The sequence below is a fragment of the Ictalurus furcatus genome, chromosome 23 (genome assembly GCF_023375685.1).
Source record: "Ictalurus furcatus strain D&B chromosome 23, Billie_1.0, whole genome shotgun sequence".
Lineage (NCBI taxonomy): Eukaryota > Metazoa > Chordata > Actinopteri > Siluriformes > Ictaluridae > Ictalurus > Ictalurus furcatus.
The window spans coordinates 471,568-759,925 of record NC_071277.1 but is presented as its reverse complement, the minus strand read 5'-3'; the positions used below and the strand labels follow the sequence as shown (position 1 = coordinate 759,925).

Here is a 288,358-nt window from a genome sequence, read left to right as displayed (position 1 = left end):
CTCGATTATAGTTCTGGTTCTCTCTTGCCAGTCGTGACTCACATGAGCAACTTCCTGGTGAATGCACAAATAAATTTTGCGCAAAGTCAATTTGGTAGAAATGAACACAAATTGTTCTCTGAAATGCTTTTGTTAGGGTGACCGTACGTCTTCATTTTACCCGGACACGGGTGTTTAAAAATCAAACTCTAACCATAATAGTAAACCCAGTTAGTGCTGGTACTCAATAACAGTTGGGAATAGTACACAAGTATGTCATTTGATACACAATAGAAGTATATTTATTGGAGGTAGATGGATGGGGAAATTTGCCCATTTTTTTTACTGAACTACACTACTGCAGCATGTCATTAAAGTGAAAAAAAAAAATAAAATGAACATGTACCCTATTCATTTAAATGTGGTTTGTGTGAATGTGAACCCCAGTAACGTCTCAAAATATTAGCACAAAATCCGACTGTGATATTTCTAATATTATTCTGTAAAATAAACGAATTAAAGCGAAGAGGAGATTGAGAGTTTCTGTAGCAAACCCCTTTCGTGGTGGGGTCACAGCCTCTAGTTTGGGAACCCCTGTATTAAATGGACTGACCCACAGTAAGCCCTACTGACACCTTAAGTGATGCAGTCTTCATCTTCATCAGAATCTTGAGCTGTTCCTATTCACAGTACTGTGTGAGCTACTAGAAGCTGAGTGACATGCCTCAAATAATGGCCCAGAACAACCCGCTGTGAGGGTCTGAATTTCAAACAGGCAAAATGAGCACAGTCACATCAAAACGTTAATACCTGAATGAAAAAGAGAAGAAAAAGAACAGCAGGGGGAAATGAACCTGTGGAATAATTTTACAGGCCTAGTTACATCTCCATTCAGAGCTAGCTCACTCTGCAGGGCCTAAATCTGTCATTCACAAACTGCTTCTCACAGGCTGCTGTGTGTGTGTGTGTGTGTGTGTGTGTGTGTGTGCGTGTGCGTGTGTGTGCGTGTGTGAAAGAGAAAGAGAAATAACAACAGGATGTGTGTGCAAATGGGTTTATAGAGGCTTATTGAAAGCATTTCTAAAGTCTTTTTGATTGATTCATCTGTCTTATGGAACAGAAAAGCTTCAACTTGAACCAACACTTCAACTGATACCAGCTCTGTGAGTAGAGGCACTCATCTCCAACAAATGTGGATCCTGTCTGCTACACATTGCACATTTACGTGTCTATTTATTGTTCATGTGCAATATATACTCTTCAGAACAAAGTATTTATACAGTATTGATACTCTTTACACATACACGGGGAACAGGAAAAAACACAAATATTTTTCTTCATAAAAACTGTCGCTCTATTCCACACCCTCAGCACTTATATTATGGCGTGAACTTGACTAAGGCTGCAGAAAAGTATTATTCGTGTCATCAAATAAACTGTCAACTATTTTCTTCATAAGCAAACACCCTGATCTCCTGTAATCGCCAGATATGTAGGCCTAATTCAGAGAAGTAGTGGACTAGCTGTCTTTTCCTTTGGTAAAGCAAAAATGAATAAATGCAGTCCACAATTATTTTTTACATTTAAGCATAATTTCCAAGTGTAATCCTCCGGACTGGAGAATCTGTTAAATCTAGTCTGAAATATTCCATTTTGACTGCTTTTTGTTATCATCTGCGTGCATTTCTTTAGTGCCTGCCTCGCTGTTTCTTTCTAGCGCCCGGACTAGTAAACATCCCCACGGCAGCCTCTAGCGAACGTATTAATCTAATCAAACTAGTCTGTACAACCTCAAACATATATTTAAAAACCTTTAAATCAGTACAATAAATATCCCCAAATAGTGCAGTCAGCTAAAGAGTTTATTAGTCCTTCTTTCACCCACAGTCTTCTCAGAGCTGGTTGTTAGTGTTAATCAATAGAACACACAATAATACACTGGAATGTATTACCCGAAAGCTCTTAGAAGCTAAAGCTATTACAAAATTACTAGCTTTAGTTTATGGGCCTTCAACGCCTAGAAGAACACTGGTGTTTCTGGGCAGAATTTAAGTTTGACACGCTGTTTTATGATGCGTGATTTCTGTCTGCGATAGCAAAACCCTGGGGGAAAAACTGTTTAACACTGTAGACTTCGTAAGACTTTGCACAAAACTGGATAAGCATTTGAGGGACACAAAAATGCCGAAAGGCCAAACTAGCAGTGTTCGCTATTAAAAACCATGTTTCAACAGACATATATTGGACATATTTATTAACCTCTGAATATATAAACTTTATGAACATTAAAATACTATTTCAAAATTGAATTAGACTTTGACAGGTCTAACTCACACACAGACCCACACACACAGACCCACACACACAGACCCACACACACAGACCCACACACACACCCACACACACAGACCCCCACACACAGACCCCCACACACAGACCCCCACACACAGACCCCCACACAGACCCACACACACAGACCCCCACACACACAGACCCCCACACACACAGACCCCCACACACACAGACCCCCACACACACAGACCCCCACACAGACCCCCATACACACAGACCCCCATACACACAGACCCCCACACACAGACCCCCACACACACAGACCCACACACACAGACCCACACACACAGACCCCCACACACAGACCCCCACACACACAGACCCACACACACAGACCCACACACACACACAGACCCACACACACACACAGACCCACACACACACAGACCCCCACACACACACCCACACACACACCCACACCCACACACAGACCCACACACACAGACCCACACACACAGACCCCCACACACAGACCCCCACACACACAGACCCCCACACACACAGACCCACACACACAGACCCACACACACACACAGACCCACACACACACAGACCCCCACACACACACCCACACACACACCCACACCCACACACAGACCCACACACACAGACCCACACACACAGACCCACACACACAGACCCACACACACAGACCCACACACACAGACCCACACACACAGACCCACACACACACAGACCCACACACACAGACCCCCACACACACAGACCCCCACACACACAGACCCCCACACACACAGACCCCCACACACACAGACCCACACACACACAGACCCACACACACAGACCCACACACACAGACCCCCACACACACAGACCCACACCCACACACAGACCCACACACAGACCCACACACACAGACCCACACACACAGACCCACACACACAGACCCACACACACACAGACCCACACACACAGACCCACACACAGACCCCCACACACACAGACCCCCACACACACAGACCCCCACACACACAGACCCCCACACACACAGACCCCCATACACACAGACCCTCACACACACAGACCCCCACACACACAGACCCCCACACACACAGACCCCCACACACACAGACCCCCACACACAGACCCACACACACAGACCCCCACACACAGACCCCCACACACACAGACCCCCACACACAGACCCCCACACACAGACCCCCACACACAGACCCACACACAGACCCACACTCAGACCCACACACACACCCACACTCAGACCCACACACGCACACCCACACCCAGACCCACACGCAGACCCACACACACAGACCCACACACACAGACCCACACACACACACCCACACACACACCCACACACACACCCACACAGACCCCCACACACAGACCCCCACACACAGACCCCCACACACAGACCCCCACACACAGACCCCCACACAGACCCCCACACACAGACCCCCACACACAGACCCCCACACACAGACCCCCACACACAGACCCACACACACAGACCCACACACACACACCCACACACAGACCCCCACACACAGACCCACACACACAGACCCACACACACAGACCCACACACACACCCACACATAGACCCACACACAGACCCCCCCACACAGACCCCCACACAGACCCCCACACACACACCCACACACAGACCCCCACACACAGACCCCCACACAGACCCACACACAGACCCACACACACAGACCCACACACACAGACCCACACACACACCCACACATAGACCCACACACAGACCCACACACAGACCCACACACAGACCCACACACACAGACCCACACACACAGACCCACACACACAGACCCACACACAGACCCACACACACAGACCCACACACAGACCCACACACAGACGAGCACAAAAACACCCTCTAAGAAGTGAAATAAAATGTTGCCTTAAATGTTGAGTGTCTGTTTGAGAGTGTGTCTGTTTGAGAGTGTGTCTGTAGTGGTGTGGGTGAGATGGCTGCTGAGCACTGACATGTTTTCACAGTGAGTTTTAGAAAGGGCGAAGCTTTACACACCAGCTATGTTTCTAACCAATTATAAACCAGATAGAAGAGTAAGAGACCAAACAAGGACATACAGAAAGATAGAGAGATGACAGAAGGAGATTGTAGGTGTGAAAAGATTTTTTTTTTCTTCATTCAGACACCAGATGAGAGATGACACGTAGAAGCACATGACTCCACTTCTGTAGACCCTGCTTGCATGTATTGTGTGTGTGTGAGAGAGAGAGAGAGAGAGAGAGAGAGAGAGAGAGAGAGTGAGAAAGAGAGAGAATGTGTGTGTGTATGAACAAGAGGAGAAGTAGTTGCCGATGTGTCTCTTACTCATTATATTTCTGACACTTCTCCTCAATGCTACTGCCAGGAAGTGAGAGCGATTGCACCCCCACTCACAAGTACACAATCATACACACATTTTTGTGCTCAGCATGCAAGCAGGTTCCAACACCAACGCAGAGCAACCTGTGTACAACAGTCTGAAGCGCTCATCCAGCAGCAATACAGCCTACACTACATCCATACTGTGTGCCGAAATTAAACACGCCCCTGAGATGTTCTGCTCAGGTGCATGTTTAATTTCTGCACGCGGTATTCCAAATTTCAATTAGTACTATATAAAAAGTAAATCCCAGACAAAACGTTTCCTGACCAAGAAAGCTAGACAGAAAATCAGATCACTAGCGTACGGAACCTGAAGCGATGTAAAAGCTCACCAGGTTTTTGAGCAGGGACGAGAGCTCCTTTGTCAGAGTGGAGAACTTAACAAAGGCTGTTCCCAGGTCAGGGTTGTCTTGGCTGATGAAGTTACCCCCAAACTTGTCCAGTGCCTGAGCATATGTCTCCTCATTCTGAAGGTGTTCTAGACAGACACACACAAGGTTATATTCACATATTCAAAGCGAGGGGTGTTACAATGTGATAACTAGTCTAAAAATAAATAAATAAAATAAAAATCACAGTATCACAGTGTTAATCAACCATTTAATAACACAAGCTAATGGTAAAAATGAAAGAAAAAAAGCATTTGCACATTCTTGAATATATACTGTATAACAAAAATAAACAACTTCCCTAATTCTTCTTTCTTAGAAAGATCTCACTAGTGCAGCGATGTGCAGCTCTGCTCAGTCAAAAACCGGTTCTACATCACGATAGCGGTTTTAAATCGCTCAGGACTGCCCGTGCGGGCATGCACATTTTACTGTTCAATTTGCAGCAATTCGGGGGCAGCAACTGCCTGAACGGTGGGTTCATTATTATTCTTAATGAAAAACACAACAACAAAAGAGTACAATGACAAACTTGCTTATATTAAACCAAACTGTCCGCCATCTCCCTGTCAGTCAGCTCGCCTCACTCTCGTCACGTGATAAACGAAATCTGATCTGTGCTGCGACTCGGACTCATTCGGATCATGCTGAATTGAGCAGACGCGTTCAGTTTTTTTTTAATTGTAGCGTCCGTTCTCTAACTGAACTAGATTATTTTTATTATTATAATTATTATTACAAGTGATGTAATCGGTGTGCGGCCTGAACACTGGAACACTGGAACACAGACTATCACAGCAAGCCTAGTGCAGAGGTTTGGTTTTTTTTTCCATTTGGAGATAACGGCTCTCACTGTGGTTCTTTGGAGTCCCAGAGCCTTTGTAACACTTCACACACTGATGCATTTCCATCACCTTCTTCCTCATCATTTCTGGAATTTCAGCATAGTGTGCTACTGGGTAAGACCTTTTAGCCAACTTCATGCTGTTGAGAAAGTTCTGTTTAAGTGGTGATTTGATTGAACAGGGCTGGCAGTAATCAGGCCTTGCTGTGTCTAGTCCAGCTGAACCCCATCATGAGTGCAGTAACTTAGATTTGGGGAACTGGTAACTATGGGGGCAAATACATTTTCACACAAGCCCAGTTGATATTGAACTTTTTTTGGTGAAATAAACAACATTGTTTAAAAACTGTGTTTTGTGTTTACTCAAGTTGCCTTTGTTTTATCTTAGACTTTGTTTTAATTTCTGAAACAATTTGATACGGAATGTACACAAAAACAGAAGAAATCAGGATAGGGTAAATACTTTATAATAAAAAAAATTTAAAACTGTACCTTAACAAATTCTAGTTATGTTTAGAGTTGTGTAACTTCTGTGAAACAAGTTCCTGTTATCACTTAAAGGGATAGTTCACCCAGATCTATGCGGAAGTGAAGATATTTTGTGAATAAAGACTTAATTTTAGGTTTTTTTGCGCAACATAAACCTGGGATTTAACCACTGGATTCACATGGATTCCTTTTACGATGCCGCTGGATATATGGACAGTAAATGGAGGGACAGAAATCTCTCAGGTTTCATTAAAAATGTCTAGGTTTGTGTTCTGAAGATGAACGACAGTCTTATGGGTTTGGAACGACAAGAGGGTGAATAATTGATGACAGAATTTTTATTTTTGGGTGAACACTCCCTTTAAGTTACATAACAGCTACAAACAGTCATTCCCTCTCTTCGGCTTCTCTTTTTTCCTCTCTCTTGAATTTAATACAAAAAAAGAAACCAAAAAGTCTTCCAGATGCTCCTGTTTCAGTTAAATTAAAGGAACAGATTTGCCTCTGACTGTTATAAAGCACGGACACTGGGGACTCTGTCCATGAATGTTAAGTAGATGTATCTTAACAAAAAAACATTACCACATGATCAGATGTTTTACTTTACTAAACAATAAAAAAATGTATCCATTTATTATTAGTCCTAGATTATGTGGAGTGTCCGCTGTACAAGTCTCAGATATGAATAAGCTGTTACTATAGAAACAATAACACGTTAGAAAATGTGCATGAACCTATCATTCATGTTACAGCTGGAACTACCTGTGCTGTTAAATAAAAATAATGACACCTTCTGACTACTCAGATTCAGGAATTCATACACCACTGGAAAGCTGGTATAAAGCAATTCAACAACGTTGTGATGTAATGTTAGGTACAATTCTGAAATCATGATTATCCAATCATCATACATCATGTATAGTTCAAACAATTCTGAAACGTGATCTAGGGTCATATGTGCTCGCACTTCCTGGTGTCAGTGTCATAACGAAGAATCTGACACAAGGCCCATAGAGCCTGCGCGCAGTGATATTCTTGAAGTTCTTCCATGTGAAGTGCTCTTCAAGGGAAACTGCACTTGTTCAGCCATGCAGCTAGTTTGTTAACAGTATGGAGTATTTTCATTTAGCTGGAATGAAGTGGAAATCCCCACAAACGATCGTCAGAGATACTCTATTTCTATAAGTAACCTCTATCAGATGAGCTTTCACAGTTGTTGACATTGCATAATGGAACAAATCTAAATACTCAAATCAAGTCTGACTAATGACCTCATGGTAGCAGGTACTAAACAGGAAATGCACACCGACTCAAGAAACACTGTCAGTAATTCTCCAACATTCTCTATTAAAGCATAATGATGCATCTTCATTAGTACACAGTGTGTGTGTGTGTGTGTGTGTGTGTGTGTGTATATGTGTGAGAGCGTGTGGGTGTGAGAGAGAGAGAGAGAGAGAGACACAGGAGAGATAAAAACTATTTTTAATAAAAGAGTGGGTGTGTGGGGGGGGGTCAGAAGAGTTGGCACGATGTTGGAAATACTTCAAAATACACCAAAATCTACTTTTATTGTTTTAAAGATTTTAAAAGAACATGAGCTTCATTAAGTACATTTATTCTTACAGCCTCATTACAAATGCCTCAAGACCCAATTACAAGCCAAGAACAGTTATGATTCCAGTGTTTATATGCAGCACTACAACACACACACCAACCAGTTACAGAACCTTTCATTTACACCGTTTCACTTCTTTTTCAGCTCTGTACTAAATGCTGTCCTCGCCTCTGCAACCGACGCTAGGGATTTTCATTTCCTTTTCATGCATACACACCAAGGTTTATAGCAATTTGTAGTTTTAACATATAGTATGTTCTCGTTCATCAGAAATTCAGTAAAATTTTATTTGTATAGCGCTTTTAACAATGGACATTGTCTCAAAGCAGCTTTACAGAAACAAACACAGGATACAGATTTGAAGTCTGTGAATTTATCCCTATCGAGCAAGCCAGTGGTGATGGTGACAAGGAAAAACTCCCTAAGATGAAATAAGGAAGAAACCTTGAAAGGAACCAGAAATTAATATTTCAGCACAGTCAAAGCCTTGCCTAATGTATGTAGCTATTTAATATGTGAGGAGAGAGTTTCATCGTGATGACACCCAAAACTTGCACTTCAAACCCCCTCACATCAACTCTCTTCCAGGTTTCTCACATACATTCAGGCGTGTTTATTTATTGTGTGTACATAAGTGTGTGGAGTTACAGGCAGATTTATGAGGAAAAACATTTAATATGTTAAATCCTTCTGTGTCCCTTCATGTGTGGGATTTTCTTTACCTTGGCCAGAGCTGTAGATGGATTTGACAGACTTCTTAACTTTCTGCAGTGAAGTCCTGTCCTGATCCAAGGCCTGGCAACAAAGAATATAGAGTTGTAAATGTGCAAGACATATATTGACACAATCATTTGAAAAAATAAGTACACCACATGGAAATTATTGTTGTTGTTTTTTTTACATATTTGGACAAGCAAACATTTGATCCTCTTTGAAACAGTGCCTATTAATGAAGTCCATACAATCCATCAAATGACACATAAAACTGACCATTTGTAGTAACTTTCACAATTTAAATGAACAAAAAAAACAGATCAGTCACATGGGAAACAATAAGTACAATATGTACATAAGCACATTTATCATATCTTCAAATCCATAAAATTAGAATCAGGTGTTGAAGATTGTGTGTCAGTGATCAGAACCTGCTTAGGGAGTGCAGGTGGAACCGGTCTTATTTATACTCCTGTCATATCTAGTGTCTGGCGTTCCCTTTGCTATGGAGGTGTGCGTGTGTGTGGTGTCATCATGCCAAGATCGAAAGAGTTCTGTAAGGTCTTCGGAAAAAAGGTTGGGTGGCTGTGGATCAGGTGGTAGAGTGGGTTGTCACTAATCGTAGCGTTGGCGGTTCGATTCCCGGCCCACGTGACTCCACATGCCGAAATGTCCTTGGGCAAGACACTGAACCCCAAGTTGCTCCCCATGGCAAGTTAGCGCCTTGCACGGCAGCTCTGCTACCACTGGTGTGTGAGTGTGTGTGAATGGGTGAATGAGAGAGTGTAAAGCGCTTTGGTGTATGATGTGATGTTCTTTAATCAACAAGTAGCTGTGGAACTGAGCTGAGGAGTAAAACACTTCCGGATGTGCTGTTCCAGGAAAATGACCAACTTTAGCATCACACCCCCAACACAGCCGGTCAAGTTTTATTTCTTACTTAACTACTGACCATCAAGTTAACCTGTCATGTAGCAGTACTCTGCCACCCAATGAGACTAGTAAATAATATCACAACACCATCAAGCTAATATCACAAACCAAGATAAAACGCAGGCTGTTGCTGTGACATTAAAAATGTATTACTGGCACATGGTGGAAAATATACTCCTCACTGGTCAACACGATCAGTACTCAGTACTGACCTCGAACAGGAACAATCAGTCTCAAGGAATGACACGCTCTCTAGCACATTAATTATCGGCATGTAAAAATAACAGGCTGTGGCAAACATCTTTTTAAATGGAATGAACTAATTAACAGCTATGATTTTACATGCACGTTCCATTGAGAAATTCAGTTCTGCACCCAGACAGTGGGTGCTTAATGGCATGCCATGACCTTTGCTCCTGCTCCTTAGAGATCAGCGGCTAAGGCGAACACAAACCCACATTCACCAGGAGCTCCTCTGACATTTGATCACTAGAGAATCCTCTCCTTGTAATTAAAACTCTGCTCAGTTATTACTGAGGCTCCCTTCGTATTTGAAATACACTGAAACATGCATGTTTAGTGACAGTGTCACAAGGCTAGGCTCCGCGTTAATGTTCAAAGTGATTTTCTTCAGGAACTAGAAGTTTCCAGAGGAGTCCATCCTGTGTAGAAGCTGTGTGGATAATTAAAGAACAAAATGGGCCTGCTATAAAAACAGAAACCTCCTTGACCCGGCCGGTCTAAAACCTTCCACTTTTTTGTCTTGAGGAAGTCCTTTGTTGTGTTGGCAGTGTGTTTAGGGTCGTTGTCTTGCTGCATGGTGAAGTTGTTTTGCGGTTTGTTTGTTTTTTTTTCCTTCCCCCACAGCTCTCACAATGTTTCTGTCATCAACTGCTGTCGTTTTCATCGGCAGATCTTTCCGCATGGCCGTATGCACCATGGTCCGGACCACTGTGGGGTGCATAAATATGTGCCGCAAAGATCGTACAACGCAAAGATAACCGACCTTCTCAGGTGACTGCTTGCTTGAGTTGACCAATGAAATTGGCTGACCGCCCCGGGCTCTGCGCTTCATTGTGCTGGTCTATGTCAATAAACCGGGCAGGGTTTCGTTAAACAGTGGCCGTCCATCACGAGTGAATTAACTAGCTACCTGCCAGCTAACATTAATTCCATCCATCCAATGACATACTGATAATGATATGTTTTTCTTTCATATCAGTTTGTGTAGGTTGAAATGCATGTTAAAATGATGAGGAACCACTATATATTTGTATTTTCATTGTAGAATTATCCTAGCAGAGGCTGGGAACATCTGTAAATAAATATCAATTCACCCTGTGTTTAATTCCTTTACTGACACAGACGAAAATGACAAGACTTCATCAATTAATGCTCAGCTTTGCGAAGGGAAGCAACAGGGGACAAGATGAGACTGAGAGAAAAAGAAAAATAGAAGATGATGGAGATGGGAGAGGAAGAGCAGGTACTACCCACTGTGCCCAGAATATGATTAGCATTATGTTGTTTAACACAAACACAAACTGACCTGATCTGACTCAAACAGTGTAGGCCTAATTACTACAGAGATGGTAATTACAGTGAAGCCTATAGGTTCAATTTCATTTCATAAGTATAATGTCATAATCCACTATAGGACTATAGATATAATTTTGTATAAAACACATTTTTCCTACATTTATGTACTACTTGAGACACATTCTTATCAGTAAAATCCAAAATGACGCAAACTCAAAACACAAAGATTAAATAAAGGTGTTTTTGGTATTTTAACACTTTGGGAGGAGACACAAAGACAGGGACATACAGTGAATACAGAGGGGGAGAGAGAAGAAAGGGTAGAAGAGGAAGGAGAGAGAAACAAACAGAATTACTGTAAATCAGAGAGAGAAGAAGAGATGAGAAACAGGGAGCAGGTTACGGAGAGCAGAGGGATAGAAAAAGAGGCTGAGAGAAAGAGCACAGGAGACAGGAAGGAAAAGACTCGGAGAGACCACATAAGCAGAGTATAGTTATAGCTACTTGTCAGTTTGACTGAATCATATTGGTTTAATCCAAACCTCAATAACTGACAAATAAACATATAAATAACTTGGACCTAACGTGCATCTCCTGAAAGAAATGAAATAAATTTTTAAAAAACTCCTGTATGAGTTCGGTCAACATCAGTATGATAACAGAGGTGTGAACACAACCAGTCCATATTACACACATTGTTACTTTATAAGCCACAGTGGATATTTCCTGTCTGCTCCAGTTTAACACTCATCACTGTCCACTGCTTCTCCCTGCAGCCACAGTCAACATGACCTACATTTCCAAAACCCCATGTTTGTACTAAACATGAAGACACACAGAGTTTTGGGTCACCGTAGAAATACTTCATTGCCCTCTACGTGATTTAAAAAAAATCTTGCCATTATTTAGTCAATAGTTTGGCATGGAAAGCAGTACAAAAGTAGTGCTAGCTGTTTATCCTCAGCAAATACAACACTCAACAACTACAGCCTAAATTTAGGCTATTTTCACAACTAGTTCATTTGCTGAAGTTCACACCAGAGTTAGTTGGGGTTTTTTTGGTAACATCAAATTACAACGCAGCCCTCTCCAGGGTGTACTCCCAACACTGCCCAGCGTTTCAGATCCACCACCATCCTGACAAAGAAAAAGCACTTACTGAACATGAGGCAACTGCAAAGCACACCAAATTCTCTGATTAACTACCAGTTAGCAATCTGTCATTAATACTAATATTCCACTTATAGACCTTTTTTTTTTTAAAACAATTATAAAATACTAATACCCATAATTTTAGGTCAATAACAGTTTTTTATATATATTTCTACACACACTAGTTCACTGAGAAGATAAAAAATCCCCTGAAATGTGTTTAAACTATTTAAATGTAAAGAAGATGCAGTTACCTACACGTGTTGTAGAAATAAACATGTTCTTCAGTAAGACATGGTCTGTATCTTTTGGTACACAAATTGTTGTGCTGTCATTCACCTTCTCTGTGCTCATAATGTTTTTGCACAAATGTGGCAGTAGGCACGGGTCTAGCAGTGACTGCTTCCACTGTCTATTTAAGTGCAACTAGAGACAAGACGACAGATAGCGAAAATCAAACTCACTTTACTGAGCACAGGACCACCTAGCCACCTTCTCATCATTTTGGTGCAGATCATCATAAAACTGTTGCTCTTACCAGTAACAAACTGAGCTGGAGTTCACTTGGGTGAGGGCCAAGGCCCAGAATTTTGTGGTCTCTTAGGTCTAAGGGTGCTTTCCTAACCTATTAGCCTGTTTGCTTATTCAGAATCAGAGAGAAATTGCTGGTTTCTTGGCTACTTCATCTGGTTTGGTTTCACACTGCACATAATTAAACAAGCCAAAAAGAAAAAAGAAAAAGAAAGAAAAAACCATTGGCAGCAGGGAGCATAGGGCTGAAAACTTCTCGTAAAATTCTTTCATTCATAGGTCAGAAATACACCAAAGGAAACAGGTAAACAAAGCGCAGCCAGCAAAATTATAATAATAATAATAATCACCCAAACACTCAGAATAAATAACTAGTTTAAAAGGTTTTACACATCACATACACCATTTACTTTCTCTCTTTTCAGTTCAAATATGGAGAACGCATCTCATCCCTGGAGCTCTTGGCTTAGTTTGTGCATCACAGCTCAGTTGAGCAGAAATCCATAACACATTGTAACCAAAACATGCCAGAGTTTGCTTGGAGTTAGACTGAAACCACCGCTGTATCTCAATTCACCTACTTACACTATGCAGTAAAACTATGCACTCTTCTTGTGAAGAAAAAAAATACAGACATTTGACTGTTACAGCACAAAAAAGTATGCAAGTATGGGGCATACTAACATGTCATGTAACGGAAGAAAACCTCGTTTCCTGGTTACACACACTGCCACCATAAATAAACTCCTCATGCATTATAGCTTTTCTTCATTCATTATTCCTTAAATTATTTATCCTATATAATGTATCATTCCCTTAATTTATTCTTCCACATTTCATTCATACCTCTCTAAAATGTGTCCTTGAATTCAGCGAAGCAAACAAAACTCCTCCCTCGCACATGGAGTTGTGGGCAATATTAGCTGAAAAAGTGTCCACAGATCCACACTTCAAATACTCATACTTCAGACACCCATCTCAATATACTACGATTAGGGGCACACTGTTTCTAATCTTAGATTATGACCTCAGTCGCCATCGGATGGAGGTGTAATCGTCAAGTGACAGCAGGGAAAGGTGTGCAACCAAATTGCTCTAAGGCATGGGAGCATTTTATATTAAATGCCACGAAGAAGACGGGAACCTGCAAACTTTACAAAGCGGACCTGATGTGGTACGGAAGCATGACAGTGATGCGCGAGCACAAACTTATGTTTATATGCAAAATGCTCCACTGTGATCAAGGGGGTGGGGAAACGGATGTGTGTTGCTTAAAAGGTTTAGTTAAATTCAAGTTTATTGCCATTTTCTGCTACGCTGTCTTCGTGTGCTTGCAGTGCAACTTCTGTAGTTCTATTAGTAACGAGGCCGCGTTGCTCTCCACTCGTAACATAGACGCGGTGATAAACAGTGGGAGCGCAAGTAAGATCTGTAACGTTAAATTAAAACGGTACGATCAAAGTAAACATAACGGAGTAACAAAAACCACATATTGCACTGAAAGTGAGATTTTATTTAATGAGTGAGTGTAGTTTAATTATCAGTGTTTTATGTGCATCCATTAAAAAATGATCAGCCATCAGACTCCTCCATCTATATATATACACACACACACACACACACACACACATATATATATATATATATATAAATATATACACATACACACACATACATGTATATGTACACATATACACACACATACATAACATATTTACACATACACACAGTATGTCACAAAAGTAAGTACACCCCTCACATGTTTGTAAATATTTGATTAAATCTTTTCATGTGACAACACTGAAGAAATGACACTTTGCTACAATGTAAAGTAGTGAGTGTACAGCTTGTGTAACAGTGTAAATTTGCCGTCCCCTCAAAATAAGTCAACACACAGCCATTAATGTCTAAACCGCTGGCAACAAAAGTGAGTACACCCCTCAAGCACATGTACCTGTACCCCTCAAGTACAACCTCATGTCCCCTGATACGTCCCTCCACGGCCCCTCCGGACCTCTCTTCTTTGCCTGCTTGGCCTTTATGACCGTTCTCAGATCAGGCCTAGCAGCAGGCCGCGACTGTAGCCGCCCGGTTCCCCTGGCTGTCTGCGGGGGTTGTCGGGCTGCCATACCCACCTTCTGGGTCTCCCACGCACTAGTGCTGGCCCGGGCTCCACTCGTGGATGCCCGGGTGAACTCGAGACAACAGGGAAGGAACTGGCTGAATGCCGTCATATGTTGAGCTCACTCAGCAGGTCTGCTTGGTAGGCCTGCGACACTGTCATTGTCTGCAGTGACCCACAAGCAAGACTACTACTGCATAGGCCTTGCCCACCAATACCACGGCGGCCTTATACGGTGATTTGGATGCAAAGCCGGCCCCCCAATTACCTACCGGCGATGGAGAGAGGTAGCTCGCAAACGCCTCCTCCACCTTCAGCTTAGCTAAATAGCCATGCCGTTCATTCCCCACGATGGCTGATTAATCCAACATCGTGGGGTTATAAATACGGCTTATGCATGGTTTTCCCCCAGAAGCCTGATATTTTGTTATGTGCTTCTGGAAGACAGGGGAGTTTCTGCAGTGTGAGGGATTTACTTTCACTGGGGAGAAAAAGGCTCATCCAGCCTTAGTAATCACTTCAAACAGCTCTTTATATGCTGCTCTCAGTTTTTAGCACATCCTTCTGGCTCCTCGGAGTCAGAGAGGAATTATTACTATTATTTTTGTGTGTGTGTTTTTTTCACTTTTTTTCCCCCATTTGGCTTTCCATAGCGGAAGGAGTCGCCGTGACGTGAGCTCCAAAATCCAGCGGAGAGCCGAACCCGGAAGACAGAGCAAGAGATAGAGCAGCACCTTTTTTTTTTTTTTGACGTGGTTCACAGGTGCCATATTTATATCATGCGACGCACTTAATAGCCACGTCACCTGATCATGGCAGGCCTATAAATAGGCATGATTTTACCGGTCACGCGCGAGAGGCGCTTCCCATAGTGCTATGCTAAACACAACGTCGAAGTTCCCTTTGAAAGGGAACACAGTTTTCTACATTGTGCTGATTGATGACATAAGCAAAACATAAGCTTAATCAGTAGTAATTTTGTTTAACCTCAGGTCGGTAAGGAGATGATAATCTGACATGGAGAACACACTATGGCAAACAAACTATCTGTTAAAGAATTTAACCAAGATTTTATTGGGATCGTCTCATGCAGTGTAACAAGTAATAATCTGTAAATCGCACCATGTAAAATGAGCTGTACACGCTCTCAGTGCCTGCGTATGTGCAACACTAACTGGAAAGGTATAGACAGGAGGAGGACGTGGAATGATCAGAGCCATTTCTGACCAGTCTGGACTGTGTATTTTCCCCCACAAATTATACATCCACAGGCTAAAGCTGGGGTCCATAAACAAATTAATCATGCAATGATTTTGCAATGAATGGACATTTTAAGGAGTCCTAGTGTGTCTAAATAAAGCAACCACTGAATAATTCATGGTTTCAGCATGAGAAAGACATAAAATGAATTTAATTCCTGAAGGTTTTATTAGGCAAAAGAGAAGTTGTTTCATATAATACTGTGACGTATATATGACTGTATCTCAAACACAAAATGTGTTACGTGCATCTTTAAAATCATAATAGTCCACACCAAATATCAAAACGAAAGCAATGAAATGAACACGAAAAGGTCACAGCAGAAGGGCAAAAAGCCTAGAGCAAAGTACTTCATCGGTAATTCAGCTGTGTGTGGCAGCAGGGAGTGATCCAGCAGAAAGCACTATAAAGGCAGAACACTCTTCAGTACTGCGTGCTTTCAGCTCGATCCCTGTGGCCAAAAATGCAGTCCTGTTATGTAAGATACTCAAAATAGCCGACTGCCACCTTTTCACTGAAAAGCATTCATGCCTCAGTCAGAAAACCCGACAAGTATGAGAAATCTCTTGTGAGAACAAGCGCTCGGAGCACAGAGAGATACAGAAACGAATACAGAGAGCAGCACAAGTGGGAGTGTGAATACAGAAGGACACACAATGAGAGCAAACAATCCTGAATAATTCACTTTATTCCACAGCGTTGTTTGAATTCTCGAATCAGAAGGTGTGCATTTATTTCCTTTACGACACAGTTTGGGTGAATTCTCAAATAGGATTGGTCAGAAGGTGTGCGTTGTCCTGTATAACAGCAGCTCAGACAATAGCTCTGGCAGTAACATGCGGTTAGGTTTATATTAATGCGCTCCCTCTTATACATTACTGTTTCTATAGTAACAGACCATACACGGGGACTTGTACGACTGATGCTCCACATAATCCATGACTAACAGTGAATGCATTTTCTTTAATAAAGAAAAACATGTAATCGCTGAAGCGGTGGGGTTTCGGTTTGGAGACGTTTAGCGAAGGAGTCTCAAGAGTCAGCACTTTGTAACGGTCATGGTGTAAAGTTTCCCAGCATGGAAGTCTTCAGGACATAGGAGTTTAGACTTTCAAGTTGCTTTTTTTTTTTTTTTTTTTTTTTTGAAAGAGTGAGAAAATTAGATGCTGCTAAAAGAATGACTGCTCATCACGTAAGTGAGAACACGAACTAACTTGTCTCATGGACATTCCATAACATTAAATGTGAATATAAACAGTTAAAAAGTGCAATGTGACATTCATTGATAAATTAAACTTTGCAATCGACTGAAAATCGCTGTGGTATAAGAGGAATAACACACGCCAGACCGTGTGCTTCACGTCAAGCCATTTCATACCAGCCCAGTGTGGGTTATTTTCATATAACAGCGCGGTCTGTCTATAAGAATAATCTCATAGCAATACGCAAGTGTACAGAGCTGATGCATCAAATAATTATTATTCTATAAACAAAACTAATCTTGCAAACCGGTACTCTTATAGCTAGCTGTGATTGGGCTACTCAGTTCTGCTGGCTTACGATCGACATAGTCGCCACATCACATTTCTATATGAGCAGCTGAGAAGTGTGTTAACGTTACACTAACACTGCAGTAAACGATTCATTTCTAAAGCAAATCAAACAATGATGACTATTTTCTTGATAATAAATCTAAAAATGATTCCCTGTTCCAACAACCGATTTAAATTGCAAATATGATTCGACACTTTAAACGTCATAAGAACACTTATATTTTAAGCTTCAAATGGATCATGTTCATCTCGTTCTCTCTCTTTTTCTACGTACGTATTAAATCAGTAACATGCATGTAGACACGTTACATTACCATGAATCTGAACACACCACTATTAAACAGGCTAAACTTAATCCCATCTCGTTAAAAGATGACGTATCTACACTAGAGTTTCATATATTTACAGCTATGACCAGGCCATCATAATATCAAGCTCCTTCCATCACACGGCAGTCTCTTTCTCTTACCTTACAGCAGTCTCTTTCTCAGAGTACACAGCAACCCCCGTTTAATAACAACACTCCCACGTTAGCGATGTTTATCCAGAAAGAAGACTGTTTAACTATTTTTTTCTTTTCTATCAGCCATGTTCTTTGGGGGTTTTTTTCCCCCACTTCAATTAACCTTTTATTAACTTCAATTCCATCTGACCATACGTCTTATCATTTGAGCAAAGAGCCCACATGCATTGCGAGTTAAATCAGCCAGCCTATTTATTGAGACTAACAGAAAATAAATAATATATCTCATAACAGTGCGTAATGACATATTTCTTAATACTTGTGACAACTGGACTGATTGGAAAAAAAATTCCACACAAGAAAAGGCCGTGTGTATGTCTAAATGCAATTATTAAACTGTTTGGTTAAAAAAATAATAATAATAATAAACTACTAGCTAGATATTAGTGCATTATTTGTTAACAGTACTGCTCTGTAGAAGTCGGCATATTGTAAAGATCACAGCTATATATAATTCTTACATTATCATCGTCATCTAATCTAAAATCTAAAAGCATAAGACTGGCAATATATTCTATATAATCTTTCAAATTTTCCTCATCACAGTATTGTGCGACGGTAATATATTGCCACATACTGACGATTTCCAGCTGATGTGCCATCAGTGTTAAAGCCAAAGTGCCTTTGAAGTGAGATTGAAAGTTTGCATGTCGCACACCAGGCCAGCTACATGCAGCAAGCAACAGGGAGTGTGAGGGTACAACCTGCAGCCTTCCCACACAAACATTACCAACTGACTGCATTACTAGAGATTACCGTTGGGGTAACCAGACGCGAGGTCACTTGATCTGCAAATCTCCTCTTTTGTTTCCTTTATTTATTCTGCAGATTAATATTAAAAATATCAAAGACTGATTTTGTTTGCTAAGATTTTGAAATGTTTCTGGGACACCAGAGACTTTATGAAAAGCTATACTTATAGCTGCTACAGATATACCTACTGCTGCTACACTACCAAATAGTTCACAGTTTACGGCCCATGTTCATTGTCCTGGTCTGTGCATTTGTTGTCCTGCACTAGTCTCACACAACACTTATGTTTTGTACCATGGTCCTAGAGAAACAACATTTAGTTCAAATGTATACGAGCATGTATACGGTATCGAAAAACCCACTTGACTTGAGTCACATTCAGACGAACCACATTTAAATTAATAAGGTACATGCTAATTTGAGTCTTTTGCATTATATTGACATATTGCATAGGAATTCAGCAATAAAAATTAACAACTTTAACCATCCATCTACTGCCACTAAACAAACTAGTGTTGGTATCTCAACTTACACACACACACACACACACACACACACACACACACACACGCACACACACACACACACACACACACTAGTGTAGACTGTTACTGAGTACTAACACTAGCCGGGTTTCCAAATAGGAATTTAAAAAACTCTCATGTTGCCTTTAAACCAACTGACAGCTCCGTTTTGTGAACCAGCCTCCTGGATTTTCTAGATTAGTAAATACTTTTGAATGAAAGGTCAGAGTTTTCAAGGTCACAGTTAATATTTGATAGAGGAAGACGTTTCAGCTCGGACATCTAGTGGATGTTGCATTTAAATCTTCTGGACGATACATAGCCGATTGTGATCAATTCCACTCATGGTGCCGCTGGTTCTGTATGCACACACGAAGTCATGTGTAACGCATAAACCCCCTCTGCTTCACATCACAACACCCTACACTGATAAGCCAGTGCAAGGAATATTCCTTTGGTTTTAGTCACTTACATTACACGTACACATATAAGTGACGTAATAAAATGTTCAAATGTTACAGTAGTTCTACATTATAAATCTGGAATTTAAATAAATAAATAAATGTAGAATGGTCAAGACTTTGGATCAGAGAAAATTCATAACGTCCATTTGGGTTCGTTTGCCCAAAAAGTTTGGGGACCCCTGGATTACCGAGACTAGAGCTAGATTACATCCAGTGTCTTAAAGAAAGAAGTCATAACTAACAGAAGGAAATCTGTTCCTGGTGTCAGGTTAATTTCAAGCCTTTTACCTGTGTAAACTACACCTAAAAATTTAATCAGGAAGTCACGGACATGTTTGTGTGCTCTGTGTGCCCCCCAGGGATCTCTCAATTTCACCATATGCAGTACCAGCAATTCCAAATAAACAGGTGCTCAACTGGGACAACTCCATTTAATATGACATTAAAATAGTGACCAGAAAAGAGCCTCAATGACTCTACAAGATTAGCATCAGCAAGACGGTGTGTACGTCTAGTCATGTGATCTCTCTTTAAAGGTTAGATATGTAAGGAATAAAAAACACAACGGGGCATAATGTTATAGGAAAGTAATCTGCGATGTGGCAGTGTACTACATTATAACAGCTATAAACAGCCACGCTATTTTTCCTTTCTCAACGTTAACAAGACAAAGAACAGCTAGTCATGTTACCGAAAAAAAAAAAATTCCTTGTCCTGAAGACTTCAGAAATTCCATAAATGTGAAATAAATGTCACCTTACAGAAAGCTTTCTCTGTTGTTGTTTTAAACAACACTCTTTATCCATGTATTATAAAGCCCTGAGTGAATTACAGCCAGCACTAGTGTTAGAGATGTGCTGTTAGAGAAGCTTAATCAACTCCTGACCAATTATACTTGAGGGTTCAACAGCACTGTGGTGTAACTGTATATATTAGGGCTGCAACAACTAATCAATAAAATCGATAATAAAAATAATCGAGGAATTTCGTTAAGGATGAGTTGGGTCCGTGACGTCACTGTGGATAACCCGATCAGTGACGTCACTTCACGATGGTGAAAAACACATTGCTATGAATAAAACACATCTTAAAAACAGTGGAGGTCAGAGCGTGAGCTAATGCTGCGGGAAAAGTGCACGATCCAAGTTGTCCAAAACATGAGAATGTTTTATATTAAGCGCTTTAAGCAAACTCGTAAGTGTATTAACGTGACTTGTCGTGTCGGATGCTGCGACAGATGCATGTGCTGTTTAATGTGTTCCAGACATGTTTTCTTCAGCACAGAAATGACATTTTTACGTTTATATCCTTATCTGTAAATGTTAAAAATTCACACCAGCATTTCCATTTTACATAAAAGTCTCGTCCTGACACCAAGCGAGTCTCGTTAAACTTCACTGAACGAGCACGAGTCCACGCCTGCGCTTCAGTCAAACAGCGCACAATAGAAAGGAAGCGCAGTATCTGACTAAAATATTCATTTTGATCAAATATCTTGTTTGATGCTATATTTAGCTATAGAGGGTGTGCACGTGACGTCACGGTAGCCGGAACTCGCCGCGGTCACACCCACTGAATGGCAAAAAGACATTAGTGTAGGCAGCATTAGTGTACAGCGTGAATTCCATGAAAACACCATTTAAAATGGGAAAAAGCTGTTGAGATCGACTGTACTAACAGATTCAACAAGAATCCTGAGCTATCTTTTTACAGAGTGCCAAAAAACACAGAAAGGAGAGGTAAACGGTGCGTCATCCCGCATCCTCACTCCAGACATGACTGCAAACATCAGCGCTGCTACATGAACATGTCTCTCCAAGTCCTGCCATACGTGTACCTATCAAAACTGTCCCCGTCTTCTCTGCAGCTATCCAAGGTTTCAATGGGGGCTCATTCATTCTCTGACTGTGTTTTACCTTCACAAATATATAACATTAGTAAGTGGAAGCAGTGTTAGCCACAAACAAATTAAGACAAGCCTCCTTACCGTTTACCAGATAAAATAAAAATATTTGTACATACCTGCCCACATACAACCAGAGTGTTTAAAGGTGTTCTTGTAACTTTAATTTCTCCAACAAATCCCACCTTGAAGTAGGACCAAGCGTCAAGGCTCTCGTATGCCTTCAGGCTTTTGCTGGTGTGTTTCCCCGGCATCGAAATCAGGTACATATAAACGTCAGGAAAAACGATTTCTGGCCACATGCCAATGTCCATGGACCACAGGTTGTTAGGCAAGTTATAAGGGTCACTGTAGAGTCCAACTACCTTCACTTCAAGCTGATAATCATTAGCTATACTAGCATTTTCGCAGCTTCCCCTATTAAAACCAGCCGTTTTACTGGATGTTTTGGCACTCAGTCTGGGTGAGGAGGCCGTGTTCCGGCGGGAAAGTGACGTCAGTGCATACCCTCTCTATTTAGAAACAAAAGTAATTGTGTTTTTCATGAGAGCAGTAACTGTAATGGGGTAATAACATGTAATTGTATATAAGAAGTGTCATACATTTACAGAATAAACTAACACGTTACTGTGTTCAGAGGAGCGAATGTGTGTTACTGCAGAACATTCTCTCTTACTCGTTAACACTTAGTCTGTGCTTTTGGTGTTTTTACATTTTAACTTCTGTGTTTTAACTTCTGCTTTAAAGTTAAGACAATTAGTTGTTTTTTTATTTTCAAAATATAATTTATTTTAATGTATGTATGTATAGCATAGCTCACAGATACATTTAATACCATTTCCATTGCTTTACGGTTTGAAGGACAACATTGAGCAGAATGTGCAAGAACATTCTGTAAAAAAATACAGAAAATAATAATTGACCTTTTAATCCAACTAATCGATTGATCAAATAAATGATTGACATATATATATATCAATCACACACACACAGCCATAGCAAAATGTTTGCAGAAAATATATTTGTATGGAATTACCCCTTACTGTTTTCCCTCAGTCGTTATATAGCCGTCTGCCCACAACAGTTATCCATCAAAAAACTTGCTTGTAGCAAAGAGAAAGACAGAAGAGTAAACATGTAAAAGCCACTTTATAAGTAAAGAACACTAAATAAATGTCAACATCCCAGATACCACAGAATCCAGGACTACTACATATGAGTACAACCACATTCTATACAGCCATCAGAACACACACACACACGTGCACACACAGTGAACGATGATCAAGGATCAACACCCATCAAAAAGTGCATATTAACGGACAACACCAAACAGCTGATTGGCCTATTAATCTTAACTAGGGATGCATTATAAGTATCCAATATTGTGCACATTTACTCGTAGAAAAATCTCTGATGGCACGTGATGCTATGTGACAGAAGCCTAGTGTACGTTGCAGTGCTACTGAACAGACGACATGAAATGACAGCGATCTGAGCATATTTAATTACTGCAATCCAAAAATAAAAACAAACAAAAAAAAAATTGCACTACACTCCATTGCAACCCTACTCGATCCAAAGCAACTAATGTAGCTAGCTAATGCACTTCAATTAAAATTAACTCACTAACATTATAAAAAGCAAGCTTAGTAACCTATGTGCACTGTTAAAAGCATAAACAGAGCTAAGTGAACTAATCCATGACGTCCCTGATTGATTAATACCAAGTAGGTTACTCATTGAGGTAATGGTAACGGTATTCCGCATCACTGAGTACCAAAAACATGCATTCCTACCGAGTCTGAAAAAATTGTAATGATGCATCCATACCCCTAATCATCAACCTATCTAAAATTCATTCAAATTAAACAACTTCACATGTAATGATGGCAAAAAATATATACACACTCACATAATTGTGGTTAAAAATGCACTGAGACACAGACACAAGTGCAGCACTTTGTCCAGACCAAAAGGATTACTATCAAGTGAAACCAATAATAATAGGGCTATTTTAAGCAGTCGTGTGTCACACTCATATAAAATCGGCCTGATTGTGCATCCTCCATGCTCATCCATTTGGATGAGCACGCATACGCGGTTGCCCGGGTGATGGAGATGACCATCTGTGAGGCGGCTGGGACAGAGGGAGTGAGTCACATCTCCCAAATAACAACACGCACACACACAAACGCACGCACACACACAAACGCGCACACACACACACACAAACGCGCGCACATACACAAACGCGCGCATGCACACGCTCTCACTCCTACACACTTCTGCTAAGAAATACATAAGTAGGAGATAAACATGCAAGCAAAAAGAAAAATTATGCAACAGTCTGGGCTACGCCCTAGTAATGAGTTATACTGCGCTGTATAAATGACCGACCCCAAGAAAGGATCACAGAACTTCTATTTAACTTATAGAAGTTAAGATGCAAGCTTTTATTAGGACATTGCCTCACATTATCCTACTTACATTAGTGAATACTCTTTTACTGTGGGGAGTAAAACACCATTTAGAGAATTTACTTTCCAATCTAAGAATAGCTTTTTGTTAAATGTCTAAATGCTGTATGTTTCTCTCTGCAGAACCAAGTGTGTTGCATGACTTTGCAGGATGGAGTCTTGTTATGGACCAATTTTCTTCGATTTCCACCATAACTTTTCAGTCAGATTGAGACAGAGCCTGTTTTCTGGTCCCCGAGTTGATATGCTTTATCTGAAGAAAAGCGTTCAATTCTTTGCTCTGTGGCAAGATGCATTACCATCCAGAAAAATGACTTAATAACCACCAAACCTATTTTCTATCGATGGAATGAGAAGAGTGTCCACTTTGTACATGTGCGCATTGACTGTTGAGGTAATGATTGCCATCTCCCCTGGTCCTTTACGTGACATGCAAATATGCCTACTGTAGCCTTCTTTTCTTCTGTTTAGGTGTTAGTGCTGGTTTTCGCTTGGCTTTTCTATATGTAAATCCCATTTCATTCAAACGATTATTTTCAGTTCTGATACGATCATTGACTCCTGTTTCCTCCCATTTGTTTTTCATTTGTTCTGTTGTGCATTTTCTATTTTCAAGGTATATTGCTTTGAGTTTCCTATCCTGATGATTCAACATCTTCCTTGGTCTACCCGTATGATTTACTTTCATAACCTTCCCATTTTGTTTATACCTGCACCAAATTTTAGACACAGTTGACTGGGAACAACCAACATCGTTTGCCAACCTCCGTGTTGGTTTTCCTTCTTGTAATCCTTTCCATTGTTACAGTTGGCAACTCTCTTGTTGGGGCCATGTTTCCTTTCAATTAGCCAAAACCTCCTAAAGGTCTGTAAGCACTCTCTCAAGTGCAGACTAATTTGTATTTTTAGACTTGTGCGGGTATTTGTTTTAGGAATGCAAATTACAAGGTGATCCCATATTTTTCATCTACTTGACAATATTTAAAATATTTATTTAATTAATTAAAATAATTTTCTTTTATTTGTTTGAGGTATGTTTCACGATTTTGTTATGTTTCAAGATTTGAGGTATTGATGGACGAAAATGTCATATACTGAAATAGGATTTCTTTCACTCATACCAAAAGAATACCAGGTCAATTCATGTCCAGAGGGCTCTCAGGGACCTGAAGGTGTTTAAAAACTACAACACACACACATACACAAAGGGAAAGAGAGAGAAAACTTGGTTTCTCTCTGGCAGACAGCACTGGCAGGGCTGCTGGACACACCAACAGCCAGCTGGAAATGCGGGATCTCTGCCACACCATTCTTCATCACAGCATAACCACTGCCATCCCCACTCTCAGCTTTTTCTCAGTGTGTCAGCTTTTTGCAAAAACACTTTAAATCTGTCATTACACTTCCACAAAATCCCAAAATATTTTAAACCACCAGTCCTGCTTTGGAGAAAGGAATCAATAGCTATGTTTCTCTCTCTTTTCTTCTATAACAAGAAAGTTTAGCTTAAACAGCACCAACTCTCATGCAAAAATATCATTATGCTTTCATAATTAAAACACCTGTTGATATGGAAACTAAATGTGGTACTTAGCCAGAAAACAAGTCACTTTCTTCTAGTTCATAATAACCCTAGATAAAGAATGTTTTATATGTCCTGCTTTTTTGGTGCGACAACCATAATTACATTGCGCAGACACGCCCTTCTCTAATTTATACAGAGATTACACGCTTTTCACCAATACAAAATTTCATGTGTTAAACCTCCTATGAACAATTTACAAATAAATCAATTCCTATATAGCTTGATAACATTACAGACCATAACGGTTATGTGGAAAAAAAATAAGTACTCCCCCAGGAAATTGTTGGCTTTTTTGACATATTTACACAAGCAAACATTTGATCATCTTTGAAACAGTGCCTATTAGTAAAGATGATATAATAGAACAAAACCACAAGGAAAATTAACTTTTTTAATTATTTATACAACAGAAATACCAATAGAAGTGATCTTCGTATGTGGAAGAAGTAAGTACACCCTTGGCCTCTGAAGCTAGTGCTGCTCCCTTTAACAGAAATAACTATTTGGAGGTGTTTTGGATAATTGTCCACCTTTGACTAGGCCAGCGGTGGCCAATCTTATCCGGAAAGGGCCGGTGTGGGTGCAGGTTTTCATTCCAACCAAGCAGGAGGCACACCTGATTCCACCCGTTTCATCAGTTGATCTTGGCTTTCAATAGATTCAGGTGTGGCTTCTGCTTGGTTGGAATGAAAACCTGCACACACACCGGCCCTTTCCGGATAAAATTGCCCACCCCTGGACTAGGCTATTCTATAACCCTCCATTTCTTCTATTTGAGACGTTCCTTGGTGGATTTGCTAGTGTGCTTAGGATCATTTCCTGTTGAAAGGTCCACTTTCAGTTCAACTTCAACTTTTGGACAGATGGCCTCACATTATCTTTTTCATAGTTTAATCAATGAACGCAAGCTGTCCAGTCCCTGAGGCAGCGAAGCAACCCCGAACCATAACATTTCCACCACCGTGCTTCACAGTTGGTATAAGGTGCTTCTCCTGAAAAGCTGTCTTTGCTCTGCGCCAAACATGTCTGCTATTACTGTGGCCAACTGGTACCCAATCTTGAACATCTGATTCTAATTTTATGGATTTTGAGGTGTGATAAATGTAGGGATGTACTTACTTTTTCCATGTGACTGATCTGTTTTTTGTTAATCTAAATTGTGAAAATTACTACAACAGGTCAATTTTATGTGTCAGTTGATAGAGTGCATGAACTTAACTAACAGGATCAAATGCTTGCATGTCCAAATATATATATAAAAAAAAAAGTCAACAATTTCCACAGGGTGTACTTATTTTTTCACATGACTGTATATGTCTGGAAATTGTATTCCCATCCAAATAGTACTCTACCAAAGCAAAATACAAATTAGGTTGCTTTACCTGGTCCGTGCTTATAAATTATCCACCATGTCCATGTCTTCTAACGTAATACCAGAGAACGTCTCTCTTTATTTTTTTGCTATACATTGAAGACATCTGGGTTTGAGATCAAAAAATTAATACGAGACGACAGATCAGAATTTCAGCTTTCATTTCCTGATATTTACATTTAGATGCGTCAAACAACTTGGAACCTGGCGTCTTTCGTTTGAACTCACCCATTTTTCAAGTGATCAAAAATATTGGAACACGTGAGTGACTGTTGTTTCCTGTTAGATTGACTGTTTAAACTAACGGCTCTGAATGTCTGCTCTTCGTTTGAGCCCTGGGTCTCACCTGTGAAGATTGCATTTGTTGTTAAAAAGGATAAACCCACATGAAGACCAGAGAGCCTTCTATTCGAGAAAAGCAAGTCATTCTGAAGCTGAGAAAAAAAATAGAAAATGTCTCAGATCATATACCCATGTGACACAAACATCCAGGGCTGTAGAAAACACAACCCACTAGAAACACACTCCTGTAGAAACACACTCCTGTTGTAATTTTACTGCAGTCAGGATTTTATCACTGAGGAGACATGCAAAATAATTTATTACAGATGTCCCTCTGATCAAGTAATCCAATCTGAATGGATCCGAGAGAGGAAACTGGAACCATACAGAATCGCTCCAGATCCTCCAGGGTTCTCGGTCCTCTCTTCTTCAGCTCACTCCACAGGTTTTCAATGTGGTTTAGGTCAGAAAACTGAAATGACCATGGCAAAAGCTTGATTCTGTGTCATTGAACCACTTTGTGTGGATCTGAAAGCTTGTTCTGAATCATTGTCCTGCTGGAACACCCAGTTGTGGCTTCTTGGCAGACGAAGTCAGACTGCCATTTATAAAATCTCCTAGTACTGCATGGAGTCCATGATGCCACGTATACAAACAAGGTTCTTAGTTTCTATAGAGAGAAAACAACCCCACTGATCCTCTACCATAGTTAACAAAGAAGATCAGGTTCTTTTCTGTATAGCCATCCTTCTTTTTAACCCAAAAGTGCTTGTTGTGAAAAACTCTATTTTTGCCTCAACTGAGCATACTAGTGTACCAAAGGAAAACGGAAAAAAAAATGGAAACAACAGATAACTCAGAGTTACTTATGGTGAGGGAATGACATTGCATCCTGTTGGAAAACTCTCAAATTTGCCATGTTGGCTATTGTAAGCTTAAAGTTATCTTAAGATCTTACCACCTATTGTTACAACCGCTGCATTCAAAACAAAAACAGCCCCAGAGAGTCTAGACTGTTACGACAGGAATAAAAATGTAGTCGAAATGACACTAGGGTACAAAACTATTTCAGTTTTTAAAAATAAGACATTAAGTTAATGTCTTAATTTAAAAAAAAAAAAAAAAAGAACAGTGGGTTTTTTGCACTCAGTAATCTGTGCTTAGTTTAATTGTTGATAAGAGCACATGACATGCTGGACAGAAATCTTCAGTTGCTATTGAACCATAAACCTAAAAAAATGGTTAGAAAATACCATAAACACAACCCACAGTCACTGCTCTTTACATCACCGAACACATCACTCTGTCTGGAATCAGGTGTGTAACTAAAAGAAAAGCTGTTTGCAGAACCCAGTAGCCAAAAAGTCAAGTACATAGCCATGCAATCTCTAAAGTAAAACTTTGAAATTAGAATGGGGTGTACTGAAGCGCTCAGGGACTTTAAACATGGCGGTGTTGTAGAATGCCACCTTTGCCAGTCAGTTCGTGAAATTTCTGTCCTGCTAGATCTGCCCTGTTAACTGTAAGCACTATTATTGTGAGGGGAAGCGTACAGGAGCAACAACAGCTCAGCCACGAAGAAACAGACCACACAAACTCACAGAGGGTGGCTACAAGTGCTGAAGTGCGTCACACGTGAAAAATCATCGATCCTCTGTTGCATCACTGCATCAGCTGGAGTCAAGAGCAGTAGAGATGTGTTCTCTGGAGTGAATATTCATACTGCACTATCCTGCGTATTCTGGGTGCATCAGACAAATCTGGGTTTGGAAGATGGCAGGAGAGAATGCCACCTAACCGATGGATGCACAAAAAGCACAGAATTAAACTACAGTCCTAAATTAATATATATTCTGGTGTGTGTCTGTGTGTATTGGGTTCTTTTCTGTTTTGGACAAACAGTTCTGTAACATTTTAGTCTGAAGTTTATATTTGTTACACTCAGTGTGTGGATTTTATTTTACATAAATAAAAAAATGGTACTGAAAGTCCCCTGCCATCAGATTATTCAAATAAATAAATAAATAAATAAATAAATAAATAAATAAATCATCGGCCAACTAATCGATTATGAAAATAATCGTTAGTGCCAGCAGTAAAATTTGGTGCAGGAGGGATAATGGACTGGGGCTGTTTTTTTTCATGGTTTGGGCCCCTTAGTTCAAGTGATCACTTACCGTCCACTTTAATAGGAACACCTCAACACTTGTTCATTTATGCACTTAGCCAATCAACCTATCATGTGGCAGCAGCACAATGCATAAAATCATGCAGATAAAGGCCAAGAGTTTCAGTTAATGTTCACATCAAACATCAGAATGGGGAAATCACTGTGACTTTAAGCGTGGCGTGGTTGTTGGTGCCAGATGGGCTGGTTTGAGTGTTTCAGAAACTGCCGATCTAGGATTTTCAAAGAACATGTGATATTTTTTTTTCTTCTAATATTCAACTGTGCAGTTTGGGTGAGTCTGTGCCCAAGATAGCCTCATATTCTTCCTCTTGGTTGACAGGAGTGGAACCCAATGTGGTCTTCTGCTGTTGTAACCCATCCAGCTCAAGGTTCAGCACTTTGTGCATGCTGAGGTGCTTTTTGCCCACCACCGTTGTAAAGAGTGATTATTTGAGTTTCTAATCTGGCAGCTCAAACTAATCCGGCCAATTTTCTCTGACCTCTCTTATCAACAAGGTCTTTCCACCTACAGAACAATCAAAATGTACAATCAAAACAATTGCTTTTTATAAAATTAACTGGAATCAAATGGCCAATGAAAGCACTGCACCTTCTTGTATTAATCACAGACCAAATAAAAAAAAACAAAAACCTAAAAGTCTGTGAGCACAGGGAATAACTTTAGTCAGCTAGTACACTAGCTGATTTGGGAGAATTTTAGGTCTGCTATTTTCCCTGAAGACTATTCTAACCTCAAATTACATCAGCATTAAATATTAACACTGTACTCCTACATAATTTACCATCAACACACTCAAATGACTCAGCCTTTACAAAGAAGAGACAGCCATGTTATGGTCATTTACATGAGAATGTGTGTATGTGAGTGTGTGTGTGTGTGTGTGTGGGGGGGGGGGGGGGCGGGGTGTCACTAAGACACGGTCATTAAGTTTCACTTACTGTAATTTTACAATGTTGAATGTTCTAATTAAGTGAAACTTAAGGAACTTCTACAAAGCTTACTGTGGCTGTACCGAAAAAGCACTGAATCAAGACGCCACCATATCGTATCATAGCATATTTGAATTTTGTGCATCATTACACCCCTAGTACAAAGTACCTAGTACTTCTAAACCTAAATCTAAAACAGGAAAAAAAATCTGAAACAGGAGCAACGCTAGGACAGTCATGCCATGATGATTTGGAGGTCGCTTTACCAATCTGCCAGCTCCTTCACAGTGTAACTCTAGATGCGTTATCAGCAGAGTACATATATGCTGGAGTCTTGCTATCAGACAAGGCATTCAAATTACAGCTGTGCCACACATCTGGCATGTGTATATAACCACATACCATGCACACCCTCAGTGACGCTTTATAAAACACTCCGATTGCAGTTATTTGGGATATTTGAGGCAGTTTTCAGGCAGACTAAAACCCTAGGAGGGTATGTCATTACGACACAGATGGTGAAGCTCATCTCCACTTAGCCAGATCTCAATCGGACCACACTCATGTGATCCATCTTTCTCCCATTTACATTCGGAGTGACTAGAGCTACTGCTGCCCTGTACACATGGACATTTCCAACAGATGGTTTGCGTTTGAGCCATAGACAGCAAAGCTGGGAAGCAGCCAGCCAGAGAGGTGATTCATGACCAACCTTTCTTCATTAAAGGAAAAAAAAGTACAAATGTAGGCCAATCCTGTGTTATGGGCAAACAAGGCGAATAATTTGTGACTGGGAGGAACCTGATGTATGCTGTCATATAAGGAGCACATAAGTTAACAGAGTTGACTGTCTGATTTGAGTAGTAATTAGAGAGGACACCAAACAAATTTCCAGTATCGGTACCAGGCCGATATCAGCAGAAAATGAAGACTGTATATCCGAGGAATAAATAGCTAATCCTATCCAAGCCTGAAACAACCTAACATGCCATTATAACATGCTGTTTGTTTTTATGTTAGATTCAAGTTATGCAGGGATGTGTTATATTTTTTATACGGTTACGTTTTAGTTAGGGCTGCAACTAACAATTACTTTCATAATCGATTAGGCCAATTATTTTTTCGATTAATGGTTTGTGTATTTAAAATCAAATCCACAAACTGAGTGTTGCAAATATAAATTCAGACTAAAACTTTACACAACTGTTTGTCCAAAACAGAAAAGAACCCAACACACACACACGAATATATATTATTAATTTAGGATTGTAGTTTAATTCGGTGCTTTTTGTAAATCCATAAAAAAATAATGCATACATACTTATATATAATATAAATATAAACTAACTAAATAAGATATATAAATATAGATAGATAGATCGATAGCAAGCATTATTTTTTATGGATGCACAAAAAGCACAGAATTAAACTCCAGTCCTAAATGAATAATAAAAACTCACTTTCACTGCCCCTTGTGGTTTCCGTTACTCGCTGCCTTTAGACATATTATTTTACTTTTGATCGTAGTGTTTTAATGAGACATTTCAGATCTTACTCGCACTACACTCTGTATCAGTGCGTCTGCATCGCGCGTGAGGAGCAACGCATCCTCGTTACTAACACATCACTTCCGTTATAATAAACGACAGAATTTACACTGCAAGCGCACAAATACAGCATATAATGACAATAAACTGGAATTAAATTAAACCTTTTTAGCAACTCGCGACTGCATCACTGGCATGCTTCCGTGCTGCAGAAACTCTGCTTTATAAAGTTTATAAACCTTCTCCACGGTGTTTAATATAAAATGCACACCTGCCTTAGAGGACTTAGAGGTCACACACTTTCTTCCTCAGTCACGTGATGATTTCGCCTCCGTCTGATAAGGACTGAGGGCATGTTGAGAATAAAAGGTAAAGCTGACAGAAACAGTAAACTGAAGAAAGTCAGGGTCGGTGACTCTGAGGCTAAAACTAGCGGTGTAGCATTACGTGCGTGTGACGTCAGGAGCCGTCGACTCGGAAGTGGCTTATACTTCCGGATAGTAAAAACCCACTAGTGTTCCATTTGAGATGATATTACCTTTCTAACATTCACACACTAGACGGTAGAGTAGTCAGTGCACAGTGTAAGTGCACAGTACGTCATTTGGGACACAACTTATTTACTCTCCGAAGCGTGTTTTCTGAACAGAAGTAAAGCAATGAGTAAATCTCCCCCGTGCCGCGCGCAGACCGACTCATCCATAATGAGATTCGTTGACAACGATTTTCATAATCGACTATTATCGATTAGTTGTTGCAGCTCTAGTTTTAGTATTTTTGTGTTTTATGTATGTTAGGCTGGGGTGGGGGGTGGGGGGAGGGGGTACGTAGATTGTATAGCTTACAAACATGTCGAGTTCATGTGGTTTACTAATGAGCAAGTGCAACTTGTGCAGCCACAAACCCTACAACAAACACTCATAACAAATGGAAAAACAATCCATTTGTATTCAAAGACGTACAGTCCCCTGCAGAACTATCGGGACAGCAAGGTCAATTTTTTGTTTTTGCTGTAGACTGAAGACATTTGGGTTTGAGATCAAAAGATAAATATGAGAAGGGAGTTTAAAATTTCAGCTTTTATTTCCTGGTATTTATAGGCAAGCAGAAAATACTGGAACTTGTGAATGACAGGTGTTTCTTGTTACCCAGGCGTGTCCTGTTAGAATGATTAGTTAAACAATAAATCTAGTAGATCTGAACATCTACTCTTGGTTTTTCAGTTTCACCTGTGAAGACTGCATTTGTTGTTCAAAAGGATAAGCAAACATGAAGATCAGAGAGCTGTCTATGGGAGAGAAGCAAGCCAATTTGAATCTGAGGCTTTGCCAAAACATTCGGCATAACAAATACAACAATTTGTCCTGAAAAAGAGAGCCCACTGGTGTACTAAGCAACAGACACATGTATGTTTATGTATCATTTATCTCATTAAAGATAAAATTACAACAAAAGTTTGTTATATTTTTACATCTCTCGTTACCGATTTCCAAACAGGAATTTATCAAAGTCACTCTAGTCACGGCTGAATCGAACTTGGTCATATCGAGCACTACGTAGGTTCTAGAAAACAGTTATTTTACATCCTTAATAGGGTCCATGTTCAGTGCACAGGAAAGGCATTTGGAATACGGCCTGACCGTGTATTTGTACAGGACTTCAATAATACAACATTATTCCTGCGTGAAGGCGAGTGGAAGATGGCACCCACGTTGAGGAGGAGGCACTAAACTGCAGTGGAAAAGCAAGCAAGCAGATTGAGTCGTACCGCGCAGTGGAAAAATGGCTATTTTGTCTCCGCATGAAGTATGCTGAGGGTTTCATTCTTAATGCCATTTTTTAAAAATAGTGTTTAACTAATAAGTGATTACTAAAGTTAGTTTTATAGGAGACATGTTTGAGATAACCATAAAAATGAATTTCTGCATTACATTTATGCAGTTTCGGAGTTTAACAAAAGTGGCAGGTCAGACATGTCGCAAGACTATGGCATGCTGCACAGAGTGGTACAAGATGCTGCTTTCTGCAAGCACTTGGGTCACAAATCTACATTAAATTCAGCATCATACTTGCACAGCTAATCAAAAGCAATAAATGTGTTCATTTCCTTCAGGTTCACCGTCTTGCTGTGCTTTTGTCATGTGCTGATTGTCACGCCAGCAGCACAGCTTGTTTTACTTCTGTTGATGGCTCATGCAATGAAGTGGAAAACACAAAACAGGATCTTGTACAGAAACTGAGTACCGGAGCGCTCATCCAGAGTAGTTACAGAACTCATTTTTTCCTCACAAGGTCATGGAATTCTTTAGTTCCTCAAAGGTTCAACTATTAGCAAAGTCATATTAGCAAAGAAGGATGTGAAAATGTTTTAATCGCCTTCATTGTTGAACCGTTTGATCTTTTGTTTAAAAAATTCACAAAAATGCTCTGCTGTCATGGATATCAAACAATTGCAAACAAAACACAGGTTTATCCAAAAAAATAAATTTGTTAAATATAGGTGTGCAACAATTATTGGCACCCTTTCAGTCAATACTTTCTGCTACTTCCCTTTGCCAAGATAACAGCTCTGAGTCTTCTCCTGATGAGGTTGGAGAATACATGGCAAGGGATCCAAGAAAATTCCTCCAATCAAGAATCTCTCCAGATCCTTCGAGGTCCACGCTGGTGGACTCTCCTCTTCAGTTCTCACCCCACAGGTTTTCTATGGGTTTCAAGTCAGGGGACTGGGATGGCCATGGCAGGACCTTGATTTTGTGGTCAGTAAACTATTTTTGTGTTGTCAACACTTTCCTGCTGGAAGATCCAAGCTGAAGATGCTCGAGTTTGTTTTTGGAGGAGAGTAGAGGCTTTTATTTCCTTGAAACCCATCCAAACAACTTGTGGTGATGTAGGTGACTTGGGATTGATTAACTTCTGCAATTCTCAAGCTGAGAGACAATATACAGTGCCCTCGACTAATATTAGCACCCTTGGTACTCAATTAAAAGATCCTGAATGGTAGAACTACTTGTATTGTTCTCTGCTTGATAGATCGCTTTGCTTGTATTTGCTCATTTGTAAGTCACTTTGGATAAAGGCGTCTGCTAAATGAATAAATGTAAATGGTAAATATGAGCAAAGTTGTTCCAGTTGACTGGAACTTCTTACTTATTGTCCTGATGGAGGAAATGGGCATATTCAATGCTTGTGCTATTTTCTTATACACACTTCCCATTTTGTCAAGGTCAACAACCTTTTGCCGCACATCACAGCTATATTCCTTGGTCTTACCCATTGTTATGAATGACTAAGGAACATTGGCCTATGTTACACCTCATATTTATATCCCTGTGAAACAGAAGTCGTGGTTGAACAATTTCCTGTTCTGTGTCACCCAGGTGTACGAAAAATGTTAAATATCGATGGGAATATTCTTCAAATATATTTTTCTAATATGAATTCATAGGAGTGCCAATAATTGCCGCGCACATATTTACAGAAAAAATAAAAAAAATTGGGGATAAACCTGTGTTGTGCGATTGTTTGATATCCATGACAGCAGAGTATTTTTGTGAATTCTTTGAACAAAATATCAAAAGGTTAAACAATAAAGACAATTTTTCACAGCCTTCTTCGCTCATAGTTACCAAGGGTGGCATTATTAGTGGAGGGCGCTGTATAATACACAGACGTATACACATCAGTGTCTTTTCACAAGGATCTCATGACATTTATCTTTTACTTTTTCAAGCTATGACTGTAAAGCAGATGTACAAAACATTACATAACGGCCTCATATAGACTCCGATATAATTCTAACAGGACACTTGTTAATTCACAGTCAAAATGTTCATTAGTGGCTGTCCAAAAGTCCCCCCAGCACTGTGGACAAACAAGTATGTTAATTTAACTATTTTAAAATGTTTAATAACAGGCCCAAGTTCAACCCTTGGTAGTCCATGTGATGATGGTATCTTACATTAATTTTCATTTAACCTGGACCACAGAAACCCCGTCGGCCATGTGAACGTGGTGACAACATCTAGTTTAAAACAGTTAGATTAACACTCGATAGGTGTTTCATCTGTGCAAGCCATTTGCAGTGCTATTACAGAGCTAATGTTAATGACAAATTAACTCCAAGCTCTATGCACAGTTCGGTCTATGTTAATGCTCATGGCAATACAGTTTTGAGTGTTAAAAACGTGATTCTGAAGATATGTAATCTAATGAGCATTTAGCAACTCCACACAGATTTCTACACATGTGATGAATTCTGTGTGATGAATTTTGTGTGATGTCTTGGTGTATTTTTGTACATATCTGTAGTGGAATGGTGCTCACAGTAAGGGACAAAACAGGATTGCAGTTCTTGTGCATATACTGACTGCTACTTCCCCACATTTCAGCTAATTTAAAAGAAAACAGCACTGCAACATGCAGCAGCAGTGTAAATATCGCATATCGTTTAATAAAAACGAGTAAAAATAATTCTCCTCTCTCTTAACTTTGCAGCCGCTCTGCTACTTGCCATTCATTTCAGCATTTAAAAAAAAAACGCTTTACTACACAATCTGCCACACTAAAACAGAGTACATAAAATGGTAAAATAATAATAATTTACTACAAGATAAGGGTAAAAATTCTAACTACAGTAAATCTAGTTTTGTTCTCTCTCATGCAAACAGGCTGAGCCAGCAGGAAAGAAGTCGCTGTGACGGAGGTCGAGCTGAGTAAAGCGATGGCTAATCTTTGACATCGTCGTATATATCTGACATCAGTGCTATCAAACAGTCCCACCCAAATCAAACTTTCCAGAACAAAACAGAAGAAAAAATTTCAGTCAGAAATCTCTTAAGTGAAAAGCCAACATTATTCTTTCTTTCACAGTCAATGGTAAATACACCACAGAAGCCACAGCTAACAGTAAAAAGCGAATTAGGAAAATAAGTTGACAGGAGTGGCAGCAACTCTCCCACAGGTAATTATCAGCCACCTAAACCCAAGAATGCTGTTCCTCAACGTCAATATATCAGTGTATTTACATTAAATGTCTACAACAATTATTTTACACTGAATTACAGAAAGCAATATGCAAGTGATTTATATTTACTGCTGCAGAGTACAAACCTGACTGCCCCGATACGTTTTCATGAAATCAATTCTGAACTCTTTTAAATATACCATCAAGTTACAATTACGCAAGCAATTCCATTGCACAATTCCATTGCACAAACATTGGGTTTAACATATGCATGGCGCAACAAAGAAAAATAAAGAAATCATTTTCCTCTGACCACAGTGCATCACTGTGAAGTGAGTGAAACCTGAAAATACATTACTCTGCATTAAAATAATGACTTCACTCTTTTCAGGTATAAGGACTGACACTAAAAAAGTGATTACCCTAGGTCATCTGTCATGGTATCCAAGTCATGCCACATAAACAAAACTGATCAAATGCCTTCACACATGTAAATTACCAAACACCGCAGGGATGCGAGAACACCTAAAAGTCCAACAGCGTCCAGCTGGAAATAAAACAGTGCGAATTTAAATAACATTGGTGACACTGATGTTGAAAACTCATGCCAGCAAATACGGTTCAAAGTAATACAGTCATGTGAAAAAATAAGTACACCCCATGGAAAATGTTGACTTTCTTGACATATCAAGCCACCGTGCTTCACAGTTGGTATGAGGTGATTCTGCTGAAGTGCTGTCTTTGGTCTGCACAAAGCATGTCTGCCGTTACTGTGGCCAAACAACTATATTTCATTCGTCTGTCCAAAGCACATTATTCCAAAAGGCCAAAGCAAAGGCTTTTTCCTGGCACGCCTCCCATGCAGGTCAAATTTGTGCAATGTGTTTCTGATTGTAGAAGCATGCCCTTTGACACCAACAGTTGCAAGACTTACGAGCAGATCCTGTGATGAAATTTTGGGGTTCTTAGAGACTTCTTTTTGCATCAGATGGTCTGCTCTTGGGCTGAATTTGTGAGGACAGATGGATAAATTGGCAGTTGTTTGAAATCTGTGCATTTGTAGATTATTTTACTTAGAGTGGAATGATGTATTTCAAATAATTTGGGATCTTTTTAAATCCCTTGCCAGGCTCATAGGCATCCACAACCTTTTTTTCTAAAGAGGCCTTATAGACCTCTTTAGATCTTGGCCTGATGACACCACACCCATCAATAACAAAGGGAACACAAGACACTAGATATGACAGGAGTGTAAATAAGACAGGTTCCACCTGCACTCCCTAAGCAGGTTCTGATCACTGGCACACAATCTTCAACACCTGATTCTAATTTTATGGATTTGAAGGTGTGATAAATGTAGGGGTGTACTTACTTATTCCATGTGAGAGATCTGGTTTTGTTTTTTGTTTTTATTTAAAATGTGAAAATTACTACAAAATGTCAAGTGCATCACCTTTATTAATAGGTACTGTTTCAAAGATGTTCAAACGTTTGCTTGTCCAAATATGTTCAGAAAAAATTTCCATGAGGTGTACTTATTTTTTCAAAGGACTATGTTCCATTATTTATTATTTTTTTCATTATTTCCATAAGTTTTAGGCACATTATAAGCATTTTGTGTCAATAACTGGTCAACAAGATACATAAAAGATCCAGCAGAGAGACTGTCAAAATTACTGTGGGTCACAACTTCTAAGTCAGAGGTCAGTTGATATATGAGGTCCCTATTGCTAACGTAAAATATCTCAACATTACCACTCAACAGAGTAGCTCTATCCTGCCTTTGTATCAGTCTGCATATTTAAATAAAAACCTTCACCTGTTTTGTTTTTTGTTGTTGTTATTTTAAAAATGCGGACTGATTCAAAGGCAGGATAAAGCTGCTCTGCTGAATGGTTTTGTTGAGATATTTCAGAAACTGTCATTACCTAACCAACATAAATAGCTACACGCCTGCTGTGGGGTAATTTTCTTGTTATTTGTTCTGGATGTTTCATCTGGAGGAGAGCCTGAGCCCAGTGTTGACAACTTTGTGATGGTTTAGACCTCTTTAGAAACTTCTGGGGGTTTTTTAAGTGATAAATATAATGACATTCTGAGCAGACGTCAGTGACTGTCCTGCCTTTGATATGGCACTCCAGCGCTAGTTATACGAGCTGAAATAGCAGGTTCACTCAACGCACCACCGGTGTGAAACGCCTGACTGAGTTGACATCACTGATAACCAATTATTCCTACTTGTGCACACTTTGTTTTTTTGTTTCAAACTTCCTTCTTGGTTATATTACAAGTAACAAAAGCAAGTTCGTCCATATGTAACTGTTTCTTTTGTGTTTATTTCTCTAGTACTTACTACCCCTGCCTCATATTGTCTGTTCTTGATAGAAATTACAGTATTTTGTAAACACACAGGGCAGTACAGTGGCGCAGTGAGTCTTGCCACCTCACAGCACCAAGGTCCATGGTTGGGTCATGAGCTCAGGTTAGCGTCAATTTCACACATTCTCCCCGTGTCAGCATAGGTTTCCTCCGGGTTCACCTCCCAAAAAACCCTCCAGCATGAGGAGCAGATACACTAAATTGCCTCTAGGTGTGAATGAATATAAAATGCGTGTGCATGGTGTCCTGCAAAGAAGCGGTGCCACATCCAGGGTGTACCCCGGCCCTTCATCTTCCTTCTCCATGTAACACGTTTTGATATGCAAAACACTGACTATGCAATGAACGTACTAATTAGTCCGGATCATCTGGTAACTTTGTGACTTTCTGAGCATGCAGCAGCTACTTTCTCCTGAAGAGAGCTGGCAGCACTGCCAGAGCCCGAGGCAGATGAAGATGAAGATGAATCATATGATGGGTTTTTATAACAGACTTTTGATTGCACTACTAATTTGGAAGCGACCAAATAACGTGGTGCATGACTGACACTGATAGTGTCGAAAAGTGAATCTGATGAACGTTTTTTAAAAGGACAAATAGCTGGATCTGGTACTAACGGTTTTACTACCAGGCTAAAATAATATCCTAAGGAAGGCAGGTCGGATGGTAGCGCTTTACTCTGCTCCATCTGCAGAGCACTGAGCAGCTTATGCCAGCTGGTGAGAAACTGAACAATATCGCCCACTCTGCATCTGTTCTGTCCTCGAGGCTGTTTTCCTGTGTCGGACTCATCGTCAGCACTGCGGTTTGATCTACACCCTGACACATGCAGGCCATGTTTCTGCAGCTCTTACCTCCTCTAAAACACTGACGGTGTTCCTGCAGCTCTGGAGGCGGGTCGTGAAGCTGGAGGTCGTGGGTGAGTTGTAGTCCTCCGTCGTCTCCGACAGAAACTCGGACACCGATATCTGATCCGGCATCCTACAGCGAGGTGTAGTCCAAACAAAAGGTGGAAATGTTTCTTCAGAAAACGGAAAGAATTCACAGAAGACAAACTTCCGAGGCGCTGTGTGTTGCGGCGCGCACGAGATGCCAGCCGCACGCGCAGCAAACTACCGTTAGCGGGCTGAGTGCGAATAAACACACAAAGGCTTCTGCCTGTACACAAAAAAATGATGAGGATTCTTAAATAAGATATTGAATACTGTCCTGTTTCCTCTTTGTATGAACGTTTTAGAGTTTATAAGCCCGGACTCGCCTGTTTCAACGGTTTCGTCCCAATTCCATTACACGCCGTGAAATGAACTAGCGGCGGATTCTTACATTCCCGGTGATGTTCAAGTGCCAAACAGGCGTCGCTAATGCTAGCTGCTAATAAATGGGCATTTCACAGTACACACTATCTCCGAGAACTATTCAACGACTAGGCTGTCTGTTTATCCGCAGGGTTTTAAAGCTAAATGTACATCTCGGTGCGTGACACTAGTGTGTTTTCTCTCTCTCTCTCTCTCTCTCTCTCTTTGCTTCATCCGCCCCCAGTGACAGACGCAGCACTGCGCATGCCCTGAGTCACGCGCCACCCTTTGGAGGTTGGGGGGGGGATGCGCGGGGAAGGGGGTTCTAACGAAGGAAATTATTTTTACATAATGAAAATATGTAGTTATTTAAATATAAATTTACTTTTTTAAAAAATTGGTTATATAGATATTATATAAAGTGTTATATAATATTATTTATAACACCGATGTTGAATCTGTGACTCTTATTGCTGAGTTCTAATGTAGGAAATGATTTTTACATGATGAAAAAACACTGGAATGAAGTCGGTGTGATGCTGGACGCTCGATATTCGCAGAGATGCGGAAATTAAGGGACCGTCTCTAAAGTGACATACGACATTGTTAAACACGTTTCTAACTTCAAGAGCGTTCGAAGGGAATGACTTACAGTCCTATAACCAACTGTAAAGTGTTCATCTCACACCTTTTTAGATTTCTGATGTTTTATTAAAATAAACTATTAAATCATATGTAAATATTGTCACGTATTTCACTACCGAATGGGCTCATACACAAAATATACCATGATTTAAAGCTCAATAGCATTTGAAGGGAATGACGTACAGTCACACAACCAACTGTAAAGTGTTCGACGAGGTGTCCGGTATGACGCACACCTTTAAGATTTCTGATATTTAACCCTACAGTGCATGAACCAAAAAAACCTTCACGAATGCACAAAGGGGGTCGAAATGTCCTGTACTGGATTGAATGGTTTTCTTCAAAAAATAGATGTATGTAAATTTTATATATATATATAGAGAGAGAGAGAGAGAGAGAGAGAGAGAGAGAGAGAGAAACGTGTATAACAATGTGGTATGTAACTTTAGAGACGGTCCCTTAATTTCCGCATATCTGAATATCGAATGTCCAACATCAACCCAATTTTATTCCAGTTGAAAATATGTAGTTAGTTAAATATAAATTTAGTTGAAACAAAAAATGGTTATATAGATATAATATAAAGTGTTATATAATATTATTTATAACACCAGTGTTGAATCTGTGACTCTTATTGCTGATTGAGGTGAATGGGTTTTCTCTAACAGCAGCTCTGACAATAGTTCTGCTGCAAGGTGAATCACAGCATACTGTGGACTTTTATACCGGACGCTCCACATAGCCTAACTGGGTTTCTCCATAACATGACAAGCTGCATTTTTGTCTTATCTTCAATAGACAAAAGAGAAACTAATGAGGGAACAACTGTCAAGAGCTGTTATAACACTGTTGATTATTTTTCTGTAACAAAATACTGAAGTCTGGAACCATTTGAGTTCCATCCTGTAATACCAAAAAATGGGGGGGATTAAAATGGGGGTGAATATGTACAGTATGCAAAGCACTCTACCTATTACAGTTGACAACAAAAGTTAGAATCCCTGAAGAGGAACATTTTGGCCTATATAGCAAGTAGAGGTTTGTTTTTTTCCTTTTAACATCTTGGCATGGACTATTTGAGCATTTTTTATACTTGAAGAAAATGATAAAATGACAATGAAGAAATATCTATAAAACCTAACTTAATATCTTACATTTCTCTGTTTTCATTTTTTTCTTAAGAATATGCAAACTTTTCTATCTTACTGTTTATATGTTCCAAATCATCATAATAATTCTAATACTATATTTTAATAAAATCTAGGTAATATGTGCCATACACATTTATATAGCTAGATTATATTTTATATAAAAGCCTAGCTGCAATTTTTCCACTTACAAGACATTATCTGATATTTCTATGTGGCATAAAAAGTAGGACTGAAAAAATTGTCCTATGTCAGATGCAGGAATGTCTTTGATTCATTGGAACACTTGTGGTGTGCGAGTTGTGAATTTTGTTTTGTTTTGTTTGAGCAAATATTTATATATATATATATATATATATATATATATATATATATATATATATATATATATATATATATATATATATATATATATATGCATATATTTGTTTTGCTACAATATCTCTCAGAAAAAGGCAACATGAAGAATATGATTAACAAGCAGTATAATCAAACAAACACTGACTATGGACACCAATCATCAATTAATACATTATTTAAAAAATCAGCAGGTTGCATACAGAAGGATATTGAGTTAATCAACTACAGTATATTTGCATGCTAAAAGTTACATTTCTTACCGGTTCCATAAAGGGTCCCTTGAGGAAAAACTTAAACGGGAGGTTGATGCTCTCATAACTTTGCAGTCAGTTTCTGTCCTTAATAAAAAAAAAAATAAAGGAAATCACAGGGTTATATTCCTCGTAGGAAAGGTCCACCCTTTTTTGTTTTTGTTTGGTGGTTGTTGTTTTTTTCCAAATGTAATTTTCAATAGCAATACTTCAGAAGTAGTGTAGAGCTTAGATAGTGTTTTGGTCCCTGATGCTGTTATTAAATAAAACTAGGTGTAGAAAACCCTGTTGACGTTTGAGTTAGTTTTTTATTAAAAATCTGCAGCAATATGTTCTTTAAGCTCGTATTGAAGTAGACAGATTATCTTTAATTAGTTAGACCTGAACTAGACACACTTACCCCAAAAGCTCCTGGTTAGTTTTGCCTAATTAGTGAACATCAAGTAATGTGTCAAGACAAGAGAAGTTTCTCCCTGTGCGATTCATGTCAAATCTATGCTCACTGCCATCCTTAATGAGCTTAGCGGAGTGGCTGTCTGTGTGTGTGTGTGTGTGTGTTCTCCATTCAAGAGGAAGGGAGAAGCGACAATGTGTGCAGAAAAATAGCCAATGACAATAGGCACAGGATCCCGAAGTTACAGCAGCAGGAAATGAGGAAATGCACTAGCATTGTGGAAGGAAATGGCAGAGCTATTGAGGAGTTTCCTCACGTGTTTGTGCCTCCTGAACAGCAAACAATGTGCAGCGTTTCACAGGATACCTTAAACTCTCTCTTTCTCTCTCTCTCTCTGTTCTAGTTCACAGTATATACACAGAACAAAAACTAGACAACAAAGCTCAATTAAATTTCTGTTGCCAAAAGGTTATATATTGAAATTCGAGGACTGTTGGAGTACCTTAAGCAAAACCCTTATCCCTTGGCTACTCAGCTACATGTATGGATTGAATTCTGCCTCACTTGTTAGTCATAGTATGAAAATCTCTGCCAACAAATGAATGTCATTAGAATGACACTAGGCACACATCAAAGGACCTCACTGCATACTGATTATATTGTAAAAACTACTTTAAACAATTTTACTATAAAACAAATGGTCAATGCCGACACTTTGCTACAATGTAAAGTAGTGAGTGTACAGCTTGTGTAACAGTGTAAATTTGCTGTCCCCTCAAAATAACTCAACACACAGCCATTAATGTCTAAACCACTGGCAACAAAAGTGAGTACACCCCTAAGTGAAAATGTCCAAATTGGGCCCAATTAGCCATTTTCCATTAGCCATTTTTTTTTGGAAATGGGCATTTTCAATGCTTTTGCTATATTATTATAGCCACTTCCCATTTTGTCTTGGCAAGACCTTTTTTGTGGTCAGTAAACCATTATTGTGTTGATTCTGATTTATGTTTTGGATCATTGTCCTGCTGGAAGATCCAACCACGGCCCATTTGAATCTTTCTGTCAGAGGCAGTCAGGATTTCATTTAATATCTGTTGATATTTGATAGAGTCCATGATGCCATGTATCCTAACAAAATGTCCAGGTCCTCTGGCAGAAAAACAGCCCAAAAACATCAAAGATCCACTTCCATATTTAACCGTGGACATGAGGTACTTTTCCATATGGCTACCTCTCTGTGTGCTCCAAAACCACCTCTGGTGTTTATTACCTAAAAGCTCTATTTTGGTTTCATCTGACCATAGAACCCGATCCCATTTGAAGTTCCAGTAGTGTCGGCAAACTGAAGACGTTCGAGTTTGTTTTTGGATGAGAGTAGAGGCTTTTTTCTTGAAACTCTTCCAAACAGCTTGTGGTGATGTAGGTGACTTCAGATTGTAGTTTTGGAGACTTTCTGACCCCAAGACACAACTAACATCTGCAGTTCTCCAGCTGTGATCCTTGGAGATTTTTATCCACTCGAACCGTCCTCTTCACAGTGCGTTGAGACGATATAGAAACACGTCCAATTCCAGGTCGATTCATAACATTTCCAGTTGACTGGAACTTCTTCATTATTGCCCTGATGGTGGAAATGGGCATTTTCAATGCTTGTGCTATTTTCTTATAGCCACGCCCCATTGTGTGAAGATCAACAACCTTTCACCACACATCACAGCTATATTCCTTGCTCTTAACCACTGTTATGAATGACTAAGGGATTTTGGCGTATGTGTTACCTCATATTTATACCCCTGTGAAACAGGAAGTCATGGTTGAACAATTTCCTGTTTAGTTGTCATCTTCACTTCCATAGAGCACTAACGGTTGGTTTTATATTTTTGTGCTCCTATAAATCCTGCCCTTTGGTTTTTGTCCTTCCCTCAGCACCCAAACACCTCATTATGTGTCATTTTCCTGTTTTTCACAGGCCTGTGGTTGTCTGGGTGAATTTTCTGCTGAAAAGGAAACACAGTGATTTTTGCAGAGACAAGTCTATATAAATCGCCCATTCCAGAATTGCGGATACATATTAAGCAAACAAAAATAAAATTTCCCATTAAACTTTTTTTATTCTCATTGAACACACTTTAAAGTAAAAAAATCAGTATTTGTGTAAGATATAAAATATTTATTTTGAAAATCAATGTACTAACAGAAAAATCGGTCAGCTTTGTTATTGACAAATTGGGTCAAATATATAGTCAACAAATGTAATACAATTTAAAACCCTGTCTTCCCCTAAGAGAACTTTTGTCTCTGCATCCATTAATTCATTTTTATGTCTAAGATATTTACTGAAAAGCTGCCAAGATGCATTTTCCCTAAACATAGCTTTAAAAATGAATGAAATGCTTTGAAATTTCATATAGTAAGAACGTTAGTTACGATACAGCTTCTGATCAATTTAACAATAAAACCTATATCTCATGATAATTTTTTTAAGCTGTTGACATTCATGGTAACAGAGTTGAAATGAATAACAGAGTTGACCACCTGTAGTTAAAAGACCAAAAACAATACTCTGTCATTTTTAAACCATTTTAAAATGTAAACACAATTATTACAATTCATAAATAAATACATCTGAATTACAGATCCTTCATGAACTTGAAAATTAACTGCACATGTCTCATGCATTACTGATCTGGAAGATAAAATGGCATTCAAAGCATTTTTTTCCTGATGGACATCATATTGTAGCAAATTCAGAGGTAACTAGGAATCGAACTCAGCTTGCCCAAAGCATAGGCAAGCACACTAATCAGTCGGCTAAAGGGTCCAACCTATTAATCAAGAGCTGGAGAGCCTATACATCCATGGTCATTATGCTGACCCTTCAGGAAGCATACCCAACCCCTATTCTACACCATATCTGCTCCCTCACACCCTGGGAATGTGAATCAGTCATTGGTGATTTCTGCCCATATTTCTTTCTTTATTTCTACATCATGTCCCGTGGCAGGTTGGTTGTGGGATGATGTGACGGTGTCATCTCTACACTTCTCTGCCTTCTTGCTCTTGCACCTACACTGCCCCTCTCTCTAATACTTGTACTTGTAGCTTTGCTCCCTTTCACCCAGATCGGTCAGTCTGCATGTCTGTCCTGCATTTCTCCTTTTGTGCCATCTATTTCTGTCTTTTTGCAAATGTCCTACCTTCTTTACAGGGTCGGCATCTGGCCATGCCCTGTATTGCTGTTGCCTTTCTGCTGCGAACAGCTTCATCTACCTATTCTTCAATTTACTTAACCTGAAATGGTATGCAGTCCCCTCCAAAACTATTGGAACAGCAAGGCCAATTCATTTGTTTGTGCTATACACCAAAGATCAAAAGATGGATATAAGATGAGAGTTTAGGATTTCAGCTATTATTTCCTGGTATTTATATCTAGACATGTTAAACAGCATAAAACATAGAACCTTTTGTATCAAACCACCCAATTTTTAATTGAGCAAAAGTATAGGAGCAGATAAATCTTGAAGTAAATGAAACTTAAATAACACTTAATATTTGGTTGCATATCCCTTGCTTGCAATAAACTGCATCAATCCTGCGAGTGGGGGCGGCGGGGGGGGGGGTTGTCCAGTGAAAAGTGTCGCTTCAGCGGGCCCAGAATGCAATAGATTTTGGGTCCACTCATTCACACATTATATGAAAGGTGATTAAAAAAAAAAAGCTTCATTATGGCTTTCCAATGTGTTAAAAAGGACCACAAATAAACAAGAGGAGGCACTGGATTAGATCACAGTTTCATTTAATCATCATATTGCTACTGATTGCAAAACTACAGCACACAGAGATGTGCAATTACATAGTTTGTTTCGCCAATTTTTAATTCATTTAGATAGAATAGATATATTTAACTCAAAATGGAACCCACTTTCATCAACTCTTATGGAAGCCCACTTACTGTTAAATGCCACAGATGTGATGACATTCTCAACTTTCTTTTTTGTGTTCAATAAAAATATAAATCATCTCTTCATGACAGTATTACACAGTGTTGCAGTATTATTGCTGCCTTGTTTGTTGTTTCACTGTGTGTCTTGGTGCAAGCTTCTCCACTGTCCAGTTTAACACTCTGTTGAATATTTATATCTTGGTGCAATTAAAAGATCCACCTAATATAAAGGTTAAAAGTTAAATGTATCTTCTTAAATACAGCAATCAAAGAAAAATATATTTGTACTCCTTTTTAAATGTTCCCTAAAAGCACATTTTAACATCTGATAATAAAAAGCACATGTACCTGTACATGTTCAGTGACTGTATAGAAAATCAGTGATGGTCATTGTTGATTTGCGTCAAGGCACAGATGTGGTGGTTTAGTTGTTTAAAAGAAAATGAGCAATAAAAATCTTGGGCTTTGTATCTAGGTTATAAAATGTCCAATAGCAATATCCATTCTAGATTGTGACATGACACTGATTTAGTAATACACTACGTTAAAAAATGTAACTACTCTTCTTAACAGTAAAAATGAGTTATTATAACAGAGTAACAACTGTCTGTCATGACTTCATTAGTGCTTAGTGATCAGGGGGTGTCTCAATTTTCCCTCATTTAAAGATATACAGCACATCCAGTATGTAAAATAAATACATCACTTATTTGTTTTTCGATAATAAATAGTCATTTCCTGTAGCTGGAAATATTCACCAAATGACATCAGATCAAAGAATGTAATGAAGCAGCACAAATTCACTCTGGTCCCTGTCCGTCAATCAGACACTCCTTCCATCAAATCTGTAGAAAAAGCAGACAGAAGAAACATATTTGAAATTATTTTATGTTGAGAGAAAAATCCGAGGTCCGAGAAAGAGTACATTTTATATTAGAAACTATTTATGCCACTTAGCATATACTGCAGCAACTATTATGTTCATATGTTATTCAGTAACTACAGTGACTTCACTCATTAGGGGCTGAAGTAAGAACAGGCGCACACATTAGGGAACAGACCAGTGACGTGGGGGGGGGAGGGGGGGGATCTGAGACATAAAGGGGTTGCATGGTCATTAATGAATAGTAGAAAATGAAAATGGAAATCTAACTTTTCATTTGTATAAATCAGTAATAGAAAATAACCCCTTATCTACACTCTTAGACAAAAAATCCTCAAGACTTTTCTGATAATTTTAATAAAAAAGGATTTACACTGCAGTACAAAACTATAAAAGGCTTTAGCTTACTGTGTGGACTCCCCCCATCAACGATCTGCACTGAGCTGAAGTAACAGCTCTGCTTGGGCCGGGCTCCGAGCTCATGCTTCTCTTTCACCTCGTTCGGGTTCGAATTCTCATCAGTAGCTTCAGCTGCAACCGGATTCTGTGCTTTGTCTTCCTCAGTCATGGGTTTGAAGTGCCCTCCCTCCTCAGCTACCATCTTCTCCACCTTCTCAATCAGCTGCAGGACTTGCGTGTTCTCTCTGAAGGCGTCGTTGTTGACGACATGGTATCTCTTCTTGCACTTCTCCAGCACCCACTGCAGTGCACGACCTTGGCGCCGGATGTGTCTTTCGATTGGCATGTTCTTCAGCACCTCGGCCCATGTAAACACCACAATGGTGTGCCTCCACACAGACTCACCAAACAGGACCAAGTTCTCTTCAATTCTTGCCCGGTCCGTGTCTGTGAACATGCCTACAGGCACAACGAGCAGGAAAGCATGTGGCCCAGGTGAGCACATACTCAGGCTACGAGTCATCTCCTGTTGATAAGCAGTTGGAGTGGTCTGAGCTGAAAACCAGCCTGGCGTATCCACGACAGTCAGCTTGCGGCCGTGGCGTTCTGCATCGCGCTTCACTGAGAATTCAGCTGCTCGTTCCAGCCGAAACTCTTCGCGCCCCAGGATAGTGTTTCCAGTCAGACTTTTTCCAGGCCACCGCCAGCCCAGAAGAATAAAGTGCAGCTCAGAGAGATGGTTGGAAGCAGCTAATTTTTTCTCCTCTTCAGGGTCAAAATGATCATTTCCTGTAAGAAAAATGTATTTGTGATTGTGAATGCAAATATTTTAATCATCCAATTCCTTATTATTATTATTATACACAATCAAAAAATACTATTACTTTCAAACTATTAATAATGGTCACTCGGAAATCAATTTTGAAGTCATTTTTATTGGAAATTCAATTTGAAGAAATCTTACAGCATGACTAGCTTGATTACGCTCCCTTCAACGTGCCCTTCGGAGGGTGATTTATACCATTTGAAAAGCAGAGACTGTCACCACGAGAGAGAAAAAACGTGCTGTGTATTTTGAGCAGTTTGAGTTGCCGTAGTTTGCTGTAGTTCTCAAGCAACGATGGGTAAGGTAATCTTCCATTGACCGCCGGCAGTAACAAAACCCCCGTGTACAGATGCAATTTAACTTGGTAAACTTGGATATTATATGCATAGGGTAGCTAGTACTTGGGGGGGAAAAACATGAAAAGGACATGGAAACATTTGTACTTCTTGAAAATGGTCAGCAAGCAAGCCCCTGACAGCTGTGTAACAGCGCAGCTTCGCTTTGGATTAAATGATTGCTTTTCAAATTGATTGACATGAAGCTTATCACAAGGTAAGACTTGTCTATGTTGTTATTGTTTGTTGTTCATTTATATAACAGCACTTTTCCAATGGGTTATGAACACATGCCTTCAGATGCGTCTCGGGTGTATATAATAATGCTGGCTTGGTGTGTTTAGAGATGAACTGTTGTGATATTTGCTGCTGCAGCACATACTGATAGGGAATGAATGAATGAGGAATGAATAGAAAAACATGGTGTTTGATGCTGTTATGTGGGGTAGTAAAGACAGGACGTAATCAGGAATGCCAAACCAAAATAGCTTGTGTTTTTCACGAGTCTCTCTCTTCAAATCCAACTCAAGTCTCAAGTCAGTTGTTCATGGGTCCAAGTCAAGTTGCAAGAAATTTCTTCTGCGACTTAAGTGGGACTCGAGTCCAAATCACAGACTTGAGTTTCCATCTCTGCTAACTATACACTGCTAGTTGTCACAACAAGGTAGTTGTGATTAATAAGTGGCCAGAAAGTGAACGCAGAGTTTAACAATACCAGCACTACACACATTACCATGTCATTATCATGTCAATGCCACTGAGCTAAGAATGGTCCACCATAGGGTAGTCACGGTGTCACAGTTAGACATGGCGTATGAGCGGACAGTTACCTCACCAGTGACTTTTCCAAAATGTATATCACTGTCTACCCGTTCGTTGTTGTTTTTTAAACAACATAACGTCAAGGTGAGTGACCGGAGCACTGTTACAAACAAATTTCAGTGGAAAGTTGCTAAATGTCACTAGATGACGTCATGTGCTAATTAGCATATTCATTACATCACTGCGTCGTATTTGCATTCTGCCTAGTGTCAGCCCTTTTCAACTGTTTGCTTCTTTCCAGTGTTCGTACAGACGTTTCATAATGAAATTCCAGGACTTTTCAAGCAATATTTTTTTTTGTTTTCAAGAACTGTACAAGAGATGTCATTCAAACATATTCGTATTTACTATAATTATATTTCTTGTTTATAGAACCATTGTACAAAAGCAATATTACAATCGCAATCGTGTGGTTATACTGGATATCGCCATGGCTGTGATTACCTCCAGCCGAACAGCGCTCTTGCTCATGGGATACTGCTTAACCAACACACACCTTGCCAAAGGACAGCTGAGGAGCCAACTATCCGATTACTTTTGGCCCCTTAAAAAGTGCTCTAATTCCGACCCTGTTCACCTGATTTGGATGTGAATACCCTCAAATTACAGTCAGCACTTTGAGCTCATATTCAGCATTTCATTTCACCTCCAATATAGTGTGGTGCACCGCTGAAATAACAACCATTAATGAAACCGATCCAAGCACACTGAAGGTACACAGGAGAGAATAATCATTTACAAACAGATGTGTGAGATGTTACGAAACTACAGTCACAGCAGTCATTTCCCATCAGCTCTGAGGAAACAGTGACATGAAGAAAGCTTGGCTGGGATGACATGGGCAAAAAAAAAAGACAAGGAAAGGAAAGGAAGAAAAGAAAAGGAAAGAAAGAAAAGAGTAGAGTAGAAAAGAAAAGAAAAGAATGTTCCTAAATCAATTTGTTCAGAACCCACATGTTAAACACAAGGTGAAATTTAAATGTAAGTTTATCTTACTGGGCCAGAAGACCTGTGCCACAGATATATTATATATAAACGTGTTAGATTTCTGGTCGATGCTAAATATTTCATTAGCTTCACTTACGACTGACTAAAGTCTAACTTCATGATCAGAAATAAAGATATCAGATAACTGAGTTTCTCGCTGCCTTGTTAAATAAATGATAATAAAACGATAACCCGTGTTCATTCGGCAGGTGGGTGAGTTCTGTTCGAGTTCTGTTCGAGTTCTGTTTAAAACGGTCAGTCAGCTGAAAGTGAAGTGTGTCGGTGTCAAACTCACACAGCGAAGTACAGAGTACAGATTTAACACAGGAATGAAGTAATATTATGAAGCCAGTATCTTCAGCACTTACCAGATGATTCTGTAGATTTGTTAGACTCCATCATATTGTTTAAGTTCTTCACGATTATTCTTTCTTTATCCTGGACAGGGGGACTTCCTGGTTGATTGGTTGGCAAAGCGTGTGAGCATGTAGGTGTGGTTTATCCATTTAACACACCTACATACTGCCGAGAGGACGGTAGGTGTGTTCGATTTCACACAGGCTGCGCAACTCGGTCGAAGCTTGTCGTTATGTGATCCGCGTTCTCAGACCGATTTGCACCGCGAATTTGTTGCGTTCCAGTTCAAACTGACAAAAAAACAAAAAAAAAACATTTCTGGAAATGAAGAGAGTTTTTATAAGTGTTACTTTACGAGATGCGATAGAAACTTTGATATGGATAAAGGTGCATGCACCTGCCTGAAATGATCCAGGTTTAATCTAGTTTGAACGCGCTTATTCATCTTAATTTATTTTCATTATCACTGCATGCTGAGTATCAGTAACATCTGGGAAAATGCACCGCCCCCTAATAAACTATCTAAAAATACTGGGATAAGTGAGAGACTTTAGTAATCTAGTAGGAATATCTAGTATATAGTTATTTATCTCTTTATTTTATTTTATTTATGGAGTATTGTTTTTGTATTCTTCTTCTTCTTCTTCTAATTATTATTATTATTATTTTCCAATTTAATTTTTTTTCTGCCAATCTACTGCCCACACTCCAGTCCAGTGGGTGGCAGTAATGCACATTTAGCCGCCATTAAAACAAGAAGAAATGCATCGCATCAGTCCGTTTATTTTTATTTTTTGCCCTGACTGCAAAAATGGAAGATTATATATATATATAAGCTAAAACATTTCTCAAAACTGGACTTTCAATCGAAACCGGAAGTGATAAATAATGGAAGACCGATGCCGGAGCTAAAAGATTTGCTTCAAACGACGGGACAGAAGATAACGCGCTCTTTTCAAACGGAGTGGTTCATCCGAAAACACTGGCTGTGTGCTTGTGCTACGAGAAACCGCCTTTTCTGCTTCCCCTGCCTTTTGTTCTCAACAGGATTTAGTGACTTGAAAAATATACCAAGAAGCCTCAGCAGACATGAAAGTCTGCTCACATTCAGGGCCAAATTGCTTTAAAAACTTTTGGAAGCGCAAGGATAGATTTGGCTTCGAACAAACAGTGGAGTCTAAATATTAGCGTCCACAATGCTAAGATAAAGGAAAACTGAGAGATTTTAAAAGACCTCATTAATGCAACTTGCTTCCTAGCCAAACAGCAATTAGCATTTCATGCTAACGATGAGAGTACGACCTCTTCTAATCCGGTCAGCTCTGTGGAACTATTACAGGCTCTTGCTGAGAAGGATGGTAGGTTAGCTAGACATTTGGAGAGTGTTTTCTGGCTCATCAAACAGAATTCAGAACGATTTAATTGAAGCAATAAGTGATATGATTAGAAATGATGTAAAAAAGGAGATTAATCCAGCCCTATTTGTTGCTGACGAGACAACGGATGTCACAGACAAAGCCCAGATCTGTCATTTTGCGTTATGTGGCTACAAGTGAGGTGTCCTGTGAAGTGAGGGAGGCGTTTTTGGGATTTGATGTGAGTAATGACAGACGAGTAAAGGTAAGACCATGCATACACTGTTGTACAGTCCATGACAAAAATAAAAGACCAGCCCTTTTTAAATAATAAATAAAAAAATATATAAAACAAGATAAGAACAAAATTAATAATAATAATCAAAAAATGTTATTTTAAAGAATAAAACTACATTTGTCTTTTTGTTGTGGATTGTATATACTTTCATTTGTATTGAATGAGTATCCGTCTTCTATACCGCTTATCCTTTTCAGGGTCACTGGGAACCTGGAGCCTATCCCAGGGAGCATCGGGCACAAGGCGGGGTACACCCTGGACAGGGTGCCAATCCATCGCAGGGCACAATCACATACACATTCACATTCGCACACCCATTCATACGCTACGGACACTTTGGACACGCCAATCAGCCTACCATGCATGTCTTTGGACTGGGGGAGGAAACCGGAGTACCCGGAGGAAACCCCCGCAGCACAGGGAGAACATGCAAACTCCGCACACACAGGGCCACGGTGGGAATCGAACCCCCGACCCTGGAAAAAAACATGTTGTCATAGGAGGGGTGCGAGGGGCCTCCAAATGTCTAGGACCGGCCCTGGTGATGTCATCAGAAAATACTATGTTTGCTGGGTGTGGGCTTTTATTGTACCACTTTCATTCCTTTTATTGCACTGACATATGCTGTCATTCTTATTTTTGTTGATCATCAAAAAAAAAGCAAGAAAGAGAGAGAAGAGTTTGAAGGGGATAGAGACAGTCAGTTGGGGAGGATGAAGAAAACTATATTAAATGACTTTGGACCACCTGGCAAAAAGCGAGAAGTGAGAGGGCATAGTGTCATGATATGGACGATAAGAATGAATGAATTGTGTTTGTTTTGTGCCACACATAATTCATGAATGTTGTTCATAGAGCTTTCATGTTCCTGTCTCGATACTCACAAAAGCATATTGTTTGTAGGAGACATTAAATAAGTGTAATGTTATTATTTTGTAGAGGTATTTATATTTATGTTGAATGTTGTTCATCGACATTGTTCAGGAGACATGAAATAAGTGTAATGTTATTATATATTACAGAAAAAACAAACAAACAAACAAAAAAACCTCCCCAACTAGAGTCCCTCCAGTGTATCTCGGCCATTTCCACTACTGTTTGAGCCCATTCCTCTGTACAGAACAGCTTCAACTCTGGGATGTTGTTGGGACTGCTTGCTTCAGGTCCTTCCACAACAAAAATTCGAAGGTAAGTATCAAAATTGTAAATAGACATTAAGTATCACAAGTCATAAATTATGTTTTAATTAAATTAGCATGAATACAAACAAAATATTTAGACACATCAAATTTGTAAATATACATTAAGAATAACTACACAAACAGATGACACCTGGAGCTATTTATATTATAATGTGCAGATATAAATATAAGTAGCGCAACAAAAAGGGAACCCACATTACAAATGTTCTATTGTAGTTTAGGCTACAAATGCGTGCAGTCACCGTACAGTGAAGGTGAGGTGCTGTGCTGGCTACGTGCAGGTGGATTGTACTCCCCAAGTGGTCTTCTTGTGGGAGACCTACATACCTTTGTTGCCCTCCTCCTTTTTGTGCGGATAATCCTTTCCCGTTGCCATGGCTTCCTCCAGTGGTGGATAGTGCTCCCTAAACTTGTCGAGTCTGTCGCTGTATTTGTTTTTACATGACTCCCAATTGACATTTTCAACCACCATGGCCATTTTGTAGTCATGAGTAATAATTCCACCTCACCATCTGTGCACACGAAGACGTCCTTGTTTTTCCTCACCATTATGCTCAATGTTGTACCTGCCGGTGTCTAGCAACCAGCTTCCTGTTTACACTTGTACACGCATGCCCAGTGTGCCATGTGACATGCATTTTCAGTCATGTAGTGTGGACGGAGATCGTTTCTGAAACGCAGTGGAAACGCCAGTATGGAGTAGGATCATTTACATTTTAAAAAACGCCATTTTAAAACAAAAATGCACTAGTATAAACAGGGCCTGACTGTAGATTGGTGGAGTCCAAACTCTTTAGAGATGGTTTTTGTAACCTATTCCAGCCTGATGAGAATCAACAACTTTTTCTAAGCTCCTCAGAAATCTCCTTTGTTCATGCCATGATACAGTTCCACAAACATGTGTTGTGAATATCAGACTTTGACAGATCCCTGTTCTTTAAATAAAACATGGTGCTCACTCACACCTGATTATCATCACATTCATTGAAAACAACCGACTCTAATTTCACCTTCAAATTAACAGCTAATCCTAGAGGTTTAAATACTGTTCCATTTACAGTATATCAGTCAATCTACACACAGTTATATGCACCGTCATGGATTAAATTAAACCAGTATGATCCAGTACAGCATTCCAGCACCTTAGAGAGGGTAAAAATGACAGACTTCTGCTTGTACCTGCAACATGGTGAACAACAGGAAGCATTCTCAGTCACTGTGTCACGGAAAGAATAAGACCTATTCATGTTTCACAGGGAAAAGGAAGAGTAAAAGTAAGTTTAATTTTTAACAGGTGCTGTTCAGTTTATTGCCCGTAATGTAATCTGATGTCAGATGTTCCACTGGCTATGCAATCTGTAGACTCTATTTACAATCCATTATTATTAATTAATTGTTAGGCTGCATGTAAATGCAGTTAGTGAGCGGTCAGGAATGTATGCTCAAAATCGCTTCAATCAAGTTGATTTCAACACTGACCAAGGCTTTTTATTTTATTGAGAAATTCCACACAAATACTAAGCTTATTGTGAAAAAGGAAGGCTATAATTACTCTCTAGATCTGTGAGTATATACACTCCGGTTGTTAGACTTGTCTGGATTTTATTTTTTTAAATCATATGAGTGCTGCTTCCACGTGGAATAGTAAATTCCTGTATTTCAGTATGTCTTTAATCGGTTGGAGGTGCATTTTACTACCAGTGAGTGGCATTTTTGTTCACTAACTGACAGGCATAGAAGAAGCAGTGTTTAAAACAAGTTTCAAATGGGATTTATTAAAATAATCAAGACAATTTTATCAAAGTAAAATAATTTCAAAATAAAAAAAAAACCTAAATAATATAATTTGATTTTCACATATATTCTAGTGTCTCATTATATTTACATGTCTATGATTTATAGCCCATCACCAGGTGTGCCAGTAAGATTTTTTTACTCCCTGACAACTTCAGGGGTGCATTGGACCTCTCTGCAGTACCTCTGCCCATCAACCTTTTCATCCACATACTATTTACAAGCTACTCTTTACAATCCTTCATTTACCCCATACTTCATCTTTACAATAAACATGTTGCCTAAAATTGTGGGATTTTTTTTATGTCCTTTACCCTTAAATTTAAACTATTTGCCTTTTTCTTACAACCTGTGTGTATGGTGTACGTGTGTGTTTTTCGTGGTGACTAAGAAGCCCAGGCTGCTAACATCTTCATGTCATCTTCATCCTCCACTCTTTTCTTAGTTGCTGTTGAATAAAAAACAATATTCCATTGGTAATGCTCTCAGTAATGCTTTCAGCATGGTTGTGTCTCAGCATGATTGCGTAAAGAACAGAGACTCTTACTCGTACGGTGACTAGGTCTCGTGCTGGGCAGTTTGGACGTCGGTACACTGGGCAGCCTGCCCATGTTTTTCATACTTTCCTCAAGCTCTTCCTGCTCCAGCTCTTCCAGCTCGGCCAACAACTCATCCTAAAGATAGGTAGGAATTACTCAAACCAGTCCACATACTTGGATAAATAAAATCACAGTTTCCATCTTTCGTATACATTACTGTATTTTTACTTCTGACAACTGACTATATAATATTATTCCTTGCCCCCTGCAGTACTGACTGTTCCCAGTGATGGCTGCTTGTTATAGGCTGGACGGCTAAAATATAATATCCATCAATACATCAACAAGTCATTCCATCTGAAATGTTCCAGTAATTGTAAATAATTAGTATAAGGTACAGTGCTATATTGCTTCAGGTCCTTCCACAACATTTCTATTGGATTAAGGTCAGGGCTTTGACTTGGCCATTCCAAAACATTAACTTTATTCTTCTTTAACCATTTTTTTGTAGAATGACTTGTGTGCTTAGGGTTGTTGTCTTGCTGCATAGCCCACTTTCTCTTGAGATTCAGATCACAGCCAGATGTAATGACATTTTCCTTAAATTCGCTGGTATAGTTCAGAATTCATTGTTCCATCAATGATGACAAGCCTTCATGGCCCAGATGCAGCAAAACAGGCCCAAACCATGATACTACCACCACCATGTTTCACAAATGGATAACACAATATTCTGTTCCTCTATGCAGGAATGGTGAGTGGGATAAGAAGAAAAATTGACTGGACTATCATACATCAACAAACCATTAAATCAGTAAACCACTGGGATTAGAAGAAACATATGACTGTTTCACTGATGGTGGTACCTCATCAAACTGCTCGCCGAAAGGCTGTGAAATAGCACCGCTGATTTCCTGAGCTATTTGCTGCTGCTCTGTGATGTCCTCCATGAGAGAGTCGATATTATCCATATCTCTGAAAAACAGACAAAGGCTCAAGGTAAATGATCTGACTTTGGGATAATTTCCCTATAGCAACATTTTCATTGTGAAATTGTAGTTCACTGTGGTAAATGCATTTAACGTAGGACTGCACAATATGAACCAAAAATCCAAATGTAATTAGTACTATGCATTGCAATTATGCAGCAATTTGTTAAAGCTGGTGAATCCATGGTATGTTACAGTTAAAGACTGGCGTATGTTAATTTAACTAATTGCTTTTTTTTTTTTTTAAAACAAAAATGGGGGATCAAATTGAACAAACTAAAGGAAAAAATGACCAATTAAAAAAAATAATGGTTCTGTTATGCTACAAGGAACATTTTGCTGGTGTAGTTTGGTTCTACTCCTCTCAGAGGTCAGCATCAATACAATCCATCCAATACAAAGTTATTCTGAAAAATCTCCTTTATCCTACAAGGAAAATTTTCTATCCTGAAGGGAATGGTCTCGGTCAGGGTGACTGCCCCCATCCACAGTGTCTGAGGGCTCACTGAATGGGTTGATAGGATGAAAATGATAATGTGCTATGGCCTCTACAGACCATCACCAACGGGAGATTTGAGTGACATGTTGGACAGCTCTCTTCACCACCATGATCAAAACAACTATTTGGGGATGGGATTCATCTCCCAAGCACAGATCCAGACACTCATTAATGTGCAAAGGTGCATTGAAGCTGATCTGGCAGCTTGTGGTGGCCCAACACCTTATTAAATTTATGGGTTTTTTTCCTTTAATTTCTCACCCACCTCTGGTAGAAATATAGAATTATATACAATTTTACCCATTTACATAGAGGTTTACATATATTTATTTATAAAATGTTTATGTCCTGTCACTGTGTTTGAATAATTCTCACATCTTCTCATGGACTCCTTTGATAGCTTTGGCAGCCATGCTCATGTTTTTCAGGACCTCCGCGTTGGTGTTGGCATTCTCTACTGCCTCCCGCTGAAACTCGATGGTGGACAACGTCCCATCAATCTGAGTCAGCTGCTGCTCAAGACGCTTCTTCCTTTTCAGAGCCTGAAGTGCAGCTAGGCAACAACAACAATAATAAATAACAACAAGAGATACACCGATAAATTTCTCAGCCAACACCTATAACCAATTATTCAGAGTGATGTCGGCCGATACCGATAGTTCTGCCTTTTATACCTTCTTTTAAATTAATAATAATTAAATACACAATTCTGAAAGAAATGCAAATAAAAACTTTATTCTCTCCATTTCAACAAGTTGTTTCACAGTAACTGGTCTCATAAACAGAAAACACATTACTCTAACATTAACACATGAACTAAATTCTGAAGATTAAAATAAGATTTCTTAACTCATTGAATGTTATTAATTCATAATAATAGAATTAATTGATTGAATTCTAAAAAACCTCCTGTTAGTCTCACATTCACTCACCACAAACACAAGCATTTCTACTTCACCACTGACATCAAACTGGTAATATCAACTTTTTTAATATATATTAACATTAACTGGATATGAAATATACTATTCTACAAATATATTTTACTGTATAGTATATACTTTGTCAACTCATCATTTAAATCTTTCAGTGGTGTACGGCATTTAATACAGCACAGAAAGCTCGAGTAGCGTGGCAAAAAAAAAATTTGACTCGACACCAAAACTCCTGCTTCACTGCTGCAGTGTCCGGTGTAAAATCTTAGCAGTGCAGAGCTTAGAGACTGCAGTTATGTCGTCATTCCATACAAGAGACATCATCTTTACACACAGCACGAAATCTATGTTTTCCCACCCTCTATTGATTGACAGGATATAATCGGCCCTGATCATCGGATGATGGCCGACAGCGTGAAAAATTGCCTTTATCGGCTGATACCGATTATTGGTCGATACATCGGTGCATCTCTAATAATAATCATTTCAAAGATGGAATGCCATATATTTTACTCTCGCAAGACTCGAGGTCAGAAAATGGAGTGAATGTAAAAGTAAACTTGTCAAGTTCAACTGCCTCTCAAAGCCCATCCCTCTGGCCTGACCTTATTTCTTGTGACTAAATAGCACAGCTACAACTAAGGGTGGGACGACATACTGGTGTGATGGTACACCACTAAAAGGAAATAATTGTGCCATTAAACTAGCATTATTGATGATGTCACAAAGCAAAATCAGCATGCCACTTGAAAATTGTAAAAACTGCTTACCTTACTTTCAATCTAAAGAACAAACAGCTGACAACTGAATAAACTATATGTTTAATATTGTTTGAATAAGATACATAAGAGTAAGAGCAGGCAGGTTTCCTTATGCAAACAATTAAATACTACTGTTGCAGTTCAATATAAAGCAGGTAAGCACTTATCTTAAAACATGGTAACTCAATGAGAATAGGTTTAAAACAAACTTTTCAATACTTTGCTGCATGTAAAGAGCTTCAGATTACAAGTAGAACTCAATAGATCATGACTGTCAAAGAGTTCCAAGTCCAGTATTCAATTCTCAGTTGCAGAATGATTAATTTTTGGTATTTGGAAGCAACTACAGATAAGAACTCAGTACACCAACAATAAAATATACCTGTTCAAGAATCAACATTTCTGAACATGCATATTCAACAGATTTCAACACAAAGACATTTTGAAGGCTAGGCTCCTTGAAAATCAAGGTCATTCATATTTTGAGACAAATAAAAGCACTTACTCTTTCACATTTCCAAAACCATGGATGGCTTAAAACTGAAGATACTTTCTCAGCATTAAATCCACATGTGGTAAACAAATGTTAAAACTACACCATGAGACACAGTGTGAGGTGTGACTATGGTTGGAAAATGAGAAGACTCTAGACCAGCAAGATGTTTTGGGTGCAACTGAAGGTGTGTCCCCAGTGAGGCACAGAAGAGAATTGTGTCACGGCAAGGTGTTGCACTCACACCTATGTCTAACTGCTGCTCAAAACAAAAATTACAATTACAGAGCTAAATGGCCCAATAAACTTGATATTTAACCTTTAATTAAATACATTTAAATACAGTCAACATTTAAAAAATAAAAACATACATACAACAAAGAATATTAAATGATATTTTAGAAAAAAAACTAAATCTGTTTTTGCAAGAACAATTTTGAATAAACTGTATTTTCTTTGTCACTGGGATGGTACCTTCAAGGGTACATCTTTTATACCTTTAATACAGATCTTTAACTTGGAAATGTGGATATAATACATCTTTCTAATTAAAATATTCACTCTAATGGTACAAAAGGTGGACACTTAAGGGTACCACAAAAGAGCAGTTTAGTACCTTTTTTTTGTTATAATATTCTATCTAATCCATTAAATTTTTTGGTTAATAATAAAGTTTTTAAAGCTAAATGGAAGCCTAGATGATGTTAGAAAACAATGCTACCTGGACTTATGTTTTTCCTCTTTAAGCTTCAAGATATGATTCTTTAATGTCATTATTATGTGTCATTATCAGGAGAAGCTGTGAAATTCAGCTATATTTAAGCAAACTTAACTAAACGAGTTTTAGTTCATGTGTATAATTTATTTGTATTTATTTTTTCTTTACTTCTTTGTGTGGTTTTTTTTTTATGTAAAAAGAATTATGGTCAACACCCTGAAAAAAAAACTTGTTAAATTTACTTAATTCAAATGTCTACATCGGTTCCACGTGATTGAATCGAGTTACATTAACATAATTTGCTTTTATGCAAATAATGTAAAATAATTATTTTATGCAATAATAATAATTTATTATTATGTATCCCTATTGAGCAGGGGTACACTTTAGTGTAGTCTGGGGTGAAGTGCGTTTTGTATTTTTTGGCCCTGCAGGACACTACAGGGTTACTGAACTACAGCAGTACATTGAACTGATGGATACTAGGACAGTACCTACTGCATGGCCGTTGAAACAGTACGTACTAATCAGTATGGGTGTGCATTATGACTACAATCCAGGACACACCACATCCACAATCTTAGCATGGTCATGTGACCTTCGACGCCAAGATAAACAGAAAAATCCTAAACAAGTGAATAATTTATTCGGGTATTGTTAAACAAGCCCTGTTTAACCAATGTTTAATACTTAGAGCCGACGCTGTCTTCCGCGTTTGTTTATCTGAGCTCGTCCGTATCAGTCCCGTTGCATCATGGGATTGTTTGACTCGCGTAGTGTGCATCGGTTGCATACTGCAAAATCTCACCGGAAGCAGTACGCAATCCGGGTATTCCTCGCCTACTGAGAATTCGGACATACTACCCCTCTGACGTACTCCTTTTCGCCTACTATATAGTAGGTAAGAATGCGGTTTCGGACACAGCCAGAGAGACCTGGACCGTAAAGCCCGCCCACAGAGAAAACTGATTGGTCTCTCTCTGCTAACTACACCTATCAGGATACGCTCTGTCACTCTCTCGCTACGTCACTCCTCTCTCTTCTATCCAGAGCCCGTCTACTATTAGAAATTGTTTGGTCTCTCGCTCCCTCTACAAAAATCGATGGAGACTCCCGGAACTTGTGGGATGTCTGGGTTTATGTTAATACTATGAATTGATCGCGCTCACTTGACATAATAATCGAATTAATAATTTAAAAAAATAGTTTAAATTAAGTTTAGCATAACTTATCAGTTATCTCTTAAATCTACCCGACCACACATTCCATGTTTGTAGTGCAGGTCTGGCAGGTTTTATAGAGCAGGTGACTTGTGGCTCATATTTGGCTGTGCAGAGGTAATAACCTAAAAGCGCTTAGGTTGAGTACACATTTAAACCACCAAATCCACATTTTAAAACTTACCTCTTTTGTTTCTTGTGCCGTTCTTCTTAGCAATCATTATTTCCTGCTCGATTTTCTTCTCGAGATACTCTTGTTTCTTGTTAAGCATCTCCTCGGTCTCGCGCAGTTTGTGAATGGCCTCCTGAGGCGATGGGCCTGCGCGCGAGCGGTGTTTCCCCTTTGAGCTCGAGCTGGAGCTTGATTTACTTCCAGAGGAACTCGAAGTCCCCTTAAACAGCTTTACAACTTTACTCATAGTGACTTCTCTCTGATATCTGCGTTATTTCACCTCTATCTGTTCTGTCCAGAAGGTAATAGCCTAATGACTGCGGTTAAGAGTTGACATTCCTGACAGTCTACTTTCCAAATTCAACTCTAAACAGCGACACACCTGAGTGACGTAGACACCTGAAAAAGGGGCGGGTCCGAACGATCACAAAGTTTATTTGTTTTCAGTCACAACAGAGCAGAAACTATTATCCTGTGTCATGGGATCCATTTGTAGCCTTTCATCGGGACCTCAATTTGTTAAAAGATGATTTCAAGTAAAGTCTTTTATATGTAGGTTGAATTCATTATTTAAAATAATAATAATAATAATAATAATAATAATAGGCACCCTGTCCAGGGTGTACCCCGCCTTGTGCCCGATGGTCCCTGGGATAGGCTCCAGGTTCCCAGTGACCATGAAAAGGATAAGCGGTATAGAAGATGGATGGATAATAATAATAATAATAATAATAATAATAATAATAATAATAATAATAATCTGTTTAAACTGAGTTTTAAAAACAAGTGGTAATGAATTTGTGAAATATGGAAGATTTTCTAAACCTTGTTACTGTAGTTATTGCTGTAAGAAATTCATTATTGAATATTACTTAGGCAAACATCTTAATATAGATTCAGTTTTAATCTACTGAACTTAGTCTACTGTATTAGTATATGTTGATGAAGTTAGAGAAAACTTTTTCAAAGCCGGTTATTTAGAATAGAATAGAATTTAGACTGATTGCTACAATGCTACTAATAAAAACACTTAAAAAATTGAGGATTAAAGGCTTAAATCAATTAAAACATGCCCTAAATTCCCAAACATAATTAAAAATGGTTTTCAGTTAGTTTTGACTAAAGGGGAAGTCATTATTCTTTAGCCCAAGTTTGTTATAGGAACAGTTACAATCCTAGTCCTATAACAAATATCCTGTGACATGCTTGTTTAGATTATGAAACATTTTCCTTTATAACCAAGATAATTCATGTCAACACTTTGAGGATTTCAGAAATGTATCATGTGTATCACCAGTATATCTGAACTCACCCTACACAATGCACAAATGTCCTTCATCAAGCACAAGTGCGGAAGCTAAAAGGAGGTTAAATCAGTCCATGGGTGTAGAGGAGTTCTTTCTCCATAAGTTTTCTTACCTCACTTTGGTTATTGCAACAACCATGAATTATGGCATTCAATTTATATATACACTGGTGTGTCTATGTTTTTAGACATTGTATATCTTGTGCATGATCTGATTTATTGTGTGGTGCAAAAGTGGTTTGTCACATAATGACATGTAATGTATTGGCTTTGAGTTTCTAATACACAAAACACCTACAAAACTACATACAGTGGATATATATATATAAAAAAAAAGTCTACACACCCCTATTAAATTGGCAGGTTTTTATGATGTAAAAAAGTTAAACCAAGATAACTCATGTCAGAACCATTATTTTTTCTTTCTTTCTTTCTTTTTAAATTTTTTTTTTTTTACCTTTATTGTTTTACCTTTACTGGGCATTTCCTGTGCACATTCCTCTTCAGGTCACCCCACAGATTTTTTTTTTATTGGATTTAGTTCTGGACTAAGGCTGGGCCATTTTAAAACCTTGAACTTGTTTTGCTGAAGCCATTCCTTTGTTGATCTGGAGGCTTGCTCTGGGTTGTTTTCATGCTGAAAGGAGAAATTCTTCTTCATCTTAAGTGTTTTAGCAGAAGCCTTAAGATTTTGTGTCAAAATGGACTCGCATTTGGAGCTATTAATTATTCCCTCCACCCTGGTAAAAGCCCCAGTTTCCATCTGAAGAAAAACAGCCCATGGGGATGGTATTCTTTTGGTTATGTGCTGTGTTTTTTCTTTTTTTGTGTGTGTCAAACATATCTTTTGGTATCATGGGCAAAAAGTTCAACTTCTTCAGACCATAACACATTATTCCGCATGGCTTTGGGAGATAGGATGTATTATTTATTTATTTATTGGTTAAAAAAAAGGTTTCTGTCTTGTCACCCTAATCCCTATGCCCAGAAATATGAAGAATTCAGGAGATTATTGTCACATGTATGGAGCAACAAGTCCTTGCCAGAAATTGATACAATTCTTCTTATGTTGCTGTAGGCCTCTTGGCAGCCTCCCTGACCAGTTTTCTCCTGATCTTCTCATCAAATTTAGAGGGATGTCCTGTTCTTAGTAGTGTCACTGTTGTGCCATATTTTCTCGTATTTCTCCATATTTTTGCTTTATGCACAGTGAGATTGCAATAAATAATTTTAATCATGCCATTAAAAACGTCAGCATTAAAATTAGGACCAGTGGGGAATTCTCCTTAATGAGTGGTTCTGTATTGTTCCTGAATAAATGTGTCATTTAATACATACTTTACATATGGTAATATTCTATTGATTGAAAATTATGTATCATTTATCTAATTAAAGATACAATTAGAACAAAAGTCTGTTATATTTTTACATCTCTCTTGTTACCGATTTCCAAACAGGCATTTATCAAAGTCACTCTAGTCGTGGCTGAATCTATAACATGAACGTAAAGTACAGTATCTGACTAACATTTTCAGTTGGCAGGATGCGTTCACCCCTGCTATAATGGACAAAGTTTCTATGATGGAGGTGGTGTTAAGACAAAGATAAAAGATAAAACTTGTATAATATATTTTTTTAATATCTTCAATTTCTTTTGACCTTTTCTCAGTAAATTGCCGTGAAAGTGCACTTGTTGGGACAGAAAACCATCAGATTTAATTTACTCCAAACAAATTAACTCAAGTGGACAATGACGCTCCCTTGTGGTCAAATCACACAATTGCATTTCTAAAAATAAATAAATAAATAAATAAATAAATAATAAAAAAGATGTATTATGTTAAGATGTACTAATGGAAAAAAAATAAAAATAAATCTGATCAATATGTCCATGTGCCTTTTGAGAACGGTCAAATATTTAGTCTAGAAAAAAATCAGTTATGTGAGTGAGCACATAACTTTTATTAATCTTTTACGGCTTTTACTTTGAAAATCGTTGCTGAAGAGCTCCAAAATGGCCGAATTGGACATTGGAGAACGTTGTCAAATTGAATTCTGCAAGCAAAAAGGTCGGAACAAATATAAACTATTGTGTTAAATGTGCATTTAAAAGATGACCGAGTTATTGGTGCTGTGTGAGGAAAATAACTAACCCAAGTTTATTATAACACAGCTGTCCCGCTGACTAGCGGCTAGCAGTAGACGTGTTATTAGTGAGTCAGCATCAGTTATTAGCTAACTTTTGTGATGATATGTTTTTCTTCTGCTAAAATAACATCTGATTGACTGCATTACAAGTGTGATAACCTTAAATAAATTGAACTCTTTTTCATTGCAGACTTTCTGCCGTTTGTGTGTGACAGCTGCTCCGGAGTGTTTTGGTAAAAGTTATTAATGTGTTTTAGTTTGCACAGATTCATACTGTTGGCATGCAATTCAGTATAAACAAGCAACTTACTAATGTCAGCTAGGCAAATATGGGCTATGGATTGGTTATAATTACATTTATATATCGGTTGGTTATTTTTTACACGTGTTCACTGTTTATTTTTCACTCAATAGTCTCGAACACAGAAGCAGAGATTCACACTTCTGTCCGGAGGTAAGAATGAAATGTCTGTCATTAGGTTTAAATTATTATTATTTTTAAAAAATATTTCTGTTTAGGAGTGTTACAGTTAGATTTTTTTTTGTCCATCATTATAATTGCCCATACTTATTAGTGGTGCTTGCCTAACAAAGCATTACTTTTATAATTGCCTATACTACTACTACTTCTTTTGGCTCCGTCTTATTATTACTATTATTATTATTATTATTATAATTAATGGCACTTGCTATGCAAAGCATCACTATTATAAAATTCCATACTATTACTACTTATTGTTCTTCTTATTATTAGTGGTGCTTGGTACGCAAAGCACCACTATTATAATATGCCACACTTCTTCTTCTTTATTTCTGAGAGACTCTGACGCTCTAAGAGACTCTTTTTATACCCAATCATGTTACTGACCTGTTGCCAATTAACCTAATTAGTTGCAAAATGTTCCTCCAGCTCGTTCTGTTTAGTAACACTTACTTTTTCAGTCTTTTATTGCCCCCGTCCCAACTTTTTTAGACGTGTTGCGGCAATCAAATTCAAAATGACATCAAATGTTTAAACTGAGTAAACGTACCATTTTAAGACAAGAATGATATGTTTTCTATGTTGTAAATAACATATGGGTTTATGAGATTTGCAAACCATTGCATTCTGTCTTTATTTACATTTTTTACAGCATCCCAACTTTTTTGGAATTGGGGTTGTATTAGTGGTGTTTGGTACGCAAACACCAAAAAAAGTCAAGAGTAGCAAACAGGCAAATGTTATATTTTCTATCTCCGTAGGAAATATTCCGCACCTAGCTAGTCCCACGTTGTTTGACTTACCGACACGGGTCACACTTCAAATCGCTCGGAATTCTCGGGAGATAGATATCACACACGTGTCGTGATGTTCCTGATGAAATTTCCACCATCAATACTTATTAAGAAATCAGTAGCAGGATCCAACAGGCCATAAACTGAGTCTAATCACCAAACTACTGTTTGTACTAGTGTTAAATACTACATTTTAATCCATGATATATTTGTGTGCCCTCTGAATTTTATGTTTTAGATGTGAATTGATTAGTTCAGTTGCTGCATATTTATATTCTTTTATGTCTAAACATTTTGTTCAGGGGCAATTTTGTATAATTAGCCATCTGACAATCTCACAGTATATTAATGGTCTTAAGGCATTAGTGGTCTCACACTGAATGATTTTCAATCATGAAAGATTTTGCTGTTGCAGGAATGTCACGTTGTGAAAGAAACTTTTGGCGGCGAGTTGAGATCAGTGGTTTTAGAACGCAGTAATACGATGTGATCACAAATGACTGATTTTAGTGCCATTGCAACCAAAGACACTTGACGACTGTTTCTGACAGCACCGGCATTTAAAATCAGAGTATGACTGCTGCTATGACGCTCATCTAAAGGCCATCAATAAGAGGAAACTCTAAGGACAGTTATAAATGTCGTACTCACAATGGTGAAACATAAGCAAACCATTCTAATGGACAGAAAAATATCCTTATTATTTAAAATTCACTTAGAATAATGGATCTGTTTACACAACCCCATTTTCTGCACCAGCCTGGATCACGCTGATTGATGACGTAAACAGAATGCAGTAATTTTGTTTAGTAGCAGGTCTGTCGTTAGGGGATCTTCATCTTATAATCTGACATAGAAAATACATCACAGTCTCTTATAGACTGACTTATTTTGGGATCATCTCATACAGTGTAATAAATAATAATCTTAAAAGTCAACTGAAATAGTATAAAACTATGAGTTCAGTTACTTCAAGCTTCCTGTTTCATTTATGAGAATTGTATTTTTCTGGGAAAAGAACAACAATATTTTTCAACTTAACACCTTAATTTTTCTTGATTTTTCTCTTTTTTCCCTCAGGTCTCCAGGAAGAGGGATGTCTTGGACTCAGGGGTCATTACATCGTATCCATGCACATTGCAGGACTGCAAAGGCAGGGAGCTTCTTCCTGTAATTTGCCAACATTGTCAAAAACATTTCTGTTTTGTGTATGTACCTTTTTTAAAGATCCCTTTTGAAGTTCTTTGAGATATAGCAGTGTTTTCTCAGTCTCTCTCTCTCTTTTTCTGTATTAGAGTTGTGATGCTATCAAAGGTGGACAAATCGCTATCCTAGAAGAAGCTAACAAGACTCAAACAGCATCCTTTACATGTATTGAGAAAACACCACTCAAAAATTTAGCCAAAAGCTTTCTGCCTTTTTATCAAGGGTGTAAACATACACTTCAAACTCCCGGGCTGCTTTTTGCTGCCAGTCTGCTTCTGCTGATGACCCACTGACGACCAAATGTTGCATTCTTTTTTTTGTGCTGCTTTTCCAGCATCACAGAGGCTTGTACCACAGCTTCTTTCAGTTCTTGTTTGTTTTGCCAGGGTTCCTCCCTTCAGTCTCCTCTTCATGAGGTGAAATGCATGCTCAGTATGAATAAGGTCTGGTAATTGACTAGGCCAGTCTAAAACCTTCCACTTTTTGGAAGGATTGGATGCATTTCTCTGTAAATTGGCAGACAATGTTCCTGTAGACTAAATTGACTGTGAATTCATTCTCTGCTACCATCATAAGTTACATCAGTATTAGTGAGATTATGAGCCCGTTCCAGAAGCAGTCATGCAAGCCCAAGCCATGACACTACCTCCACTGTGCTTAACCAATGAGCTTGTATGTTTTGGATAATGAGCAAATCCTTTCTTTCTTCACACGTTGACCTTTCCATCACTTTGGTAGAGGCCATCTCTGTATTTCTTTGCAATTTCCATTCTGGCTTTCAGATTCTTACTGCTGATATGTGGTTTGCATCTTGTGGGGTGGCCTCTATATTTCAGCTCTCAAAGTCTTTGTCAGACAGTGGATTGTGATACAGCCCCCTCTGAATCTATTGGAAGGACAAGGCCAATTAATTTTTTTTTGCTGTAGACTGAAGACAGGTGTTTCCCAGGTTTGTCCTGTCAGATTGATTGTAAACAATAAATAGCTCTGAACAGCTAGTCTTGGTTTTAGTGTTCAGTTTCACCTGTGAAGACTGTGTCTGTTGTTAAAAAGGATTAGCCAACGTGAGGATCAGAGAGCTGTCTATGGGAGAAAAGCAAGCCATTTTGAAGCTGAGAAAAGAAGGAAAAATCAAATCGGAGACATTGCACAAACATTTGGCATACCCAATACAACAATTTGGAATGTCCTGGAAAAGAAAGAAATGTCTGAGTGACAGACATCGAATGGGTCGGCCAAGGGAAGCTACAGCTAATGAGAGAAACATTGCAGGATCTGTGAAGAAAATCCCCAAAACATTTGTCAGTGACATCACCAATAACCTCCACAGGGCAACGGTGAAGGTAAAGTGGAAGGTTTTAGACTGGCCAAGTCAATCACCAGACCTTAACCCACTGGAGCATGCATTTCACTTCCTGAAGAGGAGACTGAAAGGAGAACCCCCCCAAACAAGCACCAACTGAAAGAGGTTACAGTAAAAGCCTGGAAAAGCATCACAAAAGAAGAATCCAACAACTTGGTGATTTCCCCTCTAGGAGCCATTCCCTCAGTGTAAACTGTTTTACTGAAATAGTGCCAGGCTGAGATATGTACTGCCACGTGCAGCACGCCTCTGCCTGTGGTTGTCTGAGTGGATTATCAGAAGGCAGATTTCTTTTATAAGCAATTTACACCCATTTTATTTTATTTTCTCTTTAGTCATCGGCATCAGGAAGACCATAAGTGTGAGAAGTTGGAGACACCCCAGCCTCGAATGGTGGCAACACAGGAACTTGTGCAAAAAATAGTAGGTTAGTCATAAGGTCAGTTATATCCATATTCAATCAATCAGTGAGTCAACCAGTTAACTAAAGCAAATATTTTTTTTTTAAAAATTCACTATATCTTGGACTAAAATATATATGTTTATAGTAGGATTTTACTTTCTCAATTTTAGTAATAGTAAATTGAGCTAGTATGATTACTGTTCATGTCCACATTGCTGTTTTGGTGCTCTTTTTTTTAAGAGCACAGAGTATTAGAACTTTTGTGGTGCCATGTTGATAACATCCTAACAGTGCTATATTTGTTTTGCTAAATTTTAACAATTGGTTGAAATGAAAGTTTTAATAAAATTCCGTGTGGATTGGTTTTAATTTCATCATTCAAGTTATCATTGAATTATTTTTTTTTTAACATTTGGCAATTTCTATTTTATTTTTTTGTTAGTAAATTCTCTTTTTTGCTGTTGTCATTATAACCATTCTATCTCTCACTTGGAAAACTGGAAGTGGAACCCCAGGTAAAAGAGTTCCTTTTGGGGTGGATCATTTGTGATTGTGCTAGGGAAAAAGCTCACTTTTGTGTAACCTCAAAAAGTGCAACATGTACAAATAGGTTTTAAGAGCACTATTCCTCTTAAGAAATAATATAAATAAATAAGTATATACATATAAATAAATAAGTATATATATACATATAAATAAATAAGTATATATATATACATATAAATAAATAAGTTTTATATATATATATATATATATATATATATATATATATATATATAATATTAATGTTTGCTATTTAAAAGTGTTTCACTAAACAACTTGAATGTTTTTGAAGTAATTACTTTCTTAGACTTCAGATAAGTTTTTGGCTGTCAGTGTTGAAATGTAATCAAAATGAACTTTAAAAGGTGTTGCTGTATTTATTTCTTACATCCACAGAGGGGCAGTATAGCATATTTTTAGACCTCTAGAAATGTTAAAAATAACAAATTAAGTCAAATACTTCCAATTTATTTATCAGAATCAAAGAAGAATGCACCGACCAGTAAAGGCAGAAAAGGAGCCAAGAATAGTGCTACAGCTGCTAAAGTTGCCCTTATGAAGCTAAAGCTACATGCTACTGGAGATAAAGGACTGCCACAGGTATTTACACCAGGGTTAATGTGTTATGTAACTTTAAAGGAATACACAAATGTTAAACATTAAGTTAGAGTTCTAATACTTGGTTTTAAGTTTACAGGCACAACATAATTTATCATCTATAAACAAAATGTTGTTCAAGAAGTTGCAATTTTTCTCGGACACTTTGTAAAAGAGGTGAAGGTGTAACTTAAAGTTTTCACCTCACTCTATCATTGACTAGCTTCCTAAAACAGCAAGCTCCATTATGTTTTACTCCTTACATATTACCTTGCCAGCTATTATTTTAACTGTAGTCCAGTCACCTACATTTGTACATCAAGGGCAGTTTGAGTCATTACTTACAGAATCAGCATCCGCAAGTGTGACATTTTATTTTTCATAACCCAATTCATGACCCAACTGTCGATGAACATTGCTATGTTACATTAAGAATACAGTAAATTATTTTTTTTTTAAAAATTGTAATCTTGACATTACTTAACTATGGAACAAACTCACACTAGCAACAGTTATTGGAATATTCTTTTAGGGAACGTAATTACTGTTAATTAATTAATTACTAAAAACTGTTTTGACCATTTCTAAATCTAAATTAATTTGTTCCTCAGCTATTAACCTTCTATTAATGATTTTCCCTATGGAAAACATAAGGGTCCTAAGAGCCATGTATCTCTCCAGACAGAGCGGACATATTTCCAGGTGTTTCTGCCAAAAGATCTGAACACATCCAGCCTGCCCATGTTCTTTAGCTCCAAGTGGACTGTGGGTAAAGTGGTCGATTTTGCAGCAGCTCAGGCCAGCCTAAAGAACAACAACAATGTGCTCACAGCCAAGGTAAACCAACATTGCTTAAAAGTGCAAAACTTTTACCTGATCAGCTTTTGGGAACACTTCACTTAAACTCTACATCATGACACAGATGTACCCATGTCATATGCTGTCTCAAAGTGGAATAACTGTTTATGTCTGGTAACATGATAAAATATGAGTGACATAATACAGTAATACGAGTTCGTTACCATTATTTGTGATTTTCATAAGAGGTGACAAGGTTTGATGTCAAGACATCTTGTGTCATATGCAAATTTTTTTGCTAAGTGTGCTCGTTAGTGTATGGCTTAAGACCGATGGTATTACCCATTCTCTATTACAACTGCCATAACACATTATGATTTCAGAATTTAGTTTTATACTTTGTAATAACTAAATGTCTGAAATAAATTATTTTATAATACATTCACCAGTCACTTGAGTGTACACCTGCTCATTCATGCAATTATCCAGTCAGTCAAGCACGTGGCAGCAGCATAATGCATCAGCTGTGGGTTGTGCACTCTGCAGAATATTTTGTTTTCCTCTCAGTGATCTTCATTTATTTATTCTAGCTTCTTTGATTCCGCTCATCAGCTGGTCCCAATTCGTGGGATGATGTTCAGGGTGTCGAATTGCATAGGGCTCCCATCAAGTGATGATGATCACTTCGTTGCAATTGCTCCCACTTGAGCCCAAAGACTCTAGCCATGATATTAGTCCACTCCTAGTTGGTCAGTTTGACCCCATCATCTTTCACCAGTCTCAGGAGTCAAAGGTTGATATGAGCCACCAGACCTGGTCTGACCTTTCATATCAATCCCAGATGGTGATGTGTTTCTTTTATTCCTTTGCTGCTTTTGCTAAACCACTGCAGGACTTCCTGATGACTTTACTCTCATGCACTGAGGTGGTGCTATCTCCTTCATACAGTTCTACAGCACCCTATTGCTTTTCTTTGTCTGGTGCAGAGGGTTGAGGGACATGAGCTGGCTCCCCTTATCTGCCTTCTGGACCTGGGGCTGGAATGGGAGGAGGTCCAGGTGTCTGAATACAAAAACAAACTCACCGCAGCATCAAACTGATCTCTCTTTGATTTATAATTTTTTTTTAATAAAATTATAAAATTCTGCCTTTTTTCTTTCTTTCATCACCACTGTCCTGCCTACATGTCGCTTCCCTCTTCTAACACTTTCCTTCACTCCTCTAGTCTAGTCACAGACAGGGTGCCATCCTCTGGAAATTTCCCTTTAGTTAATTTATACCACACCTTAACTCGATTATGATCTATACCACCCCAAACTTTCTCCATTAGTCTAATGGGACCAGGAGGTCTTTTGCTACTAGAAGACCCCATTTTTAAAATTATTATTATTTTTTGAAAATTCAATACTACACTTTCACGTCACTCTTTACAACTTATGTCTACTAAGAGGGTTGCAGTTAAATACTAAGTATAAACTCTCTACATATCCTTGATGTTAAAAATTTTTTTAATTAAGTGTAAACCTCGTTTAGTCCAGGTCCTCTTGACCCTCTTCAAAATATTCTACTTGAGCAAGCCAAGGAATAGTTTCACTTACCAATCGCTCCGGCACTCTGTTTTGTATCCTCTGAAGTTCAGGAGAGTGTCTCAGTTGCTGAGAAAAATCTCACTCCTTTCCAATTTGGTTCATCTTTTGTTCAGATGGTTACCTCCACTGAGATGTTGGAGCCCTACGTTGGATGCAAAGAAATGTGGTGGAAATTTACCTGTAAAATGAGAAATCACTAACAAACACTTGAATGTGCCCAAGTAAATATATTATTCAGTCAGCAATTGCTCATGAGCCCGAGTAGCCACTCTATATATATGCATGCATATGCATAAATGAATTATTCATAATATAGAGAACAAAGAGTAAAATACATGTTGGTTACAAATATATTTGATTAACATGGATCGTCCTTCATGTTTGTCATATGAAATCGGTTATTCTTCACCATCATAGTATTCCTTCCAACTTCCATAATAGTTATTTTTACTCTCTCTTACCCGTCTACCAGAGAAAAGGAAGTGTTAGTGTTAATTACAATTTTATGAATTATAGTTGTTAGTATAGGCGCTGTCTCAAACAGTTTAGTAAAAATTCTGTTCATTTATATCGGATTTTTCCTCACACAGTCACTATAAAAATAGGTGGTGTGTGTGTGTGTGTGTGTGTGTGTGTGTGTGTGTATATATTATATAAAAAGCATAAAATAAATTAAACTTGAAATCGTTTGTTTAGGTCATAAAAGAAAATGTTGTTTCACCATCTCTGTAATGTATTTTACTTGCAGAAACTGCGCTTGTGCCATCCTGAAACCGGGGCGGCCATTAAAATGGATGCATGTCTCCAGGTGCTGCTCTCACTCTCAGAGTCTCCTCTCTATAATGGAGGCAACGTTATCTTGGAATATCTGGATAATGAGAGCTCTGGAGTCGAAGATGTCACAGCCTACATTTCTTCCTCTTGATCTAAATTGCTAACTTACAATTAAGCATTTGGATTCAAGATCTCTCCAAGAACTCTTTGTGCTCCATGTTATCATTTAGGTCAGTGGCCAGACTCCAATGCTGTAATTGGAGAAAACTAACATTGTGATTTAGATTATGCAGGCAATTGTTGGATTATGTACTGTTTATTTCTGTTTGTCTTATTATATCTGTATAAAACATGCTTTTTCACCTGGTAGCTGGTAAAAAAAAGGTTATCTTTGTGGTTAATTAGCTTAAACTCACACTGAAACATGAGCGGTGTCTAACATTTCATTCAAAGCAGGGTCCAAATTACGGGGTGTTTGGGAGGGCCTGACCCCCCTAAATAAGGCTTGATCCCTCCTGATGGACCTTAAAACAGGGTGTAGGGGTGGATCTTGACAGTTTCATATACTACGAAGTTTTAATAGTGAAAAATAGTTCGCATTGCTCAATCTATCTGAAAAGAAAATGTCAATGTAAATTTGTAAAACCTCCCCTAAAATGGCTCATACGGTCGATGCATGAGCATACCCAGTAGGCTAAATGCAGGAAATACCACACAATCGTGCACTCAATTGTCTGAATGCAATAAAGAGAACATGGGAGATACTGTGTCGGAAAAACACTTTCTTGCAAAATAAACGTAATCTAAATATAGTTGTATCTCAAGCATATTTTTGTTTAATAAATAAGATCCAATTGAATGAAGTTTGCTAAATTTGGTTCACTAAAGCACGCGTCTACATTACACAAACCAGTTAATGTCAAACTGAAAAAGGCCGATATATATTCAGTATCTCACAAAAGTGAGTGCACCCCTCACATTTGTGTAAATATTTGATTATATCTTTTCATGTAACAACACTGAAGAAATGACACTTTGCTACAATGTAAAGTAGTGAGTGTACAGCTTGTGTAACAGTGTAAATTTGCCGTCCCCTCAAAATAACTCAACACACAGACATTAATGTCTAAACCGCTGGCAACAAAAGTGAGTACACCCCTAAGTGAAAATGTCCAAATTGGGCCCTAAGTGTCAATATTTTGTGTGGCCACCATTATTGTCCAACACTGCCTTAACCCTCTTGGGCATGGAGTTCACCAGAGCTTCACAGGTTGACACACACACACACACACACACACGCATACATATTTTCAAGTATATACATATTACCATATGGAAACAAAGTACAATATCATACTAATATATTTACATATTTATCCAAATCTTTGTAGTAATATTACCATGACTGAAGCAAATGCAGTTATTGAAAGTATTTTAATAGCATTAAGGTCTAATAGTACTCACTATAATGTTTTTGCGATTAATTTTGCAACATAGTCACAATAAACAATTGAAACAAAAATTGCCTATAAATTGTGTAAGGTTGCATGAAAAGGATGTTGAAGGTTAATAGTGATCAAGTGACAAAAATTTGCATTTTATAAGATCATCATGTTCCTTGCATTAAACATAGAAATAGAAAGCAATAATTTATAGCCCTAATTTATAAGGAACAGCAGATTGAAGGTTAACATAGTATTAAAGCTGCACTTTGTGCTAACTGCATTGGCATTTTAGTGTTTTTTTTTTTCTGACTAAATTTACGATTAAGAGGTAATGTATATGCAAAAGGCTAGAGCTTGGCTGCCTTGCTTAGTTTTTGACAGCTGCTAATTTTCTCTTAAACACATGCACTTTCACACACAACTACACACCCTCATGCACAGATCAGGTGTTGATATTGAACGGTTTGTGGCACATCAGTGGTCTACCGCTTTGGGAGTGAGTAAACTAGTGCTAATCAATGCCGCAATCAGCCCACTCATACATCAGGTTAAGAATCATGGCCTTAGGGCTCCTGAAACCCTGAGACCATGAATGACTGTGATTTAGCTTTGAAGTTGACAGGCAGAGCTGCTTTATCAACATGCCATGTCAGAACTGAATCGGGGACCCTGGAGCTGTGAAACAGCAATGCTACCTGCTGCACCTCCAAGCCACCCCGGACAAGTGCAGTTTGTAGCTATTCAGCAGCTTTGTAGTCTGCATTAAGAAACCTAGAATTAAGGGGTCTAGCCCAAACCTGCTCCATCATGGTGGTACCCCTGTGCACAAAGGGAAGTCCATAAAGACATGGTGTGCCAAGGTTGGAGAGGAAGAACCTGAGTGGCCTGCACAGAGTCCTGACCTCAACCCCACTGAATACCTTTGGGATGGATTGGAACTGTGCCCCAGAACTCCTTGCCCAACCTCAGTGCCTGACCTTGTGGTTGAATGGGCAAATCCCCACAGTCACCCTCCAAAATCTAGTGGAAAACCTTCCCAGAAGAGTGGAGCTTATTATACCAGCAAAGTGAATGGGGTGGGGTGTTTAAAAAACACACAAGTGATGTCAGACCGTCAGATGTCCACAAACTTTTGCCCATATTGTGTATTAGTGGCAATTATAAGAAGATATTTTTCCCTAGTTTCACCATTTAATAATGAATTGCTCAAACAGAGAAAAGCAGATGACCACTAAAGGTTCTGTGCTGAAACCAATAATCAAATATCCTTGCATTACTTTGGACCTTAGACAAAGACATCTACTTAAAATAAGAGTGTAATTCCATTAGAGGAGCTTACAGTGTCTCTGGGTTGATTGGCATGTGTTCCAGCCATGAAATGCCCATTTTGAATAGAATAATCATTATTGTCATTGCACAAGTACAACAAAACTGGGTTTGCAACTTCCTTAGTAGATGCTATATAATAAATACTAAATAAAGAATGCAATAATAAAAAAAAGTATATATCCTGTTTGTGCAACATGTAGAAACAAAGTAAGATTATAGGCAGTATAGACAGTGTTTGGCAGTGCAACAGCTCAGATGTACAAAGCAGCAACAAACCAGTAAAGTATAGGAATGTAGTCTTCATAAATAACACACTGTTGATAAACCTGTTTGTGGCAGCAGGGGTGTGGTCAAGCATCAGCTGTGGATGGAGAGGAAGCCGACCAAACCGGCAGGTAATATGTGATGATTCTCCCCTGTGTCCTCTTACTGCCAGTCTGCTTATTTGTGTCTGTCTCCCGCTTATCCTCGCCTCATCCCGCTGCAACAGAGAACATTCAGTAATTCCCCACAGGTGTGCATTCCTTACCACTCTCCTTCTCCGGTCCCGCCCACCCTCCATTCACAAACCAGCACTCATCCACGCCCCGCCTCCACATACATCAAGTTGTGTTAAAAAACATGGCACCTTTTGTTTGAACCTACCCAGTTTTCAAGTGATCAAAAATATTGGAATGTGTGAATGACAGGGGTTTTATATACAGTATATATGTGTGTATATAAGAAGGAATAGTTTGGAATGTCTTGTTTCAGCCGTGGGTCTTGCAAAAAAACCTGTATGCACATTTAATGTACATTAAATTATATTACATATATGATGTCTCAGCATTTATTAACCAAGAAAAATAAGCCAAATCTATGCTTGACAAGCATGAGTTTTCACAATTCCTTATGACAATTAATAATTTTCCAAGTCTAACTATTGAGATTGTAAGTAACTTGAGACAGAACTTTTTTTTTTTGTACTCCATGTAGATCATAAACAATGGAAATCGTGAGAAATGTAAACGTTATTGTGCTTTTTATCCAGAAAACAAAACACACCTCCCACATTTACTTCTATTTGTTTATAGGGCGGTCTTGCCCGGATCAATATGTCGGACACGTTGGCATATCACAGCACCGGACCAAACTGATCAGGAGGAATCATGACAGGTGAGTGGTTCTAACCATCTAACACAAATGACTAGCTAAAGTTCAACAAGATTCTTGGAATGTCCATATTTGTCATAACTAGCTAGGTAGTTTGATCATTTTCACCATGTTTGAATCAGTTATTATTAATTACTTAGCCCAGTTATAGTCTGTGGAGTTTATTATTATTATTATTATTATTATTATTATTATTATTACTACTACTACATTTAGCATTACTAAATCAGCCTGTTTCTGCCACGGAGAAAAAAAATCGTAAGTGCGACTTTACATCTCACAATTCTGACTTTTTTCTCACAATTCTGAGTTTTCTTCACACTGTCTTCATCAGTCTGCTCGTCACTTGAGGTGTTTGAGAGTCTTTGGACGATGCTTGTTCTTTTGGTATCTTTTGGTGATGAAAGGGAGCTGTGTGAAGTGCTGGGTGTCTCTAATCCCATGGTCTCTAAGGTCAAACCACTCTGTGGAACATCCTCCATTCCTCTTGTTCTCTGTGCTCTAGGGCTTTCTCGTCTCTGAAGAACATGCAATATAACGTTCAATGATTAACTCAGCCATTCAGCTAAATTAATGATATTAATAGCCACTCAGCTAAAATAAATGATAATGGCCAGTGCACATTTGCTGCAGTTACAGGAGATTGAATAATGTGACCTTCAAGATGCATATCTGCTCCCTGCGCTCAAAGAGGTGCTTGATGCACTTGACAAAGCTTATCTCTACCAGTAACTAGATTTGAAAAAAGTCCCCCCCTGGGAGCTGTCCACTATGCGTACCAGGAGAAGATCATTAGAACATCAGTGGATGCATTTACTGTTTGGTCTTTTTAATACTCTAGTGACATTTTAGCACAATGCAGAGGTTGGACTACAACACTTAGTGACTGGCATCATGTTAATGTACATGGATGATGTCCTGGACTTCTGGAGTGACTTGATTTTGACTTGTCACCTTAGTCACCCCAGGCCGAAGCCTAGCTGCACTGAAAAACAGGGATTGAAATGGAAAAAGTGCTGCTCCCCTTTTAGCATGCCCATTGAAAGTTTTAGCAAGCCATTGGGTGATTTTGAAGTTCTTCAGTGAGTAAAGACGGCAGTTTCTCAGTGGGTAGATCTGATTACTCCCTGATTTGATGTGTTAGGCTATATTATCCATGTATGTTTGAGTCTTTGGTACATTTTCCTTCTGAGGGAATTCTATCGGCTCCATTAAGGTCAATTCACACTGGACACATTTCTGAAGTGGTTTTTTTTCTTCACATTTGTGAGAGTATTAGTTCACACTTGCTGTGTTAGAGGTGCATAAAATTTAAGCCTTTGGATGGCACTTCATTTGTTTTTCCTGTCCACTATTTTTTTTTCACTCCAGCATGTATAAAATCAAGCGTAAAATCCATTGTAAGCCATTTGTTAAGGCAACTGAATTTCGTTCTGTCTGTTGACTGATTAATTATTCCGTTCATTAATCCATTCGTTAGGAGAGACCACTACAATAACTGCACAAGCATATTTACATATGCAGACAATATTGTCATTATATTTTTATGTCCTCTATATGCAAAGAAATTAATATGAGGTGAACTTGTAGGCTACGTGTATGTGACACCCGTCAGGTCGCTAGTCACGGACTCGGTGATGGAGAGTGATCAGGCGTGTCGGGAGAAGCTTCTCTCCCATCTTCTTATGTCCTTTTAAGGGTTATAGACAATGGAGAACACGAGTGGGAGGATGGTGGAGGAAAAAAACAGATGCGATGGGGGAAGTTTACGTGTGTGTGTGTGTGTGTGTGTGTGTGTGCAGGGTCTGACGCCTCCTTGAGCATGTTATAATACAGATCAGCTGAGATATATAAAAGCGACAGCTTTAGTTTCGTGGATCGGCCTAAAGAGAAAAGTGCGGTCTCTAAAGCACCTGTATCTGAAGTGTGAGCATCCTAACATAAAGGGTAAGTTTTTGGGTTTTTTTTAATTATTCGAAATGTAGAAGTGAATTATTCATTAGTAGTTTTAACATTCTTTCTGGTATAATGCAATTTCGTGAGAATAGGCAGGCTACAGACTGACACCCTGTTTGGGAAAATAGAGTTGTAATTGGTTTAGCGAGGTTTTGAACACTGATTAATAACAGCCTATGCATGTTTACTGAGGTTCAGTTGTTCCCTGTTGCTCATTTAGTTTGTGAATTCACTCTAACAAACCAACACACAGTGTATGTATTCTACAGGGTTAATGACAGACTCGCTTAACCTTACTGTTATGTAATGAACTTGTAGTTTAAAGCCAACAAAATAAAGTATAAAAGATCGAAAGCGTTTTCTTGAATGTTGTGTACAGTACTCCTCCGGTATGGTGTCCTCGGGTGGTCCCATGTCTCGGTCCACGCGCACTCAGCAGCACCAGCAGCGCTCTTTCCGCCTGCGCTGGTTCTCGGTGTTGATCGCGACGCTCCTCATCCTGTCCACAAGCACCACCTGTGCGCAATGCACCACGGTCGAGCAAGACCTGCACATCGTTCACAACGTCGACAACAGAAGTATGTAAATCGAAATGCTATCACAGACATGTATTTAAGGTTTATACACGGGAACGAGCGCACCATGGGGTTACGCGACTTAATTAATCTCTGTAGGCCTATAGGTCAAGGTCTCATTTGAAGAATATCTGATTTGACCTAGATGAAGATATCCTGGGGATATTAATGATAATATAATTGAATGAGCCCTGCGATGGGTTGGCATCCCGTCCGGGGTGTCCCCAACCTTATGCCCCGAGTTCCCTGGGATAGGCTCCAGGCTCCCCCGCGACTCTGTGTAGGGTAAGCAATATGGAAAATTGATGGATGGATGGATAACTGAGTGAACATTTGAGGACCTAGATCTCAGACCAAATCATATCGTTAAAAACCACATACAAATAAAAACTAGTCTAATTAAAATACTTTTTTTTTTTTTTTTTTATAAATGCTTAAAAATGCCCTGGGTTAATCGGACATCCGTTGGTAAATGATTAATATAAGAAAACGAAAAGTGACACGTTTTTTTTTCCCAACACTGCAGGCCCTGAGATCGACCCGTTCTGGTATGTGGGTCGCGGCGTGAGACCCATCGGTCGCTTCGGGAAGCGCGAGAGTGACGCACCGTTACAGCACGCGCTCCTCCTACTGCTGCTCAGCGCGCTCAGAAACACGGAGAGCGCGCGCAGCGACGCTTCCTCCCCAAACACGGACTATTACCCAGAAGTGCACAAATCGTATATTTGAACCGATAGAGAAACATGTTAGTTATTATTACTAGAAGGAAGACCAGCAACTAATTCCACTTGAGTTAAGGTAGCTTATTGAAGTACTAGTACTACACTGTACTTTATCATCAAAAGGTAAAGGAAAAATGACATGCATCACCACTGGTATACAGTACATCAAACGAATGAATTTACAGGAGGCATACATATACAATAAGTATACGTGAATTTTCTGTCCAAAGACTACATACCAGTATATGAAAAGTACATTAAATACATGTAAGTATTTTAAAGGTCTTATAAAAGTGTAATAAAAGTTCAGTACTACTACAAAATGTGGATAAGTACAGAGAGGGACCTGTGCTTAATGTCTCTCTATTAGTGATTAGGATTTATACTTTTTCTGGCTCCTAACAACAGATTTTATTTATTTATTTATTTTTAAATGTCTAATACCATAATTTTTTTTTCATTGTATCTCTCAGTTGCTGTGTTTTCACTTCCAGTTTTATTTATTGCTTGAATGTATGTGCATATGCATAAATGCGATCTATATTCCTAATTAAATGAGTAAACACATGCAAGCTTGACCTCCTCATTTGGTGTTGAATATGAAAAGCTTACATTTTAAAGCAAAGCACCATTCAATGTCAGTGTCAGGTATGCAAACTTTATTCATGTATTCTTTTTTGTCAGTCAGAATTTATTCTTCTTGTCAATCAGAACAAATTTGGCAAATGGAAATCTGAGCACATTTTCATTTCTTTGATCGTTTTCCTTAAGTGAAAATGCAATGTCTTAAAATGGCACAATGAAATGGCAAGATGGAGTGCAGTTTATAGTCTTCACCTCCTCCCTTCTCCTTCAAAATACAAGAGGAACAACCAGAAACTGAACACACAATGTGTAGCACACAACAGGTCATACTGACAATTCTTGTAATTCGTACTAACACATCCTTAATATAACTAACACATCCATAATAATTTCTTTTTACAATAGAAAAATACAGGATATTGTGTACTTCTCAACTGTGCTTTTTCCTTCAGAAATGTGTACATCTATCTGAAATAAGAAACATGCATTTGAACAGGACCCATTTGAGATGGTGGAACATCCAGGAGACTAAAAATAAAATCCATGGTTTTGTTGATAATTTAATTATATTTCCCTAACACTGCCCTAAAGCCTCCTGTTTTAGTTAACTATTGAGATTGTGTTCTGCCACTGCAACAGTTTTGTCATGAGGATTACAGCAAGTCTGCTTGTGTAAATGCCAAGAGAGAAATCTCCATTAAACCAAGCTAAATTGTTAAAATCAATTTGTTTATTATGGGAGTGTGAGGATTCACTTTAAGAGTTATTATATCTCCCATTGTGTATGCTTATACACCACCTAAGGCAAACAAAATATCTAAAACAGTAGAGGTAACAAAAAAAGGTGAGATATGTAAATATTTAAGTTCCCCATAGTATGTACATTTCTCACCCTATTGACTACGTACCTTTTCTATTAATTTTACTGTAGCTACTGAATATGTTTTAAGGAGTATATCTGAATAATAAACTGGCATTTTAAGGGTCTAAAGATGTCATGATAGAAATCTGGAGATACCGCCCCCCCTCACCACACACACACGAGGAGTCATAAGGACATACACATCTGTGTGTGTAGGTGGATTCTTGAATGCATGTGTGTGTGCCTGTTTCTACAAAGCCAGACATCCATTCTGATTAGGAAATAAGATATCATATCAACTTGCACATGACTGACTGACTGACACACACACACACACACACACACACACACACACACACACACACACACAGGTCTAATGACCAACACTATGTGACCATTTAACTCTTAACGAAGAAAGGGCTTTAACTATGACAGTTATCACCATCAACACAATTTGTGGTATAATTGCATGTAAATTAAACATACAACTTGAAAAAAGATACATATCTGCTTCAAAAAGGTCCGGCAGTAGTTTTTTTTTTTTTAGTTCCACCATGACATTTCACACACATAACATTCTTACCAAATACGGCTTGGCCTCTATTGGGAACACAGATCATGCAAAATTATTTTTTGTCACACTGACAACATACAGAGCCAGAACTCAAACACCTATAACACTTCAGCAAGGAATTTCCAGAACATACAACAATGTGACATTTACAACAATCATATAGGTAAAACTCTAAATATATGGAGCATCTGTGAATATACTCTCTGTGATGGTTTGTAGAGGAGTGTGGACTCCTTTAAGGCAGAAAGAACAGAGTGAGCCCCTGGGAGGTGGAGCGCAGAGTGTAGTAAAACTCCATTGTTTGGTTACGAATGGTCAGGGGCTCTGGAGCGAGATCCGATAGAAAGACAGAGTTTGCACCAAGAAAACATTGCAAATCCAAATATGATTCAGGCAGCTGGTTGAGGGGTGGGGTTTGAACTTCTTTCATATGGTGTTCAATAAACTCCTTGTTCAATGGGATCTTTGTTGTGAGAATTGTGGATGGCTGAGGAGTTGTATAGGAACAGACATTTGGATAAAGGCACTGGTGTGGGCCTGGCAGTCAGTAGGTGGAAATGACTAGATGGAGCTAGATGAGGTTGAGGTTCACAGACCAGGATGGAGGTTGTGCCTGTTACTGTCATGGCTACAAAGATCTCGACTCTGCCTCTGACTTTTCTGGAGAGAAAAAAACTTGTTTTAGGACAGAGGTTTCCAACAGAGCAATAGTTCCCATTCCCACGTCTGATGAAGGTGGAAATGGAAGAACGATGCTATCATAAATCAGATGTGATTCCACTCTTAAACCTCTTTTATAAGCAACAAAATGAACAAATAATTATATAAATTGACTTCGTGTTATTACTCTAATTCCTACACAAATGAACAAAACATATCCTGCAGCTAAAATGGCACACTACTCTCTACAAACAACAAAGTACATTATGGGTCTTCTGTACTGCTAGGGAACATAATTTGGGATGGGAACCTATTGAATTGCATTGTGGGATTTTATGAGCACACTGCATCTTATCTACATCTATATCTATATCTACTATGCTTTTGGACATCACTACAGAGTGGCAAATCTCACAAAATACTGTGAAATACAAAATTTCTAGCTGTGCACTAGAAAGTCCGTAGGATGGCTTCCTACAAAATAAATAAATAAATAAATAAATAATAAAAAAAATTACATAAGTTTGCCTTTTGAAGCTTCAACTAAAGGTGAATGATTAATGGTGAGCAGCCATCAGCTATAGACCCACAGAGAAACAACACTAATTAAAAGGGACATCTTTAGAAAAAAAAGATAGAAGGGAAAGGGAAGAGAAAGTAAGGAGAGTGAAAAAGGATACTATTGACTTATTCAGTCTCTTTAATGGATAGTGTGCCATTCGCTCAGACTAGTGCATTTAGCTGCAGGTCTTACTTTTCTTGCTCACATTTTCCTTCTATATTTAATTTCTTAATCAGATTGTTTAATCTTATTTAAGGGGAAAAACACTTTGTTGATCAACATCAGTGTAATGGGAGGGAAAATGGTTGCTTCAGGTATCTTAGCATTAATCAACAGGCACACAGACAAACGCACAAGTGCGTGCGCACACACACACGCAGACATGGTTTCTTTGGTGATGTGGTGAGGTGCAATATAGGTATGAAATAATAAAAAGAGGTTAAAGAGACATGTCTCTATACAAGATGTACCATTTAGCTAGTTTAGACTCAAAACAGCATTAGGTCTATATGTAACTTCTGGAATCAACACATGAGCTCAAATGTTAAGCTTAAGCAAGAAACACAATCTGTTGCATCACTGGTAATTCATATTATAGTAGCCAGCTACACACTGGCAAATAAAAAGATCCACCTACATAACAACCAAACAATGAAAAATGTATGCTCCACATGGTGTTTCTAACCAGGTTTTCACAGATGTTATGTAAATATAGTACTATGCAAAAGACTTAGGCACCCTATTTTTTTTTAAAAAGGGTCAGTCCATCTAAAGTGGTCCAATAATTGTAATTGTTTACAGAAACCTCAATATCTTGACTCAGGATGGTTTTGCTCATTGGAACAAAAATTGATCTCTAGAGCACATGACAAGGTACATGTACATATATAAACATTTTGCACATTCTTGTTCCTAAGACTTAGAACTTAAGTTCAAATGTAATAGGACTCAAGATTGCTCACAGGGTCAATTTATAATCGGAAGGGTTCAAGTCTTATTTTTTTTTTTAGGGGGTATGTAGGTAAGTATAGTGTACATGCAGAACATTTCAGTTTGAGACTTCTCTTATTTATTCTTCTTATTTTTAAAAATTCCCCTCACTTTTGGGTTGAATATCTCTGGTGAGGGACCAGATATGAACCTGATATTTTCACAGAAATAAGCCCTCTATAATGGCATTTTGCTGTAAAAAAATAAATAAAATAAATAATAAAAACAAAAAGCAATTTAAGATTCCATTGGTTACAGTGACTTCTGAGCTAGAGTCACTCCTGTGATAAAAGCAGTAAGTAACTACAGTTCAGAAGTCACTTACTGCTTTTATCACAAGAGAAACAGCACCACAGCTCGGTTTATGGCACTGTTTATTTGTAAAACACCCAACTGAACAATGTAATTCCATATTTGGATAAAATCTATTCATGCATACCAACTTTACACCTGTACCAACATGACGGGTTCAGGGTTCTTGAGGTCTACTGTCCTGCAGAGTTTAGCTCCAACCCTAATCAAACAAATATCAAGGTCTTCAGGATTACTAGAAAATTACAGGTAAGGAAGTTTGGAGGTTGGAGCTAAACTCTGCAGATTTGAAGAATTCTGTGATAGATCATGCTTCACTGTTTCCAATATAGACCTCATTGGAAAGCATAAGCTATTGTATGTCAAATACTGTTCATTTTTATTATTTGTTATGCATATATTAACATGCATGAATAAAATATTTTTTCCCCCCAGATTTCGACTAGCCCTAGTTCTGTAACCAGTGGGATTTTTACAGCAGAATGCTAAAATTTCAGTTTCGTATCTGGTCCCCCACAAGAGATTGTCAAACCGAAATTGAGGGGAATAAAAAAAAGCAAATTGTTTATATATGTTCATGCACCGGGTAATATGCTCTAGAGATCAGTTTTTGTTCCAAGGAGCGAACATCCTGAGCTGAGATATTGAGGTTTCTATAAACAGCTGTAAAATAATAAAATAGAATAGAAATAGAAATTCCATCTTAGATGTTTATGTTATGATTTCTGCATTATTGGGTCAGTAAAATTTTCTAGATTTCTAAACATTAGATTAGATTTCTAAATATTCTAAATTTTCTAAAAATTACTTTTCCAAAAAAAGTTACAGAAAAATGTTTGTATGTCAGTAAACAAAGTAACATGTAATAGACCACTTTCAGACAAAAAAAAACACAAAAAACCATATGATGCTGGCTGTCAGGTTTAACCTGCCAAAATACAGTGCTGTAAAAAAAGATGGTATTTTTCTGTTTTTGTGTATCTCAAACAGTTTTAGATCTTCAAATAAAATACAACATAAAAGAGCAACTTGAGTTAACACACAATACAGTTTATTTTTTAAACCCTTTTTTTTATTGAAGAAAAAAAGTTATCCAACACCTATCACCAATTTGAAAACTAATTGCCCCCTTAAACTTAACATCTGGTTGTGGCACCTTTAGCAGCAATAGCTGCAACCAAATGCTTCAGATACCTGGAGATCAGTCTTTCACTTACTACTAGGACCAGGACTTACTCTGATGCTTTGGATCATTGTCTTGTTGCATAATCCAGTTGCTCTTGAGTTTCAACTTACAGACTAAAGACTGGACATTCTCCTTTAGGATTTTCTGGTAGAGAGCAGAATTCATGTTTCCTTCAATTATTGCAAGTTGCCCAGGTCCTGAAGCAGCAAAGCATCCCCACACCATCACACTTCCTCCACCATGCTTGACCATAGGGATGACGTTCTTTCTGTGGAATTCTGTGTTTGGTTTACGCCAGATATCTGATGGTTTGTGCATCATCAAGGTGTGTTTTAGCCAAATTCAGAGGAGCGTTAATGTTCTTCTGGGTTAGCAGTGGTTTTCACCTCACCACTCTTCCATGGATGCCATTTTTGTCCAGTGTCTTTCTGATAGTGGAGTCATGAACAGTGACCTACAGTGGCCTGTAGGTCCTTTGGTGTTGTCCTTAGCTCTTTTGTGACTTGCTGGATGAATCATCGCTGTGCTCTTCGAAGATTTTTTGGAAAGTCAGCCACTTCTGGGAAGGTTCACTACTGTGCTGAGTCTGTCAATTTGGAGATAACGGCTCTCACTGTGGTTCTTTGGAGTCCCAGAGCCTTTGAAATAGCTTTACAGCCCTTCCCATATTGATGTTTTCCAATCACCTTCTTCCTCATCATTTCTGGAACTACTTTCAGTTTTGGCATCATGTGTTACTGAGTAAAACTTTTTAACCAACTTCATGTTATTGAAGTTAAAATAAAAACACCCACACACAACTACATTACCGGTCAGAAGAGAACTTAATTTTTTTTTTTATTGTAATTATTAACAATTGTAGCTTTACAGCTTAAAATACAAATTAAAATTAGACAGATTAAATAAAACCATTTTAAAAGAATAAATATTATAAAACTAAAAATAGATCAAATAAAAAAAAAATAAACACTGATCTACATCTTCTGCTGGAGTATTCCAAATTTCAAAATTTACAAAAGCACACTCCTGCTTTTCCTGCCAGCGAAGTCACAGTGAGTTCATCATATGATAATGTCTTTGCTAATTCAGAGCTGATGCTGATTATTTCCAGACCATATTGTGCCATAGATGAGCGCAAGTATGTTTTGACGAGCTTCATTTTAGAAAAACTTTGCTCAGCAGAGACCACAGTCAAAGGGAGTATCAGTGCTATGCATAGAGGAATCCAAAGGTTTGGGTACAACTCTTGAATTACAGAGTGCACTTTTAAGTAAACCAGTTTTTGTTATTTATTTAAGAAAATAAGTAAATTAAGAGCAGTCAGTGTAATAAAACAACGGTTAATCAGAAAATATTTTTGTGGTAATGAAAATAGACCTAAGTGAACAACAGCCTTTAAAATTATGGTTTTATTGAACAACACTGTTAAAATACATTATGTAATATACATTATATAAACAATCTACTTATGTTCATTTTGTATTATATCAAATGCCTGCAGAGGGCGACAACGGCCTGGTGATTGTTTTTTCTTATACTTTACAGCTCAAATCCTTGTTTAATATTGGCCAAACATTTAATTCAAATGTCCACTTAATCTTTAATATTTGGCCACTTTGCAATAGAAATGCTATGGCCACTGTAATTTCTGAACAAGAACGTGTGGACATCAAAACATGCAAACTCAGAGCGAGTAATCAGGTGGTGGTCAAATGATTAACGCGTTAAACACGTTTAATTAATCTCACCCATTAACTTCAATAGACAAGAATATAACGTTTCACAGGTTTGTGAACATACCTGAAAGTGAGGCACCGGATTCATCTTGTGCCTTTTTTCTTTTTCTTTTCTCAGAGCCAGACTGCTGATGTCTTTTCCCGGGCATAGTTGTACATCAATTATGATGATCATTTGCAGTCAGCCACAAACATGAGGTGGGGGCGGGGCGGATACAGATGCCATAAAATGTATTTAAAACAATAAATATTTTTGTTTATGTATATATTTATATTTGCGGGAATTACGTTTATGTTAATATTAGAATTTTTTTTTTTTTTTTTTTTTTAAGCAACAGAGATGGTATCTCCCCGGGAGTTGGTGCCCTACGCAAGATGTGTACTCTGTGTATAGGGAGTGGCGGTACTGACGGGGGCAAATACATTTTCACACAGGCCCAGTTGGTACTGGATAACTTTTATGCTTCAATAAATAGCATCATCATTTAAAACTGTATTTTGTGTTTACTCAGGTTGCCTTTGCGTCATCTTGGATTTTGTTTTAATTTCTGAAACAATTTATTATGAGATATACACAAACACAGAAGAAAAATATTTTTCATAGCACTGTAGAAGTATGACAGTCAAGGTGTCTAGAAAACCTGTGGCAGATTCTACAAAGATGCTAGTACTGGCAAATGTCCTTATAAAACTGCACAAAGTGCACTTGAGACTACTGATGCATTTTTAAAGGCAAAGGGTTGTCAACAAATATTGACCATTTAAAATAGTGACTTAATTATTCCTGTGTACTACTCTTTATAGTAGTTTTTTAAGGTGTAGAAATGTTTAATTTTATGATCTTTGAATGGCTCTTTGATTTACAGCACTTATTTACATCAACTTTTGGCAGTAAAATGCTTTATGTAATGATGCCATGATGTCAGCTGTGAACATGCAGAAGAGGCAATGTACCTATGGCAGGTGGAGCAGGCAGTTTTCTTCTCTGCTGACGTGAGGAATCCAAGGTCTGAGGCTGATCAAAATAAGTTTAAGTTAAAATACAACATGCACCCAAATATATCAAATGAAAGGGACTAAATTCCATGTGTTCTGACATTTATGGAATACTCGCTTCCCTGCAACTTGAAAAAATTGTCCCCCATTTAATTAAAACTATGTGTTTCCAGTCTTGCTCAACCAAATGTCTTGAATGAAAACAAAGGAAGCAAAATGACATTGTAGGAAATTATAGCATCAAATTGCTCTACCATTGCTCTAGTCTTTAGTTAAATAACTGTCAGACAAAAAGAAATAATTAAAAATAAGCAAACCAAAACAGACTATAAATTCAAGATTTTAACCATATTTACTTATTGTTGCATTTTTTCTACATAGCATTCCACATCTTTTTCAAAAAAGGTTATTAATATTACACACATGCTACGCTTGCGCTTTTGCTGTTTAGTCATCATTTTGTGGTTTTCAGCTCTCTGAGAGATCTGCATTTTAAAGAATTTTGTGGGTGTGACTAAATGTAAATCAGTTGTGCTGTGAACACTCTTTGGACATATGTATGAAGAAAATAAGTGTGACCAAAATTTTTTGTAAACCTGGCAGGAATATTCAAGTGTTCATGAAAATTAAATTATACAAAAAATCCAAAATTTATGAAGCAGGTATTTCCCTGCACAGTAGAAGAAAAAATTGTAGCCTAATAATTTATATACCAGCTTGGAACCCTAATATACATTATTAGGCTACATGTAGAAATCCTTTAGGAAACTGAAGCATCTAAGAATTAGCCTGTATGATTACCATGATGACTGTATATAATAATTATTATTATTTCAATAAAAAATGCATGTTTAACAAAGGCAACTGTTCCCTTAATATGACATAAACTTGTGATTAAACATAATTATATCAATAATGCTGAGAGATTTTTTGGCTTGTATAAATAGAAAGAAATATTAATAAAACTCACCTTGAGCCTGGGAAATCGCGAGCACACTGACACATTCAGGCCAGCATTTTTAAGTGCTGATATTCGTGCCTCAATGTCTGAGATCTATAGAAAAAACAGAACAGAGTGGCATCTATGTCCAGCTTTACAATTAGAACCAACTCACTACAAATGTGAAAGTACATTGTAGCACACACTGCTTCAAATTACCTTACTAATACCTGTATGTCAATTACAGATTTTGATGTATTGAAATATTTGGCACTGACATTGTTCTATCATAACCAATTAAAAATACCATCTCTATATTCTATTTACACACTCCTGAGAATGCAGATTAAGGGCAGGTGTCTAACCATGCACTCACACTAAAAAGATGCAAAGAGACAGTTCCCTTTCAAAGGGAACTTCGCCGTTACGTTTAGCATAACACTATGGGGAGCGCCTCTCGCGCGTGACCGGTATCTGAAGCGTGTGTAAAATCATGCCTCTACTTATAGGCCTGCCATGCTCAGGTGACGTGGTAATTAAGCGCGTCGTGTGATATAAATATGGCACCTGTGAACCACGCCGCCAGCCTCATTATCTTCAGCGAGATAGCATGTCTGTTGTTTGTGTAAAGAAACAAAAAGACACTTCATTTCCTCACTATCTTTTCTCAAAATCTCAGAATTTGTCTATCCCTTTAAAAAAAAAAGGAGGGGGGAAGTAAAAATAAAGGAATGAGGGTGAGAGAAAAATACGAGAGAGAGAATTCAGGAAGTGTGTTCCGGCTTGCTCCCGTTTCATCACGGGGAAAAGTGCACACTTTCTGGGTGAAGTGTCTAGGAGTGTAGCATGCGATGGCGGCCTCTAGAGGCTGCGCTTGGTAACGCCTACATTAAGCAGCTCGGCTCGCGACTCGCGCTCTTCCCGAAAGCCGAAGCGAGTTGGGTTTCAGAGCCTCGCGGATCTGGGCCGGCCGCTGCTCAGGCAGCTAGCCGTCTCAAGTTCGGGGGATCGCTTATGGATCCGGAGACGAGCGCTGCTGTATCTCTTGCTCTGTCTTCCGGGTTCGGCTCTCCGCTGGATTTTGGAGCTCGCTTCGCGACTCCTCCTTCCGCTATGGAAAGCCAAAAGGGGGAAACCCCCCCCCCCCCAAAACACATAAAAATAATAGTAATAATTCCTCTCTGCCTCCGAGGAGCCAGAAGGATGTGCTAAAAACTGAGAGCAGCATATAAAGAGCTGTTTGAAGTGATTACTAAGGCTGGATGAGCCTTTTTCTCCCCAGTGAAAGTACATCCCTCACACTGCAGAAACTCCCCTGTCTTCCAGAAGCACATAACAAAATATCAGGCTTCTGGGGGAAAACCATGCATAAGCCGTATTTATAACCACACAATGTTGGATTAATCAGCCATCGTGGGGAATGAACGGCATGGCTATTTAGCTATGCTGAAGGTGGAGGAGGTGCTTACGAGCTACCTTTCTCCATCGACGGCAGGTAATTGGGGGGCCGGCTTTGCATCCAAGCCACCGTATAAGGCCGCCGTGGTATTGGTGGGCAAGGCCTATGCAGTAGTAGTCTTGCTTGTGGGTCACTGCAGACAATGACAGTGTTGCAGGCCTACCAAGCAGACCTGCTGAGTGAGCTCGACATATGACTGCATTCAGCCAGTTCCTTCCCTGTTGTCTCGAGTTCACCTGGGCATCCACGAGTGGAGCCCGGGCCAGCACTAGTGCGTGGGAGACCCAGACGGTGGGTATGGCAGCCCGACAACCCCCGCAGACAGCCAGGGGAACCGGGTGGCCACAGTCGTGGCCTGCTGCTAGGCCTGATCTGAGAACGGTCATAAAGGCCAAGCAGGCAAAGAAGAGCGGTCCTGAGGGGCCATGGAGGGACGTATCGGGGACATGAGGTTGTTAGGGCAGGTAGCCCCCAGTGCTACTGTAGGGCCTCCCCTCGCCAAGGCGGTCCCAAGTTTTTAGTGTTCTCTGGTCAGCGAGGTGTCACAGGGCAACGAAAATCTGATGCTTTCCCTCCAATAGAATGTGGAATAGGTAACGTTACTATTTTAGTAATCCTTAATAACTATATTCTCTTACATATAGTAAAACTCTTAATTATCTCATCTGTTATTATCCTAACCTAGTTGAATATTATCCAGAGCTCACAGGCTACATCTACAATTGTAACCTATTATACTTATGGAAAAATGACATTAGTAACATTTTATTAAAGAATTATATATTTGTGGTGCAAATGTGTAATGCTCAGGCTCATCCACCTCTCACTCTAGTCTTATTGCCCAAGGTAATTTAAACACTTGTGGCATTTAAACCGTCCACTGTCTCATACATCAGTAGTGAAAAAATCATTGATTTATTCAGTGAGTTCCTTCTGTCCTCTAAATTTTCCATATTTTAATTAGGTCATTCAAACATTTTAAAATTTTAACACATTGCTGACATTTTGACAGCCAGTATCTGATCACAAACTGATCTGATGAATTGATTATGCGTTTTTCTTTTTTGCTTTTATCTACCTAACATCACAAGCAAAGCCTGTTAATTCCCATTTATCCTGAAAAATCACATCTTCAACAAGCAGAGCATTGGATCCTCCATGCAATACTGACTCATTACACACAGCTGAGAGTCAAACACACGCAAATCCTTTGAGAATGACTAGGTTGAACACTACCCAGATAAATACATTTTGTAATTGAAACATAAACAAGTAAGGACACCATAAAATGAAAATTCACACACACATTTTAAATATAATCTTCAGTATTTATGTAGCAAAGGCTCAGAGTTTTAACTGATGAAACGGAGAAACATGAAGATGTTTAGAGATGGGAAATCATCATTGAATGTTAATGGAAGATTATGGAAAAACAGCTTTGTCCTTTTAGTGATTGATACTAATGATTTGCATACAATTCATTAACTGACAAGGTGAAAAGGTCAGATTGGATTTTAGGATATCTTTAAGCAGTTTGTGATTATCACGAAAGTTCCCCATGGTTCACACACACACACACACACACACACACACACACACACACACACACACCTGTAGCTCGGACTGCTGCACTTGAGCAGCCGCATTAGCCACCTGATCCTCCAGGAAGGCCAGTTCTGTTTCAGTAGTGTCACTGCTGATGCTCCGAGCGCAGTCCTCCAGATCACTCAGTGCCCCCTCCAAGCCATAAACAGCACCTGCAGCCAAGTACACCTACACACACACACACACGACCAAGTGATTTATACTTGCACTTAATACTTGATGGCTTGCACACACTCCATAACACACAAAGAAAGTTTCCATAAACTCTTGAATTAAAAGTTCTATTACTTTGTAACCCAAAAACCATGCCTATATATATATATTTTTGACAAACTATATTAACCTCTCCTGCTCACAAATTGGTTTACCTGCTGTTTATGAATAATTTTATGTTTAGGAAACAAATGATTTATTAGCATCTCTTTCAGCCCATTTCTTTAAGCCCTTATTACTTTTATTACCTTGTGTTATTGCTCATTCTACTGGTCTTTGAACAGCAGCTGGGTCAGTATCAGTATAGAGTACCTTTGTGATCTCAGTACTTGTAATCATTTTTAAGGTTTATAAAGGTTTTTTAAAATTAGTATTATTATCGGTATATATATATATATATATATATATATATATATATATATATATATATATATATATATATATATATAACAAAATTTCTTTAAAAGTTTTAATTTTTTTTAATGCATGCCGCAAACAGTACGCATACACTGCTAGACATCCAACAGGTTTTAACGACTGTTTAATGATTTAGGAGGATTCCAGTCACTTTACTTCATTGTATAACATATTTCCTAATAGATTCTCATTCAAGAGAATGCCTGCTCAGTGCTTGTGGGTCTTGGCTTAGGAATGTCATTTTAGTTTTTAAAAGTAATATATATTTCATGACAATTTAACAGTGTGCATGAAGAACTATGAATTTATTAATGCATGCATGTGTAAATGATGAACTAATGTGTGTGTGTGTGTGTGTGTGTGTGTGTGTGTGTGTGTGTGTGTGTGTGAGACGTTACAAAGATGGATGACGGAAGCAATGGCAGATTTCAAACATTTAATAAACAAACAGACAAAAAACTGAGACACAATAACACTGTGGCAAAACTAAACATCGCCGCGTGTACAAAAGCATAGATAGACAATACGTAAGACGAGGAAGCAGTACAAAAAGTGGCTATATATAAGCGTGCTCATTAAACAGCAACATGATACAGGTGCAGGTGGTCATGTGACAATGATGTAGTATGGTGCAGTGGCTGCTGGGAAATGAACTCCAGAGTTACCTCCTTGATATATGACAGTATGTGTGTGTGTTTGTTATTCTTTATACCATGTGTGTGTATTTGAAATATTTTTTAATAACATAGATTACATAATTACATTATTTAATTATAATCACTAGCAAGGATTAAATCAACTATGAACATGAATTCTGTTCTCTACCAGAAAATCCTAAAGGAGAATGTCCGGTCTTCAGTTTGTAATTTGAAACTCAAGCGCAACTGGATTATTCAGCAAGACAATGCGCCAAAGCATAGGAGTAAATTCTAGTCCTAGAAGTAAGTAAAAGTCTGATCTCCAAGTATCAGAGGCATTTGATTGCAGTTATTGCTGCTAAAGGTGGCACAAACAGATTTTAAATTTAGGGTCAATTAGTTCTTCACATTGGTGATAGATAACTTTTTTTGCTTCAAAAATAATAAATAAATAAATAAATAAACAAATAAAACTATATTGTGTGTTTACTCAGGTTGCCTTTGTTTTCTGTTGTATTTCATTTGAAGATCTAAGAGCAGTCTGGCTCTGAGAAAAGAAAAAGAAAAAAAGGCCCAAGATGAATCCGGTGCCTCACTTTCAGGTATGTTCACAAACCTGTGAAACGTTATATTCTTGTCTGTTGAAGTTAATGGGTGAGATTAATTAAACGTGTTTAACGCGTTAATCATTTGACCATCACCTGATTACTCGCTCTGAGTTTGCATGTTTTGATGTCCACACGTTCTTGTTCAGAAATTACAGTGGCCATAGCATTTCTATCGCAAAGAAGTGGCCAAATATTAAAGATTAAGTGGACATTTGAATTAAATGTTTGGCCAATATTAAACAAGGATTTGAGCTGTAAAGTGTAACAAAAACAATCACCAGGCCGTGGTTGCCCTCTGCAGGCATTTGATATAATAGTTTAGTTTAGTTTATTGAGTTATAAAGCATATTTAAAACAACAGATGTTGAAACCAAAGTGCTGTACAAGAAATATAAAACAGAATTAAATTAAATTAAAACAAATTAAAAGAGTAAACAAAACCAAAGAAAAGAGCAATGAAAAATTTACACCCTCAATTAAAACAAAGAATTAAAATGTCTTCAAAGAGGATTTAAACACAGAAACAGAAGGGGAAGATCTAACGTGGAGAGGAAGACTATTCCAACGCCTAGGAGCAGCCACGGAGAAAGCCCGGTCACCTTTAGCCTTAAAACGTGAACGAGGAACTGAGAGTAATAATTGACTAGATGATCAAAGGGGTCTTGAAGCAGTGTACGGGATGAGAAGATCACAAATATACTGTGGAGCAAGTCCACGCAAAGCTTTAAAACAAAAATCAAAATTTTAAAATCAACACAGAACTTGGTAACCAGTGAAGAGAAGCGAGCACAGGTGTAATGTGCTCACGTGTTTTAGCGCCAGTCAGTAATCTGGCTGCCGCATTTTGTACAAACTGCAAACGATCAGTAGTTGTTCTGGGCAAACCCAGATAGAACAAATTACAATAGTCCAACCTAGATGTTACAAATGCATGAATAACAGTTTCGAGGTCCTTCTTGGAGAACATTATCTTGATTTTAGCAATAGATCTTAACTGAAAGAAACTGCTTTTTACCACAGCACTAATCTGCTTATCAAAGTACAGTGTGGAGTCAAAAATGACACCAAGGTTTTTGACACAGTCGTGCACATTAGAAGAGAGGGGCCTAAACTCACTTACGATGTCAGAGGACAGAGCTGATGGACCAGAGACGATTTTGGTTTTGTCATTGTTTAGCTGTAGAAAGTTCATGTCCATCTAGCGCTTAATGTCATGCAGACAGTCAAAAAACTAGACACAGAGCAGTTCTTATTTTTCAAAGGAAGATAAAGCTGAGTGTCATCAGCATAGAAATTATATGATAAGTGGTGTCTCTCAATAATATGACTTAGAGGAAGCATATATAGAGAAAAGAGAAGAGGACCCAAAATGGAATCCTGGGGAATACCATAGGACATTTGAGCACAGGATGAGAAACACTTCCCTACATTAACAGAAAACGTTCTCTCCTTGAGATAAGAGGCAAACCACTCCAGCACACGCCCCTGAAACCCAGCTACAAGACCAAGTCTTTGCAAAAGTATATCATGATCTACTGTGTCAAATGCTGCACTCAATTCAAGAAAGATTAAAATACAGCAAGAGCCTGAGTCAAGAGTAAGTAGGATATCATTGGTAACCTTCAACAAATCAGATTCGGTACTGTGAAGTTCCCTGAAACCGCACTGAAATGAATCAAAAATACTAAAAGCACTTGCTTATGAAGAAATCTGAGAATAGATAACTTTTTCCAAGACTTTTGAAATGAAAGATAGTTTGGAAATGGGTCTTATTCATGATATGCTGATCAAGATGATGCTTTTTTAATAATACATAATGAGCATAAGTTGATTGTTTATATTATGTATATTACATAATGTATTTTAACAGTATTTTTCAATAAAACCATACACTTACTTGCTTTTGATACTTTATTTGACCCAATTATTATTTCTTCATTCTTGTTATTATATATCGATTCGTCGCTGTTGGACTAAAATCTTGTATGTCCAAAACTTATTTTTCAGGAAACTAAAAACCTTTATTTTTAAAATAATTTCCAACGGAGTTACGAGATTTAACACAAACTCTTTTAATGCTTTTCATTGGTTAAATATTTGTAAAACCCACTGACAGACGATTGACACCATTGACAAATGGTGACAAATAGCATTGATTTATGAAAAAAATTTAAATGATGAAATATGGCAATATGAGGTTTCCACCCAACAGTAACAATATGTATTTTAAGTCATTTTAAAGGCTGTTGTTCACTTAGGTCTATTTTTATTACCACAAAAAAATTTATCTGATTAACGGTTGTTTTATTGCTCTTAATTTACTTATGTTTTTTAATAACTAAAAATGGAGTCTGCAAAACTGTTTGTGGCAATTGTAGTCCTAAAACTATCAGAGCAATGATTGTCTTAGCCATCTTAGCATAACTGTTCATATGAATTGAGGTCCAAAGCCATCTTTATGGTTTTTAAGTGGTACCATGCTCAGTAATCTCAATGATCTTTAGAATGCACCATGTGGGGCCATCCTCAGCAGCAGCATGTGATTTCTAATTGATGAGAACTCCAACCAGAAGTAGGGCATCAGGATGGATCAGTCAGATCCGGAGAGCAGAAGGGTCTCAGTACTTATATATGGTTAACTTATGTTATATACTTAATGATAGTTAGGTTAAACACACATTAATAGACTTTATTTCACATTAATGAACTAAAAAAAAAAAAAATCTCAATTTACTATTCAAGAAAGTGTAGGTTTCACATCAGTGCATCAGTAAGTGGCACAACTGTCAATCATTCTGGATTCATATGTTGATTGGCAGATCTAATGTTTTTATTAGAGAGAAAACTGAAGACTGGTCTTTTGGCATATTTTTGTGTTCAGCTGTTAAAAGGCAAAACAAAATGCCTAAAGTTTGGCAGGTCTGAAATGGTCACTTAGAAATCTATATTTTTATTTTTCATCACACTCATGCCCTATCTACTATTGCTTCATCCCACAGTTTGAATACCTCTGCTGTTCCTTTATCTCAATCTTTTATCCTCACACTAAACATGCTTTGTTTTTTTAATTTACTTATTTCACTATATTTGACTTAAGCCTTACATTCTCCTCCATCTTGGTAAGATGCTGGTCCAGTTTTCTGCTGTCTGGGCCAGAAGAGAGTGGTGTCCCAGCTGGGGACTCATGGGAGTCATGACCTTTGCCTTCCGCCTCCCCGATTAATTCCTCTGTGGCATTTAGGACCTTCAGAACCTCTGTGGTGATACTGCATAGGGAAGCGGCTGAATACATCTGTCATACACACACACACACACACACACACACATCCATGCATTAACAAATTCATAGTTCTTTGTGCACACTTTTAAACTGTCATGGAAGTATTATTTTTAAAAGCTAAAAAAAAACATTTCTCAGAACCACAAGCACTGAACAGGCATTCTCTTTAGCTTGTGAAGTCTTTTAGGACTCTCACTCATTTAGACAAGCACCACTCATTTATACAACACAAAAATGCACATTTACACTCATCGATCTTCATGCTTAACCTACGGGCTTCAATTAGGTTTGTGAAAACACAAAAGGGGATTAACAAAGCTTCACAGGAGCTCTTACACATTTAGTGATGCAGTGCGAGGGAACAAAATAACTTCAATCCCACGCATGAATAAACACATAAGTGCAGGTACACATGTAAAGCAGCAGTACATCAACACTGATGCTAGCACCCCTCACTTCATACACATACTGTACATCGATAAGGCACAAATAAGTGCTGCCCACATTATTCTAAGAAGTGTCTGAATGTGAGTATCAAGGGGAAGAGTCATCCTGTACTCCTTTCAACAGGCACCAAGACATCCCAAAACACATCAAAGTCATATTAGGTTTGATTAATCCAACAAAATCAGGGGTCCATTAAGAAAGTGACTAAGACAGATGGAGAGCACCATGATGTTGAAGATCACTTCAGATGAGAGTGAAAAACAGAGACACAGAGATGTATGATGTAACCCAGTGATCAATTAATGGTAGCCTGAAGCTTTGATCCATAGAAGTGAAGCCTTCTCAAAGGACAAGAGTAGAGTTATGAAAGTAAATGTGGTCATGTGTGTTTGTGTGTTCATGTCAAAAAAGAGCCCTGGAGGCACATTTGTGAATAAAAGTAGCGTCTCCTTTCAGCTAATATTTTTAACATCTAAATAAAACCAGAATGGGTGTACTACTGTTGACTCAGCCACAAAGACACATGCAGAATCATATACAAAAGCACACATACGTATAACAAATGTGCTCCCTTTGGATTAACTGACAGATTTAATTTATGATGAACATGGTAACACTATACTAACAAGCACTATTAACAAAATTTATTAACCAAATTAAAAAACAACTTCCCTATAAATAAGCTGCGAGTTTATAGACCAATGAGTATTTTTCATAGAATGCTACTGGGTTATCTCTCACCACTTCCTCTCCCTCAGCATTTTCTTCCTTGAATATTCTACGTTCCTCACCAACTAGTGTGCAGACAAATTAATGAGTGTTTTCGCCTGTGTGTTGCTAAGCGTGTTAGTTCATTTACGGTAGTTGGTTGCAATCAATGTTATTTAACGATGTCTGTGTCTCTCTGTACACATTAACGTCTGTATAGTAGACATGGCTCAGGTGATGTCCCTTACCTACACCATAGGGACCCTATAAAGAAGCCAGAGCATGCCCCTGAAGGGCAGGGGCTGGCAACAAGCAGTTAACCGACAAAACTTTTAATAATTGGACAATGTAAATCCCTCGTGTGTGTAGGTGGGAAGGATGTCTCACCAGACAGGCGACATTTTACAAAGCTTTGTGCTTCTTTACTTTTTTTTTTTCTTCAAGAATTTTTCAGCGTTTTCTCACTCACAGACAAACAGAGAGGGGCACAACAAAAAATAGAGAAAAAAAGAGAGCAAAACATACAATTTTGAATAATAAACCAAGGGCTAGAAGAATATGAAGTAGAGACGGGAGACAGGAGACAATTAGAGAGGAAGTGTGAAAAGGAGTGGCACACCTTTAAGTGGGATGGAAGGTAGAACAACATTATCATAATGGGAAGAAGGCAAAGTGCAAACAAAAAGACAAAAAAGAGGCACAAATCAGAGGTGTATAGGATGGGAAGGAGGGAACAATTGGTGCAGTGCAGGGTCTGGTAGTGTTCTGGTACAGGTTTACATGAAATTTCAATGTGTGTGCCAGTGATCTCACATGGGCTCCACTGTTTTGGTGGTATTTTTAGAATCCAGTCTCACGGAAAAAAAGATTTAGCATACAACTTATCTGCAGGACATTCTATACGTTGAACAGCAACCATCTGGCAAGAGGATACAATGCATAGCAACATATACATATACAGCTTTCGCCTGAATGCTCTGTGTGCCATGTTCTGCACCAACGTATCAGTATGAGCCCACTACTCTACAAACATCAACTACTGTAATTTCATTAATCCCTATCAGACTTGCCATCCAGGTGATGGGACAAATTTGTATGTTGTCTTTAGGGTCATGTTGCTTCTTAAAAAAGACAGATGCAGTCCCATCCTGGGTGTACTCCTGGGATACAGATCTGAAGATAAATGAATGTATGAATGAATGAATGAATGAAGAGAGTTGCAACTTAACTGAATGAAATTATAATGGACTAACCAGCAAGTCCTTGTTTGTCAGTGTGGATGGTGTAAATGTTTATTTTGTTGCTTGGGGCACTGCTTGCACTACAGTTTTTATATCATAGTTTTATATTTTTGTAGACTTGGTGGTGCTGGATAAAGTAATAATGTACATATTCTATCCAGTGACTTCTATGACAAAGACTTTTAAAAAATGGGAAACTTGTCTGTGCTGACTTTAATGGGACAACTTAAAGTCAAATTTTTTTTAATAAAAGTAATTTTCTTCATAGTTTTTGAAGGAAAGATGACTTTTGTAGTCATATATAGTACATAAACATGTATATTTAGTGGGCTTCTCCAATAACAAAAATTTTTATTGGCGATTTAAGTCTTGTTGGCCTAGTAATGAATATCCACAGATATTTCTGGTCAGATGTTGCTCATTGGGTCGAATCAATTGTCTAAATGCAAAATACAACAGTACGAGCAGAAAGGCTAAATAGCAGGGCTGAAAGTGTTAATTTATTAATCTACACTATACATGGTAGAATTAAGACCTTACAAATATTGAAGGAAATTACTTATGGCCAAGGACAAGTAAAAATTACCCCAAACTATATTCTCCTCCTCCCTTGTGTTGCAAGTGGTCACATGACATGCACTTCCTGTGGATTTGCACTTCTATGTCAGATGGGAAGTTGAAGTGTAGGTTATTGGAACACAGTGATTTAAAAAAAAAAATACCCTTGGGGAAAGTGGCCTAAAATGGAATAAACACTCTTTTGCTTTCACCAATTGATGTAGTACTTAGAGGAGTGTATCTGAAATAGATGGTGTGTGGAAGAGACTTGACCCACAGATTCGGGTTCAGGGCTTTTCATGCTTACCTCTGTTGGAGATGTTTGATCCTCTGGGTCAGAGGGGGTGCTGTGGCTGTGTGCTTCTGATCTTTTTTCAGAGCCTCTCTCTGAGTTGCTTCGCTGTAGCAACCCTCTATTTACCCTCTCTTCAGTCATATAATGTCCTTTCTCGCTGTGTTCTTCTTCTTCCACACTCTTCTTTACATCCACCCCACCCTCTTTTGCTTTCTCGAAACTTATTGTCACTTGCTGTGTTTCACTCTCTTGTAGGTCTCTTATCATTATAAGCCCATTGACTTGAATTATGGTGTGTGGCTCTATTTCAACCGACTTCACTTTTTCTGATTTTCTTTCATTCTCACTTTCTGTTTCCACTTGTCTGACTTGCCAACTCCTTTCGACTTGTCTTTGTCCCTCCATTTTTTGTTGTCTGTCCCAATCTTGTTTCTCCATTTGTCTCTCTACACCATAATTTCCTTCTCTTTTCTGGTTTCTCTCTCTATGTCTCTGCCTCACCACATCACTTTCCTCACACTCTCTGCTAATCTGTCTTTCTATCCATCTTTCACTCAGTCTCTCCATTTTCCTTTTTTTGTTCTCCAGCTCTATTTTGCCATTGCTCTCTTTCTGTGCCTCATTCTTTCTCTCTCTCTGTCTTACTCTATCACTTTCTTTCACCCTTTCTCCATCACGTCGCCTATCAATGACTTTTCGGATTGACTCATCATCTGATGAGGTCGATTCCTCCTTACTGATTTGATCAACCAGTTCAGAGAGTTTTGACCTCAGTTCATGGTCCAAAGTGTCATTTTCAGATTGGTTATGAATCGGTGGACTGGGGAGAACAGGGTTAGAGGCTACTGTGTTCTTGTATACAAATTCAGGGATCATGGCAGTGGAGGTCACGTGGTTGGGTGGGGTCAGAGTGTTTGGAGATTGATAGGTGGGGAGTGGAAAAGATGATGGAGTCTCCTGGCTTTCCTGTCGTTTCATCATCATGGTGTTGAGCAGTAGAGTTTTGTTCTCCTAGGTATGCACAGAGAATAAAGTTAGTTTAGCCTGCGCGTGAAAGAATGACCAAAATTCTAACTTAAACCCCCTTAGGGTTTTTACTCCTAGCATCAGTGATGGCTGTAGATAATGTATTCTGTGCTTTTATTCTAATTTGAAGTAAAGCAATTACTTCAATAAAAAAAAGAGATGGAAACTAGAGAGAAAGAGATCAATAAATATTCACCAATAGGGCACCTTTAATTTGTCCGAAATATTGTAGTAGTAGCAAAAGCAGGGTGTTCTAAAAAAGCTAGGAAGTGAAGCTCATGGGGAAATGTTTTAATAAGTCTGAATTAAAGCAGTGTATTTTATGCATCACTCTTTATTGCACTTTGTTTCTTATAAAGTATAAAGCCCATGACCCCCACGTTTACCACGGTGTCAACCATGAGCCTGTGCTTCCACCTAGTGGTGTGAAAAAGTCAGTCACAATAACAACCTCAATCTGCAGCTATGGTTTATGGCCTTAAAGTCATAGAACTCTTCTCATGCTCTTATTCCTGATTCAGTTCACAAACTAACTATACACTAGGACATTAACCCTCAATTGTGAGGCACTTTGAATGAGGTGCCTGTAAAATGTAAATGTAGGACTGTCAAAGAGAACCACTAAAGGAATGATAAACCAAAAGGTTACATATTTGAAGTACTGTGTGGCATTTGTTACAAAATTGAGTAATGGCTACGTAAGTAATGGTTAAGTAAGCATTAGCTTTCTCACTGTTAGATACCTCAAGTAATGTGAAAATGTTGTGTACAATTTTGTAAGGCTGGGACCAGGTTCAGATTCCAAACTTGTTGCTGAGGGATGGGTCAGGCTTACACAAAACATTCTGAGCATATGGTTGGGTTACATTCAAAATTCCAGGCCTGATTAAAGGCTCCAGAATAATTTTCTTCTGTACACTGTATTTAGGATATATGCGTGATTACCACAGACCATAATATCAACACATTTCCCTGTGCTAAGAAAAGAACAGAAAAAGTTTTTTGCTTAAATATCAGTTATAGTGAAAGTCTACATGATTATGTGAAATAATGCCAATTCTCTCACCTCTGTATACAGTGCACTATGCCCACGGTTATGTTCAGCTGAGTCGCGTTTGTTCCGCTTCTTACGCCGCAACCTTCGGATCTGCTCGGCTTGCTCCTCCCCCTCGCTGCTGTCCCCTACCACCTGAGGGTTAAAATTCACATCCAGCATACCAAGCCTTGGTGTGTGTGACGGCTTAACAGCAAGTCTGTAGTGCTCATAGGGCATGTAGGGAAGGAACGGTTTAGGTGAAGCTTTGTTTCTCTGGGTGTCACTGTGAACAGGGACGTGTGTTTGAGTAGAGGGAGCTATAGAGTTCTCAGAATCTGAGTTTAGGGTCTCTGTGTTGGTGAAGTGACCCGAGGAGGGTGAGGTTATAGGTGGATTGTGCTCTGTGTCACGCTGAGAGTCTGATGACCGTGTTTCTTCGGAGAGACGTTGGCGGAACTGCAGCAGTGCAAGCCCCCAGCTATCACATTCTGCTCCATCCTCTGAATCTGACCCCATCTCGTCGTATGCTGAAACCACGCCAGACTCCTTCTCTAACACACTGAACACCAAGCTCTTCCTTTTGGTTAGCAGGCTCGGCCGGGAATGCTGGGAAGTCTGTAAGGCAATCCAGTTCCCATCCGGAGACTGTAGCACAGATGAAGCACCTACGCAGACAGAAATATACTATAGGGACCAAATGTCTGTTCCCTTGTTTACTTTCCATTAGGACTACTTTGTCCTAAAAAAAAGTTACTCTGGCTTACTGAAATAGTGATGATAGTGCGAATTCATCAAGGACTGTTATAACTGAGTAAATATCAGGCACTCATTTTTAAGAAATGACGAGATCTAACACACATATGCTACTGTATAAATAAAATGTACAATGTTTTAGAAAGTGCCATCTGAATATTTAGATGTATTAAAATGTATTTAGGTATGTTAAATGGCATGTTTTAAATCATGTATCTCTATTTAACAATTTTGATAAATTGTCAAATTAAAAGTCAACAAAATCCAACATTTTTTACCTTACTGTATATACACAGTCATAATACTGTATCTAATTTTTGAGTGGATTAAATGGAAATGACTTATAGCACTCTATTAACCTAAAGAACCCATGAAAGTGTTTTTGTATCATGTCAGAATGCTGTCACAAGTACTTGTGGACTGTGTGAAATGGCATACTGGACCATTTCTCCAGATCCATATTAATTTATGCAACTGTTTAGTATAAAGTGTGTGTGTGTGTATGTGTGTATATGTATATATGTGTGTGTGTGTGTAAGAAAGAGAGAGCTCACTGGAGTTGTCCAGACGGTCCACATTTTTCCAACCCAGTATGGATGCTCGTGACTCTCTCCGCAAAGATGAGTAAATACTTGGCTCTGGTTCTGCAGCTTCAGACACTTTGTCTGCTTCAGGGGTTTTGTCAATGGACTCGTCACTAGTCAGGGATAATGCTGAATGGGACCTCTAAAGTAGACAAACATACAAAAGAATATAATTAACCAGTGTTACACTTTGGTTAACTGTTTGTTTGTTTGTTTTTTTGGGGGAAGGGGGGTTTCGGTCAGGGGTGGGAGAGTCACTGCAATCAGCAGGTGGAAACGATAAAATTACACGGCAGGATACTTACATTTTAAATTATTACTGATAATATTAGCTTTAGATTAGATTTCTTAAATTATAATTCTAATAGGGTGTTCGGTGGTTTAGTGGTTAGTATGTTCGCCTCACCCCTCCAGGGTTAGGGGTTTGATTCCCGCCGCTGCCCTGTGTGTGGGGGTTTCCTCCAGTTTCCTCCACCAGTCCAAAGACATGCGTGGTAGGCTGACTGGCATATCCAAATTGTCTGTAGTGTATGAATGGGTGTGTGAATGTATATGTGGTAGACCCTGTCCAGGGTATACCCCGCCTTGCACCTGCTCCCTGGGACAGGCTCCAGGTTCCCCACGACCCTGTAGGATAAGCGGTATAGAAAATAGATGGATGGATCGTATCTGTAATGATTGTATTTAACTCAGTCCGAAAATCCATACCGTAATTCTCCTCATTGAACTGAGTGTTTTGATATATATCACATGTCTATATTGCTGTAGTTTGTGATTCCATTTATTTTGGGGATTAACATGCAGGTGACCTCACATGACCACACTAGAAAACTCATAATGCAATTCTCCTTATTGAGCCGAGCGCTTTGATATGTCACATGTCTATGTTGCGGTAGTTTTGTGATTCCACTTACAGCACCAATTTCGAAAAAGTTGGGACAGTATGGAAAATGAAAAGAAAAAAAAAACAAACAAAAAGAGTCATCTGAAAATTCAATTCAGCCTGTACTATATTGAAAACACATTATTAACACATTATTAACACATTATTTGATGTTTTACTTTGTGAATTTAATTTACTTTTGAAAATATACACACATTTCAAATCTGATGACTGCAACACACTCCAAAATAGGTGGGACAGCTGACTGTTTACCACTGTGTAACATTAACTTTTCTTTTAATAATACTTATTAAGCGTTTGGGCACTGAAGACACCAGTTGGTTAAGTTTAGCAAAGCAGAATTTTTCCCCCATTCATCCATTATGCATTTCTTCAGCTGCGCAACTGTACGGGGCCTTCATTGCCTTATTTTGCGCTTCATAATGCACCACATATTCTCAATCAGAGAAAGGTCAGGACCATGCTAGTACCCGCACTCTCTGCTTACAAAACCATGCGCTTGTAATCCGGGCAGAATGTGGTTCGGCGTTATCCTGCTCTGGATGGCAGCATACGTTGCTCCAAAATGTCTACATATCTTTCTGCATTAATGCTGCCCTCACAGATGCGCAAGTTACCCATGCCATGGGCACTGACACACCCACATACCATGACAAACGATGGCTTTTGGACCTGACGCTGATAACAGCTTAGATAGTCAATTTCCTCTTTGGCCCGGAGAACACGACAGCTGTTTTGTCCCAAAATTATTTGAAATGTTGACATGTCAGACCACAACATGTGATTCCACTGTGCTACTGTCCATCTCAGATGAGACCGAGCCCAGAGAAGTGGGCGGAGCTTCTGGACAGTGTTGATGTATAGATTCTGCTTTGCACAGTAAAGCCTTAATTTGCATCTGTGGATGCAGTGGCGAATGGTGTCGACTGACAAAGGTTTACCAAATTATTCCCAAGTCCATGTCTGGATATCCATTACACACTCATGACGGTTTTTAAGACTTTTAATTATATTGTGCACTGTAGAAGGTGAAATGCCCCAAATCCTACCGATTTGTCTTTGGGGAATGTTGTTCTCAAAGTGTTGGATTATTCGCCGATGCATCTTTTGGCAGACTGGTGAGCCTCGACCCATCCTTGTTCTTGAAGGACTAGGCCTTTTTTGGAGGCTACTTATATACTATGATTAGACGATTGCCTCACCTGTTTCACATCACCTTCTTATTTCAACTTGTCACATCGCTATTAGTCCTAAATTGCCCTTGTCCCAACTTGTTTGGAACGTATTTCATGCATCAATTTCAAAATAAATGTTTACCTTCAAAAAACTATATGGTTGATTAGGTAAAACATCAAATACCTTGTCTTTATAAGTTTGTTTTAAAAAATACAAGTCAAAGTACATTTACAAATCATTCCTCTTTGTTCATTCCTCCTTGTGCCAGTAGTTGTAGAGTTGTATAGATAGATAGATAGATAAAGAGAGAGAGAGAGAAAGCGAGAAAGAAAGAGAGAGAGAGATGAAGTGAGAGTGTCTGTTACAGGTACACTGACAAAGTGAGAGGGAGAGAAGAGCCATGTGCATCCAGGTGTGTGTGAGTTTTGACAGTTGGAGTATGAATTCTTGAACATTCCGAGCCACTTAGAAAAGATATAGCAACACTATAGAACAGTCTGAAGGTCTGTTCCGAGTTTGGTGCATGTAGCTTTAAAGGTCTAGGACTAATTAGAGTCAGAAAATTTTGTCTCAGAAGAATAACTAGATAGGTAAAGTTCGTCACGAGAAACTTTGATGTTGGCTTGAGAAAGCAAGTCTGAATGATAGACAGAGTGCCAATAATTATAGAGTTGATTAGATAGATAGCTAGAGTGCTAATACCTGTAGAGTTGATGTCACTAGAATACCCATAACGCAATTCTCCTCATTGAGCTGAGCATTTTGAAATGTCACGTCTATACTGCGGTAGTTTTTGTAATTCCACTTATTTTATAGATAGACAGATGGATAGAGAACACAGCTAATATTATTCCTTAAATGCAGCAGTTATCATAGCGTTAGCTCACTTGCCAGCGAACATGGCTAATGTCATGCTTTACACACAGCGGTCAACGTAGCGTTAGCTGGCTTGCTAGCAAACACAGCTAATTTCATTTGTTCGTTTGTTTTGCTCCCGTTTTCGCAGTTTCCCCTACTAAAGGGGAATGCTCGGAAGTGCAGCGAATGTCCAAAATAAAACCAACTTTACCACGGTATGTTGCAGGATGTTTTGCCATTCAGTCCAACTGAGAGGGCATGTTCTGGGGGGAAAGTGATATCAGTGCATACCCTCTATGACTGAATACATTGAAGTGGGTGAGCAGGATATTTTTCTGCAGCTGGCGTTACAATCAGCCGTCATGTTTTAAAATTATTATTTAAAATTTAAAATTATATAAATGATAATGATAATGAATAGGAAAGCCTATTTTCAGATGTATCTACTATAATCTAACTCATCAGATAATGATTTATCATGATGCAAGCATGTAAATATGCAACCAGAATCTCAACGGAATTTTTCCAACATATTGTGGAAGAATTGAGGCTGTTTTGAGAGCAAAGGGAGGTCCTACTGAGTATTAGTTTAGTGTTCCTAATACAGTGCTCTGTCAGTGTATATGAGTATGTCTGAGGCCACATCTACACATATGTATATTTTTGGAAACATAATTTTTACCCTTCCATTATAAAGAAACTCCTGTTCTCATTAACAATGTTTTCAAAAATATCTCTGTCCACATGAAAACAAAAAAAAAATGATTTGAAAATGCTCATATTAGCAAGCCAGTCCATTGATAATATAACAAACATGAGGACTGATATCTGTGGACTGATGATGAGGTAGAACTACTGCTTAGGAGTACACTTGAGTGTGTTCAACCCTGGGTCTTATCCAAATTCTCAACTAACATAGCAGTTTGTCTCGTGTCATGTTCTGTCTCCACAATTAAGATGTAACAATGTTACGAGATAAGAAATTACAGACAACAAAATAACCTATTCAGTACCACTGATAAATGGAGTCCTAGCACATTCAGAACACATGCAAAATCACAATGGGTATGGGCAGGTTGATGTAGGGGGAAAAACATTTTCTTTTCCATCCACACAAAAACAGTGAAAACAGAATTTTCTAAATTTTCTACACCTTGGTGGGTGTTGTCAAAAAGCTGGAGAAAAAGTGGAGACCAAAATGCAGAGAAAAAATGTGTGGACTGGACCTGGACTGGACCACTGTCTAAATCCTGATGACTGATCCTGATGTGTCTTACCCAGGAGTTTTTGTAACAGGACTGTGTGACAATACTGGGCTGCGAAGTGTAGCATGTGTTCGATGCTGAGGTAGGGGAGGGCAGGTCACTGTTGTGAGTCTGAGACCATACAAAGTCAAACTCTGTCTGCATCTCTGCACGCTGCTTCCCCCTCTGAATGATCTAAAGAGAAAGAGAAAATGAAAGACAGAAATACCCTTTCCTTTGAAGTATTTATTAATTGTACAATGATTTTAAATGGTTCTTTTTTGAAACAAGAATAAATGCATACGTTCACTTACTTTTTGAACAATCGTGGTTGCAAGTTCCTCTACAAGCTCCTCTCTATGATCACGCAGATATCGAGCCTCATTCTGCTTTTCCTAAAGAATGAAAAAGGATGGAGAAGAAATTATAAGCAACTGGCTGGTAAAATGACAATTCAAGCACTGAAAGTGTGCAGGGCCGTATTCTATTCCTAAGGATTATTATATATTTTTCAAGGTTTGGGGGGGGCTTTTGGGCCCTTAACATGCTCAAAGACTCATGAAATTTGGCACATACATCAGAGAGACATGGGTGTGCTCTGTAGCACCCCCTTTTACATGGTACAAAACCTTGGTGCATGAATCGTACACACTCATACATATATGTACACATTGTTTGCATCGACCTGAGCAACTTTCACGCTGACAATCATTACATCACCCAATAGGATGTCGACCATTTTGGATTTTGTGAAATGCGCATTTGGTGAATACTCCTCTTAGGGGATTCATGTGATTGTCACCAAACTTGGTCAACATAATGGCAAGACATTGAGAATGCAAAATTGCAAAGGGATTTTTTAAATCTCGAACAGTTTCACCATGGCAAGGCAATAAATTTATGGTGAAAAAAGGGAAACAGGCAGTGTCTTGTATCTGCTGAGCACATTGAGTGATTTAGGTGAAACATGAGCTGTATGTATGGTACTGGGAGATGATCACATGGAGGTGCATACTGTGAGTCGTGGTCATAGCGCCATCAACTGGCAGCAGGAGGTGTATAACAGGCTTTTAGATAGTCTACTTATATTTATATTGATATTTTAATCGTTTCAAACTTGCTCTGGATTTTCGATATCTTAATTAGTGTTGCCATGGTAATAAATCACACATTAATACTATTTTCTGGTGTTTTTGAGGTTCTTAGCATGCTTAAAATTTTTTCAGAATCGTTAGGCGTTAGTAGTAGGCAAAAGCTAAAACATGGGCATGGAGGGGGGCTCTGTAGCGCCCCCTTTTGTCTAAACTGGTGGGGTCAGTTTTACCTACAGTCACCAAAGTCAGTACATATACATTGCTGCTTGCAGCTATATACAGTGGGGGAAATAAGTATCTAACGCATCAACATTTTTTAAAGTAAATATATTTCCAATGAGGTTATTTTCACCAGACTTTGGTATTAACTCAAGAAATCTGCAAATATAATGAAATCCAAACAATAAAGTCCATAAATGAAGTTATGTGTAATCAAGAGAAATGAGGAATGAATTTTAGGGGGCTTTTGGGGCCCTTAACATGCTCAAAATCCCATGACATTTGGCACACACATCAGAGTCGTCTGCCATTAGGTCCGGGCAAAGAGCAGCACATGGGTGTTGTGGGGGGCTCTGTAGAGCTCCCAATTAGACAGTACAAAACCTTGGGGCATAAATTGTATATACTTGTACGTATATGTATGAAACTCCATACACATGTTCTCATCGACCCAAACAACTTTCCAACCTATACATCCACCTATTCATTCTTTCATTCACTCATTCATTAATGTATAGATCTTTTTATTTTATCCAGTGCTGCAGTGCACACAATGTACCCCATCTTACTTTCAGTTGAACTTATAGTTGATATTAACTTTAAATATAGCTGCAAGCATCCTTTTGCAATTTTACATCAGCCATGTCTCTACATTATTCTGACCAGGTCTGAAGAGGTTCGAGTAAATATATAACACTATTTAACAGCCTGTTTCAAGTGATACACTTAAAACACCTGCAAGCTGGTGATCCTATGACCGTAACTCACAATAGCCAGAGCCATGTGATCAGCCCCTGTGACCAAACATACAGCAGAAGTTTCATCTAAACCACTCATTGCATGCAGAATATATGAGACACTTCTGTTTTCCCTTTTTTGCCATAAATTTATTGCTTCGCCATGGCGAAAACGTTCAAGCTATCAAAAATCCCTTCGGAATTTAGCATCTTCAATGGCTTGGCATAATTTTGTTCATGCTTGGTGACAATCACATGAATTGCCTAGGAGGAGTATTTAAATGTTCAGAGCCTGCAATAAAAAAAACCCTCCACATTAAATCCAAAACTTCCTGTTGGGCAGAGCTAATGAGTGTCATTTTGAAAGTTGTCCGGTATGAAGAGAACAATATATGTACCGAGTTTGGTGACTATAGGTAAAACTGACCACACCACTTTAGTCAAAAGGGGGCGCTACTCCTAATGGCTGACAACTCTGATGTGTGCTGACGTTCATAAAATTTTATACATGCTAATGGCATCAAAAACACCAGAAACGTGCATTATTGTTTGATGCGTTACCATGGCAACAATATTTAATATCAAAAATCCTTTAATAATTTTACATCAGCCATGTCTTGACATTATTCTGAGTTTCATACATATACATACAAGTATGTAAGATTTATGCCCCATGGTTTTGTAACTTGTAAAAGGGGGCACTACAGAGCAACCCCACACTGTGCATGTGCTACGCTTTGTGGGGGCCTAACGGCCGACGCTGATGTTTGTGCCAAATTTCATGAGGTTTTTGAGCATGATAAGGGACGTAAAAGCCCCCAAACTTTGAAAAAAAAAAATCCTTAGGAAAACAATAGTTGCAAGCAGCAATAGTGGATTCAGCCTCAAGATTGTGGACCATTTCAAAATTGACATGGTAGAGAAAGGTATCCCACAGATACAACATTTCAACGCATTTGGATCAATAGTAGATTTTAAGTTCATTTTGTAATACAGATAGTTGATGCTTTTTACTTTGTTCCATAAATGAAATCATTTCATTTCTCTTGACAATTTACTCTTACATTGCTTGTGAAACTGAAAAGAAATACAAAAACGCTTATTTAACATACATTAGTCAGTAAAAGCAATTCAGTTTACAATGCAATCTTTTAAGATATGCACTATCATGGCAGACTTTATTGGTGCCACATAATGGAGGCTGAGACGGAAGCAAGTGCAGGTATGGCAGTGTAATGAAACAACAAGTCCAACGGATCGGGCAGAAATCAATAAACAAAGACAGGCAGAGGTCAGGCAATCAGGCAAACAGTCCAAACAAGGCAAGACAAAAAGACGAGGTCAAAAACAAGAACAAGGTCGAAACCAAAATATACAAACACGGTATCAAGGCTTGGTAATGACAGAGACAGAAGGCAACTGAGTGTATACTTCGCAAAGAGTGAATGCATAGAAGGTCCTTTTAAACTTTGGTTGTGATTGAGCTGTGACTTGGATGCAGGTGTGCGTGATTAGAATGAAGGTGACTGTTCTGGGAATTGCGGTCCATGGAGGCCATATTTGTAGGCCGCAGTGCAGGATGGGAAATGTAGTCACTGGTTTTCTGTGATATGACAGTGGGTCCCAATGGCTTTGTTGTTCCCCATGAGAAATAAGGCATGTATACCAATTTTCAGATATTTTGGACTTATGTGGCAGAGGGAAAATCATACAGAATTTAGGTCTGGCCTGTAGAGCCATCTTTGGGCTCATGTAGGCCATTTGTAGTGTGGGAGTTACTACCCTGTAGTATTAATATGCAAAATTTCAAAACTTTTTACCATTCAGATCTTGAGTTATTGGGCACTTGAGGGAGATAGAATATTAATAAATATAGCTGCAAGATGCAATGGAGGATTCCTCCTCAATATTGCAGACTATTTAAAAAATAAAATGGTAGAGAAATGTATCCCACAGACACAACATTTCAATGCATTTGGATGGCGTATTTTAAGTTCATTTTTGTAGTTTTCCACAAATAATCATTGTAGAGAAAAATCAGGAGTCTGAGAATTTTGGAGAATTACTTTGTGCTGATACAACACTATTTTAACATTATTTTGAATTTATTCCTGCTGGTATAATATTAATTTGATTTACTTTGTGCTGCTATAACCCTATATGGCAACACTGAGAACACATAATACAAGTAGACTTTTTTCCTGAACAATATGAATCAACAATCCGAATATGATGTCGATCTGATGAAATCTCCAGGAGGAGTTCGTTAAAGTACGAGGCCTGGAAATGGCAAATAACAGAGCAAAATTTAAGAGAAAAATCAAAATGGCTGACTTCCTATTGAGTTTAGGGCATGGGTTCAAGAGAAGTTTTTGTTTTGGCATCTTACACATGTTTACGACGCGAATGCCTTAAAATCACATGAATGCATGAAAAGAAATTAAATAAAAATAATAATAAACATGCCGAAAACAATTTACACAAGTTTTTGATTTGATGCAGGTCTGATGTGTGTGCCAAGTTCATGAGTTTTCACATATGACAAATGCCTAAAAATGGATGAATATGTTAAAAATAAAAAAATTATACTATATATAGCTGCAAGCAGCGATGACAACCCCAAGCCTCGGCGCCACCGCCACCTGAGGTCAACTGTGCATGGCGGACAATGTGCATTTAAAGTGGGGAAATGGAAAAGAACTATGTCAAAATCATTTGAATACACCATATTTACTGCAGTCAGTTGGTGCCACTATGGCCATGAACCCCAACAGTCACATCAATGAGATCATTGAAATTTAGATAAATTTCCGCCTTGCGCGTGTGACCGGTATCTAGCGCTTATGTGAAATCATGCCTCTACTTACAGGCCTGCCATGATCAGGTGACGTGGTAATTAAGTGCGTCGCATGATATATATATATATGGCACCTGTGAACCACGCCGCCAGCCTTATTATCTTCAGCGAGACTGCATGTCTGTTGTTCGTGTGACAAAAACCGCTTCATTTCTACTCTGTATTTTCTCAAAATCTCTAAACTTTTCTATCCCTTTTTTAGAGAAAAAGAAAAGAAAAGAGAGGGAAATAATGAGCGAGAAAGAATTCAGTAAGTGTGTTACGGCTTGCTCCCGTTTCATAACGGGAGGAGACGGACGCGCTTCCTGTGTGAAGTGTTTGGGCGTGGAGCATGTGACAGCAGCCCTCGAGGGGTCTGACTGTCAGCATTGTGAACATTTCATGTGAACAGAACATGTAAACATTAGGCAGCTCCGCTCTCTTCTCATCCGAAGGGAGTTGGGTTTCAGAGCCTCGCGGCTCTGGGCCGGCCACTGCCGAGGCAGCCAGCCGGTTAATGTCTATCTCTTTGCTCTGTCTTCCGGGTCCGGCTCTCCGCCTGACTTTGGAGCTCGCGTCGCGACTCCTCCTTCCGCTATGGAAAGCCAAAACACCCTCGCTGACTCCGAGGTGCCATTGCACCAAAAACCAACAGCAGCTCTCAAGCATATAAAGAGCTGCAATTACTAGGGCAGTTGAAAAGTTGAATATAGACTGGCCCCGGGGAAGAGGACGTGGCTCGTAGCAGGCTGGATGAGCGCTTCCTCTCCAGTGAAAATAAATATAAAGCTGTTATGCTAAATGTAACGTCAAAGTTCTCTTTGAAAGGGAACTATGTTGTCAGTTCTCTACATATGAACTGATTCTATGCCTTTATTTTGTTATTCAAACTTATAGAAAAAGACAAGGCCTAAGAGATTTCTTAACCTTTAATGCAGGCCAAAGCACAGCAATGAAAGGGTTAAACTCTAAACGATCAAAAGTGTAACTGACACACACACACACACACACACACACACACACACACACACACACAGAGAAAGAAAGAGAGAGAGACAGACAGAGTGAGAGCACAGACTGCTTTACCATGCTGACTGTTTACCAGTTGAGCCAGAAGATTCAACAACATTTTAAACCAAAAGAAATTCTATACTGTGACAGAAATTAGACATGGATTATGTCTAAATATACATCCAAATGCAATACCTACTAAAAGTTATTATACCTGAAAACAGTATTCTCAGCAACAAGTTTTCTGAACCCTGTTTAAAAATATGCCTATGTTATCTAGTGGTTACATTGTGTATATACTTTGATTTTAGTCATTTCTTTCTTTCAAATGGATAGCACTAATATGCCTATTTTTAATTTACACATAATTCTTGGATTGAAAAAATAGAATACAATGTATTTATTTCTAATATATGTTATGTATTATTTTATATACACATACATGTTGTATAATTTATTGTTTAGAATATATGAGACACTTCCTGTTTCCCCTTTTGTCATTATTGTAAACTCTCGCCATGGCAACACCGTTCAAGATTCCGTTCACAATTTAGCATCTTCAGTGTATTGGCATCATGTGGAAAGTGTTTGGTGTGAATCATATAAACCCCCTAGGAGGGGTACTTAAAAATTCAGAGACTGATTTTTTTTAAAAACCCACATTCAAACCAAAATAGCTGACTTCCTGTTGGTCAGAGCTAATTATTGTAAATTAGAAAGTTGTCCGGCATTATGAGAACAAAATATGTACAGACTGTGGTGACTGTAGGTAAAACTGACCCCACAACTTTAGTCAAAATGGGGTGCTACAGAGCCCCTCCTCCATGCCCATGTCTAACTCTGACGTGTGTGCCGACTTTCATGAAATTTTAAGCATGCTAAAAGGCTCAAAAACACCAGCAAAGAGTATTTGTTTGATATCTTACCATGGCAACACTATTTAAGATATCAAAAGTCCTTTAACAATTTTAGATCAGCCATGTCTTGACATTATTCTGACCAAGTTCAAAGCGTTTCGGGTAAATATGAGAAGACTTTTAAAGTTTGTTTTAAGTTACGCACTTCCTGCTGCCAGTTGGTGGCACTATGACTGTGACTCACAGTAGTCACGTCCATGTGATCAGCCCCTGTAACCAAACATAGAGCTCAAGTTTGATCTAAATCATCATTGCATGCAGATGATGAGTCCCTTCCTGTTTCCCTTTTTTGCCATAAATGTATTGCCTCGCCATGGTGAAACCGTCTGAGATATCAAAAATACTTTCGGAGTTTAGCATCTTCAATGTCTTGGCATAATTTTTATCTATGTTTTATGACAATCACATGAATCCTCTAGGAGAGTATTTAAAAATGCAGAGCCTGCAGTGGCCTAGTGGCTGACAACTCTGACGTGTGCCAAATTTCAGTTTTTGAGCATGTTAAGAGCCCCAAAAGCCCCTGAAATTAAAAATAAATAAATAAATAAATAATCCTTAGGAAAACAATAGGGCCCTGCACACTTTCAGTGCTTGGGCCCTAATCATCTTTACGAAAACAATAGGTCCCTGTGCACTTTCAGTGCTTGGGCCCTAAATAATGAATGGATGGATGAATGAGTTGCTTTATAGGACAGTGGATGGATGGAGGTATGTGATAGGTGACTGAATGACAAATTTGATTAGTTGATGAGTGGATGGATGATGGTTGAACACTGTAGGAACTGATCTTTTGAATTAATGGTGGATGGATCACTGGATGAGTAGGTTAATGTGTGGATATATGAATATGTGGACTGATGGATGGAAGGATAGATAGATAGATAGATAGATAGATGGAGAGGTGGATGGAGGGATGAGTGGATCTATAAGAGGAATGAGCAGAAAAGACGAACCAGACTGTCCCTGTAGCCCTCTGCTTTAGTGATCGCTTCCTCTATGGCCTCTTCAGCAACACGTAGGGCAACAGTGAGAGTCTCTGCTATGCTGTGACCTACACACACACACACACACACACACACACACACACAGTCACATGCACACAAACACACACACACACACACACACATGCACAGATGCATGCATGCACACACACACACACACACACACACACACACACACACTGCATGAATTTCAATAAATCAAATTTAAATAAGTGAAATGATATGTGGCACAACTGGACTGTACCTTTTGATTCTACAAACACACTTACACTGATCAGCCATAACATTAAAACCACCGATAGGTGATGTGAATAACATTGATTATCTTGTTACAATGGCATCTGTCAAGGGGCGGGATGTATTAGGCAGCAAGTGAACAGTCAGTTCACTCAAAGCTGATGTGTTGGAAGCAGGAAAACAGGCAAGCATAAGGATCTGAGTGATAAGTGCAAAATTGTGATGGCTAGACAACTGGGTCAAAGCATCTACAAAATGACAAGTCTAGTGGAGTGTTCTCCAGTGCAGTGGTTAGTACCTACCAAAGGTGGTCCAAGGAAGAACAACCAGTGAACTGGTGAGAGGGTTGTGAGTATCCAAGGCTCATTGATGTGTGTGGGGAGCAAAGGCTAGGAGGTCTGGTCTGATCCCACAGAAGAGCCACGGTAGCACAAATTGCTGAAAAAGTTAATGCTGGCTATGATAGAAAGGTGTCAGAACACACAGTGCATCACAGCTTGTTGTGTATGGGGCTGTGTAGCTGCAGACCGGTCAGAGTGCCCATGCTGACCCCTGTCCACAGCCGAAAGTGGCTACAATGGGCACGTTAGTACCAGAATTGGACCATGGAGAAGAATGTGGAGTCTGATGAATCACATTTTCTTTTACATCATGTGGATGACCAGGTAAATGTGCATCACTTACCTGGGGAAGAGATGGCACCAGGATGCTCTATGGGAAGGACGTAAGCCGGTGGAAGCAGTGTGATACTCTGGGTAATGTTCTGCTGGGAAACTTGGGTCCTGGCATTTGTGTGGATGTTACTTTGACACAAACCAGCTGCCTAAATATTGTTGCAGACCAAGTACACCTTTTGTGTATTCCCTAATGACAGTGACCTATTCAGTAGGATAATGTGGCCTGCCACACTACAAACATAGTTCAGGAATGGTTTGAGGAACATGACAAAGAGTTCAAGGTGTTGACTTGGCCTCCAAAATGCCCCAGATCTCAATCCAATCAAGAATCTCTGGGATGTGCTAGACAAACAAGTCCGATCCATGGAGGCCCAACCTTGCAATTTACAGGACATCAAGGATCTGCAGCTAATGGCTTGGTGCCAGATACAACAGCAAGTCAGGGTCAGAACTGTTTTGGTGCCACAAGTGGGACCTACACAATATTAGGCAGGGGGTTTTAATGTTATTGCTGATCGGTGTATAAAGAGTTCATATTATATGGAGATTGGAAGCTGACAAAAGTATTTGAATGAGTTTCATATATTTAAAATTGTGGTGCTTGGAAGTGAATTTCTATATATCTGCATAAATATGACCTAAAACATCATCAGTTTTTCACACAAGTCCTAAAAGTAGACCAAGAGAACCCAATTAAACAAATGAGACAAAATAGTATACTTTGTCATTTATTTATTAAGGAAAATGATCCAATATTACATATCTTTGAGTGGCAAAATTATGTGAACCTCTAGGTTTAGCAGTTAATTTGAAGGTAAAATTAGAGTCAGGTGTTTTCAATCAGTGAGATGACAATCAGGTGTGAGTGAGCGCCCTGTTTTCTTGAAAGAACAGGGACCTATCAAAGTCTGATCTTCACAAGATATTTTTGTGGAAGTGTTTCATGGCATGAACAAAGGAGATTTCTCAGAACCTCAAAGAGTTTTTGATGCTCATCAGGCTGGAAAAGTTGACAAAATCATCTCTACCACCAATCCACAGTCAGACAGATTGTGTATAAATGGAGGAAATTCAACACCATTGTTACCCTCCCCAGAAGTGGGCTACCAACAAAGATCGGGGTGTCGAGTCAAAAAAATGTTTTGCCATGCTGCTCGTACTGAATTAAAGCATCAGTACACCAGTGAAAGATTTAAATGAAGCTGAGTTGACAAAAAGTATATATTGGACAGAAAAATATTTGTAGAGTAGTACGTTTCATATCCAGTTAATGTTAATGAGTTAATATCATAAAAAAAACTGGTATAGATTACCAGTTTGATGTTCAATGATGAAGTAGAAATGCTTTTGTTTGTGGTGAGTGAATGTGAGACTAACAGGAGGTTTTTTAGAATTCAGTCAATGTTAATATAAATTAATAATATTCAATAAGTTAAGAAATCTTACTTTAATCTTCAGAATTTAGTTCATGTGTTAATGTTAATTAGAGTAATGTGTTTTCTGTTTGAGACCAGTTACTGTGAAACAACTTGCTGAAATGGAGAGAATAAAGTTTTTATTCGCATTTCTTTCAGAATTGTGGAATTAATTATTCATTTAAAAGAAGGCATAAAAGGCAGAACTATCGGTATCGGCCGATATCACTCTGAATAATCGGTTATCGGTATCAGCTGAAAAATTTAGCATCGGTGCATCTCTATTTGTCACAGTGTTTGAAACCTTTTTCGTGATCTCTATTATGCCTTAGCCTGCCAAGCTAATATATGTATATGTTTGTGTATGTGTGTGTTTATATGTATATATATTGAAGTATATTGTTTGGAAAAACTGTTGGTCAGTTTGCTAGCATACATTACACAAACATTACACAGTACACAGTACGGTACACTTTAGAGCTTACTTTCACTTTGCTTGGAGAATGCCGAGTCACTGCCACACACACTGCCATCATTATCATTGCTGCCTTCAGGGGCACTCACCTCTGGATAAACATGGACAGAGAGAGAGGAGACAGTCTCAGAGGGTGACAAAGAGTATTAAAAATGTCACTAAGTTTTATTTTGTGTAGTATTAACACCAGCATATTGCTAATGGTTGTGTGTAAGCCAATTTTTTTCTTACACAAGTGCTTACTCTACTGCAGAGGTCAGGAAACTTTTCAGCTGGAAGATACATAATGGCCAAAAAAAAGTTTTTTTTCTTTAAAGATCCAGAGAAAAGTTGACATATTTTTGATGTTTTTATATACTACTTCTTCTTCTTCTTCTTCTTCTTCTTCTTATTATTATTATTAGTTATTATCTTTACTATTATTGCATAATTATAAAAAGCCGTAACGTAATAAAGGTCATTGCACATTTTGCGTGTTCTTCACCTAATAGGTCTGCAGGTGGCACTTTGACTTGATTTAATTCAATACAAGATGCAGTACATAAGTAAGAGTAAATTGAACACTGCTTACCATTAATATGAGTTCCAAATATGCAAATTTGTCTGTCCATTCTTTCTGGAAAGAAGGATACTTGTCGTCTTTGTTTCTTTTAGTCATTTCACCTTTGTTAAAAAACTGAAAACAGACTGGCTATGTAGTTTTCAACTGATTTATGAATTAGACCAGGAAATTACCGCTCAAATGAAATTTGAGCTTGCTGTGCCACATCACAATTGGTTGGTGTATACATGACAAACCGTCATCGATTATGAATTATGTAATATTTTAAAATATGTAGAGTTTTAACTGAATTGATACACTAGCTTTCGTCATTGTTTTTATTGTTGCCATAGGAAATCACTGAAAGAGCCACACATGGCTCGCGAGCCAGAGGTTCCCGACCCCTGCTGTACTGCTTCACGGTACTCCTTCTTAACACAAACACAGCTCAGGAGCAGGCAAAATCCTTTCCTATTTCTTACAACCCTCTTTTGAGGATGTTCAACCCCACAGAAACATAAATCTAAAATATAAATACTGACTGAATTATTTTATTGGTAACAAATAAAAAATTACTAAATGTTGGCATAGGTAGAGATGATCAAATATTTATGTCACGGATGGGAATCAAACACCAGGTGTGGTGCTGAAATCCTAGCTCTCTAACCACTTCAGAGAGACACTGGAAACAGGATTTTGAGAAATATATACAATCTTTACTTAATGTCTTCATAAGGGAGCACAAAAAAAGCATCCAATGCAGGGCTGTAGCAGGTAGCTACAAACGTAATCAGGGGTGAAACACAGGACAGCTGAAAACAATGGTGACACACATACGGGAAACAACCAATGACAGTACAGGGGCGGAGACAGGACATAAACCACAACAAAAGCACGTATCCAAAGTAAACAAAGTCAATGTCAATGAAGACCCAAAAGCATCGGGCTCGTGCAACAAGCTCGCGCCTCGGGTTTCCGAGCACGCTGCAATACTGCAGCGCTGCTTGAGGGGAAATTGGGACAAAATGTGTGCCTCGTATGTCTGTTGCAGTAATTAAGGAATTTAATATCATGAGTTATTATGAAACAAATCATGGGCATTGCAAAAAATATTCAGAGGATGAGAGGGCAGAGAAACTGAAGCAGCTATAAGCTATCCTGTCAGAAGCAGGGTAATTTATCAGAGGACATGAGGCACAGTACTTTTCTAGAACTTATACATGGTAATGCTTCAAACCAATAAGCATGGAAAACCTGTCGTGAATTCTTGAAAGGGGCGTTGACTAAACTGGTCAATGTTATTTCTTCTGAAAAAAAGCACAAATTTATGAATACCATCTTGTGCGTCACAACTACAGCTGTCAGGTGATATCCTGCTGAAGTTATTCCGCTAAAATTAAATTGACTATATTGGAGCTTTAAAATAATATTTTGGTAACTTGTATTTTGATGTGTCTAATCTGGACCCTCTTGGAAAAGGTTTGGACACCGCTGCCACAATGCATCCATAATTGTTAGATTACTGGAAGTAAGTGAATATTATCTGGAATGAGGTGAAGGGCACATTTCCGGGTAGAATTGCACCTCAGACTACAAACATGGACTCAGTGGACTACAACAGCCACACACCACACTCATTGTCATGTTCAGTCACCCAATTTCTGATTACACATACCTGGACTCTTACCACCACACCCTATATAAGCACACTCATCAAACACTCACTCGAAATATTTGTTCAGCTCTGTGTATACAACTGACATATTGTACCATTCACTGCAACTGTCACCTTCTGTCATCTTACACTGTTTAGTAAATAAATACCTCCATTTTTATGGCACTGAGCCAGATTAAGATTGTTAATTGAATAAAATGTATTTTTATTAAATAAAAATAAGTTTGTTTTTCATAGAAAAAGCTTTCTTCATATTGACCCACATATTAATACTGTGCACATGTGTGTGTAGAAATAGCCTACCTTGCAACTCTGATAATGCTCCTCTCTCAATGATGTGCTTCCTATAGAGGGTCTTGAGGACTTTAGCACTGCCGAACCTCTTAAAGCGACTCTTGACGTTGTTATAATACCACTCCAAAGACTGGGCCCTCAGGAGTCTGTACACACACATACACACACACACACACACACACACACACACACACACACACACGCGCGTGCACACACACACGCGCACACACACATAAGTAGGGGGGAACAAAAAGCATTATACCATTAACAGATTCAGGTAAACAGGAATCAAATTGGTAGTTTGGGGTTTTCTCTAAAGTTAGCATTTCACTAACAGCTCACAGTTTCATCTGGACTTTAAGTAACCAGTGACTCCACCAAGTGGAATTGGTCCCCAGATATCAAATACAATTAAACTTTTTATGTTAATAATTCTTTTCTAGTTTTTGTAGAGTTCGACATTAATCAGACTGTACTATTCCATATTTTCTTTCCAAACAGAGACTGAAAGCTGATGAAATAAAGTTCCGTGGTCTACCATATGCTTGATTTGAATATAGCTAATTCACAGTAAACAATACCCAGAACTAAGGACATATAATGAACTGATTATGGATCTATTAACACCATCCTCACAGCCTTCTTTGCTCATATTTACCAAGGGTGCCAATATTATTAGAGGACACTGTATGTATTTATGTTTGTGAGAGCATTGGAGCGTGGTGCTAAAATCACTGAGAAGTGAAAGAGAATAAAAAGAAAAATAATTAGCTCCCTTTTGAGTTGTCCCAAGCCTGCCTCCCGTCTCCTAATTTCCTGTCAAAACCGAGGGAATGCTATAAAATAAAAGCATTTTTTAAATTTGCAGCTGTAATAATTCCAACTATTTGAATCAATAATAATCCCATTTTTATAAATCAACAGCAAATCCATGACCAAATTTAGGTTTGTTTCTTTTGCCATTGTAACATGAAATATATTTTCTGTTTGTAGTGAACACATGAACACAAGCAGACATCAAGATGTGATGTGATTATGCTGTCAGTTTCTAATTATGGTAGGAATATGGCGGTATATGGTCTTATTTACAGCTTCTAATATCGTAACCAGTTGGTGAACTCGTTTGGTTGAACATTTCTGTTTAAAAAATCCTGATCTGAATAATTTCCTTTAGACTTTTAAAGATCTTTATTTTTTCATCGGCCTCATAAATATAAGAAATAATGTGTATTACTATAATGCAGAGACTAAATATAACAAGACAAGTATAATGTTTTTATAAAGTAAAAACAAATGAAAATTACAGGCATAATTGTTTACAAGGTCCTTAGGGTTCCCCTCTGGAACAACAATCAATCTCATTCAAGCTCTATCATAGGAGATTGGTTTGAGATGTGTGTGTGTGTGTGTGTGTGAGTGAGAGAGAGAGAGAGCCTTGGTATTTGAAATGCAAAGTCTTTTTCTACACTTTGTGTTATGTAAGCTGTAATTTGTTGCAGGTGTATGACTGCTGTGCTGGGAAATGTCACTGAGACAGAAATGGAAGCAGACAAACACAAAGTGGCTCATATACAAGAAGCAGAGGATTCTCAAACATCTGCCAAGGGTGATCTCCCACCTAACTACTGCAGATACATCAATTTCAACATGGCCCTGTCTATCTTTCAAACAGTATCACATCAACTGAATTGCTGCAAATCAATAAAAACCAACATCAATCGTCTTCATTTGAATGTCCATGCAAGATGATGTTCCATAACCATTCCATAACTGCGTTTTCTTTTCACCCTTACAGTCTCCGATCCTCAGTTTCACTTTCTTAAGTTCTCCTTCTCCTCTCAGACTAAGGTAACATTGGTACATTTATGCTTACTTAAAAAAATGTGTGGGGGGAGTTGGCAGACTAACCGAGATGACTGAAATATTTTAAGTGACCTCTGGTCTCCTGTTTTTAAACTTTGGACCTCTCTCTCTCTCTTTCTCCCATATTGAGTATTGAGGCATGACTTCAAGGTGTCACGTATCGAGGTTGAGCCAGAAGCAAGTGCAGATAATGACATTTATTGAAACCAACGTACTATGAAACAAAGACACTAAGACAACTTGGAATAACACTGTGGCATGACACAAAACACCGAGACACAAACGACAAGAGTCTAGGACAACGAAAAACCAGCAAACAGTGCAGACAAGGACTATATATATATACACACACACACACGCTCATTAACAAAACGTGAGTCAGGTGCAGGCGGTCATGTGACAGCTAGTGCAGTGCAGTGGCTGATGGGAAGTGGAGTCCAGAGTTTCTTGATACATGACAGAACCCTCCCCCAAGGGCGCTACTCCCGGAGCGCCCAAAATTATACGTCCTCCATCTGGTGGTCCTGGCCCCCTGGGCAAAACGTCCCCAGCAGAACCAGGAGGCCGAGAGGCTTCCACAACGGCACAGGGAGGCAGAGATACTTCCTCGGCTGAACATGAAAGCGGGGCGACGTCCTCGCCAGAACATGAAAGCGGGGCGACGTCCTCCACAGGACAGGAGAGGGGAGCGAGGTTCTCCATGAGACTCAAGGGGGGAGCGAGGTTCTCCGCGAGGCTCCAGGGGGAAGCGAGGTTCTCCGCGAGGCCAGGGAGAGAAGCGAGGTTCTCCGCAAGGCCAGGGAGAGAAGCGAGGTTCTCTGCAAGGCCAGGGAGAGAAGCGAGGTTCTCTGCAAGGCCAGGGAGAGAAGCGAGGTTCTCTGCAAGGCCAGGGAGAGGAGCGAGGTTCTCCGTGAGGCCCAAGGGAGGAACGATGCTCTCCGCGGAGCATGAAGGGGGAACGATGTCCTCCGTGGAGCAGGAAGGGGGAGCGACATACTGAGCGCAGCAAAGAAAAGGAGCAACGTCTTTAGCGGAACATGGAGGCAGAGCGACGACCTCAGCCGAGCAGGAAGGCAGAGCGACGACCTCAGCCGAGCAGGAAGGCAGAGCGACGACCTCAGCCGAGCAGGAAGGCAGAGCGACGACCTCAGCCGAGCAGGAAGGCAGAGCGACGACCTCAGCCGAGCAGGAAGGCAGAGCGACCTTGAGGCAGCTGAACAGTGGGGAATTCTTGAGTCCGGTAGGAGATGGAGCGACGTCTCTCACGGAACATGGAGGCAGAGTGACGTCCTCCACTGAACATGAAGGTTGAACGAGAGCCATAATAGGGGAGGGAGGGTGGGAGTTGGTCTCAGCCCTGACCACAGATTCCCCCTTCTGTCGGCGTGGCATGGCGTAGTCCTTTATGAACGCCGGGTGTGGCCTGGTGCATGGTCTGTCTGGCTGTGGCAGGCCTAGCATGCGGTTATTCTGAGCGAGTAGTTCATCTGTCCTTCTTCCCTGCTCCAATAGTCCTCTATACCACTCCTCATACGCTGCAAACCAGGCGTCCATCTTGGTGATCTGCTGCTTCTGATAAAGGGTCTTTCATTCTGTCACGTATCGAGGTTGAGCCAGAAGCAAGTGCAGATAATGACATTTATTGAAACCAACGTACTATGAAACAAAGACACTAAGACAACTTGGAATAACACTGTGGCATGACACAAAACACCGAGACACGAACGACAAGAGTCTAGGACAACAAAAAACCAGCAAACAGTGCAGACAAGGACTATATATACACACACAAGTGCTCATTAGCAAAACGTGAGTCAGGTGCAGGTGGTCATGTGACAGCTAGTGCAGTGCAGTGGCTGATGGGAAGTGGAGTCCAGAGTTTCTTGATACATGACACAAGGCTTATAGAAGAAGTGAGACTATGAGTGAAAGACATTCATTGTAGGTGGTTAAAAAACTGAAAAAGAAAATTAAATGAAGAAAAATAATTTTCTTCAAACTCATCACCAGACAAGATCAGGCTTTATGGAGCCCTCAACAAGAGACACACAGAAGCAACAGCTAACCTTTTATCCTGATGGAAGATTACTACAGCAACATGGTATCACAATAGCAAAGTCATAAGAAGTCACACAAAGCAGCTTATTTAAAGAGCTATAAAAATTTTTAGGATGAGAGATGTGTTTAGCAGTCACATCTTATTTTGTGAATGTTTTGTATGAAATTCTATGAAGATGGTCTTGCTTGTTCATATTCAAGTTTAGTATGACATTGAATTAGATAAACATGACACGCAGGGGCAATGATATATTGGCTTAATGCAAGGAAATGGCTTTATGTAAGTGGGTTCATTGTGGTAATTATAGAATAATGTTACCCCATCACAGTATGCATATGTACACTCTTCGGGTTTTTCTAGAGTTCTTTGGTTAACCCCTAATATCCAGATTTACATTCCTCACTCGGGTAAATACATAAATCCTGCTATGGATTACTCTTGTTTAACTCTGTATTATGTCTGTATTCTGACATAATCATAATCCACATTTCCCAGCTCCCGACAAACATGTGGTACCTGTGCATGAAGCACAACCAAATTCTGTGGAAGTACTTATGTGCAGCATGGCTCAAATGGCAGGGAACTTGTGTCTGAATAAGGGATCACTGGAAAATTGGTGAGCCAGTCACCATCCACTGGAAAAAGAAAAACGTTCCATAAGGTTTCTTTGCAGAGTTAAGTGTCCTAGCTTTCAAAAGGGCTGTATTTGTAAAATTCTCTAAAAAGCAAACACTATGTTGCTGTTTTTTTTTAAACAAAATCAAACAAAATAACTGAAGAACATGTTACTAAGATGCTAGATGGAACTTCTTTTTAGTATACTGCTAAACTGCTGAACTCCAATGCAGCATCATTCATTCAATGATGGATGCAATGGCTGAAACATTGCAAAGTACCACACAAAGTTTCTGGCGAAGCAAGACCTTCTGTCTGGCAGAAGCACATCATTCACTGTGTGTGTGTATGTATATATAACTGCAGAAGAACACAGGCTGGATCTTAGCTGAGGGCTAAGACAGAGTACGAGTACCAATAGTTTAGCTTTTGTACTCAACAATACAATACTAAGTATTTTTAGTAACAGCATTAGAGACAGATGATTTGAATAAAGATTGTTTATTCAACTTTTTATACAACAATTTCTCTGTCATGATTTCACAACATGAGTTGTAGGACAATTTGTGAACAATGCAGGTGAGCACTAAAGACTCCATTTTAACTTATTTTAGGTACAGTTTCAACCAAATCCTCAAACAATTGGTTCCTAGAGTGAAACTTGGATGTCTGTGCACTAGGAATCCTTTAAAAAAAAACGGAACTGGCAGGTTCTTTTTAATAATGAGCAGCATCTCTGCATGTTTGGCTGTAAGCCTATTTCTTGTTTCATTAAGAATGTGTGGCTGAACAATATCTTATAAATAAAATATTGTATTTTATTAACTGACAAGTACTGAATGGGTTTGTCTCAACAAGGCAGTGTGTTCTTTCCAAGGTATGTTTCCAACTGTATGGCATCAGCTGCTGGAACACTGCTTAGCTGCATATGCATGCTCATCTGCAATTTCATCAAACATGCTATCCAGACTGCTGCTGGGCTGGTCCCTGCAAAGCCTTTTAGTATGCAATTCCTCCCATTTCTTGAGTCTGGCTGCCTCTCCAGCAGATATTTTCTGTAGCTCTAGCATCACAATTCTTTTGGCTTCCTTGTTACTTTTGGTGTTTGAGAATAACCTATCCTTATATCTACAACAATTTACTGAGGACATGCACACTAGGCTTTATGCCAAATTATTATTTAGTAAATAGTAATTACCTAAAAGTAAATGTTAAGAGGGAATTTTGTGAACTGTCAACCATATCTAAATCAGTAAATTGTCAATAATACAGCAATAAAGTATAATAGAAATAATAATAATAGTAATAATAATAATTAAAACTGCAAACAACATTTTCAGGGACCAAGAACACAGGCTTGGTGTAGTTTCATGCATTCGCCAATCTGTTATGGGAGAACAGTTTTGAACATCAGTGTTCCTTTGATAATTTTGTTTAGACAGGTCTCAAGATGATGTGAGCCAAATTTGGTGAAAATTTGTAGGAGGAGTAGCAAAAGTGGAAGGTAGATGTAAGTATCTTTGGCATGTTATTCGGCACTTGAATTTCAGATGTTGGTGTGCATTCACTTCAACATACTCCATCATATAGAAAATATGAACTGTGAGTTTAGCACAAATTCTTCAAATGATATAAAGAAAATAAAAAAGTTGTTACAGTTCTTGAGTTCAGTGGTGCAGTCATAAAACTTCTTAGGTACATTTAGGGCATGGTCCTGAAGATATTTTGATGTTTCATGATATAAAGATGCAGTGCCGAGATACATCCTCACATTCTGTTTTTGCATTTGCCAGCCCATTACAGGAGAATGGTTTTTACTATCAAAATTCCTTTGAGAACTTTTGTTCAGATGGGTCTCAAGTTGATGATAGCCAAATTTGGTGACAGTTGGGCAAAATTTGGAGGAGAAGTCAGATGTAAGCATTTTAAGAATGTTATTGTTACTGAAATGAAATTTGTTGAATAGCCTGAAGTTATGGTCCTGAAAATGCTAGTAGGTGAAAATAGAATGATGTCACAGGGTGTGTTGAACTCATCTTGACCCAGGTTTAAAAATTTTGGATACATGGTTCAAAAGCGATGGCCATAAACGTACTTCCAAATTAGGAATTTTTGGCCCAATTTTGACCCAATGGTGGTGCTACAACACTCGGCCCAAAACTGGGCAGAATATTCCGTGGACTCCTCCCAATCAGTGAGCCAAATTTCACATCTTTTTACCATATAGTTTTATGGGCTGCCATAGTCACCCTAACCAGAAGAAGAAGTATAATAGAATAATAATAAGAAAAGGTAGAATAACAGTAGGATGCCTGTGCACCTTCTGTGCTTGGCCCCCTAATATTAATAAACAACCACAATAAAAATAAATAATACAAAACAACAAACCACAAACAAGCACAAAAATGTCTGTTTTAATGTTATAATGAATCTAAATGAATTACATCTATTTTGTGTCTGACTGCCACAGCATCAGCAACACTTCACTGTGATAGAAGACCCTCTGTCACAACCAAATGGAGTGTGTGAGCACTCTAAAAGGCTTGGCAGTTCAGCATCAGCCCCCTTTATTGTATTTTTGGCATTATCATGTGGCACAATGTGGACAGAAGCTTTTGGAATGGCCCACGTTACAAGCATTTCCTCAAATACACTCGCTATTGCCTAGCCTGTATGCGAGCTACAAAACTGGTTTCCTTGCAGCACAGTCTGTTTGAGAGTGAAATCTGCCTATCCATCATGCAGTTAAGCTTATGACAGACACCGGACATACACTACTAGTAAAAATATCAGTAGTAAAGCTGACTGCTGTTACACCATGTAACAAGCTCATGATATGCTTTTTCACAAAGTGGTGCATCTTTGGTAACACAGTCTCTGTGACATGAAAATGTTGTACTTTCGCTTCAAATCATAAAGTGTCAAAATCTCACGTTGTCAATGACTGACAGTGGTTGATCATCAGTAACAATATACTGGGTGAATGGCTTATTTTCAATGGCCTGTGGTTATTTGCTCACATTTTTTTTTCTCACCTTGCTAATGTTTTTGCAAAGTTGATTGTTGCATGCTGCAGCTAGTGGTAAATTCATCACGGTCACTTTTATGTTCAGTATTCAGAAGTTTTATCAAGTTATTTGTATTGTATGAACTTGTTTTTACACCTCTTCCAAATATTTTGGCAGAACACAGTTTCCTATGCTTTGACTTGTGTCGTTGAAGTACCTCCAAAGCACTGACATTGTGTTTTGCCGTTTCATTGTGCGGCAACATCTGCGCAGTGAACGTTGTACTTACACTACGTTGTGTGGTATTGGGGTTTGTTATCAAAGCATTTTTATGAGTATGAGTAACAGTTCATGAGCATAGTTTTGCATTGATACCGATACAAGTATCCAGAGGTCTCTAATTTGTTGTCTTTCATGAAAATTAAGTATCTGTGTGCATCCACTCAGAGCACAGTACTAGGGGAGAGGTTATTATGTGCATGATGACATTCTAAATTGATATATAAATTATATATATATAATTACATTTAAATACAAGTTAAATGTGCAAATAAAATTGATGTATATGTAAGGTCATATCTCCACAGCAGTGTGATGTATTCAGACCAAACTTTATACCTTATATAAACTTTATATGAAAGACCAGCACCTATGGGCCTCAAAGATGTTTTCTCTAAATTAACTTCTGGTGGGCACCATAAATTCCAAATTAATAAAACTGCTCATAACCTTCAAGCTGCTCAACATTAAACCCTAATTCTTCTTTCTGTTGATTTCCTGGAAGGTGCTAAGTGTACTCAAACATGTCTCAGGAGCTGTGTGTGTGTTTGAGAAGAGGAGAGTTATAGTAGTGCATTTATTTATAGTATATAGAAATAGAATCAAATGAAAATGTGCAAAACAAGGATTTAAAACCATTTTAATTGATTGTACCTCTTTAATTGCTGTGGCACCATCTAGTCTAGCTGCACACACACACACACACACACACACACACACACACACTCCTGAGATAAACACAGGCATGCACACACATTATCAGAACATTATCAGCTTGATGTAAGTGTAAAGGTGTGCATGGAATTGTTTTTTAATCACGCTCTGTTTCCAATAGAAATCCTGCTGCAGTTATTTTTGTTGTCCTTTAAAACTAAATATAATGTAAATTAAATCTTTGCAGTGTGGCAGAGTGAATTCCATCATGATCAATGCTGTGTGAAAGAGTACTTTATGTGCTGCAGGTTACGCATTACTATCCAATCCCACTCAGCTAGTTTAGTGCAGTGCATGCCAGCTGACCAGCTGACAGGCCGATCAAGACTTGAACTTTGTGCAGAGTTGCACATATAAAAAAAACATCACAGACAATACTGTAGACATACCATCCTCCATCCATGGAAGGCCAGGCATTGAGCTATGAGGACAACTCTGTTAATAAGCTTCCACACTACCACATAGTCTAAGTTTCAGAATCAATCATTTCAGCTGCCAGGTTGTACACAACCTGTTGTTGTTTATCAGCATTTAACTGCAGTAATAGAGCAGCCTAAAAAAGTGATGTCTTGAATCAGTTTTTTTGCTTTAACTATGGAAAACATCACTAGGCGAATTCTTCTTTTCAGTTACTAGTAAAAATTATCATGTATGAGTCATGCAACCCCTCAAAAAACACACACCACAATGTGGCCATCTGTGTTTGTACAGTGAAAGTGAAATATACAAAAGTACACACAGTCTTACACAAAAATTTAAATGTTGAATGGGTCACAGAAGGTGCTAACACTCTGTACGTGTGAGAGTCTGTTCTGTAATGTCTGAGTCAGCATAGAATCCATAAACATACCTACACACACACACACACACACACACACATTTGTCTTACTATTCTTGTGCGGAAATCTCATTTACATTTATTAATGGAGCTAATTAATGCTATGCTTGTACCTGAATCTTACCCTAACCTTAACTTCTGTTACCAACAGGGAGCCTTTTGACACTTGTAAACAGATATTGTTCTTTTTCCATTGAACAATGCACCTAGCATAAATATCTAGATAAATATACAATCACACCAGAAAACCTCCATTAACAAAACCACATTTTGAGAAAAAATTGGTAAAAAGAATTTTCAAATCTCAATAGATCAAATGCACAAATACTGTACGTTTACTTTAGACGAAAGCTAAGGTAATATTATGTGACCAAGACACTTTGAGATTGTCTGCCTACCGCACACTTTTTGTCTATATTTTCAGTGCCATTGCTATTCTTGTTGTCAGCTCACATCAGCTTGCTGGGTAAAAGAATTTATTCTTAAAGCCACGCTTAAGAAATCAGTTTTGTGGGTGTGTAGTGGGCACTACCTCTGCTAAAATTCTGTCACACACAGATGGCAGGAATCATTGCTTGATACATTCTAATGTGCAGCAATATTTGTTATATAACATATATGCATGTATATTTCAGTAATTCTAGTAGATGTAATAAAGTTCAGTGTAGTACACAAAGTTTTCAGAGAAACAGGATGTTTTAGTTTAGCATATTAGAACATTTTCATTTGATTCCATTTAAATGTACTCTAAATAAATGCACTACTCTAACTATCCTCTTCCCAAACACATGTACATATCCACACACATACACACACCTTCCCCCTTTTCAACAATTTTGACACAGTACAGTCTGATCCAACTCTATCATTCCACTGTTTCTTTTCTATATCATCTTGGCTCCACAAACTGGCACAGGTTCAACCAATGTCTCTCTAGTAACTTCTAGAGATGATAAACACTAAACAGACACACACACGCACACACACACACACACACATACACATATATATATACATATACATACATATATATATATATATATATATATATATATATATATATATATACATATATATATATATATATATATATATATATATATATATATATATATATACATACACACACACACACACACACACACACACACACACACACACTCCCTCTCATTCCCTCTCTGTGCTTCCATTATCCTTAGTGTTTGAAAAGCATTTGTCCAGTAAACCAGGGGGCTATATCAAAGCGCCCCTCCCTTTATCTGCTCATGCCTTTCTCCTCTATTCCCTGCTCTATCCGTCACATGCAGGAGTCCTCTGTTCTCTCTTCTCCATTTAAAGAAGCCCCTTAGGTCACACATACAATAAACGCGCAGCAAATTAAATGCAAAACCTTATACGAGTGTATTCATGTTTATTTGGGCACATATATTACATCTTGTTCCGTATATAGCGGTGTGCATGTGCATGTGTTTCCTGGTGTCTGTACAAACCAATATGGCATGTATTGTTTGTTTGTTTATTTATAGAACCACCTTGAATGGGATACTTATATGTAGCCCTTCTTTCTCTAACCCTGGGTGTGTACTGTTAAATCATACTCACATAAAGTTAAACTGAACAACAAGAAATTTAACAATTTTTCTGCTGGTGCATGCAGATGACCGTTTGGTGTGTGTGTGTGTGTGTGTGTGTGTGTGTGTGTGTGTGTGTGTGTGTGTGAGCGAGAGAGAGAGATGGTGTGTGCGTGCTTACTGACCTGCTCTTGTGGCAAAATGCACAGACATAGCCATTCTCGTGTTGTCTGTAGGAGCAGCAGGCTTTGCAGACGTTGTAACGACAGTCGAGGCACACACGGCGCGGCTTAAGAAAGAAGCTGAATGGCCCACAGCAGCGAATGCAGCATTGCTCATTAAAGCCGCACTGCTTGGCCAGCAGCAGACAGCGTGCACCCTCCTCCTCCAGCTCATGCTTCAAATCACTACACAGAGAAATAGGAAGGGAGGGAGCAAATGAGAGAGTGGAGAGAAAGTAGGAAGTGTTTAGAAAGAGGAGACATAAATGTGAGATAAAAGTGGATAGATATATAAAGACAGAGAGACATAAAATATGAGATTGAGAGGGGCAGTGAAAGAGAAAAGATGGAAAGGTTAAGATGGGTGAGTAGAGACAGAGGGGTAAAAAAGAAAAGAAAGGGAGGGCATGAGATGAAGGTGGAAAGTGTGGACAGAGAATGGGAGCAGATAACAAGGAGAAAACAAGAGGGGGAATGGAGAGAACTGGAAATGGTTAGGAGATAGACAGATGAGGGAAGAGAGTGGATAATGATGGAGGGGTGGATGGTGAGATAGAGAGGGATGAGAGAGATAGGAAAGAGAGAGAAATAATGAGGGACAGAGAATATAAAATTGGATAGGGACCAAAAAGGAAAATATGGAAAGTGAGAAAAAGAGATAGTGAATCAGGGAAGAAAGTGTTAATATACACATGGACAAAGACAGGAAGAAAAAGAGAGAGGAGTGGGAAGAACTTAGATGGAGGCCGAGACAGTCAGGATGAGAGTGACGGGAAAAAGACAAATATTAGGATAAAAATAAATAAATAAAAAGCAGTATAATTGAAGAAAGTGGACAAAGACAGGAGTGTGTGTGGGTGTGAATAAAAGGGGAAGTGAGTAATACAGTCAGCTGTAAAGTAAGATAAAGGGACAACATGAGAGAGTGAATGAAAAAGAAAAACACTTCTAAGATAAAATGAAGAGAGAGAGAATCTGAAGGAGAAAGTGGAAGTCATGTGGAGTAATCAATGCTGTACGGTGTGAAAAATTAAAACACTCTGCTTTTCTCTTCTCCCCTTCTGGATCTCTCTCACACTCTTTTGTCTCACATCAGATCAGATGTTGAAGCTAGGTTGAATGTTATAAGGCCATCTCCAAACAATTTGAAATTCACCATTCTACAATGAGAAGGATTGTGTTGCAGATTTCCTGCACGCTTCCGGGCTGCCCTTGACTCTGTTTACGGTTACACGTGTTTTGTTTTGGTTTCTGTCCTGTCTCTGCCCCTGTTATGTTATTGGTTGTTCCTAATGTCTCAGCTGTTCTGTATTATCCCTCTTTGATTATGTTTAGTATTTAAACCCCTCGTGTATCTTTGTTCAGGGCGAAGTATCGTTTCTGTGTTTTCCGCCAGACCCATACCGAACCTTGATCTTTGCTCTTGTCTCATGGTTTTTGATCCTGTTCCCTGTTTCTTGTTTTGCTCCTTGCTTTGTCTTGTTTATGCCATTTGCCGATCGCCTGACCCCTCGCCTGTTTTATGACTATGATTTTGCCCTATCGATTTGGATTTGTCTGCCTGTATATTTAATAAAAGCTCTTAACTGCACTTGCATGCATCTGCACCTCCATTATATGACAGAATAATTCACCTACAACATGGATGCAGCAGGAGAGTGAAGGGAGCATCACACCGGGATCTTTACACCGGCGTTTGATTCTGTGCGATTTCACCAGGATGTTCCAGCTTCCTTTGAGGGCTTTGAAAGGCCTCTAAAGGGATTTTTCCTCCAGTGTCAGGGCGGCCTCTATGACCTCATCTCCAGAGCTCCAGTTTGAGACCCACAAGGTGGTCTGCCCTGCAGAGCCCCAGCTGGAAGTCAACATGGTGACTGCATCTCCAGAGCTCCAGCCTGAGACCCACAAGGTGGTCTCCCCTGCAGAGCTCCAGCCAGAGCTCAACGTGGCGACCTCATCTCCTGAGCCCCAGTGTGAGACCATTTGAAGTGGTCTATCCAGCCTTGATCCTGATAGAGGTCAATGAGGCGACCTTACAGGTTGAGTTCCAGTTGATCTTGTTGATCCAAGATGGCAGTGCGTCAGTAGCACTCTCCAGATCCAAAGTGTTGCTATTTTTGTCTTGTAGTCTGTCTTTTTACAGCACATGGATATCAGAGAAACCGGTGTTCATGTTTACCATCACCAGACACTGCTACAATACAGAAGTCGTGCAACAACCGACATGCATGATGATCTGCTGGAGAAGCTCTGCGATCTCAGCTTGCTGCAGAGACCAGGCCTCTAGTCCTCTGCGTCACCTGATGCCTGGGGAGAGGATGTCGAAAGCGGTGTGCGAGGAAGCAGAAGTGTGGGAATAGGGCAAGGGTCCATGCTAGGCTAAAAGCAAACCCTAGCTGGCCGGCTTTCCTGTCCATCCTGCCCTCCAACGTCTGCTCCCTGGACAATGAACTGGATTACATCCGATTCCAGCAGGCAACGCGGCGTGAGTTTAGAGACTGCTGCATCTTTGTTTTCACTGAGACGTGGCTCAGCGACTGAATTCTGGACGCCGCCATTCAGATAGACGGGCTTGCCTCGTTTCGTGCTGACAGAAATGCAGCTCTGTGCGTTAAGGCACACTGTGGTGGCTTGTGTGTTTACATCAACATGGAATGATGGAACTTGGTTCTAATTTCTAGTTACTGCTCATCGCTGGTGGAGTTTGTGACTGTTAGGTGCAGAACATTTTATTTACCGTGGGAATTCACCACTGTTCTGATAATCGGAGTATACATTCCCCCCAGTGCTAATGCTAAGGAGGTGCTCTGTGAACTGCAGAACACACAACCTGATGGACTGTTAATTATCGCCAGAGATTTCAACCATGCAAATCTCAAAACAGTGCTCCCTAAATTTCACCAACATGTGGACTTTGCAATGAGAGGGGCGAACACGCTGGATCGCACAAACATCCCCAGCGTGTACAGTGCAGAGCTCCGCCCCCACCTCGGCTACTCAGACCACATCTGTTACGCTAATCCCAGCATACAGACTGCTCGTCAGATGATCCAAACCGGTTTTGAAGCAGGTGAAAATCTGGCCAGCAGGAGCCATCTCTGCTCTTCAGGACTGTTTTGAGCACACTAACTGGGACATGTTCAGGGAGGCTGCAACTGACAGCAACTCCACCAACTTGGAGGAATACATGCAGTGACCAGTTACATCAGCAAGTGCATTGATGAGGTCACCCTCTCCAAGACCATCACCACACGCTCCAACCAGGAGCTGTGGATGACTGCGGCGGTGCAAGCACTACTGAGGACCCGAGACTCCGCCTTCAGGGTAAGTTATAAGGCGGCCCTAAGAACAGCGAGGGCCAAACTGTCCCGGGCCATCAGAGAGGCAGTGTACGCACACGCCCAGAAAATACAGTCACTTCACGGATAGCGGTGACACACGGCACATGTGGCAGGGCATTCAGGCCATCAGCAACTACAGGACAACATCACCCGCCTGTGACAGTGATGCCTCCCTTCCAGATGTGCTGAACAACTTCTACGCTCGGTTTGAGGCACAGGATGATGTGGCAGCAAGGGACGACCCCTCCTCCCAATAACCAGGTGCTGTGTCTAACCATGGCTGATGTGAGGAAAACCCTACGCAGAGTCAACCCATGGAAGACTGCTGGACCAGACAACATTCCTGGCAGAGAGCTCATCGGATGTGCAGATCAGCTAGCAGATGTTTTCACTGACATCTTCAACATCTCCCTGAGCAACGCCAACATTCCAACGTGCTTCAAGGCTACCACCATCGTCCCCGTGCTGAAGAAGTCTCCAGTGTCCTGCCTCAATGACTATCGCCCTGTTGCACTCACATCCATCATCATGAAGTGCTTTGAGAGGCTCACTGGACCAGCTGAAGTTCACGTATTGCACCAACCGCTCAGCAGATGATGCCAAGTTCATCAAGTTCACCGATGACACGAAGGTGGAGGGTCTCAACAGCAAGAACGATGAGCCAGCATACAGAGAGGAGGTGCAACAGCTAGCAGACTGGTGCAGAGCCAAGAACTTGTCTCTGAATGTGGACAAAACAAAAGAGATGGTTGTTGACTGCAGGAGAGCATGGAGCGACCACTCAACGCTGAACATCGATGGCTCCTCTGTGGAGATCGTCAAGAGCATCAAATTCCTTGGTGTTCACCTGACGGAGTACCTCACCTTGTCCCTTAACACCAGCTCCATAGCCAAGAAAGCCCAGCAGCTTCTCTACTTTCTGCGAAGTCTTAAAAAATCCCATCTCCCGCCTCCCATCCTCACCATGTTCTACAGAGGAACTATTGAGAGCATCCTGAGCAGGTGCATCACTGTATGGTTAGGAAATTGCACCTCATTGGATCGCAAGACCCTGCAGCGGATAATGAAGACAGCTGAGAAGATCATCGGGGTCTCTCTCCCCCCATCACAGACATTTACACCACACGGTGCATCTGCAAAGCCACCAGCATTGTGGAGGACCCCACACACCCCTCACACACACTCATCAGCGTCCTGCCGTCTGGAAAAAGGTACCAAAGCATTCAGGCCCTCACAACCGGACTGTGTAACAGCTTCTTCCCCCAAGCCATCAGACTCCTCAATACTCAGAGACTGGACTGATACACACACACGCGCGCGCGCACACACACACACACACACACACACACACACACACACACACACACACACACACTCTGAACTGAACACCATCCCACTCCCGTTGAAATATTTGCACATACCTGCATTGATACTGTTGCATTTTTTGCTGCTACTGTATTATAAAATATAGTATCTAATTTATTATCACTATATACACTTTACCTAGCTGCTACCACAATAACTGCTATGTTCATATTTGGTATAAGCTAATTTGCGGAATACTCAATCATAGCATATTATGTTTACATTGATACCATTTTTAAATTATATTGTTACTCCTTGGCATCTTTCTTTTGCACTACCTGTTATCAGACACTTCCACACTAAAACTGTGTACTGTTCGGTGCTACACTGTCACTTACTGTGCCCATTGTCCTGTTTGAGTAGTTACTGTAGTGTCCTGTGTTTTTAGCACATGTCTGCACGTGCACTTTATGTAGAATGTTTGTAGATCTTATTTGGTTCTGTGTTGTCTCATGTGGTTAGTGTGTTGTTTTAAGTAGCACTGTGGTCCTAGAGGAATGTTGATTCGTTTCACTGTGTACTATACCAACTATATATGTTTGAAATGACAATAAAACCACTTGAACTTGAACTAAACTTGAACTTGAGTTGGAGGTTGACAGCACAGCCTACCACGTCCTGTTCGTGCCAGAGGCTGACGCTCGCAATTGAGCTGACGAGGCAACCTTCCAAGCCATGTTTCTGCCACAGGCCAATCAGGCAGCCTCCCAAGCCATGTTCTGGCCAGAGGCTGACGGCACGGCATCCCATGCCATGTTCCTGACCGAGGCCAACGAGACCTACCAAGTCCTATTCACATCCACAAAGCTGATGAGACAGCCCACCAAGCCTGGTGCCTGCCTGAGGCCGACGAGACAACCCACCTAGCCATGTTCCAGTCAGAGGCCAACGACACCACCAACCAAGCTCTGCTCACACCTGAGGCCGATGACACGGCCAACCAAGCTCTTCTCATGCCTATAGTCGGCAACACGGTCAACCAAACTGTGTTAACGCCTGAGGCAGATGAGATGGCCTACCAAGTTCTGCACAAGCCTGAGGCAGATGATGCAACCTCCCAAGCCATGCTCATGCCAGAGACTAATGCCATGGCTTATCACAACATGTTCAAGCCAGAGGTCGATGAAATGAACTACCAAACTCTGTGCATTCCAGAGGCTAAGAGTGCAACCTCCCAAGCCTTGTTCCCCCTCACAACCCCAGTGAGCCTGCCCCAGCCTCAAGTCTGCTCCTCGAGGAACCAGCTATTCCATGGACAACGCCTGCCTCGGGACCTGGGGGGCTATGTGGATTTGTCTGCCTGTAACTTTAATAAAAGCTCTTAACTGACATGACAGCTTATTTACAAATGACGAGCCATCAAAACATTTGGCAATCTTCCCAGAAGCGGGGGTCCTAGAAAATTCAGTCTAAAGACAGACCGTTTAATGCTCAGAGATATAAAGAAATCCCCAAGAGCTACATCATGTGACCTACAAGCCCCGGTAAGCACATTAAATGTTTATGTTCATGACAGCACAATCAGAAACAGTCTGAAAGAGTATGGCTTTCAGGGAAGGGTGGACAGGAAAATGTCCTTCTCTCCGAAATGAATATGGAGCATTACTTAGGTTTGCAAAATTGTATCTGAACAAAACACAAAATTTCTGGAAAAATATTCTTTGGACTGATGAGACCAAGATGTATATGTCTAGTCATCATACACAGTGAAATGTTTGCTGAAAGCCAAATTCAGCATATCACTACAAACACCTCATGCCAGCTCTTAAGGAGGGGGAATGATTTGGGCTTGGTTTGCAGCCATAGGACACTGAAACTTGCAGTCACAGAGACTAAGATGAACTTCACTTTATACAAATTTGAGACAAATGTGAGACTATCTGTCCAGCAGCTTAAACTGGGCTGAACTTGGTTCATGCAACAGGACAGTGATCCCAAGCACACCAGCAAATACACATTGAATGGCTGAAGAAGACAAAAATGATGGTGTTGGCCAAGTCAAAGTTCACACCTCAGGCCCATTGAGATACTGTGGTGGGATCTTAAGATAGCTGTGCATAAACAAATGCTCTCATACATCAATGAACTAAAGCAATGTTGTGAAGAAGAGTTGGCCAAAATTTGAGAGATGATAAATTCAGAGAGAAAACCTTTACTTAAAGTTATTGAAATAATAATAAAAAGACGCTTCATTTCCTCTCTCTTTTATCAAAATCTCTGGACATTTCTATCCCTTTAAATTAAGAGAAGAAAACAAAGGAATGAGCGAGAGAGAAAAATATGCGTAACAGAATTCAAGAAGTCTGTTACAGCTTGCTCCCGTTTTATCACGGGGAATACTGCACACTTTGTGTGAAGTGTCTAAGGTAGCTATGAAATGCTAATTACAGCTGCACATGGTACCCATGTTAGTTTTTTGAATACGTTGTGCATCTAGGGGTCCACATTACCATATTGGACCTAATATAAGATATAATTTCCTTATATATTATTATTATATTATATTTTCCTTGTATTCAGGCAAATACAGTAATACATGAAAACAAGTTTATACTGTACGTGACATTTTTGGAGTCAGGATTATTTCAGTGGGTAATTGTTTTGTGTTTGCCAGATGCCCAAGAAACCAGCAGTCGACAGGGATTCCATTTTCACAGTCCTCTGTCCATCAAAAGAGGCAATTGTCCAAAATGGTAACATAGCTACTCATAATCAGAGCATCTTTCAGGGGGTCTCAATGTGTCTTGGAGATGTATGATGCCCTGAGAAGTGGAGTAACAGGAGTGTCAGAAAAAAACTAAACATTCCCACATGCTGTGTTATACACAGAAGCGTGATTGCATTGTTTAAATTTAATTTCAAAAGCTCAAGTATTTTTGTTGTAGGTCACACACCCTCGTTTTCCTACTCCTGCTTGGATAAGTCGTCTCTGCTTTTCAGGAAGTCGGGCTTGATGGTCTTTGCACTCAAGTCTTGGTTTGAAGACAGATAGTGGCTTGTCAATATTAAGTGTTTTTAAGTGTAAGTTTTTAAAGGTCCATTATTTGTGTTAATGGATGTTTGATAGTACACAGTAATTCAATTTCACAAGTAAAATCATTTTGACTTAATTCTTAATTCATTGAGTCACAAGTTCCCACATGTATAAACACAGAGCTATAGCAAACAGATTATGGTGCATGTATTTATTTATGACAATGTTAATATTACTACTGTAATTCACATAACAACATATACAGTAACAAGTAAACACACTTACCTTGGAGTTCGTGTTACATTTCACACATCCTGTGATCCGCTGTGCCCGTTAACAGTTGAAAACGCACAGTGGATAAATAACATTTAAGTAAATGCGACTATTTAATGTGATTTGTTTTGCTGTTTGGATTTTACCTTGTTACTTCAACTGTATTGTTTAAAAAAAAAAAAAAGACAGTGGCAAAAACGAAGCTTTTATCGGCAGAAACCAGTACAAACGAAGCACAAACGATTGAGCCTATTTGGAGTGAATTTGGAGTATGTGGGGGGACTGGTGACGTCATCGCCTATAACTTAATATCTAATATTTTAAAAACCGAAGCAGCACAAACAAAGCTTTTAGTGGCACAAACCAGCACAAACGAAGTACAAACAAATGAGACTATTTGGGGTGAATTTGGAGAATATGGAAAATTTGTATCCTGAGGTTGTGTGTGTGCGTGTGTCATGAAGCAGTAGGAAAATACATTCTTATAGATACATTTTATATTAAAGAGCTCTAATGTCAAGCTACTTGTATGACATATTTTAAACATATTTATATTTGTGTAAATATATTTAAATTTGTGAGCAGCAGTGATTATGTTAAAAAAAATGTTCAGAAAGACTCATTTGGATGTAGTGTACATAACACAACACGTTTCCTTTGAGATATAATTCCCCACTTGCTGCAATGTGATCTTATTTTCATGGCTGTATTAGGGCTATATGTGGTCCGAAACAGACATCCATCTTGGGATCAATTTGGACCAAATCAGACAGACTAAACAAAGTCCAATTTTTAATGACTATTTTTGTGCTAGATAAAGGCCATGATAGGCCAACGAGAGTTAGCCCAAAAAAACAATGTCCATGGATGTCTGGTGCTTGGTGGGTGGAGGATTGCAAATTTTTCCACTTAACCATATATAACTGAACAGATATGTCTTCTAAGGCAGTATTCTTAGCCATGAATTATTAAGTCATGTCTATGAAATGTCTGTATAGCATAATGCTTTCTGAGGTGCTGTCATCTGCACCTTTTGATATCCTACATACTGTATCACATAATCCAGTGGCAGAAAACACCAAGGAGAGAAGGAGCAATGTGTAAACATATGTTATTTGTAATTATTTATTATTTAAGTTTTTTCTTGTTAGTGTATGTCGGTAACCAGGCAATACGGTGAATCATTTTCTTACAGGTTCCTTTGTAGACACTGTCTAGATATGCCTTGTAATAGAACTGATTTATTTGACAGCAAAGAAGTAAGGCACCTGCCTTCTGTTTGGTTCACAACTTAAGTTTGAGCTGGAGCTGGAACTGAGGGAATCCATCTAACCTGGAAACTGCATAGATCAGTGACAAGTACCATTTTTACAGACACTTTCAAATACCAACATCAGTGCACCAAACGAAAGTATACAAAATATTTGATTTATTGTTACCTCTCAAATTGGGAACTGCTCCATGGTTCTTGATCAGTTATAATACAGTCAGTCAGTTGTAGGACCTCAGTGCACAAACAGAATATATGACCCACAAAACCATATGAACCATAAAATAATGGACCCTCTCAGACAGATAACCCAAGAGCAAGCTCTGAACCAAACGTTACAAACTAACTTCACTCAGTTAGCCATGGGAATAATAAAGCAATAAATCTTCACTCATAGACTCTGCGGAGTCGAGTTAATCATTGTCTACCTAATCTCAGCTATCCTGGAAACAAAGAACTTCACGTAGTTTGCCACAGAAACATCTGTCAAACCCATTGATTTAGGCCTTTGGCCAAGACTCACCCAGCAGATAAAACCCAAGGACCCTCACCAGTAAAGTTGATAACTTCAGGAAGGAAGCCCTTTGCCCCCCGCCCAAAATGAGACATTTTGCTCTCTCGCCCAGGAACACAAAGCACCCCTGTTCACACATTCCACAATCAGAGCACTCCATATAGCCTACAGAGTGTATTAACAGTGCCCAACATATGTCTTGTTTGGTATGTGTATGTTTTTTGAGTGACTTCCTGAAAGATAAGAGTAAGGAAAATCGATTAGAATGTTATGTATAGGTACTAACAGTTGGGACTAAAAGTTTGATCCACACTCTATAAAGGAAGAAAAGAGAAGGCATGAAACTATGTGTCCACAAAACCCATGGACTGAGTAAAGTCATGGGCGGAGAACGTAGCTACACCCCACCCTAACTTCATGCTGATTGGAGTAAAACCATTTGAATACCATGGAAACAATGAGTTCCCTTCAACAAACACTTTCAGAGAGTTCTCCATAATCAACATCTTCGGGGAAATCACATCTGCTTGGAGCCTCAGCCTAGAACCACCACCAAGCTCATCAAGCATCCCACCTATGAGACCCCATTCCATTCATCATTCTGATTGGTGATTCATGATGCCACTCAAAAGCCGACCAGACCACTGACAAATACACATCACTGGAATCCTTTCTGAACAATGACATAATGAGGGAATCCCCAGTTGGAATGACAATTCAAATGCAAGTACTGTACCTCCAGATTCTTGCTGAACTGGTGCATATAATCTTAAGTGTAAAGCCCTTCTAAACTAAGCAAAGGTAAATTAATAAGCTGATGGTTCGTTCAGGTCTCTGTTCCAAGCCATTTCACCCTTGTTTATGTATGTGCGTGTGTGTGTATGTAGTAGAATAGTTTAATAAAGTCACATCTGCTTTAAGGATACGTGTCTTGCCTGTATTTATAGTCTACTGTCTTGAGCTGCCTTGTTATTTTGCTCTTAATATAGTGTTTCACTATATTTAGGATATTATTTACGGTGGCCACGGAGGTAAAAATCTAATGCATAATAAGTAAATATTTCAACTTGTCGCTGGAAGAATAGTTGATCAGAAATATTAGCAAATAGCAAAATGTCCCCCTCCGAGCTGATCTGCTAGTCTTCCCTACATAATTTGGTGGAGAATAGAGGTAACTTAATCTAAATAGCTAAACTTCCCTTACATATAGGCCTAATGGTGGAGAACACAAACAGCTCAATGTAAAACAGCTAATTTTCCATACATATAATGGTGGAGAATGCAAACAGCTCCGTGTAAAACAGTTAATTTTCCATACACAGTTATAAAGCAGAATGCAACTTGGTGATTACTTTCACTCAGGAAAAAACACAAAGTTGTGAAAGTTGCCAAAGGGGGGGGTATGTTGTTGATAATAATGACTATATGTCAAAGGACAGAGCTAAAAATGGCCATAAATTGTGGGGATTTTTTGTGACTTCATCTCTATCTCAACATTAGAGGAAAGTAAAATCATCACCATTGGAAAAGTGGACAATTTGGCTAATTGCTTTTTTCCACCAAAATACACAATACACAGAATACATGGAATGCACAGAAGCACTGAAACACACACACACACTTACCTGAGGCGATCCTCCTCTTTCTTGCGCAGTTTCATATCTCGCCGTACAACCTTGAGCACATGTTCTGCCTCATCATCAGTTAGTCCTGAAAGGTCCAGTTTCCGTCCCATCACTGCAGCCAGGTCAGTGGTCAAGCAGTGTTACCAAGATATCAGTGGACAGATGATGGAGAGAAGCCTTCCTAAAAAAAACAGCAGCAAACATTTTGTATTTACTTGATATTTCCAAATGCAAGTTTAACATTTCTTACATTTGTTGGGATTTTAAAATTTTTAGTTCATAGAAATATTGAAGGTAATATTCCAACATTACAATGTAGATCTCACACACTATACTTCCAGTAGTGTGTGGACACTTAACAATCACACTCATATTTGCTTGTTGAACATCCCATTCCAGATTTAGTCTCCCTTTGATTTTACAGTTGTGCTCATAAATGTATATACCCCTTGCAGAATCTGCAAAATGTTAAAGTTAGGAGGGACCAAAAAAATTGCATTTTGTTTATTTAGTACTGCCCTGAATATTCTATTTCGCATAACAGATGTTCACAATAATAACTGAATTTACACTAATGAACCAGTTCAAAAATTTACATACCCTTGATTTTTAATACTGTGTGGCTGGCTGATCAACGTTTTTATGTGTTGTGAAAGTTGTTCATGAGTCCCTTGTTTGTCCCGAGCAGTTAAACTGCCCACTGTTCTTCAGAAAAATCCTCCAGGTCCTGCACATTCTTTGGTTTTCCAGTATTTTGAGATCCGTCTTTTCACACAAGATGCTGTTGAGATCTGTCTTTTTACACTTAGTACAGTTGAGGGACTCATATACAACTTCTGTAATACAAAAAGTGCAAACATTCACTGATTCTCAAGAAGGCAACACAATACATTAAGAGCCAGGGGGATGTAAACTTATGAACAGGATGATCTTTGAAAATCATTATTATTTTATTTAAAGCTTTTAAAGGTTTTTTCATTTAGTACTGGCCTTCAGAATCTACAAAAGATATTTATATTTTTCCCAGAAGACAAAATAATAACAACTTACAAAGATCATCCTGTTTAAAAGTGAACAGATGGATCGCAATATCATATAGCCACTGTTGGAAAGGGGTCAAATATGCAGAAGATGCTGGAAAACCAAAGAATGTGCAGGACCTGGAGGATTTTTCTGAAGAACAGTGGGCAGTTTAACTGGTCACTACAAACAAGCGACTCATGAGCTCAACACTCTCTGCTATCACAAAACATAAATACAGTCATTGATCATCCAGGTAACAACATGCAGTATAAAGAATTAAGGGTATGTAAACTTTTAAATGGGTTCATTTGTGTAAATTCATTTATTGTGTCTTATGTGAAATAGCTTCTTCAGAGCAGTACTAAATAAAAAGTAAAATGCCATTTTTATGATCCCTCTTTTTTTTAATTATTAACTTCAAGGGTTGAACAGATTCTTCAAGGGATGTGTAAATTTTTGAGCAAAACTGTATAATAGCCTCCACTCTTCTGGAAAGGTGTTCCACTAGATTTTGGAGCATGGCTGTGCCCATTCAGCCACAAGATCACTGCTGGGGTCAGGCATTCATGACGGGTGAGTAGGCCTGGGGTGGTCAAAAACAGGCGATCAGCAAACAGACACAAACGAGGCTAAACTAGAATCAAAGAAAGCTAGGCTATAAACAAACCATGATTTAAAAAAATGACACAGAACATGAGGAACAAAAGTTTGGCATGGTGATAACACGCAACACGCATCACTTTGCAATGAATAAAGAGACACGAGGGGTTTAAATACTAAACGAAATCAAGGGTGAAACACAAAACAGCTGAGTTAAATGATGACACATAAGGGAAACAACTAATGACAATACAGGGGCGGAGACAAGACAGAAATCATAACAAATGCACGTGTCAAAAGTAAACAAAGTCAGTGTCACTGAAACCTGGAAGCACGCACTTGCGCTCACAAGGGGAACTCGTGACAGACGCTCGCACTTCAAGCTCACGCTTCGGGTTTCAGAGCACACTGTGAGCTCCAGCACTTTGTGTGAGGGGAAATCGTGACAGTCACACTCATATATTAGTTGTGTTTAATAAAAATGTTTCTATTTTTTATGGAAGCCCATTTCCACTTTGGAGAAAAAAATTAAAACATTATATCTAGCAATTCTGACTTTTTTTCTTGCAATTTTGAGCTAATATCTCACAATTTTGACTTTTTTCTCAGAAGTGCAAGTTTAAAATTCACAATTCTAACTTTATTTCTTGCAATTGTGAGATTATATCTCACAATTGTGACTTTTTTTCTCAAAATTTAGAAATCCATTTGGCGCAGTATCTGAAATGTGACTAACTTCAGGTAATGAGCATGCGCGCTAGCGTCTGCTTTTCCTTGTCTTGACTAGCTGATGAGTATTGTTCATATATAGCCAATTTATGGAGAATGATTGATGCTTTGTTGGTACATTCTTTGTAATGCACTAAATGTTAAGTGGATGTCTAAATTGCAAGAAAAAAAGTTACAACACAGCCTTACATGTGTTCAGGTGCGGCAGTGACTCAAGTGGTAAAGTGGGTTGACCACTAATCACAGGGTTGGCAGTTCAATCCCTGGCCCACATGCATCCACGTGCCGAAGTGTCCTTGGGCAAGACACTGAACCCCAAGTTACCATGGTGATTTATCAAAAATAAATAAATGCCACTTTGTCTAACTCAAAGTTGTAAGTACCTCCTTATTAATTAATATGCACAATCATTCATTAAGGTCATACAGTAAATGGTAAATTGTTATCAAATATAGCTAGTGTTAGCTGCCTTGGTTTGTACCATCACTTCAGTTACTCATGTTGGTTTGCTAGTTATAATATCAGTATAACAAGCTAGCTTAGACATCAAAATGAGCATCAGACTGGAAAACCTACAAAGAACTCCACACGGAGGGTCTGCTAAAACTGTTTATAGCAGAACAAGATATAGCAAGGCATGCTACAGAACTGTCAATAGAGTCAAGAATGTGTATGTGCGTGCATATTCATGAGGCTCCTTCAATCACCACATCAACTATGTCGATATACCAAATAACTTCTATAAAATGCATTTATCTCTAAAAAAATATATATATTGGGGGAGATATCAAGGTCAACTGAACTTGTAAAAGTGACAGAGGACTATTCCTAAAAATTTGTGGTGCTGTAAAATGATAGAGTTCTGCTCAGTCTCCATTCAGTAATATGGGAATAGGTGGGGTTAATAATTGTACTACCATGTCCACTCACATATACTGTACAGTCGTTGGTGGAAATGGTGAAATGGTCATGAAGTAGGTTTGCTAACTGTGACGGCGGGGGTGTAGTTGAGCATCAGCTGTGGACAGAGAGAGGAGGCAGGACGAACCGGCAAGTAACGTGGGCTGATTCTCACCTGTGTCTGATTAGCCCGAGTTTACTTATGTGTGTCTTTTTGTGTCTCCAGGCCCTCCTGTAACCCATTGAAAAGCATGGTTTGAATAAACATGAGCCTGGAGCTCAGTTAATAGTCTATCTGTCTCTCAAGTCTTCCTGTACACTCTCCCACCCAGGGTTCTACAGTGGTGCCGAGACCCAGGATTTGATGTAGACTTGGATGCCACTAGCCGAAAACGTTAAGACCCTTGCTATGCACAGCAGCTGAAGGACTCCTGTGGTTGATGGCAGAGGAGTGGGATGCAGACCAAATCATCAAGCTGGTGGTACTGGAGCAGTTCATTCGATCAACTCCCGACAGGAACGGCGAAGTAGGTACAGTGCCACTGGCCTGTGTCCCTTGACAAAGCCATACAGCTGGCAGAGGCTTCTCTAACTCCCACTTTCTTTTATGTCCCCTCTAACTCCCACAGGTAGAACCTCCTGAGCTGTGGGGAAGCCGTTCCTTCATGGAAGCAGAAATACTGTGGTGAATGGTCTGGACTTATATAGCACTTTTTAAGCTTAGCAGTTCTACAAAACGCTTTACACTGTTTCTCATTCACCCATTCACACACCAATGGCAGCAAAGCTACCATGAAAGGTATTCGGAGCAACTTGGGGTTAAGTGCCTTGCCCAAGAACACTTCAGCATGTGGAGACATGTGGGCCAGGAATCGAACCACCAACACTGTGATTAATGGACAACCCCCTCTACCACCTGAGCCACCCCATAAATTCTTTTAAGTGCTTATAAGTGCGCCACCAGTGGTGCTTGAAAGTTTGTGAAACTATTAAAATTTTGTATATTTCTGCATATATTACCTAAAAGTTGACAACAATAACCCAATTAAACAAATGAGACAAAAATATTATACTTGGTCATTTATTTATTGAAGAAAATAATCCAATATTACATATCTGTGAGTGGCAAAAGTATGTGAACCTCCAAAATTAACAGTTCATTTGAAAGTGAAATTAGAGTCAGGTGTTTTCAAACAATGTTTTCAAAAAGTTGGGTGTAACTTTGGACACTTTGTAACGCATTACTGTAATCGAATTACTTTTTCTGATAACGCAGTAATGTAATGCATTACATTTTAAATTTATGTAATTTGATTACAGTTACTGATGTCAATAAAACTACGTTCCTTGCATTAACATTTTGCTTGAAGATTTTTTTCATTAGCCCTGAATAATTCTCCACTTGGATCGGTTTGTCACTATGTAACTGACCGTCAATAAAAGAAGACCGCCTGAAATCTTCAGTGAACAGAGGTGAGACCAAATCAGACAGGGTTTACAGGAAAATACGTGGAAACACTCGTGTCTTATTGGCTGACAGTCTCTCAATTCTGCCAAACGCTAGCTCACACAGTCAGTGTGAGGAAAAATGGATATATGGCGATTTTTTTTTTAACCAGTAAATGGGTTGAAACTGAAACACTAACATCCTCTGATGCTTTATAAAGTGTGTGAATGTCTATATGAATTCGAGTTTACGTGACTATGATATGAGCAGAACATAAGGAAAGATAATGTACTTTGCAAGGCACTGTAGCAGCTAAATCCATAGCTTAATTGGGCCTCCCCTTAGCTAGTGACACCAAACGAGCCTAGTTAGAAAAGTTTAATATTTTATCGGTCTGGTAGTCCTACAAACAGTGACAACACCTGAGGCTAGTTTTATGATAAATCCAAGTTTTTCTGATCATGTCAAACATTGATGCACGCTAAAAGTAATGGAGTCTTGTGGGGTGAGCGTGAGCAGTGGAGTACACTGCCTATTGTTTTCTCTGTGACGATGGTACCTGCTGCCTCCAAGTGTTTCTGGAGCTCTTTCCGAGTGGTCCTTGGCTCTTGGGCTACTCTTCTGACTATTCTTCTGACTCACTGGTCAGAAATCTTGTGAGGAGCTTCTGTGCGTGTCCGGATGATGATGGAGTGATGTTGCTTTCACTTGCCCTATGGTGCTTACTGGAGGATTCAGAACTTTTGAAATACGTCTGTATCCGATCCCATCAATATGTTTTGCAAACATAAGGTTCCGAAGATCTTGGGAGAGCTCTTTGCTTTTACCCATCATGAGATGTTTCTTGTGTCCTGTGTTACACTTTGGTAATGAAAAGCTTTTGTATAGACTATCAATTTACTAACCCAGCTGATGTTAATTTACACAGATAGGGGGTATAATTATTTGCGGATTTCAGCTGGTTTCTTGCCTTACCTTGCCTGGGAGAACTTCTTTTTTTTTGTGTTCAATACTTTTTTCCTGTGTCATTCCACTTTATTACACATAACTTTATTAATGGACTTTAATGTTGTGAATTCTTTATATTTCCAGATTTACTTATTTCCCCCACTGTATGGTTGCAAAGAACGTTCCTATAACCTAGAAAGAATGTTGAGAAAACATTTGTATATAGTGAAAATTAAATGTTAGAATAACATTTTACATAACATTTTCATAACCATACAAAAACATTGAGCAAACATTTATATAACAAGTGAATGGCATGTTGTAATAACGTTTTGAAGAATGTTTTTATAACCTTAGAAAAACATTAAGAGAACGTTTATATAACGAGGGAATGGAATGTTCTAATAAAGTTTTGAATAACATTTTTATAACCAAGCAAGAATATTAATACATTGTCTAAAACACTGGATGATTTGAACATTCCTAGAACATTCAGAAATAACGTTTTGAATGGGAAGTTGTTAGCTGGGTGACAGGATAGGGTAATACATGCTGGCATTGTCATAGTTCCAGTGTCTAATAAGAATAGCAGTGCAGCAGGCAGTGAGATACAGGAATGAGTTGTGACATATGTGGCATTCAAAAACACTTCAAATGAAAAATTTTATTTAGCAAACAAGGCCTAATGAGTCACTTGTCTGTTGGGCAATGGCAAATAAAAATATTGATAGTCCAGACACAATCTGTTTGTCCTGAGCTCTTGAGCTAGTTATTTTTCTATCCCTGCAAGGACATTTTGGTCACTATGGATACCACCAACATACCACTTGTGAATTTCAACCACATTTATTTTTCTTTCCCGATCACTGTACTTCTGTCTCTCAAATTTAAATCAATTCCTGTAAGCAGATTTGTCTATGATTTATAATCTGCAACACATTTTGCATTGAAAATGTAATAAAACACCTTCCAAGTTAATTATACATTCACTCACTATCCAGGTGTATATGGTGTATTTTGTTCACCCCCACTTTCTCCGAATTACTGCAATGGAATGCTGTGCGACTTCTCAGAGCTCATCAAAACACACAATCAAGGTTGGAACTGATCTGCTAACTCAGCTCAATGCCCTCAAAAAGATTTCCTTTTTCGTTGATGTACTCATTTCCTTAGGTGTGCAGATTCTTATATAAAGTAGACAAGCCTGCATAATGGACCTTATTAATAATTAACAAAAAAAAAAAAATGACACCAGGTTAATATTTGTAGCTTGAAATCTAGCACAATGTTAATTTGATTTTAACAATACAATATAAAGGTCTTTTTTATTATTTGTAGATATAATTTCAGAGATATAAAGTTCCTCTTTAAGGATGCTGCAGACAACCTGTTCATATTTCTTTGTGGTCATGTTACCTAAATAATCCACCACCAGGCCCTGTCCTTCATGGGCAGGCTCTGTGGAGTCCTGTAGTGCAGCTTAACAAACAGATCATATCCAACACAGAATGCAAATTTCTCAATTCACAAAAATACTCTGCTCTCATGAATATCAAACGATTGCAAACACAACACAGGCTTATCAAGCAAAATCTCTGTTAAATATAGGTGTGCAACAATTATTGGCACCCCTATGAATTCATATGAGAAACGTATATTTGAAGTATACTCCCAGTGATATCATATTTTTTTTAAAACACCTGGCTGATTAGGAACAGGAAATTGTTCAACCATGACTTCCTGTTCACAGGGGTATAAATATGAGGTAACGCATAGGCCAAATTCTCTTAGTCGTTCATAACAATGGGTAAAACCGAGGAATTTAGCAGTGAAGTGCGGCAAAAGGTTGTTGAGCGTCACAAAATGGGAAGTGTCTAAAAGAAAATAGCACAAGCATTAAAAATGCTTTTCCACCATCAGGGCATTAATTAAGAAGTTCCAGTCAACTGGAAATGTTATGAATCAACCTGGAATTTATGAATCAACCTATATTGTCTCACTGTGAAGAGGATGGTTCGAGTAACCAAAAAATCTCCAAGTATCACAGCTGGAGAATTGCAGAAGTTAGTTGCGTCTTGGGGTCAGAAAGTCTCCAAAACTACAATCCAAAGTCACCTACTTCACCGCAAGTTATTTGGAAGAGTTTCAAGAAAAAAGCCTCTACTCTCATGCAAAAATAAAGTCCAGGGTCTTCAGTTTGTCAGACACTACTGGAACTTCAAATGGGATCGGGTTCTGTGGTCAGATGAAACCAAAATAGAGCTTTTTGGTAATAAACACCAGAGGTGGTTTTGGAGCACACAGAGAGGTAGCCATATGGAAAAGTACCTCATGCCCACGGTTAAATATGGTGGTGGCTCTTTAATGTTTTGGGGCTGTTTTTTTGCCAGAGGACAATTTTCCAAAATATACATCAAAATCAACACACAAATGGTTTACTGACAACAAAATCAAGGTCCTGCCATGGTCATCCCAGTCCCCTGACCTGAAACCGATAGAAAACCTGTGGGGTGAACTGAAGAGGAGAGTCCACTAGTGTGGACCTTGAAATTTGAAGGATCTGGAGAGATTCTGTATGTCTCAGATCCCTTGCCATGTATTCTCCAACCTCATCAGGCATTATAGGAGTAGACTCAGAGACGTTATCTTAGCAAAGGGAGGTAGCACCAAGAGTGCCAATATTAGTGGAGGGCACTGTACATGTTTCCAAGAAGACAAAATAATAAAATGGACACCGATCATCCTGTTAAAAAATGTACACCCTAGGATCTTAATGTATTGTGTTGTCTTCTTGAAAATCAATGAATGTTTGAACCTTTTGTAATAGTTGTCCATAGCGTGAAAAGATGGATCTCAAAACAGTCTTTGATCATCCAGGTAACAACACACAGTATTAAGAATCAAGTGTATGCAAACTTTTAAACTGGTTAATTTGTATAAATTCAGTTATTATTGTTTTGTGGACTACAGATGTGGCCTTTAAAAATGCACGTTTTTTCACATGGTATGACGCGATTCGTCACATGCGATCACGCGATATACTTAAATAATACATATATTTAAATAAGCTTCTAATTAAAAGATTATGTAAAATATAAAGTGAGCGTGATCGAGTCTCATAGTACAGGTACAATAACTATAGTATTTAAATTAAGGTGGCATTGTCTGTGTGCTAGGATAGTGCAACGGTAACATGCAGGCTTTCTATGCCAGCGACTGTTTATTAATTTTAACATTTAAATTGTTTTTTAAATGAGTGGGAGTTTTTTCCCACTGTAGAAAGTTCATCGAGGTGACACTGAATGAATTCTGCGTGAACAACACTGACTGGAGGCCCATGCCAATTAGAAAAATTCAGGTGATGGACTATTAGCAAGTTATTGTCATCCATTCATATAATTCCAACAATTAATGTTTTTTCACTATTTAACTGTCTTTTTATTTTAATAATGTAATAAATTGCATATATAAAATTATTTTATTTACAAGTGTCATGTTTTTAATTTTCAGTTATTTGTCATTTAGTACAGCAGACTTCTGATTTGATGACATAATGCTTATATATTCAGAAACAAAAGTAACTAAATACAAAAATGCTACTTTCAATTTTAACTCTGACAGAGTGCTTTCAGTTGATGGATGCTCCATTTATATGTTTGAGCTGCAGAGATATTCTAGACAACTATATTATACAGTTATACTATTATACATTTTTGAATATATAAAATTGTTTTATTTAACTGTAGACTAAAAAATAAACCAATGCTTGTAACATTATTTTACAATGACAGAAATCATTTCCTATTCCAAATGAAGTTTGGCTTTTTACATCTTTAGAACATTGAACGAATATTGTTTATGCTAGGGGGGGGGGGGGGAATTACTATATAGTTTGCAATTTTATAATGGGTCTTATTGAGCAACTGATAATTTCTTACTGACCTATTTTCACTGTCCCACCAGTTACAATTGTGACCAAGAATTTTTGGTGGGCAGAGGTTCACCAATCTTTTTTGAGACGTGTTGCTGCCATCAAATTCAAAATTACCTTATTTTTCCCTTAAAATGGTACATTTCCTCAGTATAAACATTTGGTATGTTTTCTACATTATATTGGGAATAATACATGGGTTTATGAGATTTGCAAATCATTGCATTCTGTTTTTATTTACATTTTACACATTTTTTATATGTTGATGCTGACAGTTGCTGTCTTCTTCATTTTTTTATTTTTAGCTGGAAACCCCCACAGACGCCTTTTCTTTCAGAGAGGGAAAGTTTTAAATGATGGCCCTGTGCCATACATGGGGTTTATTCATGTAAAAAATCAGGTTGCTGGTGCTGCCATCCTTATGGAGGTCTGCAAATAGAGTCTATGGATTTTCTGTCAGTCTCTTGTTTTTGTAAACTTTCGTGCAGTTTCATTTGAAATATCTTTTGAATAGTTCAGTGGAATGGCCTCCACACTTTAGGTTTGTGTGGGCCAGAGGTTATGGGTCATTTGCACCTGTACGTGGGGTTGGGTGTCGATAATTCCTGTTACTGTTTTGGCCAAGACACTTTCACACCTTCCTTTTCACACCTCCAACATGTAGGTCGGGTGGTTAAGTAAAGCTAAACTCTCATAGAGCAACTGTTCAGTGGGCATAAAGACATAATGGTGGAAAGTAAAAGTAATACTATAAATAATTACTTGAGTAAGAGTAATAAAGTAAGAGACTATTCGAGTTACTAATTACTTCGGATCTGATTAAAATCAAGGGAAAATCCTGAATTTCACACTCTGTGTGTGTGTGTGTGTGTGTGTGTGTGTGTGTGTGTGTGTATGTGTGTGTTGACACGCTTGCTTCTTCCCCTCTCCAGGACGCTAAAAACGTGAGCAGTTGTTATGTCAGACCACTGCAGTGCATCGTGAGGCTTGCGACCTCATGATACATCATTTAAACTAATTATTAAAACTACATATATTCATTAATATTTAACAATAACTGAGGAACAGCATAGAATGTAGCAAAGTAAAAGTACATTTCTGTGATTAAAAATGAACTTGAGTAAGAGTATAAGTATGGACAGTTAACTATTATAAGTAAAAAAAAATTCAAAAAGTTACTGAAGTAAATGTACCGCGTCACTACCCATCTCTGGGTATCCGTGATAATCAGGATGTGTAAATCACCTTGTGAATATGCTCTTTCTGTAACAACACATTTGATAAATGTTGCCACATGTTTAAATGAATACATAAAATGTTAGAATATTTGGTTTAATTTTGATCAATGCACACAGTACAGTACAATATAACTCAATTCAATCACATGGAACCGATGTAGGAATTAAATAAATTCAATGAGGTTTTTTTCAGTGTGTGCACTTCTGTGTTCACTTTAAACCAGCTCTTAAATAACTTAATCTAAGAAAATAACAAAAGGTTCCATTATAAGTTTCCACTATAAAGGAGAAGATGGAATTCATTCAGTGTTACCTTGAGGAACTTTCTAAAGTGAAAAAAAAAAAACCCAGCTCATTTAAAAAAACATTAAACTGAGCTGAATCTCTGGTATACTAAACCTGCATGTTACCACAGCAAATACACATTCAAATACACATACCAGACACACATTAATGTAGTTACCTATACTACGTGACTTGTCCACGCTCACTCTTGTCATTAGAAATTTCTTTAAATTAGGTTTATCGTACATGTTGATGAGAAATGTAATATTTTTATGTAAACCAAACATAATACTTTTTCCTTAAATTTAACCGACCACACACTCCATTTTTTCAGGCTCGACAACCTTTAAAGTGCTCTGCTGCTTGTTGCAAAATGGTTCTGAGAGAGGTTCACAGATGCGCGGGCCAAGTGCAGGCAGATCATGGGCTTCAGTACAAGAAACAGCATGGTTTGGTTGGTAAAAGAATGTATGTGTATACAGTATATTTCCAGGCAGAACTACTGTATGTACTAGCAAGCCGTGTTTATTCAAATGAAACATGACTGCCCCCTACTGGTCTTATATTTCCTGTGCCTGCGGCAAGCGCACGATTCCGTGTGATACTGCATGAAATAGTAGGATCCCATTTCTTTCTATGCACATTTTTAATGGATACATCTCCATATGTAAACATGTTACATGAAATAGCATATTCAGGGCAGTACTAAATAAAAAAACAAAATGCCACTTTTATGATCCTGCTTATTTTTATTATTTTTTAAAATTATTAACATTTCGCAGATTCTGCCAACACATGTCCTTACCTAAGTATTCCACTGCCATGAGAGAGGTCTCAATCATGTCCATTGCAAAAGAATTTACATCTGCAGATTAGGGTATTAGCTCCAATGCAAGGGGGCTAAGGTATTGCCAGTGTGTGCCCACTCGGACATGGAACAGGAAGAACCCAGTCACTGGGCTCTGCTGATGGATATGGTCTCCAGTGCCACATGGTCTCAGTTACAGAAACATTGATTTCAGCTGGGCCAGGTTGTACATATACCTAGAAAATTAGTCGCGTCTTTCTTGGCTTATTATTAGACTTATCATTCAGTGCTGGATGTGGGATTTTACAACTAGCAATTTGTTTAGACTGCAGTGTGTCCGACTGGACTCTAAATCAGAGTCCAAATGCACCAAGGGTATTTCCAAAACAGACACTACCTCTGTGAGATGTCAAAGCAGATTCAGCAAGCACATAGTGCTGGTCATCGGCTTCCACAGCATTCAGACCATTTTAAGGCCGCAGGAGAGTGAGTCTTGCAGCATAATTCATTTGATCACATGAACTGAGAACAATATATTTGTTATGATGGGGGAAAAGGATGCCCAAGCATTCAAGCAATATGTAGCCTTTTTTTCTCGGAATATAAAAAACTCAGAGGAAGAAATTGTCTGGCAGGAAAATGAGTGGTGTTGGCAATCCAGCTAACATAGCAAGCTCAATAGTGTACAGTGTGCCATAGGTGCAGCAAGGGAATCAACTCAGCCATGTATGCAGTGCTTAGACACAGGCCTGTAGTGAGTAGAGGGTTGGGTAATATGGAGAAAACTCTGAGCAGAAAAATCCTCAAATAAGGGGTAAACAGAGGAAAACTCAACCCTAGTCCCTGTGCTATGTACTGGCAGATCCGGCTAATGTAGCAGGCTCAGCAGTTAACAGTGTACAGGACAGTAAAAGAAGCCCACTGGATAACATTTGCAGTGCTTAGCCACAGGCCTGGCAGTCAGTTAGACAGCATGCAGCAGGGAAAAACTCTGAGCCAATAATGCCAAGGCATGAATTCTCTGATGAGAGGAGTGAAATAGAAGTAGTAGAATCCCAATCGTGAAGACACAAACAAAAAGAAGTTTATATTAGCAGACTAGGATTTCCCATTTTTATCCCTGTGCCACAAGTCTGATAGTGTTGATCAGGACTTTACAACAAAATACAATCAAAGCTACTTGCTTCTGATACACAGATGATGTTATATCTATTCAGATGCCTGTATGTCTATCCTTTCCTGCCCTTTCTTGTGTACTTCTCTTTCTCTCTCTCCAATTGCAGGTTTTATTGCTTAGTGAAGTGCTGAATTGATCAGTCTATAGTATGTTAGAGTACAGGCTTGAGAGCCAAGCTGAGAAAGGTCACTATATAGTCCCCTCTGAAAGTATAGGAAAGGAAAGTTGTAGGGAAAATGTGTTATTTTTTGATTAAGCTGCCTGCGTTCTTCACCATTATATGTAAGGGAAGTTTAGCTATTTAGGTTAAGTTACCTATATTCTTCACCAAAATATGTAGGAGAGACTAGCAGAACAGCTTGAAAGGAGAAAGTTTGCTATCTTAATATTTCTGATCAACTATTCATCGGCGATAAGTTGAACTTAGAGTATTTATTAATTATGTATTAGATATTACCTCCGTGGCCACCAGCAATAATATCCTAAATATAGTGAAACACTATAATAAGAGCATAGTAACAAAATCGGCACTTCAAGACAGTAAACTGTAAATATAGACACAAGGCACGTATCTTAAAAACAGGCGAGACTTTATTAAACTATTCCAATACACAGAAAGTAATCTAACACACACACACACACACACACACACACACACACACACACACACATATGCATGCACACACACATAAACAGGGGTGATGAGCCAAAATGGCTTTGAACAGAGAATGAATGAAAACCCAAGTTTCTAGCACTGTATGCTATTTCACAGATCATGACCTGAATGAATCATCAACTTATTAATTTAACCTTCGCTTCATTTTAGTTTTCATTTTAGAGTCCCAGTGATGTGAATTCCTCAGCGGTCTGGTTGGGTTTTGGAATGGCGTCTTGGGAGACCAATCAGGATGATGAATGGAATGGAGTCTCGTAGCTGGGTTGCTTGATGAGCTTGGTGGCGGTTCTTGGCTGATGATCAAAGCAAGTGTGATTTCCTCAAGAATTCAAAGGGCAAGAACTTCTGAAGCTCTTGGTTGACAAGAACTCTTGCTGTTAGCTGATGAGGACTCTCCAAACATGTTGATTGGGGAGAACTCTCTGAATCGTTGGTCAAAGAGAATGAGAATCCCCCGATAGATTCTGTGTCAAGGGGTTTTAACTCTTCCTAGCTGGGCTGACACTGAAGTGTTTTGCTCCAATCTGCATAAAGTTAAGGCAGGGTGTAAACTGCATTCTCTGCCCATAACTTTACTCAGCCCATAGTCTTTGTGAACACATAATTTCTCATCTTCTCTTTTCTTCTTTTTATAGAGTATGTATTAAACTTTTAGACCCAACTGTTAATACCTGTACATAACTACATTCTACCTGAATTTCCACACACTCATCTTCTAGGAAATCACTCAACGAACACACACATACCAAACAAGACATATGTTGGCCACTATTAATACAGTTCAAATGACCAGCCACAATAATCACAACATTAATTAATGCAACATAAATCAAACAAATAGTGGCAACTTTGTGGTAATAAGTACAATAATTACAGGATAGCACATGGAAGAACATCAGCAATTTCAGTTGTTAAGGTACTATTCTTGCACCCCTTGTTACTGTAGGATATATGGAGTGTTTTGATGCAGTCTGTGGAATGTATGGATATGATAAGGAACGGGGGGCTTTGTGTTATCTGGGGGAAAGAACAAAGGTCTCATGTGTTAACCCTTTCCTGAGGCCCCCCTTTCCTGAAGCTTAGGTCATCAGATTTACTGGTGAGCCCTTGGATTTTATCTGTTGGGTGAACAACCTGGTTTTGACCAATGGCCTACATCAATAGGTTTGACAGGGTTTCTGTGGCTGACAGGGTTCAGCTCTTGGTCATGGATAGTATCTAACCCTTGCCCTAGTATTCACAGGATAGCTCAGATTAGGCAGACCCAAACAGGCAATAATTGAGTTGACTCCTCTGTGTCTGTTGAGGGTCCATTGTTTCATGGTTCTCTTTTGTGGGTCTTCTGGCTGTTTGATCACTTTGCCCTACAAAGGCAAATTCTTTTGTTTTTGTTAGACACTGAAGACATTTGGGTTTGATTTAATCAAAAGATGAATATGAGATGGTAGATCAGAATATCAGCACTTGATGACAGAAACAGTGTGAGAGCTGTTAAGAAAATCCCAAATACAACAGTTAGTGACATCACCAACAACCTCCACAGGGCAGGAGTGAAGGTATCACAATCCACCGTTCGAAGAAGACTTAGAGAGCAGATATATAGAGGCCATACCACAAGATGCAAATCACTCATGAGCATTACGAATCGGAAGGCCAGATTGGAATTCACGAAGAAATGCAGAGATGAGCCACAAAAGTTCTGGAAGCAAAATTAAACTCTACCAAAGTGATGGAAAGGCCAATGTGTCGAGAAAGGATCATGATGCAAAACATACAAGCTCATCGTGCAAGCACAGTGGAGGTAGTGTCATGGCTTGGGCTTGCATGACTGCTTCTGGAATGGGATGACTAATCTTTATTGATGATGTAACTCTTGATGGTAGCAGCAGTATGAATTGAGGAATCTACAGAAACATTCTGACTGCCAATTTACAGAGAAATGCATCTAATCTAATTAGGAGGAACGTCATCATGCAGCAAGACAATGACACTGCCAACACAACAAAGGACTTCATCAGGGGAAAAAAGTGGAAGGTTGAAGACTCACCAGACCTTAACCTAATTGCGCATCTGAAGGGATTGGCCATGCCATCCCAATTCATTCGGAAGGTACTGTATGAAGGAAATATGCGCATTATAATGTATACACTCTAGACAGTTATTAGTCAAAAGGCTTTTTATAGGAAAGTGGAAGTCAGAAGGGTGGGGGGTTTTCATTCAGCTTATGGAATGGAATAGGGAATGGGTAAAAGATGGGCAATGGGTGTGGAGATTGATGGGGAATTATAGTGTGTGTGTGTGGGGAGGGTGAGGACTGCTCACTGAAAACATGAGAGATTTGATGGTAAATGAGGGAGGGAAGTGAGGAAGAGAAAGAGATAGAAATGACACTGAACGGTAAGCCTCAAGCGATGACTCAGTCAGCTGTGCTCTTTAGCTCCACCAGTCATGTTACACTGAAACTGTTTACACCATTCTGGTAGCCAACGTGCACACACACACACAAGTTTATGTCTAAAAATTGTTGTCATTAATGTCCATCTAGAATCTTCAAATAAACTCCAATAATAACCCTCAACATTATCACTACTTAAAAAAAAAAGTTTAATAAAACACCTAAGCTTAAGCAAACAGGCCAGATGACAAATAACCTGATTTAGTCTTAGAGAATTTTTAGCAGCTCAAGGTTAATGTGTTCATGGTGAGAGCAGATCTTGACAAAATTTATATTTTCACTTAAAGACAGTCTGAGAGTGAGAGAATCAAATTGCACTAACTGGCTCTACATATGACTGACCTGAATCCTGATGGCATTTTTCAAGTCAAGTGTATGACTAAACTGCATTAAATCCAACAAACAACTAAGGATCCGACACTGTTTGTTTATTGTATATTGACATGATATCACAGCAATACCTTTTCATACAAAGATCAACAGTTATTTAATACTGTTGTTACTTTTAGCTCATTTTAAAATATTTAATAGCTTGATGCATAGCACAGAATCTTCAGACAAGGAAGTGTGAAAATATGCCATGTAGATGTTGCTGGAATGAATGTTGGAAGTTGTAGCTGTTGAGACCCATGGCGCAAAACTAATGCAGAAAGAAGTGTGGGAAGTTTTCACCCACTCATATGGTCAGTAAAGTTATTCATTCATCTATAGTAATTGCCTTATTCAGGTTAGGCCTACTGTCTTTTTGTGTTTCTTTCTATGTCCATGTGGATTTCTTCCAGGTTTTCTGTTTAAATACCAGCTCCCAAAAATCATACTGATAGGTGGATTGGCTACATCACCCATAGTTGCGAATGTGTGCATGTATGTGTGCATGGTGTTCCAATCAGGGTTTGTAGCTGCCTCTTGCCAATTGTTCCCAAGTTAGGCTCCAGATCCATCATGACCCTAACCTGAACTCAGGACTGAACTGGGGACCCTGGAGCTGTGAAGCCACCATTCTACTTACTGCCATTATCAGTACACTTTTACAAAAAAGATAACACCCTGAAAGGACACTTCAGCTGCCCCACTATATGTAATCTTAAATATTTTCTCTTTCACAAAAGATTCCAAGAAAGAAGCTGAAAGGCAGAACTTATGAAAATGCAGAAGTATATATAAATTTTTTTAAAGTACAGTCAGGTCCATAAGTATTTGGACAGTGACACAATTTTTGTGATTTTACTTCTGTACAGCACCACAGTGGATTTGAAATGAAGCAATCAAGGCTTTTACTTCTACACAGAAATAATTCTATGACCATCCACTTTAGTTGACTTTCATGGTCTTCCAGGCCTTTTGTTGTTGCTGAGCTTTCCAGTGCACTCCTTCTTTTATAGAATTTAATAAATTGTTGATTTGACCACTCCTAAATGTTCTGCTATCTCTCTGTTAGATCTGTTGTCTTTTTTCAGCCTAATGATGGCCTCCTTTACTTGCATCAGCACCTCTTAGGACCGCATATTGACAGTTCCAATGAACTGCAAATTCAAACAATGCAAATTCAACGCTTGGAATCAACTCCAGACCTTCTATCTCCTTCATTTGTCATGAAATAATGAGAAAAGGGGCCACAACTTTTGTCCGATTACTTTTGAGCCTGTAAAAATGGAGGGACTGTAAAAAACTGCCTGTAATTCCTAAACAGTTAATGCAATATTTTTAGTAAACCCCTTGAATTAAATCTTAGTCTACACTTCAATCACATCTTGATGGCTTCATTTCAAATACATTGTGGTTGTGTACAGAAGCAAAATTAAGAAAATTGTGTCACTGTCCAAATACTTATGGACCTGTTTGTAACTCTACTTTCTATTTCAATAATTTCACATATGAATTCAAAGTCACACTGCACTCACTTGTATAGTTTGACTCAGTGGTATGCCTAGCTTTCCATAAATGCTCACAGACATGTTTTCTGTGTTGTACGACATGCAGTGATAATTTATATAGGATTTTATTTTAAATACATTATTATCAGATATCAAAGCACAAGTAAAGGTCCAATGGACATGACCCCACTGGTAACTATTGCAACAGGACTAATACAGTCCCCTTTGAAAGTATTGGAACTACAGAAACAATTCTGTTTGTTTCGGTATACATCGAAAACATTTGGGTTTGAGATCAAGAGATGAATATGAGATGACAGATCAGAATTTCAGATTTCATTTCCTCATATTTACATCTAGATGTGTTAAACAACTTGGAACATGGCAGTTTTTGTTTGAACACACATTTTTTCAGGTGATTAGAATTACTGCAACATGTGACTGATATGTGTCTTTTGCTGCCCAGGTGTGTGCTGTTAGATTGATTGTTTAAATAATAAATAGCTCTGAATGTACTCTTAGTTTGACTGTGAAGACTGCTTTTATTTGAAAAAAGGATAAAGCAACATGAAGACCAGAGAGCTGTCTATGGGAGAAAAGCAAGCCATCCTGAAGCTGAAAAAAGGGGGAAAATCTATCAGAGCCAGTGCACAAGCATTGGGTATAGCCAATACAACAATTTGGAATGTCCTGAAAAAAAAGAAACCATTGGTTTCTAACAAACAGACATGGAACAGGTTGGCCAAGTAAAACAACAGCAGTTGATGACAGAATCATTATGCGCGCTGTGAAGAACACCCCAAAAACAACAGCTAGTGACACCACTAACAACCTTCACAGGGCAGAGGTGAGGGTATCACAATCACACAGTTTGGCGAGGTCAATCGGTCACCGGCTTGATGTAGTTACTGCAAGCAAGGGATATGCAACCAAATATTAAGAGTTATTTACTCTAATTTACTTTAAGTCTATCTGTTCCTAATTGCTACATAAAATTGGGTGGTCTGCCACAAAAGGCGCCATGTTTTAAGTTGTTTAACACATCTAGATGTAAATATCAGGAAATGAAAGCTGAAATTGTTGTCTATCGTCTCGTATTCATCTTTTGATCTCAAACTCAAATGTCTTCAATGTATAGCAAAAAACATAATTGGCCTTGCTGTTCCAATACTTTCGGAGGGGACTGTATGACGTGCAGGACGGATTCTAACTGGCCTGTTTACACCCTGTTTAACACATCCATGTCTTTCAGCGTGACTGGGGGAAAATGTTAATTTGACCAGCAGAATATCAAGAAAACGAGGCGAACATGCAGGCTATTTACCCTATAACGCACTGTAACCGCACCTGCCTGGGTAAACTGGGATACATTAGGCTACGTGATCCTTTTTTTCCCCCTCACATTTCAGCGGCGCAAACATACCCTTTACAACAACCCACAGCCCGTTTTAACACTCAAGCAACATATCCACGGATACAGGTTATTCTTGCACCTGTTCATAATCCGCTAATCAAAATGACCACTGTCGGTGGTTCCGCATTTGTGGGCGCACGCGGTCCGTTTCCTCTCTCATGTCCTGATAGTGCCACGTCCTACAATCCTGTCTCACACAATCTAGGTTTACCTCAGCAAGCATCTGCATCCTAAACTTTGTTCATAATTAACTCAAGCACCCCATCATCCTTAGGTGTCCCATTTCTCAGAAGCATCCTAAATAACTTACGCACGGGCGCCGGATGCTGAATACGTCTCCAGATAGAAAATCCCGGTCTCCCGGACGTGTTTTTGCTCGGTGACGCTGCTCTCGCGCTGCTGCTTTCAACCTGTTTTTGCTCGGTGAAGCTGCTCTCGCGCTGCTGCTTTCAACCTGTTTTTCCTACACCGCCGCGATCGGCGTCACGCGGTTCGACTTAGCGCACCGACTGCCTGCAAGCCGATTTGCGGGGATTTGCATATGCTCCGCGTTTTGAGGTGGAAGCTAAAACAGGTTTCTCTCTCCGGATGGAGGGTGCTGATAATAAATACCGATAAATGATTGGCTGGATCCCAAAACGCTTGGTAATCGCTGCAGAAGTACACTTTATCAGTACGGCATAATGGAGAATAAAGCCTGGGTACTGCATCATATGTCTAGTAGACAGGCATTGCGGAGCCACTCCCTTAAAAAATCCAGCGACTAAATGCGAGCACCTGCATTTTCTATTCATCCAGCCACTGTGCTGATGTTCCGCAGCATGAACTCGTCTGATTACTATATGCGCGTTATGGTAAAACAATTTTTGTTTAAATCCATACCTAAACCTTACTGTGTGTGTGTGTGTGTATATGTATATATATATATAATTCATGTTAATTGTCTTAAAATACAATAAGTGGATCTAATGGATGCATGAATATGGATAAAAATGGGATATAATGGATGCATGAAACACCCCACAACTATGGTTAAATGATGCATTGATGGATTTTATGTTAAGCAATTAGCCCTCACAATAAAGAAAGAAAAAAAAAGAATGGAAACAGTTTATTTAGAAGAACAGTTATACAAGATTTTTGATGGAGAAGAATCTGGGCTCAGCCCTGGATGATTTACAGCCATAGGGGGAAGGGACACAGTTTTGAGACCATGATCAGCAATTGTAGAATAGATAAAGAAATGAAAGAAATCAATAAAGAAATTAAATCTTTGAAACACACATCTACTGTGATTCCTTGGCAGACATAAAGGGTCATAGTAGTATCTCTGGGTAACATGAAGACATAATAGCAACATAAATGTGTCAGAAGGGCCCCACATATTTATTTTGCCTGGGGCCCTCACATAATCTAGGTTTGCCTCTGAACACTTTGCAAGTTTTGTGCAAATCCAAACATGTGTGCATGGGTTACAGAGGATGCATAAAACCAGTTACATATTGGACTAACATCTGTGAAAAATGTCCAATGAATGCAGTGTACAGTTTTACACTGCATAAGGCCATGTTTTGAACAAATTGAGTAAGTGTATATAACTTAGATGTAAGAACCCTATGTATGTAAGAACTCTTATGTAATATAGAATGTCAAGTTGTTCTGAAATGTTTCACCTAGATATTGTTTCCAGTCACCCTTTGCAGTCATGAAAAATCTCAGACTTTTACAGTATAGGCTAGATATTTTGCCTTTAAAAGATAATGGTTTCTCCACAAAGGAGTCACAGGAATTAGACAAGGGCAAAACTGGAAACTGAGGCAATGTTTTGTGTACAAAATCTATGACCTGAGGCTGCGAGGAAAAATTGTCATTAGACAGCTTAAATTCATCACATGAGTTGTGCAAATGCTTGTTTGGTTTACCACTCTGAGTCTGAGCTGTTGTTCTTAGACATTTCCACATCACAATAACAACACGTACAGTAGAGCAGGGCAGCTGACAGTGTCACGTTGAAAGTTACAGAGTTCATCAGTACAAGTCATTCTATTGTCATCTACTCTCTATGGAGATAGTATGGTTGTGTGCTTGATTTTATGAACCTGTTATAATGAGTGTGGCTTAAATAACCCAATATTAATCAAAAGGGATATCCACATACTTTTGATATACAGGTGTCTTCACATATCACACCCACCTACCAGTAAAGAATGTGCCAAACTTCAGAAGGAACTCCAGAAGACAAAAAAAAAAGAATTCATGAGGCAAAAAACACAAACTCTGCATTTGATGATGTCCATGGGTTCCAGAAGTCAGGCAGTCATTGACTGTAAAGTATTTGCATCCAAGCATTAAAAATAGTCTTTATAATTGTTAGTATGTCCAATTTATTTTGAGCCTGTGAAAATGAAGAGACTCCATAAAAAATGGCTGTAATATTTTTGTTAAACCCCTTGAAAAAAAACTGAAAATCTACACTTCAATCACATCTTGATTGCTTCATTTCAAATCCATTGTGGTGATGTACAGAGGCAAAAATACCAAAATTATGCTTCTATACAAATAGTGATCGACCTGACTGTAAATGATGTGCTTTTTAATAACCAGTGAAGGAAAAACACATGCACAACTGAGACAAGCTATTATTAGACACAAGTGAAAAGCTCTTTAGCTTCTAACCACAAAGTCTACAAGTACAAAACTCCTAATTAGTAAAAATAGAGAGAATACCTGATTCAGTCTGGGTGGGGGAGTTGCCACATTAGTTACATAAGAGCTTGTTTGTTTAGTGCACTAATAACTTCAGAACTGTGCTAATTCCATCTCCATAATATCTTGCGATTTATTTTCCCAAAATTCTTGATCATACTAACAATACTCCAGTATTTCTTTTTATATAAATATTTATGCAATATGAACATCTAATACTCCTTATGCCATAACTACAGACCAGGGGTGCACAAGTCCATCCAGTAAGCTCAGTTCAATGATTTTCTTGCTTATGAATGGAGTCATTGACTGAACTGTGTTAGAGCAGAGAAATCCTCAAAGTTCCAACATCTTTAGCCCTCCAGGTCCTACAGCGAAGTAACCTTGTTCTACATATACAGAACTAATGCCAATGAGTGTGAAATGCCTTATATTTCCAGTTAGTAAAAAAACCTTTAGTGTTCCATTTGAGATGAAACTACCCTTCTAAAATTCATACACTAGACGGTAGAGTACATGGTGCATAGTGTTTAGTGGGGGAGAGAGGGTGCAACCGAGGATGCAGAGGCCCGGGTGGGGAGGTATCCCCTGTGTCTTCCTTGGCTTGGTTCTCATGCTGCAATAAATAAAATCATAAATGGGAATTGTGTGAATTTACACAGCTAACTGCATGGAATAGCATAGTTTCTTGTAATAGCGGGACAAGTTTTAACACAGCATTACAACTTGCCCCCTGTGTGCAACTGAGATTCAGACCTGACTATTCAATTCTCTGGGCTATATAAGCGTTTAGAGACTATGTAGGATTATAACCAAGAGATTAAAGATTAAAAGAATAATAAATGTGCCTCATTATAAATTAACACTAAACACAGAGCTGAACATTATCATACCAGTTTACATGGAAACTACAAAATAAAGTCTGTTAGAACATACCTCACGTTAGGTTCTGCCTTGTTCTCCCCTTCATCATTTGGGACACAACTATAGTGTTGTATATTCTCATCCTATTTCATAAACATTTGGCATGAGGGATTTCACCATCTGCCAAGAGCAGTATGCTTCTAAACTGGGGTTCTAAACAGAGGAGTAGAGAACAATTAGAGCAACCTCCATCCTGGGACTCTCTCTTACTACCTACTATAAGACATAATTACTACAAAAAGAGTGCCCTCCACTAATATTGGTACCCTTGGTAAATATGAGCAAAACTGTAGGGTGAACTGAAGAGGAGAGTCCACCGGCATGAACCTCGAAATTTGAAGGATCTGGAGAGATTCTGTATGGAGGAATGTTCTCAGATCTCTTGCCATGTACTCTTCAACCTCATCAGAAATTATATGAGAAGACTCAGAGCTGTTATCTTGGCAAAGAGAGGTAGCATAAAGTATTGACTAAAAGGGTGCCAATAATTGTTGCACACTTATATTTAACAAAGATTTTTTTTATGAACCTGTGTTGTGTCTGCAATTATTTGATATCCATGAGAGAAGAGAATTTTTGTGAATTTTTTTTAACAAAAGTTCAAAAGATTAAACAGTAAAGACAATTTTCAAAGCCTTCTTTGCTCATATTTACCAAGGGTGCCAATATTAGTGGAGGGCACTGTATTTCTCCTGAAGCCCGTTACTGAGAAATTGGCTGTTCCAATAACAAATGGCATACTGAGTCATAAATTCAAAACTTGAATGTAAAGCAAAACTTTCACTTTATAGCATGGAGAAATAGAGATCTTCTGAAGAAGGCAGTAGGTTTCTACATAGATATTAAAATAGGAAGTGCATGCAAATATATGCCTTATTCCACAGTACAGTAGATATAAAAATTTTAAACAGCCCATTATAAATTGACCCTAAAAGTGGAACTGTGAGTAATCTTCAGCATTACAGTTGGACTTAAGTTCTAGGTGTAAGGAACAAGAATGTGCAAAATGTTTATATAAGTAATTTTTGTTCCAAGGAGCTAGGTCCATCCTGAGCAGAGATACTGAGGTATGTGTAAGCAGCTGTATAACCAAAATTTGTTGTCTGCCAATACACAAAAATGTCAGTTAAACCAAGTAAAACTAAAAACAAACAAATAAATAAATAAAACTGGTGCTTTTGTAATGCCAATCCATAGAGGTTTTTAATTTGAAAAATTAAAATCGGTCAAGCAACTAATGTTGCAATTATTGGACCACGTGAGATGGACTGACCCAGCTAGATGCCAGGAGGAGAGTCTATGGTTGTATCACTGTTAACTTCAGAATCCAGCATGTCTTCTTCTGCTGTGGCCTCAACTTAGGCAGTCAAAGTATCTGAAAAATATGAAACACATACAAATCATACATGTTAAAATGTATTGTCTGGATTTGGGGACCTAAGGACCATTGTTGTATGTCTACTGCATATTTTATGCTCTTCTAAATATACACTATATGGCAGACAAATAAGAAGAAGGTTCCTTGAGAATAAAAAGCAGACAACTAATTTTTAGGTTATTAAAGCAAATAAAATGCATTAGCTATAAGCGATCTTTACAGATCCTCTTGGAATGACAAAGGGCTGTCACTAACAGCTGGCACTGACTTCTTAACTCTACTATTTGGAGCAGATTAGTGTTTAAATCCAATACAGTGGTGACCAGCATAGTAATGGTGACCATTTTCTCACCCTCTATAAGGTCTGTTGCTTCCGCAAAAGGAGAGAGAACAGTACCTAAATCGAAGGATTGATTCCATTCACAAACTGAAAAAAAAGAACATGTTGAAAGTCTAAACTGCATATTGTGTGAGAGCCCTATGGTCAAGTGCTGTAAGAGCCTGCAGTTGCTTTAATGTACTGTTCCAGAATGTTGATGTAGCTGCAGAAATGGATCTATCTGTCCCAAATGCAGCTTCAAATCACTCTTTAAACTGTGCACTAGTGTGAAGTAATGAAGTGAATGTTGACATTTTGGCAAATGCTGAACAAAAGGCCTTGGCTTCTTTCATACCATCAAGCACAACTAATTGCAGAGAATGTGCAAAACATAACAGCGATTGCCTTGCTCTCACTAGGCTCCATCCTCCCAAAGACTCTTATCATCTAAGTTTTCTTCTTCCACATCACTATCATCACTGTGCTACTCCTCCTTTGGTAGCTTGAATTTAAATGCACACTTCATGTTGGCTGCGTTATCAGTGATAATGTGCCTAACTTTACTTGCTGTGTTATATTCATCTCGTCAAATGCCAAGCCTATGTTCTCTCCATTGTGCCTGCCACTAAACTGTCTACAGTCTAACAGAAAGGACTCCAACTGATTTTCAGTTTGATTTAATCTATGGGCTGTGACACCCAGTTTTCCACATGATTTGGTCAGACCATATGTCAGCTGTTACGGAAACAGATGATTGGGTCTGGAGCTTCTTTTTAATTGTATATTTAACCCCTTTAACCAACAAAGGAATGCATTTCGCAGTGATTGTCTTCCTTCCAATGGGGGTGTATTTGTTGCCCATTACTTTCAAGAAACACCTAAATTTGCATCATAAAGTTGCACAGTTTTTGCCAATTCTGGTCTTGCAAATTATTCTTTGCCGTATCCATCTGCTGCTGTCATTTGTACTCTCTCATCCTGGGAATATTTCAGCTATCAGTTTTACTATTAGCTACAGTACATTGCAAAGTGACATGTGTTCTAAAGGATGTTTTCCAAAAATATTTAAATGAATAGATTTCATTTATCAATTATCTTAATACAAAGTGCAGTCAGTATACATTAAAACTGAATAAAGTCAAGTACACTTGTGAACAGTGCTTTATGGTAGTTCGCATGTAAGTTGTTCAAAGTGTCTTGGAGAACTTGCCACAGTTCTTCTATGGATTTAGGCTGTCTCTACAGATTATTTCTCTTCATGTCATACCAGACTTAGGCCTTCACTGTGATATTGAGATCAGACCTCAATGGGGGGCCATATGATCTACTCTCTATCTTTAACAGCACACAATCTCACTGATTATTACACTATTTACAAAAGGAGCATTTGGAAATTTAAAACTGATTTAAAACAGAAGGTATATTTAAAACAAAGGTATTTGTGAAACTGTAACTTTTGCACAGTTTTGTATAAGCTACCTAACATTTTGCAATTCAGAGCAAATTACATTAATTGAATAAAGATAATTACATTACCATATCATATGCACTATATTTACAGTAATTTTATTCTCTATCAGCAGCATTTACTACATATGATGATATTTACTATGTTAAAAAGTACATTTCACATTTCATGTTAAATTCATAAGACTGGAATCACCAAATGCTAATGTTATTGGGATTTAAGTTAGTAAATAAGGTCATAATAAGCAACATACCTGTCTTTATATTTTCTTTCAACATGTAAGTAAAAAATTTAAGTCGTGCCAGTCACACCAGTAATTGTTGTTCCCTTTCAAAGGGAACTCAACGTTGCGTGAGCTTTCACGCTGTGGGAAGCGCCCTCATGTGCGGCTGGTATCTGAAGTCTGTGTAAAATCACACCTACTTATAGGCTTGCCGTGGTCAGGTGCCGCAGCATTATGCGCGTTGCGTGACTATAAATGCTGCCTGTAAACACCATCATAAGCTTTCTTTGTCTTCAGTAAAGCCGCATGTCAGTTGTCTGTGTGAACATTCCTAAAACTCTTCACTTCTCTCTATTTAAATATATATATATATATATATATTTATTTATTTATTTTCTCTTCTGTCACTATCCTGTCAAACAGAATGAGCCATAGAGAGTTCAGAAAGTGTGTTACTCCATGGTCTCGTTTTATTACAGAGGGAGATGGACACATTTTTTTTTTGTGAAGTGTTTGGGAGTGGAGCATGCTGCAGCAGCCCCCGAGGGGGCTGACTGCACTCATTGTGAATGCTTCACGATGAAGCAGCTCGGCTCTTGGCTCTCTCTCTTCTCAGCCAAAGGGAGATGGGTTTTGGAACCTTAGGGCTCTGGGCTGGCCGCTGTCGAGGCAGCCAGCCAGCTCAGATCCTGGGGGTCCCATATAGATCTGGAGGAGGAACCAGAAATGAGCACTGCTCTATCTATCGCTCTTTCCTCCGGATCCAATGCTCCATTACCAGGTGTTAGAGCTCACAAAGCGACTTCTCCCTTCGGTATGGAAAGTCAACCTCTGAGTCATAGAGAGGAGCCAGTGAGAAGGAGTGCGCTCCCTCACACCACAGAAAACTCTTCTTCTTTTTTCCCGGAAATGCACCACGAAGTACCACACTTCTGGGGAGAGTCGTGTTTATAACTCCCCAATGTCGGGTTGTTCGGCCATTGTGGGGGATAAACAGTATGGTTATTTTGCTATGCTGAAGGTAGAGGAGGCGCTTGCGAGCTACCTCTCTCCATCGATGGCAGCAAAATCAGGGGAGCCGGCTTTGTCAGCCAAGCCGTGTAAGACCACCTCAGCTTTGGTTGGTGAAGCCTATGCAGCAGCGGATCTTGCTTGTGGGTCTCTGCATACAATGACGGTGTTGCAGGCCTATCAGGCAGACCAGCTGAACTGTGAGTGAGGCACAGAAGGTGAGTGTCTTGGCCTGCCTCTCCCCTCAGAAAGCCAGGGGACCAGGCAGCCACAGTTACAGCTTGCTAGTAGGCCTAAATTAAAAATCATAATCAGTGCCAAAAAGGCAAAAAGAAGTGGCCCTGAGGGATTGGAGACGGTGGTATCAGGGGATGAAAGGTTGTTAGGGCAGTTAGCCCCCAGTATTACTGTTGACTCTCCTAGTCAATATCGTCCCAAGTTTTCAGTTTTCTCTGGTCAGCGAGCTGTCACAGGGCAACGAAAATCTGATGCTTTCCCTCCAACAAAATGTGGAACATTAATGTGAATAAAGACCATCTGGCAGTGTGGAAACTAGTGTCAAATGTATCTCCATGGGTTCTGTCCTCCATAGGAAAGGGTATCCAGTTCATAACTCCAACCCCCCCTTTAGTTTTAGAGGCGTGCTCATCACAGTAGTCAGCACAGAGCAGAGCCTGACATTAGCACAGGATGTAAGATCTCTCTTGGACAAAGGGGCCATAGAACATATACTGCTTTCTCTAAGGGAGGGTGATTTTTACAGCTGTTATTTCCTGGTCCACTGAAAAGACAAGAGTCAGTCCAGTCACTACGGAGACTGTTGGGGCTTATGGCAGCAGCAGCCAACGTCATACCGTCACAATAGTGGCTGAGAGTAATCAGTGTCACGTGATTATGGAATTCACATTTTTCGGCTTTGACGTAAAGCTGGTGCTGGAGTAGTCTTTGTAGGACCTTCTGGACGTGGTGGACGTGCTCCTCCTGGGAACTGGAATAGATCAAGATGTCGTCGATGTACGTGATCACGGTACGTCCCAGCATGTCCCTTAGGACGTCATTTATTAGGCACTGAAAGACTGAGGGGGCGCTAGAGAGCCCATACGGCATTACCAGATATTCATAGTGGCCTGAGGTGGTACTGAACCCCGTCTTCCACTCATCTCCCTCTCTGTTCCGGACCAGGTTATATGCACTGTGGAGTTCCAGTTTAGTGAAGATGGTGGCAGCACGGAGTTGTTCTAGGGCGACCGGTACTAACGGGAGAGGGTAGCGATACTTGATACAACACTGATTAAAACCCCTGTAGTCGATGCATGGCCTGAGCCCTCCTCCCTTCTTGTCCACAAAGAAAAATCCTGCGGACGCCGGGGACGTTGAAGGTCTTATGTAACCCTGCTGCAGTGCCTCCTGAATGTACTCCTCCATAGCGCTGTGCTCAGTCTGTGACAATGGATACACCCTTCCTCTGGGTGGCGTAGTTCCTGGAAGCAGATCTATGGCACAGTCGTAGAGCCGATGAGGTGGTAATCCACTAGCCCTTTCCTTGCTAAACGCCTCGCTGAGGTCCTGGTATTCAGGTGGACTGTAGTGGTTTTATCCGGGCTTTCGATGGAGGTGGCCGCTAGTGCAATCGCTAGTGTCTGTAGGCAATGTGTTATGCAGTGGGTGGACCACTGCGTGATCTCTTTGTTATTCCACATAATACCTGGGTTGTGTTGTTCCAGCCAGGGGAGGCCTAGAATCACTGGATGTCTGGCGGACACTGTGACGTAAAACACTGTGACGTAAAACACTGTGACGTAAAACACTATGCTATCCTTATGGAGCGCACTGGTCTGGAGGGTGAGTGGCTCAGTACAATGGGTGACAAACCCCGGGGATGTTGTGCTGCTGTACGGTGCTCTGATCGAGTTCCCCGCCACTCCTGAGTCAATCAGTGCTTCTAAAGTACACGACAATCCTGAGTATTCCACTAGGTAGCAAAAATGCAGGTTGAGATACGATCAGGTTGAGATACGATTGAAGGACCCAAACTCACCCCTGGCTGATGTGGTTTAGCTGTTCCGCTATCTCCTAGGCGTGATTGGGAGGAATGGCCTCAGTTTGTTGTTGGACTTTTGTGCTAGTCATGGGCTGTCTATAATGAATACCATGTTCGAGCATAAGGAGGCTCATAAAAAAAGCTGCACATAAAAAAGGCCAGGCTTCAAATTGAATTGCTGGAGCACTGGCTAAAGGTACTGTATTTGGCTAGTGATGGTCATTTATTGCTGAATGGTAAAGCATTAAATACAAATGTTTTTTTCAATTAAAGGAAATAAAGAAACAATGAACCACACTTGACTGTTCATGTTGTGCATTAGTCATTTAATTAGAAATTATTTTGGCAGATCACATCTCGTACCACCCTGCCATCTCTTTGGTTCACTGGGCGGTTCGTCTTGCCCTTTTCTTCAGTGGTTCACAATAATTACGGGTGGCTGTGGCTCAGGTGGTAGAGTGGGTTGTCCACTAATCATAGGGTTGGCAGTTTGATTCTTGGCCCACATGACTCCACATGTCGAAATGTCCTTGGGCAAGACACTGAACCCCGAGTTGCTCCTGATGGCAAGTTAGCACCTTGCATGGCAGCTCTGCTACCATTGGTGTGTGTGTGTGAATGGATGGATGAGAACCAGTGTAAAGCGCTTTGGAACCCTAAAGGTTAAAAAAAGCGCTATATAAGTGCAGATATTTACCATTCATCATGGTTTATGGCCAGAGAACTGCACAAAATTGTGTAAGGACCATTTGAGTGCAAGACATACTGTATGAATGGCCCTACACACCATTGCCTTTTTCACATGCTCTGCATCACCCACGTTACATACAGAAAACTCCCTGTGGCAGAGAAAAAAAAGAAGAAGTGCAATACATAAAATGTGCTTGGTGTTAAGCGCTGATCCACGATGTGTCATGCTGGCGATGTGAGGTTTCAAAAGGTTTGATAATGATTATGATAATGATAAATTAATGATTCTTGCAAAATACGGTAACACTCCCACAAATATTCATCTTGATATGAAAAAGATTTCATATAATCCGTGCTTCCTCGTCCACTGGATATTCTTCAAAAGAACAGTCTATGCTCCATCAGCTCTCTGAAACAAACTAATCCCGGAACATAACCTGCTCTGGACCAGGTTATGTTTTTGGAACAGAAAATTGAGGTTATCCGTTAACTCTGAGTAAACTTGCCCAGGTAAATTGCATAACCTGCTTTCTGGAATACCCCCCAAGTATTTCCTTTTTCTCGTTTCTTGGTTTACTGATCCTTTCCATAGTTTTTTCATTTTTGTGCTTTGCCTTGCATTGTTTGTGTTGTTTGTAGATCGTCTGACCCGTGCCTGTTTTTGACCACTTTTTTTCTTTTTGATTTGGATTTGTCTGCCCCTCTCTTTAAATAAAGCTTTTTTCTGCTCTTGCATCCGTCTCAACCCTGTATACGTGACACAGGTTTATATTATAATAAAATTATATATATTTTGGATAGGAAACACACACATATGTATCTTGGACTTTAGTAACAGGTAAAAGTTACACACACACCTTTATATATATATATATATATATATATATATATATATATATATATATATATATATATATATATTTCCAATGAGGCTATTCACATGAAATTTTCACCAGGCTTTGGTATTAACTCAAGAAATCTACACATATAAATACATCCAAACATTTTAGTCCATGAATGACATTACGTGTAATAAAGTTGAATGACACAGGAAAAAGTATTGAACACGCTAACTGAAATGTATTTAATACTTAGTGGAGAAGCCTTTGTTTGTAATGACAGCTTCAAGACGGTATGGAGAAATTAATCTGGAAATATTTACTAACAATTTACTAACCCAGCTGATATTAATTTGCACAGATAGGAGGTATAATTACTTATGGATCTCAGCTTGTTCCTTGCCTTACCTTGGAGAACTGCTTTTTCTTAGCGTGTTCAATACTTTTTTCCTGTGTCATTCCACTTTATTACACATAACTCTTTGTGAATTCTTTATATTTCCAGATGTCTTGAGTTAATACAGATGTCTGGTGAAAGTTTCATGTGAAGAGCCTGACTGGAAATATATTTACTGAAAAAAATGTTGACGCATCCAATTCTTATTTCACCCACTCTGTGTGTGTGTGTGAGTGTGTGTGTGTGTGCATATATTCTATATTTTTATAATTTCAATTTATTAATTGAATCATCCATCCATTTTCTATACCACTTATCCTACAGTGTCATGTGGAACCTGCAGCCTATCCCAGGGATCAGGGGGCACAAGGTGGGGTACACCCTAGACAGGGTGCCAGTCCATCGCAGGGCACAATCACACACCCATTCATACACTACGGAGACTTTGGACATAACAATCATGTCTTTGGGGGAGGAAACCGGAGTACCCGGAGGAAACTCCGCACATGAAAATGCAGCGCACACAGGGCAGCAGTGGGAATCGAACCCCCAGCCCTGGAGGTGTGAGGAGAACATGCTAACCACTAAGCGACCATGCACCATTAATTAAATTATCATCTTTGTTATTATTTTTTAATTTTGGCAGGTCTAATGCTATTTTAAATAACTTTTTTTCAAAGTGAATTTGCTTTTATTGTTTCTGATTATATTCCTCTATATTTTTCTTCATGTGCATATGTGTAAAATAGGGTGTTCACTGTGTATGATGGAAAAACTAACCCTTTAATTATGCACTATTCTGACTAAATTTCCATATGCATGAAACATAAATATACTGGAAAAGAAAGAAAAAGCAAAAAGGAGGGGTGGAGTCAGAGCTTTTGCTTAAGAGTAACTGATGCTTAGTTTGAGGTTACAAATTGGTTATGAGGTCCACTTTGATCTCTCTGGGTCTTGTAGAGAAGTAACTATGGGAACATATCAAACAGTTGTGTCCAGACCACATGCTACTTCAGAATTGACCGCAGTGGAGTGAAAATGGGAGCAGCTGCAAGGCTGTGGTGCTCTGGATATCTAACCCAAGACACTGTTGCCTTCCTCAAGGTTTCCTTGCTCTCCCTCTCTTTCATCACTCTCATCTCATTTCTCTTTAATCCTTGGTCTGCTTAGCAGCACTCTTTTATTTGATCTCTTATCCTCTATCTTTCTTTCTCAACCACAAAAACAGTTGTCCTTTGATGAAATTCATGCAAGCATTTCTCCTGGTCCTCGTTCAAAGCCATTACCCATGAGACCTTTTTTAAAAGTTGCTCAGGGTTTTAAAAGATAATGGAATATAAGTAACGACATTACGTACTCGGAATCCAAAAATAAAGTAATTGTATTCAAAAATGCCTATATTCAGATTACAGTTAATTTTGATAGAAATTGTTTGAATACATCTCTGCTAATGACCACAACAAATTATATTTTACTGATTACATTTAAGATAGAGTATTGAGTATTCAGCTATGTATACTTTAAGTATTTGAGAGAGAGAGAGAGAGAGAGATTAAGAAAATATTTGACCCTACAAATACCCTCAGTCCAAATGAGTCAAAAAAACTAATTACGAATGTAGTAGCAGTAGTAATTAAGAGCACAACAAACATTAGAATTATCCAAGAGGAAAGCCTGGCTGACTCATGATCATGCAGCTCATGCTTGGCTGTTCACTAGTGGGCACCAGTTTCCCTTTAATTATTGTGTCTGCCAGCAAGCAGCCTAGATTGTCATTATAACCTATAACTATGGGGCCATGGTATCAAGAAGCCATTAGAAGTGAAGTGCTGAAGCTATTAGGTAAAGGTAACTGAGCTACTGGTGCTACCAGACTCCATTTTGTTTACAGTGGGGATTTTCAAATGTGTTTATGCCAAAGAATAACATAGCTCTTGGCTGAAGATACTACCTCTCAAAAAGCATGTTAAAATTCACTTGGGAGCAATGCTTATGCAATTTTATGAAATCAAGGGTGTCAGGAATTTCTCCCTCATGGCGAGCACTGTGTGCAGAATCACTCAGCACGCATAAGCAGCCCGCAGCGTTAATGCGCTCACTTCCATGTTGTCGTGCTTGTATACATTGCCACGTGTTTTTATTTTGGTTCATGTCCTGTCTCCAAATGAAAGTAGGTTTTTCAGAAAATTCAAAATGGTGGAACATTTTTTTATGACTGAAAATTACATCATAGGGTGCAATCGAATAGTCTTTTTGCCACTGTCGAATTGGCAAGGAATCAGAGGAAAAAATAATCTTGTATTTAGGCCTTCTCGAAAGCGGTTCTATATGCTGCCATAGACTCAAGTGCAGAAGAAGAAGAAGAAGAAAAAGAAGAAGAAGAAGAAGAAGAAGAAGAACAGATACAATAGGTGCCTCACACCTAAAGTGCTTGGCCCCTAATAAGAAAACATAGAATAACAATAGTCTGCCTACGGTGCTTGGCCTCCTAGTAATATCGTTATATGAGCTTGTAATAATGTAATAAATAATGTCTAATGTGATAGCAAAATTAAATAAACAAAGAACTAAACAAAACAAGAAAAAAAAACAAGGGAGTGAAACTAGTGCCAGCAGTGCCATTCCCTTAAAGTGCTTAAATAAAAGGTGGCTGATGAATATGAGGTATTAGGGAGTTTCAGATCTTGATATGACAAGCACATATGCTGATTCACATTCTAAAAGTTATAAAAGATGGGTATTAAAAGTGTGAATGTTCCACAATAATCTTGAATGCTACTGTTAATTGCAAGCCTTGTGTATCCCAACACAACAGTGGCTTGGTGGAAGTGGTTAGCAGCATTTAGAGTTCCCATGGAATCTTCTTGTTTGGTTTAATGATTCTTAGCTTGTAATTGGAGTGTGATGGAAGAAGTGAGTGGTTTACCACAACATTTAAAGATGTCTCACTTTCTTTTAGTTAGCCAGAGCTGTGATTTCTGCCTAGTGAGTACCCCTCCCGATGCTTATATTCTAGTATATGCTGGCTTCCCTTCTACTTTTCCTCTCTGTGTTTGCTCTGAGGAAGGCCTTGATTTTGTAGGCAACATAGCTGACAACTGTACTAACATTAAGTTGGCCCTTGTCCCTATGGTGTCTACCCGCACCCAGTGTGACAACAATACAGAGTACAGTTGCCTGATTTAGTAGACAGCACTTTGCCCGTGGCAGACATGTTTTGGTATTGTGGAGGAGACAGGATACGCCAGACCCTCCTGATGGATTGGCTGGGGTGCTGCAGCCCAGTACGCCTGAAAGGTAAGACTCATACTCCAGTTGACTATCCTTGTGGACAGACTATGTGTGAGATGTTGATGATATACAGTACTCCGACTGGGCCCCAGACCCAAGTGTAACCCTCGAGTTTGATGGAACACCTGTGGGTATCCCAAATCAATATAAAGCCATTGAATCTGTGGGTGATGGATTTGCCATCGTGCCCAGCGTCCAAACACTGCATGGATTAACTACATCTGGTACAATCAACAGCGTTTCATTAACTATTCAGTCGATGCTTTGGGTCTGGTCCATGAGCAATTGCATTGTGCATTATGGCTGCTCAGAACCACTTCGCTACTGATCAAATGCGTGCCCCCGATGAAGGAGTGTGTACCATGGTTGGGGCTGAATGTTGTGCCATTATACCCTTGCGTACAGGAACACGTGGTACCCTCACCAAGGTCCTGACCTGGCTTAAACAACTGCATGAGGAACATGTCTATAACACAGGTTTTACCCCCATTGGCCTTCATGGTGGTCTTGTTTTTTTCCACTGATTGGGCATCCACAATGACCAGCCTCGGTGTTGCCATCACTATAGCTTTGTGTATTATAGGCCTCATTGCATGTTGCGTTATCCCCCTTGGAAAGCGCCTCATCCTTGTTGCTGTTAATAACGTTGCTGGCCAGCATGTGGTCATCCAGACTTAGTGCCAATCACCCGTCCCCTTGTCTCCTATGGTGGAGGCATGTCCGCATCAAAGGGGGGAGGGTTAATATATTAAAAGCTTAAAGGTATATTAAGGGTATAATAACAGGGTTAAAATACTCCAGCTTTCAGGTATATTATGCGGTGATATTACAGGTATATTATGCAGTGATAAAAGTGTAGAGTGTACTATGTAAATACAGGGATACAGATATATACTTATATGATACTGGAAAGTTATTTCTTGTAACTATGTTGGGGTCACAAGTATCCACACAATATATTATAACCGATGTTTCCATAACCTCTATTTGCATGAAGCCACTGGCTTACTTATGCACCTACTAGTTATTACCGTGCATAGCAATAATAACAAGTAGAGAACGCTGAAGCAATGCTCTGTAATGCATGACCAATGCTCGCTGCGATTATTAAGGACTGTGCAAGTATGCTAAGTGTCTATGTGCAGAGATAGAACAGACTTCACACCACAAGTCATCACTAGCAAGAAAAAGACAGGAAGGCATGCAGGAGAAACAGGAGGTCCCGGATATCTGTATAGTAAAAAGGGGATCGATGAGCCATGCCCTGGGTGTAAGTGCTAGCCGAACCTCTCCCCAAAGGTGGCCCCCTGTGATACAAAAAGTGTCTGGGTCGAAGATAGCATTTTGGCACATGGTGGACAGAAGGACATGTAAGCAGAGGAGGTCTAGGACATAATGTGTTCTCTGTATGGACTACCTTATGGACATAAGTCATGATAAACTGTAGGTGGTGTGAGCGCCATGAACATTGATTTATGGATCAGAATGGAATGGAGTGCTGGATGATTATACTTGTATCACGATGTGTATTGTGGTTTTACTGTCACAGTGATGCATATTGTTGTTAATATGGGCCAGGTGTAGCCACCGTCGAGCATGCAGTGCTGGCAGGGTGGGAACTTTTCCTCGCAATAGGGTTAAAAGGTTTGTTCACCCAACCCTGGGTCAGAATTCTTTTGGGAAAAGCAAAATGAACCCTTGAGTCCTGAAAATACAAGGTAGTGGTCAATAAGGCCTATCCAAGAAAATAGGGACACAATAGGGACATTGTCATTAGATGTAGTCAAAAGTAGGAACATTATTATTGCATGAAGTAGTCAACAGAATATAGTCAATTATATCACTTGATATTCAGTACTCAACTAAATTGTATCAATTAACATCAGCCAATTACCTGAGCACCTTGAATTAGTTATCTGTACAAGTAGGAACCATGGGATTGTATTGGTATGTGTGTCCAGCTCAGCCTGGTCAGAGGTCATTACATCCAGTTGTACAGCTGTTACGTTACCTTGTCGGAGGCAAGCGCGGACGAACAGGATAAGAATACTGGGATCAGGTGGAAGACTAAATGCGGAAGATAGCAGTAGGTCGGGCGATACAAGACTGGGCTATGCAGGGAAATGTAATCCAAGAACAGACGAAAACTCCGAAAACTGTAGGAATCCAAAACGTGAACAAAGGCTTGGTGAACGTCAGGTGAAAGACTGCTGAGCGTTTACTTTGCAAGGTGCTGAAGTTAATGAGGCCTTATATAACCTTTGATGCAACACAGGTGTTGCGAGAAGTGTAGTTCTCGTCGGCCATGCTTGTAGTTGGCACTGCCTTCTGGGAACTGTAGTTGCGACCTTGCCATGACGTGACAGAGCCCCCCCAAAGGGCTCACTCTGGGCTCAATCCTTCCGAGGCCTCCCTCTCCTCCATGGTCTTGGTCTAGCTGGGTGAGCGGCATGGAAGTCCCTGCGCAGGTCTGGGTCCAGAATGTCCTGGGACGGGATCCAGCACTGCTCCTCTGGGCTATACCCCTGCCAGTCCACCAGATACTCGAGTTTACCTCTCCTATGCCTGGAGTTAAGGATGTTGCGGATGCGGTAGGCTGGGCGGCCTTCAATCTCTAGCGGTTCCGGTGGGGAGTCACCCGGCACTGCCGTGGCCAAGGGACCCGGTATCACTGGCTTAAGGAGAGAGACATGGAATGATGGGGTGATGCGGCTGTGCTTGGGCAAGTCCAGGCAGTAGGTGACCTCGTTAATTTGTTTCAGGATTCAAAAGGGGCCAATATACCTGGGGTTAAGTTTCCTGCCCGGGAGTGGCTGCTTTAGGTCTCTCGTGGAAAGCCACACCCTGTCCTCGGGTTGATAGTTGGGATGAACCCTCTGGCAAAGGTCCGCCTTTTGTTTGGCGGTACGGGAGGCCTGCACCAAATGTTGATGTACGATTTCCCAGACCTGCTCACTCCGGTGGAACCACTCATCCACCACTGGTGAGTCGGTGGGGGTGGCGTTCCAGGGAAATAAAGGCGGCTGGATGCCCAAGACACACTGGAAGGGGATGAGCTGGGTTGCAGAGTGTCGCAGGGAGATCTGTGTGTACTCCGCCCATGGGAGGAATTGGCCCCAGTCCTCCAGATGGGTGGCACAAAAGGTTCAGAGGAATCTAACGACTTCTTGGTTAGCCCGTTCTGCCTGTCCGTTGGCCTGGGGATGGTACCCGGAGGTGAGATTAACGGTGACACCCATCTTCTCCATGAAACTGGCCCAGACTCAAGACGTGAATTACCTGTCACTGTCACTCACGATCTCTTCCAGAATAGGAAGTATTCAAGTATCTGAACACGTGTTGGAATAGCAGGTCGGCCCTGGCAAAGGCAGACGGGATGGCAGGTAGTGGAATAAGGCGCATGGACTTTGAAAAACGATCATATGAAATGGTCTCAAATGCTAAGTTCACAGGGCCATTTTTTTGTAAAAATTCTCCAGTAAAGTTCTTCATATTTAGCATTTTGAAAGTACATGTAGTTTCATGTATAATCACCAGATTTTTGAGACATGTTCATAATGAAGAGATAATGGGATCAAAATTAGGCAGAAAGTGGAAATAAAAAATCAGAATAAGAAGCTGGTGAATAAGAAGCCAGATTCAGGTTCTGGAGACTGGCTAGGCCACTCCAGGACCTTAATGTGCTTCTTCTTGAGCCACTCCTTTGTTGCCTTGGCCGTGTGTTTTGGGTCATTGTCATGCTGGAATACCCATCCACGACCCATTTTCAATGCCCTGGCTAAGGGAAGGAGGTTCTCACCCAAGATTTGACAGTACATGGCCCCGTCCATCGTCCCTTTGATGCGGTGAAGTTGTCCTGTCCCCTTAGCAGAAAAACACCCCCAAAGCATAATGTTTCCACCTCCATGTTTGACGGTGGGGATGGTGTTCTTGGGGTCATAGGCATCATTCCTCCTCCTCCAAACACGGCGAGTTGAGTTGATGCCAAAGAGCTCCATTTTGGTCTCATCTGACCACAACACTTTCACCCAGTTGTCCTCTGAATCATTCAGATGTTCATTGGCAACCTTCAGACAGGCATGTATATGTGCTTTCTTGAGCAGGGGGACCTTGCGGGCGCTGCAGGATTTCAGTCCTTCATGGCGTAGTGTGTTACCAATTGTTTTCTTGGTGACTATGGTCCCAGCTGCCTTGAGATCATTGACAAGATCCTCTGGTGTAGTTCTGGGCTGATTCCTCACTGTTCTCATGATCATTGCAACTCCACGACCTGAGATCTTGCATGGAGCCCCAGGCCGAGGGAGATTGACGGTTCTTTTATGTTTCTTCCATTTGCGAATAATCGCACCAACTGTTGTCACCTTCTCACCAAGCTGCTTGGCAATGGTCTTGTAGCCCATTCCAGACTTGTGTAGGTCTACAATCTTGTCCCTGACATCCTTGGAGAGGTCTTTGGTCTTGGCCATGGTGGAGAGTTTGGAATCTGATTGTTTGATTGCTTCTGTGAACAGGTGTCTTTTATACAGGTAACAAGCTGAGATTAGGAGCACTCCCTTTAAGAGTGTGCTCCTAATCTCAGCTCGTTACCTATAAAAGACACCTGGGAGCCAGAAATCTTTCTGATTGAGAGGGGGTCAAATACTTATTTCCCTCATTAAAATGCAAATCAATTTATAACATTTTTGACATACGTTTTTCTGGATTTTCTTGTTATTCTGTCTCTCACTGTTCGAATAAATCTACCATTAAAATTATAGACCTATCATTTCTTTGTCAGTGGGCAAATGTACAAAATCAGCAGGGGATCAAATACTTTTTTCCCTCACTGTAGCTGTCATCAATTAAGTTATTCTGATTAACCCCACATAAAGATCAGCTGTCTCTGTAGCATTTTCTTCACATCCTCTTTGTTTTTATCTGACTGCTGAAGCCATGGTCCCCAAAGAGCTTACAAAGCATGCATGGTATCTCACTTGAATGGTATCGATCAAGAGAGGTGTATAAAAGAATTTACAAAATCAAGGAACACCATAAAGGCCATCATCAATGAATAGAGAAAATGGAGCACCACAGTGACATTACCGAGAACAGGACATCCCTCCAAAATTTACAAAAGGACAAGGGGGTGACCTGAAGTGAGCTGTGACCGGAGATACCCTTACAATTTAATCAATCTAGAATGCTTTTGCAAGAAAGAGTGGGAAAATATTGCCAAGCCTAGATGTGCCACACTGATGGACTCTTACCCAAAAACACTGAGTGGCATAATAAAATCAAATGGTGCTTCAACAAAGTATTAGTTAAGGGGTGTGCACACTTATGCAACTAGATTATTGTAAGTTTTTATTTTTCCTATTTTCCCTAAAATGTTTGATTGTTTTTCCACATATATTTTTTTTTATACGTGGTAATTTCATATTGAGGGTGGAAAAAGTTGTTGTTTTTTTTACATCACAAAAGCCTTCCAATTTAAACGTTTTATATCCACTGTACATGTAAAGAATAAAAAAATAATTACAATATTTACCATACAAAATAACAAAGCCAAGTGCAGAAACTGGGGGGCACAGTGGTTTAATGGTTACCACAAAAAGCTGATTAAGTAAAGGTGAAGTGCACATTCAATCTCACAAAGTCAGCATTTCTTCACAAGCCAGAAGCCATGGTAAGAAATGCTGAGTGGACCTGTTTAGATTAACAGTTTTAGGCAAGTACAAGACCCACTCTTACAATTGATGAAACGTCTTCTTAAACTCATCAGTATTACAGCTCAAGCTGTGTCAACCAATCCCCCTTGGGCTGAGAATCAATGAGACAGTGAGTTTTTGTAACATAATCCAATTCTAAGTGAAATGAAAATGTGTATGAGAAAGAGAAAGGGAGACATGCACATTACTCACATGTCTCTGACACGAAGTCAGAAGGTTTGTGCAGCTGCTAGATCTGTAATCTGGAATCAAGAATAAAACATTCAGCTCTAAATGTGAGTACATCACATCTGCCAGCTAGGAAGGACAAATAAACACCTACACCCCACTTTGTAAGTGTGTGTTTTACTCCTGACTCCAAAGGTCACAACTGCTTCAACCTTTGCAATGTGTCTGGGTAAGTGTTTGGAACTCATCTTCCTACACACCCTCAAATAATAGCACAGTCCACTTCAAAGAAAACACTGCAAAGTCCCCACAAGTCTGGAATGTGGCTATTATGTGGATAGAACATGCAGCTGGTGAGGATCGCTCCTCCAAACCCCATCAAATGTTTGTGCCAGCCTTTTACATTCTGTGGGGAGGACATGAAGAATGCAGCATACCAGCTGTAATCACTGTTTTGCTTTCAACCAAAACCTTGGTTGACTCCGCCAGTTTCTTCAATTTGTGTCTGCATCATAAAATAAAAAGCATGTCTGACATTCTGGGCACGTCTTTATACTATATGTTGTGTAACGGAATACCTGAGGTCAGAGCAATATGTGTATATGTGCCTGTCTGAGATTCTGCGTGTGTGTGTGTGTGTGTGTGTGTGTGTGTGTGTTTTGTATTGCCTCTCCTCCTTGTCTCCCATCTGGTCTCCATTAGAGCTGGGAGTATAAAACACAGAGAGAAAACTGTAGAGCAGACAGTCTTCCACACTTATTCTCTCTCACAAACACACTCTCTTGTAGCAATGAATACAGTATTGTGGGTTTTTCTGCTGTGTATGCCAGGCTACCTGATAACACACACTCTAGACTGTGCAGATGGGGACATGGATTGCGACAGTGGCCTGGGTGAAAGGGTAAAGGTAAGGGCTTTTTATACATTTTGAGATTTCACTCTCATCTACACCTAAATGTGTGGATGCAATAAAGTATTAGTAAAATGGTATCATGTCATTCTGTATTTGATCATGTTTATTACTAAACTTCTGTAACTGAAAAATATGGTAAAACAACGTATACTCCTGATCTCATACCTAAATTTATTTGTAGGTAGCAGTAAGTCGAAAAAAAAAAGCCATCGCCACAGTGGGATTTTTGGCCAAAAAAAAATTAAGCTTTCAAATTCTTAGACAATTCATATACCAGTGGGAAACAGTAAAACCTAATATATTAGCTATGAAAAGTTGTATTTGGAAATGCATACCTATAAAATGTATCTAAAGAGAAATACCTTACTGGTGTAGTTGAACCATGCATACCATTTAGAATAGTCGTATATCCTAAGCACTTTTGCATAGCATCAAAAGTTTAATAAAAAATATTCTTAGGAATATCATATGACGCAGCTTTGTCGCTAAGATATGTACAATATTTCCACATATTAAGGATACAGTATCATTAAACAGACATGAATTTCTAAGAATGCATATATAAATTCATCAAAAATGTTCTGTGTATTGCAAGTTTCTATTAGGAGACATCAAAACCTATGACAGAGAATGTTTGAAATGCATTGGCAATATTGGTTTTTTGGTGTCTAAGCCAATAAAGTTAAACTGAATTGAACTGACCACAACTATTTCTTTCCGGCAAAAGTGCATCACAGGGCCAAAGCGGAGCTTGTGGTCAGAACAGGGCAGAACATAAAAAGCTTAAGGTATCAGGAAAACATTTAAACATTAAAAGGACTAGTGATGACAAACATGGAGCCGAGGTGGGTCTCTCATGTCTCTCTGTCCTGCAGTGTCTGAAGCTCTACCAGCCTAGGTGACCAAAAAAAAAACCCATGAATAGAACAGAATGGTGCCAACTTTCCTTGGGTTTTCCATGAGTCAGTGGTCTGTTAATGTTTCCACTCAGCATAATATCATGGTCCACCCACCACTTCTGTTTTTCAGAACATAGAGACAGGGTATGAGACAGTAGAACCCTCAAGTGAAAAACAAATTGTCTGATGGCTGAACAAACTTTGAAGTTGAACTATCTGTTTGGGTAAATGCTGTATCTACAGTCATGTGAAAAAATAAGTACACCCCATGGAAATTGTTGTTTTTGTTTTTTTTTGACATATTTGGACAAGCAAACATGTGATCCTCTTTGAAGTTTGATCCTCTTTAGTGCCTGTTAATAAAGGTGAGACACATACAACTGACATTTTGTAGTAATTTTCACAATTTAAATTAACAAAAAAACAGATCAGTCACATGGAAAACGTAAGTACACCCGTACATTTAACACACCTTCATCATAAAATAAGAATCAGGTGTTCAATATTGGGTGCCAGTGATCAGAACCTGCTTAGGGAGTGCAGGTGGAACCTTATTTATGGTCTAATTTAAACCTCTCACATCTAGTCTCTGGTGTTTCCTTTGTAATTGAGGTGTGTGGTTACATGTTGCCAAGATCTAAAAAGTTCTACAAGGCCTTCAGAAAAATGGTTGTGGATGCCTATGGGTCTGGGAAAGGATTTAAAAAGATCTCCAAATTATTTTAAATTCATTATTTCACTGTAAGGAAAATCATCTACAAGTGGCACAGATTTCAAATGACTGCCAATTTGTACAGGAATGGCTGTCCCAGTAAATTCAACCCTAGAGCAGATGGTCTGATGCAAAAAGAAGTCTCCAAGAACCCCAAAATTGAATAACAGGATCTGTTAGTAAGTCTCGCAATGGTTGGTGTGCAAGTGTATGATTATACAATCAGGACGAGATTTGCTGTCTAAAAAGAACATCAGGGCAAGAATACAGTTTGCCAATGAGCATATTTTCAAAGGCCAGGCCTTTTGGAATAATGTGCTCTGGACTGACAAATCAAAGCTTGAGTTGTTTGGCCACAGTAACAGCAGACATATTTGGCGCTGACCAGTTTTATACCCAGGTCGCTGAATGTAATTGGCCGCTTCCGTCAACGTCCTGGATGATGGACAGCCTGATCGATGAATGGCGGTACCCTAATGAGCGACAGAGATAGAGGAGCAGAGCGCAACCAATAGAAAAAAAGGAAGAGGAGAGAAAGCAACAGAAAAACCGACACACAATCTTCCCACAATAACGGGGTACGTAATACCCCCACCCCTAAGACGAGACGTCCAGCATAATGTTGACATACACACAAAAAAACCCCACACCTATATATGTATGTATATATATATATATATATATATATATATATATATATATATATATATATATATGTGTGTGTGTGTATATATATATATATATATATATATATATATATTTTTATAAAACCCATTCATAACAATGGGTAAGACCGAGGAACACAGCTATGATGTGCAGCAAAAGGTTGTTGAGCGTCACAAAATGGAAAGTGTCTATAAGAAAATAGCACAATCATTGAAAATGCCCATTTCCACCATCAGGGCAATAATTAAGAAGTTCCAGTCAACTGGAAATGTTAGGAATCAACCTGGAATTGGACGTGTGTCTATATCGTCTCAACGCACTGTGAAGAGGATGGTTTGAGTGGACAAAAAATCTCCAAGGATCACAGCTGGAGAACTGCAGAAGTTAACTGCGTCTTGTGGTCAGAAAGTCTCCAAAACTACAATCCGAACTCACCTACATCACCACAAGTTGTTTGGAAGGATTTCAAGAAAAAAGCCTCTACTCTCATCCAAAAACAAACTCAAGCATCTTCAGTTTGCCGACACTACTGGAACTTCAAATGGGATCGGATTCTATGGTCAGATGAAACCAGAATAGAGCTTTTGGGCAATAAACACCAGAGGTGGTTTTGGCACACACAGAGAAGTAGCAATATTGAAGAGCCACATGTCCACGGTTCCACAGCTCTTTAAAGTTTTGTGGCTGTTTTTCTGCCTCTCGACTTGGACATTTTGTTAGGATACATGGCATCATGGACTCTATGAAAGCCTGACTGCCTCTCTGCCAGAAAGCTTAAAATGGACAGTGGTTGGATCTTCCAGCAAGACAATAATCCAAAACAAAATCAACACAATTTTTTTATTTTGTGGTTTACAGACCACAAAATCAAGGTCCTGTCATGGTCGTCCCAGTCCCATAGAAACCTGTGAAAGCCATAGAAAACCTGTGGGGTGAACTGAAAGAAGATTCCACCAGCGTGGACCTCGAAATTTGAAGAATATGGAGATATTCTGTATGGAAGAATGGTCTCAGACCCCTTGCCATATATTCTCCAACCTCATCAGGCATTATAGGAGAAGACTCAAGCTGTTATATTGGCAAAGTATTGCACAATGTATTGACTAAAAGGGTGCTAATAATTGTTGCACACCTATATTTAACAAAGATCATGTTTTTGGATAAACTTGTGTTTTGTTTGCAATTGTTTGATATCCATGACAGCGGAGTATGTTTGTGAATTTTTTTTAACCAAAGATCAAAAGATTAAACAATAAAGACAAATTTTCACAGCCTTATTTGCTCATATTTACCAAGGGTGCCAATATTAGTGGAGGGCACTGCACATGTGACACAGAAAGGTTAGAGAATTATGAGTGTAAACTATTACTGGATACGAGGCAGAGCCAATATACACCTCAAAATGCTGTAATGCAAGCAACAAAGCTAAAGCTTCTTTCTCAATCAGTGAGTAGTTATATTGGTGTGGGTTAAATTTCTTAGAGAAATAACAAATTGGATGATCAACTCCTTCCAATTCCTCCTTAAGAAGAACAGCACCTACTCCAAATGTGCTTGCATCCACCTCTAGTTGGAAAGGTAGTGAAAAGTTAGGAGCAGACATCACTGGAGAACTACATAGCAAACCCTTACTAGTATCTGGCATTTTGACATTCTGACTCTCTAGGGACCAAAAAATTATTTTGCAGGGCTAAGTAAGTCTGTCAGAGGCTTTGCAACTGAAGAAAAATTCTTACAAAAGCTTCTGTAATAACCCGCCTTTCCTAGTGCAGGAAACTGCTTAATAGCTCTTTGCCTACACAGGGCGGACTTGACCCTCCCCCACCTGCTTACCCAAATGTGTCACTGTAGCCTTAACAAATTCCCATTTGGCCAAATTCGGGGTTAAAGACATCCACGAGTCATTGAAAAACAGTAGCTATTACGGACATGTGTTCAGACCAAGTGGAGGAGTAGTGCTGCATAATTGGGGTCGCACCATTAACATTAATGTCATGGTACAGCACATCTGTCTGTGTAGGCACATCACCAAACGAATATGGGCAGGAACATGATATGACATCATCCATCAAAACCAGGCAGACTATCTTTTTAAGTTGTTTTTATAATCTTTTTAAGTTGTTTTTTAAAAATAATTTTATATCAGCTTGATAGCCATCAGCAGTACACTTCTCTAGAGCTGTTCTAGTTTTTTTTTTTTTGTAAAGCCACAGTCTCTGCAACAAAACAAACTTGTATGCAGAGTAAAAGCAGAATGGTATGTAGACACCATGGAGTCCTGTAACTAACCTGAAGATATGCAAATTCCTGGGCCTAGTCATTTACTTTGGCCTAATAAAGCCATCAATAGTTTGAGATTTGTGGAGAAAGAATAAGCTACATAATTTTCCATTCCAAACCTCTGTCCTGGCATTCTACAGATTTGAGGCAATATTTTAGATCCTGTACAAGAGCCATGTCAAAGATGATGAGCAGAATGACCAGCTAAAAGGCACCACTGGCTATGATTGGCTCTTTTATGTGAAGCCCACCAGGAAGCAGGGTATAACACCAGCCTCACCAGAACCTGGTCATTGATGAAAGAATGGCAGCCAAAAGATCTAGAATTGTGGATTTTGGGAGTTGTAAAGCCATAAGTTCAGCATGTCTGAGCCAGTGGAGGCTGCAGCTGTCAGAGACATGTCATGGGTGGCAGAGAAGAGGCCATGCTATCCAGTGACAATTCAACAGCTCAAGAGAGACAAAGCCTCAGCTGGGAGAAAACACTGTGTACTGTCTTCAAAGGAAGAAGTATAGCAAGATTATTTACAAATGCAGGTCTTGTGATGTGTTCTTGTGTACTATAGTGGACCATCTTTGTTTCACTGAGTTGGGATAATGTCAAGGACAGCCAAGCTCAATGATGTGCACTAGACTCTGGCTCATGATTTTTTTTATTCAGGTTTTTTGCACATTTGTTCATGTTTTGCATATACTAGTTTATATTTTGCACTTTCATAATTGTTGTAAAGTTATTTTTGCCTCCTAAAATCAAATCCCACGTCCATGTCATAGGAGGTGGAAACAGAACCTTCTGCATGCCTATATTACATATGTGACAGGCTCTGGTGCTCATTTCAGTAAAGACTAAATCAGATGAGTAAGTTTCAAACTTTTTATTTGTGAAATTGCACATTTTGTAGCTAAGAGTTTCAAGTATCATTTTGTGACATTTGGATATATTTTGTTGTGTATTTTGTTGGTGGTTTATGCCATCTGGAAATGTTCTATTTGTGTAATAAGCACATCTTCATGATTTCTTAACATTTGCATTATGGAAACTACATCCTATGCTTTCAATTTACTTAAAGCCATCAATGATGCATTTATAAAAGTTAGTAATTGTATTATAGCTCACAATAAGTATTTATAAGACACACAACTATCAACAACAATATAAAATAATTCACTTATTGGACATAGAAATAGATCTGTATTACTAATCAGTCAACTATAATATAATAACATAAAAATGATTTCATGAATACATACAAATTTTCTGAATACATTAATGGAACCATAAGACTGACTAACTAATATTTATAAATTGGTATACAATGCATTATGAGCATGGACACTGAAAAAGCAAGTGTATCACTTATAAGTAATTATAATAATAATATAAATGTAGCTATAACTGTTGTTATAACAAATTATAGGTCTTTATGTGTCGTTATAAATGTGTTTATAGAGCAGTAATACGTGCTTATAAATAATTATAAATGGGGCTATAATTCATTATAAGCATGGGCTTCATAGAAAGTGTTACCATAATAGGCAACACATGCCCACAGATGAAAGACTGCGCTGCTCCAGTGTCATGCAACACCTGGATTTCCATTTGATCATCAAGTTTACCACGAAAGATACAAAACCTTTCAACAGGAAGGGTTGATATACAGGGTCAATCTGAGACCCATGAACTGTTTTCACAAACACAATGAGCTTTAATGTTTGAACCTTGTTGCTTTTCTTTAGTACCAAGCAATCTGCAATTACATGACCAAACTTGTGACAGTTGAAACATTCAAGTCTTTCTCTGGCCTGTTCTACTCTGCTTTTAACTGGAGCGATTTGCATGAGAAAAACCGTGGGACTTTTTCTGTCACAGCAGGTAGTACTAAATACATTCTTATGTGTTAACACAAATTCATCAGCTAATACTGCAGCTGTAGCCAATTTTGTGACTTTCTGCTCATTTAAATGACGATGCATTCAGGCAAACACTTTGAAATCTTTAAGGAGCATTAATTCCTGTGAAGAAGAAAAAATATCAACCTTACTCAAAACACACCACTTATCGAATAACATTCCTTTTTCACATGCAAACTCAACAAACGTCTGGTTACTACCCTTCTTATGACTTCTAAACTTCTGTCTGTAAGCTTCCGGCATTAACTCATACACACGTAAAAATTGTTGCTTTCACCTTCTCATAATAGAAGCTATCTTCCAAAGACAAGGTAAAGAACACTTTCATCGCCTTCCACATGAGCCGACATTTTAACAACAATCACCATACATCCTTCGGCCAGTTCAATGAAACAGAAACTCTCTCAAATACCCCCCCCCCCCCCCATAAATTTCCACTTCGGTCTTTCTGAATAACGGCACCAGTTGAATGTTTTTACTTACATCAAAAGCAGAACCACACACTGGTGCCTCTTTAGACACTGATTCATAAGTGAACTAGCCAGTGGGTACAGACAAGGGCTTCCCCATTCTATCTCCAACTGGCTCAGTTGCACTTCTTTGTCAGCTTGAATATCAATCCTACGAAATTCGAGCCGCAGATCATCAGCTTTTTGAACTTATGCTCTCTCCTCCGCTTCCATGCGGAGTCGGTAGACACAAATCTTTAGTTGTGGCTCCCCTCTAGAAACCAGCGTGGTCGGAGAAAATCGCTCAAATGGGAGCAAACCCACTCTGGCTTCGGCATCAGCCTCCACATTGGCAAGCCTGGTCCCTTCATCTCCCGCCTTAGTGTTTTCACATGGTTGCACATCCTCATTAATTTAGTCTGCTTTGCTAGTCCCTGCAGGCAGAGCTAGAACTTGTAATTCCAAAAGTTTGTCTAAAACAACAATTTTAATTTCCTTTCCAATAATTGCTGACTAACAGCGATGTGGAAGTGGTCAGCTATTGACAATAGTTCATCCTTATGACATTTCTCACAAATATCTAGGGATGGGTTTTCAATAAAGCCAAGCACATTAGCAGACATCATGAAGCTTACAAAACACTAACAATTGGTAGGAACACACACACACACAGAGCCACTAACCTAAGCACTAACCTCTGTACTCCATGTACACATGTATCAGTCCATAACAGCGTCCTCAAAGTCACTGGAAAAACTATCCTGGAACCAGGAACTTTCCCAATAACGAGAACAGAATCCTGGACAAGCCCCCACATTATGTTACACCCCCTAAGCTGGCCTAAAGGTCTAATGAGGGAGACGTAGACATAAAATTGAAAGAACTTTCCAGATTAGAGTATTATCACTCTGAACACCGGCTGCCGATGAACTGACACAAGGAAATCAAAGTAAATGCTGGAAAAGTGTTACAACTTATTTAGTGCAAAGAAGAAAAGCAAAGGGAAAATAAGTATACATACAATATTCATAAGGTAGTAATTAAAACAAAATGAAACACAGGGAAAAGGAACACAAGCGGTGCTAAACCAAAGAAAATAACAAAACCAAAACACATGTAAATAGTCCCCTCCTCCCCTCTGTAATCTAACTGGAACTGAAAGGAAATTAAACATCTTCAGCATGCAACATGCCCTGACTACCATTACTCCCGCTACCAAACCAAAATTACATGGGGTGTAATTTACCGATTGTATTTACCTAACCTAGTGTATTTAACATCAACGGAATCTACATGTAATATGTAAGTCACGTGATGTATTTCCCTGTTCGCTTCTCCTCAGTCTGATGTAGCACGAACTACAGGAAAGATGTCCACCAACTCCACACATGAAAGTAAATAACAGGAATAACAACAAAACAAGCCAGTAGGAACAAAACCAAACAAAAGAAATAGCCAAAGCCAAGAAAAACTAATTTACAAAAGTTACTAGTAAACAAATAAACACAGGAAATGGAAAAAAGCCACCCACAGAGTAAACGAAAGAGAATAGCGATCTAGCAACAGGATCAACTACTCAGAAAACAACAACCTCTTCTTCCGGGTCTTTATACTTGGGTCACTGGCTGTAACTGGCTACTTCCGTCAACGTCATGGATGATGGATAGCCTGATCAACCAATGGCAGTACCCTAATAAGCGACAGAGATAGAGGAGCAAAGATGGAGCAAAAATTTCAGCAAGCCGATGTCAGGGACCGGTGTTATTTCTGCTAAAGGGGGCAATACTAGCTTCTGAGGCCACCTGAAATGTACTTACTTTTTCCACACAAGAATATCACATGTATTTATATTTCTGTTGAATAAATGATTGAAAAATAATTTTTTCCTTGTGGTTTACTTCAAGTATATCAACTTTATTAATAGGCACTGATTCAAACATGATCAAATAATCACTTGTACAAATATGTAAAAATAAATAAATAAATAATAATAATAATAAAAAAAAATTTAAAAAGCCAACAATTTCCATGAGGTGTACTTATTTTTTCACATGACTGTATTTTTTTATATCTGTTAGAAGGCCTGACATATATTATGAAGTTATGTATGATAATCACCAAAGTGCAGCATTTCTTAGTGCTTAATCTGATCAAGATAGATTTATTACATTTCATTTAATAGCTGCTTCTATCCAACATTATTATGGGGATATAATAATGTGCTATTTATTTATCTATAATTATCTTTTTTCACTTCAATTAAATGAGGGTAATAAAACACCAAGTGTATTCTTGTTTTGTGTAAATTTTAAGGAAAACAAACAAAAAAAACCCTTACTTTTTAATTTACTGGGGGATGTGGGAGTGTGGGAGGAGGGTATTAGGCAGAAGAACACCTATCATCCTTGAATGTTAAATTTCAAAATATTTAAGAGCCTATCTGATGGTTTTTAAACAAAGATTTTTAAAGAATTTCTTATAACCCTAATACATTGAATAAACCACCTTGACATGAACATGACGTTTAGCACATTTAGAGCTATACCTACTGATTTATGGTACATTTAACAAAACTAACTCTACTGTTATTTGATTTGAATGGATGCTTACACCATGTAATAACTACTTTGGCATAATTACACCAAACCAACATACTCATGAGCAAACATTTTGGTATATGTGTATTGGTAAAATTGTTTGAGAATGATGAGATATGGCTCTACCGTCTTTAGTTTATACAATATTTGCATGTTTTCTCTAAAAGAAACATGGTAGCTAAAAGTAACCATGAGATATAAATAACCTGTATTTATTTCAGTTAAGGTTTTTGAGGCAGACAAACTCAGACCATGAGAGAGGAGCTCAACAGAGCCAAGCCAACCTACCAGGAGCCTTTACAGCCAAGGGTTTCCCCAACACTCTAATTCAGGTGTGTGTTTATGTTTGTGTGTGCACCTGAAATAAAAAAGATGAACATCTATTATACTGTTTTTTACTGTTTCAGGCTGACAGATCAAGGCGTCATCTGAACAGAAGACCACTGCCTCCTAGGTCACGAGTGGGCAGTTATTCACTGCTCAGTCACAAAACTATGAGTCCTCTGCAAGTATGTATCTATGGCAATGACCCCAAATATGATCCTAAACGTTACCTTTTACTCTAACCGTTAATTCATCAGTAGGTACCATATTATCATCAAGAGATCTGTGGAAAAAAATGCCTAGTCAGGTGCATAAGAAGACCTTTAATCTAAATATCTGCAGAAATCAAAGGCACAGTGAGACACAAGAAAATGCTCACATTTTAATGGGTATGGCTTAAACTTGCCAATTGTTATGAAAAGAGACTTGGACAGGAAGTAAACGCAGGAGTAATGTCTTTATTTAGACTTAAGGCAACACCCAAGGAGGCGGGAAACAAGGTCTAAACATAAAACTAGAACTGAAGCATGAAGCACAAAACTTAAAACCAGACTATGACTTGAAACACTCATTTAACTCAGGCAGGAAACACTCATCTAACTAGGGCAGGAAACACTCATCTAACTAGGGCAGGAAACACTCATCTAACTATGGCATCAAACTTTCATTTAACTATGGCATCAAACTCTCATTTAACCATGGCATGAACTAAGGAACAAGACAGGACATGGAACTTTACCGCGTGGTGCCATTACACCCATCAGTCTCTATTAGTCTCTGCTCTAATACCGCGCGACGTGCGCACCAACTCGAGGGGTTTAAATAACCAGTCACAATTACCCCTGAATACAGACAGCTGGGACCAATCATGACACACCCTCGAATATCAACCAATACCTGAACTGGAAGAGAACCAAACCAAAACAAAAGGCACGTGTCCGTAGGAAACAGACTTAGCATTCATGCGCACTTCGAACACGTGCTTTCCCAGTGCTCGTGCACGTTGTCTCCACAGCTACCTCTGCCGGCGAGATCGTGACACCAATGATAACATGAGCATGAGATAGGGGTTTATATAGCAAGATTTTCACAACTGGGAAATGGAAAATGCATCCACAACAAATAGTACTTGGCTGAGGGTGCTCTCAGTTGGCTGGGATGGTGTTTCTCAGATGTAGATTCTCACTGTCCTACAGATATTTAGAGCTAATGTGTTATGTGGTAGCAGAAATGTCTTTCTGGGAACAGGAAATAAGCATCCTTTGCTATGGTAAACAGATGAGGTTGTGCAGAATAATTTCATCGGAACGTTTTTATTTCAGTTCAATGAGGTTAATAAAAAAAAAAAACACTCCGCATATCTCTTTCAGCATGTCAGGTATAAATGTTGACGTGCCGAATTTATTTTTTGGATATTTCTTTCTTTGGATATTTCAAATTTATTTTTTGGATATTTCTGTTACAGGTTGTGAGAGCTCGAAGGCATGCTGGGGTTGCTGCTGATCCAGCCATGCCTTCTAGAATGGTAGAAGCAACACTTTATTCATCACACATACAAATACATTCTATTATATTTCACAATACTTACCAATCATGAACTGAAATGGTGGTGTAAAAGAATCTGCTAGATCTGTCTAGACATATGACCATAAACATAACCCTAGTTACTTACAGCAACAGTATGTGATTGAATAATTTTCTGTTTTAAGAGGAAGCTCACAGCACACATGGACTTGCAGTTAAAATGTAGAAACAGAAATGACTACACAACTGAACGTGAATATTACTGTTTTAGACAGTGAAGCAGAGGCCCAGAAGTGTGACCAGGAAGACGAACACAAAAGTTGCAGTCTGCTCATGAGACGGGATGTTCGTAGGGAGAAAGTCAAAAGAATCCAAAGGCAAATATAGGGATGCATATATTTAGATAATCTATATTTTGTCCATCTGTTCACTTATGTGCTGTCATTTAAGGTGTTTCTTGATGGTGTTTTATGCTTTAAAGTAATTAAAAAATAGTGGAGATGTTGAGTAAAAGTCAGTTTTTGCTCTAATATGGCTTTTATAAGATTTATTGTATGCAAATGTTTAAGGCTTTGTCCAAGGTAAAGTCTGATTTGGACAACTTCACTGTAATCCTTAAGGTATTATTGTGTATATTGTTTGGAAAATGCCAGCGATCCACTGATAAAATGGTAAAATACAAGAAAACACAAACATTCATACAGAAAAACACAGCATTTATAGGACACTGGAAGAGATCAAGTACTGAATTACTCTTTTATAGTGCATACGTTTTTTTTGTTTGTTTGTTTTTGCAGAATTTGGGCCTACTGATCCACAAATGCAGGAGATATTTTCTGTAGAACATTTTGTATTTGTAAATCAAGCCATCAGAATAAGTGCTACTCAAACCTCCATAATGTCAGGTTGTAGTAATCAAATACCCTGCTTAAAACATTTATTCCTGTATATTTAAATGAAAGTGTTTCTAAAACCTTTATAAAAAAGATTCTTTGTGTTTTTAATATACTAAATGGTGCAGATCTATATAGAGTACTTTTCAAGAATATTTTCTGGTCTGGTGTCAGATTCTGATTAAAGTCACTGCTGATTAAACATTCATTATATCAAACAAGCTTCAAATAGTGAGCGATGTCTTGTATTAAAGTAGCCAAACATTCTGTGTTCAATTGTGTTAACTCAAGAGAAAGCGATTTAGTGAGTGAGAGAGAGAGAGAGCGAGAGAGAGAGAGAGAGAGAGAGAGAGACCAAATCAGACAAAATAAATAAGCAAAGAACTATTTAAATGGTTCTCCAGCTACACATAGCATCACTTACCTCTTAACCCGAATGACTCATGACTTTGTGTGAGTAAAATTTGGGCAAACATATGTACTGTCCGAAGGTCTCTCCCTCTCTCTCTCTCTCTCTCTCTCTCTCTCTCTCACACACACACACCGTGTTTACATTTTTGTGGAGTATTTTCACTGATGCATATTCCTTAGTGGAACTAATGCTACACTAACACATAACCCTAAGCTCTGTTATGCTTGGCTCTTTTTATTTTAAATAAAATGCACTTGTTTTTGTGCAAAAGACCAGCTAAATTCATGGATATTAAATAAAGCATACAGTTTTTGTGGAAAAAAGGCCAACTGTCCCCACAAGGTCAAAAATATCAGATACAGTTATTCTGGTGGGCACATTTGATGCTCGCCAAGATAAAAAAGGGAGGAAAAAAAAACAAAACCATATGTGCACACAAGCACAAAATACTGAAAATAAACAGTTCACAAATTTATGCCAATTAAAAAAAAAATATTTGGTAAGCAAAATGCATCTTAATACTATTTTTATGGAATCATTCAATTGACTTGTACTATGCACCTGTACCTTTTACTAAGGTTAATTTAATTTATTTATTTTTTTAATAAATGCTGCAATTCTTGCACATAGGGACAATTCTTCATGGGGACCTCAAAAATTTACGCACATTTCTACCACTATGAGGACTTAGGTTCCACATACTTTCATTTCATGAACTTCATTTTCTTTTTTACTTTAATTTTCCTTTAATTTCCATTTATTTCTCATTTATTTGAGAGTCAGGTTAATCTAAAGTGACTTACAGGTATGGCAGGATACAGTCCAAGCACATAGCAGTTAAGGGTTAAGATCTTACCTGAGGGTCTAACAGTGGTTTTCTGGCAGATGTACTTTCTCACAACATCCTGCTAACCAGCACAGCACATTAACTAATGAGCTTTACTTTTCCAGAGATTCAGCATGCAATTATAGATTTAAAGAGAGCTTTATATTCTAAAACAATTCAATTATTATTTTTATTTTTATTCACACAGTTTTGAGTCATCAGTGATCTGAAAAGGACCTGTTACATATTTATTTCTATAAGCACATCACATTTGCACAGTTGCGGAATCTGTTTATTATCACAAGATTTCATACTGTAATATTTATATTGGTTGCACTGATCAACACTGTAGGCTTTTCATTAGGCTATTCTAGTATTGGTAAATGTAAAATGACGCATTGATTGTTTTTTAACAAAAGATCAAAAGGTTATAATCACAAAAATACTCTGCTCTCATGGATATCTAACAACTGATTTCAAGGTGTTGATTTGGCCACCAAATTCCCCAAATCTCAATCTGATAGAGCATCTGTGGGATGTGCTGGACAAACAAGTTCGATCCATAGAGGCACCAACTTGCAACCTATAAGACTTAAAGGATCTGCTGTTAACATCTTGGTGCCAGATACCACAGCACACCTTCAGAGGTCTTGTGGAGTCCATGCTTTGACAGGTCAGAACTGTTTTGGCGGCACAAGGGGGACCTACACAATATTAGGCACCATATTTAATGTTATGGCTGATCGGTCTATATACACACACTCACTATCCACTTTAATAGGAACACCTGCACATTCATGCAGTTATCTGATCAGACAATCAGGTGGTTGCTGCGCAATGCAAAAAAAAATAAATAAATCATGCAGATACAGGTGCAGAGCTTCAGTTAATGCATACATAAAAAACATCGGAATGAAGAAAGTGTGACCTCCGTGACTTTGATCATGGCATGGTTGTTGGTGCCAGATGGGCTAGCTTCAGTAGGTCAGAAACTACTGATCTCCAGGGAATTTCACACACAACTGTCTTTAGAGTTTTCACAGAATGGTGAAAGAACCAAAAAACATTGCGTGAGCAACAGTGTGGGTGGAAATGCCTTGCTGATAAGAGAGATCAGAGGAAAATGGCCAGATTAGTTTGAGCTACCAGTAAGGATATAGTAACTCATATAATCACTCTTTATAACTGTGGTTATAAACACAACAGAACAACACAACAGCAGAAGACCACACTGTGTTCCACTCCTGTCAGCCAAGAGCAAGAATGTGAGGCTATCACAGAGTTGCGAAACTGGTCAGTTAAAGAATGGAAAAAGTTCAGGTGATTATTTTTTTTTTGCCCTAATCTTCAACTGTCCAGTTTAAATGGTTAAATGGTTAACGTATCAGAGATCACATTCTTTCCCCATTCTGATGTTTGATGTGAACATTAATTAAAGCTCTTGACCTGTATCTGCATGATTTTATGCATTGTGCTAATGCCGCATGACTGACTTTCTTTTTTTTTTTTAGAATTTTCAAATATTTAAAATAAAGAAAGTAAATTTTCAATATCTTGAGTATTTAATAGTTAAGAGTCCGTACTCTTTCTAGGGCCCTATTTAAATGTAAGCAAGTTTGGGATATTGATCATGTTTACTTTGTTGCACAAATGGTCAGATTTTCTTCACACCTAATCTCTTCTATTGTTCAGACAACACTCCGTTGTGGTCAATAATATAAATTTGTAATGAAAATTTTTGCATTAAATTTGAAAAGAATGTAAAATAGAAGCATTTTCTCTAGTGGTCTCAGACTGTTGAGGCCCACTGTATCTGCATTATCATTACAAAGCTTTAAGCCAATATGAATAAATTACTTATATTAGTAAAGAATTATGAATTTTATGCTGAGTAATATAATTTGACTAAAGTGAATTAAGTTTTCATAACTGATTAAATAAAGTTTTCAGTAGTGGTTAGTTTAAAGTTTAGCGGGAATTCGTCTGAGCTGATCCCTGAGCTCCATTAGGGCGATGGAGGACAGATGAACCTCGTCAGGACCATCAGCTAGACGCAGAGTTCGTGCATATGTATACCTACACACAAACACATAACCTTAGTGTGTAATTTACACATTTTAACTATACATCTGACACAACAAAACCATTTCTCTTGTGCCACACAATACTGACAATGTACAAAAATAACTGCATAAAATAAACACACAGCAGACCTCATTTATTAAGCTGGACAGGAACGGATTAACTTGTAATTTGCTCTGTAGGATCGTTTTCACAAGAATGGTATTCATGAAAATCTTCAGAAAAACATTTGTATTCTACTCATGCTTCTGAGTGTGTGTAAATTTATGCATAAGAATACTAACTAATGTAAACCCTGATTGATTGGTTTATATAATTTGCAAATATTACTGCACTTCTATATATGAAATATACTATTGATTTTAAATTGCTCACTCTTCATACATTTACAGCATCTAGCAAACACCCTTATCCAGAGCCACTTACAGAGGTACTTTGGAGTTTCTACCAAAAACACATCCTCATCGAGAAAGTTTTGTGAAAACCAATCCTTTTATATTACTGGCATTAATTAAAGAATATGAAAAATAAAGAAACACAAACCCATAAATTAAGACAAATAAAAGCAGTCATTCAATAATGAAAAAAAAAATGTCACTGTATAAACAGAGGATGGGACGGTCTGTCTGTGCAAAACTGTAAGCAGTAAACGAAAACCTCGACTGACAGAAGCTGGCTTTTAAATTGGTTCTATTTGCCACGACATGCACTTTTAATGCTTTGCAGCACTTCCAGAAGTTTGGCAAAGACACTTTAAACAATTTTGAAATTGCAGTTTCTCTGTGTGCAATGCTCTGTGTCCATAATTGCCTATGTACACTGTAGGTCTTTTTTTCTCCATTTTCTTGTCACCTCACTTTACTTCACACCTAATTCAACTTTTCTGTAATTTGTCTCTAAATGTTGACTTTCTGAGGTGCTGTTACACTGCTAAATATGTTTCCTGGCATAGATGTGCGCCAAAATAACTTCCACTTCTTCCTTCTCTTTCATAGTTTATAGTCATTCGTACATCCAGTCCGCTCTGAGCTTCACATTTTATGGAGTCTTGGTGGTGTCACTACATGCAAATGACCTGTGTCGGGAATGTGCTTTGCACTTTATAGGTGATCAACATGCACATGAAAGTTTGAAGAAAATCAGCAATTATAAAACTTGTAAATCTGGTGGAAATTTTTTGATCAGTTTGGCTTACGCAAACATTTACACACAACTTTAGTAAAAGATTGATAAAATAGGCCCAATTATTCAAATTTTAAACTCAAGCTACCTTTCCCCTAACAAAATTCTCTCATAATAACCTCTTTTTAGAAGAATAATTAATGTAAGTGGCAAAATTATTGACGTTATGCTCTGGGGCATTTTGCATGTGAGGGGTATACTCACTTTTGTGAGATACTGTATTTATTGACAGAAACTTCAAAGCACTCCTGTAAGTAGCTCTGGGTAAGAGTGTCTGCTAAATGCTATAATTGTGAAGCTTGAAAAGCTTTGGTAAGCCACAAACAAATATTTATGAAATCAAAACATGAAAACTACAAATTTCCTTTTATGAACGCTATAAAAAAAACACATGAAAATATTTATTTACAGTCATTGTCTAAAGAACTAAACCTACTAAAACCAACTAGACCTACACTAAATATCTGTACACTAAACTACAGATTAAAAAAAAATATACTAAAAACAAAATCGAAAATGAATAATGGACAGCATTGCTGCCAGTGTAGCCACTAGCTATCCTGTAATGCTTTAGCTTTAGCTAACTTTATTAAAATACACTGCCCTACCCTAGTGTCAATTGTTTGAGAGACTAGTCAACTTTTTGAACATACAATTAATGTGTTAACTTTTTTCCCCTTCATATCTTGCTTCAATCTGGTAAATTATGGCAAATTCTGGTAAAGTGGCATGCTAGACCATTAGTGAAACTTTAATACCACCAAAAACATCTGAGAGATATTTAGACCTTCCTACTCACATTTGTGCAAGGGGGAAGTCATCAGATACTCCTGCACCCCCGTGGACCTGAATGGCACAGTCCACCACCTTACAAGCCATCCTGCCAGCTGCTACCTTTATCATTGCAATCTACAGGAGACAATGTGAGGAACACACACACACAGACACACACACACACACACACACACACACACACACACACACACACACACAACCGATGACATTAATGTGGTCTTTGTTGTCTTTTGGCTGCAAACATGTATGAAAATGTTGGAGGAGGTAGACTGTGTATATGATTTTAAAGGAATATTCCAGTTTGCTTAGCTTTATACTGCAACTACAAAACTAATATACCCAACAAGTAAGAGAATTTTATAGGTGCCAGTTTATCAAAGTGAAAACTCAATGTCAGCATCACACAGTCACCTCAAACCATGTTGTTTAGTATCTCAAACAGACGCACTTATGTGATGTCTGGCACTGAATGACACATTTATAGAAATGGACAACAGGAGCTTCCAAACAGAACAAAAGAAAAAGTGTTACTCCTACTGATTGAGAGTTTGAATCCAAGCAATGTCACAGCCGTCTATGACCAGAAATTTGAGAACGCATAACTGACAGTGCTCTTTGGGTGGGAGGGGTGGTATTACTCTTTCTCCACTGTCAATCACAGTGACACTAACCACTCGAGGGTGTCTGTTCAATCATGTATGCAGAAGAGAGCAATTAGCACTCCCTTGGTTTCAGTTGAGCTATTTCTTTAATATGCCCAAGCCTGAAGATTTTACTAAGAAGTGCTTTCAAGTTGTGTGTTCATGGAACATAGCGTGGATATAAAAGGTCTACACACCCCTGTTTAAATTGGAGGTTTTTGTAAAGTACAAAAATGAAACCAAGACAAATCATGTCAGATCTTTTTCCACCTTTAATTTGATATAGCAAACAACAAACTTCGAATGAAAGAAAAATAGAAACATTTTAGGGGAAAGAAGAAGAAGAAGAAGAAGAAGAAGAAGAAGAAGAAAAACAACTTACAATAACCTGGTTGCACACCCATAAACTAATACTTTGTTAAAGAAACTTTTGCTAGTAATACAACATTCAGTATTTTGGGGAAAGAATCTCTCAACTTAGCACATCTTGATTTGGCAATTTTATTCCACTCTCCCTTGTAAAAATGCCCCAGATCAAACTGTTAGGGGATCTGTGCACTGCCCTCTTCAAATCATTCCACAGGTTTTCAATATGATTTAGATAGGGGCTCTGGGCCATTCCAAAACTGTCATCTTCTTCTGAAGTTGTTCCTTTGTTGAATTTGATTTGTACTTTGAGTTGTTGCTGGAAAGTGAAAATTTTCTTCCTCTTCAGCCGTCTAACAGTAGACTACAGGTTTTGTGCCAAAATAGATTGGTATTTGGAGGTATAAATGATTCCCTTCTTCTTGACTACAGCCCCAGTCCAAGCTGAAGAGAAGCAGCCCCATAGCATGATGCTGCCACCACCAGGCTTCACCATGGGTGTGGTGTTCTTGAAGTCATAAGATAAGTCTTGTTTGTTCACCAAACATATCTTATAGAATTATGCCCAGAAAGTTCTACCTTGGTATCATCAGTCCATAAAACTTTTTGATACATGGTTTTGGCAAAATTTAGGCAGGCTTGGGTGTTTTTCTTCTTGTGGGAAAGGTCTAGCCCCCCTACCCTATAGCCCAGATATGTGACGAATACAAGAGACTGTCACATGACCAATACTTGCAGGATATTCCTGCAGCTCCTATAATGTTGCCGTAGGTCTCTTGGCAGCCTCTGTGATAAGTTTTCTTCCAGTCCTTTCATCAATGTTTTGGAAATTCTTTTGTACTTGGAGGATAGGTAAGGATTCTAAGTAAACAGGCAGCAACAAAACCACAGAAACCTGGACCAAACGTTACACAAGAACTCCACTTAGTTTGCCACAGAAACCATAAAACAATGGACCCTCACTCAGCAGACACTGAGGAGCCGACATAATCACTGCCTGTTTGAGTCTGCCTAATCCCAGATATTCTGTGAACAATAGGACCAGTGTTAGATACACTCATGCCCAAGTGCTGAACCCTCTCAGTCATGGAAATGCCATTTAGGCTGTTGGCCAAGAGATGATGGTTCACCCAACAGGATGGTAAAAGCTGATAACTGCAGAAAAAGGTGACTCACCCAGAGAAGCCTTTTTGTTCTCTCACCCAGGTACACAAAGGCCCCAACTTGTTCATAGATTCCACAGACTGCATCAGAACACTCCATATAGTCTACAGGGACAATGACTGTGCATACATATAATGAATTCCCTTATAATCCGTTATAAGTGCAGAAGAAAACATGGATGAAAATAATAATAATTATTAAAATATTGAAAGTAAATAATAATGTTGATTGCGGTTTTAAAAATTTTAAACAGCCACAAGGCTGCTACTATTTGTTTGATTTTTAGCATGCATTATTATGGTATTACTATTAGAAGTGTATTTAACAACAATTAATATATGTATTGTTTGGGATGTATGTGCTTGTTGACTGATTCTCTGAAGGACATTCAGATAGAATGTTGTTACATGCATGTGTTAATATTTGGGACCAAAGTTTGATCCACATGTAATGAAAAAGTGTGAAACCACATGACTGCAGAGACAATGTTTGTCTTAAAGTATGATTAACGTCATAGGCAGAGAATACGGCTTACACCCTGCCCTAAGACAATGTTTCACTGGAGGAAATATTTTGGAGGAAACACCCTTGTTTGTTTGTTTGTATTTGTGTGTGTGCATTAGATTAGTTTCTGTGTAGTAGAATAGTTGAATAATGTCTCGTCTGTTTTTAAAGACCCGTGTCTTTATCTGCTTAACAGTTTGCTGTCTTGAGCTGCCGATTTTGTTACTATGCTCTTGATATAGTGTTTTCACTATATTTTGGATATTATTGCTGGTAATATCTAATGCATAATTAATAAATGCACTAATTTCAACTTATCACTGGACGAATAATTGACCAGAAATATTAAACTGGGAAAATTTCCCCTTCCGAGCTGATCTGCTAGTCTCTCCTACATATTTTAGTGGAGAATACAGGCAACTTAACCTAAATAGCTAACTTCCCTTACATATAATGGTGGGGAATGCAGGCAGCGTAATCTAAAATAGCTCATTTTCTCTACACTCTCCTCTCCGGATCAGTACCTTTCAACAATGACATTTTTGTAAACTCTTTGTGGACCACGGCTTCAGCAGTTGGATGAAACCAAGAAGATGCAAAGAAAATCATACATAAAATGCTGATCTTTATTTGGGGTCAGTGAGGACCCTGACCCTAACCCTAACCCTAATCAGAATCACGTAACTGATGACAGGTGTGTGATAAATTCATTTGAGCATGAGTTTGAATGCAATTGGTTAATTCTGAGCACAATCACATGCCCCATTATAAAAGAGTGTGCACACTTAGGCAAACAGGTTATTTTAAGTTTGTTTCTTTTTTTTCTAAAACATTTCTGTTTGTTTTTCACTTGAATTTTGTTGGTTGCTATATCACATTAAAGGTGGAAAAAGATCTGAAATGGTTGTTGTTGGTTTCATTTTGTACATAACAAAAACTTGCACTTTTACACGCCAGGATGTTTTATCTGCATCTATTGATAAGCTTATTGGACAGTATATCATTACAGATAATAACAGGATACTGAGCCAAATTATTATAGTTACTTTACAACTGTAATAAAGAGATCAGCACAAGCTCACACTCTACAAGCTACAATTTATTCAATTTTGTTGTACTTGTACAATGACAATAAAGATATTCTATTTTGGTCTGCAGTGACTACAACCAGCAACATGGCCAGGACAACATGGCCAAAGGCCCAGTAAGAAATTACTGTGTGAAAATACAGGGGGAATTTACCCACAGTGCAGTTTCACAGCACCAAAAATGATGGATTTTATTTTTAGTCTTAGATTTTTTTCCCCAGATTAGGTGTTGGGACAATGTAGGGCAAGCTAGTTAGCAAAAGCTAGCTGCATTACAGGATAACTAGTGGCTACACTAGCAGCAGTGCTGTCCAGTATTCATTTTGGATTTTGGTTTTATTATTAGTATTTTTTTAAGTGAATCTTTAAGTATATGTATAGTAGGTTTAGACTGCAACTAAATAGTTTAATCTACTTCTATTTTTTAGTGTTCTGAAAAACAAACTTGTACATTTTTCCATGTTTTAATTTCACAAATATTCAGTACTGGACTCCCAAAGCTTATCCAACCCCCCAATTATGGCATTTGGCAGAAACCCTTATCCAGACCAAGACTTAAAGAAGTGCTTCGACTGTGTTAGTGAGTTAACGGAATATAACTGAGTGTGTTACCTGTTTCCTTGCAGCCTTGTTCCCCTGTGTGTCAAGTATATAAGCTGCATGAAGAGCTAGTAGACGCACCTGCTCAATAGCAATGCGACACTCTGCTATCCAATGAGCCACCACCTCCTATGGTCCAAATATAAACACAATCATTTTACACATGAGACAGCAGCAGCCTTTTACAGAAAAGGCTATTATTACATTTAACTCTAGGTGTCAGTAATTACTAGTGAAAGCCAATTCTAACCATTAATTATTTATACGAGTCCTAAGCACACAGTGTCACATGAACATTTGCTTGATCTGTGACCATGATGTAAAACCACAGCAAAGTGTTAACATACAGTTTGCTATCCGTAAAATAAGGGCCTCTAATGCCAACTGTAATAAAAATAATTTATTATAAATGTGTGTTACCAATTGTATTAATATGGTAGTAGATCCATTTCTGTATAAAAACGTGTATACCTATAGAAAGAAACATACATGTTGGTACAGTTTTTTGCCAAAGGTGCTTCTGCTACCAGATCTTTGGCACAGCAGCTCCAGTGCCTGCTCCGCCAGTCCAACTGCCCTCATGCAGTGGTGCAGTCTACCCGGGCCTAGCCGGCCTTGAGCTATCTCAAACCCCCGACCCTCACCTGCAAAGAGCAATACTGAGAGTTACAAACACTACCTAAAACATACTTCCAAATGGCCACGTCCTGTAAAACATGTAAATAAATTGCAGAAAGCACATTTTAAATGTACAATGCCTTGCAAATGTATCCAACCCCTTTAAAAGTCATCAGATTTGTCTAGATTACATTCACCTTTTTGTTTATAACCACTCCTGTGTTGCTTTGGCCTTGTGTTTGGGACAACTGTCTTGCTGAAAGCTGAAGTTTCTTCCAAGCTTTAGTTTGTTTTTAGAAGACTGAACAGGTTCTCTTGTAATATCCCTCTGTATTTTGCTCCATCCATGCTCCTTTCAATTTTGACAAGACCAGGTTCTGAGGATGAAAAGGGCCCCCAGAGTATGATTCTGTCCCTACAGTGACATTTGGTGGTGGTAGTGTTAATTGAGGTATGGGCTGCGCTTTGAAACTTTCCCAAATAGAATATTTTGATTTTGGTCTCATCACACCAAAAAAAGCCCCACCTCTTCAATGTGTCACTATTGTGCTTTCATGTGGCTCTTCTTAAGCAATGGTTTCTTTCTAGCCACCCTCCTATGCAGTCCTCAATTATGGAGAGGTCTTGAAATGGTTGTCTGGTGCACGTTCGCTCTCAGCCAATGTAATCTGTTACTGCTTCAGAGTGACTGTTGGCCTCACTGTGGCCTTGTTTAGGTAGTACTTGGGTGGTGTGATGCAGTCTTCACGTCCTCATTATTGATCCAACAGTGCTTACTGTGATGTCTTACCTCTTAAGCGACCGGAAACCGTTCATTTTCATTGAGAGCTGGCAACTTCCAGCGAAATGAGCAACAGCAATTGCTGGCGACTAGATGTGGGCATGTCCAGCGACACAACAAAGTTGAGCAAAGTTTAACTTTATGCAAATTTGGAGCAACTTGGTGCAGCAACTACCAATGGGTGTGAAGACAGTAGAGAGCACTTGATCCATTGCCTCCCATGCTCACTAGCAGAAGTAGCACCATTGCAGCAATCGCCAAATAGCTACACCAGGATTCTGCTCGATTGCAACATAAAATGAGTGTGTTTCATTATTATTATTGTTATTATTATTTTGCTTTAAAAGCGCAAAGGCCATAAGCTAAGCTAAGCTAAGCTAACTGTCGCGCGCGCTTTTCCTGCAGATAGATGGCCGTAATGGCAAAGACCACACACTGCTTCTCCTTCATCTCATAGGACACAATGCATATAAAGTGGTGAATTTTATATACAAATGCTCTCCCTCCAGAACGTTTCATTTTAGCAGAAAGAAAACTGGTTTGTTGCCAAAGGTGGAATGCTACTGGCACCACCCGTGTTACTATGGAAATATATTTACTGAAAGAAATGTTGACACCTTCAATACTTATTTCCCCTACTGTAATTATGTTGGCTTGAGAAAATATTATTATGTTGTTGGGTTGAGAAGGCCAACATACTGCTTTATAAGCTTATTATTATTATTATTATTATTATTACTATTATCATTATGATGTTGGCTTGAGTAAGCAAACATAGTGTTTTGCTTTATAATCTTATTATTATTATTATAGTATTGGGATGCTGTCTGGCTCCAAAAGTATTGGGATGCTGTCGAGCTCCAAAACACCCTAGCAACAACCTAGCAACCACCCCTAACACCCTAGCAACCACTCAGAACACCCTAGCAATCGCCTAGCAACCACCTAGAACACCCAAGCAACCTTCTAGCAACCACCCAGAATACCCTAGCAACTGCCTAGGAACCACCCAGAAAAGTATTGGGATGCTATCTGGCTCCAAAAGTATTGGGACACTGTCTAGCTCGAAAACACCCTAGCAACAACCCCAACAAACTAGCAAATGCCTACTGACCACCCAGAACACCCTAGAAACCACCTAGCAACCACCCATCACACCCCAGCAACTTGTTTTCTCAAGCCAACGTCAACGTTTACCGTGATGAACTTTACCTATCTAGTTAAACTTACTACTCTTCTCTTTTTTCTTCTGAGACAAAAATGTCTGATCTATTGGCATTCTAACTAGTCCTAGAGATTTAAAGCTACAAACACCAAAATCAGGTCAGACCTTCAGACTGTTCTATATCTTTGCTAACTGATCGGACTTATGGTTTTCCTAAAAATGATGATGAAAAATCCCAAAAAATTCCATTCACTTACAGTGACAGAATGTTCAGAGCCTGGCTCTGAAAGTTTATGATTTCAAACTCCAACTATCAAAACTCACACCCACCTGCCTGCACACGGCCTGAAGCCCCTCTTCTCTCCCTCTCACTCTGCCAATGTACCTGTAACAGAGACGCTCACTTCATCTAGCTATCTATCTCTCTATCTATATCAATAAATCATTCATCTATCTATCTATCCAACTCTACAAGTACTGGCACTCTATCTCTCCATCTATCTATCTATCTACAGTGATGTGAAAAAGTAAGAATGTTTCAAGTGGTTTCCCCAAATTCAACTGTAAATGCAACTTATAATGACAAGCATTCATTTTGTTGAACTATTTCCATTGCTTTTGTTTGATGTGATCACTGCAAACAGCTGAAAGTCTGTAAATTTTGACAAAATTTATTCAACAATGGGGGTTGAATAATTTTAGTTCTATCTATCTAACTCTACAACTATTGGCACCATATCTATCTTATCTATCTAACTTTCATACTTGCTTTCTCAAGCCAACATCATGTTAATGTTTGTCAAATCATGTTGTGACAAACATTATCTATCTAGTTAAGACAATATCTTTCATGAGGAGCTTTCAGAAACTTGGGGGGGGGGGGGGGGGTTGAAGACATATCAGGCAATGTCAGGCATTTTGCAAGCCAATGTCTACATTTGTCTCACCCAGAAGAATGTTGTTTGCAGGAACATGTACATTGTCAAAGTGTATCTCAAAATGGCCACCATGACATGCATCTGTAGAGATGTAAGAGGAGGAAGATAAAGATCACAAACACAGACACACAAATCAGCAGTACAAGTACACACTACTCTTTATCTTACTGCATGTACACAGCAAGGAGGTCCATGGATAAGACATGACAAAACATTCTCACAGCATGTGAGTTCAAGCAAGAGTTAATCTTTTCATCCTACAGGAAGTGTATATTATATAAAGTGTATATTATAAAGTGCAATTGTAAAATTGATCTTTATAGCAGCAATTAAGCAATATAAATAATTGTTATTATTATTCACAATATTGATATTTAATAAACACAAACCCCTTCAAAATCTTAGAGATCTGTCATTTTTATACTTTTACTTTAATTTACTATTTCACTGAAATAAGCTGAACATAATCTTTTCAATGTAAAGGTGATTTTTTTGTTAAAGAAGTGCATATATTTTTACAATGTAAAAAACATTTAAGTATAATAAAACTGTAAACAAAACAGAATGGTTCAAAAGACAGAAGACAGTAAAAATTGCTGAGATGCAGGAGGACAAACACTGGATCTTACCATCTTGTCCAAACACTGTAAGAGGTCGGATCTTCCTCACACCAGGTGTGTCCATAGGAACCAAAATCATACTGTGCTGACCATGTCTAATACACACACACACACACACACACACACACACAAACTAAAGCTTATATAATTAGACCTAATTACTGCTATGCTCAAAATGATATGCTTAGAATGCTTTTTGTTTGTTTGTTGTTTTATTACGCATTTGTCCTTGTGGGGAACAGCCAAATGTCCACAGAAGGTCAAAATTCTCAGATATTCTTATCCTTGTGGGGACATTTTGGTTCCCAGCTAAATCTAAAAATGTAAGCATGCATGCACATACATACAATCCATAATTAATTTTCATAATATTATTAGATATGATTATTAAAACTAATATATGAATATTTAACATTGCTATATCACTATTTCTTTGATAGTTCTAGTCTTTAAGTACAAGTCCAATTTCCACCTGTTCTAGTAAAAAAAAAAAAAAGTGAAATCACACTGGTTGTGTAAGTACAGCTGGTGTAGTTTTGTTAAGGCCATCAGGCACATATTCCCTGTTCCATCTCCCTGACTTTTCTTTTTCACTCTCTCCTGTTGCTGGGTGGAGATGTTATTCTTTCTAATTTTGACAGCACTCTCTCCCATTCTCACACCCTTATCCACACCCATAAACAGTTACACACAAACAAATCAAACACAGTGCAAACCTTTTCTACATGCTCCCAAGTCTTGAGCTATATCCTGGTCATGTATAGGCACACTGGCCCACTCTATGACTTAAATCCTAAACTCTCACCTTATTATTCAGTAACTATTACGAGTCATTCCATGACTAGTGAAATTATGTAGTTCAGAGAGTAGGAATGTAATTTTGTTGTACTGATCTACACTCACTGTCCACTTTAAACACTTTAAACTCATTTATGCAGTTATACAATTAGCCAATCATGTGGCAGCATCACAATTCATAAAATCATATAATACAGGAGCTTCAGGTAATGTTCACATCAAATATCAGAATGAAGAGAAAGTGTGACCACTGCATGTGCAGCTTGTAATTAGCTTAGGATCTTAGTGGGTTTAAAGCAAATAATAATAAAAGAAATATGGAATGGCACCCTGATGGTGACGCTCACTTACGGAGATAGGAGCTACACCGGGATTTTGCTCGATTGCAACAAAAAGCGAGTGTTTCATTATTATCATTTTTGCTTTAAACGCACTAAGGCCATAAGCTACAGACCAGTCAGAGTGCCCACGTTGACCCCTGTCCACCACTGGAAGTGCCTACAATTGGCATGTGAGTATTAGAACTGGACCATGGAGCAATGGAAGAAGATGGTCTGATGAATCATGTTTTCTTTTACATCATGTGGACAACCGGGTGATAATGTGGCCTAAATTGTAACCTTTCCTCCATGCCCATGCATATAAAATGCACTCCAATTTCACATTACTCTAGTTAATGTGAAAAAAACATTTAGTCAAATTCAGGATCTCTACAAATTCAAATCCTTATGAAACACTTATGAAGCTTAATATAACAAAATGCATTTGCACCTAGCTGAGGTAAAAATATTGATAGGATAAATGATCAGAAAATATGACAAAGACAGCAATGAATATTAGTTCAGAAAGAAAAGACAGTGGGTTTTGCAGACTACATGATTATGAATAGTTCAAGAGAAGTTGACGAAAACTATGCATGTGATTGTAATTATATGGTTATGATATAATCACACATTCCAGCACAAAAAAAAAAAACGTTAACAGAGACACTTTAAATACCATCACTACTTAAATATTTCATTTGTAAGATAGTATAAGGACAACTATTTTTCATAGAAGCCTTTTCTTTCTCATGAATCTTGAATTCAATCTTGAATCTCATGAATCTTGTCATATATTTGAATATTTCTTAATACAAGAGCAGACACAGTCAGAAACAGGTGCGCACACAAATATAACATTTTCTGCCTATTAGCACTGTCCAAAGGTACAGCTCTGTGTGCACCCTCACTCCCTCCGCCTTATCTATCACGCTACATCTCTCCACCTTTTTCCTACGCCCCATGATGCTTTACACTTTTATGCAGGTACAAGTGGCATATTTTTGTGATTACTCTTGGTGTAAATATTATCTTGATCTTTTAGTTAAAATTCCTTCTCTCCAAGGAACAGCATCGCCTTTTTTCAGGTTTTGTTCATCGCTCACAGGAGTAGTCCGCCTTAACCTTAGGTCTGTGTATGTAGCACTCTTCCTAAGCCACAAATTAAGTTTCGCCTGGTTGTAAGTGCAGCAACAAACAGCACATGTTGTTCCTGTGAGGTTCATAATGACATTATAACATACTCCTGCCTGAAGCAACAAACAGTATTAGTTTTTAACATACAATATAAACAACACCTACTGCCGTCAGAGAAAGCCAGTCAACGCTGTGCAAATACTTCCGCCGGAAGTTATACCCATAATCGTTTTTACAGCAGCACCCCCACGAATAAGATGGATTAGATGTAAGACAGTTTGATACCTGCTCATACTATCAGAAGCCTTGCTCTTGCACATGACTATGGCGATCTTGCACTTAGGGTTGCCTGCACCTAGAGATGGAAAAAAAAAAGGAAATATTCAGAAATACAGATTTTTTGGGTGGGAAATTGCCACTTCATATAGTAACTGTAAATAATGGTATTGCGCTATCTAATATCTATTATAGAATGAGAAGTGATATGCTTAAAGACCCTCACAAACTATCATATACCACTTTTTAAAGGGTTGAAATGAAAATCTGGCACCCGAGACAGTCTGAGGCCCCCAGGGCAGGGCTTTCTTGCTTTCCCTGTATATACACTAATTATCTGATCATCAGCATTCATGCAAATCAAATCAGAAAGACATTAAATGCACACCAGGCCAGTTTCTTGTGTTTATTTGCCAAAAAGCTTGATACAGATCACATACAAAATTTTCATAGCCCTACAGCAGACATGCCTTTGTTAACACAGTCTCGAATGTTAAAAATTCTTTGTGATACGCAGGGTCACATTAGATTCAGGGAATATACTTGTCATATTTATTAAAAAGTGGACCATCATTAACAAATATATGTTATTATCTATTCTCCATTTTGTGTAGAAAGAAAAGTGGTATATTTGAGAAACACTTGAAAAATAGATTTCCTACAATGGAACAACTACAGCTTTGCAAATCTACTGCAAAATATGAGAGAAACATACATATATACACCATCTTACCCTGTTTCCAAAATCACACCCTGTACCCTGAACCCTTTAACCTGCAAAAATGCATTATGGGTATTCTGCATTACCTAGGCAAAATCACAGCACATTATTGGATAACAGAAGTGTGCCAGCCGTTCTCCACTAAGCTTTCACAAACAGCAAAACACCCTAAACAGCACACATGCAGAGGCACGTCTGCAGGTATATTGCACGCAGAGTTGCACACATGAGCGAGCGAGCAAGAGTGCACACACATGCATGCACACACACACACACACACACACACACACACAGAGAGCTTCAGAATTATCCTAGTAAAGATGGCTTAAAAAAGGATATGAAAAAACATATAGCCACATGGGTTACAATTATTTAGTAATAAAACCTCACTAACCTCACTGTGTCATGATACAGTCTTAGAAAATTTAGAACCACTAAGAGTACTCTGGGTATCCATCTTGGTGAACCTTTAATGGAACCCTTTATGTACCCTTTATGTACCTTTAGGTACCCTTAATGGTAAGCAGAAAATACAGCTGTATGATTCCATTAGCTTAACATAAGAGATGACAAACCAAATCTGACACAATGGCATATTCACTTCCCTACATGCAAAGACATATTTCAGTTCCTACAGGATTTTGAGGTTTTTTTTTGTCATTGTTGTGGCCAAAAATGCTTGAATTTGCTGTGGCTTTTTTCAAAATTTGCGATGCAACTTGGAGTTTTTTTTGTGGACACCTACTTGAACTGGCGAAATTACAATTGCAATTTCTTTCACATTGATGTTTTTTGGTAAATGAGACCTTTTAGCTGTACTCATGAATTGGAGAGGGCTTTGGCTGAATGTGCATTGTGATGACGTCACATGACGCACCTTGGCCCAAATCTGCAAAAAATCTGCTGTAATTTTGAAAACCGCAAGCTCATCTGAATATTGCGTAGTTTGCTTTAAAATCCTGGAGGGACTGATATTTATATGCTTATACAGGTGTGCATCATTCAGTTGTACTTACTGAAAACATTATGCTGTAAAATCTGAACATTTCTAGAGAATTTAGGATATTCTTTTATTGGCTGTATTACTTTACAGGTTAGTAGTCAAATTTAGAGATGGGAATTTTAAATTATTATTTGCAATTAGTACATCTGAATATCAACTGGTCTACACTGCTCAGAAGCACTTTGTTTGCACAGTCAGACTTCTATCTGAAATAAAATGTTTCTTTAAAAAAAAAAAAAAACAACATCTGGATGAAGAACCATATACCTAATACAAACACATATACCTAGACAGTTTTTATGACCAAACAGAGAAGTTAAAAAAAGTTCTGGTATTACACACACACACACGCCCTTAATTCTGGAAAAAACCTGTGGCTTTCCTGAGTCTGTCTACATGAGTGCTTGTTTTCTGTAATTGACTCTTAAGTAACTCGTTCCTAAGAAAACACACATTTGTGGTGTAATTCTGTGGGCGTGATGGTAAAGGCATGCCAAAGACATTCCAACAGGACATCTGCATGTTTCAGACTGTTATGTCCAATAAAAAACATACAAAGCCTGGTAAGAGCAGCTGAAGATTACTAAAGATCAACTGCTCTCAGAAATTACTCAGAACATGTCATTAGTCACAGTGTTTGTTTTGCACAACAAATTTTACTCTGAGTCTGCATTTTATATATACTGTTTTTGGCAGGTGTTTTAACCAAAGCAACTTGCACACGAAGCCCAGAGCTGAGCATTTGAGGATTTGGAGCCCGGCAGTTGTGGGATTTTTCATGACATTCCAACCTTCCAATCACTAGTGCATAAGCAATGCAAATCTTTCTCTCTGTCACACACACAAGTACACACACACACACACACACACACACACAGCAGCCACATTCTTACATGGAAAAGTTGTGTGACACTTTGAAAAACCTGCCAAGTGATGTAGATTTGTTTACTTTAGTTTTTTTTTTTACTTTGATTTTTCCTATAAAATACTTTTGTACAACTTATTGACAGGATATATAGTATGACTCCCTTCTTCATTTTCCTTCATTGTCCATTGACATTTTAGAGGAGTAGTTCAACAATCTGAAAAAAATAATGGATTGTGGGTGTAACAATTTTCTCCTTTAAAAAGTAAAAAAAAAACTTTCAGTGACGGCTTCTGCATTTTCCAATGCAAGACCTCTCATCAGTTTCCTAATAAAAAAAAGAGTGATCCATAAGACTACAGCTAACACTGAATTAGTATAATAAAAACAAGTGCAAGTATACACTCATAGGCCATTTTTAAGAACATCTGTACACATATGAAAATCAAATACTGATAGAGAAATAGATAAATGGCAACCAAATACAATTAATATAAGAAAGTGGTTGGGTTATGTGCTATTATATCATAACTTGCCTGCACTGGCTATTGTTTTGTGCTATAGCAGCCTTGATATTTTTTCTGGTAGAAGCAATACTACCAGAGACCTCACCACCCAAAGTCCACCCCAGATGTCATCCTGTAAATAAGTCAAACATGCATGATCATCCATCCAAGGAAAAACATATGCAGTCAAGTGTAACCTGTTTCTGCATCTGTCTCCTACAATAATTAGGAAAATACAATACATTAACATCATATTGGTGTCCACTATAAAGAACACTTACAGTATAAATGAGCATTGAAAAAAGCTGGTTTTCACAAGAAAACGTCTGGGTTACGCATGTAACCCTGTTGCCTGAGAAGGAAATGAGACGGTGCGTTAGCTGAACGCTGCGGGAATGAGAATACGCTCTCCGTCATACAGAGGGTACGGCCTGTTCAAAAAGACCCAAGCCCGAGGGTCATTGCAAGACACTCGAACCCAGGCCGGAATGTATATCCAGGCTGTAAAATCGAATGAATGTGTGTAGCGTAGACCACCCTGCCACAGCACACACATCCTGTAAGGATACCCCTTTGGACACAGCCTTCAAGGAGGTGACCCCCCCCTAGTGGAATGAGCCCTTATGCCCAGAGGCGTAGCGAGACCACATGCCTCATAAGCAACAGAGATAGCTTCAAATTAGAGATCTATAACTATCAAATTAGGATATCCCTATAGGACATAGGGAGGCCTTGGCTAATCCGGGGTGAAGTCAAGGCAGGAAGGGGCAACAGAGAGCTTGTAGATCTCCTACTAGCTTGAGAGATGTCAGGGCCAGCAGAAGAGCTTCCTTTAGAGTCAGAAGCTTCTCAGAGGCTGACACTAAGGGCTCAAATGCGGCACCTGACAGACCTTCCAGGACCACAGAAAGGTCCCAGGAAAGTATGCATGGTCTTCAGATGTGCCTCAGCCGCCTAACACCATGCATATCCCTCGAAGTTAGAGGATGTTGCCCCACAAAGGCTCCTGATTGTAGAAGCAGCCAACCCCGCTGAGAAATGTCCTCGTAGGAACTCCAGGACTGTAGCTATTGTGCAGTTCGCTGGGTCTAGCTGACGGTCCAGCTGACGTTCCTCACACCACGAGACAAAAAGTCACCACTTGAGCACATACAATTTCGTCATGGATGCCGTTCTAGCCTTCAACATGGTCTCTACAACCTCAGTTGTGAGACCAGAATCTATAAGCTGGTGCCTCTCAGGGGCCAGACTCACAGTTTCCATAGTTCTGGCTGAGGGTGATAAATCAGCCCTCCGGCTTGAGACAGTAGATCCCTGCTGATGGGAATCTCCGAAGGAGATTTGATCAAAGATGATCAAACGTTTTCTTGTCCGAATATGTCAAAAAAAGCCAACAATTTCCTTGGGGTGTACTTATTTTTTCACATGACTGCATTGCAAACATTTCTGTGCACCTTCATAGATATTAAAGTACTGCCTTATAAGATTGGTTTATGAGACAGCATGGCCAAGTCAATCCTAAAGAAGAAGAAGAACAAGACAGTGACAAAGAAGAATGTGTCATTTGACATATTTTTCATTCCAGAGGCATATCATTTACTTTCTGTGCGTTGAATTAAATGCAACGGATGGGTGTGGTACATTACAGGGTTGCAAAGGAGGTATACTGGATCTCAGCTCTGTAAGTCAGCCTATTCTAGAGAAAGGCAGAGAGAGAAACAGGCAGATAGACAGAGAGAGACTTAGGAACTCCTAAATTATGAATTTAGGAAATCTGCAATTATTCTGTGTATATGCAGCTCATTGTCTGTGGTGCATATAAACAGAATGAGCATGGCCATTGCAGAGAAATACATTACCTACCAGGCTGTCACTCCTTTACACATTCTAATAGATGAAAAAAAGAAAACCCGGTAAAAGAGAAAACAAGAAGGAGGGGTGAAGAGATCGGCTACAAAATCTATGGCGTGAGAGGTAGAGAATACTGCGCCCTCCTTCTCTCGGTCTGTGCACGCACACACACACACGCACACACACACACGCACACACACACACGCACACACGCACACACACACAAAACAGCTATTATCTACTGAGTTTTCCATTCTAAAGCTGGTCTCTCTCAGGCTCCCAGACTGAAAGTGTACCAGTGGCCGAGCTTTTCTAGGGAGGACGCAAACACACACAAGGTAAGACCCAAGTCTTGGGAATAACTCCTTATACCATACTTTGTCTGAAAACACATTTGTTTACCCTGTTGGCACAATTAATAGTAGGTGGATGACTTTTTGTTGGGCTATAACAGAGGGTCAAAATTGATATTTGTTTGTAAAATATATCTACTATATATATCACCATTTCTTTACTGTGTTACTTTTAATTACTCTGCTTATTGACTTTTTGAAAGTGTAGTCCCAAACTGTAACTTTGAAGGGTTTTATGATACCCAAAGCTAAAGTTCAAAATAAATAACTACATGCGAATGTTCTCAGAATTACAAGCAGGTTGAATATCATTTTTTTGTTCTAATAAAACTACTGTATTAAGTACTGTACTAAGTTTTAAACTAATTTACAATTTTTTTTACAATAAGAAATAGTGATGTGTGTTTTGTGTGTTTTTGTCTGTTGACTCAATTAGAAGTTAAAATGAGAAAAGCAGAGCTCAATAATGGCCTACAATGAAGTGCAACACAAGAAGTGTTATTCTGAGACTAATGCTAAATAACAACATTTTATTGTTGAGGACATATTTATTTAGAGAATGTTCTTACATAGGTTTTAAGTCCACTTGATATTAAAACAGTGGGACAAAAAATAAATACAAACTTGTGCTTTTTGTAATTTTCTGTAAGCTGGTTAATGCTGATTCATGTTTTGTAGATTTTACAAAAAGCCTGGGATCACAATTTTTTTAAGAGGCTATTATCATACTTGTTTTAATTTGTATGTTGTAGCTATAAATGTGTGTATAGCACTAAAACAATTGCTAAAACTGGCATACTTTAACTTGATTTACAATGATTTTTGTACAACCATCCATTTAGCCTGTATATCAATGCGTGACTGCCAGTTTTCAGAATTTAAGCTTACTCACCTGTATATTTACATTTACATGTGAAGTGCATTGATTCTATGACGTCTTTAACAAAGTAAATATTGTGAAAATAAGTAACATGACCATATTGTATAGTGAGTGAAAGCCAATTTTATCAGGACCGACTTGCATTTCTCCATAGGAGTGGTTTATGAGCAAATCACACCCATCCAAGTGCAGTGGAAGTATTGACTTATATAGCTGTAGCAGTACAAGTGAGTATGATAAACCATGTGGAATGCATGTACGGTGGTTTGGCTCTCCTCAAATGTACTCTGAATACCAGACTATACTGGTAATGGTGGAGGCTGAAATAACAAACCATGAGAAGTTTATGTCAACACGGCCAAGAAAAGCTTATGTCTTACCTTTCTTTACAAAATTCACAGCCTGTGCTATATGTGCCATGGATATTCAGAAACCATTTTATTATCGAGATGTTCACCTTGGATCACTTATGTCAAAACACATCAAATTATTTACTTCAAATTAAACTGACAAGTGTCTCAGATAGAAAATAAGTCACATACTCCTGACATAACAAGGAAATATTCAAGGAGTAAATAATACACCCTATAGTACCCACAAAGTGCCAGCTTGACAGCAAGAGAGAATAGAACATGGTGGATAACCTTAGGTGGAGAGCCTTGTTACCCATTACAGCAGAATCGGGTCAATGACAATTTCACTCAGATGCTCCTTAAGACTACTGCTTAGAGAACTGAGTTTATCTGGAACAGAACTCTGAAGTAGCATTCTGGATAAGATTTTACCCTATGCCTTTCCTAGTAGTTCAAATGCAGAAATATTTTAAAGGTAATAAAAACTGTTGAGTGTGAAGTTACCTCATTGGACAGTATAAGTTAATATAGGTAATAATACCAGTTAACTGAATTACAGTAAAAGGCATTACAATGTCCAGGGTTTTCAAACAAATTGAATATAACTCTTCTTTCTTTCAGACCATTATGAGCTTACATTCAGACTATGAACTTTATGAGAATTACGATGGCCTTGACCATTACAATGACAGCTCAAACCACAGCTACTATGATGAGGACTTTGAAGACTACTACTCTGTGTGCGACAAATCTGATGTCCGCTCCTTTGCCGGTCTCTTCCTCCCAGTGGTCTATACCCTAGTACTTGTGGTAGGCCTGGCTGGAAACTCCATTGTTGTATTTGTCTATCTATCCCAGAAGCGCCTACAGACATTAACGGGTGTCCTCATCATTAACCTGGCCTTTGCAGACCTCCTCCTCCTTTTCACGTTACCGTTCTGGGCAGCAGATGCTGTAAACGGCTGGGAGATTGGTGTGGTGGCCTGCAAGATAACCTCAGCCCTCTACACCATCAATTTCAGTTGTAGTATGCTTCTGCTAGCCTTCATTAGCGTGGATCGTTACAGAACGCTTTCCCAGGGCTCCAGCATTTACAGCAGGCCATCTGGAAACAAACAAAGGAGACAGAAGCTGCTACTATCCCTCCTGGTCTGGATTGCAGCCTTTGTGTTTGGCTTGCCAGATTTTTTCCTCACCACCGTTAAGCAGCACTCCTCTGGACACAAATCCTGCAGGGCGGTGTACCCACATAGTATGGCACAAGCAACAAAAGCTACCTTGGAAATTCTAGAGGTGTCACTGAGCTTCCTGCTACCCTTCCTGGTGATGTTGTTCTGCTATTACCGGGTGGGAAAAACCCTGAGTCAGGGAGCAACCACTGGAATGAGAGAAGTACGGAGGTGGAAGGCCTTCCGGGTTCTGATAGCTGTTGTGGGGGTGTTTCTGTTGACACAGCTGCCATATAACATTGTGAAGCTTATACGAACCCTAGACATCATCTACGCATTTGTGACAAACTGTGACGTCAGTAAAAGACTGGATCGGGCCACTCAAGTCACAGAGAGCTTGGCACTCACACACTGTTGTGTAAACCCAGTTTTATACGTCTTCATTGGCTCGTCCTTCAAGGTGCATGTGCTAAAGATTGCTAAGCGCTATGGACAGACTAGAAAGAACCATCATCACGAGCACAGGCAACCTGCAGTGGAGATTGTGCTAAAATCACAGACCCGCACAAACAGCAATGCATACTCAGAATCATACGATGAACATACAAGTAGCTTTACTATCTAGTGCACAAACCTGATTATCAGGGACTAAACACTACATTATATATAATGCAAATATGCTACAGGGATATTAAAGCATTTAATAAATGGAAAGATTTGAAATTTGGGGTTCTAGATACTAAACTGAGTGCTCTGCTGACCCAGAATTACATTGTGATTTTCAGATTGTAATACAAGAGTATGGGCGGGGTAAGTTTGTTTCTCTAAATTTTGATAGGCATCAATATTCATAATTACAAACCCAAACACATCTGAATCTAATGTACGTTGGGGAAAATCAGAACATTTTTCAGAGTTGAGAAGACGGGTCAGATCGGAAATGGAGCACAACTTCCTCTTTTTTGCTAATCTTTATATAACATAACATAACCTAATTGTGCATTGTGACCATGAACACATGTGGCTGTGCAGAAGTATGTTAATTGACGGTTTTATGTATTAAATGGGTCAGGGTCTCATACAATTTACATAGTACTGGCTGGTTAAGTTGGTATTCATGATTGCAGCTTTCAGTAAACAGTTCCCAGCAGCACAGCTGCTAATTTTATTATGCCCCCCTGTACTCTGTACTGTTATATATTAATTTCTGCTAATTTTCATAAAAGGTGCAATAAATCACAGAAGAGCTCTGTATACAAAATCTCAACCAGCAAACCCACAAATAAATTCAGCCTGCAACAGCGAGTCAAAAAATTATTATTTTTTTTAAACAAAAACTCAAAAATATGTTTGACTTGCTATATCCATCTGTGATAGCCATCTTGTGAGTTATATTTTCCTTTGTGTTTAGCGGAAATAAAGCTGGTTCTAGTTTCTCATTGTTAAACAGAAATAGTAACAAATGCATAAATGTGGACAAGTGAGTCAGGCTCGGGAAGAAAATAACTGAAGAAAAAACAGCTCTTTTGTAAATGTATGAACTCATACGTGATCATACATGCTTAATTTCCTTCTTTACACTAATAGGAGGATGTTTACCATGAATCAACAAATACAATGCTTACATTTCCTATAACAGGAATGTAAAACAGCTTAGTGGAAGGGTGATATCTTAGCAGGACAAGGTTTTTGTTTTTTGTTTTTTGTTTTGAACAGGGGATGAAGTCTCTGAACAGCCCTGGGGTCAGGTCTACTAGGCGATAGTCGCTGAGGCAGGCAGGCTGAGGTTTCTTTGGGACAGGAAGCCAATGTAATGTAACAGTATGGCCAGGGAAATGAATGAGCATCTTGGGATGCATCCTGGAATGTCATCCTCTTCTGGGGAGGAGGATGACTTAATAATCATATACCTTATCTACTATTTTTTTTTTTTTTTTATTGTCACAGACAAACAGTCACCAAGCCATTGGCCAACGTGTTCACTACAATATGTGGAGTTCTCTCCTTATGTCATAAGCAAAAAAATATCTTTTGTGAGATGACTGTGCGCATTGTGCTAACAGGAGACTTATATGATGGCATGTTCTGCACTATATTTTGCTTGAATTTATAGGTATTTTCACAAATCCGTTTGTTCCTGATTCAGAAACAACTGTCAGTCATCCTTGCACACTAATTAATCTACTGAGTAGTTTCGCAGTCAGCCAGGTCGAAGCTCGGCCATCATGTGTAGTATAGCAGGAGGTGGGATACAGAAGTTCATGCTATAGTTACAGTATCAAGGTACGTTGCAACATGGTGAAGTGCATTTACATTACATTTAAAACTACATATCAAAGTGAAAGGGTTTATTTTCTTTCTCTGATCGTTGAACCGACTTGTTCACTGGGCAATTAATAACCCAGACACAAAATCTGCTTGTCCTGGATGGCCAGGCTAGTTTTGTGCCTCATATACAGCAAAAGCTAAAATTTGCAGTGATTGATCTTGCAGCCAGTGAGCGAGCAAATGAAAATTTTAGCACTATCTAATGCTAATCTGAAACTAATTATCAAGAGCTGATCAACCAGAGACTTATAAACTAATAAACTTTTCATCACTGTCTGTGAAATTCATAAGAATAGATCATGTAAACAATATACAAGAAGATAAGCACAAAAACTTGCAATGGCTTTTCACAGCACAGTTTTCTTTTTCTAACATTTAGCTCCAAATAGCTAAACAAAAAAATCTTTTAGCTTCAGGTGTGTAGAGCCAAAAGAATAACTACAAACAAGCAAAAAAATTGCTGACCACACACTGAATTCAGTCCAAATTAAAAAAATTCTAGCAAAGTGCATGTTCACCTTGGTTCCAGCAACCAAAAGACATCTCGAATTAATATATCCAGCAAGAGAAAATGAAACCACAGCAGTGGTGGCCTGAATGTATATATAGAGTTAACATTCAGAACAAGTGGCTCTCAGTAATCCTTGTACACTTCAGAAAAAATACTCAGAAAGCCTGAAACCACAGAAGAAAGGAAACAGAATCTCAGAAACATCAGGCCATGTGACACCCAAGTCTAGGAGACAAATTCTAAAATATCCACAAACATTATCGAACACTAAAAAATATGTTCCACAAATTAAGAAAATTATGATGGTTTTTAAAGAAATCTTCAGTCCTTGAAGAAACTACGATTTGATGCTCTTTGTGATGTCAAAAAATTAAATGGACAACTAGAAACATAAATGTAGTGTGAGGTATGAGAATTAGCTCTTTAAGCATATACAGCTTTGAAATGGTGTAATGTACATTCACTCCAGGTGTGGAAAAAACTCACTATAAGTCATTGCTTTGCAGCTCTCCTGCTAAAATATGCTAAGAATCTCTTCAGAAAAGGAAACAGCTGTGTTGTAGGGTTCTAGAACCTGTTATAGAACCTTTTTAGTCCCCAGAGAGACAAACTTAAGACTAAACTGGGTCTGTTTTTGTTTTGCCACTCATCACACTGCCTTGTATCTTATGTAGATATGAAGTCCTGTTTTTAATTTACAAATTGTCCAGAACATTTTTGGATGTGAATATTTTAAGATATTTGTTTAAATGCTACATGTTTATTGCCAAACACAGACGTTATGTGATGAATCATTCTGTATTACAATTCTTTAGTATTCAGAAAAACAAACAGATTCTTACATACGGCTTACACCCTTGTGTAAATGCATATGTGTATGTGTCTATGCATATGTAGGGATTTTATTCATCTATCTCTACTATTTTTCTAAAATCCTACTAAAACAAATTTAACCAACATACTTTTACTCATCTGTGCATATCTAGTACATCTAGTTCACAGGAATGCAGAAAGACACTTGTGTGTGTGCAATCCAGTCTTACAGAAAAAATCTTTTGCATGCAATTTATCTGTAGCACCTTTTAGCATTGGTTAGATTTATAAAAGCAGCACTACGTGACTGTGCCTTCAGACACATGCACATACCAACTTATCTGTATTACCTACTCTACATTAAATAGTACCATTCTGGCACATGCATTTCATGCATAAAAATGTATCATACTTTCAGTCAAATGTATGTATGTATGGGACGTTTTACCCCAGCATATTTTATCCAAGCTAGCCTCTACCACTACACTATTTAAATAAGATCAATATGTAATGAGTAATTTTACCACCTTCTTTTTTATCTGTTGATTTGAGGTGTATTTACCCAGTTACAGTGGTGCTTGAAAGTTAGTGAAACCTTTAGAAATGAATATATTTCTGCATAAATATGACCCAAAACATCATCAGCTTTACCTACAAGACAAAAGAGACCCCAATTAAAGAAATAAGAAAAATATACAGACGTCACTGTCCCTGTTCTGACACTATCATCTCTCTACTCCTAGTTAAGTCAAGCAATGATCTAACTCTTCCTCATTTTCTGTATACATACTCTGCCTATATCAGCATTAAACCTAATGCATTAAAGATGCTTTCACTGAACTATTGTGTCTGTCTGTCTTCTTAACGAGCTCAGTACTGAGAGGGTAAACTCTGTCTGTTCTCTCTGTACTCTCTCTCTCTCTCTCTCTCTCTCTCTCTCTCTCTCTGAAAGCGTGTAAATCTTATTTTAGTACACAGATTCTTCATAATGAAATTCCAGGACTTTCAGGGACTTTTTTTTTGTTTTCAAGGACTATACAAGAGGTGTCCATCTATCCATCAATTTTCTGTACTGCTTATCCTACACAGGGTTGCTGGGAGCCTGAAGCCTATCCCAGGGGACTCGGGGCACGAGGCAGGGGACACCCTGGATAGGGTGCCAACCCATCGCAGGGCACAATCACACACACACATCCACACAGACGTTCATACACTATGGACAATTTAGAGATGCCAATCAGCGTATGTCTTCACCATAATGTCAGTATACTCCAGATGAGTGACAGGAGCACCGTTGCCAACAACTTTCAGTGGAAAGTCGCTAAATGTCGCTAGATGATGTCATGCAATAATTAACATATTCATTACGTATTCATTCACTACTCTGTGTGCTCACATACTGTATTTTAATACAGCCAAATTCCCAATAAAGCTGGTCTCATTTACATATTTTTCTGTTTCTGTTGTCAGATAATGGAACAAGTATGAAATAGTGACTGAAACGTGGCATTAAGACTACAGGTTAACCAGCAGTCATTCACAGTCATTTACAAGCTGCTGCTCTGCACTGCTAAAAATCCTGGTTTATAACCACAGCTGACATCTCATCTGACAAAATCACCATACAAACAATTTAAAGATAATGGCTATGCTGTGATTTTGGCTATATTTACATGTAAAATTATCGCTCAGTGAGAAAGTTAGAAAGGAATGAATGTGCTGCTCCTCTTTGCCACTCATTGAACAGAGCGGAAGCAGAGAGAGTGTGTCTCCAGGGGGAAAGCAGGACCTTGTGCTCACGGGGCAGTACTGGTCTCTCTCTCTTCTATGGGAAATTGCCAAGGTTTGACCAAAATGTTGATAGATTTGTTGCTAGGTGCTTTTTGAAGGAAAAAAACCCCACAAAAACACCAAGGAAAGTCCCTAAAGGGGTCTGAGAAGTGGATAGGAGCTGTCTCTGTCACAATGAGTGAGTGAATAGAGGAAGAAGGAGGGGAGAGAGGCTGCAGCAGGGAATCAAATTTTGAGTAAAGGATTGTATTCATGTTCTATTGAAAATAAAGCCTTTTTTATATAAATTTTTATAAATTTTGTATTTATTGACTTTTTATAATTCAAGCACTTTTTAAGCACCACTAGATTAAAAAATGGCTATTTTCAAGGTTTTCCAGTACACAAATTTCAAAAATCCAAATTCAAGCACTTCAAGCACCTTGTACGAACCCTGATCGTTACCCTCCCAAGGAGTGGTCGACCAACAAAAATCACTCCAAGAGCAAGACATTTAATAGTGTGTGAGGTCACAAAGGAACCCAGGGTAACTTCTAAACAACTAAAGGCCTCTCTCACATTGTCGAATGTTAATGTTCATGAGTCCACCATCAGGAGAACACTGAACAACAATGGTGTGCATGGCAGAGCTGTAAGGAGAAAGCCACTGCTCTCCAAAAAGAACATTGCTGCCTGTCTGCAGTTTGCCAAAGATCACGTGGACAAGCCAGAAGCCTACTGGAAAAATGATTTGTGGACAGATGAGACCAAAATATAACTTTTTGCTTTAAATGAGAATCATTATATTTGTAGAAAGGAAAACACTGCATTCCAAAATAAGATCCTTATACCATCTGTGAAACATGGTGGTGGTAGTGTCATAGTTTAGGTTTGTCTTGGTCAGGAAGGCTTGCAATCATTGGGGGAACAATGAATTCTGCATTATACCAGCAAATTCTAAAGGAAAATGTCAGGACATCTCAAGAGAAAGTGTGTCATGCGCCAAGCCGATGTGCAGAACTGATCAACAGTTACTGGAAACGTTTAGTTGCAGTTATTGCTGAACAAGGGGGTCACACCAGATACTGAAAGCAGTTCACAGGTTCACATACTTTTGCCACTCACAGATATGTAATATTGGATCATTTTAATTGGTTCTCTTTATCTACTTTTAGGACTGAAAATCGGATGATGTTTTAGGTCATATTTATGCAGAAACTTTAAAGCACCAATGTCGTTACCTCTTATGCTCATTTCCAAAACCTAATGCTTATTATCCAGTAAATACACAGACAATAATGCAAACTGATCTTAGATTGTTAAACGAGATTATATGCCTGAAAAGTGGAACTTACAGCATGCCCAAACTGCACTAAACTAGAAAAATGTGAGCTTTGTTTAACTTATAATGTGAAAATATAAAGGAATGAATTACAAAAAGTTTACAAAAGCAAGTTACTAAGTTTTTAAATTTTAAGATGTTTACATTTTTTTTATATTGTTTTAGTAGCCTTGCACTGAACAAATCTTACCAACCAAAACAAGAGCAGCTAATACATCAATAATACGAAAGTGAAAGAACACTCACCACTACTCCACCACTTCTTGCCATTGATGACGTAGTGGTCTTTATCCTTGTACATGGTACACTCCATGTTAGTCGCATCACTTGAGGCAATATCTGGCTCTAAAAGAGAAACAGAAAGACACAGACAGTAAGTGAAGATGACAGAAGAAAGTAAGACAGTGAGAACACAGCTACTGAACTCATCAATTTAAAGATTTATATTTCAGATATACACTCACCTCCCGCATTTCATTTACATTTATTCATGTAGCAGACGCTTTTATGCAAAGCGACTTACAAATGAGGAAATACAAGAAAAGCGATATATCAAGGGGAGAACAATACAAGTAGTTCTACCATACAAGATCTTTTAATTGAGTTCTAGAAAAGCAAAGTGCGCAGAGTAGGTGTGTTTGTTTGTTTTTTTGTTTGTTTATTTTTAGGATAATGTGGTGTTGGCATTTTAGGGGTTAGTTAGGTGTTAGTTAGGTGTTCACGGAAGAGGTGGGTCTTTCGCTGTTTTTTCTTGAAGATACTGACAGATTCTGCATTATTAGGAACACCTGTACAACTGCACATTCATGCAGTTGTCTAATCAGCCAATCATGTGGCAGCAGCACAATGCAAAAAAATCATGCAGATACAGCTCAGGAGCTTCAGGTAATGTTCACATCAAACAACAAAATGAAGAGAAAGTGTAATCTCTGTGACTCTGACCAGGTGTTTAATAATAATTACCAGCACATTCATTTTTACAGACCCAAGAGACCACAGTCCAGACTAGTTTTCTACTGGCCAAGGCTATAGTCCAAGGTTCACAAATTTACAGGTCAAAGTTGACCTAGATGAAATCAGAGCAAACGTAAGTGCGTTGTTCACCACCCATAGCAAGGGTTCACAATTGTAAATGCTAAGGCTAAACTGTAGATGTTGGTACCACTGTTTATACAACCTGCTAATGTTCAACAATTGCAGTGACTCACAGCTTGGTGGAAATTTAACAAAATCACAAACTCTCCACTTTTACTAAGCAAACACACTCCCATATGGCTCAGTCTTGAACTATTCACCATTGCAAAAAGACTGCAGTTTTCCAGATGGGTAGAAAAAAGCATTACAAATCTTCACACCTCTTCACCACATCTGTCATAACACTTTTAAATCATTCCCATATCTAATCCATAATTATGGACTGGAGAATAAACAATTCAGTGAATTCCTACAACTTAGATCCATCATATGTTCTAAAATCAATCTAAAGAAAAATACATTTGACCTCCCCAATTAGTAACTCCTCGATATTTCTTCCTCAAAAAAGTTGCATCCTAAATATACCTATAATATTGAATCCAACCCTACTATTCCCATACTATTTAAAAAATGGCAAAAAGACACACAATCCCACCCAGATTTGACGGTTGGCAACAGATTTTAACGAACATGTCCTTCATAACTAATTAAATCAGTCTACACCTTATACAATAAAAAAAAAAAAATCCAATTCAATACACATGGCAAAAGATGCTTGAAATTGGTTTTATGGAATCCAAAATCTGATCTGTACACAATGCACACCAAATACACCAGATAAGTACACACATGCCATATGGGACTGTACACCAATTAAGCAAGTCTGGCAACAAATAACTATATCACATATCACACAGTTCTAGACTCAGTACATTATGTACCTTATAATTAATATATATATTTATTACTACTACTATACCAGTTATCCTTTTTATATCAAATATTATTTTCATCTGTATAATTAGTTCTTCCTCTAGTTGGGGCCCAAAAAAATCTTGACATGCCAAACAAATTTGTTTGAGCCTTTCAGCATGTTTGAACTCTTCATGTGCTGTCTGCTTTAAGTCATTACACACCTTAATGCTTCTGTCCTTAGTGTTTCTGTCCACACTGAGGCATGTCAGTGGGGACAGAAACACAGTGAATACAGAGAATGCAGATAATACAGATAACTGTTGACTTACACTGCCATAATATATAAGCAAACAATAGATTAATATTATTCATATATATTATTTATTATTATTCTATTATTATATGATAAATTATAATATATTTTTGCCTGGCAAAAAAGCCAGCTCACTTGAAAGGGCAAGGACACAGGGGGGAAAAAGGCATTTGCTTCCAACATGAGCCAATAGAAAAAAGGCTGCACAATTGGAAAACAGCATAAAAATAAATCAATATGAAAATCTATTTTGTATATAAATTGTAAAAAATGAATCAATTATTCAATCAATCAATAAATAAATATGTGCAATTTTTACATCCAAAAAATAAGGAGTATATCTCAAAGGTGTGCCCACACTCCTGGCAGGCAGCAGGAGGGAGGAGAAATGACTCATAGCCTCTTTCGCGGTGTCTTTGACTACTTCTCTCCTTGGCCATTAGTTCAGTATGACTCACTGCTTCTAAATACTCAGTCTGTCCTAAACACAAAACACTCAACTTTAGGAAAGTATGAATGTGCTAAAGTACACGTTGTGCAATCTGGTTACAATCAGGGGTATTTAACAAATCAAATGTCAGCAATATTGAAATTTCAGTGTTTCACTTTATTAGTATAGCAACACCGAAATCCTAAAGATCTCTGCCCTGTAGACTTTCAACCTTAACCCAAAACATCTGGCTTCATTATTTAGCTCCTGTAAACCCTGAAAAGTAAGAACAGATGTGTTGAATGAGGTCTAGATCCCATCAACAGGACCCAGACAGTACTGAAGAGAAGATGTTATTAAACAGTGACCTCCTCTAAATGTTACTGAGGTTCATTTTAAAGTCTCATATCAATGACATGAAGCATGACATGGCAAGAGAAAGAAATGAAACGTATGAGAAATGAATGCACGAGATTTTCACATAGACCTGTCTGCATGTCTACATTTATTTATTTTTTTAAAACATCTTAATTCATGCATATTACTGAAGAATGCACTTCCAATCAATCTTGCTCGAAATATCCACCACCATATGGTTAATTCTTTCAGTTTATTAGTACACTGTATGTGTCTATGTGTTATAAATGGTCACACTATTGCTGACAGTGTATAGATGGCAGCAAACAACACTGTTATGTTCAAATGCTAGAAGAACAATATGAGAAATTTAGCCAGTAGAACAAAACTCACTGAATTAATCAGTGTCTATATCAGCACAGAGTGGACAGAGATCAGAAATTTTTTAATTTACTACTATGTCAGGTTTTAAAAACTAAAGGCAAGATGCACTCACAATGCGTCTGACTTTAGCTATCAATTTAATAAGGCTGACTGTGCTTGGGGCACCACTGTGAAAAGGTGGACACATCATATCTAACAAATAAACCCAACAGTTTAAACAGGACCTGTGTGACTATTTTCTACTAATGTGACAGACCCTGAACAGATTAGACATCTGTTTTTAACTTTTTGTTTTGGAAGCAGAGAATATTCACATACTCCTCTGTCCAGTTATGTTTAAACATTCTGTTTTGGTCATCTAAGATGCAATGGTTCATGTCTAAATAAAACTAGACTGTTCTGCTACTGTATTTTTTGAGTGCTTGGTTTAATCCACTGAAATACTTGCTGAGTTCACATTTAAACCACAGTCTGCAAGTTGACTTTTAGAGGTTCCCTCAGAGAGACAACTGAAGGACTTTTAATGGTTCTAAACTTACATTTACATTTATTCACTTAGCAGACGCTGTTATCCAAAGCGACTTACAAATGAGGGGAAAAAAACTGTGTAGAGAGTGTATGATTATCAGCAGAGTTGATAACTGATTGGCCCTGGTAATGACACAAGCAATAATTAGCAATGTAGTTTGCAACAAGCACAGAATTCACTGTGAATTACGATTTAAATAAGGTTAATGTAATGTATGGAATGTCTTGAACGTATTCAATACTGACAACCAAAACGGAATCTGATACCCTGTTTGTTGTTGCTGTCATCATCATCATCACAGCTGAGTAAGGTAAATCATCTTCAAGACTGTGTAGTAGAATGTGGAAGCATGTATGTATGTGTGTACAAGTTTGTGTTGTTACCAGTCATGCAAAAGCAGGATCGTATGTCTCCTCGCAGTAAGGGCTCTAGCCAGAGCTTTTTCTGTTCCTCAGAACCAAACAGATGCAACACTTCCATGTTCCCCGAATCTGTTTCACGGTTTAAAAAAGAAAAAGAAAAACAGTGGCTATTAAATTGACTGCAGTGATCGATCGATCTCTCTCTCTCTCTCTCTCTCTCTCTCTCTCTCTCTCTCTCTATCTCTCTCTGAAGAGAGAAGAACCCAAGATCAAAGCAGTACTGTTCTGATTTACAATATTCGTCCTACTTTCATCTGCATTAACAGAGATACACACACAGACCTGGAGCCTGGCAGTTGAAGACCTCAGGAGCGTAGAAGCATCGTCCAGTTTCCTCAGCAATGTAGGAGTAATCCAGCTGAGATAGTCCACTCACTGCAGGCAGAAACAGATTCCACAGCCCAGCAGCACAAGCTTTTGCCTAAACACACACAATTTCTTACAATAGGACAGGCATACTCACAAACAGAGTAATGGAACAGAGCACTTAATGACATTAAATACATAGGATTTGCTTATAAACATTATGGCATGCATTTGCAATGTTTTTGTGTGTGTTTTCACCTTTAGTTCCTCCAGCACAGGAGGTGTTTGCCATCTCTCAGGGCCATCGCAGTGTTTGAAATAGTACTCTGTAATTTCCTAAAACAAAGACAGTCTGTGTAGAAAATATTTATGAAGTGTGACCAATATGTGTAACTAACATTTGGATAGGTTAATGAAGTGTATTCAATATGTATAACTAACATTTAGAATTATTACTTAAGCATAATCGAATAAACAATATTAGTTAAAAAGAATAATCTATATATATATAATCAATATTTAGAAGCATAATCTAAATACAAAGAAAAATGTTTGATCAAGTTATATTCTAAGTGTGTATTGAGTTAGATGAATTCTGTGTCTTAATAAATGTTTTTCTGTACCAGCCTGTATCTTCCTCCACAGAAGAAAATAACTTTGAGGCCAGATACCAATTAACGAGTTAGGATTAGGTCTAAGAAGGGAGTGTTGGTCAAGGTCAGGGAGAAACAAAAACAAAGACTCAGTCCGAGTGAAACCTTTTTTTTGTTAAAAAAAAAAAAAAAAAAAAAAAAAAAAAAAAAAAAGGAAAGAAAGAAACCATCCATGTCCTCATAAAACTGTCTGAAGAAAAACAACTAACTGCGCATGCTCCACAAATTTAAGATAACATATAGACATGAATAATTAATTGTGGTGAAGAAGACTGGTCTGTTTTTAATGAGGAAAGGCAAAAACCCCACCTAAGATGAGTATGCTGTGGAGAACGGTATAAAAAGGGCTGTGTGTGTTTGCATAATTTAGACTTTCTGCAGACTGTCACACTTTTGTTTCAATAAAGTTTATATATTTTTTGACATCTACTAACCCTCTGTCTCTGAAGTTTTTGACTTAGGCTGAAAAGATTGTTTTCCACGACATCTGCAGTTAAAGACGCTTTTTTACTGTAAAGAATTATCTGGCATGAGCTGTGCCAAGTGTACAAATGAACATTCGAGCAACCATCTATCCAGCATGGCTCCTGAATCTATTAATCTATCTATGCACCTACTGTAAGTGCAACACATTTGTGGGAACTTCTGCAACAGTAGCTGCATTTACATGGACAACAATAATCCACTCTTAACCCGATTAATACTCTGATTAAGAAACTACCATGTAAACAGCAATTTTTACTTACCTTAATCTAATTAAGGTCATAATCGAAGTAAGCAATAATCTAATTAAGACAGGTAGAGTATTCCTGTTTTAGTCGCATTATGGACGTGTATTACAGACATGTAAACACCTTAATCACATTATGAGCGTCGTGTGAGAATTTTCACCGCATTTTGCGACAGGACACGATCACACACGGCAGTTCTCAACATTTTACGGCGAACAAGAGTTCGGCTGCGTCCCAAACCGCGTACTTGCCTATTATAGGTCTGCAGTGGGGAAAAATACATGTATCTCGGCTACTATATAGACGGTATGTACGTGGTTTGAGACGCAGCCCACGGCTTCAAGCGGTCGTCTATTAGCACGTACAGCATGACAAATAATTAACTGCACTTAAAGCGTTCGTAAAAAAATCAAATAAAAACACCCAAAACTGTACACGGTCCCATAACGAAGACGAACTGTATGTTGATACGTGAAATTCTGGAGGGACGTCGGACGGCGTGGCGCGGTGACGTAATGATGCGGGCTGTTAATCTAATTATGTTCTATAACATGTAAAACGGGAACATGACAGGAGTATTCTAAAAGCGACTCACATTATTATCTTAATCAGAGTAAGGTCAATAATTAGATTACTGCTGTCCATGTAAACGTAGTTGGGAACTTTGTTGGGAAAGAACATTTCCCACTGTTGGGAAGAACTTTCCGAACAACATTTGATTTACATTGTAGAAAGAATGCCACAAGTGTGTTTGGCTGTTATATCTGCAAAACGTGGCTACTTTGAGGTGAACTCAGCTCGAGAGCCCCAGTCAGAGGTCAACACGGCGACCTCTTCCCCAGAGCTCCAGCACGAGACCCATGATGTTGGCTCATCTCCAGAGCTCCAGCATAAAATCATGTTCCGCCACGTTTCTGCCCGAGGTCGACGAGGCGACCTCCCAAGCCACAATGACTGCCTCGGGACCTGGGGGGTTGTGAAGACATTTTGCCCAGAGGGCCAGGATTGTCAGGGGATTGTCAGGGGTGTTCAGGGGGGCGTGAATTTGGACATTTTCACTTAGGGGTGTACTCACTTTTGTTGCCAGCGGTTTAGACATTAATGGGTGTGTGTTGAGTTATTTTGAGGGGACGGCAAATTTACACTGTTACACACGCTGTACACTCACTACTTTACACTGTAGCAAAGTGTCATTTCTTCAGTGTTGTCACATGAAAAGATATAATCAAATATTTACAAAAATGTGAGGGGTGTACTCACTTTTGTGAAATACTGTATATACATACATACATATATATAATTTAAACATTAAAACTTTCCCATGGACCCCCTGCAATTACACCACTGAACCACCTACATATCTGACTTTATTTATCTACATATCTGACTCTTTTTAATTTCAGCCTTGTTTTAGCAAGTATTGCAATAAGAATTTTGCAATAAGAGTTGCTTATTTGGATTTTCTCTGCTCCTTATGCTTTACAGACAGTGTCCCAAATTGTACCCTGTGTTCTACCCTAGTAAATAGTATGTTAGTACACCAATAGTGCCATTGATTGTACTAGGACACAGAATGCAGTTTTGCAAAGATAGTATTCAAGCATTCATACACAAAAGTGCAACTCACTGTTTATCATATTTAAATAATGAATGTTTAACATGGACACGTTCGTAACAAATGCGGTTCTCTCAAAGTGTTCAGTTGCTATGGACTTGACCCCTGAGCTTACCTTCTGAGCAGGCAGTATGTGTTGTTGCATGAACTCTTTAACTTGCTGGAGGACATCATAACCTTTAGCAGACTGGAGAAATAACCTATCAGGAACTTGTACAGCCAATGAGGAGCTGCATATAAGACACACAAACGAAATGGATACTTATTGGCACCCTTCATAAAAATGTGCAAAATTAAACTGAATACCAAAACATGATATTTTGAGCTAAAATCTAAACAAAAATTGCAGTTTTATTTACAAGTTCATCACATGAAAAGTGGATGTTATACAGTGGTAAACAGTCAACTGTCCCAACATTTTTGGAGTGTGTTGCAGTCATAAACTTTATTACGTTATAAAATTAAATTCACAAAGTAAAACATCAAATAATGTGTTATTAATGTGTTTTCAATATAGTACAAGGTGAATTGAATTTTCAAGTGACCCTTTTTGTTTGTTGTTTTTGCATTTTCCATACTGTGGAACTTTCTGGCAATTGCGGTAGTAAATTCATAGCTAGAACTGATGCAATATGCTGAATTTTAAGATCGAGATGCATCACTTTTTAATAGACTGCTGTGAAAATATCTGTGAATTTATCTGTGATTAAAATGTCAAATAAATACAAAGATATAAAACTTTAATATTTGCCTAAATGAAATGATGCACATATTTAAAAGCAAAATATAATTACTATATAAAACGCAAATATAATTACTTTACTATTATAAGCTGTTTTAGTGAGTATGGAAATTACCTGTGGGCGATCTTCAGAGCCAGCTTAACTAAAGGTTCCACGCTCTCACCAAACTGAGCTGCATTAGGAGCACTGGCATTCCCCAGCAAAGACCTGGCATAAATACCCTACTTCCCCAACACACACACACACACACACACACACACACACACACAAACAGCAGAAAGACTGAGGAGGGATAGATTTCAGTAATACATCAAAAATAATCTAGCCCTGATTCTGGGGTGTTCAGTAAAAGAAATTTGTTTAAACATCACTGAGTTGTCTGTAAAACTGTCTGCAATCACTTCTAGAATATGTGTGGATTTCACATATGCTGAGGTCTGGTTCATGTCACTTAATACACCTGCAGGTCAACAGAAACTAAAACCTAGGCAGGCAATTAGAGATACCAATTGGCTGAACACACAGGATGCTGCACACCTGTGCAATGCAGGCCATTTTAAACATGGCCAAGGCAATAAAGAAATTCTGATGTGGGAGTGAAGGAGAGATTCCACAGCATTGGCAGTAAATGGAGATCAAGTCTTCTGCAGAAGGGATGCCTGAAAGAAAAACAATAATAATAATTACAAAAATTAAAGAAAATGAATTGTCCATTATCCAATTGAAAAAGAACCATGCAAATGTCTATAACTGCGTATAAATGTCTTCTATTTTACCCTGTTGTCTCTTATTCTCACAGACACTCTCACAAATTTCGATGTTTTACCATGAAAAAGGAAGTTGTTATAACAAGCATAGAATGTCCAATCTGCTCCAAACATCACGTTTGATAAAAGTCCCAGCCAGAAGACATCTACATGCCAATGATCAGTTATAGTCACAGTGCCACCTGCTGGCAACAGGAAGTGTCACGTTTTACACGAACTCAGACACTCAATGTTCAATCTGCACCAAACTTCACGTTTTGTACAAAATCTGACCTGAGGCTACATACATGCCAATTATCAGTTGTAGTCATAGCGCCACCTATTGGCAACAACCATTTCGAGGCCACATATTTTAACAAACTCCTCCTAGAAATTTCATCCGATCAACATCATATTTGGTCAGTGTAATCTAAACACCTGGGCGATGCTAAATTGTGAAGCTTTTGAGTTTTCGTTGAAGGGCGTGTCCATGGTGGCCTGACAAAATTTGGATGTGAAATGATTCACATTTTTGAGGCCTAAACATGCTCAAAAACTCATGAAACTTTGCATACCCCTCAACGTTGGAGAACATTTACATATGATACAGGTTTTAGAATGGAGTGTGGCAATATGGCTCAATAGCACCACCTACAAAATTTCAACGATGTGCGCCTCGCGATACGTTTCACTTACATGTACAAAAATCGTCAAACATATGTAATCTGCCAATACATACAAAAAAGTCTTAGACTCACGACGTAAAGTAAACAGGAAGTCAGCCATTTTGACTTTTCTCTAAAATTTTTGCTCAGATTGAGCCATTTCCAGGCCTCATACTTTAACGAACACTTTAAGTTTTACCAAACACGTCCTCCTAGAGATTTCATCAGATCAACATCGTATTCGGTAAGTCTCATTTAAAGGCCTTGATGATGCTAAATTGTGAAGCTTTTGAGGTTTTGCTGCACGGGATGGGCGTGTCAGTCTCACAAATTTCTATGTTCTGCCACTGAACAGGAATTTGTTATAAGTCAAACCTACAAGGTCCAATCTGCTCCAAACTTCACATTTTTTTGTACAAAACCTGTCCTAAGGCTACCTACATGCCAATATTCAGTTATAGTAATAACGCATATTGAGAGTTCCTATGAACAGCTACTAAACTAGAATCAACTGCAGACATTTTATCTCCTTAATTTGTCATGAAATAACAAGGAAAAAGGCCACACCTGGCCATGAAACGGCTTATCAGTCAATTGTCCAATTACTTTTGAGCCTGTGAAAATGGAAGAACTCTGTAAAAAATGGCTGTAATTCCTAATTCATGCAATATTTTTGATAAATCCCTTGAATTAAAGCTGAAAGTTTACTCTTCAATCATATCTTGATTGCTTCATTTCAAATCCAACGTGGTGGTGTACAGAGGCAAAATTGTGAATATTGTGTCACTGTCCAAACACTTATGGACCTGACTGTATCTTATGAGTATGTGTGTGCACTGAATTTCCCTAATTACATTTAGAAACTTTCCGATGGCATAAAAATGTGTCTTTTTTGCTGTCTTTTCCGCTGCAGGTTTTGGAAGTGTAAATCAGTGTGAGCGATATGAATGAAGGTCAGACGTGTCATTATTCAACTCGTACATGGTTGGGATATGCCTTTATCATCTCCCAGTTCTCTTTGAAATGAGCCCATATCTAAAAGCCCTAGAATAGAGATCAACTAAAACTGCACTGGGCAAACAAAATGAACTGATGATTCACTCTTCACTCTCAGCATAGGGTTTGCAGTGGTGCTAAAACACATTCCCTCCACAAAGCTGCATAAGCCAAATCTTCCAACAAGGTATAATCCCAGTCGACATTTACATGTTCTTTTAATACAACTTTACATTTTTTCTGTGTCATCTGTCTGTATCTTGTGAGCACCGCAAACAGCAATTACTCTCTCAATTATAGTGATATGCAGAGGTGGGTGATAATGCGCTACATTTACTTGAGTAACTTTTTTTTTTATTATTTACTTTTGCTGGCCATACTTATACGCTTGCTCAAGATAATTTTTTAAATCACAGAAATGTATTTTTACTTCGCAACATTTAGTGGTGTTCCTCAGTTACTGTTAAATGTTAATGAATATACATAGTTTTAATAATTAGTTTTTATCACATATAATGAGGTCGCGCGTTGTGCGATACACTGCAGTGGTCTGAATGCGTACACAACAACCGCTCACTTTTTTAGCGTTTCAGTCCTGGAAGATAATGGCCGATGAGGGGGAAGAAGTGAGTGTTTCCCCCCAAGCCTCCCCAATCTATCTATCTGATTTTTTTGCTTTTGTGTTTTTGCACTTTTTTTTTATTACTTTCCATAACTTTTTTGACTTTTTAAATAACTTTTATGACTTTTATATAAATATATAACGGACAGGTATGGAACTTGAATGATCAAAAATGTTTCTGAACACTATAACTACTTTGAACAAGAGAACTAGGCTGTAATAACATGTACTATTTTACATGTAAAACATGTTGCATTCCATTCGTCTTGCATTCTAAAAACATTCGTATACAAATTATGCAAATTGTGACGAAGGGCACGTCTAGTTAGCCAGGACATTGTTAAATCTCCGGCTCTCAGCCACTCACTGAACAGAGCAGATGCAGAGAGAGGGGTGAGTGCAGTGGGAAATCAAGACCTCACACTTGCAGGGCAGTACTGGCAACATCTGGAAAGGTTTTTCCCAAAAGTCGCTAGATTTGCTAGATTTGTCGCTAGGCGCATTTTTTTTTTTTTTTTCAAAAAAAGTTTGCTAAAGGGGTCTGAAAAGTTGCTAAGTTGGCAACACTGGTCTGCACTGACAGATGATGCCCTGTCTGTGTTTTGTTTCTTGAAAACAATTTGTGCCCCCCTTCCGATCTCTCTGCTGCCCCAGGGTTGAGAACCACTGATATAAACAGAAAAGACAGACATTCAAGGAGAGGTGTGACTTACAGTTCTCCATTTAGTCTGAGATTCAGGTTTTTCCTTCATTTTAATCAGATCCGAAGTAACTGTTAAGTTGCTACTCGAGTAGTCTTCTCATTGGATACTTTGTAACTCTTATTGAAATAATTATTAACATTATTACTTTTACTTGAGTAATTATTTTTATAAGTAGTTTTACTTGTATTGAGTAAAATTTTTGGCCACTCTACCCATCTCCGGTGATATGATAGACAGTAATTGATATAGAAGCTCTGCAAAATTAGTTTACCTGCTATTACACCTTTCTACCACTAGGGGTGCTTGCATACGCATTGTCAGGAGTGTGTGGAAATATATGCTCACGCATAAGCAAAACTTAATAAACTGATTTTCTCAGTTTGACAAAGTAGCTTCAGTGTAGTTAACTACTTATTCTTAGCAGCCTGTAGTGTGGCTGCTGTAACTAGTGTAGCTACTGTAACTACAAAGTTAATTATTACACTGTTAATTATTAACTAACAGCATGTGTCATGTCAGTTATAAAATAGTTAAATAGTCTGACAAATAACACTTGATATGTGAGATTTCAAAGTAAAATGAGGCATTCTGAAAAATTCTTTAAAAAAATAAAATAAATACATTTACATCACTCCTTGCTATCAATGGATACTTCCCCTTGTGCTGCAAGTGGCCACTTGATATGCATTTTCAAGTTATGAGTGGAAGTCAATAAGGACAGTTTAAAATAGTGAACATAGAAAAAGTAGACAGAATAGAAGGCCTACCCTCTATCCCTGTAACTCCACCATGAACAGTTATCATATTGAGATGGGAGGGGCAGTAATGGGGCATGAGGAAGTAAGCCAGGTCTGCCAGTGGTTGCCCAGTTGTGGATAACTCCCAATCCAATACAGCTAGCACCCGGGCCTGTAAACAGAAAAAAGGACATAAACACATGATACTGAAAACAACCTGTAAACAACTATCAATAACAAACATTTTCAGAATCTCTATTTTTAGATTTTTTTAAATACATGTATGGCAGGCTTAATGGTTAGCATGTTTGCCTTGCACCTCCAGGGTTGGGGGTTCGATTCCCGCCTCTGCACAGAGTTTGCATGTTCTTCCCATGCTTCAGAGTTTCCTCCAGGTACCACGGTTTCCTCAGCCAGTCCATAGACATGTGTTGTACGCTGATTGGCATATCTAAATTGTCCATAGTGTGTGAATGGTTGTGTTAGTGGGTGTTCCCTGGCTTGTGCCCAAAGTCCCCTGGGATAGGCTCCAGGCTACCTGCGACCCTGTGTTAGATAAACGGTACAGAAGATGGATGGATGGATGGATGGATGGATATGTATGGTAAATCCATGTCATGGTCATGAGAGAGCTATTTATGGATGGATATGTATGGTAAATCCATGTCATGGTCATGAGACAGCTATTTATATTTTTTTCTTACATAATAGTTTTTTATGAATACTTATGGCAATGATATGACACCGTAATAACAGAGCTATTACTGTGACCCTAAACTGATAATTGGGCTGTGATGTCACATCATCCAGTCTACATTATGGCCAAAGTTTGTGGACACCTGACCAGCAAACCCATATGAGAATTTTGCACATTCCTTTCCAGATTTACTTCGCCTTTTGCTGTTATTATAAATCTTCTGGGAAGGCTTTGCCCTGGATTTTGGAATGTGGCTGTGGGGATTTGCCCACTACAGCAGGTCAGGCAATGATGTTGCGCGAGAAGGCCTGAGGCATTTCTGCATTCCAATTCACCCCAAAGGTGTTCAGTCGGGTTGAGGTCAGGGCTTTGTGCACGCCACTCAAGTTTTTCCACACCAACCTTGGAAAACCATGTCTTCATGGGCTTTGTTTTGTGCATGGGGCACTTTCATGCTGGAACAGGTTTAGGCTTGACCCCTTAGTTCCAGTGAAAGTAAATGCTACATTGTACAACTGCTACAGCATACAAAGACATTCTATGCAATTGTGTTCTCCAAACTTTGTGGCAACAGTTTAGGAAAGACCAACATTTGGGTGATGGTCAGCTTTCATTTCCTCATATTTATGCCTTGCATGGCAGCTCTGCTACCATTGGTGTGAGTGTGTGTGTGTGAATGAGTGAATGAGAACCAGTATAGAACTGCTAAGGTTAAAAAAGCACTATATAAGTGCAGACCATTTACCATATCACAATCCACCATTCAAAGAAGACCACAGAAATATAAAAATACAGAGGTCATACAATAAGATGCAAACCACTCAAGAACAGTAATAATCAGAAGGCTAGATTAGAATTCACAAAAAAATAAAGAGATGAACCACAAAACTTCTGGAACCAAGAAACCAAGGAAAGAATGGATCCGCTCATTATGCAAAACATAACAGCAAAGTCAAAGCATGGTGGAGGTAAGTATCATGGCTGGGGCTTTCATGGCTGCTTCTGGAATGGGCTCACTAATCTTTATTGATTATGGAACCCAAGATGGTAGTAGCAGAATGAATTCAGAAGTCTACAGAAACAATATGTCTTCCAAATTACAGAGAAATGCACCCCTTTCACTCTGAGGTTGAGTTTCCACCTGAGCAGCATAAAACCTCTTCTGTGTGTGTGTGTGTTTGTTTGTGTCCAAAAAATCTGTGAAGGTTATATCCATGCCCTTTTCCCTCTCTATCTTACATCATGCCATCATGACAGCACGGTCATGCACTGTTCGGGCTGACAGGGGCACGTCTTTTATTTTCTGAATGACTTTTTCCTTGTTCGGAAAATCCGCAAACAGTTCAGTTGCCATACTCAACATGCATGACTTTACATATCCTCATTCAGTAAAAGGTTTTCCTTGTCTTACAATCTCCAATGAGCCAGCAAAGCAGACAGCATTCAAACTTCCAGGTGCGCCTGTCCACGCTCGCAGCTGCTGCTGTCAGGCTTGAAGTTACATTGGCGCTCCGTGAATGCCTTCCATCGGCTTTCACCCACAGGGTACTTCATTGGAAAAGCTGCATAGTGGGTTTCGAAATGCCTCTTAACATTTGATTTTTTTAAAGGAGGCAATATGTTCTGTGCAAATCAGACACAGCAAAGCACCAGAGAGTTCAATAAAAGCACATTTCAGTCACTTTGAAATCTTCGATGCTTTCGCCATCTCCACAAGCTAGCTAGGTAGCTGCTTGAATCTGAGCATGAGAGGTTACCATAGAAATGTAAGTGGTTTGCCATTGATTGGTGATTGACACTTGCGCACAGCACTGCATACATATACTGGCCGGAACAGCTTGAAATATATTATTGTAAATTGACGTTTCATTAACTCCGGTAGTCTGTACAACAAAGGATTTCTACTTGACTTTGCATTTTCTGCAGAAAACTGATCTCTAGTGATGTGTTTTTAATGATCATACATTGGTGAAGGGTGAGACACCTGGTGAGCCACATGATTTCAGTCAAAGAGTTACATGTAGCTCACGAGCCATAGGTTCCCGACCACTGCTGTAGTGTGTGAGACTGTAGTGTGTGTAAATCCCAGTTGATCAGCAGTTTCTGATCAGTTTCTATGCAAACCAGCCCGTTTGACACCAACAAATATACTATGGTCAAAGTCACTGAGATCAATTCCTTACTCATGCTGATTATTTTTCATGTGAGTATTAACTGAAGCTCTTGACCTGTATCTGCATGATATTATCTATTGTACTACTGCAGCCTGATTGGATAATTGCATGAATGAGTAAGGGTACAGGTGTTCCTATTAAATTAGCTGAAGAGTGTATACAACCATGTTTGATCTTTTAGTAGTACCTCTGATGGATGGAATATCAGGTTGTCAATTCGAAAATCACCATGTACAAGGGTCACTTGGTCATCAGTGGATGGCAAATTGTTGCTCAGCCAATCAGAAAGCTCATCTACAGCTGGAATGCTTCTGTTGGCTGAGGCTCTATACTGCTTTGTCCACGTGGACACCTAAAAAAAGACATGTTTACCAAGGATCTGCACAACAATCTACATTTACCCTTACTCTATCAGAATACTGTTTTCAGAATGCACACAGTCAAATGTTTATTCCATACAGAAATTATATCTCATTTCATAGCCCTCAGTTTTGAAACCTATGTCAGTACCTCTCTCTAGCACAATCAGCAACCTTTTGGTTTTAGTGTAGGTTTGAGCTCCAATTTATAAAGAGTCCGATGGGACATATTTACCTGTCTCTTGGCATAGCCCGCCCCTTTCCCATATCCTACTAGGCCGAGTGTGGCGAGGTTTACAGAGTGAAGTCTGGCTAGCACCTCAACTGCAGCAACATACAGAGCACTGCGTTCTGTTGCACTGATGCCTGGTAGTCTTGGGTCCCGAAATATACGGCCCTGTCTCACACACACACACACACACACACACAGAGAGAGAGAGAGAGAGAGAGAGCGAGAGAGAGAGAGAAAGATACATAAAAATAAGCATCAGTGAGAGCTTAATGTTAACAATCTTAAAAAATTCTTAACCCCTGTCCTCTGGATCATAGTTGTGTCTTCTCAATTCTAACACACCTGACTTAAATAATCAGAAACTCTCAAAAGTATCAGCAATGTCTGTTGGATGAGAACAATAAAAATTGTGCAGTGAATGCTGTCTCCAGACTGGAATCAAAAACTTATTTTAACAGGACACATGTATCAAGAGATTCAACCAAATAACAGAACATGCCTATAGACGTTACCCAACGTGTATCAGGCTACCTCTTTTACTTGGTTATTATTTCTTTTTAATACGTAATACTGTTGTTTTTTTCTTCTGTTTTCATGTTGTTAGTAACACATAGTGACAGAAGACTGAGATCTGACCTGAACATGCTCCATGATGTAAAACTCTGTGCCAATAACATTTGTGTCTGAGCAGAAAAGCAGAGGCTGAGGAACAGGAAAATCAGTGGAGTGCAGGGCTTTCTGTACAACATACTCCCTATCCACCTGTTCTCACACACACACACACACACACACACACACACACACCACAAAATCAGAATAATAAAAACATGATTAGTATTTATGCATTGCATTGGACCAGAAATTAAAAGCATTTATGTAAAATGCACTTCATCACTACACTTTAATATTATTTTAGGAAACTGGCTTATTAATACATATTAATACCTATATTCTTATTCAGTTACGTTTCCATGAAAAGAAACACTTTTTACTCTACATTCCAGAGCTGCAACACCTAATCGATAAAACTGATAATAATCGATTATGAAAATTGTTGTCAACGAATCTCATTATGGATGAGTCGGTCTGCGCGCGGCACGGGGGAGATTTACTCATTATGATAATTCTGTTCAGAAAACACGCTCTGGAGAGTAAATACTAAAGTTGTGCCCCCTAGTGGTCAGTGGTGTAATTGCAGGGGGTCCGTAGGGAAGTTTTAAAAATGTTTAAATAATATTATGTATATATTTTTTTTGTTAAATGTATAAAAACATATTCAAATGAGATGTTTTAAAATTAATCAATTTGGTTATTCGCAAATATCACGTCAGCTGAGCTGACGATCGTTCATTGATGGATTTGTTTTAAATTTATTTACAAATGAAATGATAATTTGCAAAAACCTACGAGTGGTAGACAAGTTAAGTGTCGCATTAAGGGATAAAATAAACAAAGGATAATTCAGAGAGTCAAATAAAATGTCACACCAAGAATAAAATGTAAAAAATAAAATCTTGAAATGTTTTGATTCAATTTTAATGTTAATATTATTAATGTAAAATATTAATAAAATAAAGCAACATATATAGAAATGACTGTTAATTATATAGTCTATAATTGTTGTGGCGTGAGGGGGTCCTTGTGGATTGTTCGAAATATGCTAGGGGTCCAAAGCTCACAGAAGGTTGGGAACCACTGGTCTAGTGTATGTATTTTAGAAAGGTAATATCATCTAAAATGGAACACATTAGTTTTTTACTAACCTGAAAGTTTGCCCCCATCCAATTAATCGATTAATCAAATAATAATAATTGGCCAACTAATCGATTATGAAAATAATCGTTAGTTGCAGCCCTACTACATTCTCATTTAGACCTTTTTTGTCTATTAAAGTAACTGATAATTGATTTTGATAATAAAAATTAAAATAAAAATTTGGATTGTACATCCAAAATGACTCCGTCTGTCAATTTCACAGAATCACATAAATAAAGAAAAAAGACAGAGAGAACGTAATTTTCTTCTTCCCATAATTATCTGGAAATTCAGGTTCAAATTCCCTGTTCAACACGGCTTAATGACATAATATTACAGATATTTCATAGCGGTGAATGGGTTCATGGTTGAGGACACAAATGAAATGTCCATATTACCATATTAACCTATGTGTCTCCAAGGAGACAGATGCACATGCAGAACTTTACACACACACACACACACACACACACACACACACACACACACGAGTAGTGAGATATAGGGAGTGAGGGAGTCATTTGGGGTTCAGCCCTGCAGCTGTTTGACAGTTGTGCAACTGTGAGTTAAAGTCCACAAGTCCAAACTCTTTCTGAAACCACATGAATAGATAATGTTACTTAGCAAACAGAACAAAACAGACTAACGAACCTTATGAGCACCAGGAAGCAAAGATCCATGAGGTTTCTTTCTCAGTACAAAGCTCTTATTTGGAGTTTGGATGAGAAATGTTGGGTTGGACTGACCAGACCTGTAACAGGTGAAGTAAAGCGCATTCCTCATTCAGGAAGTGACATAAACACTGTACATTTATATATACATATATTTATTAAAAATAAATAAATAAATATTTTTTTTAATGCACACCTGTATTGCCGCACAGAAATTTCTGTGTTTTCAGAAACGCTGTGAAGTCTCCCTGTCAGATACCGATGCAGCTTCTCTACGTTAAAAATATGCTGCTGGCGAACAGGGGTCGTCTGATCATCCATAGTTCCTGCGCGGTGAAGCTAGAAACGACATGGGGAGCGTTCCAAATCAATCAGAATTCGCACACCACTACAAAATGGCCGACACACGATATTGTGCACTATATAGGAGATAGGGAGCGGTTTCGGACATATCCCTTTTACCCTACTACACAGTAGGCGAAAAGCAGTACACCAAAATAGTATGTCCGAATTCTCAGTATTCATAAAACAGTAGGGGAGAAATACCCGGATGCACTACTGTTTCCGCTTCGAGTCTGCAGTATGGATCCACTGGACACGGTGGATACTGCGCTATCCCATAAGGCTGGCTTGGAAGAGCTGTCAGAATTCGCGCCGCGTAGAACGTCCTGATTGTGTTCATGATTACCACTTATGAGGGAAAAGATAGGGAAATGAATCCTCATAAAGCACTGAGGCTTTCCCCTGACTGTTCCGGGAAAATATTTAAAGCTTCCAGAGTTTCGAAAACAGCGCCGTCTGGTGGTTAGTAAAAAAAAAACAATAAAGCAACCAAAAGCCTGTGGAAGAAGCTCCATCGGATGAAGCAGCCACCACACACTCCATAGATAATTTCAATTTTATGTGCACAAATAAAAGCCTAGCACTTGCGCGCGCGCGTGTGTGTGTGTGTGTGTTGAATTTCTCCCTCTGATAAATTCATTTACCTATTAAAGTGTGGCAATAAATGCCAGTATGAAGAATAATGTACACATATATGACTAACAGAGTTGCATATGGCAAGTATTTTACCTGAAATTATTTGTATTCTTCATATTACTTGTATCACTGGGTATTTCAAAATTTTATTGAACAGGATTGAATGAAAATGATACAATCATGTAAAGCGTGGGACTAAAATGTGAATACAGACACTGTGTGATGGAATCATCTGGTTATTAAATTTGGCTATGAGACTTAGCAATGATAGTGATTGTGTAACCAAGGGAAGGACAGAAAGGTGACAATGAAGTTTTGAATTATTTTTTATTGAGAAATAAGAGCTGTTTGACAGTGTTAGGGCTGAGTCTAAACATTATCATCATCATCATCAGCACACGTGTGACATTAAACTCACATATGATCATGTCTGTAAAGATCAGTTTCATTTGGAGAGAGAGCGAGAATGAACCCTGCTGCCTATCACAGCCTCGCTGTTCTTTGGCTACAACTTGCTTTCACACCATTGGCAAAATCTGTTAATTAAAACACTTTACAGGCTTGATAAAAAAAAAAAAACCTGCTTTCTCCTTTTTTCAGCACCAGCACTTCACTTAATTTTTGCTCAGGCTGTACACTACATGTGATGTCACCGACGTTTGCACAAGTTGGCTACTTTTTTCCTGAATCATTTCCGTACATGCGCAGTACAATTGTGGAATAGTTATATATATAATGGGTACGGGGGCTGATACACTCATAAATTAAGCATTCTGATGACATTTTTCATTTGACATGGATTTTTAGAAAAACATCAAATTAATTAGCGAAAAGTAAATATTTAACCATACGTTTATGCAGAGTTTTGGGGGCCCTTGGTAGCTCGGGGCCCAAGGCAATTGCCGACCTTTGCCTAATAGTAAAGTCCGCCCCTACGACAGTGGGTGCAGCACTAGCCACGTTTGATAGCGACCATATGTGTCGAGATTCAGTTGCAAAGTAGAGCAATTCTATGGAGAGATGCGAGTCCATCCTGAAAAAATCGGGTGTAACTCACCTTATGTTCAACTAGTGGTGGGCAGAGCGAGGCTTCGTGGAACACTGAAGCAGTTGAAGCAAATCTGTTGTATTGTGTCGAGGCTTCGAAAAAACCATGCCAGTGCTCAATTGCTCAAAGCCATGCCAGTTCTCAAAGCCAGCCTGTCATTAATTCCTTGGACCCGTATAATAGGCATCAGGCTAAGATAACCATGCCAAGATTCAACTCGATCAAGTTTCCTTAGTGGACTGCCATGGATCTCCTGGATCCTTATGATGGATTTTTTTGGGTACCCTAAGTATTTTTTGTTTGACTGCCAGTTATATTTTTCGAGCCTGGTGAACCCCAAGCCCGATAAGAAGCAGTGGCATTTTGTCATTTTGTGGGCAGAGCGTCTAATCATTACAGGATCCAGTGGGCTTAGCAATATAACTCAGTTTGTGGGACTATTTGTAAAGATGTTCGGGAGTCCAGAGTATATCCGCAACCTTGTGGAGCTTTTGGGGGGACCAGCATGATGAGCAAACCTTCTGTTCACCACCTATTATAAGCAGGACATCAGGGCAGCCTCCACAGCCCAGCTCCAGCTAGAGGCAGACAGGATGGCCTCCACAGCCCAGTTCCAGTCCCAGGCCAACAGGGCAGCCTCCACAGCCCAGCTCCAGCCAGAGGCCAACAGGGCAGCCTCCACAGCTCATCTCCAGCCAGAGGACGACGTGGCGATCTCAACTTTAGAGCTCCAGCCTGAGACCAACAAGGTGGTCTCCCCTGCAGAGCTTCAGCTGGAACTCAACCCCAGAGCTCCAGCCTGAGACCCGTGAGGTGGTCTTTCCTGCAGAGTTCCAGCCAAAGTTCAACATGGCAACCTCATCTCCAGAGCTCCAGCCTGAGATCCACAAGGTGGTCTCCCCTGCCGAGCTCAATCCGGAGGTCAACGTGATGGCCTCCAATGCCATGTTCATGCCTGAGGCCAACGAAACAGCCCACCAAGCCATGTTCCAGTCAGAGGCAGACAAGATGGCCCACCAAACTCTTCTCATGGCTGAGACTGACGGTGCGACCACCCAAGCCATGCTCATGGCAGAGACTAACATCATAGTTTTTCCACAACGTGCTCCAGGTAGAGGTCAACAGCACGATTTATCATGTTCTGCTCGTGCCTGAGGCTAACGAAACAGCCTCCCCCAACATACTCAAGCCAAAGGCCAACGAGATGGCCTACCAAGTCTGGTTCACGCTAGAGGCCGACAGTACGGCCTCCCAAGCCATGTTCCTGCTAGAGGTGGACGAGACGGCATTCCAAATTATGCTACATATACATTAATTTAATAATGGTATGGAGCCTATAGCAGAAATACAAAGCAAACAAGCTTTAATGGCAGACTCATAATGATAAATAATAACAATTAATACAACAATTCAATGTGTATTAATACAATCAGTTGTATAAATAAAATTTTTTAGACATCCATTATATCCAAAATATTATTTTTCATTTTATTTCCTAATTGGATTGACCGATTCATAGAAATACTAATTATACAACAAACTTTAAACACAATTTAATTTCATGATTAGAAAAATAAATATCCTATGTCATGTTAAATAAAAACAGACTACAAATAAAGCCCTTTAAACATTTCCCTGTTTATGTGCATTACAAAACTTTGGTAGTGTTGTCTCAGTACTCTTTAACTCTTTCCTGCAAGCAGGAAGGGCTAGATGCATGAAAGCACAACAGCCACTCAGAAAGGCTCCATGGAGTGTTTAAATATAGAAAGTGTAAACTGAATACTGGAGTTCAACACTTTGGACACTCCAGTATTCAACAAGTGTGTTCTCTGTGCCTTTGTTACACATTATCTCAGCTAAATGCAAGAGAAAATGCCGTTTACTTGGAACTCTTGCTTTTTGAGGCTTCCCTATACATCAAACTGCAGTGTCAGCTCTGGCAAAGGAGAAAAGCATAGAGCTCACTCTGGTTATAAGTCTTGAAACAGCACCCACGAGTCACATTGGAATGTTAGGCTCCTCTCTAGAAAAGGTTAGTCTATACCTGAGCTGCTGAATAATAATAATATGAATAATAAATATAGAGCTCATTCATTACACAAGATCCAGTACTGATTGGCTCTCCCACATCCCTTTAATATTTCAGTTCATTTCCATTTATCTGGTGCTTCCATTTTGACACAAACTGCAAATATTGAATATCCAGATCATGCATGTAAACAGTCGTGTCAGGCTTATACTTGCATACAGAAAAAAGAAAGAAAAAAAAACAAAGGCAGGAAAATAGTTTCTAGAAGTTGACTTGTGAACATGCAGAATATGAGGTTGTTCCTGCTAGGGTCCAAAAAAATACCTAAGCACATAAACCAAGAAAACAAATATAAGAGGTTTCTTTCTATGTGAAAAAAAATTAGAAAAAATAAGAAGCAAGAATAGCCAAAACATGTTGCAAACCCATGGCAGTAAGTGTGAGTCTGGTGAAATATTTTCCCATGTAATCTGCATCCTGTGACAATCAAAACTAATAATTCTGTGACATGAAAGAACACTGTAAGGAAAACTCCACCCTGAAAAACATTAAATATGTTTAGAAATATATATAGAATATATATAGAAATATTTGTATATATAGATATATAATTATATAGAAATATTTGTGATGTGATTAGCAATTCTGCTGTTAATTTGTTGGTTGAGGCTTTATTTTTGTTATTCCTGTGAGAGGATAGTAGTTGTGTGTTCTGCTGATGTCATGGGGGCCTCAATGCACAGTTCTAGCACAGTTACAGTGGCATAAAGAAACATTTTCAACAATCTCAAACATAAGTGATAACGATCAGGGTTTGTTGCTAACTCTTAAAACAAGAGCTTATTTTCTCAATGACTATTTCCAAGCAATGCTCCATGTCATATTAATGAGGATTCCAATGTACAAGAAGTGGAGACAGAAAATGATGGACTCAAAGTTCCAGAATGCATTGAAGCTATATGACAATGAGATTTCTAACTAGCTCGGCTTTGGAAACTGATATGTTTGAGCAGAGTGTACAGGTGAACAAGTGAAAGAATTTTCAAGCTAATGGCTAAATGCATGCCCTTTTTCTATTATTCCATTTCAGGTTCACTATGTACAGTTCATAAGTTCACATACGCATTGAAGAATCTGCAAAATGTTAATAATTTTTTTTTTTTTAAAAAAGAGGGATCATAAGAAATTGCATTTTGTTTTTTTCAGTACTGCGCGGAATAAGTTATTTCACATAACAAATGTTTGCATGTAGTCCACAAGACACAATAATAACTGAATTTACACAAATGTACCAGTTCAAAAGTTTATATATGCTTGATTCTTAACGCTGTGCATTGTTACCTGGATGACCAACGACTGTTTTTAGTTTTTGTGATAGTTGTTAACGCATCCTTTATTTCTCCTGAGCAGTTAAACTTCCCACTGTTCGTAAGAAAAATCCTCCAGGTCCTGCACATTCTTTACTTTTCCAGCATCTTCTGCATATTTGAGCCCTTTCCAATAGCGGCTATATGATGTTGAGATCCGTCTTTTCACACTGAGCACAACTGAAGGCCTCACACACAACTATTACAAAAATGAAAAAGAAAAAAAAAGATCTTTAAACAAAATTAGTTATACAGATCATCCTGTTCAAATGTTTACATCCCCTTAGCTCTTAATGTTGTGTGTTGCCTTCTTGAGCATCAGTGAATGTTTCACCTTTTGTAATAGTTGTGTACGAGTCCCTCAGCTGTGCACAGTATGAAAAGATGGATCTCAACATCATGTAGCCGCTATTGGAAAAGGGTCAAATATGCTTGAAAACCAAATATGCAGGACCTATATATATGTCTATGTTGCAGGTTGTGCCCTGTGATGGATTGGTACCCTGTCCAGGGTGTACCCTGCCTTGTGCCCGATGCTCCCTGGGATAGGCTCCAGGTTCCCCGTGACCCTGTAGGATAAGTGGTATAGAAAATGGACGGATGGATGGATGGATGGATGTTGCAGGTTACAGTCTCCTTCGTGGCATTTAATATAAAAAGCTCCCCTGCCTTCGAGGACTTGGGTCACGCACATTTTTGCCACTGTCACTTGACGATTACACCTCCATCTGATGGTGACAACATGACATAATGAGGTCATGTTGAACATGAAAGGTAAAGTTTACATAAACGGTAAACTGAAGATTTTTTCTTTTCGGTATTCTGCTAAAGCTAGCGGCATCGCATTACGTGCGTTTGACGTCATGTGCCATCGAAAGGGAAACAAGCTATACTCCCGGTTAGTAAAAAACTGCTAGTGTTCCATTTGAGATGATACTACCCTTCTACAATTCATACACTAGATCAGGGGTTCCCAAACTTTTCCAGGGAAAGGCCCCCCAAATGGCATTAACATTTGACCGAGGCCCCCCTTTAGCAATATGTCTTTAAAACACATTAAAAATACAGACTTCTGAATATATCCCCCTTTTTTTATTAATAATTAAATCTTACATCTTTACATTACAATAGGAATTGATTGTGTGTGTGTGGGGGGGGGGGGTGTCTGAGAGTGAGAAAGAGAAAACACACTAGTGGGAGGGATGGGCTTGGTGGCTCTGAGCAAATTGTTGAGGCCCCCCGGGTGCCCCCTGGCGGCCCCCAAGGGGGCCACAGCCCCCACTTTGAAAACCACTGCACTAGATGGTAGAGTGCATAGTGTAAGTGCATAGTAGGTCATTTGGGACACAAGTTTTTTCGGAACACAATGAGTAATGCAATGAGTAAATGTGCCCCATGCCATTCTCAGACCGAGTAATCGATAATGAAATTCGTTGACAATGATTTTCATAATCGATTATTATTGATTAGTTGTTGCAGCTCTACAACACACAGCATTAAGAATCAAGCACATGTACTGTATGTATTAAACTTTTGAACTGGTTCATTTGTGTAAATTCTGTTATAAATAGTTTATTAAACAAACAACAAAACAAAGACGCTAAGACAACTTGGCATAATACTGTGGCAAAACTAAACAAACTAACAAGATCAAGAAACATGGTAACATGGAACACGGACGTCTAAGACAAACGAAAGACAGAGAAACAGTGCAGACAATGGCTATATATACACAAGTGTGCTCATTAACAAACGTGAATCAGGTGCAGGTGGTCATGTGACATGTAGTGCAGTGCAGTGGCTGATGGGAACTGAAGTCCAGCGTTTCCTTGATATATGACATTATTGTGTCTTGTGGACTATATGTAAACATCTGTTATGTGAAATAGCTTATTCAGGGCAGTACTAAATAAAAAACAACATGCAATTTTTATGATCCTTCTTTTTTATTATTATTAACATTTTGCAGATTCTGCAGGGTGTATTTAAATATATTACCTCAACTGTAGGATTTGAGATCGCTACCCTAAGTACTGAGCAGTCTCAACTGATTTCAGCAATCATAAGTTCTGTAACCTTGAAATGCCTCAATTTCCCTGTGATACTGAGGAACGTTAGTCTCATTAGCTATATACAGTATAAGTAATAAGTCAGACAGGTAAATTCTACCTTGTGGTTGGCTCATAAATGAAACTGTGCTTCCACAAATGAAAAGTCACCATCATTCTTGTCTTGTCTTATCTACTCATGCAATTCCTGATACTCACTATTTGTCCTAGAACAGGGCTCCTGTATTTGACTTCATGATTAAAAACCATGACTGTCATAACCACAGATTCCTCCAGGAACTCCAAATCCCAGGATCCTCTACCAACATTTATACCCACTGAGGTTGTCACCTGTAGCTCATATACAATGCTGTGAAAAAGTATTTGCCCCTTACTGATTTCTTCTGTATTTGTGTCTCATAAGAAATAGTTTTTCTGATAGTGGAGTCATGAACAGTGACCTTTACTGATGCAAAGAGGCCTGTAGTTCTTTTACTGTTATCCTTGGCTCTTCCTGGATGAATCGTTACTGTGCCCTTGGAGGAATTTTGGAAGGTCGGACACTTCTGTGAAGGTCCACTACTGTGCTGAGTTTTTCCATTTGGAAATAAAGTCTCTCACTGTGGTTCTTTGGAGTCCCAGAGCCTTTGAAATAGCTTTGTAACCCTTCCCAGACTGATGTCTTTCAATCACCTTGTTCCTCATCATTTCTAAAAATTTCTTTCAACTTTGGCGTAGTGTGCTACTGGGTAAGACCTTTTAACCAACTTCATGCTGTTGAAAAATATCTATTTAAGTGTTGATTTGACTGAACAGGTTTTGCACTAATCAGGCCTGGTTACATCTAATCCACCTGAACCCCATTATGATTGCAGTTTAATAGATTTGGGGAACTATGGGGTCAAATACATTTTCACACAGGCCCAGTTGGTACTGGATAATTTTTTTGATTCAATAAATAACATTATAATTTAAAAAGTGTATTTTGTGTTTACTCAGGTTGCCTGTTTTTATCCTAGATTTTGTTTTAATTTCTGAAACAATTTATTATGAGATATACACAAAAACAGAAGAAATCAGAATACACTGTACTTTGTTTAGCTTCTATAAAGCCCTCGGTTTCATCTTTGCTAAGTCCAATTTGTTCCTTTGCCGGTATTACTAAGCCCTATTTGTTAGCTCTCTATATCCCTATTTTCTGTGTATGTCCCTTCCTTTCTTTTTTCCCACCTCTCGTGTTTTTGGATTTGAGACTGTGTTTGCCTCTGAGTTTTTGTTTTTTGATCACAGATTTTGCCTGGGTTTTTGGGAGGCTTGTTTTTGACTTGTTTTTGCTGTTTTGGATTGTTCACCTGGTGTATTTTTTGTATTAAAGCCCTGAAATTGATCTCTGCTCCTCTCACTGTCTGTGCTACCTGTCCAAATGTATAGCCCCATTGAACAAGACTGAGAATTAGGAAATTGATTTTGACTGCCCTTGCATGCTATGACAGTCAAGATGTTTCACATGTTACCTTCATTATCTTATCTACATTGCCACTGTGCCAATAACTTAACTCTTTATACTATCAGGTGACGTCAGAGTGTCCAGGTTTAGTCACTCTCATAACTACATTACTACATTACATAACAACTAAGTTTCCTAGTATTTACACTGTTTTTTATTAATTTTTTTTATTATTATTTTTTTTTACTTAATCTCATATTGGCAGATCATAGAATTGTATCATGGTTGATACAGAATTCTTCTGAATAAACTTTCTGTACATTTTCACAAAGCCACAGCTACTATGTTTGAGATTTTTCGAGATGTACTCAATCATTTGCTTATAATGTTAGCACAGCTCTGCAGTAAGTAATCACAGTGATTTCACTTGCTTGAAATGCTTTCTTTAAATTGGACTGAATTTCTAAACCACATGTGTGAGAACAGCATCATAGGCACAGGTCAGCCTAGTAACAGTCACAGTTATGTACTGACTACCTACTGGATTGTCTATATCCACACCCCCATCTCTATAAGCCATCTATAAACACTGCTAGCAAGCAGCCTGGACTATTAGCAGCCACGAGGCATCCAGCAACAGTACTGTTGGAGTACAACAGCACTGTTGGAGTGGAGATTTAAGCATCAGCATCTGCGCACACAAAAAATGTTTCTTCACTCCAAGATGTCTGTCTCAAAGGGTACTAGGTGGTAGTAGGACAGGTTGGTGACATAGGCTTCTGTGTCATCATCACTGAGGTCCTGTTCCACAGACTGAAACTCTTTCCCATTCTCGTCATACCTGCATGGATAGAAATATTACAATCAAAATTAAGGTAGCGAAGTGCTGGCAATTTATGGATGTATAAAATTATGTACTGCATGATACATTTAGATATATTTATATGTTGCTCATTTTTAGCTAATAAAAGTAAAGCTATTCCCTTCAGAATAGCAACCACTGAATTCAATTATGAGCAACCAGTATAAATAAAGCAGTAAACACTGCACTTGATAGTACCAACAATGCCAGACCAACACCTGTTCATCATCACTGTGCACTTTCAACTCCCAAAGCCAGACATTGTAACCCAGCCTTCAATATAATGAGCTACCCTTATGAAAAAAAAATTGCATAAGGTAAATGTGTATTACACATTTATCCATGTTCTATACTCATTTAACCGGGCTTATGCTAATGTATACTTGGAGAACAGTACATGTTGAAGAATATTTCTAAGTAGAGTGCCTGTCACGATTTCCCCTCGCGCAGCACACTCTGAAGCCTGAAGCGCGAGGTGCACTTCCAGGTTTGCATTTGACATTGTTTACTTGATACACGTGTATCTGTTATTGGTTTTGTCCTGTCTCCACTCCTGTTATATTATTGGATCTCTCCCTCACGTGTCCTTGTTAATCACAGCTGTTTTGTGTTACACCCCTGATTATGTTCGTTATTTAAACCCCTTGTGTGTCGTTGTTCAGACGCAAAGTATTGAGTGCTTTTCATCGTGCCAAGCCTTTGTTCTGTGCTCTCGTTTCCGTTTTTCTGATCCTGTCTTTAGTTTCTCGTTCTGCCTTCTGTCCGTTTGCTGATCACCTGACCCTTGCCTGTCTTTGTTTATGGATTTTGCCGTGCCCTTTGAATTACCGATTCTTAATAAAACTCTGAACTGCATTTGAATCTGCCGCAAGACTCAGTTCATTACAGTACCGTGCTTTCTTCTATTTTATCAGTACGTTTGTCACACTTAATGGTTTTAGCACTTCAAACTACATTTTTTATAAAACATGGACAACCTGAGTAAACACAAAATACAGTTTTTGAATCATCATTTAATTTATGAAGAAAATAAGTTATCCACCACAAATCAATACAAGTTACATCATCAATAAAGATTAGTGAGCCCATTCCAGAAGCAGCCATGCAAGCCTAAGCCATGATACTACCTTCACCATGCTTGACTGATGAGCTTCTATGTTTTGGATCATGAGCAGATCAATTCTTTCTTTTGATATGGCTTCTATATTTCTGCACTTGAAGTCATCTTCAAAGGGTGGATTGTGATACCTTCACCCCTGCCCAGTGAAGGTTGTTAGTGACGTCACTAACTGTTGTTATTGGGTTTTTCTTCGTAGCTCTCACAATGTTTCTGTCATCAACTGCTTTTGTTTTCCTTGGCCGACCTGTTAACCTCAGTTGACCTCAGCATCAAAATGGCTTCATTTTCTCCCATAGACAGCTTTCTGGCCTTCATGTTGGTTTATCCATTTTAACAACAAATGCAGTCTTCACAGACAAGACATAGGGCTCAAACCCTGAGCAGACATTCAGAGCTATTAATTCTTTAAACAATCAATTCAACAGGGCACATCTGGGCAGTAAGACACACCTATCAGTCATATATACCAATATTTTTGATCACATGAAAAAGTGGCTGGGTTCAAACAAAATGTGCAGTACTCTTTACATTTGTTCACCTAAAAATTGGGTGGTCAGCCTCCAAAGGTGCCATGTTTTAAGTTGTTTAACATGAATAGATGTAAATATGAGGAAATGAAAGCTGATTTTCTGATTTGTTGTCTCATATTCAGATTTTGATCTCAAACCCAAATGTCTTCTATGTATAGACGAAACAACAGAATTGGCCTTGCTGTTCCAATACTTTCAGTGGGGACTGTACATTCCAATAATCAAGTGCAATATACGCAATATGCCATATTTGTATATATTTTACAGTGTACTTATTTTTACTGATTCTTAATTCACTATTTTGTCCTTTGTTGCTCTCTGAGAGTTGCCACATTAAATGTAGATGTATTGTATGCAATGACCTTACTCTTTCACATGTGACATACTAGACAAGGCAAAACTTGATTCATACATAAATATCTGGCTCAAATCTAAACTAGATTAACTAAATGTGAGTTTAACTTTGGGTATTGTGATTTAGGAAGGAGAATGGGACACTTGCAGATACTGGGCTGAGTCTGTAGAGGATGGTCTGTCCTTATCCTGAGGAAGATTCTCATCAAATACAATGGTCTCTGTGTTTGCCAGGCAGAACCCATTTGACCTCATAATCTCTGAGAAAAAAAAAAAAAACATGAAAACATATGTAATGAGCATAAAGAAATAAATCAGTGCATCTTGCACAAATAAACATTTTCAAAGTTATTATCTAAGTGTTTTCAGTTGATAATGGAAGTGCCTCAGAGCTGATGTGTAGTCTAGAGGGAACATTTTATGTTATGGTTGTTATGGCTGTAAACTTTTAAGGTTCGAAATCATAATACTGCTCTGATGGCTAGGTTTTTAAATAACACACATACAGTGCTGTGAAAAAGTATTTCTTCTATTTGTGTATATCTCATACTAAATTGTTTCAGAAATTAAAATAAAATCTAAGATAAAACAAAGGCAACCTCAGTAAACACAAAAGACAGTTTTTAAATGATAATTTAATTTTTTGAAGCAAAAGAGTTATCCAATACCAACTGGGCCTGTGTGAAAATGTATTTGCCCCTGTAGTTACTAATTCCCCAAATCTATGAAACTGCCTTCAGAATGGGGTTCAGCTGGACTAGACGCAACCAGGCCTGATTACTGCCAGCCCTGTTCAATCAAATCAACACTTAAATAAATCTTTTTTCAACATGATAAAGTTGGTTAAAATGTCTTACCCAGTAACACATTATGACAAAATAGAAAGATATTCCAGGAATGATGAGGAAGAAGGTGTTTGAAATACATCAGTCTGGGAAGGGTTGTAAAGCTGTTTCAAAGGCTCTGGGACTACAAAGAACCACAGTGAGAGCCGTGATCTCCAAATGGAAAAACACTGGGCAAAAATGGCATCCATGGAAGAGTAGCAAGGTGAAACCCTCTGAATTTTGAGTCAAAAGTGGAACTGTTTGTAAGACAGGGGTCCCGTTACATCTGGGTGTAAACCAAACACAAATTCCACAAAAAGAACATCATACCTATGGTCAAGCATGGTGGTGGAAGTGTGATGGTGTGGGGGATGCTTTGTTGCTTCAGGGCAACTTGCAATAATTGAGGGAAACGAGGATTCTGAGTTTAAGATTTTAAGTTTAAGTGGGCAATTAGTTTTTCCCATGGGTGATGAGTGTTGGATCACCTTATTTATTTTATTTTGCTTCAATAAAAATAAATAAATAAAAACTGTATTGAGTGTTAACTCAGGTTGTCGTTGTTTTATGTTGTATTTCACTTGAAGATCTAAAACTATTTAGAAGAAATCAGGATGGAAGCAAATACTTTTTCATAGCACTGCATTAAGCTAACATCTGAACAGTCTTCTATACCTGATATCTTGATGGGGCTGTGGAAGCATGGCTGTATCTTGTGGATTTTGTCATTCCTCAGCACTTGATCTAGTGGCGAACGTTCAAAGAATGTTAAGACGACCTCTGACCTGGAAAACTGACAGAAGCACAGAAGCATTAGCAATGCTTATAGGCATTCTTACCCTGCATACATGTTAACCATAATAGATCATTTCCTGCCTGTGACAAGTAATACTTGAGACAGATGTAGGTGTCTCTAAATAATAAGTAATAATTAGTGAATTCAGAGTATATCTTCTAGTATTTATTAGATGTTTTTTTTCAGGGCATTGGTGCTTGTTAATTGACGTTACTATTTCATCTGTTGTTTTTGCTCCTGTATGGTGTTATACCCTATAGTCCTGATATCAGAGATAAGTGGTTCTTACCTTCCAAGGCATATTGATGGCATTCTTCAGAAGCCTCTCCACTTCATTCAGCCTGACCTCGGTGTCCTTCGCATCTTTAATCTTCATGAGACCTGGAGACATGAACACACAAAACGCATCATCACTGTGTTTTCTAAACATGATGGAAATTATTTTTCATTCATTTTCAATAAGCACTTAGTCCTATGAATACCCCCTGCATGTGTCACAGAGCACGATGCACACACATTCACAGAGAGAGGCGATTTCAAAGAATCCAGTTCACTTACTGACATGTTTTTGGGAGGTGTGAGGAAACCAGTGAACCCAGAGAAAACCCGTGCAAACACAGGAAGAACATGCAAAACTAAATATAAACAATAACCTTAGATCAGGATCAAACCATGGACCCTAGAGCACCACTGTGTTACCCACAATGGAAATATGGACAAAGTAAACCACACTTGTCACAGCTTCATCCTTTGTTGGCTCAAACCTAGCTAGTCCACACTAACAATTCTAGTGAAGCCTTAAACTAAGGGACAGTTTCTGATTTCCAGTCTTAGAATGATGCTCTTGGGAATAATCATTCCATGAATAATGGTGCCTTGTACAGAGTCATTAGACTCCATCAGAGACACGGAGTATCTAAATAACGCAATCTCTTTATCAGGCTTAAACATAAAACCATACATGTCAGAAAACCACTTATATATGTCATATCAAAAATCATAAAGTTTAGGGCATGTCCAAAAGAGATGGGTAAGAGAGCCCTCTGCAGATTTATACCGGTCACATGTAGAAGAAATGGTGGGGAAAATTCTGTGAAATTTAGTTTATTTTGAATAATGCAATCTATACATCACCTTCAGGACATGAACTGAAGAGGAGAGTCTACCAGCGTGGACCTCGAATTTTTAAGGCTCTCAAAAGATTCTGTATGGATGAATGGTCTCATATCCCTTGACATGTATTCTCCTCATCAGGCATTATAAAAGAAGACTCAGAGCTGATATCTTGGCAAAGGGAGGTAGCACAAAGTATTGATTAAAAGGGTTCCAATAATTGTTGCACACCTATATTTAACAAATATTTTTTATATCAATGAGAGCAGAGTATTTTTGTGAATTTTTTTAACCAAAGTTCAAAAGGTTAAACAATCAAGACAATTTTTCACAGCCTTCTTTTTTCAGCTCATATTTACCAAGGGTGGAGGGCGCTGTATAACCAAAATTTGTGTGCCATGACACAAAGATGGCTGCCACAGTTAAACCAAGTAAAATAAAATAAAATAAAACTGGTGGGTTTGCAATGCCAATTCATAGACGTAATCACTAAAAATAAATTAGGAAAATTAAAAACGGTCGAGCAACCTGAACTGGACAACTTGAGATGGAATGACCCAGAATGACTGACTAGGCCTCAATAAAAGCCGAGGCAAATTAGAGATGTACAAATTTTCAAAACTGACTAACTGGCCTCAAGGAAGCCCTGTATAGACTCTGTAACAGCTTAGCATAGGTTTGTGGCAGTGCCAAACTAAACTGATAAAGAATCTAAATCTATGATTTAATCCTGTTTGCTCCGCTCTCTGTGTGTTATGATGTAGCTGAAGCTGTTAATGACATGACCATAAGAAAGTGTTCATGTTTGAAAAGTCAAATCCACATTTGAAGTGTTCAAGAACCTTGTTTCAGTCTGAATATAGAGAATACATGAAGAGGGTTCTTTTCTACATGAACTGTTAATTTTTAACAGCATCTGTCGCAGCATCCGACACGACAAGTCACGTTAATACACTTACGAGTTTGCTTAAAGCGCTTAATATAAAACATTCTCATGTTTTGGACAACTTGGATCGTGCACTTTTCCCGCAGCATTAGCTCACGCTCTGACCTCCACTGTTTTTAAGATGTGTTTTATTCATAGCAATGTGTTTTTCACCATCGTGAAGTGACGTCACTGATCGGGTTATCCACAGTGACGTCACGGACCCAACTCATCCTTAACGAAATTCCTCGATTATTTTAATTATCGAAGGATGGCAAAGGCAACATAGGTTCAAATCTTAATGGGAGTATGTTCATCATACAATTTTAAAACAATAACTCACAAAATATCATTAGTCCCAAACTCATTGTTCCCAAAGTGGAAAAACTGAGAAGATTTTCACAGGAAATGAGACAGACAGAAAAAAAAAATTATAAGTCTGTGGTACAGTCTATTCATATCAGCCTCACTCACTCAGACGATACTTCATACTTCCGATGAAGATTACAACAGTGATAATGACCACAGTGCTGATGTCTGACTCAGTAACACCACTCAAGTGACCAAACTGCAGCCTTCTCACCACTAAGCGCTACGTGTGTGTCACAGCAACTGGGCTCTGCTCATATGGAACAACTATTCATTAGTGCTGACCCAAGCTGATGACATCAGACCCCAGTGACAAAGAAGGATTAGCTTCTATTATCACTGCTGGTTCTTAGGGACTTTTACACTCTTGGCTATGTTGTGCAATTCAAGACTGTCCTCATAAGCAACATGTTTTTTTGTACAAAGGTTATACAAAGGACATTACCCAGGTATTTTCCTGGTCTCACGACTGAGAAGACACATAACCTGATTCAGATAAAGATAATAAATAAAGAACATTACTACGCGTACCTAGATTATTCTGATAGATTTATGTTGTTATTATGTATTCATGTTACCCAGAGATATTGTTGTGACTAGAGCTGCAACAACTAATCGATAAAACTGATAATAATGTGACTGATAATGTGACCTTTTACTTCGAGTGTGAAGGGGTGGCGCAGGAATATAAACAAGTTCTCAAACGAGATAGTGCCCTGCAAATGGGCCCCCTTTAGGGGGGTTACTGAGATGCATATTATTTTAAGATCAACATTTCTGATCAGATCTCAGGGGCCCTCTAAGCATGTGGAGCCCCAGGCAATTGTCTGCCTTGCCTGCCTTGTAGATCAGCCTCTGACTCTAGGGCTGTTAAATTAAAATCCGAACACCAAATATTCGTTGAATTTAAGCTAAAAATGCACATTCAAATGCAAAAACATTCAAATGCAAAAACTTTTTTTATTTTACGAATTTAAGATGTGTAGCAAACACTAGCACTGATTTTAATAAAAAAAATACTGTTGACAAAAAATGACACAGGAAATTAACAATGCACTAACTATGCACTAATGTTTTTTGACATGTTCTCGTCCTATGAGAAGATGCTGTCTCTTAATTATTCATGACAGCATGTGGTGCTTTCCTATAGATGTAGTAGATCGTAAGAGTTCGTGTGTTTTCTCGGGAGAGCTATGAGAATTGGAGAATGGTGGACTTCGGACTTGCTCATGAAAGCAGTTTGCGTCTACACCACGATGCGGTACTCAGTCCCGAGGACTTTTCCATCCCTTCAAATGAGGTACGTGTCTAATTTTAACCATGACAGTTTTACTTGCCTTTTGAGCGAATTAAACCACTTAAAGCTCCGCAGGCTGTCGTGTGCAAAACTATACAATGAGATTCCACGTCGAAGGGAAGAGCCTTTGCCTTTTTATTCGTGAAAAGCTCGAGCCTACTAGCTAGCTACCATTAAGACACTGCCTCCGAGCAGGCGCTGCCTCCAGCTCGAGGAAAACTTTCTGGTGAAAATTTCATGTGAATAACCTCATTGGAAATATATTTACTGAAAAAAATGTTGACACGTTCAATACTTATTTCTCCCACCGTATATATAGAGATGGAAAAAGACATTAGACAGTCCAACTGTTTTGTGTTTTTAGAGCTTCCTGAAAGGATGTTCTAGGGAAACGGTGATTTCCTGTATCCACTTCCTGTGGCATTTGCCTTTGATTGAATCACACATGCACCACATAGTACCAGAGCATTCAAGGTTCACAGTCCACTGACAGCTTCTTGCTGTCTGGATGATGTTACACACTGAGAGACAATCATGTCAGTCATTGGTTTATAAGAGAAATTCATTCACTGATTTTAAGTAACTGCTTTATCCTTGTCAACACATTATCCTGGGCACAATTCAGGAATAAACAGTGGATGGGACACCAGTCGATCACAGGGCACCTTGTTCACACACACATTTGCACACTCATTCACATCAATCCAGCTGTTTTTGGGAAGAGGGTGGAAACTGGAGAACCCGAAGGAAACCCATGCAGACACGCATGCACAGATCATAACTCAAGCTCTGGATCAAACCAGGGACCCTGGAGCTGTGAAGCAGCAGTGATACTTGCTGAAACACCTAGTTGTATAATGTGGGGGAAATTACTAATTTTTACTTTGTAATAATTTTGTTCTTGTTCATGTTCATCTGAGGATGACACCTAATAAGTCCATGTCATGTCACTGAGATCAGTACAGAATGTTTATCTGCTTACAGAGACACAAACATGTTCTTCTGTTCAGGGTTCATCTGTCCTAAAACAAAATCTGTTTGAACTGCCTCAAACTGCTTCTTATTGGTACACAGAATTATGTCATGCTCGGCGTGTCATATATATAGTAGTGGTTTAGTACAAGGGCTTCAGAGCGCTCTCATTATTTTCTATCCTGCTTTATTCTATCCTGTATTAACCATCTTTATGTAATAAACCTTTTTTACCTTCAGAGGACGAGTCTGCGAGTGTTGTCTAATTTCCACGACAATAATCAACAGGTTGCATACAACTTAATTACAGAGGAGCTGACCATGTTTACCCCTTCTGCATAATAAACAGACTACTATGAAAACACAAGCCACATTTGAAACATGAACATAAAGATGGACAGCAACCTACAGTCCTTCACAGACAGTCAGAGTTAATTCTGTTGTGAGTTTGTTATGAAGCTAGGCCACTAAGAAAATAATCTTATTGGTGTTAGCTTACTAGCAATTGCTGCTATAACCATGTTCAAAACATAATTGTAGCATAAATATAATAGAAATGGTTATTAAAAGAAAATACAAAAACATTACTAGAAATGAAAACAGATACGACTACCACTAGCTAACACTGATAGAATGCTGTAATGTTGTTGTGATGGCAATATCTCAGGCAGGTTAGATAGCTAGACCTCTTTAATTAAAAATAAAATCTGAGAAGGCACCAAGACTTCATATTAACACATTGTAGAACAGCACTGTTGAATCCGTGAATATGACTAGTCACAAGGTGCTCATTTCCTTTAACGTTAGCTCTGACAGTAGTGGTGGCTGTAATCGAGTGCTGGACGGATGACATATTTTTGTAGGCCAACCCAGAAGTTGGCATCTCCCTGGTTCCCTTGACAAAAATCTAATAGGATTTTTCCATTGGCTTTTAGATTATTGCTGAAAATTAACCTCTGTGACCAACAAATGTTTATGATTCTTGCACGTTTTGTTCAGCAAGATAATCTTCACAAATGAACACAGCTTTAGAATGAATTTTGAAGCCTAAATACAATCGGCAGAAGTAAAAAAGCTAAAGTTTTCCACCACTAAGCTTCTGACAACTCCTTCAATCTTTATTAACAAAACACTACAATTGGAAAATTTGGAAAGTTTGAGCTGGAATAGTTTGCAAGAGTGCGAGTATAAACACAACGAGGCTGTAGTAGATGAGTTTTCCTGTTTGTCGTGACGATGTTTAATGTCCCTGACAACCTCTGTAGTCCCATTTAGCCACCCGTTAGCAGCTGTCTTTTTCAAGACATGTAAAAGCTTTAAAAAATCATGACTGGGTGCATTTCTGCTTTCCATTTTCTCAGTAAAGTGACAGGCTTTTTTTTGTCATATTAATTTCAAGAGAGAGAAAAATTAGACTAATGAGAGAAAAATAGTCTAATGAGAGATCAACTGTTTACAGCTGTTATAAATGAAAACAAGAAATAACTTGTCTTGTGAACGTTACATTAGTTACATTAAATGTAACTATATACAGTTAATAAGCATGACATGTCCTTCAATAATAAACCAGTTGCCATTTTTAGCAAACTGCTGTGCTATAAGAGGAACAAAATGCTGTTAATGGAAAATAATCCATGACATCATACGAACCTGTCATGTGGTAGCATTGCCAGCTGTTTTGTAATGCTTACTTACGGTCATATGAAAATGCATGTACACTCTCCTTCAATTCTATATTTATATTTATCAGGTCCAAATTATAATTGTAATTGTGTGCTCTTCACCAACTTAACAAACAAATAACCTCAAGTGACAAAAAAAAAAAAACACACAACAGATTTCAATATTTAGTAATTTTCCCCCAAAATGTAAACCATCATTCATAATACTTAGTCTTGTTGCAATTCTGAACTTTTGATCTCCAAAGTCTGTGGTCTGAAACTCTGTGGTTCCCAAACTGGGGTACGCGTACCCTTGGGGGTACATGAGGTAATGGAGGGGGTACATGAACAAAATGCTGAAATTTACAGTTCATTTAATTCTAGTTAGTTCTCTAGAACAACATTCAAACCGAGCATGTATTTCTCACAGGCAAACTATAACCTTGTGCCTCCTCTAGTGTACAAACCGCAAAATGGTAGTGTAAAAGTCAAATACATTACATCCATTCAAATTACCCCATCTTTTGTGGTCAAAAATGCATCCACTCAAGCGCCATGTATAAGTCCACATTTTACCACATGCCATTTATCGCTAGCACACAGCTAAGTAAAGAAGCAAAGCAATAGCTTGTAAGATTAAAATGGATAAGTGGTTACAAAGAACTCAGCCCGTAGCCACAGGTAGAACGTCTACTCCAACCAGCTCGGCTGATTAATAATCCTCTGACAGCAGTACCCCAAGTCCCTCTAACAGCGCATCAGTAGCAAGTGTGAGTGCAACCACTGCTACTAGCCTGGTTCACACCGATACTGACAGCGATGCATCCAAAGTTAAAACTCCACCTCACCTCAAGACCATCAAAGAGGCATAAATATGATGAGGAATATATTCCTTTGAGCTTTACATACATTGGCAGTGAAGAAAATCCCCAGCTACAGTGCATTATATGTATACAAAAAAATTACTCTCTCTGCAACTAACTACATGAAAGCAACATTTTTGCATTTTGAAACAAAGCAGGCTACTTTGCAAAATAAACCTCGAGTTTTCGAAAGATAAGTAAGGCAACTCAGAAGTAGTAAGGCCCTTATAACGGCGTGAGAAAAACGTAATAAAGAAGGGACTGGAAGGATTATACATGGTGAGTTACAGAGGGCTAAGACAGATTCGTCCAGACCCATACTATTGTGAAGAACTTATTTCTTCCTGCTACGACGGATATTGCTGGTATAATGCTTGAGGAAAAGGCCAAAGAAACAACACAGAGAATGTCATCATTACATTACATAACACTGTTTCCTGTCGCATTGCTGATATGAAGATGATGTTTTAAAACTACTATTGCTTCGCATAAAAGCCAGCGAATTCTATACTTTACAAATTGATGAATCAACTGATTCAGCTGGCTTAGCTCAACTGCTTGTATATGTCCGGTACATTCATGAAGGTTCAATTATGGAAGATATACTTTTCTGCAGACTGTTGGAAGTCAGGGCAACTGGGGAAGAGATTTAGCTTTGTAAAACAGTTGAACTTGGGGAAGTCCTAGCTTTGTAACATCACATGGACTTTTGTGTGGGCAAAAATGTGGACAATTGCATGGACAAAATGGACAAAATGTGTGAGCATCTGTACTGATGGAGCAAAAGCCATGACAGGGAAGCATAATGGTGTGTTAACACGCAAACGAATATTTGTTCCCTGTGCGGCTTGTGTACACGGCAGAATCCACATAGAGAGGTGCTAGCCACCAAGGGAATGCCTGACCGTCTGAAGGAAGTTTTAGACAATGCTGTGAAAATGTATACTTTGTTAAAGCAAGGCCCTTGAATTCTCTTTTTTTTTTACATTGTGCATTGAAATGGGCAGTGACCATGTCACACTGTTACTCCATACTTATGTGCTTTGGTTGTCTATGGAAAAGGTACTGACGCGACTGTTTGCATTAAGGGACAAACTTAATGGGTTTTTATCAACCATCTTTTGAATTGTGTCACCGCTTGCACGATGAAGAGTGACTCACAATACTGGCCTATCTGGATGATTTTTTTTACCCGTCTGAATAAGCTGAACCTCGGATTGCAAGGAATTTCCACAGCCATATTCAATGTGCAGGACAAAATTAAGGCCATTATTAGGAAGTTGACTCTCTGGTCTAACTGCATGAATGAGAAAAACAGAGGACTTTTATTCACTGCATGATTTTTTTTGTTAGCAAATGAGCTCAGCTTTGTGTGACATAATGAAACACCTTTTTTATATATTACTTTAAAACTTTTTTAAAGCACCAAGCCATTATACTACAAAAGTAGTAGTTATTAATTAGTAGTTTAAAGCACCAAATAGTTGTACTACACCACTGGACAGTCTGTGAATTATTAAGCAGATCACTTGAATCTTGGTCAACAAAAGGATAAACATGTCTGACACATCATTGATTTTCAAATAAATTTTGATTAAAAAAAAAATGTAAACAAGTTTTTTTTTTAAATTTCCTGGTGGAGCACCAGCATAAGAGATAATCAGTCAACAAACTGGTCTTTTACATTTACTCATGGACAAGCCAGCCAAGACAATGTGAAGTGTATACATGTGTAGTATACATACACTGCTTTTTACAGTTTACCAAGCGCTCATCAGCCAGTACGTTTATATGGACAACAATAACCTGATATTAACCCAATTAAGACAATACTCTGATTAAGAAACTGCCATGTAAACAGTGATTTCTGACTACATCAATCCAATTAAAGTCATACTCAAAATAAACACAAATCGAATTAAGACGTGTGGAGGATTCCTATTTTAGCCGCATTATCGACGTGTATTACAGACATGTACACACCTTAATCACACTATTAATGTCGTGTGGGAGTTTTCACCGCATTTTGCGACAGGACACGTACACACACGGCAGCACTCAACCGTTTGACGGCAAGCAAGAGAGCACGGGGGGGGGGGGTCCAACTACGGTCATTATATAGTAACTGCACATAAAGTTTATACCGACCTTCTATTAAAGGTGACTTTGACAAATCTCGCCTGTCTTCCGGGAAACATTCCAAAAGTCTTTTAAAAAGTCGTCCAAAATCCGCATAACTTCGGTGGAGGTACAAGACGTTTCTATCTGACCACTCGGTCCGTATGTCGAAGAACTCCTCTTCCTCGCCCCGTGGGTTTATGATCAGCTTGCGAATGCCGTTCACCCAGCAGTCTTTCACGAACATGTTGACCAGGGAGGTTCCTTCAAACACCGCCGATGCCATTCCATGTAGTCCGCAACTCTCTAAAAAGCACGTATTTTGAAGCTACAAGACCAAATATGGTCGTCTCAAATGACGTAAAGCTCGAAGTAATGAGGTCCTGACCGTCTGAATGATGAGACGAGACTGATGACAGTTGAGAGCGAGACTCCAGAAGCAGATCGAAACGTGGCAGGACGATTAGACATACAGGCCTCATACTCACAAGATACTTTTAAAAAAAAAAAAAAAAAAAAAAAAAGTGTGCCTCTGACACAAGTAAACGAATGAAAGACTTTAACCAATCAGTACTTAAAAGAAAAGTTACCAACTCTTTCAAGTGTATCAGTCATGTGTGGAGGTAGACCGTTATACATTTCGGCCGCGTCCCAATACGCCGACCTTTCTCTTGTCAGTGCACTATGAGAGCCCAGACCACCGCAGAAGGATGTGCCATACGCTGCGATCCCGCCTGCTCTGAGTGTAAGTGGAGCAATAGACAGTGTTTGGATGATATAGGAACAGATTTAGTTGACGCTGCTCTCGTTTTCTCCCCTCCTTCTTTTCCTCCCTTCCCGTTTAGCGCTATGTGAGGAATGTGAAAGGCCCCGAAGAGGAGGGCATAGTCAGTGCGTAATCTTAACAGAGACTCACTCACATCCGTTACAAAATTAGCCGATACGTTATGTAAACCCGTTTTAACTTTTAATTGTACTACTAACAAGTCATAATTCTTTTTTTACTAGTCATTCGAATGCAAGATATATCTTTAATTTAATTTTAACTAATCAGAATTATATATATATATATATATATATACACACATATACACACACACATACATACATACATACATACATATATTAGAGATGCACCGATGTATCGGCCGATAAAGGCTATTTTTCCCCGCTATCAGCCAATAGTTTAAAAACATCAGATGATCAGGGCAGATTATATCCTGTCAATCAAAAGATGGCGGGAAAAAACATGGATTTCGTGCTGTGTGTGAAGATGAGGTCTCTTGTGTGGAATGATGACAAAACTGCAGTTTGTAATCTCTGTAATCTCTGTAATCTCTGCACTGATAAAAAATATTACACCGGAAGTAAATTTTACGATGCAAAAGTTTCAGTGTCGAGTCACAAACCCCCAATGGTCGTATTTTCTGGTTCTAGTTAGGACTCTAGCAGTTGCATTCTGGACTAACTGGAGTTTGTTTATGCTCCTACTGGAACATCCAGACAGTATTATTTATGGGATATAAATCCATCCATCCATCCATCTTCTACCGCTTACTAGTTTTCAGGGTCACAGGGACCATGGAGCCTATGGGATATAAATGAAAGGTCCAAATGGACTTTCTCCACTACATTCTGAGCGTCTGACACATTCATTTCTCAACAAAGGCTTAGGAGCAGTTTACACAACAGTGTTTTGGGGCCTGAAAATTCAAACTTTTCAAAACTCAGTTTTCAAAGTGCAAATTTCTATTATTATTATTATATTTATTTATTGATTGATTTATCTATATATCTATTTATTTATTTATTTTTAGTATTTTAAATGAACAAGCCTTGTTAACAGATTTCTGACCTGGAGCACAAAAGGCTAAATATGGGATTGAAAATAGAAAAATCCATCTCCACGATTAAAAAATAAAAATAAGCCCAACAAACATGAGTTTTCACAATTCCTTATGACAATGAATCATTGTCAATTCGAGCTATCGAGATTCTAAGTAACTGGAGAAACTTTTCCACCTTTAGTGAATCATTGTGTAACGTACCCCTTCTCCTTTTCTGGATCATATTCTGGGAATATTTTTATATATTACAGGTCTAGAAGTTCTAAGTGATTTACACAATCGGCAATCTGGAAGATGTCCAAAATATTTACAATGCCAAGTTCTTGACTGCTCCACAATTTTTAAAACACTCACAGCAGTTATTGATACCAAAGTAATTATTATAATACAAACAGTCCCACAGTCTGTACAAATGATGTAATCACTCAAACCAGATTAATACATTCAATGAAAATGCAGAAATCTCAAAAAGTTCTGTTACCCAGCTCAATCTGAAGATCACACACACACACACACAGAACGTCTTTTTTTTTCCTCTTTCTTTCACACAGATGCAGGCCTGCCCGCGCAGATAAGAACACACTGAGACCTTCATTCACACTGGTCTCCAAAACTAATTTTCAGAGCTTATCAAACACATCTGTCTCCTTATTTTATGGCGTGCACACCTTATTCTAGTTATCATTCAGTCACATGCAAGAACAGTGATATCTTCCTAATGTAAGGCTCCCGCAGCGCTGCCCCTCACCTGAGTGGAATCTCGCTTGGCATGGACACCCTCAACTCATTTCCAGCACTCACTCACCGGGGAGAGTCCAACAACTGTACACCGCCATAGCTTTCAAACCCCATGACACCGTGATCCTTACCACAGGAGAACATCACTCAAAAATGAAGAAATCAGTCACGCTGACTCAACTGATTTGGAGCGTTCTGCTGCTTGGATCAATGTGGAGTTAATGATACCACGGGTCAGTGGCAATTGATACAGATCACGTCCACAGAGAGCCGTGGATGGATCAGAGTCACATGGCCAGCCTGCCAGAAACTCACTCAAGAAAAGAAGACAACGACCGTACAGCCCCCAAACTAGGATCAATCACTCAACAAAAAATTATAAAGTAAAAAATAAAATAATAAAAAATAAAACAAGAGTAAACTACACAGAAGAAAGAAAGAAAAAAAATCTTAAACCAACATTCAGCACATATAAAATTCTCAAACATCAATCAGCACATATAACCAACAAACAGCACATATAACATATAACAAATTTCACACTTCAACACGCCTCTTGCGTGACCTTGCATAGGATTTCCTGCACAACACTGTGTTCTCTCTCAGAACCTCAAATAATCACTTGTTCTCTTTTAGAGATCGCTACCTTGAATGCCTACATCATTTTCACAGCTCAGCACAGCACTCTGAATTCCACAGTGGCATCACAAATGCATGATGGCTCTTCCTCAGTAAGCTGTCAAAGGAGCTTGTTACCCCACACACGGTGAGTCAACTACAAGGCTTCCCACAACTGCAAACCCCGATCACTGAAGCGATGGGAAAGTGTGGAGTAACAAAAGCCATAACTCAGCCACAGGATAGAAGCAGAAAGGACCAACCAAAAAGAAAGAGGTGTCACATCTGCCCAAGTTCCAAAGACCGCAAAGTCAGTAATAGGTGTGGGAAATGCAGTATACCTGTGTGCAATATACCTGGCTGTGCACTGAACAGCCAGAAACAGGTTGTTTGTCCCAACTGTTCACAGTGAGGAACACACACACACACACACACACACACACACACACAAAATGGTTGTTGACATTTTTGTACTGCTTTTCTGTGCAATTCACCAGATTGTTAGAAACATTTTAAAAGAATGTGTTGGAAATGTTTTCAAGAAGTAAAGAAGTGAAAAAATAAATGGTCTACACTTATATAGTGCTTTTTTAACCTTAGTGGTTCCAAAGCGCTTTACACTGTGTCTCATTCACCCACTCACACACCCACTCACACACACACTCACACACTAATGGTAGCAGAGCTGCTACACCCCTTATGCTATACTGTCAGAAATACGAGGCTGAAAGAAGGAGTCTAATACAAAATCTAGCAAAAATAAAAATGCAATTATACTAGGAGATATTGTACAGAATAACTCAGGAAGTGTTATAGGTTTATTTTTCAGTATCTTAAAATAACTAATCTGTGGGAGAGGATATAAAAAGCGAGGGTGTATCGGTCATTTTGCTCCACACTCCATACCAGTCGGTGGCGGTAATACACCATTTCGCTGTTTGTCAACCGCCAATAAAATCTCAAAAGAAGAAGAAGAGAACTGAGCGGCCTCTAGGTGAAGAAAATGGCCGACGTGGGAATGGACTTACAAAGAGAGAGGCTGAATAATGGGTAAGACACCGAGGTGATAAAGGACTGTTTTAATTTGTTGCAAGAGTGTTCTTTGTACAGGGTGATTCATAAATGAGTATTTTGTTTCGTCGTAAATATAAACATTTTCTTATGAGTGTTCTTGCAAGTTAACGTGAAGATACTAGCTAGCTAGTTAGCTAGCTTATGTTGCTACATAACTAATGCTAGCCAATTTCATACGACCTCAATTAAGCGGCTGGTAGCTGGATGGTGCAACAGATGTAATATATTAGTGTGCTTGTTGTTCATATAAGGTGTGATGTTCTGTTAAGTTGTACGTCCTAAGTATATTCTCCAAAACAAACTTTAAGTCCAGGAATGGTATTTTTGTTTGACACGTTTCCGCGTTAGTTACTGCTGTATAGCTAATGGCGCTCCCTAGCTGAGGCTTGATAACGTTATACTCTATTCCTAACGCTAGCTAACTGTCTACATTCTTTATTATTTAAAGAATTGAATGCATTTTTTGCTTCTCGTGAATCAAGGAAAACCAACACGCCTAATGTTTTGTTGATGTTTAACTGCCTTGTGTCCTAAGAGTATTGTAATCAGGTGTATGTGCATGCACGGTGGTGTAGCGGGTAGCGCTGTGGTCTCTAGGGTCTCAGGTTAGCGCTTGCCATCGGGTTGAGTGTTGCCAGCACTCGCGAGACAAATACGCAACCGCAGCTTCAAAAACAAGCCCAATATAATTATAGCCTATTACGGCCTCAGCATCATATTACACTGAAACCACTCGGAGTTTGAAAAGCAAAAACAGAATTTATTTAACAAAAAAATCATCAAACGGCAACTGATCACCTGCGAGCAGAATATGATTGGAGAGATGGAAAAGGTTACATTAGAACGATATGTAACTACTATAAGTATATATGAATGAATGTTTTTTGTTATAACTTGTAGTAATAATAATTGTAATAATAGTTTAATACACTATGAAAATCTTTTTAAATAATTAAATTGTTTAACTTATAAAAGGTCCTCCCTGTCCTCCCCTGCACCATAAACTGTAAGTTGTTTATCCTTCTCACAGTCTTTGTTGTACTTTTCGCCACACTTGGCTTTTTCTCCAATGAGCGGAGAAGGGGACGGGGTTTGTCCATATGTGGGGATTTGCGGGGGTGCAAACTATGCTATAGCACTGATATTTTTATAAGGCTGTGAGCAGACGGTGTCATTTAATGCATTGGGGGAAAATAACGACCACAAATGTAAAAAAAAAAACAAAACGAAGTTGCTTGTCAGATTTTCCTAACAAGCAATCCAATTTTTTAAAACAAGACCAAAAAACAGCAACCTGTTTTTTTTTTTTTTTTTTTTTTTTTTTTTTTTTTCCCCAAGTGGGGAAAAAAAGAAACACAAAGTCATGTATTATAAGTGGATTATAACTTGGCAACTCTGATTACTAATTCTGGTTACTACAGCTTCTGTGCATGTTCTCCTGTTCGCATGGGTTTCCTCCCACTTCCCAAAACATGCCAGTAGGGGGATTGCATAAGATGTATTGTCCCTGTGACAGACCGGCGTTGCATCGAGGGTGTATCCTAGTTTTACACCGTGTTCCTGTTTTAGGCTCCAGATCCAGGATGAACGGCTACTGAAAGAGTGTATGTACATAAAATTTGATACACGTGCTCTGTATTTTGTACATTAAAATTTTGTATGTTTATTATAAAAGGAAAGAAGATTTGGAGAGTCCACAGAAGAGTGGGAATGAGAAGAGTGAAATGTCTGAAGAGGAGGAGGAGGGCACGGAGCAAGCTGAGGTAAACGGGGGGAACCTAGACGAAACTTCCAAACATCACAGTGGCAGCAAACACAAGAAAAAGAAACACAAGCACCGCAGCAAGCACAAAAAGCATAAACATGCGTCCGAGGAGGAGAAGGAGCGCAAGCGCAAGCACAAACACAAACATAAGAAGCACAGACGCAAAGAGGGGACACCACCCACTTTGGGAGCCAATGAACGAAAGACTGATGATGCCTCCCCTTTGTCTGAGAACCCAAATGTGGATGACCGGGCTCTGCTAGAGGACTTGGAGAAGCAGAGAGCTTTAATTAAAGCTGAGCTGGATAGCCAGCTGATGGAGGGTAAGGTTCAGTCAGGAATGGGGCTAATCCTGCAGGGTTATAACTCAGGCTCTGAGGAGGATGCTGAGGGACAGAGGCCCCGAAATGGAGAACAGTGCCAGAAAGGCAGCGGGGATAAAACATTCCCACCAAGGGACCGTAGCAGCAGGGGTGGCAAAGCTAGACAGGACTCGCCAGATAATAAATCCAGCACAAAGCGCCACAGTCGCTCTAGAGAGAGAGACCGAGCAGCACGGGAGAGCAGAGGCAGTCGGCTGAGTAATAGTGGGAAAGAGATAGCCAAGGAGTGCAGCAGATCCAAAGAGAAGAGGTGTTCACAGAGCCAGAATCAATCTCGTGAGAGAGTAAAGAAATCACAGTCTCCATCCAGCAAGGTGCGCTCAACAGAAAGAAAAACGGAGCAAAAGAGGTGCTTATCGGAGGGAAAGGAGGCTCGAACAGAAAGACACCCTTCTCCCCATGCAGAGGAAAGAAGGGCTATTCAGGAGCAGGGCAGTCAGAGATCAGGTTCACCAGCACACTCGCACAATCAGAGGTCTCATTCCAAAGATGGCCACTCGGAGGCAGACAGGGACAAGAGGCCTGGCAAATCGCCTTCCAAGGATGCCTCATCAGGAAAGGAGAACCGCTCGCCATGCCACAGGCGGGCATCAAGTCCACGGCGGTGCCGTAGTTCCTCCACCCACCAGAGAGAGCGCCAGTCCCATCAGACAGCTTCATCCGGATCGAAACAGAGCTACTCTCCTTCCAGGAACAGGTCCCCTGCAAGGAGGGGCCGCAGTCGCTCGGCTGATCACAGAAGAGACTCGCCATCTCGGTAGGAATTTGTTACATTTATCTTAAATATTTTATTTGCATTTCAGTGAAAATAATTTTCAACTTAAACTGCATTCAAACAGCTTTTAATTTTATACTGTCACATTCAAAGCAAATATAAATGTATATAAAAGTCCAAATATAAAAAAAAACTTACCTTTGCATTATCACTTTTCAAATGAGATTACATTTAATTAAGAATTAAGAAGTTCTACTTGCTATAATCTTTGTTGTAAGATGACCTTGGTAATAGTAATATTTTAAAAAAATCCCAAATTTACTGCCTTAGTACGTCACTATTCATTTATTCATCTTTTTAGTAACTGCTTTATGCTGGGTAGGATCACACTTATAAATCCAAAAGAGGATGTTTAACTTAAATATTGGGCCCAAAATTCACTAATTTCAAAGTAGTAGGCTGAGGCTATATCAAACTTTCATCTTAAACATAAAAATTATATAATAAGGTCTTCCCATGATAAGTAGCATGAGTACACTTCTAAAGTGATCCACTTAAACATATGTGATCAGTACTCTTTGAGAGTATTTTGAGGGAATAGTCAGACAGTTGCAAACCGGTTCACGTGAAAACCGGTCTAGACCAAGTGTGATTTACTTCAATGTGCTGGCCATCAAGTGACCTGATTGTTTGAACTGTCAATAGTAAGACATGTTTGCAGAGGAGACACAATGTCTACTCTATTTAAGGAGTGAAGTAGGAATTCAAATGCAGGGGACTGAGAAGTCTGTTCACTTCTTTTAGTTTCAAGTTGGTGATAAGTAAAAATCTATTTTAGAATATAGGACACGTTGTATTAAATGGTAAATGGTGCACTTATATAGTGCTTTTATACAAAGCGCTTTACACTCTCTCATTCACCCATTCACACATACACTCACACACCAATGGTAGCAGAGCTGCCATGCAAGGCGCTAACTTGCCATCGGGAGCAACTTGGGGTTCAGTGTCTTGCCCAAGGACACTTCGGCATGTGGAGTCATGCGGGCTGGGAATCGGACCGCCAACGCTACGATTAGTGACAACCCGCTCTACCACCTGAGCTACAGCCGCCTAGGAGAGAAATCGTTTTCAAAATATACAGTGAAGTATTAGTGCCTTCAGAGTTCTGTGGAAGACACTTGATGCTGCTTAGAACCTTTTTTCCAATTATTCATGAAGATGTAATGTGTTTTTTTTTTGTTTTTGTTTTTTTTTTAACTCAAGGTCAATAATTATGTTGAAATATCGAACCAACTTTACCCGATGAAAAAGGAACAATATTACAAGAAGAAAAGCTGGTCCAGACTTTAACAAAGCAACTAATGAAAGCAACCTTACAAGTACCATATCATTTATAGTAGGGATATACCGATACCAGTACTCGGGTGTCGGCCCGATACTGTGCTCATGTACTCGTACTTGTAAAAATGCCCTGATACAACCGCACCGATACCACTTTGACAACGTGACATAGCCTGGCCTCTCATCAGTTGAGCAGGTAGAAGAGGAGCAATGTCAGCAATTTGGAGATATTTTAAGATAAGTGGTGATGATAAAAGTAGGGCAGACTGCAAACTATGCTCTGCTAAACTGTCAAGAGGAGGGGTAAAAAATAGCTCATTTAACACAAGAAATTTGATTAAACATCTAAAGAACAAACATAACGCCGAGTGCAGAGTTTGCTAATGTTAGCAGTGGGGAAACGGCAACAACCAACTTTGCACCAAATGCTGGAGAAGCGAGAGAAAATGTCCAGAGACAACCCACGGGCAGTAAAAATAACACAAGCTCTTACCCATTGCTCTTGATGACCAACCGTTGTCAGTTGTAGATAATACAGGATTTCGTCGTCTTCTTGGTGTACTTGAGCCGAAGTATGACATTCCCAGCCGTCACCACATTACAGACACCGCATTACCAAAGCTGCATGACTTGGTGAAAAAACACATCAGGAACCTGTTGCAGGACATTTCGGCTTTCAGCTTCACCACTGATATTTGGACTAGCAGTGTCAGCCCAATGTCTCATAAGTTTAACAGCACAGTGGATCGATGAGGATTTTACTCCCCAGAGAGTCGTTTTACAATCAATGCAGTTTAGGGGTTCGCACACTGGCCAAGCCATAGCAGGTACGTTTGATGACATGCTTCAGATGTGGGGCATTCTGAAAAGTGTGAAGTACTCATCGGTGATTGGTATCGGCAAGTACCCAAATGTAAGTACTTGTACTTGGTCTGAAAAAAAGTGGCATCGGTGCATCCCTAATTTATAGGGGGTGTGGGTGTGTGTGTGTGTTCCGTTAATGTGTCAGGTGTGTTTTGGCAAGTCGTGAGTTCAGGTTGGAGCAGATGAACACTGAACACTACCCACAGGAAAGAAGTTTGATGGCTTTAATGTAACAACAAAACCAAACAGATTTTGCTAGCTCTTCTTACAGAGTTATAGTGGAATATTTCTGCGTCCTTCAGGAAGCGCTCCCGTGTAGATGGGACTGGAAGGTCATATGAGATTAGCCCAGCACGACAAAGGGTCAGCCGTTCACCACTCAGACGAAGGTCTCTGTCCCCGCGGCGACAGTCACGTCCCTCACCAAGAAGGCGGAGTCGATCTCCTTTTAGACGAAGGTCAGTGAGTGATGGTTTAGAAGTCTTGACTCTGTACCAGTCACTGTTGGTTAGAAACAGTATAAGTTTGGAGGACACTGACTATCTTTGTTTTCTTAGGTCTGGAGAGAGGGATAGATTTGGCCACACCAGAGGTCGTCGTTCCACATCCAGGGAACGCGAGCGCAGGAGAAGGCGGAGCCGAGATGAGGACAAGTACAAGGGAAGTCTGTCAGAGGGCATGAAGGTGGATCAAGATTCCTCCTCGGACGACGTGTGAGTAGAAACTGCCTGTGGACTACTATCATACAGGTGAGGCCGTAAGTTTATATACGCCTTGCAGAATCTGCAAAATGTTAATAAGGTCATTACAATTGTATTTTGTTTATTTAGTACTGCCCTGTAGGGATGTCACGGTGTGGTAGAAAAAAATTTAATTAAAAACTCTCCTGGTGGACATCCTCCTCTGGCTGATACTGGCAGGGAGAGGGATATTTTAGTTATCAAACACTGTCGCACAGTGAGTGGAGGTGCACTCCTAAACGCACGTGCACACACACACCTTATACTCTGAATGCAAGCATTAGTTTAAATTCACTGATATGGTGGCAGGTCAAAAAGATGTATTAAAAGCATGAACATGTGAATAATTATGAGTGACATTAGGCTACATTTAGCTGACAGGACGCGGGCTGAATGGCGATGCATGGTGGCCCATTAGGAGGTAGTTTATAACATTGCAGTGCGTTAGCATCGTTGACAAATAACTGGCTATTGCAAACATTACATGGACCATAACATTAGCTGGTTTCACGGCCACAATACCCGCTGCGTCAAACAAACACAATATAGGACGGTCTTTCAGGTGCTTCACCAAATTCCAGGTGTTTCCTCGCTTTGTTTGAAATGAACGCTAGCATCGGCTGCACACCGGCTTCAGAGCATCAATTATGTTTGTTGTCATCCGCATCGAATGCGAAGTATTTCCATATTTGACTCTTACCACCTTTCCTCTCAACGAGTCGGGGCAGAGCTAAACTTGTCGGCATCTTCTGTAGTTTTCCCCGTGTGCTTGTAGGTGTTTTGCTTCTTCACCACTTGTGGACCGACTAAAACACTTGCGTGTATTTGCTGCCCCCATCAGGTCCAAAAGAATTACAACCTCGGTACCTACATAACGACCCGTCCCGACGCTACTGCAGAAAAACAAGTACCGTCACGTTTTAAGACCGTTGGTACCGAAGTATCGGTTCTCGTGACATACCTACATAGGACGTTATTTTAAAAGCTCACACCCCTGATATTTTTCATTTAGTAGTTAACATGTTATGATAACATGTAAACAACAAATTAAAGCATACCTTTTATTGTTTTGAAACGTGCCTAATTTTGTTTGAAGTCTCATACAATAGATTTACATGCATCCAATGTCAAAAAAACTACTCGTTCACTGATCCATTCTAAAGGATTCATTCTAAACCCCTCCTTTCAGAGAGCATACTCTGTTCTGATTGGTCAGATGTCCCACTCTGTTGTGATTGGTCTACCGCTGTCAGCGTGTGTCAAAAAGGAAATGCCCACTAACCATAACGAGTTTCAGCTCCGTCTGTTCGTGGGCAGGTGAAGACCAAAGGTGGGGTTTTTTGTTACAAACCTATGTAGGTTTTTACAGGAAGTAAGTCTGGAATTACTAATGACTCTTTTCAGCTGTTCAGAATCGGTTCCTGCTTTTAGGAGTCAATAACTCTGTTTGTCGTGCGCTTTGATTTTTGAAACTTTGCAGACATTTTTACATTCAGAAACGGCTCTAGAACATACCACATGAAGGGTAATATTTTAAAAATCATGATGGGTGCACTTTAATATTGAGTGACTTACATTTTAGACTCAGAAGATACTACACACTTCTCTCTCCCATTTGTTGTTCAAAAGGAGATATAGTTTGCTTTATTTTTTGTCAAAGGAGAGATTAAAGGTACGGCTTCTTTCCCGCCTTAATTTATTTTGTTCGAGCAGGAGATTTCTTATTTATTTTCAGAAGTGAGACTTTTTATACACTTCCATTTTAAAACAAAATAATGGTTTCACGTTTCAGTTATAATAAAGCATTTGTTCAACCAAAACAGATCCATTCCTTTAAGGGTCATTGTAATTGATGATGATGATTCTGAGACAGTTTTCATACCATGGAATATTCATTGATTCTCAATAGGGCAACACAATACATTAAGAGCCACGGGGTGTAAAAATTGTTATCTTGTCTTCTGGGAAACATCATAAGGTCTTTAAACAAAATAATAACAATTTACTCAGATCATCCTGTTCAAAAGCTTACACCCCTCTGGCTCTTAATGTATCATATTGCTTTCTTGAGCATTATTGAATGTTTGCACCTTTTTGTAATAGTTCTGCATGAGTCCCTCAGTTGGCCTGAGTGTGAAAAGAGGGATCTTGAAATAATCTAGCTACTTTGGCAAGGCATCAAATAGGCAGAAGATGCTGAAGGGCAGTACTAAATTTAAAAAATATGTAATTTTTATGATCCCTCTTATTGTTTTTAAATTAACATTTAGCAGATTCTGCAAGATGTTTAAAACTTATGACCTCAACTGTAGTTCTGCAGGAAAGCACAGATCTTTTAAGATTTTCCATAGATAGAGCTTTACTCTGTGGTTACATTGCACTTTGATCTCTATGCTGAAACTCTGTGGTAAGTGGTACCATCGAACACAACTTCAATATCAACTCCTCTCGAGTGTGATCAAAATCATGGCTACTCCTGTCAGTCCCAGGAAGAAGTATCACTGTAGATATTTGTTTTTTGTTTTCCTTCCTGTAATGCATATTTCTCATTGTTGGTGAGTTGAACTGGATATGTAGAGAAAATGGTGTGTGGTCAACCCCTGCATTGTTTTTGGTGTTACTGGTCATTATTGTATTTATGAGTGCATTGTGTTCAGGATGGAAGATTTTGATGCTGAAGAGGAGGATGAGGAGGCTCTGATTGAAAAGCGACGGCAGCAGCGACTGGCTATAATGCAGGTGGGAAACACCATACTTTCCATTTAAATAAAAGAATACAGTGGTCATTTCCATTCTGCAGTCTGCTAAGTCCAATAAATTCTGTTCTTTCAAACGCTGATTTGAATGCCAATACTGTCTCCATTGCATCATTAGAAATACAGGACAGTAAATGAGGACAGCAACATGGGCTCAATGGCATCAGAGCCAAGCAGTCCACAGAGTAGCACACGCAGTCGCTCTGCCTCACCGGACGACATCCTGGAGCGTGCTGCTGCTGATGTTAAGCAGTATGAGCGTGAAAATGTGAACACCTTCGAGGCCAATGTAAAGGCCAAGCACAACCTCATTGCCCAGGAGAAAGAGGGTTAGTATGCGCTGCTTCACAGCTTAGAGGGGGGTGTGTGGTCAGTTAATATAGGATGTTAATTTTGTGCAGTGTTCCCGCTAATCATTATAATTCAAAAGTGTTTTGAACATGCACTCTGTGACACCTTGGTCAGTGTGAGAAGTGAGGACATTAGGAAGCAGACATTAATGAGAGTGGTGCTAGGGTTTATTTTGGCTTCTTTACTTTGTCTGCACGGTAGTGTTAAAATACTTGTAACTAGTTCAACTTAAAGAAAAAAAATGGAAATCTTCCCACAGAATTCAGCATGATGCTGTCATACGTCACTCCCGTCAGCATGTAGCTAGGCATGCATGATTCATCTAATCTTTGGTAACTTTTGTTTATTCTAAAATATAAAAAATGCTTTGATTCCAGAACTTGTTTGGTTCATTATTTCAATGTGGTGACATTGTTTTTCCTGGGCAAATCACATCACACTTGCTGCTAATCAAGAATGTGCAGCAGTACACTGAATAAGGGATAAGGGAGAAAAAAAACCAAACATTTCCTGCCTTTTGTTTATCAGTTTTATCTGAGTGATGCAGTGAATGAGTGTACTTCAAGCCAGCATGTATAGTCGTGAGGGTGTAACTACTGGACCTTTTTAAGGTGGAACAAAAAAATCTAAAGAACGCAAAAAAAAAAGGCAAATGATATTTGTTATAGCCATTTCATTTACAAGCCACACCATACATACTTGGTTATGAAGATTGGAGATTTGTGGAGTTAATCTTAATCTATATAGGTGATCTCTACATAGTAGAAATTACAATAGGTGGGGGTGAAATTAACTGCTACAAGACCCGTTTTTGCATTTTTTTTTTTTTTTTCCCTTTTCTTTTTTTTTTTTTCTTCCATTGAAGATAATGAACATTTTTGCAACACCGTTTTTATTCACATCCAGAAACCATGTTCAGAAACCTGTATCTGAACAGTTTTGCAATTGTTTCCATCATAAATAATCACCGGCATAGAGAGGAGAAGGGGACAAAAAGAAAACATCAGGATCATACAACACATGCCAGAGCATGAGCTGGCATCACAATGGCTGATTACCTATGTGTTTAATGCTCATATAGCCATAGGAAAAAAACTCCTACCATAGCTGGCCTTTCTGCACATGGGTAGTCTATACCTGTGGCCAGAAGGGAGGGGGTTGAAATATTTATTAAAGTGGGTGGTCTGGATCATTTAAAATGACCAACAGAAGCGAGAGAGAGTGAAGTTTAAATATATTTTTTTTTAAACATTGATGAATGTGCATGGAGGACTAAATACAGACTCTAAAAGTTGTCAAAAAAGATTCCAATGCAGTAGTCCATACGGAAATTAGTATGACTCTTATGGTACATAATTTTTTCATTTAAAGATAGTGTACATGGAGGCAATGTACAAGTTCTGCTTTTTGTTCGTCAGGAACCAACACGAAGAAACCCTCTGCCCCCGACATGTTTACAGAGTCGGACGACATGTTTGCTGCAGATTTTGATGTAAGTGTTGGAGTTAAAAAAAAAAAACCAAACAAACACAAAAGCGTACTGCTTTTTCACAATAGGTGACTGTATGAACATTGTTTACAAACGTACTCATTTGTTCTCTTGCCACAGAGTGCCAGGCTCAGGGCTGTCGGAGTTGGCAAAGACTTTAAGGAAAATCCAAATCTCAGAGACAACTGGACTGATGCTGAAGGATACTATCGTAAGTGTTCCTTGTTTAAGAATTTAAATGACCAGTTTTTGCAGTGGTGGCAAATCTAAGTAAAAAATCTCAAATTTCTGGTGACAGTAAAATCACACACCAATATCAATATGTTTGTAATTCTTTATTGGGGTGTGTGTGTGTGTGTGTGTCTATGGCTGTACCCATCAAATCAAATGAAATATCGGTGTTAGATGTTGCTGCTGTTTATTATTGGTATATATCTGCTGACAGACCTTTTTTTTAATTTTATTTCCTCCCTTCTGTTCTTTGTGTTTAAATGCAAAACAAGTGAACTGAAAACCTATACGTTACTTTTTCCTCTTCGGCTGAACAGGTGTGAACATTGGTGAGATGCTGGATAAGCGCTATGATGTCTATGGCTACACAGGGCAGGGGGTATTCAGCAATGTCGTCCGAGCCAGAGACACTGCCCGTGCTGGCCAAGAGGTGGCAGTCAAGATCATCCGCAACAACGAGCTCATGTGAATGCACAGTAATTTAACATTACTAAAAAGTAGGGGTGGGTGATCTGGCAAAAGCATATCAAGATGTTTTCAGGCTGGCATGAGACTGGAAATCTGCAAGGAAAATCACCTTAAATAAAAGAATAACAGAAAACTTAGGCCAAAGTTCCCTTTCAACCTAATTTTAATAAGTGTACTTCCCAACAAAATGTAAACAATTATTTCTCAAATGA

General features: G+C 38.9%; 11 protein-coding genes and 3 long non-coding RNA genes across 25 annotated transcripts in view; 7 read left to right on the top strand and 7 right to left on the bottom strand.

Annotated features, from left to right (window-relative positions):
* The window catches only part of asap1b (ArfGAP with SH3 domain, ankyrin repeat and PH domain 1b), an 89,808-nt gene extending 45,847 nt beyond the window's left edge, over positions 1 to 43,961 (bottom strand). For 3 of the 5 annotated variants that reach the window (XM_053611583.1, XM_053611580.1, XM_053611584.1), the window contains exons 1-5: positions 43,875 to 43,961; positions 43,484 to 43,561; positions 40,630 to 40,756; positions 8,795 to 8,867; positions 5,068 to 5,213 (exon numbers count right to left, since the gene is read on the bottom strand). In XM_053611583.1, coding sequence (XP_053467558.1) covers positions 5,068 to 5,213; positions 8,795 to 8,867; positions 40,630 to 40,756; positions 43,484 to 43,539 — 402 coding nt within the window. In that variant the 5' untranslated portion in view covers positions 43,540 to 43,561; positions 43,875 to 43,961. Of the gene's footprint in view, positions 1 to 5,067; positions 5,214 to 8,794; positions 8,868 to 40,629; positions 40,757 to 41,033; positions 41,317 to 43,483; positions 43,562 to 43,874 lie in introns of those variants that run through there. The other 2 variants (XM_053611581.1, XM_053611582.1) reach the window with 2 other exon arrangements.
* Positions 43,962 to 48,535: 4,574 nt separating this feature from the next.
* Positions 48,536 to 52,564, bottom strand: LOC128599780 (GTPase IMAP family member 9). The gene is made up of 3 exons (XM_053611730.1): positions 52,435 to 52,564; positions 49,106 to 49,885; positions 48,536 to 48,659 (listed from the first exon to the last, which is right to left on the bottom strand). Exons 1-3 carry the CDS (start codon positions 52,466 to 52,468, stop codon positions 48,634 to 48,636), a joined length of 840 nt encoding a protein of 279 aa, XP_053467705.1. The 5' UTR covers positions 52,469 to 52,564; the 3' UTR covers positions 48,536 to 48,633.
* LOC128599784 (uncharacterized) lies at positions 51,819 to 54,840 on the top strand. Of its 3 annotated transcripts, none has more exons than XR_008384470.1 (3): positions 51,819 to 52,060; positions 52,276 to 52,400; positions 52,513 to 54,840. It is a non-coding gene; the product is annotated as an uncharacterized LOC128599784 (long non-coding RNA). The 3 variants fall into 3 exon arrangements; XR_008384471.1 differs by having other exon boundaries at positions 52,276 to 53,781; positions 53,900 to 54,840; XR_008384469.1 differs by having other exon boundaries at positions 52,276 to 54,840.
* A 2,536-nt stretch (positions 54,841 to 57,376) lies between these two features.
* On the bottom strand, positions 57,377 to 63,783 carry chmp4c (charged multivesicular body protein 4C). Its single transcript, XM_053611731.1, has 5 exons — positions 63,411 to 63,783; positions 59,475 to 59,652; positions 58,478 to 58,586; positions 57,620 to 57,746; positions 57,377 to 57,520 (listed from the first exon to the last, which is right to left on the bottom strand). Exons 1-5 carry the CDS (start codon positions 63,643 to 63,645, stop codon positions 57,459 to 57,461), a joined length of 711 nt encoding a protein of 236 aa, XP_053467706.1. The 5' UTR covers positions 63,646 to 63,783; the 3' UTR covers positions 57,377 to 57,458.
* LOC128599785 (uncharacterized) lies at positions 57,631 to 59,664 on the top strand. 2 transcript variants are annotated; one of them, XR_008384473.1, is made up of 4 exons: positions 57,631 to 57,756; positions 57,883 to 58,005; positions 58,361 to 58,610; positions 59,528 to 59,664. It is a non-coding gene; the product is annotated as an uncharacterized LOC128599785 (long non-coding RNA). The 2 variants fall into 2 exon arrangements; XR_008384472.1 differs by having other exon boundaries at positions 57,883 to 58,610.
* Positions 63,784 to 66,709: 2,926 nt separating the features above from the next.
* On the top strand, positions 66,710 to 76,212 carry zfand1 (zinc finger, AN1-type domain 1). The gene is made up of 8 exons (XM_053611969.1): positions 66,710 to 66,773; positions 67,043 to 67,085; positions 67,267 to 67,306; positions 69,208 to 69,335; positions 71,032 to 71,123; positions 72,121 to 72,242; positions 72,921 to 73,076; positions 75,375 to 76,212. The coding sequence occupies exons 1-8, from the start codon at positions 66,719 to 66,721 to the stop codon at positions 75,549 to 75,551; spliced, it is 813 nt and encodes a 270-aa protein (XP_053467944.1). The 5' UTR covers positions 66,710 to 66,718; the 3' UTR covers positions 75,552 to 76,212.
* Positions 76,213 to 80,922: 4,710 nt separating this feature from the next.
* Positions 80,923 to 83,223, top strand: prlh2 (prolactin releasing hormone 2). Of its 2 annotated transcripts, XM_053611465.1 has the most exons (3): positions 80,923 to 81,273; positions 81,662 to 81,860; positions 82,384 to 83,223. In XM_053611465.1, the coding sequence occupies exons 2-3, from the start codon at positions 81,674 to 81,676 to the stop codon at positions 82,584 to 82,586; spliced, it is 390 nt and encodes a 129-aa protein (XP_053467440.1). In that variant the 5' UTR covers positions 80,923 to 81,273; positions 81,662 to 81,673; the 3' UTR covers positions 82,587 to 83,223. The 2 variants fall into 2 exon arrangements, with proteins under 2 accessions (XP_053467440.1, XP_053467439.1); XM_053611464.1 differs by having other exon boundaries at positions 80,923 to 81,860.
* Positions 83,224 to 166,663, bottom strand: myripb (myosin VIIA and Rab interacting protein b). 2 transcript variants are annotated; one of them, XM_053611462.1, is made up of 16 exons: positions 166,507 to 166,663; positions 146,692 to 146,872; positions 135,294 to 135,515; positions 124,171 to 124,307; positions 121,662 to 121,742; positions 118,800 to 118,897; positions 111,347 to 111,427; positions 111,066 to 111,227; positions 106,821 to 106,992; positions 105,544 to 106,178; positions 103,464 to 104,462; positions 100,026 to 100,214; positions 95,053 to 95,214; positions 92,013 to 92,096; positions 91,001 to 91,061; positions 83,224 to 85,260 (listed from the first exon to the last, which is right to left on the bottom strand). In XM_053611462.1, exons 2-16 carry the CDS (start codon positions 146,799 to 146,801, stop codon positions 85,229 to 85,231), a joined length of 3,225 nt encoding a protein of 1,074 aa, XP_053467437.1. In that variant the 5' UTR covers positions 146,802 to 146,872; positions 166,507 to 166,663; the 3' UTR covers positions 83,224 to 85,228. The 2 variants fall into 2 exon arrangements, with proteins under 2 accessions (XP_053467437.1, XP_053467438.1); XM_053611463.1 differs by lacking the exons at positions 83,224 to 85,260; positions 91,001 to 91,061; positions 92,013 to 92,096; positions 95,053 to 95,214 and adding an exon at positions 95,905 to 96,861 and having other exon boundaries at positions 166,507 to 166,660.
* A 629-nt stretch (positions 166,664 to 167,292) lies between these two features.
* On the bottom strand, positions 167,293 to 172,867 carry LOC128600051 (uncharacterized). Its single transcript, XR_008384507.1, has 3 exons — positions 171,100 to 172,867; positions 169,839 to 169,979; positions 167,293 to 169,518 (listed from the first exon to the last, which is right to left on the bottom strand). It is a non-coding gene; the product is annotated as an uncharacterized LOC128600051 (long non-coding RNA).
* A 14,760-nt stretch (positions 172,868 to 187,627) lies between these two features.
* si:dkey-12l12.1 (uncharacterized) lies at positions 187,628 to 200,135 on the top strand. Its single transcript, XM_053612148.1, has 5 exons — positions 187,628 to 188,266; positions 198,008 to 198,118; positions 198,194 to 198,295; positions 199,576 to 199,635; positions 199,906 to 200,135. Exons 1-5 carry the CDS (start codon positions 188,150 to 188,152, stop codon positions 199,969 to 199,971), a joined length of 456 nt encoding a protein of 151 aa, XP_053468123.1. The 5' UTR covers positions 187,628 to 188,149; the 3' UTR covers positions 199,972 to 200,135.
* Positions 200,136 to 201,695: 1,560 nt separating this feature from the next.
* On the bottom strand, positions 201,696 to 250,357 carry acad11 (acyl-CoA dehydrogenase family, member 11). The gene is made up of 20 exons (XM_053612144.1): positions 250,233 to 250,357; positions 250,017 to 250,116; positions 248,247 to 248,372; positions 247,614 to 247,775; positions 247,207 to 247,371; positions 244,179 to 244,320; positions 240,216 to 240,337; positions 239,793 to 239,899; positions 239,051 to 239,165; positions 236,195 to 236,272; positions 235,913 to 236,051; positions 235,592 to 235,699; positions 231,552 to 231,650; positions 216,850 to 216,919; positions 214,319 to 214,404; positions 213,699 to 213,770; positions 210,677 to 210,831; positions 210,200 to 210,316; positions 205,829 to 205,938; positions 201,696 to 203,841 (listed from the first exon to the last, which is right to left on the bottom strand). The coding sequence occupies exons 1-20, from the start codon at positions 250,355 to 250,357 to the stop codon at positions 203,727 to 203,729; spliced, it is 2,313 nt and encodes a 770-aa protein (XP_053468119.1). The 3' UTR covers positions 201,696 to 203,726.
* Positions 220,326 to 225,918, top strand: ackr4b (atypical chemokine receptor 4b). Of its 2 annotated transcripts, XM_053612146.1 has the most exons (3): positions 220,326 to 222,124; positions 223,174 to 223,246; positions 223,994 to 225,918. In XM_053612146.1, the coding sequence occupies exon 3, from the start codon at positions 224,000 to 224,002 to the stop codon at positions 225,164 to 225,166; it is 1,167 nt and encodes a 388-aa protein (XP_053468121.1). In that variant the 5' UTR covers positions 220,326 to 222,124; positions 223,174 to 223,246; positions 223,994 to 223,999; the 3' UTR covers positions 225,167 to 225,918. The 2 variants fall into 2 exon arrangements, with proteins under 2 accessions (XP_053468121.1, XP_053468120.1); XM_053612145.1 differs by lacking the exon at positions 223,174 to 223,246.
* Positions 250,358 to 254,177: 3,820 nt separating the features above from the next.
* Positions 254,178 to 273,716, bottom strand: pxdc1b (PX domain containing 1b). The gene is made up of 5 exons (XM_053612147.1): positions 272,794 to 273,716; positions 263,735 to 263,826; positions 263,325 to 263,442; positions 261,971 to 262,082; positions 254,178 to 259,797 (listed from the first exon to the last, which is right to left on the bottom strand). The coding sequence occupies exons 1-5, from the start codon at positions 273,047 to 273,049 to the stop codon at positions 259,671 to 259,673; spliced, it is 705 nt and encodes a 234-aa protein (XP_053468122.1). The 5' UTR covers positions 273,050 to 273,716; the 3' UTR covers positions 254,178 to 259,670.
* Positions 273,717 to 276,912: 3,196 nt separating this feature from the next.
* The window catches only part of prpf4bb (pre-mRNA processing factor 4Bb), a 22,806-nt gene continuing 11,360 nt past the window's right edge, over positions 276,913 to 288,358 (top strand). The window contains exons 1-9 of one of the 2 annotated variants that reach the window (XM_053611677.1): positions 276,913 to 277,016; positions 278,716 to 279,945; positions 282,414 to 282,569; positions 282,669 to 282,824; positions 285,509 to 285,590; positions 285,726 to 285,936; positions 287,377 to 287,450; positions 287,568 to 287,658; positions 287,996 to 288,143. In XM_053611677.1, the coding sequence (XP_053467652.1) occupies positions 276,970 to 277,016; positions 278,716 to 279,945; positions 282,414 to 282,569; positions 282,669 to 282,824; positions 285,509 to 285,590; positions 285,726 to 285,936; positions 287,377 to 287,450; positions 287,568 to 287,658; positions 287,996 to 288,143 (2,195 nt within the window). In that variant the 5' untranslated portion in view covers positions 276,913 to 276,969. Of the gene's footprint in view, positions 277,030 to 278,715; positions 279,946 to 282,413; positions 282,570 to 282,668; positions 282,825 to 285,508; positions 285,591 to 285,725; positions 285,937 to 287,376; positions 287,451 to 287,567; positions 287,659 to 287,995; positions 288,144 to 288,358 lie in introns of both variants that reach the window. The other variant, XM_053611678.1, reaches the window with a different exon arrangement.

Bases quoted from the DNA above. Each gene is read 5' to 3' on its own strand.
- zfand1 (XM_053611969.1), top strand. From the start codon at position 66,719: ATGGCCGAATTGGACATTGGAGAACGTTGTCAAATTGAATTCTGCAAG. The intron at 66,774-67,042 runs GTCGGAACAAAT...TTTTCATTGCAG, and splicing joins TGAATTCTGCAAGCAAAAAG to ACTTTCTGCCGTTTGTGTGT. The intron at 67,307-69,207 runs GTAAGAATGAAA...TTTTTCCCTCAG, and splicing joins ATTCACACTTCTGTCCGGAG to GTCTCCAGGAAGAGGGATGT.
- chmp4c (XM_053611731.1), bottom strand. From the start codon at position 63,645: ATGAGTAAAGTTGTAAAGCTGTTTAAGGGGACTTCGAGTTCCTCTGGA. The intron at 58,587-59,474 runs GTGAGAATTATT...TCTGTTTTTCAG, and splicing joins AAAGGAGTCCATGAGAAGAT to AGATATGGATAATATCGACT. The intron at 57,747-58,477 runs GTACCACCATCA...ACCTATCTTTAG, and splicing joins TCGGCGAGCAGTTTGATGAG to GATGAGTTGTTGGCCGAGCT.
- prlh2 (XM_053611465.1), top strand. From the start codon at position 81,674: ATGGTGTCCTCGGGTGGTCCCATGTCTCGGTCCACGCGCACTCAGCAG. The intron at 81,861-82,383 runs GTATGTAAATCG...CCAACACTGCAG, and splicing joins TCACAACGTCGACAACAGAA to GCCCTGAGATCGACCCGTTC.
- pxdc1b (XM_053612147.1), bottom strand. From the start codon at position 273,049: ATGGCATCGGCGGTGTTTGAAGGAACCTCCCTGGTCAACATGTTCGTG. The intron at 263,827-272,793 runs GTCGGTATAAAC...TCATGTCTCCAG, and splicing joins AAAGTCACCTTTAATAGAAG to GTCTCATGAAGATTAAAGAT. The intron at 259,798-261,970 runs GCAAGTGTCCCA...CTATCCATGCAG, and splicing joins ACAGACTCAGCCCAGTATCT to GTATGACGAGAATGGGAAAG.
- LOC128599780 (XM_053611730.1), bottom strand. From the start codon at position 52,468: ATGATGGAGTCTAACAAATCTACAGAATCATCTG. The intron at 49,886-52,434 runs GTAAGTGCTGAA...TTTTTCTTACAG, and splicing joins CAAATCTACAGAATCATCTG to GAAATGATCATTTTGACCCT. The intron at 48,660-49,105 runs GTAAGCTAAAGC...CTTTTTCTACAG, and splicing joins TGATGGGGGGAGTCCACACA to ATTTGATGGAAGGAGTGTCT.
- si:dkey-12l12.1 (XM_053612148.1), top strand. From the start codon at position 188,150: ATGAATACAGTATTGTGGGTTTTTCTGCTGTGTATGCCAGGCTACCTG. The intron at 188,267-198,007 runs GTAAGGGCTTTT...TATTTATTTCAG, and splicing joins GCCTGGGTGAAAGGGTAAAG to TTAAGGTTTTTGAGGCAGAC. The intron at 199,636-199,905 runs GTAGAAGCAACA...TTACTGTTTTAG, and splicing joins CAGCCATGCCTTCTAGAATG to ACAGTGAAGCAGAGGCCCAG.
- acad11 (XM_053612144.1), bottom strand. From the start codon at position 250,357: ATGGATGATCAGACGACCCCTGTTCGCCAGCAGCATATTTTTAACGTA. The intron at 247,776-248,246 runs GTCAGATCTCAG...TGTGTGAGACAG, and splicing joins ACATCATGGAGCATGTTCAG to GGCCGTATATTTCGGGACCC. The intron at 203,842-205,828 runs GTGAGTAGGAAG...GTTTGTGTGTAG, and splicing joins GACTTCCCCCTTGCACAAAT to GTATACATATGCACGAACTC.
- ackr4b (XM_053612145.1), top strand. From the start codon at position 224,000: ATGAGCTTACATTCAGACTATGAACTTTATGAGAATTACGATGGCCTT.
- myripb (XM_053611462.1), bottom strand. From the start codon at position 146,801: ATGGGACGGAAACTGGACCTTTCAGGACTAACTGATGATGAGGCAGAA. The intron at 111,228-111,346 runs GTAAGTGAACGT...CTTTCTCTTTAG, and splicing joins CAACCACGATTGTTCAAAAA to ATCATTCAGAGGGGGAAGCA. The intron at 85,261-91,000 runs GTACATTGCCTC...TTTTCTCTCCAG, and splicing joins GCCTGCTCCACCTGCCATAG to AAAAGTCAGAGGCAGAGTCG.